Here is a 246,976-nt window from a genome sequence, read left to right on the forward strand (position 1 = left end):
TAAATACATATATTGATTTTCTTTTAAAAATTATCCATATAATTACGAATGACGATATAATATTGAATTTTTAAGGACGTGACGATGAATTCGATATTAATCGTGATATTATTACTGTGACAGTAATAGTATGCGTTTATGCTAAGACTATTTTTACCAATTTTAAATCTGGTACAAGTATTTAAAGTTTTAAGTTTTAGGATAATCTTTTAATGTAATAATTTTTTATGATCAATTTATTTATATTTTTAAGAACTGTTTTAATAAATTCAAAACTTAAAAATTCAAAAATAAAGCCACGAGGCCAAACTACGCTGGTTCGCTCTAGGTGTAAAAACGCCTGCCAATCCAAAACAGATCCCCACAAAAAAACAATGTAATATTTATCATTTCTGCCTCAAATGGGCAAATACATACGAAAAACTTGTAGAATATTTGTCTAAATATAAAATTTGATCATTTTCACAAAATATAATAAAACTTTACCAGCCCCACCTATTTTTTTTTATGTACGAAAAAATTGGGTGGGGCCTGGCCCCAATTGCATTTATATTATCACCACAGCTGATATTTTTGAGCACCATTTCGAAATTTGTTAATATGTGGGGGCACCTATTCATGCCATATTTTTAAAAATATTATGGTTCAAATAATTGATTTACAGCCTTAAATTATACTAAAAAGCCATTTTATTAGGCTCAAATGCTTACGGCACCTTTAAATGTCTAATGAGTACTGGCGATTTTCTTGATGACACCTATAGAAGTCATCCGCGGTGAAAGGGTTAAAAGTCTTGTAAAACATATTTTTTTCAGTGAGTTTTAGGATTGTATTACACTTATATAAATTTATCCATATTTAACACTCTAAAGGTGGATGACTCAAATATGCGTCATTGAAAAACTATTGGTAAAAGTCGTTTATGCACAACATAATCAACACTTAAAATTTAAAACACAGTTTGTAAATTAGTGATATCTATTATATATTGTTAACTATAATTACAGCTTACAATCAATAGATGTCGCTTAGCAGTTAGGGCTTAATTTTAATAATAGCGCATTCTTAATATTAAAATGTTTAGTTTGCTGCGGGACCTGAACCGATAGTCTCTAGGATATCAGTTCAACGCCTTAAGGACTACGACATTCCGGTTATACAAGACAATCTAAATATAAAGTTGTAAAATCGCCATGACGCGTTTTGAATGTCTCTCTGTAAAACATATGACTGAAGAATATAGACAAGGTTATTTTGCTCGTGTAACACCATAGACCAGGGGTCGGCAAACCTTTTTTGTGACGGACCAGATTGTAAATATTTTAAGCTCAGCGGGCCAGGAAGCAAAATTAAAAGGAGCTTTATCATTTCTCTCAAATATTCAAATGTATTGCAAAAGGCGTTACGTGGGCACTGAAGATGCTGTCAAATTTAAAGTGCATAACGTCACGGTGAAATACAAAGCAATAGGAGCACCTCATAAGGTGATACCTAGCTAGCTCCTTAACTCGACGGTTGGCCGCTCTATTATAGCACATACTTTGATTTTTTTATATGTCAAATCTAACAATTACTTGCAGCCCGGATTAAAATAAGCAGAGGGCTGGATTTGGCCGTAATTTTCTTACCTCTGCCATAGACAGTGAATATATTAAAAAATATCTAATTTAATTTGGCCTTCTTTTTCGTATTTTAAATATTCCTATCCTAAGTGCATGTAAACGCAGGACAAATACCCCCTGGATAGATATATCTCCCATCAAAACTCCCCTGGACATTAACCCCCTGTACAAATAATCCCCTGTGCAAATAACCCCCTGACAAATAGCCCCCTGAAAATTAACCCCCCGTGTAAATAGCCCCCCTGACGATTAACCCCCGGCACGTATATAGATTAGTATTTTATATAAGTTGTTATTATTTATAATAAATGGTCATTATTTTAATAAAATAATGTTTAATACGAATAATCAGTATCAATACTAATTTATTTCATTCAGCAAAATATAGAATTTTTAAAATATCAATAAAACTAACACATTTACGAAGAAAATATACGTATTGTATATTTTGTACCGGTGACCGGTGCGAGCAAAATTGTTATAAAGAGTATTAAAAAAAATAAAAAATATTATTAGGCTAGATACATATGTATGTATAATACAGCTAAACTTTGGTAATGGCGTCAGTATATGTTTTATTAAGTATAATAGAGCGTCACGAGAAGTGTTAAGTAATATCTGTATTATCTTTATACGTGGCGGGGGCTAATTGTCAGGGGGATTATTTGCATTGTGGGTTAATTGTCAGGGGGTTATTTGCACGGGGGGTCAATGTCTAGGGGGGTTATTGTCCAAGGGGTATATTTCCAGGCGGTTAGTGTCCTAGAACCATATTTCCTAATCTAGATTCTCCTTTATATATGGACCTTCGCTTTACTTTATTTGGAATCTCATTATCGGCAACTTAGCGTCAAAAGTGTTAAATTTTGCTTTTAAAAATCATTGGTTATATCGTCAAAATGTATCCTTTTGCTTAAAACATATGTGCTGATGTGCATATTGTTTGTGTTTTATTTATTGTAAGGTGCATAACAATTTTTCGTATTAAATGTGTTTTTAAACGTTATTATATGTTGATATATGTTTTATTTAACTAACAGTATATTTTTTTATTTTTTATAATACGTTTATTGTAATCTGATTTTCTAAAAATTCTAAAACTTGTTAATGGGAATATATTAACTATTTACCAAGAAAAAACAACAATTAAAAAAACTAAAAACTAAGGTTTTACTAAGAAAAAAAAACAACAAGTAAAAAACTTGTGCTCTTTGTAATTTTAATCTTGATTAAATTTTATTGTAACGATTATTTTTTTGTATGAACGCAAATTGTTGATCGATGTTATGAGCGCTAAACGCTATAGAACGAGCGCGATGCGCAAGATAATAAGCGCATTGCGCAAGATAATAAACGATAGGTGCAAAAAAAATACAAACAGTCCAATATTTTAATTATTCAGAATTCATATGACATCTAGCTATTTACAAATTTCTTAATGGTTATAAACCCCTGCCGCTACATTACTCAGCTGTTTTTTTTAAATAATTAATTTATTTGTTTTACCGCGCATTTGATTGCGATGGACGAAAAATCATCTAAAAACATCATTACATTTACCTTCCTATACTATGTATACCTAATACTATGTCATTTATTTTTTGTGAATAGTAAGTACAATTCTTTGTGAACACATTTTAATAATATATTCTTTTCTAAGTTTCATGGTTAACGTTTTACAAATTATTTAAAAAAGTACAATAAAAAAAGTTATTTTCCGATTAAAGTATTTAAATTATAATATATTTTAAATATTTATTTAATTTTTTTTAACTAAAATACTGACAAACTATCAATCTTTCGCTGTATTAATTTTAATTTGTAAAAAAATTAATCAAAACATGTTTTATTTCATTTTTACTTCCAAAAATTGAACATAAAAAAAGTCTCGAAATTAAATACGAGCTGGCGCTACCCCAACCAAAAAAAAAATACGAGTGCAAAGGGTTAATATCCTTTATTACGGTAATTACTGCGCGAATTTCAAGAATAAGAACCCCCACAAAACTATCATATTCAGAATTTTTGCAGTGTGGAATTTTCGTGTGCGCAATAATCTGGTGTAATGTGTTCTTAAAAATGTTATATCCTACAGAAATGACATAAAAAACTTTATTTTATTATTTAATCTTTAACCTTATACTTTTTTCCTTGCGATTTTTTTATTTTTTCTTAACCTTCATTTTGAAACAATACTTTATTTTGAGTAAATTTCACGTCATTATGATTAAAATTACGGCAGTGGTTGTGTTTTTAAAGTTGGTTATATCTTAAGTTATTTTTTGATAAATCAGTTCTACAGAAAAAAAAAAACATTTATATTTATATTCTTCGATGGTTAAACCATTGATTTCAATGGTGATTTAAAAAAAAACTGACGCAAAATATAATTAATCCAGTTTCACTAGTATTTATTTTTCACATGGAATAGACATCGTTTGTATTATTAAAATCCATAATAAAAATTTTCTTTCTATAAGATAATTTAATTCTTGAATTAAAACATGTGCATATATTTTTGGTGTTATCCGATTACATTTTTTATTATACTAGTAAAAAGTTTTAGTGCGCAATGCTCCTAAATAAACAGGAAATTAAATATAAAGTAAAAAGTATTGCGCTTGTCGCAGAAATCTTAATTTGCGTACCTGTAAAAATAAGAGTTGTCAGAAATTAATAAAAATCTTCTCTTCGTGACAGGCACGTCAATTATAAAAAAAAATGAACATATAAGCAAAGGGTAATTATATCCTATTCTCCTTAAACTGTTACAAAGTGCTAGTAGATAGGTACAGATGCTTGGACATGGGAGATTATTTAAGACAGTTTGTCTATATGACATTCCATTGCAATTTTTGGATCACAATACCATAAGCAATGAACTTGCACTTATCCGTTGATAATCTGAATACCTCGAAGCATATACAGACACGCTATTAATATAATATGAATAAATAAATTTTCGCAATCGATAAGGATTCTTTGGGTCGCCACGGTTGTTCGTCTGCGCGATGATGTATCGCCATCGTCACACGTTACGGCACGAAGTGTTGAGCGTTTAATAGTTTCCCATGAAATCGTTCCAATTATTGTTTGAACACGATGGAACTATAAATTTCGTTCGGAATATAGGAAATCAAGGATGGACGCCGATAATGTGCACCGCGTTGACCTTCCAAATACATATTTTACGATATATGTATCACGAGTCCGGCCGATTGATAAATTGCTCCTGACCCGAGTCTGAGAAAAATTTCAACTCTCGCTTCTAATGCCAAATTAAAAAAATAATATTTTCTACAGACACACACACACACTGATTGTAATTTACTATTGCACTAAATACAACTCTTTAAGGTTACGCTCGTAAAGTGTCGATTCGAACGTCGCTGTTCGAATGTCAAGTACGAGCCGTCGTTGCATCTATGTTTATTACATTTGTAATGTTGTCTTTTACAATTATTCTATTGTAGGTTAGATGTTAATTGTGTATTTTACATTTAAATTGTTCGTCGAAGGTTTCGTAATATACTTATTGTATAGAGTAACAGAATACCATACGTTAAACCTAGAATCGTAACTATATTTCGTAGCACTGTACAGAGATACACATGGGCCTTATTTTTTTTAGTTATAACTTTTGTAGAATTCCATCCACTAAAAACAACCCTTTGTAATCCCCTAACGACTGTAATCAAAATTTCTGTTGCTGAAAACCTTCGCTACAGCTATTGCTGACAAGGGACCTAATTTTTTTATTTATTTATTTAATTCCGCATGAGTAAGAAATAACTCATTATGTGATTACAATTAAATACATTAAAATTATAAATTTAATACGTATACATTTAGAAAAATATAATAAATACACTTCAAGTATTTATTATTTAATTTTAAAATAACAAATAAGCAAAATAAGAAGCATGTTAAAGGAAAAAAATAACAATTATATAGTGATATGATATATGTATGTTTTATTAATTCAATTTTATTTGATTAAAGTTGCATGAATTCATTAATTGATATTTTCCAATTATTTTAACAAAAAATGTAAGACCCCTTTGATAATCAACAACAATATAAAAAAATCCTTTTTGGATTATCGAAAAATAAAAATATCCCTAAATGGCTTTGCATTCTGCCTATTCTCATGCATAATTTATTCCTATCGAAGCGGGTTCTTAGATCACCAAAGCAAAGATAAAGCCGCCGGCCGGTTAAAGTAATCAAAAATTACAAAAAATTAATAATCATTCAAATAATTTCTATCTTCCGAGAAAGTATGCATATTTTCAAACATATGGCACGAACACCTTCCGAAAGGTTTCTTATTTAAGTGTCGACTATTAAAAATTTGTAAGCAATTTTTTGTCATTCCCAGATCCCTATTAAAACCTTTCAATAAGTACGCGCATTAGGCATGAACCCGCTTTTACTAATGCATCGTTATAAAAAAGGCAGTGGTTGTAAACTTTATAAAAATATTCTTACAAATTTAATTTTACATAATCAAAAATGCTTTATAAAATTTCTCGAGAAATGAGAAAATAATTTTGCAAAATTATATATTTTTTTCTGTTAGAATATTTTAAAAAATAAATTTAAAAAAAATATATTTTAATACATGTAAATAAAAACATATTTTATATCTCATCTAGGATTGCCATGTTATATTTTAGCTTTTTTTATTATTTTCAATATTGCAACTCCGGTGTAAGTTAGGTGAACATTTTTGAATACTTTGACAAACGCCTAACAGTGGGAGCATACATTGTTCCCGAAATTATTTTGTTTGTACTGTGACTGCAGTGATTTGACAGTGCATACATTGCCTAGTAAATGTATGCATTTTCGAAATTCACACTTTTTGTATATATTAAGTCATTTTTATCCTTTACGCTTAAATATATCGAAGGAACACATTGATCATAAACTATTACTCATATGTTATCTATATTAAGTCATATTATTAGAAATCATTTTAATGCTTCATAGTTTGTAAGCTTTTTGCTGTTTCACCGTGACTTCAAAATATAATAGATATCTTTACCGATCAATCATACTAAGACAGTGATGGCACGATTTTATATTTTTATTTTAAATGCTGTCCGAAGTATAATCAACCCGATTTTAGTCAATAGGAGAGCGAAAAACAATTATCACTTCTCAGAAGTCAAAAATTCACGTCAAAAGCAATAAAATCGTTACTGAGCGTTGACACGATTTTATTGCTTTTGACGTGAATTTTTGACTTCTGAAAAGTGATAATTATTTTTTGGGCTCTCTTATTGGGCAAAATTTGGTTTATATGTTCTTCATTTAATTTGTAATATTATTATAAGAGTCGTAATATGAACGCTAGATAACCGAGCGTTCCCATTGCGACAGCAACGGCACGATTTTATTGCTTTTAGCGTGGATTTTTGACTTCTGAGAAATGATAATTGTTTTTTGTGCTCTTTTATTAGTCAAAATTCGGTTTTGATGTACTTCTTAGAAATCGCAATATGCTATCTTCGCCGTCGTAGTGTGAATGATGTAGCGTTCCCACTACGACGGAGGCGGTATGATTTTATTACTTTTGATGTTTGGTTTGGAGTACTTATATATTTGGAGTTAAACGAGAGATAAGTTCTAAGAACAATTTGTTAGAATATCTGTTTATTTTATTTTATTTTCTTAAACGAAAAAATAGATCTTTTAACAAGTCGTTGTTCAAATACTTTTTTTTTAAGTTTTTTTAATTTCAAATATCAATTCAATAATTAAGAAATCAGCCAATTTTTTTCTACTAATAATTGATTTTTGTCTGGAAGTTTATATACTGACTAGCTAATTAATGCATTGCCTAGTTAAAGTATACATGAAATGTAATAATCTAATCTTGATTTGAACTGTATATATGATATATAGAGAAAAATTATCCTGAATTATTTTTTATGTTTTGGTTAATTAATTTATTAAAAATATTATATGTTTTTAATAAAAAGCAAAAACAGAAGCCTTCATATAGGGGCTACGACTTCATACCATATAGTCTTTATTTAACGATCGAGTTAATGGTCCAGTTGGCAACAGTCCATCTGGAGGTGTTACAATAGCATTAAGCAAGTAATTGATAACGTTTAATCACGTTAGCAGCAGTCCGAAGTGAGCTTGGAGCGAATCAGCATCTCGCCGCGGAGACCCTCATAATGATTCCCTTATATGAACGTTCGCATCGCTGTGATATACGGAGAATGCGAATATAATAAACATGGCCGAGGCTACATAGGCGTGTAAAGATATGTTATAGCTATAATTTTCAACGATCGCTATTCGTTTCTCTAGTCTGGCGAGTCGTCTCGAAAACATTTTTCACATTCAAACTACCTACTCCCGTTAAAACTGATTATGGTCGGAAAATACTCGTTTAAAACAGCATATTGCCTCGCGTTCTACTACAATATTATAGTTAAACTGACGTGGTCCGTTTACTGCAATAATTCCAAAACAATTTTATTTTAGGAATTATACGGCGTCTATTATTTGTATATATCTGTCACTTTATTATTTTTCTAATCATTTTTATTTTATTTATTTTTCTTGAAAATTAAATTGTATGACACTGAAAGACAATCAGAATCGAAAGCCCACCTTCATAAAAAAATTGAGAACCTCCTGTAGGACGTGGGAATTCGAAATCAAATGCACTCCCTTCGTCCGCATATAATAAAAAAATGAGCAAATCATTGTCGTTTCTATGTCATTAATGAATAATAATAAAAAGCAATGGACCTAAGTCGGATCTTTGCGGTACTCCAATAGAACTATTTTATCATGCTGAAAATGAGTTTAAGTGGACGTTATATACACAGATTTTGAAAAGGCATTTGATAAAGTTAATCGTGCTTTACTTGTAAAAAAAAGTCTCATAATTCTATTCTCAAATTACCTGACCAATAGATTTCATTTCGTCAAGTATAAAAACTCTTTTTCAGAACAATATAAGACCTCTACTGGAGTACCCCATGGATCAAACTTGGGTCCATTTCTGTTTCTATGGTTCATTATTTTTTTTATTATATGCAGATGACTTTAAAATTTTGAAGAAAAAGCAGTCGATTTCGGATTCCCTCGACCTGCAAGAGGATCTCAATTCTTTGTGGAAGTGGGCTTGCTATAACCAATTGCCTTTCAGTGTAAAGAAATGTCACACAATTTTATTTTCAAGGTCGTCAATGCCGGCAAAATATTCCTACCATCTCACCGGATATATTCTAGACAGGTCTTCTTTTACTAAGGATTTATGTGTGGCTTTCGAAAAACGTTACAAATTTAACCAACACAGCAGATGAATAAAAATGCTGGGTTTTATCTTAAGAAATGTGCGCTACTTCAGGAATATTTTAGTAATGCGCACTCTTTATGATGCTGTATCCGCAGCATACTAGAAACTAGCTCTATTATTTGGATTCCATGCGTAATGAGTCAGTCTAATGAATTGAAGCTGGAAAAAGTACAGCGTAAATTCCTTCGATATTTATACTTAAAGGAATACGGGTATTATCCGATCTTGTTTTCCAGTGCTTTTATTTTGGGAGCACTGAATTTCTTTGTCAACTCGCATAAGTGTTTATATAATTAAACACTTCTGGAAATTGTTCAAAGGCATCATACACAACCCTTCGGTGTTCGAACAGCTCAAAATGTGGGCTACGGAAGGTGGCTACAGTTCTCGGTCGCGTCCACTGTTCTTGCCTGTAAAGTTTAGAACTGGAACACTTGCCAACTCTTCTCTAAAAAAGCTGTGCATCAAGATATTGACATTTTCTCGTGCACATATAGGGTTTTGGTTCAATTCGTGTGGGACAATGCACACCTGTTGAGGTGATTTGTGTCTGTTCTTTTATCTTGTTTTCGTATTTACGCTACGTGGGATTTTTCTATTACTAACTACAATATTTAACAACTCCTGACGTTATTTTATCTTTCAAATATTTTAAAATATATTTTGTATATTTTATTTCTTTATTTTTATAAGCTTTATATTTTTGTATTAGTTGAAACACGTATTAATCAGGGGCGTATATTCAGGGTGTGCTAGGTGTGCGGCGCACACCCACAAAACCATCTAAAATATAAATTTAGAAATTTAGAAAATTTAGGGCATAAAGCGACATCATTTTGCATACAGTAGTATGCAAAATTATAAAATTTTAATATGCAGTGTATAGTATGCATTGGTATTTGTCAGTCGCTCTAAAAGTTTCCGCGCGACCGACACGCTATGTATTACTCATGTGGCGCGCCGACTTTGAGTGCGGCGGCCGACTAAAGTAAATTGTTCCGAGATTTAACGGCTGAAGTCGATCTGTCGGCTGGCAGCGCTCAGTAGTAAAATTGGTCTCGAATTTGGTGCACGTACTTCAAAAACTCTTGCGTCCGTCGCTGCTTTTTTATTACATTATATCACAATAACAGGTCACTCATTTTTTATATTTTGGCGTAAAATAGTTTATTATCTTATTTACATACTTAATTTTTTGATCAATACTTAATTTTTTATTCTAGATTATATTTTTTTATTTACCCCAATAATGATGAAGAATACTGTTGAAGATATTTTGAATAATCCATTTTCAAAAAGAAGTTATGAAAATAAATTGAAGATCATCAAAATTGGCAAACCACGTCCACCTCTTCCCAATTTGTTTATGAAGCATAAAGACAATAAATGTGAATATACAAGACATTTTTCATTTTCGTCATATGAACGAACTGAGTGGTTAACAGGCTGCGAACTTCGATCTAGATTGTTCTGTTGGCCATGTTTATTGTTTTCCAAAAAAAAAGCGTGTGGAATAAAAGTGGATTTGCTGACCTTATTCATCTGATAACGGCACTGAAAAAACACAAAAGAGCGCAGTCACACGTTCAATCATTTTTTTCTCTCAAAATGTTTGGAAAACAACGAATTGAAGTAATGATTGACGCTCAACGTAAAGCTAATATAAGTCAACATAATGAACAAGTTAATAAAAATAGAGAAATATTAAAACGAATGATTGACGCAGTAGTATATCTAGGAAAACGATGAGTCCTGTAATTCACTAAACAAAGGAAATTACCTTGAATTTTTAAATGCACTTCGAGAATACGATTCTGTTTTGGATACTCATTTAAATACTGCAACGGTGTTTCGTGGTACTTCCCCATCCATACAGAATGACATAATTGAAGCAATTGGTGATGTTATTAAAGATCATATTAAGGAAGAAGTAAATTCAGCAAATTTTGTCGCTATTATTCTTGACGAAACTTCAGATATAATGACGAACTCTCAACAGTTTTGCGTTTTGTTTATGAAGGTAAAGTTTACGAGCGGTTTATTGGCTTTACAGACGTTAGCTCTGATAAAACAGCCGATGGCTTATTTTGCCACGTTGTAAGTATAATTGAAGAATTTCAAATTCAAGCAAAATTGGTTGGACAGACTTATGATGGGGCGAGTGTAATGAGTGGGCATATTAATGGTTTGCAAGCCAAAGTACTCGAAGTTTATCCATTGGCCATTTTTACACACTGCTATGCTCATTTGTTGAATTTAACATTACAACAAGGTCTTTCCAATATAAAAGTGTGCAAATCATTCTTTCAAACTTTAAATGGATTGTCTGCATTCTTTTCGAAATCTTCCAAACGAATAAATGCTTTACAAGAGTTTGTAGGTAGAAGACTTCCTTCTGTTACACCTACAAAATGGAATTACACATCACGGTTAAGTAACACAGTGCAAAAATACAGAAATGAATTTACGGACTTTTTCGAGACGTCGTGAAAAATTGTGAACTATGGGACCCCGACACTGTAATAAAAGCACGAGGTTTTCTTAGCTTTTCGGAAGATTTTGAAACAAGAAAACTTCTCCACATATTTTCAAACAATATTATATAAATATATGTGAGCAAATTGAATACCGTTTTTCTTCAATGTCCAAATTGGAATATTTTCACCTTCTGGAGAAAGAAAAATATGAGCAATATAAAGGAAAATTTCCAAATGAATTACTTACCAAACTGCAACAATTCTATGGAACATTATTTGATTATATAAGTTTAAAAAATGAGCTTGTTGTTCTTTATCATTTGCCTGAATTTGCAGAGAAATCTGTTCATGAGCTTGTACAATTTATGAACACAAATAATCTTGAGTCAGGTTTACAGGAAATAGATAAATTAGGCAAACTAATATTAACTCTTCCAAGCAGTACTGCTTCAGCAGAACGTTCATTTTCTGCTCTGAAACGAATTAATAATTGTTATCGAAGTACCCAAGGCCAAGAAAGGCTATGTGGCCTTAGCTTGATTTCTATAGAAAAAGAGATCCTTATGGACATTAAAAAGAAGAGCACTTTTTATGACAGCGTGATAGAAAAATTTATGATTAAAGAAAGAAGATTAGATTTTATATATAAATAATTATAATTTTATGTTTATTGGAAATTTAATATTTTTATATAATAATATTTTAGATTAGGTTTGATGTTTATTTATTTATTTATATATGGGAAAAAGCTGTAAGGCAGTTTAGGCATGCCAAAACCTCGGCTAATAAAAATGAAAAAATGTATGTTTTTTTTTATTTTTTATAGCACACCCAATATTAACACCCACCGTACGCCACTGGTATTAATACATATAACCCAAAACTCGAGACATTCTGATTTCATAGTTAGCAGGTACCTAAATTACAAGTGCGCGTTTCCAAATTTCTAGCTGTTTTAAAATAGCCGTTACGCAAAATAATTATGATTAGAAGAATAACAGACAGCAACATAGTCTGATTTTTCAATAAATCTTCGCATATGCCAATTGCGTATAGGAAAGAGACGAGCACCTCTTCTATCTCAAAAAAAAGTATATAAGCGCGTACATAATGTACTGCATTGCGAAATATACTTTCATTAGAATCTTCCATCTAGAACTTTCACGAGTCAAAACTTGACTTTTCTATTACTTCCGACTTGGGACACACGAGAATTTATCCGAACTCGCAGTAAAAGGAGCTGCGCCGAGTATCGACCGCGACTAAGAAAGAAGACCGAGGATGCAACCGCTTTCTATTTCACGTCAACCCTGGTCCAGCTACAAAGAATTCTATGAATTTGTATTCGAGGGCTTATCATCATTTTATTTTGCTGAATTGCAAACTTTATAGAGCCATTAATACGTTATATTTATAAATTTAATTTGTTTTTTCAAAAAAATTCTTAAAAACCATAATGAGGTCTTTATTTTCCTGTTGAGTATTTCGCTCTTAAACATTTTTTTATATTGTAGGGGCTTATTTATATATTTATTTATTCATTCATGATGGCGACACTGACTTGACGGCGGCTGATGGCAGCACATTCTTTTGGTGGACCTCGACGGGAAGACAACGGCCAGTGGTGCCTCATCCACAAACTTTTAATAAAATACTACTGCAATGGTTCAATCTGTGTGTAATTTTCTCCCGCCAACATCCGTCCGCCAAAATATTTTCAACTTATATTTTATTTAATTGGAATTATGCTGTTATTCATTCATTTTTGAAAGTCAAAATCTCAGTTTCCGACAGTCACAAGATGTTTTCTAAGAGCTCATTTGTTTGCTAGAAAATAAATCATATACATATGTATGTATATTATAATTTTTATTTTACATTGCTATTGATAATATCGCTAAGTAACAATAATGAAATATTCCATGACTCACTTACATCGTTGAAAAATTGTGTAATATATCTTTCTAAAAATATTATTAAATTGGGGCGATCCCATGGCAGACGTTCGTTTATGTATATATAGGTTTTGCACACTATAACAATATATTATTGGAACATTGGTTGTTCCCAGTTGTGAACAAACAGCCATTACGCATCCCCAATTTGGAGACGCAAGTCCACAAATGTCGGGAAAATTCGTCGCGTTCATCGATCAGGCTGAGAGTGCCGTTCGTCCCAGTCACATTTCTGAAAAATTATTGCCACTTATAACGAAAAGATGCTTTAGAACACGGTCACGGAGTATATATTACACTGTCGTAAAGCGCTTTTTCAAACCAACTGGTACTAGCAAATGGAGTATTGCTCTAAACAAATCCAACATGTTATTGTGATTCAGCTTCGCTTCGGGCAAGAAAACATATGTATCATTGAGGTTATACATTTGGCTTGTTAACAATCACCCATGACAAGAACACTGTCGACAATGTCGATTTGTTCCTAAACAATGTACATCAACTTTCTTATAATATAATATTGTATATTGGAGCTGATATTTCATTTTTCTTACGCGAGTGAATCTTTCATATGCGTTATAATCTTTGGGTTAACAATCCAAAAACATATTCACAAATAAAAACAGATGATCTAGATTCTAGATCGTCGTATGATAGACGTTGCTTTCTTTGATACAATTCGTAGCAGGACGGACGTCTCAAGTGCCGTGGTGTATATGAATCAAACCTTCGCCTGACCTTTGTGTGATTGTTTGACTCTCGGAACAAAGATTGACTGATTATCGAAATGCCATAGTGGTGGAAGATGGGCTTTTATTTTAAAATATCCGCAGGAAGAGAACGCTTCTGCTATTCATCCTTGCTTCAGCCAACTGGGTCTAAATGACAGAAACTGCATTTGGGGGGACAGGTGGGAGTATTTACCCCCCCCCCATTCTTCCTTTGGTTTTTTTCAGAAACATGTCAAAACGCAAAAACAATTATCTCTTCTCAGAAGTCAAAAATTCACGTCAAAAGCAATAAAAACGAGCGTTCACGATTTTATTGCTTTTGACTTCTGAGAAGGGATAATTGTTTTTTGCGCTCTCCTATTGGCCAAATTCAGTTTAGATGTACCTCATTTAATTTGTAATAATATTATAAAAATTCGTAGTATCAGTGATAGAACATCAAGCACTATTTTACTGATTTTAACGTTTTTTTGGGGTCCGGAAAATTTATCGCCAGCAATTAGAAAAATTCAGAATGAGACACCTTTCCTTCTCTGGGTATGTTAATAAGCAAAATTGCCGCATATGGGGCGAGGAAAATCCTCGTGTGATTCACGAGACTATTACATGCTCAAAAAATGACTGGTGCGCATTGTGGTCAGACGGCGTCATTGGGCCTTACTTTTTTGAAAACGATAGGCGCATGATAACTGATTATTTTTAGCATGAAATCAAAAATATTAATGTAGAAGACACGGTTCGAACAAGACGGCGCAAGTTGCCACACATTGGGTGCAATGTTGGATGTTTTGCAAGAAGTTCCTAGGCTGCATTATTTCACACTGGCCGCCAGGATCATGCGATTTAACGCCGTTGGATTTTTTGTGGGGTTAGGCTATCGTGTCTACGTCGACAAAACCGAAACATAAAAACCAACACCTGTCAAGTTATAGCTGGGATACCGCCCGAAAGTCATCGAAAGGATAGGTTGCTGCAAAGGATCCAGAGACGGCCATTTAATTGATATTATTTTTCATAATTAATGAAGTACGTCAAATGTCCGATTAATAAAAAATCCAAAGGTTTACTTGAAGTGGTTTTTTTTTAATGTCGGAAACTGAAGCTGGATTGAAGAAAATTGTTATCAAATGCCTAGGTAAAAGATGACAAATTGTAATTTAGATAAGAACGCGTTCAATGTAGAATTATGGTTTTCAGCTACATCAGTACGATATTTCAATCAGTATAAATTACAGAAGGTTATGTGTTAAAATAGATTAATAAAACAAAATATATTTGTAAATCGTTTTTATTATATATTTCAATACAAAACGTACATATGTATTTATATATAATTTATATAATAGAGCAAAATATTCATCAAATATACAATATTATGCTATTTTAAACATGAATATATGTAGATAATATATAGAATATTGAACGAATAACATTCATTTTAAATGACGCATTTTGTATACATTATAAAATATTTATAAAAAATTTTAATCGTTGTATTTATATTATATAATATATTCAGTATCACCCAATAATAATGGCACTTATTAAGTTTTAGGAACAATGATTTATAAATCATCAAAAATGTAATGTTGGCAACTACATATATATATATAAATTTGTTTACAAATATAATATGTTCACTACGATTAAATTGGTCTCTCTGTTTTAACTTTTCAATTATAGATTGAAATTTCTTATCCTGTTTCATAAGAAAATTGCTTCAATAACATTTATTAATATATCCTCACAGTCAACGTTTAAATCACATATTCTAGTCTATTAGTTTCGTTTTATATATAAATTTAAAAAATGGCAAATTTTATTCGAAGGAATGTCTGGAATAGCTTTATAATAATGCCATAAATATCTTTCCTTCGCAATATATTGTAAAAAATTATCAAATGCATATAAAAAGGCACACATGGAAATAGTTAATTAATGACAGTGCGCACGCAAGCGGCGCTGCAAAATGGCATATCTTGCTTGACGACGAATTTGCTGTGCAACATGCTCTTGCGGCACATCTGGTTCGAACAAAAGAAGCAAGTGCTGTGCCAATGGAAAGAAGACCACGAGACTCCTTGCTGTTGAGGGCCGATGCTCATTTTGCACAGACGACAGACCTGAGCGTGGTAGTGATCGTAGCACGACAAGCAGATGGGCAATCCGGTCTTGTCGTCCGGAACGTAATGCTGATTTCCCAAAGGCGAATCGCAATGGTAACAACAGAAATGCGTCTCGTGGAACACGCGATCCTCCGCCATCGTATAAACCTTCGAAAATATCAGTTCGTCGCAGGCGGCGCACCTCATGATCTTCAACGCCTCGGCCAAGTCCCTGGCGCAATATATTTCGCCTTTGTGATAAAAGTACACCAAGTCGGCGAGCAGCTGATTGCACTTGACGCAAGCGAAGCATTGAGGATGCCAGGAAGCGTTTTCGCCGGCTCGTTCGGCCTTCACGGCCACGTCTCCCTGTTCGATCGGACGGTGACAACGTTGACAAGGCACGTCTCTGTTCGAGTCGCAAGTTTCGCTGCCCATCAAAGTCATGTTGCCGACGTTTTCGGTCATTGCGCCTATTTGACTTTCGACGCGGCTCGTCTCGGCGAATTCGGGATTCGCGTTGTAAGATCTGCCCATGTTTTTAACGGCGTTCTGAGGATGGGTGTTGTAATTTGGCAGCGGCGGCGGAGCGGTATCGTCGTCTAAACAACTATCGGACGAATTATTTTTAGCGCCCGCGTAACTCGGTCCGACGCTATCGGTGGAACTCCAGCCCCAAATCTCACCGTTAGGAGCGAATATAGTGCCTTTTTGAGGATAGGAATGTTGGGACGGAAAGCTATCGACGGGAAAACCGCCGTTGTTGTTCAAAACGTTGGAAGAAGTCGTCATCGCTTTGGCGCCTTGCGATTCCGCAAAGGCCGTAGTCTCGTCTTTAAACTTAGGATTGGTGTTGTATTCGAATCGGAACCGCCGAATTGGACACAGGTATACATCTCTGTCGACCAAAAAGTTCAAGTTTTTCAAATCTTTGAACAGTTTATCGTAAACGGGGCCGTGTTCTACGGCACTTTTAATTCTATCCGATTCGATGTTCATAGCGTTTAATTTTTCTTTAACGACTGGACTGAGAACGGAACTCTGTTTGTAATCGAGTAAATGTCCAGACTTGTTGATGACGTTTCCCATATTGTCCAACACTAAGAGCTTATCGGAGGTACTTTTGGGAATGTTGGAATACTTCACGCCGTCACTGATGCTAGAGACTTTCAAAGGGAGACTGTAAGACTTGGCACCCGGCACAGGCTGACTGTTTTCGACGTTGATCGATAGCACGTCGCCCTTTTTAATCGTGCCAATTCTGACAATATTGCCCATACCGACGACGTGACTTTTAATCCTCGAAACGTACTCCTGAAAAAGCAAACAAGTTAGCGTGTCACTTGACATATATTTTATATTACAATTGGCATACCTGATGTCTGTTCTGTTCTTGCGGAGTGAGAGTGTGGCAACACAGATCGCTACGAATATCGTGAAGTGGAATTTGACGACGGAGTTGTTGACGTCTTTTAGCTGCGCCTTCGGAACCGACTACCGGAGCCAGCTCGCCGCCGAGGCAAGACATATAATCCGATACCTGCAATATTGTTTAACGTTATTTACATAATAGACTAAGGTTATTAACGCTGCAATTTTATTTTTGGACCTTTCGAAAAAAGAGTTTGTGAATGAACTGTTGAAAATTTTGCCTTTGAAAAGAACAGGAGATAAATCTACAGAATGTACAAAATTACTGAAATGTATATAAGCATTTTGTGGGACATGAATAAATTGGTTATGCATTCCTACTACTCGGGATTTGGGAAAACCTGAGTTTTTTGGACCCGGTGAGCCCAGGTTTAAATTTCCTTTTAGCAACTACCATGTCATAGTACTTTTTTAAAATGATTCAAAAACATATTGTATGGACCCTTCTTTTCCTATGCAGTGGTACAAAAATATGCAGTCGTTAAAATATAAGTCCAAATTTAATTTTTAACAAGAAAAGACTAATTTTCTCAAGAAAATTGCTGATTTTTGAGATGAAAATTCACAAAATACAAATTTCCGATTTAACTCAGGCATGACCGAAGGGTTAACGTATGCAAACTTATCTTCTGAATTCGGCATGATATTGTCTGCTTTTTTAATATTTAATTGAGTTTTTCTTCCACTGTCAATAAATGTTCGGTCTGGGTATCATCTTCTATATCAGTTAAATAATTTTTAAATGAATGTTGTTCTGAATGAATTATTTATAATTGAGAAAGAGATGGCAAGTTTTGGATTTACACCCCTACTATTAGCTCTAAAGCACACAATACAGATATACGTTCGAAATATTTATTATTACTCCTGTTTCCATTTTGAACAATTTTATAGAAATTAAAATCATAACTATATTTTTTTATATTTATCAATCAATCGGAGTAATGATAAATATATCGAATGTATAGAACGCTAATAGTAGAAGCGTAAACCCAAATTTGCCATCTTTCTCATTAATGAATAATGAAGAAATGGATAGCTCTCGAAGTGACTGTGTTAACGCAAATAGAGTATAGTTTTATCATTTTTTTCATTAAATAATCTTTTAGCGTTTAGCTTTAATTGTTTTAGAGTAGAGAATCTTGTCCTCGGTGCCTTTGCCGGGTCGGAATCCAAATTGCCTGGCAGATAATGCATAATCACTGTTTTAAGTGCTCCTCGAGTCGGCCCACAAGGACATTCTCAAAGAGTTTACCTATGGTTGGGAGAAGCATAATCGACCTTCGGATCTCTTGTCTTAATTCCCAGGTTTAGTGAGAATCACCATCTTGCTGAGCTTCCAGCAGCTCGGATAGACTCCTTCGGAGCGGCAGCTCTCAAAGACCATTTCGAAAATATTCTGCGACTTCCTATATTTTTTTTAATACGCGATATTTATGCAGTCAATGCCTGGTGTGACCTCCTCAATCATGTCGTCGCTGTCTGTGAATCTCATGGTGATCAGTCTATGGTCGGAGAGGCACAGGTCGGTGTGCACTCTACAGTCCACCACCCATAGCTGCAACGCAAGAGTATACCCGTTGCGACCGAAAATCTGCTGGCGATAACAAAATCCTTCATTTGTCTATTGTTCACAGAATTCCTGTTCTATCTACGGTGAAATTTCGCCCCATATTTCAGAATGGACATTGAAATTTCTGCTTATTATTATATTTTTTCCGTCAAAGGATAGGCCGTCTATGTGATTCCTTATCGGGTCGCCGAATTTGAAGTTCGCTGATATGATGTTGATTTCGACACATGAAGCTTATAAGTGGACTACTGCGCGCCACTGGTTCCTGAATCAATGCCACATCTATTTCGTTTTCCAACAATTTGAATTGGAAATATGCCATTGCAGCTTTTCAATAATGAAAATTTTGCTGGGCGACCCTTTTGTTTCTAAGAATAGGCAAGGAGCTAGCCATTGGTGTTGGCTATTTTCCTCGCTAGGGCAGCTTTTTAGGCTGGACAAGCCTTGTCTCCAACCCTATGAGCCGGGGATTCATGTTGTTGCCTTAGACGGTTTTTCGGTGGTCACAAATGTGGCGGGCCGTGAAGCCCACGTAAATGGTGCCCTTGAACAGCATTAAGGCGTGCACCTGTCCTTGACTCAGGTATTGAGCCGGTAAATGACATTTTTCTCGTATAGAGCTTCGATGATTTCTTTGTTTTTTACACTCGAGAGGATGTCGTGGACGATAGCTCTCGGGTTCTTGAGGCCATTGAGGGATGCCTTAATGGCGGCCTTTCCCAAATTTTGATATCGAAATATTCGGGATAGTCACTCGCTTCAATTGACCGGACGAAAACGTCCCTGCGGGGCCTAAATGAAGAGGGATAGTCTTTTGCTTGCCCAAAAAGCCTTATGGGAACGATTAGAGAATCAGTTAACATTAGAAAATTGTATGACATGAAAAATAGACTCTAGTACTGTTGGAACAATGACCTATCTAATAATAAAATTTTAAAAGTAAATAGTGAGGTTGAAATTGGTATAGAATATTTACCATATCCGAAGATATATTGGGCGGCACCCAATCGAGTTTAACGGGTTCGTCAGCGATACCGCGTATCTTCATCAGCACGGCTAAATAACGAGTATAGAATAGAAAGTGTAGAATATGTAAATAAGTATACGTGTAGAGTTTATACCCGGGGCGGCCCTTTTGGGTTTGGGGTTGCCCAAAAGTTCGAACTGAGCCCATCCGGGCAGGTCGTCGTCTTGAACGTCGTGCGCGTCTTTCGAACAGTGGCACGAGCGACATATCTTCCTCCAGAAGTGCAAATCTAGGCCGGGACAGCCGGTTCCTGCGCAAACATATTTCTAAGTGTATGCTTAAATATTATACTGCGTACGATCCAAACGTTACCGCAGGCGTTGCAGGCCGCTCCGGCTCCGCTGTCGTGTCCCAGTCTGGCTTTGCTCGACTTTTCTCTTTGGCTCTCCAGCTTGGAGAGCCATGCCGGAGCCTCGGGTGTCTCGATGCCGGACATTTCTACGACTTTTATCAGTTGATTCGGTTTATGCGGATGAGTCACATTTCAACCGGGCGGAGCCTTGACAGCGACATTGTGTATGCTCTCTATTATGACCGTTAAGACCGAATACAAACTTTCTTAATAAAAACTCAATAATCTTTTTCTCTTTCAACTAGTTGAAAATATTGAAATTTTCGAGGCTAACTTCTTATAAACAAACATATTTTATTCTTTATATAAAGGTAGGCTTACCACACCCCCTGGTTTTATCGGGAATGCCCCGATTTCATATCATTGATCCCAGTTATCCTTAAGTTTAGTTTCATAAATATGGTAAGCCTGTGTTCTGTTTATGCACAAAAAAATATAAAAAATGGAAATGGTAATATGAACGCTGTAGGATATATTGGACTAACAGATATAGCAATTCGGTCAGATTAATACTCCTCTTTATATGATTTTCAAGCGCTTATAAAATGTAATAACAAAACCAAGTCCTAATAAAAATCCCAGGTGTCAAAAAATAATTGACATTGCTATTGAGCATTTTGTAAAATTAAATTCAGGTGCATTCTTTGTTGCTACTAACGCTCCCGGCAGTAGCGCTTTCAACAGGGTCGAACGTAAAATGTCACCTTTGAGTAAGAAACTTGCGAAACTAATTTTTCCCTACGAGTACTATACTCATATTGATTCAAGAAGTCGAACAATTAACAAAGAACTGGAAAAACGGGATTTTGCACATTGTGGTTAGGCACATCAAACCAAAAAAATGAGAATTGTATTCGGACGACTTGTCAACAAAAAATGTAGTTTGGATTTCACAAGTCAATATTTGACACAAATTGTGAAGTGTTGTTAACATTTTGCTTAAAACGTCTTTGTTTTATCCCCACTCTCTGCCCTCTTTTTTTATCATAACTATTTAGAGATTTTCTAGATAAAATATTTTTTAATTAGAACTGACGACAATAATGAAAAAAGTTTACTGGCCGAACAGGCTTCGACTCGATAGCCTGCGACGTTAAGGCCAAAAGACCGGCAACCTTATTTTCGCACGCCGAACGTCTGACAGTTGGTAAAGGAGTTGAAAAATTGTAAAAGCGATGGCGACACCGAAAGTGGCGGAAGAGCTCCAGAAAAAGTTCCAGAAGGAGCTGGAGATGTTCAAAGGAATAGAGAAGGAAATCCACAAAATCGTGTCGCAGAGGAAACTGCTAGACAGCCAACTGAACGAGAACAAGACCGTGCTGTCGGAGCTGGACCTGCAGAAGGACGGCGCGGACGTGTATAAGCTGATAGGACCGGTGCTCGTCAAGCAGAACATCGTCGAGGCCAAACAGAACGTGAACAAGAGAATCGAATACATAAGCAAAGAGATCAAGAGGATAGAAGGCAACATCTCGACCCTCCAGCAGAAACAAGACGGCAGTTCCACGGCGCTGGGTAAACTCGAGAAAGAGTTTCAACAAGCTCAAGTCAAAGCCGCCCTGAAGCGATGATTCGACCATTTTTCACCGATTTTATATGTAACACGCTACTCTACTCGCATCTCCATAAATTAACATTAAATCTAACACGTATTTAATTTATTTGCTTAATTTTTAAAAAGGTTCAATAAAAACGAGTATTAATCCTTCGTTTTGTTTTATTTAATTCATAATTATTACAAAATGCAAACCCGATATCCTTTTATTTTTGTATTTTTTTTCAATATTTTTTACCATAAATAATATTGCACAATAATTTTAGTTGGGCTATTGTAGATTTTTTTTCGTACCAATCTAACTAATATATTTCTCCTTCAGAGAGTGCTTTATTTACTAAATAATATAATTTACTTCTTAGTATTTCCCATATTTCTTTAATTCATCATTACTGGTTCCTTTTTTTAATTTCCAAATTATATATTAAATGTTACACTATTATATTGAATTTAGAATCTTTTCTATACTCTCAATGCATTGTAGTATGTATTCATTTTTCATCTCTATATTTATTGTCATTTTTCTCAGTGGGATTAATTATTTGTTTTATTCCTTTCCACATCTTATAATGCCCAATGCTCTCTTTGGAATAACACGTGTATTATTAATATAAAACTGCAGTGCATGTTTTTATTTTTATGTGAAAACTTTATATAGATCATTTCTAAATAATTGCAATATGGCCCTACAATTTGTGCAATAATAGAAATTATCATATATATTTATTTAAAAAAAATTACTATTATTTCAATACACAAAAAAATAATAATACATACACTCAGAAAGAAACAATAAATATACTGTATCTGTTCTCACCGCAGTGCTGCGTCACAAGTGGTTCAATTCTTAGTTATTCACTAGATTAGGCAATCAAAGTGAAATTCTGCTTTTCCGAACTGCTAATTTGTCGTCTAGGTCAATTCAGCATAAGCTCTGCTTGGATACGGTTCGAAAACCAAACAGAAGAGTCCAACATCCCTTCTTAACCCAAACCCTTTGTCCAACTCATAAACACTGTCATTTATGGATTTCATTAGAAATTGTGTAAGTTTGGCAACAGAGGTCACGCTCGTTACCTTCAAGTACACGTTCTTTCTTTATTTGCATAGGCATTATTAATTCTGACGATCGATACGTAGCTGTGTTCTATTGTTATGCGTTGTAAACCAAAATCCATTAGTTTTATGATCCTTTTAACAGGTATAGTAAAGCATATCAATTTCAGCGCGAAGATTACAATATGACAAACCGAGCCGCTGTTGTGTAACATTCTGTATGCCAAATTAGTAACTAAGGCGGCCGATAACAGACTATGGGGACCCCGAGACGACTGCCCGTGACGCAGCATAAGCGAAAGTTAAGTCCCGCTGAGCCGTGCATCCGAACTAAGCGGCGTCGTACCATAACACTGCATCCCCGCCACCGCAAGCTACGTGCGGAGTAGGAATGGGGATCCCGAGACGACCGTCCGTGCGCAGCATAAGTGAAAGTGAAGTCCCGTCTTGATCCTCGATCATGACGTTTTTGGTGTTCCTTGGTTGTTATTCCTTTTACACCTTTGTCTGTCTGAAACTTAAATATATATATATACTGTCTGTGATTTGTCTGTTGATTATGATATTGGTTGGGCTGGGTTTGCGGTAATGGGAGGGGAGGTGATTGGTAGTTAGGATACTTTGTGGGCGCTTGTGCTTGTGGGGGATGGTGTTTGGATCTAGGTCCGCTAGGTGCTTGATGGAGTTGTTGTCTATCTTAAGGATGTGCCTGTAGAACTGTTGAGCTAGTTTGTGTATGTGGTCAAAGAGGTATGGCGTGTTTGTGTCGTTTTGTATTTGTTCGTTCCGTACGAACCATGGCGCTTTTACACTTGTGCGTAAGATCTTGCTTTGGCATACTTGAATCTGAGCCGTGCACCCAAACTAAGTGGCGTTGTACAACTACACCGCAAGCAACGCGCGGAGTAGGGATACTGTTGCACACCCGACCGGGATTATAAAGCGGTGCCAAAAAGCTCACATTCAACATTCGGCTCTGGACTTCCGACTCAGCAACTCACTGGACTACACTCGCCGCTCGACTTGACTACACGGATTCTACACCTCGCCTTCTGTCTGAGCAACCATCTCCAGGACACGCGCTCGAGGATTAATATCGACGACTGTCGAAGGATCCCAGTCAACACGCGTCAAGAACATACCGGAAGATTTCATAAGGGCCACTTTGTACAGTTCGCTGTACAAACGTCCTACCACAGATCGTCAACCGGACCCGCCGATAACTACAAATATAGAAGCGTAACCGTGACCGCTTCAAGACTACAATTTACTATTCAATTTAATGTAATTCTCCAAAACAAAAGAGTTTGGAGGCTTACCACTCTTGCTGATAAATTTATTGCTGCCGGGGGCTACAATGCTAAGCACACACAGAGGGAGTCCAGACTGATTACACCATGCGGTAGGGAGCTCCTCAAAACGATGCATAAAAATAACTTCTAGGTGCTCTCAACAGAAGAACCTACATATTGGCCCACAGACGCAAGAAAAAACCCAGATCTCATTGACTTTTGTGTAATGAAAGGTATATCTGGCAACTTCCTAAAAGCTGTATCCTCCCCAGACCTGTCATCGAATCACTCACCAGTAATAGTGACCCAGGGGAAGCAAGTTTTGTCAACATCTAAACCACTGACTTACAAACAAATTCAGATGTCAAGGAGAGGAGAGGATCAGACTTAATATAGCATTAAAAACGGAAAAAGAAATTGATCAAGCCGTCTCTTATGTCACAGACACCATACAAAACGCAGCTCACGATGCCACCCCCACCGTAATGAGCAAAATGCCAAAGGCAATATTCCATTATTTGTAAAAGAAAAAAGGAAGCTGAATTATCTTAAAAACTTAACCACAAACTACTCTTTGGAAAGAAACAAAATCAATAAAACAGCCGCAAATGTACATACTCCCAATAAAACTAGAAAATGAGCAAGAAATAATAAAGAAAAAGTTTTTTTGCTGAACTTTTAGTAAATGATTTAAACCATTTCCTGCATCTTGCTTAGAGAACGAAGAGAGGGTGGTTCTGTCTTTTATAGAGGCTCCGTATCCATGACAGGTCAAATCTGTTATTAAAAACAATTTCAACCCAAAAAAAGCAAATGGAGATGATCTAATTACAGGAAAAATACTAAAGAAACTTCCAGATTATGCCATTAAAATGATCACGTTTGCCTTAAGCTCCTCTTTGAGACTCCAATACTATCCAATTTAATGGAAGGTTATAATGATACCAAAACTGGTAAAGAATTCACAAGACTTAAAATCATATAGACCAGTATCTCCTGCGTAGTGTCTCCTGCCCATATTAACAAAAGTTTTTGAAAAACTGCTGCTCAGAAGAATTAGATCTATTTTACAGAGAAAAAGTTAGTTCCTTATCATTAATTTGTTTTTTTCAGGAGCACAGTACAATCGAACAAGTACACCGAGTGGCGGGTTAGGTGAACCGAAGCCTCCATGAACAGAAGTACTGTTTAGCTACGTTTTTAGATATCAGCCAGTCATTCGACAAAGTGTGTAAACTCAAAAACGCACTACCCTATAATATGTATGTGATGATAGTCATGCCTAAGTGACGGACATTTTCAATTAAAATATCAGGATGAAGTGTCAGCTCTTCATAAAAAAGATCGGGAGTGTATCAAGGCGATGTGCTTGGGCCGATAATGTTCCTTCTATACACACCAGACCTACTGTTATAATGGTATTCGAAGGATTGTTGCAATCACTGCCACCTGGCACGGGACGCGCTGCCGCTATAAAAGGAGGGGCATGTTCGGCAAAACACACTCACTCCCCGGCGTCCAGCTGAACGGACACTCTCTCCTCGACGACCAACTGACGGACAAACACTCTCACTCCCCGGCGTCCGGCTGAACAGACACTCTCTCTCCTCGGCGACCATGACGAGAGGAACATTCCGGCACACCAACCAAGGAGCCTGAACGAGCACAATCCGGGAGGAGTCCGGAGCAAGCACGCCATTCGCCCTTGCTTCGTTAACATCAAGAAAAAACAACGGAGAACAGTATAATAAATTGGAATAAACGACTTATAAGGCTAATCTCGCCTATTATTATAATCTCCTTTATAACACTACTGTTATAATCGTACTTCGACGCGCCACGTTTCGATTCATATCCATGCGCGAAACGGACCTATCGGAGACGAGCTACCCACACCCAATCACAGAAGGGCTTTCCCCCACCAACCAGTTGCATCCGGCACGTGCCTCGACTACTATATAAGGAGGGTCACGGCCGGATCAAATCACTCTTTCTTGGGAATCCAAGTCGGGAGGAACTCTCCCTCTACACTTCACTTCTCGTTGGGAATCCAACTAGGGAGGAATCTCCTGCGTCACATCAAGAACTTCAGATAGGGAGGATTCTCCTTCGTCCCATCAAGAACTTCTGAATGGGAAGACCTCTCCCTCTTCAAGAACCTGTCCACGTCCAGGAGGAGTCCGGAGCCTAGACCGTCCGCGCGTCTACGCTTCGTTAACCAGTCCACGAGCGACTTTTGTATCATTTTTACCGTCGAAATAAACACATTTACAACCTACCTCTCGCCTATTTTAATAGTATCATTTATAACATGCTATTTTTGGCGCAGTCGGTAGCATTCTGTCGGGATACGTCAAGCGGCCCGCCGCAAGCACGTTGATCGAGAATCTACACGGCGAGAGTTGGATAGTAATTGAATGTTTTGACTTTTCGAAGACTACTAATTCAGGAGATCCAGGAAGGAAGGAGGTCAACGACCTTAAAACAGAGCTTTCGACGTCCAGCTACACGAACACCCACGTACGAGCTGCCTAGTCTTGAGTCTGGAGCCTCACCAGTATAACTGCGTGAGCTGAGAGATCGACACTTTTCGAACAATTTGATCTTCCGAACGAACTGTGAGTCCTTTTATGTCTATCAAGGTTGCACATACACGCTCAAACCCCTCACCTTTATTTTTCGATATTTCAATTCCTGCCCCTTTTATTTCTAACAACCCCAACCCTTCACCTTTAATTTCGGAGGAAGCTGTACCTTCAATCGCATCCTTTACAATGTCGATTGAGGAGTATATTCGGTTCATTCCATGCACGTTCAACCCCAAAACTGAAGATCTGAACGACTTCACCTTTTACTGTGACGAGGCAATTTCAAGTTGCCCGCCAGATTTATTACCTCGACTCATACGTCACATTAAGTTATCCATCACGGGGGATGCAAAACTTCAAATCTCCAGATTTACGACGTATGAGGAGATTAAAACATTTCTAATTTCGACGTACAAGCGGAAGGTTAATCCCGTTGAACTCCGTAACAAACTTCACGGCGTAAGCCAACATTCTAGAGAAAATGCTCGCGACTTCGCGATCCGCGTTCAAAATCTTTTAAATAGAGCGCAGGATGCTATCCCGGATGATACTCTTGCACCCGGTCGATTGGCACAGCTCGAAGAGACAGCCGTAGATTCTATCCTTACTGGACTTGAACCCCAGATAGGGAGGAGAATATTTCAGGGTAAACCAATGTCGTTAGAAGACATTTTCAATCTTTTGGACGAGGAAGAGAGGTGGCCGGAGAGATATCCGACACCTGAGAGAAAACCACATTATAACAATGTAAACCCTAATTCGAATTTTAATAAACCCTTTTTAAATAATTATTCACCGCGTGATGCAAATCAACGCCCTACTTCTAAACCTTTCAATTATAATTATAATAATGAAAATCAACGCCCTTCTAACACTTTTAATAAGAATTTTGATTCCAATCAACATTCTTATAATAATTCTTTTAATAAAAATGCTAATTCTAATTCGTTTACTAGAAATTCTAACCAACGGTTTAATCCTAATCCTAATAATTCTAATTTCGTTAGGAACCCTTATAGTAAAAATACCTTTTGTAATTACTGCAAAGACGAAGGTCATTTACTTGAAAATTGCAAACTCCGTAGTGAAAACCAGCAAAAACGCAATGCTAGAGTAAACCATTTAAACTTCAGTGTTCCCAAACCAACTGCCAGGCGAAGGAACAAAACTTTACCCCTAGCGGCAGAATCCATTCAATCGACCCCACGGGAACTTTTATAATCATTCAATGTTTAAATAACTCTAAACGATATTTACGATTCTTAATTGACACGGGCGCGGGCGTCTCCTTGGTAAGCCCCGAATCGATCCAAGATTTTCAGTTGGATCCAGAGGATACGGTGACCATAATGGGTATCACTAAATCTTCTACCCCCCCTAAAACCTTAGGTTCTACTTTTCTTACACTTTTACTCCCCGGAAAGCCGGAGATAAAACATCATTTTTATGTAATTTCTAAATCCGTTTCTAATTTACCATTAGATGGAATCCTTGGTAATGACTTTTTAACAAAACACGGTATAGTGTTAGATTATAAAGCTAACGTACTTATTTTATACGGAATTAAGTATCCCCTTTTAGACCGTGGTCATGAACCTTTTGTAATATTAGAACCTCGTACTGAAACGTTAGTTTCACTTAACGTTTTAAATCCCGAAATGCAAGTCGGAATTATTCCCGATCAAACCATACTTCCAGGCGTATTCTTGTCTCGCGCTTTAACAAAAGTGACAAATTTCGAAGCACTAGCGACTATTTTAAATACAACGGAAACCCACATAAGAGTTTTTCCCCTTTCCGTAACCCTTGAACCCTTTAATGAAGTCGACAGTGAAGAAATTTTATCGCGACCCCAACTATACGATTCGAAACGAAACGTAAGTCTCGATAGTCAGTTGGATTTAGCACATCTTAATGAAGAAGAGCAACAGTCTATTCTTAACCTTTGCCACTCTTATAATCATTTATTCTATTTAGAAGGTGACGAGTTAACGCATACAAACTCAGTTTGCCATAACATTCCCGTTACGTCGCAAGTACCCATTTTTACTAAATCTTATCGATTTCCGGAGGTGCATAAACAGGAGATCGAAACCCAAATTCAAACAATGTTAGGTCAAGATATAATTCGGGAAAGCACTTCTCCTTGGTCCTCACCTGTTTGGATAGTTCCCAAACGTAGCGACAGTTCAGGCGCTAAAAAGTGGCGCGTAGTCATAGACTACAGGAAGTTGAACAACGTCACCGTTGGCGATGCTTATCCTTTGCCCAACATCGCCGACATTCTCGACCAGTTAGGTCATAGTAAATATTTCACCACCTTAGACCTCGCGTCTGGATACCATCAAATTCCCATTTCTTCGGCCGACGCGGCCAAAACAGCGTTTTCCACCCCAAACGGTCATTTTGAATTCACTCGTATGAGTTTCGGCCTCAAGAATGCCCCTGCATGCTTCCAACGGTTAATGAATAACGTGTTAGCCGGCATTCAAGGTATTAAGTGTTTTGTATATTTGGATGATATAGTTGTTTACGCTGACACCTTACAAACTCACGATAGGAAACTTCGTGAAATTTTCCAGCGATTGTCGAAACACAACTTAAAGCTTCAGCCAAACAAATGTGCCTTTTTACGAAGAGAGGTGGGCTATTTAGGCCATATTATTACTGAGGACGGCATCAAACCCGATCCTGATAAAATTGTTTCTATCAAAAATTTTCCGATGTTAAAGAACATCCAACAAATTCGATCCTTTCTAGGATTAGTCGGGTACTATAGAAAATTCATTCCGGATTTTGCGAAAATTGCTCGCCCTTTAACGTCCTTATTAAAGAAAGACGTACCATTCACATGGAGGGACAAGGAAGAGAATGCTTTCTCCCAATTGAAAATTAGTATAACTACTCCTCCAATTCTTAGTTACCCCGATTTCGAAAAACCTTTTATTGTCACCACGGACGCTTCAAACCACGCGATAGGAGCGGTCCTTTCTCAAGGAAAGATCCCTAACGATCTTCCTATTTATTTCGCTTCGCGAACTTTAAACCCTGCAGAGACTAACTATTCAGTCACTGAAAAGGAGTTATTAGCCATTGTATGGGCTTGTAAACATTTCCGACCATATTTGTACGGGAGGAAATTTCAGATAGTTACGGATCATAAGCCATTAACTTGGTTGTTTAATAACAAGGATCCCAGTTCCAGGCTAATTCGTTGGCGTTTGAAACTGGAAGAATTCGAATACGAGATTGCGTATAAACCCGGCAAATTAAATGCTAATGCCGACGCTCTCTCTCGTTATCCTCCTGAAGTATCTGTAAATACTTTTTCAATTTTTCTTACGTCTGCGGACTTTAAACATTCTGATGAATCCTATCAGGATTTCATCCAGTTTCATTATATGAACCGGAAACGGTTAAAATATAATTTTCGCGAGTTAAACTCCAACCTTTTAGATCGACAAGATCACATTGCACATTGCGTGTCGGGAGATTTAGAAATGTCAGCCGGACTAGCCGTAGCCATTAAAGAGAGTATTCCTAATTATAACGATTTAATTAGCAAACCTCATTCTTTACACGAAACTTTACATTCGTCGTTAAATTCTTTTTATATTTTTCATGTTGTAACCAAATTAAATTTCTGGGATAAACCCACTTATCCAGATTTATTTTATGCTTTGAAAAACTTACGTAGTGAGTTAGACAAACTTAATATAAAATCTATTTCATTACCGCGCCTTGGTTGCGGTTTAGACCAACTTAAATGGGAAAAGGTCAAACTCATTCTCCATTATATTTTTCGCAATTCTGATATTCAGATAACAGTTTGTCACAATCGGATAATCAAGCCGCTTCGAGGAATCATTCCTACTATTTTATCTGAGTACCATAACTCCGTAGTCGGGGGTCATGCAGGTCAGAATCGCATGTTTAATAAAGTTTGTTTGAAGTATCGTTGGAAAGGTATGCGAAGAGATATATCAAATTATGTTAATCGATGTACATCATGCCAAACCAATAAAGTTCACCGACAACGAATGAAACAACCCATTGTGATCACCACCACAAGCGAAAAACCCTTTGAACGGATAGCGTTGGATATCGTAGGTCCACTTCCAATTTCAGAATCCGGTAATCGGTTCATTTTAACCCTTCAGGACGACTTAACGAAATTCACACAAGCATATCCTATCCCAGATCATGAAGCAGTAACCATTGCCCAAACTTTAACAACTAAGTTTATTTGTAATTTCGGCATTCCCGAGTCAATTTTAACAGATCAAGGAAGGGAATTCACTTCCAACCTTTTCAGGGAAGTAGCCAAACTTTTCAAGATAAAGCGGGTGCAAACCACCGCTTATCATCCCGAAACTAATGGAGCCCTAGAGAGGACCCATAGTACGATAAAGGATTACTTAAAACATTTTCTGGCACCTGATCAGACTGATTGGGACGAGTGGCTACCTTTTTCGATGTTCAGTTATAATTCTACTCCTCACACGGCTACTAAATTCACCCCTTTTGAGTTAGTGTATGGTCATCCCCCATCACTGCCTACTTCAATAACTTCCCCTTCTTTTTCTTCTACGTATGATAGTTATGTAGAAAATCTTAAACTAAAATTAGTTAAATCTTTAGAGGTGGCTAGGCAAAACACCATCCATAACAAAGAGAAGGTTTGTACTAAGTACAACAAAACCAAAAAGTTACGTACCTTTAAACCAGGAGATTTGGTTTATTTGATTAATAGTGCCGGGAAGATAGGCACAGCAAGGAAGTTTAACCCAACTTTCACGGGTCCTTATGAGGTAACCTCAATAAACAGTTTGGTAAATATTTCCATAAAAGTGGGAAACAACATAAGACGAGTCCACATAAATAGGGTTAGATTAAAAAGATAACTTTTCTCGTACCTGTCCTATTTATGATGAACCCTAGTTATTCTCACGATCAAATGTTTTTGTATCTCTATTTCATTACTTTATAAGCATCGTCTTTATAATGTTCTTTGCTCCAACTTGAGTAAAATTTATTCTTAATCTCATTTTCTTATTTTAGAGATTAATCCTTTTTATTATGAAGTTCACGGCAGGAGGCCTGAACCATTTCATTTCATTTTTATGTCATCATCGATGATCATCCATACGATGGATAAACCTTCGTATTCAATTCGTTCAATTGAGCTTTTAATTTGTTTTGTGACATCGGTCATAGCTGGATCAAGTCTTGTAACCTGAAAGGAGGTTAAATGTAACCCTGACCTGCGAGTCGGAGGTGATTCGGTGTAATGTTTGAAAAGATATTTTCCCCTATCTTGTTCATCCGGAGAATTTTGGGTCTAGAGTCCCTGGTGTAGTATTGTTTGAAAAGATATTTTCCCCCTATCTTGTTCATTCGGAGAATTTTTGGGTCTTAATTTCTGTCTTTCGATGTAAAGAAGGAATTTTAATTGTAGCCAAGGAAGAAGTCCTGTGGTGATTCGTAAGTTGATCCAGGTGATTCGTATGTTTACGATAATTATTTAATTGTGAAATTTATATTTGTCTGATGACAATTGAATTATTTCTTTATTTTCATGTTCTGATAAAATGAAAATCCTTTTCTTTTCCTTTTCCTAATCCTGAGCGATTATTCGTAATTTTGGTGGATGTCTGAGGACATTCGTATTATTAATCTTAATGATTAAATTTTTCGTATTTTATTATGTTTAATAAATACATTTTCATGTTTACAATCTTAGCGATAATATTTCGTTGTAATCGTATTGTAATTTCTTATTATAATTGTATTCTATTCGTAAGATTCATTATAGATCCTACCGATCAATTGTAAAATTGTAATCGCAATTGTAATTTTTATTATATTTGTTTATATTTCTAAGATTCCTACCGACACGATGTCGCGTAACTGTAATCGTCATAATAATTGTTTTATGTTTTATAAATCTTTCTATGTTGTATACTTGTGAATTTTCATTGTAATTGAAATCGCATTTATAATTTTTGTTATACCTGTACTATTGTAATTTAATTATAATCCTACGGTTTAAAATTTCGTATACCTGTAATCGAAATTATTTTTACACTTTTATATTTCTATAAATTTCTATGTTCGTAATTGTGATCGTAATTGTAAAACGACCGTGTAATTTTCGTATTTTTGTACTTTGAATTGTACTTTCAAATTTTTGTATTTTCTGTGAACGGAGAAACTAAGCTCCAGAAGTTAGTTTCGTCTTGGGCTCGGAGGTGTTATAATCGTACTTCGACGCGCCACGTTTCGATTCATATCCATGCGCGAAACGGACCTATCGGAGACGAGCTACCCACACCCAATCACAGAAGGGCTTTCCCCCACCAACCAGTTGCATCCGGCACGTGCCTCGACTACTATATAAGGAGGGTCACGGCCGGATCAAATCACTCTTTCTTGGGAATCCAAGTCGGGAGGAACTCTCCCTCTACACTTCACTTCTCGTTGGGAATCCAACTAGGGAGGAATCTCCTGCGTCACATCAAGAACTTCAGATAGGGAGGATTCTCCTTCGTCCCATCAAGAACTTCTGAATGGGAAGACCTCTCCCTCTTCAAGAACCTGTCCACGTCCAGGAGGAGTCCGGAGCCTAGACCGTCCGCGCGTCTACGCTTCGTTAACCAGTCCACGAGCGACTTTTGTATCATTTTTACCGTCGAAATAAACACATTTACAACCTACCTCTCGCCTATTTTAATAGTATCATTTATAACACTACCAACAACTAGCGAAGCTTTAGCTACTACCTTTGCAGAAGATAGGGGTCAATATAGCCTCACATGAAGATCAAAATAAGGCATCTTGACTTATACAGGAACATCTGAATAAAATTCAAAAATGGCTACAATTCTGGAGAATCAAGGCAAACGAGCAAAAATCTGTCAATGTGACATTTACCATGAAAATGGAAACATGCCCACCAGTCCAGTTAAATAATATTATAATACCACAAGCAAATAGTGCCAAATATCTGGGAATACACATGGACAGAAGACACATATAAGGACCAAACGCAAGCAATTAGAATTTGCCCTAAAAAAATACTGTTGGCTACTAGGAAGAAACTCTCAGTTGTCAGTTGACAGTTGAACTGCTATTATACAAAGCCATCATAAAACAACTATGAAACTCAGCAAGCAACTCTAATATAGATATAATTCAAAGATATCAAAATGAAAGTGAGTATATGAACCAATCTTTACTGACACTTTCTCCATTTGTCAATTTTCTCACAAAAGTTGTCTATCCGTTTCGCCAAGTTAAGATAAAATCAGATTCCGAATTTATGCATAATAAGCTATGAAATCATTCGATTTAGATTCATTGTTAGGGCCTACGAATGCAATATTATGCAAAAGTGCGTAGGACATACGACGATCCTAAAATGGCCCTGAAAGTTTGCAAATATGATACCATCACTGGATCCTTTAGATATCACGGATGAAATATATAACTAAAGAGGTCTTTAAGGTAGGAAGAAATAGAATCACAGCGTGTACAACAAAGAATATGAAAATCTTACAAATTATTATAGAGGGACGATGAAAACTCAGAAGGAGTTTTTCTTGAGTAAAAAGATTTAGAAACTGAACTAAGGTTGTGCAGTTGTGCAGCTCTTCCACTTTTTAAGCTTTTCAGACATCTTGAGAGACATTTATTTGAATCAGAATAAGTTAAACTATTAGATTTTTCTTTCATATAATAAATCGGTAACTAAAATCTAATGAGCAATACTATTCACCTACCAATAGTGTATTTTCCCAAAACTGTCACGTTCATCTCATACAGTAGCACATGTATAGGTAGCGGTATTTAAAACATGTTCTCACCATAGTACTAAGCGATAAATATATTTTTTTCTTACACTCCAAAATTCACAAATGCCTATATCAATTTTAAATACATACCTATGTATTATTATTGTTTTGTGATATAGTCAATCATTGCTTTTTGCTTTAAGGTTTGAAGCCATATTCATACACATTGTTTTGAATCACATTATTCTTGTCTTTAGAACTACTTCATTGCAATATATAAACATGGAAAAGCTCAGAATGTATAGGATCAACATTCTTAATTATCTATTATTCTTGTTCCTCTTAGGATGAATCAGATATGTCCTCAATTATTAAAAATTTGGACACAGTATGTACTTATCTTGTTTTATAAAGTGTTACTGTGTGACAGCTGCTCGCAATATGTATCTTTTTGCATCAATTTATATAACTTTTTATCATTACTTGTGTGGTCATTTAATAAAATCATAGTTAACAAAATATTACAAAAACTAACAACATATTTGAGTTCAGTGCATAACTTTACATATAATTCATTTTAATAATTTTAATAATTTTACTTTTTATTTATTTTATTTATATATTTAGTTTATATAGCTAATTTTTTATACACTAAACAAATTTAATCAAAAAAAGTATAAAACATAAACAGAATATAAAAATGCCATTATAATTTATTTCTTAATGCACGGAGGTGTTTCTTTATTCCATTGAGGAAACCTGCTACATTTTTATTTCTGCGGATTGTCCTAGGAATATTATTATACAAATTCTCACCTCCATACATTATTCCTTGTAACATATGATTTTCTAACTTATAACATTAATCTAAAATATTTCTTGATTCAGTACTGGACCTTTTTTAATTTACAAATTATGTTGTGAATTTCTTATAAAGATACTGATTTAAATTTTCCAAATTTTAAATTAAATGCTTCATTATTATATTATACAAATTTATTAAACTGAGGTATTGAATTCACAATCTCTTCTATACTCTCAATGTAGTATGTATCATTTTTCTGCTATCGTATGAAAATTTCTTATAATATATTTAATAATAGAACATAAAAATTAATAATTTAACATCTCTAACATAATATTGTTAAATAAATAACTTTTTAGTATCTATATAAATATATAAAACACTCTTTGCACACTGAAACAATTATATAGTTTGAGATTTTTATCCCGAGTATATGCTAAATATTAGTAGAAAACGTCTAACGCAGATGCTAGGCGATTGTTGACTTGATTATATAACTTAGTAAGACGTTCTTGTTATTTTTTATATTTTAAAATTTTACAGGATACGTTATTGGCACATAATTAAAACACATAATTATTAAGAAGTTTTTATTTTAAACAATGGAAAATAACTTAAACTTAATTTAGATATTATACTATGGCACATTGATCAGATTGAACGTTATCTATAAATTACAATATTATTTTGAGTTTAATTTTTAATATTCATGTAATTATACAATTCGTGAAATATGAATGTCTGATTAAATGCATTTTTAAATACAATTTATATGTCAGTGTACAATTCGTTTGTTGTAGATTTATTATCCCAGAGGTCGTCCCTCCATCATAGCCTTTGATGCAAACAAAGGAGTCTGTATTCCTTTGAGTAGTAAGTCTGCGATTGGCTGCGAATGCAATAAATTCATAATTAATTTGCTACAAATACAAACAGTCGATTCAAAGAGCAAAATAATACCTGTAAGAATTCCAAGCAGACAGTAAAAGGAATAATTATTATATAAAAAAATGCACATATTCCAGCTAGCCAAAACGTCACGAATATGAGAATCAGCAGCCAAATCAACGAATATAAAACATTACCCATCTTGATGTTTCAATTCTGGAACGATAAAACGTAAATATATTGTCAGTGCAGTTACACAACCTACCATTACAACGTAGGTTACGATAATAAACTATTCACTTCTCACGACGAACAAAAGAAAAATGGTAATTATTAAATCCAAGGTGATTATTACACAATTAAATCATTACCAAAGTATTCATATTGCATTTACTCAAAGAAATTGCTATTATTATGCACATTTTTTAAGTTAGGCATACATATTTTAAATCTGATAATCTTAAATGAAATAGCGCTTTACCAAAATTTCACAACGTTAAACACTATACTTTATATGATACTAAAAAATGTGCACACACGCGTTAATTAAAACCGTATCCCCACCCATATTTCTGATAAGATCTTTGAAAATGTGATAATAGCGATAACTTCACTCTTGAAAATGAGTAAGCAATACTTTTGCATTATTTAAACAGCTAAAAGTATATTCTTATCAGTTTAGGGTATTTTTATTTTATCAAACATTTGTAAGTAAAACCCAGTTAAAAACTTTTTTATACAAATTTAAAAAAGCGTTAGCTTGACGCCATTTATATTGAAATATATTTCATTAAATGAAATATATTTCTCTGACCTAATTCAAGGGGATCCTGTTTAGAATCCACAAATTGGGTTTCATAGACATTTTAGAGCAGCATATAATTTTACTCTCAGTTAAATTACATTTTCGCTAGAAGAATTATATATCTACTATTGAAAACATATTTGGGCTTCAGTAGGAAAAATAAACCTTCACTGTAATATTGCATGTAAATAAATAATAATATGTATGCAAATGTTACTACATATGGATAAATTTAAATCATTTAATTTTACTAGCACCTGTTATATAAATATATATTTTCACTGGTATCAGTTAAATTATATTTTCAATAGTAGAAATATGTATCTACTGGTGAAAATGTACTTGGAACTTCACTAGTAAAAATATAACTTCACTGCAAAACACACATTCACTGTAACATTTATACATAGAATGTAAATGAATAAAGATAAGTATGTAAATGTATGTAAATAATAAATCACATAATTTCACTGTTAAAAATCTACTGGTGAAAATGTATTCCGAAGTGATTTCACTGAAATGACATATTTAAAAAAAATATTTTCAGGATTGATTCGAGAATGTTTTTTTAGATTTTTTAATGGATAACCCGAGAATTTCTGGTTTAGAATCTAGGACGTCATTTTAGATTTTTTTAGCTCTATCAGGAATTTGCTTTTTAGGGACGGTGATGGTGGCGGGTGGCAATTATACACAAATTGAGCCGCTGGAGTAGTATTTTTATTGAAGATATGAGCTGTTTACATTGTAAAAGAGCGGACGCGAGACGATGCGTCCCAACGCCCGGAAGATTGGCCGTGTAGAGAGAAAATGGTCACACCAGTACTACTCAAGTGCCGACCAGTTTTGGCCATAACAAATTTAAATCGATCCCCATAGCTTATTAAATCATAATCATTAAAAAAAATCCAGGATAGTTTTTGAACAAATATTTGTATGACGACCTTTTTATTTTTAGAACTCTCAGAATCTTGCGACGCTAAACGACTAAAATTTAAATTAAATATCGGTAAATCCTTTGACACGGTATTAAATCAAATTGTATTATCTTTATGGCATAAATCTTGGTGTAAGTTTAAATATCATATCCTTTGGCTTCAAAAAAAGACTATAGATATTCATTAATATCATTAAGTTTGACGCAATGCTTGCATTCAATAACGTTAATAGTTGTTGCATGTATCATTAGATAATGTTGAATCATTAAAAGATGATTCATTCGCACTTGAACATTGTTGCAATTAAATCACCAATTGTTTTACACTGCTATTGTATTTATATTATTTTTTAATAATTTTATACGATAAAGAATATTGTAAAGTATGAATTTAATTCAGATACCACGCCTTTGCTAAATGTTTAAATTCGTTACTTTTCTAGAAGTGATTGTAATCTATATATTTTTTATGGATTTCGTGTTAAAGTATATGCAATGTTGTATCTATTTTTACATCGAAACCCCTGGATTAGTAATCCAAATGCAACTCGGCGATTACACCGTTATTTCGCATTTATTATGGCAGTCGCTCGATTTGGATTGTGAAGTCATGACTTGACATGTTCTTATTTCAGTCGGTGCAATCAGGTTGTAGGAAGTCGTGGGTTTCGTTTCGTTAGATGTTGAACAATAAAAAAGTTTACATTTTAACTAGTAATTACATCGCATCGTTGAAAGCCTAAACGGAGTTAGGAAGTAGGAACCATTTTGGGTTATAAATATTTATACGCGCGGTGCGCTCTAATTTAGGAATAATTATTGGGTGTAGCTATTTTTATAGAGAGGGAAGCATTGGAATGTTCGTGAGGGATTCGTTAGATTTTTTCATAATATAAATGAGAAAATTATGAAGAATCGTTATCAACTATTATCGCCAGACTATTTAGTTAGTCACCATGAAGTATGTTTGTTAATCAGTACTCAAAATAGAAAAAATACGAACCGGAACACTAAATCATATACATAGTACAAAGTTGTTTATCAAACTGTAATTATCTTAGAAACATTCTTTCGGTAAAGAAGTACCTTTTTATCAAAAATTCCATTCTATGATAACAGTTGTCAATATTTAATTGTTTAGATTGAATCAGTGAATATGTTAATTAAAAATATATATATATATATATACACTAATTTATGTTTAAATTAAAATATATTTTCAGAGATTATTAGAATTTATATGCAATGCAGAAATTAAGGAAATTCGACGTACTTTATCCTCACACAACTAATCGAAACATGGCTTTCAATTCATATACTATTAAAAAAGTACCAAAGAAGTTATATCAGCAATATGATATATGTACACATAATTTTTCCAATGGGGAGTAAAAGTTGTCAGTCATTTCCACTTCATTAAGATGCATAGTATTTTTCTGGCCTTCTAAGAAGTAAAAAATCCACGTCAAAAGCAATAAAATCGTGCCGTCGCCATCGCAATAGAAACGCACGTTTATCTGGCGTTCATATTAAGACTTATAATATTACGACTTACAATACGTGAGAAACGAATAAAGCATATCTAAGCCTATAGAAAAGCGCAAAAAACAATTATCCCTTCTCAAAAGTCAAAAATCTACGTCAAAAGCAATAAAATCGTGCCGTCGCCATCTCCGGCGCCGTTCCACTGCGACGGCGCCGACATGATTTTATTGCTTTTTACATGAATTTTTTACTTCTGAGAAGTTATAATTGTTTTTACGCCCTCCTATTGACCAAAATTCGGTTTGAATACACTTTCATATCAGAAGTCCGTAGTAATATAGGTAAGAATAGCTATCATATTTTAAAACATAGTGTAATATTGAAGTGCAATATTTGCACTTCTTCTTTCGCTTTAATTCCCATGAGAGATGAGTTGGCTTGGTTTTTATTTTGGACTTGAGCTAATGAAAGTTCTAAATATATCTATCAAGTTCAAGTTTTAGAACTTTCTAGGCTTGGGTTAGAACAGCAATTAGACGTTTCGCAATCAGTTAAATTATATTTTCGCCAGTAGAAATACATATTTACTATTGAAAATGTATTTGTTATGTTATAAAATACATTTGCTTTATCTCAGGAAAATCTACCGGTACCTAACAGTTCCCAGTAATTCTGTTATATAACAGAGAAATGACGTCTTTTTTTATGATAGGGATGGCTAGTGAAGTGAAAACAAAAGTTAAATTTAACATGTGCGATATTTTGTATTTTTTTAAATGCGCAACGTGTCAACATAAAAGGAATATCTTATAGTATATGTAACAGAGAACTTGACCACGCCATTTTTTATGATAGGGATGGCTAGCGAAGTCAAAATAAAAGCAGGTATTACATACACGAGATTTTTTCTAGTATTTGTACATTTTTTTCTCCATTAGGAGATATTTTTACCCAAATTGTCCACGGAATATGCTTCACTAAATGGTGTTAAATGTTAGCAAAAAGTAAGTCTTAATATTTATATTTAAAAATAAAAACCTTTTCGTTGGAAAATGATGCAATGTTATTCGTTAAATTATATTTTCGTTAGTAGAAATACATACCTACTGGTGAAAATGTATTCTGACTTTACTAGTGACAATATAACTTTAGCGGAAAATACATATTCACTGTGACATTTATACATTGCATGTAAATAAATAATGATATGTATGTAAATATTATTACTATTGAAATCATATTATTTTAATAGCACCTGCCAGATAAATTATATTTTCACTGAAAAAAAATATGTATTTTCGGTCAAAATGTATTTCGATATGATTTCAACGAAATGACATATTTAAAAAAATATTTCCAAAATACTTTTTTTAGATTTTTTCCAAGGGATAACTCGATAATTCTGGCTTAGAATCAGGGACGTGCTTTCGATTTTTTTTAATATTTCTATTTCATTAAACTTTCTAGTATTTAATTAAATGACATACTGCCTAGTACATACATATATTTCTTCGCTATCAAACCTCGACTTTCAGACATAATTAAAATATTATCAGAAACAATACTAAACATATAATAATAAATAAGCCTTGATAAAAACATCAGCTGAACTTCGGCCAATGAAATTCTCAGTGCTTTTTTTACTAAATCATCATTAAAAATTCGTCTTGCACAGCAAACTTTACGTATAACGTGTAATGTACACGAGTCGGAAAAGTTATGTATGGATACATATCCATAATAAATAATGATTATATTTATATAGCTATGAATATAAATAAAAAATCTTTATCAATGTACAATGTAAATATCTAGAGCATATTTACACTAAAGTATTTTTAAACATTCTTAATCTACCTACGAATAATGTCATTCGAGCGAACACGAGTTCGAATACACGCGTTTGACAAACTAACAACTATATTTTACAGATTTTAATTGATATATTTTAACAATTGCAGATTTTTATTCATTCGAAATAAAGCAGTTAAAATTGTATTTACATGTTAACTGGCAAATATTTTTACATATTGCTTTTTTATTAATCAAGTAATCATCGTCTAAGTTTAACATACACATTACAATTTAAAGAGTAAAATATTTATAAAATGTATATAAATGAAAAATGATTTTTTTCTGAAAATTTAATACTAAAACAATATTTTTAGGCAATTTACGGTGTTAGTTTGGGTTAAGTGTGTGAACTCACCAGAACGTAGGTGCCGAGAATGCGTAAGAACTCGAGGAGTGTCCAAAGAGTGAATGAACTTCTAGAGCCGGTATGTTCACTATACTATGCGTATGACTTGTTTACAATAATAGCGCAACAGTATGTACTATATCCAGTGGTGGTCAACTGTTCGAAAGAAGTAATATTTTATAAAATAATTAATGTTGTGTATTTTGATAGTCTTTCAAATTGTTATGAAAGTAAAAATAATGACAAAGTATAGAATGTGAAATCAGTGTCGTAGTAGAAGTATGAGTAAGAGGAAAATTTAAACGAGCAGTTAAACGGATTGTTTATGCATTACTTCATTTATTTTCTACGTGTTTTTTTATTTAATACCTTCCGTCCTAAAAATTTACCCAGTTGCTCTTTACGACGACGACGAGCAACGGTACGCCCAGGGGAATTTCTTATTAAAATTAATAAATTCATTTAATAACAATACTTTAAAAATCTAACTTGAGACTAAAAAAAGTTTTACGGTGATACAACTAAAGCATTTTTCTAATTTTTATTTTATTTCAATTTTTATTATTAAATATTTTTAACCTTTTTACTTTTTTCTGGGATGTTTTTACATTAATATTTTTTTATTTTAATAGTTGTCATTACAAATTAGGCTGGCTAACGAACTTAGTCGAGCTATTTACAAGGTATATTTTTAGAACAAGTTTCATGACGATATGATTAATAGTACGATTAATAATCCCATATTTATAATATTCCTCTGTCCCTATGCAATACATAGATGATTGTAAAAATAAATTTTATATATCCAAAATACTTAATAAATCATGTTTACTTTTGATTATTAAAAAAAGGTAGGTATGGGATAATTAGGAAATAACAGGATTTTCCCTAATATTTATTTTAATACTAAAATTATAATATATAAAGCATATATATCAAATTAAAATTAGTGAATTAGTTTAACCTTTATCATGACAAAACCACGAAGCACACAAAAAATACATATTTAATGCGTAGTTACATAAAATCGTTATTCTGTTTGACATAATACATAATTAATTTATTTTACTATCTACAACTACTTATATATCAAACAACTAACTATAATTGACACGAAATCGAAGATATTGCTGTGGAAGACATATACTTCAAACAAGACGGTACAACTTGGCATACATCGGGTGCAACATTTAATGTTTAGCGATTATTTCACACTGGCCGCCAAGATCATGCGCTAATATCGTGTCTACGCCGACAAACTCGAAGCTGTGGAGCACCTAAAAACCAACATTCGCTAAGTTATAGCCGAAATACCGCCCGAAATGTACGAAAAAGTCATCGAAAATTACATCAAACTTATATCGTCTTGCCAGCTTAGCTCCAAAGTAACCGTTTACCAAAGCTTACGAGCATTATAACGTCAACAACGATCATCGTCAGCGTTTATTTGTTGTTTATCCATAAACAAATATCGTTATTTAGCAGCCAAAGGGTTAAATAAGTTTTATTATAAAAGCACAGGATACAAATCCACTAGTTTTATGACCATTTTAACTGGTATTGTGCAAATATTCGCAACGCGATGATTATGGGTGGTCTCGACAACACTGTAATCGCTTATCGTTTCTAACTATAAACATAACTACTAATCAGTATTTACTATAAAATTAATGAAATAATGGTAATTATGTACGATCATACCAGATAAATTTTATATTATAAGAAAAAAACAATTCAAGTGAAAAGAAATAAAAGCATATTGGCTTTAAATACAGAAGTGATAATCATTTCATGACTTCGTTTTCGTGAAAGCCATAATATTGTATAGTGTAAATTGTTGTTAGTTTTCAATTTTACTCCTCGTCCACTTGAGAATAACGACGTTGTTCTACGTCAAAACAAGACGTCGTCTTGTTCCCGTTTTATAAAAGGTTGGTATATATGGTAATTTTGTTTGTTTTGTTCTCATCCTTGAAAAACTACAATAGAACTCGTAAGTATGTGCGTATTTTCTTACGTCACATATTGAACCTGTTTACCCCTTCATGCTTCAAGGGTATATTTATACATTTTTAAACAAATAATCAAAGCTATCGACGGACTTACGTGGTGTAAGCAAGTCTATTTTTAGACTACATTAATTATCTGTGCTACTAGCAAATGAAATTTTAAAGACGGAGTACAAATTTTGACACACATATACACAAATATTGATAACTTTTCAGAATCATGGACTGCAAATATAGTAAAATTTTGATTAAAGAAAAAACTATATATACCGAGTAAAAAAAATTGTCAAGTGGTATTAAGTAACTTAAAATGCCTTTTCCGTAAAGAAATTATTTACAAAGTATAATATGCTTTATTTATAAAGTGCTATGTTCCTAGGATTTAATTGGCCGTGCAAACAATCGCAAAACAATCTTAAATTGTCTGCTAAAACTGTCATTTTTCAAAATGTCGAAGGTTAATCGGTCGTTTATATTTATATTATTTTTTTATAAGCATCGAATTTTGTATACAATGCAAACATCGTCTGTAGATTGTCTTATGTTTTATCTTATTTTTAACTAAAAATTATTTACTTATTTAAATTAAAATAAGACCATCGAGACTTAAAAGTCCAATGCGTCACGATGTTCGAAAACAATACATAGTATTATTTCAATACATAAAAAATATATAATTACAATAATACATAGAAAAAAACATTCATCATTCGGAACCCAAAACTGAAATTCCTAGAAATTGTCAACAGCGCTTTTCGATAGTTTGAAGAAATGCTTAGCGACATTCAACACTCTGCGAAAACTCAGCGAATCGTATCCCAATGCTTCTAAAAGAAAAGCGCGGGAGAAAACCATGCAACGAGTGGAATACTAAGACGGAGCGGTAGCAAAGTACTTGTGTCTCATTGCCAATCCGTCAGCACTTGTCAAAAAAGTAATATTTTTATAATTTTCACTGCACTACTAGATATAACCATGTTTTTTTACATTTTACTTTAAATAAAGGGGGGGTATATTACTTGGATAGGGCGCTGAAGCACTTGGATTTATTTCTTATCTAATGTTTGCATACATTAGAGTTAATTGTAGGCAATCGATACAGTCTGAAAATATTATTTATAATACAACTATTTCACGCTTTCAAATAATCATTTTTCACGCAAATATATTTTGATACTTGTTAGTTAGCACAGCTCAACGCTTAAAAACCACCAGTTGCTACTCCCCACTACGTTTCCCGTGCTGTTCAAAACCAAACCTAACCTAATGTTTGGATTTGAACCAGGGCTGAGAAGTCGTTGGAAATTTGACTTCGAATTTAAAAATATACATATTGAAAATGTTGCCGAGTTCTGATTTTTTATGACAGGATGTGAGTCAAGTGATGTGTTAGTGAATTAGGTGTGAAAGTAATTAGAAAATACATACTATTTCTAATATGTCATATGTAAATATGACCAGAGTAGAAACATGACCCTGGATGCCATTCGCTTGAATTAGTGCAGCGCCATTGTATGTGACTACGCCGGCCGGTAGCCGATCGACTGTCGTTGGATATTTGATTAAGTGCATAATAACTTTTGTTTACTTCATATTACCGTTTTAAATCGCATTGCGCACGGCAAACAATTAAAAAATTATTGGTCGGGGTGGAAGGCGTTGGAGTCGGTCGATTTTTTACGACTCCGAAATGTTCCGACTTCACAGCTTTGCTTTGAACAACAAATAGACGTTTTGCAACAGGCAAATCTGATAATTATAAAATACTTTCATATTCATTTCCATTTCATAAAATTAATTCATTAACATGTGAACGTTGATTAACAGGCGCATGCGCGCAGCAGTGAGACCATGCTAATAGCAACTGTTTTTGAACGTGACACCGTGCTAACAAACAAGCCTATTTTTTATACATTTTTAATTATAAAAATAAATTTCAAATGCTATAATATTGCAATTGTATTGAGGGCTACTTAAATAAACGACCTTTTTTAGAGAGCTGGCGAGGAACCGGGGTGTTAGACCGTTGTCATGGTGAGTGAAAAGAAAAGAATGTATATTTAGCCAATTGTTTAAAAACCACCCGCTTCACAAGTTGAGCGGTGTTGTGGCAACACTGAGAACTGTCAGAACGCCGCCAAAGTATATTATCTCTTATAGTCGCATTTTAAGCGGTTAAGGCCAAAATTAAAACTTAACTTGACGTTTCGCTGTTGGCGCAAATATGGACGTATTAAAAGCAGAGATAGAAAGGAAGCGGAAACAACTTCAAGAGAGTCTAGGAAATGTCAGTATTAATAAATAAATCGTTATAAACATATAATTTGCTCTCGTCATCTGACACAATAGACTAATGTGTATTTTTCTAGAAAAATAAGAAATATTTTAAATTAAGCGATCTGAATGCAGGAAACAAATCAGCCAGCGTTTCTAAAACTCTAAACGAGAATGTAACTGACGTGTTGCCGATCGATGCAAAAGGTAATTATTTTCTAAAATGTTAATTATTATTTATTAAATAATTTGTTTTTATGCATATATAGGTGATGTAAATGAAATTAAAGCAGAAGAAGATATTAGCATAACATTACCGAGAGCAGAAGTTATAAAAAGATTACGCGACAGAGGGCATCCGATTCTATTATATGGCGAAAATGAACAACAGTCGTTCAAAAGGCTCAGAAGAATAGAAATACAAGAACCGGAAGCCAACAAAGTAGCTATTCGATAAAAATTGGTTTAGATTAGCGATCCTCGATTTATTAAATTTGTGTTATAGGGATTTAGAAATGACTTTCAAGAAGCTATGGAAAAAGTGGATCAGGCGTACTTGGACGAAATTCTCGGCACCGGCACTGAAGTGATTATATTTGAATCGTACTTATATTTTATTTAAATTGTCAACATTCTTGTCGTTATTGTAGAATAAAAAAGATAAAACGCCTCAAGATGAAATCGCAGACGACAACGTAACTTATGACACCATTCAGGAAATGGCTGAAAAAATGGGACGTGGGAACACCGAGCACGACATGCACGTAATTGAAATGCTTTTACAGGTAAAAATTCATTTTATCAAATACACATTTGATATGTGTGATATTATAGCGTTTTTTATAGTTCCTTTTAAAACTGTGGGCAACCGAATTGAATTCGGCGAGTGGTGTCGAAAAGCAAACGACCAAACATAAAATGACACGTGCCACTTTCACCCAAACTCAAGTATATTTGAAGCCGCTGCTGAGAAAGCTGAAAAATAAATCACTTCCCGAAGACATCAGCGACAGTTTGAGCGAAATCACGAAGCATCTGTTGGACAGGAATTATATAATGGTTGCGCATCGTTCTCTTGTGTATTTGTGTTATAATAAATTGCATACTATGTTAACGTTTGTGTATTTTTAGGCTAGCGAAGCGTATCTACAAATGGCCATCGGCAACGCCCCTTGGCCGATCGGCGTAACTATGGTAGGCATTCACGCCAGAACTGGCAGAGAAAAAATCTTTTCGAAGAACGTGGCTCACGTAATGAACGACGAGACCCAGAGAAAGTATATTCAGGCGCTCAAAAGGTTAATGAAAAAATGCCAAGAATATTTCCCAACCGATCCGTCGAGATGCGTCGAATATACACCACTAGCACAATAACACAACTTCACACTATGAAATCGCACGTTTATATAATTCAACCAGTAACAAGATCAATAATAAAAAAACTTGTACTTAAAACTACCCCAAATATTTTCACCCATCAGTTATAGGTAAAATTAAGTTTCTGTTATTATGAAAAATAAAAACATTGCAAATGTCAAAGCAAAAACATTGAAAAAATATTTGTGGTACAAATCTTGTTTTTGTCAATACTATATATAATATTTTTTATTTATATTACAATCTTGGTACTCATTATTGTCAATATTAGGTTTTACTAATTATCAGGATACATGTGAACATTTTATATGTACATCAAAAAATGTACAAGATATGTTTTTTTACTGATTTTTTTTTATAATACCTTAAAGAAAAATAAAAACAAATATTTTTATTTTTTTATTCTTGCCTTTTAAGTTACCTAAATTTGGACAGCGTTGATATAAATACAAAAAAAACATATAGCTATAAAATAAATAATTGTTACAATATAAACTATAACATATTACAATATTGTTTAAATATAAAATACTGTTTCTGATATTTTGCTATTGAATACTGATTCTATTTTTTAATTAAATATTCATATATCATTTAACCACTTTCCGAGCACAAATAATTTTTTCTAAAGTCTTTTGTACTTCAATTGTTCCCATTTGTCCAATAAGTTTCTATCTGTCAGCCAGTCTACGAGTAGTCTCTCGAGTTCAAGGACTCGCTTTTCGGATGATCATATAATGTTCATTAAATAGTCTTTATACAACTTTATTTTTCTATTCTGTCTGTTGTTCCGGTTTGCTCTCCTGTAAGGTGGCTCTCAATCAATAAAAACTTTCAAGACGATAGATTACTAGTCCCAGGAGAACAAATATATTTTTAAATACTTACTTTGCACACAGACAAATTTCCAGTGCTGAAAAGTATTTTTTTTTAAATAAATATCAGATAAAGAATTCATTGTGACCATTCTTTTTAATTTCTTGAGTACAGCAATAATGTTGTTTTGCACTCTTGGCTGTCGCTCAGATCTTCGAAGCTGAATTTTGTTCATTTTGAACTAAGGCTTCTAAACTGATTAACAGCTTTTTTATAACCGTATAATTACGATTATTTTTAAATTAAATAAAGAATATTATTTTTTCTATCAAAAATTATAAATAACGCACAAAATTGATGAATAAATTCCTAAACAAAGCTACAGCGATAAGGCTCATTGCCTCAACTCAAAAAAAAAGATTCCTTAATTATGGAAATGCATAAAAGTATATCATACATTATGACTTCCGGAAGTGAAAGGCGTTTCTGAGAAATTATTTCAACTAAAGAAAGATTGATATTTTTGTATATAATTTTGAATATAATTCCTCCGAATTTTGGCTGTGTATAAATAATAATATATTTGTATCTTTCTTGTTTTAAAATTGTATTTGTCGATTATAATGTATTTTATTTTAAAAAATTCCTATACGAACAATAATAAATAAAGTAATGCCAAAACAACTGTATGTTAACCACAGAATAAAGAATATAATAGTAGCTAACCAGAGTATGCATAGAAGAGCGAAGAGGTACGGAGAGTAAAATATTTGGTTACTATGAGACTATCACTGTAAGAGAAACTAAAAAAATTTGCTATGCTACCATAAAATTTCAGTGTACTCCCTTTTTTAGGGAATGTTAAATTATAATAAATATAAATTTTAAAAAATTAGAGCAACAACTGACGAAAACTAATTCAAAACCCAACCCAGAGTTGATTATGCTGACGCGGTTAAAAACAAAATTAATGAAAACACAACAAAATAACAGCCAACGATTAATAAACTTGTAGACATGATGAAAAAACTAATGGAAAGGATGGACTCAATGCTAATCTTCTATCACTTGTCATATCTAAGTTTAAATAAATGTCTGCTCATTTTTTTAGAATAGCATTTTGGAATTCCAATAGCCTTGTACAACATAGCCAGGAAGTAAAAACTTTTATAAAAAATAATAAAATAGATATTACGCTTATAAGCGAAACTCATTTTACAAACAAAAGTTTCTTTAAAATGCCTGACTATGCTATATATGACACAAAACAACCAGATGACACTGCTCACGGAGGAACCGCAGTAATAATAAAAAATCAATCAAGCACCACAAATTGGATGAATATCGACGCAAACACATACAAGCCACGACCGTAGAAATTACTGAAATGTATAGAACCACTAAAATAAGTACTGTATACTGTCCTCCAAAGCACAAAACAAAAAATTTAGGCTTTTACCACACTCTTGATGACAGATTCGTTGCTGCAGGAGATGGCAGCACAATGCTAAGCGCACACAGTGGGACTCCAGACTGATTACTCCACGCGGTAGAGAGCTTCTCATAGCGATGCATAAAAATAACCTCTAGGTGCTTTCAACAGGAGAACCTACATATTGCCCCACAGACACAAGGAGAACCCAGATTTCATTGACTTTTGTGTAACGAAAGGTATATCTAGCAACTACCTAAAAGCTGAATCCTCTCTAGACCTGTCGGATCACTCACCAGTAATACTGACCCTGAGAACACAGGTTTTGTCAACCTCTAAAACAGTGACCTTTGCAAGCGCAAAAACGAATTGGAGCAAATTCGGATGTCTAGTAGAAGAGAGGATCAGACTTAATATAGTTTAGTGACGGGGGATGGTGACGGGTGGCAATTAGACTCAGAATGAGCCGCTGCAGTAATGTTTTATTGAATTTTAATGGTTGTTTACATTGTTAAATAAGCGGACGTGTCCTAACGCCCGGAAGATTGCCAGTCGAGAGAATAATCATCACACTAGTGCTACTCAAGTAATCAAGCAATATAGGATTATCTTAAAAACTTAACTGCGGAAGGCAAGAAAATCAATAAAACAGCCGCAAATGTACATACCCCCAATAAAACTAGAAAATAGGTAAGAAACAATAAAGAAAAACTTACAGCTTTTGCTGAACATTTAATAAAGGTTTTTAAACCATTTCCTGCGTCTTGATCAGAGAACGAAGAGAGGATTATACTGTCTTTTCTGGAGGCTTCGTATGAACTCCATGTGCCTGTCAAGAAGATAACAATGAGAGAGGTCAAATATATTATTAAAAACAATCTCAACCCAAAAAAAGCTCATGTGGATGATCTAATTACATTTATTTTCAACGCCTCTTTGAAACCCCAATACTGTCCAGCTCAATGAAAGAATGCGAAGGTTATAATGATACCAAAACCGGCAAAGGATTCACAAGATCTAAAATCATATAGACCATGGTTTCCCAAACTATGTTCCGCGGAACACTGGTGTTCCGCGGATCCAAAATAGGTGTTCCGCGGAGCCTAAATAAATATTTCACAAAAATTTGGAGTAAATTAAAAAAATTGTTAGTCTTGCTAATACATTAAAATTGTTCATAAATCTGATAAAAAAGCTTGAAAATATGTGTTAAATATTCAACATTGATGTGTATAAATTCTGGAGGGAAAAGTTTCAAACATCAACCCAAAATCATCAGAGTCATTAGGAGTTTTATTTATTTGAATTTTTATGTTTATTAATTTATATTTATTTAATAACATTTTTTTATTTTTATTTATACTATTATGAATTACCTAACCTAAAAAATAAGGTAAGTGTTCCGCCAAAATTTTCGGATTTGCCAAGTGTTCCGTCGCTGAAAAAGTTTGGGAAACCCTGATATAGACCAATATGTCTTCTGCCCATATTATCAAAAGTTTTCAAAAAACTGTTGCTCAGAAGATCTGTTTAACAGAGAAAAAAATTAGTTTCTAATCATTAGCTTGACCCAAATATATGTAATAATTATTTACTTTTAATATTTTATTGAAAGTTAAATTTTTATACCATTTTTAAAAACTTTTTGATCTAATGACGTTATATAGAAATTAAAAATAAAAAGTAAGTTTTGTATTTCCCCTGCCACTACTTGACACGTGCTATTAAATCAAAGTTGCTCAATATCTTTGTAATGCGGACTATTCAATTTTTAAACAAAAAACTGATACCGAGAAAACGTGTCGTGCATGGGAAGCGGTTAAAATCATATGTACAATAATAACTCTAAAAGCGAATACGTTGACAGTTAATTTTAATCTTCCTTCCCCATTTCATTCGAACGACGTACGGCAGCTTCTACAGCTTCCATATAAGCTCCTCTAAAATTAAAAATAAATTAAAATCAAACATAATTAATTTTTAAGTTAGTCAAAATAGCTAAATTTAAAGCGTACCTTACGCAGCCCTTTTCCAGTGCGGCTATACCACAAATCGTCGAACCTCCTGCTGAACAAACATCGTCCTTTAACTCTCCGGGATGTTTGCCAGTTTCCAAAACCATTTTAGCGGCTCCTAAAACCGTCTGAGCGGCAAATTTCGTAGCCATCGGTCTCGAGAGGCCTTGTTTCACACCACCGTCGGATAGAGCTTCTATCATTAAGTACACCTATTGTAAAGTATTAATATTAATCATCCGAAAGTACGTTTTCAATTTTAAGCTATACTTATAAACGAATGACTTACAAACGCTGGACCGCTTCCGGCCAATCCTCCGACGGCACCGATTAGATTTTCAGGTACTTCTTCATATATACCGCAACATCCCAACATAGCTTTGACGAATTCGAGATCTTCTTTAGTAGCACATTCATCAGGAGTATACACAGATACGCCTACGCCGAGGAGCATCGGAGTGTTCGGCATCACTCGAATTATACGGCAGTTCGGAAAAAGTTCGGCTAACATCTGTGAAGTAGGTCTATTAGATTTAACAATAGAATATAATGAGCTAGGTCAGTAATATCCGTTGAGCGGCGCGCCACCACCAAAATCATAATATTATACTAAAAAAATCGCATGCGTCTCGTCTAGCTATTTCATGCTGTCCGCCACCATCCAATCGTAACATTGTTTTTTTAACTTGAACTTTCAAGTTGGATTTTCGAATCTAGCTAGTAAAGTTAATTTAAAAAAATCTTTGGATGAAATGATCTTTTATAGCTCGCAAGTTGTCACGTGCAATTAAATTGCATGCAAAAAATCTGAAAATATGCTTTATGGCTCCTGGCATTAAAGTGTTCCAAGCCTTCCAATTGTTTTGTGTAAAATTATATGCAATTTTAATTGTAATACATATACTTTTGAATAGTATATTTTGGATAATCAAAATATTAATTTTAATGTAGGATGCGAAATATATAGTATATTATAAGTTTATTCAAACAAAATGATAGATGCCAATACGTACTGCATAAATAAAGCTTTTAAATATCAATCAAGAAATGACAAACAAGGTAAAGCACAAGTTAAGCAAAAATGGTAATCGCTAATTATGCACATGCCTCTTTAAGTTTCGATATTGTAGTTCCGGCTAATATCGATACAAACAGTTTAGAGTCTGAATTTTTAGCGTATGTTGAATTTTTGCAATCGCAAATCGCTTTTTTTAAATATTGCGGCTTCGTCGATAGGAAAACGACGTCGCATCTTGATACGAGTTCGCCGTTGTCGCAAGTGACGTTCATTCCGTGATCTTTGAATCGTTTCAAATTTTCTATATGAGGTCCAGCCACCCAAATGTTTTCAGCTTTGTGTAAACCTAAAAATTAAGTTAATAAAAAAATTAACTTTGCGTATTGCTACATGTAAAATGTTTATAGATTTATTCTTACCTTTATTAATAATTCCATGACATATAGCCGAAGCCATATTTCCGCCGCCTATAAATCCAATGCGCTTTGTGCTAGTCATATTCGTAGATCTGAAAAAATATTAATTAAAAGCTTAAGCGTATAAATTATTTTTCATTGTGCACGTGATTATTAAAAAAATAGAAATAAAACTATGGCAAGTAAAATGGCATCATACCCATTGAAAAATTATTTAGATATTAATATTTATCATATAAGTAAAACGATTTTGATGGAATTATTTCATTTTATCAGGGATGTTATTGGGGGGTGGGGAGGGTCAGGTGAAAGCATTTGCCATGATAATTTTTATGCTTGTTTTTATTATTAATTATTTTAAATAATATTCAAATTAAAAAATAACATCAATATTATTAAACGATATTTTAATATAATTTTGTTTTCAGATGTCAAAACGATAACAAAATGAATCTAATTGTCCGTCAAATTCCTCAAGAAGTAAAAAAGTTGTAATAAATCCAAACTTGAATGGCTTTCTAAATCAATTGCAACTGAAATACGATCGTCACTACAAAATATAAAATATGGGATGAATGGGAATTATAATAGATTATTCAAAACGCCATCAATGTCAAAAAGCTCATATCGAATCAGTAGGATCTATTCGAAACAAAAATAACGGGGTCAAAAGGCGGCCCTCGACTTTCGCACATAATTGGTTCCTAAAAAATGTGTGTGAATGTTGAATGTTCGAAGGTAGAGAGATGTAAAAAAATATCAAAAATTGTATTTTAAAATATTTATTTATAAATAATATATTAAAAATATTTATTTATAAATATACATAATTAATTTAATGAAGCGTGTATTTTTCAGGCGTTTTATTTATAAATTTGTCAAGAGTTAGTTAAATACCACCATTTTTTTACTTTTCTTGATAAAGAGCTCTACAATATAATGTGTCTTTCTCAATCGCTCTACGTACTTGAGATATACGTTTTCCATTGGGATCATATTTTTCCATGATAATAATTCTCAAGATGCACGAAGGCTTCATTCATATTTTTGATTATCAAAGCCTTTTCAATTTTATAAGCTTCTTCTTCCTCACTTTCATTGTTGACTCTTTTATTTCAGCCCGCGAGTCTCCAATATTGTTTATTGCGTTCCATATATTATAGTTTTTCAAAAAATCTCTTTATGTAAGCCCACCTTCCTTGTCAGTTGGCTTGATGGCTTGATTCACTATTTTCCTAATATAATATTATATATCGACAAAAAATTTTAAAAATTGAGTTTTTAAAAATGTGTGAAATAGTGAATTGTGTGAAAGTCGTGGGTCGCCTGTATTAGATTTGAAAATATAGAGCAAATAAAAAAATATGATCAAAATTTTATTAGATAACGTAATTCTAGCTATATTAATTAGTTCATCAATGTTTTTTGTACAAAATATACATGATCATATGGCAAAATACATCAATATTTCTAATTCTAGACGTAGTAAAATTTATGCCTTGGAGTTAGTAAATTTACACTTTAAGCCATCGATATATTGGTATTATCAGTTTGATTAAATGTGATAGCCTTTCCATAGTAAATGAAATAAAAAAATAACATTAATTTGCAAAAAATGATTATGTTCACTTCTGACGGTGCTTTTGTAACACTAGGAAAAATAAATGTTGTAGCTGCATGTCTACAAGCATAAATAATATAAACACGGAAACAAGTGTTTATATTAAAAAAAAATAAAAACACTTACACGGACAATATATAATACAATACAATGTTTAGCAAGTCACCTGTAAGAACTGTACAACTGAAAGAATTGGCTGAAATCGTAAATATTGACGTTATATCATTTAGGCCTCTGAAAAGTTGTTATCTATATACTTCGCACTAAATGCTATAATAAATTATCTTGTTTTAATAAAATAGCGTAAAGAACTGATCCAATAAATAAATATTGTTTGAAATATATCGAGTGGTGTGTACAATATATTACACGGTGTATTTGGAGAATTAACAATTGTATTTTTTATGCGATTTGACGCCTATGGTACCGTATCAATTAGTAAAGACCAAAATCACTCAAATATAAGCACAGTATTTAGATGGAGTGGTTTCAGAGGTATATTTAATATTAAAATAATAATACAAACACTTCTGGAATTCTTGGTTTCCAGAAGAAGACATAGCATATTGGAATGTTTCAGCTCTTCATGGCATAAAAGCAATTTAAATACAGAGCACGGAATAGACAGTACAAGAAAGTAAAGGTTAAATATGAGTATCTAATTAGAAATAACAAAATATTACAAAAATATATGGATGTCAAGTTTTTAGTTTATTAAAAATATTAAACTGATTGAATGCAAACAATTAATGACATAATTATGTACATATGTATGTACTTAAAAATGAAGAGTATAAGAAACTTTCAGTTTTATATATTTGTGGAATATTTCAAGCACCAAGTGCTGAATGTGAATGTAAATTTAGGTTGATAAATGTCTGAATCTAAAGCACGTAATAAATTAAAGATTTAATAATTTAGACAATTTAATGAAAATTAAGTCGTATATTTTATTAGAAAAACTAATTTATTTAGAGGATTCACGTATTTATTCTTCTTCTTTAAATCGCTTCCCTATTGCTGAGAATCGTGACCGTTATCATGAATACAGTAATTAAAATGCGCTGTTATAAAATGTTTTATATAAATATAGTTTAGTTTAGCATAAAAAGAAAATAATCTAGATTCTTCTTATTAAAAAATCTAATAAGTAATCGTATAATTTTTATGGGGTAAAGTCTATAGCCAACCTTAATATCTTCGTCGTCGTATTTTGCTGGTATATATATAAAAAAATGTTTGAAATTAAACACGTTAATTTTAACACAACTTACAGGTTAATATATGAAAATGAACTGAATAATGAAATTCAATTAAAAATGTCAATCGAGTTGAATTAAATGTCGTTTATAATAGCAAATAGTATCGAGTTTATGTAATACCTTTTACGATTTTTCGCCTCTAGATTTAAACGTCAAAAGTGAACCGTACGTCAAAATCGCGAACTGTGTTGTCACGAGTCAAAAATAAATATTTCCATATGACGTTATCGCGATTTTTTATTCATTCAATAGTTGACATAGGGTTTATCGGGTAAATATTTGCAGCAAACAACATTGAAGGACTGCATTTTTTGTGCAATTAAACACTTCTGAATTCTTGCATCGAATTCGAGATATCATTTCATTTTATAAAAATAATAATATTATCAAAAAGCAAATAAAAATTATGTTAAATCAAATCATCTGTGCAGTAGTTCAACAAAAAATCTAAAATATGTTTACGCAATATAGTTTGTGAGTAGGTATAAACTCTCGCAATCAGGTATATGAAAACATATTTCAGTTTGTGTATGCTCTGAGATTATTTCGTGCCACATCTCTATCCTAATATTAAACAAAATAGATAGTTTAATTTTGCTTTTAGCTGCCATTTTTCATAGATTAATTGTCGATATGCATTCATTTACGCTGCGTGAAAATATTAAAAATTTTTCTCATACAGTTATTGCTCTGAAATTAAATTTCATGTAGTTGAATTCACCCGGTAACTTTGCATAAATAAAATGCAAAAGCCGTGAAAAGCAGGGCCACTGAGAGAAAATTCAGGCTCATGTGCTTATTATTTCTGCGGCTCCTTCCAAGCAATTAAGTGATAACTAAAATATAATATTTAAAGATTCACTAACATGTATGCGATTTTTTATATAAACTAGGCCATAACTCTCCGACACGCGGTCCGCAGACTTTTGGTAGATTTTGTACAATAAAATCATAAGTTGAACTTTACAATAAAGAAAATAAATATGCAAAAAATAATAAAATTCTAAATATTGTTTTATATAGCTAGATCAACCCTAGAAAAATATCCTCGTAAATAACCGTCAAGACGTAAGGACGTTGTTGTCTTACTGTATGTCTTTATTTCCCGGGATCGGAGCGCTTACAAGACATCTTTTGTAGCTACCAAATTCAGAGCCGGTCTGCTCAGCTCTCCGGGCTCTAGAAAACCCAAGGTCATTTGGGGTATTTTCCTGACGGAGCTAAAAAACAAGGTTATCAAGAAAATATTTGTTTAAATACTATCTCGAATTTTTTTAACGGTGTGGAAATATTCCCGAGAGAGCTAAAAATAATAAAATGAAATTTTATATTTAAAATCCATCTCGTATTTTTTTTTTAAATTGTTAAGAAAAATCACAAAATAAAAATAGCGAAACAATTTGCCGATCTCAAATTAGCTAGAAAGTTCGAAACATGAAACACGAAGCAGATGAACTATATATCACGGGCAAGAACAATGGACGCGACCGAGAACTATAACTACCTTCCGGAGCCCACATTTGGAGCTGCTCGAGCACCGAAGGGTTGTCTACTATGCTTTTAAGCAATTTCCAAAAGTATTTAATTATATAAACACTTCTGCGAGTTGATAACGAAACGTATCCCAGCGCTCCAAAAATAAAAGCACTGGGAAACAGGAACGGATAATACCCGTATTCTTTCAAGTATAAATACCAAAGGAACTTACGCTATACTTTTTTTAGTCTCAATTTATAACAATCCATATAATATAGCCAGATTTTAGTATGCTGCAGACTAAAGCACCATAAAGAGTGCGCAACACTATATATAAGTATTTTCGAAGTAGCGCGTTTCTTAAGATAAATAAGTGAGTCTCTGTAGTGTGCAGGCTGAATTTCCAGTGTTTTTTGTAAGTCACGTCTAGATCCGTAGCACAGGATGACCTATCTAAATTATATCTTTGTTAAAATTATGACTTTGAAAATGAAATTGTGTGACATTGATTTACATTGAAAGACAATCGGTTATAGCAAGCCCATTTCCATAAAGAAGGAATCAAGGAAATTCGAAATTGACAGCACTCTCTTGAAAATTTTCAAGTTGATGAAATTGAACGATTTATCGAAATAGCAATGGACCTAAGTTTTATATATACTTGACAAACTGATATCTATTGGAGATGGTAGTAATTTGAGAATAGCTTTATGTGACCTTAAGAAATTGAGCTTTATCAAACGCCTTTTCAAAATCTGTGTATATATCGTCAAGGTTTAGGTTAACGAGAGTGGATTGAGATTGTGCCGAAATTGAATTTGTAAATAACGTCGAGCGCATGGTCGTAATTAGCAGCGTTTGTTTCCATCGCGTCTCCTGTGTTGCCATGCGCGTGCGCGCGGGGGGCGCGGCGCTCGCAGTCGCAGTCGCAGTCTTCGGTCGCTGTCGGGCGGCGCGGCGTTGTGTTCGGTTGTCGCGATTCGGTGCGCGCCGTGTGCGATGATCGTCGGCCATGTTTCGCTGCATCCCGCTGTTCAAGGGCTGCAACAGGCAGGTGGAGAGCGTAGACAAGCGCCACTGCTCGTTGCCCACCGTCCCCGAGGACGTGCTGCGCTACTCTCGCAGTCTCGAGGAGCTGCTGCTCGACGCTAACCACATCAGGGACCTGCCCAAGGTATTTTATCGACATTTATAAAAAAAACAAATGAAAATCAATTTTATTTTCTCAAAAAATATATTGTATTAAAATTATCAAAAAACTGAATGTATTTGTAAAATTCCCCTAAACAACTAAATTCAATGTACGACTAAAATGAATACTATTGACTGATTGTTTTGTTTCAACACCACTTTTATCAGCATCAATATAAACAGCGAAACAGATCATTGTTTTGCACCTGACTAAAAGTTGATCAATTAGATTATTAAGTATGAATACAATCTAATTTCTATTTTATTTCTCCCAACCATTTTACCTGGAATTGTCACGACTATTGTCAAAGCCCATACCTATGGTTCTCAATCTAAACTGCGTTATTATGAAAATAATATTTTTGCAATTATATTATATGAAAATGAAAATGATTTATCATTTACATATGTATGGCGATAACAATAAATTTCAACAAGTCCGTGCACTGCGAGTGTCGATATAACAAAATAAAAGTAAGTTAAATGAAACCAAGTATAGTGACATTTTGCCCTTTATAACAATATTATGACTTATAATAAGCGTGAATCGAATGAGGCATACAGGCAAAAGACAATTATCGTCAAATCAGACAGCTGTCAATAATCACGCGTGTTCTAAGTGCCAAGTGGGGCAACAGTTTCTTAGTCACTGGTCGTTTCTTTAATATTTTAACTTCATTTATATTTATACTATTTATTTAAATGACATACATTTTTTAGCCAAATTCAAGAGCTTTCCGACGAATCATAACTATACATTCAACCAATTGTTGTATGTCCACGCCTCTAGAGAGTGAAATTTGCTCGATGGACATTTCGAAGGTCACCCATTATGCACAAAACTAGTATATTTTCTCTGTATTTGATTACTTATTCCATTATGTCCGAAGAATCGGTTTTATCGTCACTTTCATTCTTGTAATTATCGTGGTTATGGTGAATTACTGCGCGAGTATACAAGGAAGAACCCCCCATATATTATTATAAATAGGTATGTAGAATTGATTTGGTTGACCAAGAAATCTTTGTTTATACAGCTGAAATGCTTCATTTCCAAGTGTCTCTTTAACTTACTGGGCACTGAACACAATACACATTGGTTTCTCTTCCTCACTAGATTTGCTTACAGTAAACCCCAAATTTAAATATGAAACGTCATGTATCATTATCTTTTTGAGGCACGGGAAACGGACGTTTTTCAAATGAACAACCAATCTAAAAACATCCGTTTTTCGTAGGTCAACCTTTAGATCTGAAAAAAAAATGATTAAATGTTAATTAAAAATCAATAATTTATGGTAAAAAAACAGGATGTGGTAACAATCGAGAATAGCTTAAAATATAAACAACTTATATTCAATTGCTCAGTATAAAGTTTTTATGTTTATACTATAAACATAGAAAGTTCAGTATGTTAAGTTAGGTTATTCAGAGAATAACGACAGAGCGGCAGCAGCGAAGAGCACGCTTTTCTTGCTGTGTTGACATCTGACAATATTGGCCTAAAATGCTAATAATGACCATGTATCATTATACTGTCCATCTGTCAACATAATACTGACCGTTTATAAATACAAGCCAAATTCAACTAAGTGATCCATTCACGGTCACCCTAAAACCGCGGACCCCAGTTTGAGTAACACTGCTATAGATGAACGAACATTAATATTTGCATGGGAGGATAAAAAAATGTTGCGGTGTGCACTAAGCGTGGCTCATTGAATAGGTACTATCACTTTATAAATATTTTTAAATACCTATATTATGTTAAAAAAACATTATGTAAAGAAAAACAATGAAGAGATGTTTTTAAAACGTGATCGAAAATCATATTTTCATATGGAAATATCCAAACATCAAGTATGTAAATATGTAATATAAATACATGCATATATTTAGTGTTTCATATATTATAGTAGGTAATTATAAAAACAGTAAATACCGTGTGCTTAAAAATATGTTGAGGATCATTGACGTAGTGTGAATTGCAATAGTGAACAATTAACTAAATACTATTTAAAAGGATAATGCGAAACATTCTTTATTTTATCATTGCATTCTTAGGTGTTTTTTTTTCTCAGGTAATGGTCCCAACAAGTATAGGATATACCTTAAATAAATGATAAAGCTTAATTGTTGTGATTAAATCAATTACACCGCAGTGGATTTAATAAGGAAAAATATTGGACTGCAAAGGGTTAAAGATATTTCACAGTTGACCAAGTTATTACCGAAGTTAAAATACTAGAGTTATTTGAGAGAATGCAGATCAGTTCAAAGTAGCGATGACGAATGAGGGACATAAACTATAACAAGTTCAATTTTAGAAGGCCTCTAACTAGTCAATAATACAGATGAAACTATACAATTCCAATGCAATTCGATCGTTCATATGACACATTAGGAACTAACCGTAACAGTAATTGGCATTCAAAACTATTCAAAGAAGTAATATCTACATTACACGACTATTTTTGTTCTGTGTAAATATTTTCTATGATAATATTTTGGTCGCATTAAACGTTTAAATATTGGTATAACGGTTACATAAAAACTTCTCAGTCACAGTTCGTCCTGCACCTACCCGATTCGATACCAAAAATTGAACTATGTCACGTTATATTCTAAAGTTGCTGAAATATATTTTTGTCTGGAAAAAAAGGAACAGTCGAAAAAATTATTTCTATGAATACAAGACATTGGGAAATTTGTTTTACATTGTTTATTTTATGAACACAACTAGTTCAGATTTCTAGATTGTTTGTATTCAAAATCTAAAATTATTTTGTTGTCACCAAAAATTAGCTAGAAAACGTTTTGCAACGTGTTACAATTTCAAAATCAAATTTTCTCCGATTTTTTTGCTACAGGTATAAAAATGTTATCTCTGAATTTATCCTAAAGTGCATAGATAGATAAAGAGATAAACAATATTCAATGCCAATTATTTTACACTGGATATAGAGATAGTAGAATTGTTTTTTAGGTATGTATTGTATTTTTAATTTCGAATGGTTTTAATTTATTCCATCTACCTGACATCCATCTTATTATCATTTGATAGTTCAATAAACCCAACTTTAATATATCGAATTTTATAAATGATTAGTTTAATCGATGGCAATGTTGTGAGATTATCCATCATGGAAAAAAATTGGATCGATACATAATGTGTTTTTGATAAATAATTATAACCATACACCATTTTTTAGTGAGCTTTTTAATATCGCTTCAGTACAAAATATGGTTTGGAATGAGTAATGTATGAAGTTCCATTTTCAACTTTAGTTTTTATTTTGTAATGATTTCAGTTGATTTTGACAAATCACGAAGTACATTATTTGATCGATTAATACCTATCTTTAATGCGATATCCCTTATATTTTGACGTAGGTTAACCGCAGTTGTTTTCAGTAGTTAAAGGTCGCACCGATCTCTCTTCGTCGAGTGTTGATAATTTTCTAGGTCGAAATTTGAAAACCATAGTTAACTATTTCGAACATCGAACATGCCTTTATGGCGTTATGGTTTTTAATAAACTCTTAGTCGGTTTCCAGAATAAGAAGAGTATTCGTTAACTCAAATTTATACACATTATTTTCGTGGTACTACGATTTGATCAGAAATATCGACATTATATGAAAATCTATAAACAATTGTATTTTCATACATTGCGAATCCAATTATTACACAAGAATTAACCGTATGTAATTATCAAGAAAACGGGAAAAACCTGATATAGAGATAATCGCCCGCAGACATGATCTATGACTGCGTGAAAATGAGTTTAGTCATTGCATTTACATACTGTTACATTAGCCCCATCGACGAAATTGTAACGTCCGTTTCTTTTAATTCTAAAGATAGTTTAATATTTGTACATAGTATTTCGAAATATTATTTTGTACGACGATTCTAGCTGTATCGCTCAATTTTTTTTATTTATAAGTTATTGCTTCTCAGACTATTTCTGAAAAAATCTGTATTTTATTAGCAATTTGTATACATAAATGTATTGCACGCAGTGTAATATAATGTTTTTTAATTATGCAGATTACGTAGAATTTGTATTTTTTCGATCAAGTTAACAAACACTTATTCTGTTACTTAAACTATTATTCGATAAACATATAATTTGTTTATTACAATAATTACAATTTAACTAAATCACAACGCTTAACTTGAAATAATTCGCGACCATATAATATCGAATTACCTTTTTTTTATGAGTGTTGCTTCACGCGAAAGACTAAAAAAACGATCGGAGACCTTGCACTTGTCTCTTCTTCGTTTACCTGCACCTCTAGCCGCTCACCTCGAATTCCAACTCCGTATCGGCGATGAATCATAATAATTACGAAGCATTCCTTGCATATCGACACACTCGAACGTTCGGCGACGCTCCCAAGAAAAATCAGATGTCATCGATTCCGATTTTCCGCTCAAATTTCCCAGAACTCGACGAAACCGTCTTCGGAATTTGCTTGCTTAAACAATCAGAGGCGAAGACACACAAACTGTTTAAAATGATCTAATTTACATAATCAAACAGTGTCGAAAATCAGAATCCATAATCGTTACATTGTCATGTGACGTTGAATACTTTAATGTCAATAATAAATGGCATTTTAATTCAGACCCATTATTTTAATGGAACAGATGTCACCAAACTACTGTTGTGGGAGATATTCATCCGGCCTGCGACTCTTTAAAGATGCAAACCAAAGTCCATGTAACATCCTTCCCGTCCCGCGTTGCCAGAATACCGCCTAGCTCCAGGGTAACCAATCATACCTCACATTAGCACTAAAATCAACTTTGAATTCATGACGATAATTACTATTTTAATTTAATTATTTAATAAAAAAAGTTAAATACTGATTAAGTTATTACATTAGACACGTTATAAATAACAACGTGTTTCCGCAAATGTTGAAGCAATAAAGATTGCGCTGAAGTTTCGCGAGACCGACATTTGAAGCGAGGAGTTTGTAAACCTAATTTTAACGAGTGGGTGATTATCGTGAATATTACTACCGTATAAATTTCAAACACTAACTAGTAATCGGGTTAAAGGGAGCGAAGTTAGAATGCTTCATCCTCCCGCGGACGGATTAAGCATTTTATCTATGTTGCCATTCGTTCGTAAATATCTCCTACGGATTAGGAGATATTTGCTTTGTATTAACCGTTTTCGTGCCATTGTATATTTCGTAATACATGACCCCATTGACAGAATTATTAAAATATATATATGTCAAGTGTTAACGACTTTTCAAGGACTCTTATAACCCAAAAGGAGCCTCCGGATGCCGTTTCCGGTGCATTTGGACAACATTTGCAGCTGTTAAAAATCAATGTTCTAAGGTTGTCACGACAAAAAAATATTGAATTAATTTTTGCTTATTAGCAAAATAACATTTTTATTCAAAAAGTAAATAAAAAATATTTTTTGCATATAGAAGTATCATATTATAAAGGCACACCCCTAAATGACTACGTTTTAACCCTTGAGAAACTAAAATAGTTTTATTCCAGTTCTACACCAATTATTATTTGTTATTAAAAATTCGCTTCGTATATTATAAACTACGTTGAAAAGAATCACATATGCGTAGCGATTGAGCTCCGTATGTGACGCCTGGCATTAGAACGGTTAATAAACTTTATATAAGTATTCTCACTGCGCGGTTTAATTGTAATCTATGAATAAAATGGACAAAAATTACGCTTTTTTGAGAATAAAAGTATTAAATAATCGCAACTTGCACTTTCTTAAAAGTAAAAGCGGTTTATTTTAAAAAATAATTATATTGCAAATTAAGCATCGAATTTTTGTTCACTAAAAATATTAAAATTACAAATTTTCTCGCTGCGTTTGTGATTTGTCTTGTTATCCTTTTTACGTAAACTCATATATAATACATTACAAATGTTTTTTTTTCTTTTTGCGAATATTTTTGTAGTATTTATTTTATCTACAATATATTTTATAAAACAATATTTGAAGTAGCTTCGAGCTTTGTCATCCATGTTGTATACAAATTGAAAACGTCCTATCTAAATTTAGAACGATTCGAGAAAGCCCGTACTCAATTGGCATGAAATCCTATATATCCATAGAAAGCGTAGATTCGAAAGAGTCGCTTGAAAATTTCTTCTATCTATCCATCAGATTACATCCTGAGCGGGCTACGTAATGACGACGTAAAGACAAAGATCCTGTTTGGGAGTAATGTCCTTGTTATAGTCTCGTCTTAAAAATAACGAGCGTCCATCATACAAAAATAATACCTATGAATAATAAATCGAGAGAGTGCTACGTCATATATATATACGTATTAAATCGTACTAAACAAATCTGAAACGGAGCATGTTCACTATTACTTTTTTTATCATATGGAACCATGTGGCTTTGGATCCGCAACAATAGCATATGGCGTTTCCATTATATATTTATTTTAAATGAAGTAACAATTGCATAATATCGGCAGTTCGTTTGATGTTATCGTCACTTGTTGCGTGCGTTATTGCTTCAAGAGTTGATTCGCTTCACGCGTGTAAAAGTGAGTTAGTAGAATAATTATAATATTGCTGCTGTGTATTGTTTGTAATGGTAATCAATTTATTTTTCCAACACAAAGTGTTTGAATATAGTAACTTCGAACTCTTGAATAGTAAACACGTATTTGTTGATCTTTGTTTAATGAAAAAAAATAACATTTTGAATAATGGGAGAAATTTGTCCTTCAGAAATGTTTTTACAGAGCTGTACATTGTATGAAGTTCATATGAAAAGAAATGCAATAGCTGCTACAAAAAATATTTGTGCTATTTATGGCTACAAATTGGATGTCAGATCAAAAAATATTTTTGCAATTATGGCGACAAATTCGATCACACAACGTATCCAACAGTAATCATCAAAGAATTATCAGTCAACTACCCAAATTATTGGCAAGAGATAAAATTTTTTTTGACTACCTATTAATTGTCTGATCACTACTCTGTATTCTTTTGCGGAAAAATAACAATTACAGCCAGTTCTCTAAAATCAGATCCACTGGTAACAAAAAATGACTCCATTTTTCTAACGTGTCTAAGAAAAACAGTGGTTATATCACACAAGAAAGACAATTCCAACCCCTAAATCCAGATTACATCCACTTTTGTTTGTATGGTGGTATTCCAAGGGAATTATTTATTTTAAAGTGTTAAAACAGTGATGACAGAAGAGTATAGTAGACTTTTAACTCGATCGAATGTTGCATTGAGTGAAAAAAGAACCATCTCTAGTGTATAGGCAAAAATATATTCTCCAACGTAACATCACACTACTAAATTTCAGCCCTCATATTCACTGTACTTGACCCCTTCTGATTATCACTAGTTTATTTTAATGAAGCATTTCTTCAGGGACGACATTTCAGCTTTTTCTAGGCTAGCAAAAGTTCACTAATCATAGTATTTCATTCATTTTTAAAGAAATAAAATCGTAAAATCGAATGAAGCACATCTAAACCGAATTTTGCCCAATAGGAGAGCGCAAAAAAATATCCCTTTTCAAAAGTTAAAAATCCACGTCAAAAGCAATAAAATCGTGCCGTCGCAGTGGAAATGCACGTTACTGCACGTTAAGTGATAATTGTTTTTGCGCACTCCTATTGACCAAAACTTGGTTTGCATAAACTTTACTGCCAAATTTAAAGTTTAATAAACATATTAGAGCAGTTAAATTATATTTTCGCTAGTAGAAATATATATCTACTGATGAAAATGTATTAGGACTTCACTAGTGAAAATAGAAATTTACTGAAAAATACACATTCTCTGTAACATTTATACAGCGCATGTAAATAAATAATGATATGTATGTAAATTTATATATTACTACATATGAAAAAGTTGAAATTATATAATTTTACTATCACCTGCCGGATAAATTATATTTTGCCTGGTGAAATTAAATATTGACTGGTGAAAATATATTCAGATTTCACTGAAATGTCATTTTATAAAAAATGTTTTCTGAATAAATTCGAAACTGTTTTTTAGATTTCCTTTAAGGGATAACCTGAGAAATTCTGCTTTAGAATCAGGGACGTCATTTCAGCTTTTTCCAGGGGAGAGGCAAAAGTAAGCTAGTCAGTTGTCGGCTTTTTTTTAATATTTTCATTTCTTTAAGATTTGTAATATATTATTAAATTACATTTTTCAGCCAAATTTTATGGGGGGCAAAAACGCCCCCTTCCCTTTAATGACGCACTGCATTTTTAAGAGAAAAATATTAAATTAACTAGAACAGGGGTCGGCAACATAATTTGGATGCGGGCTATTTGAAATCATTGGATTCGTAGACTAGGGTTTTTTAATATAAATAATACATTAATATATTTCATATTTTATTTTTTAAATTTAATAAGCAGTACAATTAATTATATACAATTTTTTATTACTTAGTTATATATGTATTAAGAATTTGGTATTTTTGCTACAAATTTATTTAAATCTATTTATTATTTCCATCTGTAAATGCTAACTTGAAGCGTTGAAAATAAATGTTCATCTGTAATTCTCGTTCTACATTTATTTTTAATGTAACTCGTTTTAAAAAATGTCTGTTTTTAAATATATAATATGTGCTAGCAAACATAGTAATTTTTTTAAAGCAGAGAATACGGAAATGAATAGTCCATTAAAAAAATCCATTAATGTCACTGATTTAAGTCTTAACTTGTCACTTCTTTATTATTTATTATTTTTATCTATAAATAATCCGGAACATCTTCAAAACAGGGAGCGAAGGGATTTTGAAAATGACGAATTTATATTAAACGCTTATGAAAATATTTAAATTGTCTTGAAAATTCGTATCGTAACGATTTAAAACACTGAAAATTTACTTATTAGTTAAACTGTCCCCTTTTATTTTTTAAATATTAATTTACAATATCTACAATTATATAGATTTTTTCATGATGTTGTTTTTAATAATTTAGTTTCATTTCGGACGCTTTAAATTCTCAAAATTGTTCATGAATTAATTATTTTCTTTCGCCCTGAACTTTAAAATTTAAATCGTTTTCGTGATATCTACCAAAACCGCTAGTTGACGAAGCCATTCCGAGTTTGCCAGTTCTGGTAGTTCTTTACCTTTTTCCATGATCAACATATATTTCATAATTTAGTAAAAAGAAACGTTTTTTCATATTTCCTGTACTGAGTCACCTGATATCTGTGTAATAGATAATATCTTCATATTGTGGTACAATCTTGATTAGATATTCTTGAAACTTGCGGTGATTTAAACTGCGAATTTTGATAAAATTAATTATTTGTACAATAAAATCCATAAGTTGTTAAATTTTTAACATCCTAAAACATGAAACATATTGGTAAATAATACAGTGAATAGTCACTAGTGTAACGTAACCCAACTCTATTTTTTTTGTGAAATCCGAACAGATATATTATGATTTTTACTACTCATGTTTATAACCCTACATCTCTCACTTTAACCCCAACGAATTTATTGTATCTTCTACTCTCAAAAATATATCTTCTCACGTAGCTCTTCCTTTTAAACTATTTCTTTCAAAATATTAAAATTTTCGTCAATATCACGAATCAATTATGATAATCGCGCAGTATCTTTCAAATCGCAGCTTTCATCCATCACAGTACAATCATATTGAAAGTCATTTGCATTCAAAATATCTTAAATATAATTTATTCAATTCATCTTGTAATCATGCAAGCCGGTAAACTGGCGTCCTTAATTAATTGTTGCTTTTCCGAACATTCTTCAATCATCACGTATTTTAAAAATTCTCCATCTGTATATGCTTTTTCAGATTTAGCATACTTAGTTAGTACGTACAGTAGATTCGTTTTGAATACAAATATTCTTATAACAGTTTTGTTGATTGCTAAGGAATCCTCTTAAATCTTTTACTTTGATTACTTTTACATGGTCTTTAAGGCAGCCAAATTTTTCGTTGTCGTTTTGCATTATGCTCCTTCATAACAGCTATCGATTCATGACATACGAGACAGCATAGTTTTCCATTGTGTTGTATAAAAAAATTATCGTTCGTCTAGCGTTCATTAAATATATTTATTTTTATCCCTAACACCCACGGTACGCTTATTGACACCAAAAGTTGGTATTTAGGTAAAGAAAGTATCATCTTTTTAGATTAGCTCAACATAGTAGATAAAAACATTATATCACACAATTGAGCACATTTGAATAGATCGAAACTTGGAAAGATTTCACAGATATCCCGAATATATTTTGTAAATGTCACAAGTAGATTACTTTAGAATTCTTTTAGGAATACTATCTTACTCAAATAAACCTTTCATTGTTTCCAGAGAACCATGCTTACTATAGTTACATAAATATACCAGAAGAAGGTTCTTCAGGAGGAGTAGATAAATATAACTAATCAACGTTATATCGAACAATTAATTTTCAACGCTCAATTTACGTACGCTCAAGCGTTGATTTAGGCAGAAAGGGCTATAATTTTTGTGGCATTCGATAGAATTTGTTTATATCTGGGGTAACCAATAAGGGAGGGTGTCATATTTTAAGCAGTGTCTTAAAGTGTAACTATGAAAAATATAGATGATGTAGTATAGAAGGCAACTGGAAACCACTAAACTATGGCCGCCACTAAAAAATAATAAGTTTCAAATAAGGAAATTTCAAATATTGATTATTAATAGGTTGCTCCTTAAAATCGTTCCTTCACACCGAGTCACTATTTACAAGCTATGTTTTTCAAAAAGTTTATTGGGCTACCAGTCTCCAATTTTGGGTCGAGACTGCCATTGTTTTAATCAAGTTTCCGGCGTACACAGCAAGGTGTAACTAACTGAACACTAAACGTATTCGCTCTTTTATGACGAATATTGCTACACAATTTTCACAATCAAAATGTTGTTAAAGACCACTTCTAACCAAAATACACTTCGAGCTAACGCCGAATACATTTTGGAATGGAAATTAAATTCACACTTACTCCCAATTGTGACGTTGCACATCCATACCGGTCGTGTCGTTCGTATGTAATACACCAATGCCTATTAATTTATTATAGTCGCTACAGGTATGTTTTATACGACTATTATCAAATCGAATTGTTGTACACATCTAAACTTGTTGACAATTGATACGGTGTATTGATAAGACGTGTTTTATGTGCTGTATAAATATATTGTCGCTCAGTTTGTGATACACTTCATACTGTTTGATTGCCCTGATTTTACAATAGAGCTGTTGATATTTTATAAAATAGTAAATATGCTCGTTTATGCAATTGTTCTGCGAGACAAATATCATCCGATTAATCTACATATATGATTTTGATTAACATTGCCTTTTGTATCGATCTTTATATGGGATTGTAATAGACGGAATAAAAACGACAAACAGCTTTGTTTATCGTTAAATACATGAAAAATAGCATCGGTTCGAAAAAATATAATATATTTCTTTTTCGCGCCGGTTAACCCAAATGCGACTGTCACTCGCGACAGCCTAGGTAGGAGATCGGGCCAAGCTGCAGTTGCTAATAAACGTATAATTATAGTTCTGATCTGTCATAATATATTGTGACATTTTCACATATGAAAATATCGAGTTGAAGGATATTATGAATATAATTTTTTTAGAAAAAAAATATGCGAATTAAACCCTCATTTAACGTTTGGTTAAAATCAAATGAGAGTATCTGCATTAATTGATGCATTTTATTATGTATAATAAATATCCCAAATTATATATTATCTCTTCGCGTTCATTTTTATCATGTTTCTACTGTTTAATTTAAATTTAAAAAAAATATTTATGAAATAAATGTGTTAAAAACCAAAATGTTGCAAATGCTATCTTATGACTGCATTACGTGCTTCAGAAATAGCCAGAAAATATATAGCAATATATATGTTGCGATAAATGTTAAGCAATAGAAATGACTTCTAAGTGAAATTTTATATTATGTTTTAAAAAGTGATATACCTAATTGAGTCTTTGTCTTGTCTTATTAGGCCAAAAAATTACTTATATATGAAGTCCTATAGGACTTTTAGTAACACCACCAAGGTGTTTGCTTTTAGTCAATTTTCAAAAAAAAACTTTAAAGCCATTTAAGGTTATATTTATTATCAGGCAAATAATAACCTAATAACGCCAAAGTTTTTATATAAAAAAACTTTTCGTTTCTTGTTATATTATATTTATTAAAATTTTAAAATTGTTATGTATTAATTAATTATTCTTTTTATTTATTTATGTTATAAGGTTATAATCTATATACGTCGCTTAATAATGTATTATATACAAACGTTGCTTATTCATGTGTAGTTAATGTATTATACACATCATAGAAATAATCCCACACAAAAGTTGCAGGATTGAATATTAGCTGAAATAAATGATAAAATATAAAACATTTTTAAGAAATATAGTGAAGTGAAATTTAGTAACTATGCAGCATATACAATGCTTAATACATAACAACAAAATTTTAGTATTAAAAATAATTTGAGAGGGTGTATTTTTCTTTCAAGTATTTTAATTTATGGACGCGTTGCTTCTAAAAGTAATTATTTTAAATAAAATCTTTATTATTATTAAAATAAGTGTTTACATTTTATGTTTATATTAACCGTGGTCAAATCTAAATTAATAAACTTAACTTAATTAAATTAAAACCAAATCAACATTACCGAAAGAAAAACATTAAAATAGGATGGATATACGTGTTTTATTTGATTAATCATAAACAGTTTATCAACGTAATGATGGTTTAAACCGTATATTTATCAACACATCGTGTTCAACTAGAACTGTCATATACAATGTCTACCTTGACAGTTGATAGACGCGTGATTTTTTTTTAGTCCTGAGTCGTTACATTTAAACGTTTTTATGTATTAAATTGCTCAATCGCATTTTCATTTTATTGAAAAAATAAGAAAAAATCTTTTAGGTTAAAAAATATTAATAAGATAAATATTATTTTTTCAAGCAATCGATACACTATTGTAATATAATCTCATATAATTAAAACGGTATATTTACAATTAATAAACATTCCATTCATTACTTGGAACACATAATATGGTTTAAATCAAAAGGTCGTAAAGCTTTTGACCAAAATTACAGGACTGAGAATCTAAATATTAGGCTGTTAAAAACCCCGGTGACAGAGCCAGTTTCGGCTCTAAGAAAACCGAGGATTTTTTTTAAATGAACAGCATCGTGAGAACGTTTTTCCACAGATTAATATTATTATTTTTTTAAATATCCGCCAGGAAGGATAACACGTGCATTTGGGATTTCCATCGAAACGATTATTCGTAGTCGACCCAACGGCCACTCTTTTGTAATTGGCCGTCCCACCGAAATACACGGAAAAAAGGGCCATGAGTATAAATGTGGAAACGCGGGCAACCAACGATCACTTTCTCCGACACTTATACTGACATTCACATTTCGGAGTTCAAAGCATCAGAACTTCAGGAGTTTTTAAACTTGGAACTCATTAAATTCGTACGAACTTCGACCCAAATTCAGACCATCGAAGATCGTAAAAGCCGCCGCTTCTCTCTTCGCATCCTCTGATCCAGCTGGACGTCCGAAATCCAAAATTGAACCCTCTTAGAAGACGTCTGAACCAATGGAAAACTTACATTCAAAACAAATATAAACACCCCTAACGTGGTCTAGGACAACAATATAATTATTAGTTTTCTGGCAATTTCTTAACGGAAAATAGTGTTTTAGTGCGAAACTTTTAGTTTGCGAGTAAAATATTTCAAATATTGCGTGGGTGAATTTATCTTATTGAAAATTTTCAAGTAATTGTACAAAAAATTAACCCCGTTCGGTCAAGTGATTCTTGTTTTTTTATTCTTTGATTATATGCTAACTATATTAATAACCTCATTGGACTGAATAGTTACTGGCTTCCATGTATGTTTCGTAGTAATGTTTCTATTCATTTCTAGTATAGTGTGTATCAGAGGTGTCCGACACGGTCTGCAAAATGATTTATTGGATGAATCGAATGAACTAAGCAGACATCCACAAATATTTTTCATTTAGGCAGTATACGTTTTCATTGGAATCCAATTAAAGCGAGAAGTGATAAGAAAAGCTATTTGGTGCAGATGGACGTCATTTAGGTTGGGAGGGTGGGGGGCATTTGCCTCCCCTTGAATTTAGCAAGAAAAGGTTATGTTATTTAATTAAATACTATGAATATACATGAAATAGAAATATTAAAAAAGCTGAAATGACGTCCCTGATTCTGAACCAGATATTATCGGGTTATCTCTCAAAGAAAATTTAAAACAGTCAGTTTTAGAATTTTCATTAGATCAAGTGAAAAATACAAACTGTACCAACTCATATCCCAAGGGAAAAAAATAGCAAAAGCTGTACAGACACGTCGCATCTCGCATATTTCTCCATTGTTTGTCTGCACTTGGATAGTACACTATGTTTTAAATATATGATAGCTAATCCTTACCGATATTACTATGCACTTCAGATATAAGAGGGCTGATAGTATATTCAAACCGAATTTTGGTCAATAGGGGGGCGGCAAAAACAATTATCACTTCTCAGAAGTCAAAAATTCACGTCAAAAGCAATAAAATCGTGTCGGCGACGTCGCAGTGGAAACGCTCAGTAACGAGCGTTCCCACTGCTATGTTAGTTATGATTTATTTTATTCTCACTTATTGTAAATCGTAATATTGCTATAGAAAATATTAATAAAAACGCTAGAAAACCGAACGTTTCCACTGCGACGGCACGATTTTATTGCTTTTGACGTGGATTCTAAACGCGGACGCCTCTTTGAATTTGGCCAGAAAAATGCATGTCATTTAATAAAATACAATGAAATGAAAATATTAAAAAATGACCACTGAATGGATAACTTTTGCCTTCCCCTCCACTCACCCTAGAAAAAGCTGAATTGCCGTCCCTGTACCTCGTATGTATTTTTTTAGTCGAAGGTTTGACAGTGAGAGAATCGATAGCTCTCAAGAAAACGCGCTAACCATGATACATATCGAATCTGCTTCGCATACCATGTCGATTAACTTTTCCGATTTCCCGAATGCGGCTGAAGCCCGTTCTCGCGCCGTCACTCGTCATGCGTACTGCGTAGCGTCCTTGAACCGAATATCCGGAGTTCTGGAAAAACACCCCCGCGCCCGAAGACCTGTTGCTCCTATTTCCTCGTCGGGTCGCGTTGCTACGCGTGTACGGTTCGGGAATTTTTGTGCCAAAATAAACACGACGCCACATTGCCCGCGTTTGTTTGATCGGTCGTCCGATATAAAGGAAATATTTACGAGTAAATGGAATGTAGTCGTACAAAACGTACCTATGCGCCATATATCCCACAGACAGTTTCCGGAAACGTTCCTTTTTCCGAGCGACGTCAGAGCCTCTGTCCACAATGCGTTAGTTTTATATACACATGCCGAAATTGGGTCGATTTGCTTTATTTCAGTCCGCGCTGATTGTATGATCAGATTTTGGAATCGCACGTAAATTTGTCAAAGAAAACTGTCGCAAACGCGCGCTGGAATGTCTCGGTAGATCAATTGATATGCAAGTGGTAAACCGTGATTTCCTTATTAAAAACTCGTTTCCGGTCGATTACAATTATTGCATAAATATTAACCGCGTGCATACATATACGAAGACATATATATCAAACTTGCATTAGATAACGAAAAACAATATTCGTAATAAAAAAAAGTGATTAACTACTAAAACAATATTAATAATATTCTAATTATGTAAGATTAATTTGCATTACTTAATATAATAATCACACAGTTTAGTATTAAATTTAATCGATCGTTATTTTAACATGAAATTATTCTTAAAAAAATCTCGATTTCGGAAGTCGAGCTGGACTAGGGATTGCGAAGAGAGAAGCGGCGGCTTCCGCGATCTTCGATGATCGAATTTAAGTCGAAGCTCGTACAAACTTAGCGAATTGAAGAGCTCTTGGAGTTCTGATGCCTTAAACTCTTAAGTGGGAGTTCAAATGTTAAGTGTAGAAGTGTAAGAGAAAGTCTGTTGGTTATCCATGTTCACTTTTTATTTTCCGCCTAATTACAGAAGGTGGCGAGTTTTGGAACAGATTGCCATTGGCCGCTAGAGCAGAGTGTGAACATCTGTTTGGATGGCAATCCCGAATGCACGCATTATTCTTTCTTAATGCTTTATTATGAATCTTAATGAAATCGAACATTAAAAAAACTGATTTTAAATAAAAAATTCTAGGGTTATATAAATTCTCACGCCTGTAAATTTGGCTAAAATCGTTATGACCGTTTTTATTTAAATTTTATTAAAAATTTTCTCTCAAAAGTTCATAAAACGCCTTGTTTCAGCTTACACTTCAAAGGTAAATTTAAGATTTTTATTCTTGTCTATAAAACCAATCCCAAAACCAATTGGGATTGGGATTATCAGTTATAAAACACATAAACATATGTACAAATGCTTACCGCACAAACTTAGTGAACAGAAGTTTCGATATGGCATGATCGATCTACTGTACTGTCTTATTTTGTAACATTCGAGCACAATAGATATAAAAAAACTTTCAGGCTAATTTATACTATTTGTATGTACCTTCTTTTATTTTTCATAAGAGGCTGTGTTGTCATTGTCGATTTGTGTATATGTTTACTTAACTAATCAAATCTGACCCCTGTTATTTTCAATTATTATTAATCATAATACTGCTTTCAAAGATGGTTTTATTTTTAGCTCACAAATACGTATAAACGCCTAAAATTATATTAATTATGTTATTGTAGCAATAAGTAAATAGAAACCATAGAATTGAAGGTCCACATTTTATGTATAGAATTTCTGAGAAATTTCTGAAATAGACTGTTCATTAATACAATTATATATAAGACTAATAATAGAACAGTTTTTATAAGACGAAAATAATTATACAAAATAGCAGCGTTCAATAGTGCGTACATCAGCATGAATAGCATTTCCAATTGATTATGTTAAAAAAATATGGAGGAAACATTTAGAACGGATGGCTAAAATTCAGACTTTGTGGAAGGGGTGAGATGTTGAAAAGATTATAATTTTTCACAATTGATATTTATATCGTGATAGTAGGCTAAGGTTCTAAATGGATTTTATAGCTCTGCATATGTTAGATTTACACTTTAAAAATAGATGGGTTTTAATTAAATTTGATACATATTAGTCGATAAGAACGCTTATAGCGTTTAATCGATGACCAAATTAACGTATGAACTAGTAAATATTAAAGAATATTGATGTAATTAATTGGGTATTATTGTTTTTTGTTGTGTCAGAATTGGGCAATGTAGCATTCGGTCGATGTTGTTGATATTTTTCGCAAACTATACGTTCGTTTGTATTTTTTTTTTCAATAAACAGATGCTCTATATTCATCGGTTAATTTTATCGGTCCGTTTTGATACGAATACATGCGTGCGGTATAGTTATTTATAATAGTTATTTCATTACATTCTATAACTGGATTGGAATCTCGGGGTAGCCGAAGCCCAATATGAACTCCACATGTCGATTTGATAATAACCATTCGTTACTATTATATTTTTATATTTATTAAGAAGATATCAGTGCAATTGAATGCGTAATTTTATCGTCAATAATATTGTAATTAATTTGCATTTTGAGCTGAAGAGATTTCCTTGCATGCTCTCGGCGCTATTTCGCTTCTCGGAAGCAAACCTGTCATACGTACAAATGTGTAAGTTCAAGGACCTTCTCGTACCTCGCGGGCGCGCGTAAAACGCTCCTTTTGGGTATTTTTGGAACGCTTTTGTAGACGGTTTACTCATTGTCGAATGCGCCATCGCGTCTCGCCCGAAGAAGGTGACATCACCGACGACGCCGCCTAGAATCTACCTAGACCGGAGAAAGCCCGAGCAGCGTTTTGCATACCGAAAGGACTCGAACTCGGGGTCTCGGTCGACCCCGTTCGACCGGATCCGCCGGCCGGGGCTATTGAACGTCAAAATTTATCTATGCAGCGATGGGCAAATCGCCGCCGAAGGCACCGTTATCCAGAACGTAACAAATCCGAGACGAGCGGATTAATTTTCGACCGTGATCTCATCTGGGCCAGGTGACGTGGGAGTGCGCTTATCCTACCCGGCTGTGCATTTTTTGCCGTGACTGGGCGTTTTTTATTGTTTTATTTTAAATTAACAGTAAAAATAAAATGCGTTTTAGCATTTATTTTCAGATAAATCTTGCGTATCATAAAAGCAAGAAAAATAAATTTAATGCATTTTTAGATGCATCATAGGGAACACGGTTTCGAAGCATATTTTTATCCAAGGGTACAGACTTGACAGGTTAACCTAATGCGTCATGATGGTCAAAAACATAAAATATATTATTTTTTAAATATACACATATAACTAAAAACATGAACACATGATAAAAGGACGGACGCAAATCACCTCAATAGGTTGCATTGTTTCATACAAACTGAACCAAATCCCCATATGTGCACGAGAAAATGTCAATATCTCGATGCACAGTATTGAGCAGACCTTTGCTACAGAAGAGTTGGCAAGTGATCCAGCCCTAGACTTCACAGGCAAGAACAGTGGACGCGACCGAGAACTATAATCACCTTCCGAAGTCCACATTTGGAGCTGCTCGAGGACCGAAGGGTTGTCTACAATGCCTTTGAGCAATTTCCAGAACTGTTTAATTATATAAACACTTCTGCGAGTTGACAACGAAACGTATCCCAGAGCTCCTAAAATTAAAGCATTGGGAAACAGGAACGGATAGTACCAGTGGGAATGCTCGTTACCGAGTGTTCCCACTGCGACGGCGCCGACATGACTATTGCTTTTGACGTGAATTTTTACCTTCTGAGAAGGGATAATTGTTTTTTGCGCTCTCCTATTAGATATGCTTCATTCGATTCTCACTTATTGTAACTCGTAATATTGTTTTAAATGTTTTAATACATTTCACCTCGAAAAACAGCTAGAATTTCGGATTAGGATTGGAAGAAAAATTTCGAAAAAAATTATGCTCCCATAGAAAAGAAAAAGGAACTTCCACAGCAAGCGGTTCACATATTTATGGTATTGTGAATTATTCTTTTTAATTTTGTTATTATGAAATATAGTAGAAATATACATATCTACCGGTGAAAATATATTCGAATATGATTTCACTAATTCACAGTTAGTGAAATTATATGTGTACCACCGAGATACTACTAGTAAAAATATAACTTAAAAAATATAAACAAACAATAACACGAACTCAACCAATATCTATTTGTGGAGATAAAGTGTTTAAACATACGGTGTATGAAACATGGCGCATTTTGTTTACTATTTTATTGCCTTTGAAATTTTGGTAAATTTTTCCATTTTCATCTGGCATAGTAAATCGCAGCGCAAGTGCAATACTAGTTATTATTTGATTTTTAATCTAGATGTATATATATTCTGGAATTAACTTTTCCTTTCACTATTCTTCGAGATTTGAGGAATCTCATTAGCTTTTTCAACGGCATCTTTTCAAGTTCGCCATTAATATTTTGGACTCCTCATATGTAACATTTTGCGTAATGAAAATAATAAAAAAATAATTTAGTATCATACGCATTAATTTGTTAACCGACATAAAAGTAGTTTTGAGATATGAAAATGTATGTAAATTAGCATGTATTTTGAAAAAAAACATAACAAAAAAAATCTGTTGGGTATGCTTTTGTACACAATTTAAGCATAAAAAACTTGGGGTACAACCAAGAGGACCAGACAAACCGCCGCTTCTCTCTTCGTATCTGGTCCAGCTCGACGTCCGGAATCCAGAGCACTCACTTCGGAGACTCATACGATCGCATCCAAGGAAAACGTGTTTCAATTGTTTCACAGCAAACAAAATTTGTCATAAAAAATAGACTCCGCGGATATGACACTATTTTATAAACGGACCGACCTGCGCGATATAATCGCAATTTTCAAATAATATTTTCCGGTATAATAAGATTTAATTAAAATAATATTTGAGTAGTATTTCTTAAGAAATACCTAAAACGTGTGACCCGCAGAGATAAGTTTCAAAACATGTTAATTATGTAGTTTAACACATCTTGTCGTAAATGATATATTTGGCTCCCATGGAAAAATGCACTCCTACGTTTTTGATCAACGTATTTAAGGTATTTATGTATTAAAACAATATTATTATTTACAAAACCATGAAAAATTATCTTACAAGCAACCTGTTAATATTGTCATACGATAATTTATAATTTAATCTTATCTGATGAAAGAAATTGTTCTGCATCCACACTATACACAATGTGTCCAGTGGACACATTCATTTCCCATCAACTGATGCAATTTTGTGAAAATACTATGTTCCATTCAATTTATTATATACCCAACTTTATCACATAAAAATGGGCATAAAGGTAATGTGAACCTTTAATTAATGTATCTAATAAAATAATGAAATTTAGAAATAAAGATTCAAATACCACCGTAAAAGTTGTCTGTCATCGTCCCGAGTCGGAATTGTTGAAAACTTTTTTCGGATCGAATGGCCATTCTCAGTAAAGTTTCCGTTCCATCACTAAACCGATATCTGCTAAGTGTTATGAGACAGTAAGTTTGTCGAGAACTGAACAAATCGACTCTCACGCTTAGGCGGCGATTTTATTTTGTTAGAAGTCGTAACGAATGCACTGACGTATATATATATATACAGCTCCTAATTTTATTTGCTCTTATATATATTTATAAATATATTTTACTTTCGTATCCCGAGATATATTGAAAAAAATCAGTCTAGATATGAGATTTTATCTTTAAAATATTTATGGGGAAAAAAGGGACGAAAGCTAATATTGATATTCTTTGAAATATGTTTTATATATATTCTCTCAAAAATTAAAGAAGTAGAAATATTTTTCTTATTGAATCCAATGTGATCCAATTAATTTAATCACACAAATTAAGCTTCTTACATATTATTTATGGTATACCCTGTACCCGTTATAAATGTTGGGACCACTACCTGAAAAAAAAAATAGTACGAATGTTTCGCTTTTTCCTTATAAATAGTATTTAGTTCATTGTTCACTGTTGTAATTAACACAAGATCAATGGTTCTCTTTATATTTTTAATCGCAAGGAATTTATTGTTGTTGTTTTTATTATTTTGATATATGAAACACTAAATATATTCATGTATGTACATTTTAATTACTTACAGATTTATAAATTTGATGTTTGGTTATATGTGTCCATCGTATGATATTTCTCTAAGCAATCTTTCACATGAAGATATAACTTTGAATTACGTTTTTAATCATTTCCTTTGTTTTTCTTTCACTTGTTTTTTTTATATACATAATATAGGAATTTACTATACGGGAATAGTATATCTTTGGTAAGGCACGCATAGTCCTCATTGTGACGATTTTTTTGTCCGTTCATGCAAATACTATAAAATTGTTCGTTCATTAATATGTTACAACTTCTCCCTTGCGTATTATTTATTGCTTGTGTTAGACCTAACTAACTAGTTAAATATAATTATTGGAAACGTACGAAAATTACATCGAATGGATCGGCTGCTGCAAAAGGTCCAGAGGCCGCCATTTAAATATTAGTTTTTAATAAATAATATGATTAATAAAAAAAAAGTCCGAAGATATCATGTCCGACAAATTTTAGTAATTTTTCCAGGTAAAGTGGTTAGGTATTACTAAATATTTTTACCGTAATATATTGAGAAGTAATTAATTAAATAAAATACTGAAAATTTTATCATTGTCATTTAAATAGGCTTTTATGTCATACCCAATATATTTTCTATTTTCTGAAGGCCATTCAGAAAATATATTGGGCATGACAGATGCCTCTGGACTGCAATGTTGAAACCATTTTGGGCATTACATACATGCCTATGGACTTCTAAAGGTCAAATGCTCCGAATAGAAGAACTGATGTTAAGACTTTTCCCATTTACTCACAAGGTGATTCGTGAATTACTGATGAACTTATAACATCGGCACATTAAATAATTATAAAAAATACTTAATTGCAAAATCGATGCAGTAGAAAAAATGCCATAATTTATAATACATAATTTTTATAACAATGTTTTTTTAAACCAAAGGATACTATGTATTTTATAATGGTTTGAGAATTATGAATCGTCTCATATTCCGATTGAGGTGTACGCTGGGCCCTTTATGACGCTGTTCAGGTTTCTTATGTGAATAGAATAATAAGTCGGAGAAAGTTTTCACCCTATCGATTGGCTCTAATATAAATGGGAATCTCTTGTTTCAACTGCGACGAATCAAATCGAATAACGCGGGAATCGACTCTTGGTACCACCTATTAACGTTGAAAGGTTTTCTATTGCTATTTTACGCTACTGATAATTAATCAATCCTAAACATTAAACGCCCAATATATATGGTATATATTTTTAAATCGAGTTACAGCTTAATAATAATGTTTAACGTTCTAAATTGTGATTCGACTTAATGTCAAGGCGTGTCGATCATTCGTCATCGATAAATGTTTTTAAAATCTATGACTAACGTCTATCTCGAACGTCAATCGAATTAATATTTTTTTGTTGCAGAATTTCTTCAGGCTACACAGACTCAGAAAATTGGGTCTAAGCGACAATGAAATACATCGTTTGCCTTCAGACATACAAAACTTCGAAAATCTGGTCGAACTCGACGTATCCCGAAATGGTGAGTGTTTTTTTCTTATTTTTTTATACACAGTTTAAACCGCTTTGTTTTTTATCTTATCTAATGCTCGCGATAAAGTAACAGATAAAATAATTGTTTTCCAATTTCCAAACCTAAGCGATAAGCAAATGCCTAGATTGCTCCGCGGAGCCCTCTCCGAAACAGTTTACGACGGTAATGCTCAGTTTTATAACGATGATTAACGTTTTTTGGTTATGTGCTTGTAAATATAACAGTCGAGTAAAACGACGCTCGTATTTAGGAATTGCACAATAAAGCTGGAATTTAGCATGTAGGATTAATTTAGGTCGTTTCCCCGTCCATTGCGAGAGTTCAGTTCCGTTCCGTGACGCCACTATTTAGCAATGTTGCTTGCTCTTCGACCCATGACCAAAATTGTAAAACATTCTGTTTCCTTCCATTATTTATCCGGTCCTTTTTGTACGAGGGTTAATTTTTTTAGCAGGACCATTGCTGATTTTAATCTAGCGATTTATAGCTCTGTACACCAATTTTAACTTTTTTGCTACGAAGATAAAATAACTTGATTTATATGTAAAATTACAAGTTGATTGTGACAACAATACGCGAAAATCATTGTGAAAATAATTTATTTTTATATTATAAATCTAATTAAGAAGTTACATTTTATCAATTATATTTTTCAATATTTTAACTATGTATTATATATACATACATACATACTTTTAAAAGTATAATCATTTCTTAAACATTTATGCAAAATATACTACAGAACATAGTTAGAAAATTGCTAAAAAGTTTTATACATACATAGTCCGTCCAAGATATGAACGCTCATCGTCACAGTATTGGTGAGAAAATATAATAGGGTGACCATATGAAATTACAAGTGCAATTAATTTTTACTTTTTTAATTTAATTTCTTGAGGAGGCCTTCAGCTTAGTCCTTTATCCGCGTCCGCAAAAGTTGCTATACCCTCGTCGCCTGCATCCGGCTGCTGATAGAGCCATCGTTATGGAAGGTGCAGCTTGGTTCTGGTTGGGCCCGACATGCCTAGTTGTCCTTAGCCATGGTGGCGCTGGTGCGCCCTGGTATGTGACCAGCCCTTGAGTGTCCTCTTCGACAATAACGTCTCTGTAACAATAAAGAGAGAAGGAATCACGTACTCCCTGCATTTATGTAAAGCACTTAATCGCACTCTCTCATTTTCTGAGATAAGAAATTTGTCAACCTGGCCTCGTTCTATTCTCACTGGGGAAAATAATTCCCACACTAACAAAATAAAAGTCATCCGCATTTTTACTCAAACAACGAAATATTTGTTGCTTAAATATTGACACGTACAGTGTAGATTAGAGACTCCAATCGTATTATTAGAATATTCTAATACATATACTACATTCTCCCTTTTATTAACTTTTCTGGTTTTGAGGCCGAAGGGGTGTGACTTTGCAGCCAAAATAGACGCCGAAGAGCTGATAACAGTTTAATTAAACAATTAACCAAAGTGAGTTGTAAATATGTTGTAGACTGAGCATTGGTGGATAAGTGATGTTTTCTGGATGATCCGCTGAAGTTGTCTAGTTTTCTGGTCTCGAATCGCAAGATCGTCTGCTATGTGACAAAAGTGTCAGTTCTTGATTTGAGACGTCACCGGTGAATCACAAAAATCGTCTGGCTAATTGCATTGCTCGTATATTTGACCAACGAAATATGTTCACTCCTTGTGTAAAAAAATTTGCAAAGGTCTATTTTCAGCTGAATGGCAATGGTGGTTTTTAAGCTGAATTGACGCATTGTCTGATGCATCCTATGCGCAAAAGGGTAGTTTTTCTTATCATTACGAGCGTTTAACGGACGTTCTAATGGGAGTATGTTCAGTTACGCAATTTTGCTATTTAATTTTGTCCAAACGAGTTGTTATTTTATTTCCGTACATTCGAAAGTGTCGTAACCAGCACGATAGACGAGTGGTCTAAGTATCAGACTATTGACCTGAAAGACTTGGCTTCGAATGCCATACGGACCTTAGTGTTTTTCAATTTCTATCGTGTCTAGGAGATCGGAATTAGTAATTATTACATAATTTTAATTCGGATCAATCATCACAGATTAGATTTACCTAGATTTTCCTAATCTCACGGATGAATATCGTGATGATTAATTAAAATCGAGCTAGGTTGTACATATCTAGTATTGAAAATTCTCTAATAATGAGCTATTTCAAGTTGTATTGAAATAATAAAAAAATTGTATTAAAATAAAAAATACTGCTCAACTACCCACAAATAATTTTGATTTCGTCTGAGAAAAATACAGTTTCACCTGATAGGCTTACCATAAATATGAAACTCGAAACTAGGATTGCTAAAAAAGGTCATGTATGCATTTTGAGATGTTTTTGTTTTGCAAAATGTATCTTAATATTTTTATACTATTTATGTCCACAGTCATTACCAACAAAATATTGCAGAAAAAACACCAATTCTCGTATTTTCAGAAGTTACTTATATTTCCTAGTTAATATTGGGATGCTGTGGATTTCCTCAGTGACTTGCGTTCAATACGATAACGTTTAATATTTATTTATTATGATAATATTTTTTGTTCATACCAAGTTGTAATATTTTCAGGTATAATTAAAATTAAACTATATTAAATAGATTTTTTTTATTGTCAACATATAAATATGTATGCATATATGAAACTGTATTCATTATTTCAACTGTATTTTTCGATTCTTCATAACCTTTTATATTTTATCGTTAATTATTCGATATTCGAATGTTTGAAAATAACGACTATTTTAATAATTATTATTTTTTGTGTAATATGTGTCTCGAAGGAAATTTTTTTATAGTTAAACAATTTGTATACTTAAGCAACACATGTCGTCTTTTTATTGAGACGCTTCTTAAAAAAATGCTTATATGCCTTCGAACATTTGTTAATATAATGTTTATCGACGTGTTTACTATGATCGAAATTCGCAGAATTCGTTCGTTGTACGAAACAGAATATTGAAATGACCCACCCTTTATTATCGTTTAAGGCTTATCTCAAAAACAGTGTTTGTGTTACGTTTTAGTATTTGTACAAAGATTTAAATTGATTTATAGTTGTTTTTATATGCAAATCTTCACGAAAGAAACATATTAATTTCGTTATTTTATATACAATAAATTTGATAAAATTATGTATTTAAAATGTTCCATAAGTTTTGCTGAATTAATTCAAACGCAGCTGATCTTAATTCTAGTGTATACATATATAATATTACGCACAGCATTATGTTATGCATATTTTATACATTTCAAAAAGTTTAACGATTATGATAGTAATCAATGATTAATTAAAATAATTATTTTTTAAATAAATAATATTTTACTAGCAATTAATTGTTTTTTGCACTAATTGTTATACTTGAGAGAAAAATACGAATATATTAGAAAATTCGAATACTTGATCCATTTTTGTTTTAATATTCGAATAGTTGAAAACTACGTATAATTAAAAACTCTAATGTGTATGTTTAGTTACAACTAAAATTCAGTGTACACCGGAAAACTAGTGTAGATTTTCGCATTTAAATAAATCGAGAGTGTTAAAAGAAAAGTGTTTAAATTATATGTATTTACGTCCATGCTAACAATAGCATCGTATGAGAAATATAATAAAAATAGACTTCTGATAATAACACGTAAGATGAAATTGTTAAAAAAAAAGGCCGCAATTACTTTGCTCGATACGAGAACCGTTATTTAGTCATCTCGTTTGCTATTCTAATTTTATTTATTACTTTTAATACATAATTTGGTGGTGATTATAATACTGCTCAAACCTAAAATAATTTAATGACAAAATTCGCGATGGAACATTATTAAATGAAATTACGCTTTCGTCTGTAATGAGTATGAAAATAAATATTTTTTCAAAGATTTTCAATTTCAGTAAACGTGTTAATTAATTATTATATTTTTTGTTAATAAAGTTCTGCGATAAGAAATATACATATCAACATAATTAATAATTTTATATTCTAAATTAATTATATTTTCCATAGGTAATAAACACAGAAATTTCAGCTAATTTATACTTTTCGTTGATTTTTTAAGGGGTGCAATACTAGTTTTATATATTTTTTATATTGTTGTACCTTTAATGTGCAGTGTGTTTGTCGAGTTACAGTAATAAAACCAAACCGATTTTTATCAAAATTGTACGATATTGTTTAGTTTCATTAATTTGCTTTAATTCTTACTTTGGTGTTTAATTTTTATCTTACATTTATGATTTTTAGATTATTTCTTAAAACGAAAAGCTCAGTAGATCCAGTCGGGCTCGTTCACACTACTGACATACAACTTTCCGTTCGTGATTCACAATACACATGTATTATATTATATCGCACATCGAACGCCTCGCGCCGATTTCGTCTATCGATCATAAACAACTTTAGCCGTTGAACTATTTCGGAACGCGTTAATAAAAGTGAGAAATGGCGCTATATGCAATAGCTCGCTTACCTGCGCGTATTCTATTCGAAACGGTCGCGTTTCGACATAGCGGTTTTCGGCTGCGGCTTTATAAGTATGAAACAATGGCTTCGAATAACAATCGTCTTGATTCATCAACGCTCCTCTTTACAACGGCATTCTTCGGTCACGACGTCGACGCCTCCCGTCTACCTATCTATGTACAATACAACAATATAAATATCGCGCGAGGACGTCTCCGAGGGACCTCTCACCTTGAGACGCGACGTAATTTCGAATTTATGTACACTGTTTTTTAAGGTCCGCCCTTAAAAGACGCTGGTAACTGAGGCCGTAACCTCGAGCTTGCGCTCACCGGTTAATTCACGTGTCGCTGACTGAAATAATCACACTCGGCGCTGACGAACTTCGCGTATGTCTCCGCGGTGCTTAATCGACGAGCGTGGTAGTTATTCTCATGCTTGACACTATTTTTTTAGCTCTCAGCTAAATGCAAAACCGAGAATATGCTTCGTGAGAATCGTCGTTCATGTTACGGTATGCAGCATTCTCTATATTTCGTATGCGAAATATAATCAGTTAACATGCTATCCCTGTGTTTTCTATTCGTTCGGGAATAAACTACTACCTTCCCATTCCTAAGCGGGGTACGTTTCAAACTCAAAATTCTAGTTACTAAATTATAAATTAAATAATAATAATACCTATCTGATATTTATTGTAAAAATAAAAAATATTATAAAATGTATTAATTCATTAACCTTTACCGGACAATTTTTTTTCTTATTGAATCCACTACGGTCCAATTTATTTAATCACAAAAATTAAGCTTCTTACATATCATTTATTTAGGGTAAATTCCTGTACCCGTTCCAGATGTTCGGACCAGTAACTGAAAAATATACACCCAAGAATGCAATGACAAAAGAAATAATGTTTCGCTTTATCCATGTAAATAGTATTTAGTTAATTATTCACTATTGTAATTCATACAACACCATTGGTTCTCAAAATATTTTTAATCGCACAGAATTTATTGTTGTTGTTTTTATTTATTTGATGAATGCAACACTACTGCCTGCACTAAACTCTCTGGAAGTTGGCCAAGGTTGGCCAAGGACGGAGAATATAGTGAGTTACTTCGGTCGAGTTCGGTTGTGCCCGCTCTAAAATCTCTCGGAAGTTGTCCGAGGGGGGGTTATTCAGTCGACTTGGCCAGCTTAGAGCGCTTCCGAACATTTTCGGCAAAAGGACCGAAGTCGGAGCTGCTCTGAATCGAAGTGACGAGAGTGACAGAGATAATGATATGGTGCTTCGCAAACTGAGATAGAACGAGTAACTCGGTTCAATTTCAGTATGCGCGTAGCCTTCCTATGATTAACACGCATGTCGAGCGCTGCATCGTGGTCACGTGGTCAAGTTATAATACCACATGCTTATCGAGGACTTAACAGACTCTTACTGACATCTTTGAATATTTTAGGGCACCAAAAGGGATTAATTATATTTTTGATAGTATATTCTTCTAACAGATATCGTTATTATTATTTTTTTCATATAAAATTAAATAATTAAAAAATAATTAGTGGTACTTGATTTTGTTAAAAAAAACGTTTCGAATATCCTTATGTATTTTCCTATATCGGTTTATATAAATGTCACACCATAGCGAATTCTTATTTAGAATCGATGGCGACAAATTCTAGGATAGTCACAGATGTGGTGTTCGTATTCTGAAGTATCATTTTTATGCCTTATGGCATTTTGCAAAAGCCGACAAAGATTTTCCGTAAATTGAATATTTACGACCGAAAAATTTTCACTGATATTGTATTGGTGAGTGCCCACACAAACTTTTATCAGTAGCGTAATTTTAATAAAATGACAATTAAAAAATTGCGATTATTTGGCACATTTTTCGATCGCGCGCAAATATGCCAGCTGTACGTGACAGAAGCCGCCGTCCGGACGGCATATGAAATTTGCAGCAGTGTGGTCGCTTACTCGTAGTCATAGGTCTCGGCCGACTTCAGTTGTAACTTCGGTTCGGACAACTTCCAGATAGTGTAGTGCATGCATACATATATGTATGTATGTATGTACATTACAATGAATTGCATATTTATATACTTGATGTTTGGTTATATTTATCCATCGCATGATATTTCTCAAAGCAATCTTTCATATGATTTTAAATTACGTTTTTAAACATCTCCTTTGTTTTTCTTTCACCAGTTTATTTTACATAATATAGGAATTTACTATGTGGGAATAGTAGTACCTATTTGATAAGCCACGCAATCACTATTATAAAGGGTCTAACAGTTCCGATCACTTTCGAAACATTTGATTGAAAACTTTCGCAGTTAATGTTTGCGAATCTTCTCTGCTGACAAATTCGACAGATATTCTAATATGTTACGATATCACCTATAATATTTCATAAATTTAAAAAAGAGATTAATATCTAAAGGAATCACAAATACGATTAAAAACATTATTTTAGCATTTTAAAAATTACAATAGTGACGGTTTAATGTAACTTTTGATGATGGATATCAGTAAGAAACCGTTTTATTTAAATATATGTACAAGTGCATAGAGAAACATTTTTGTAACATTGGACTAGATTGCACAGTTCCATGGCTGTAGAAAAATGCGTGAAAATCGTAGAAGAAAAATACAGGAGAACGGACTACCGTTGAAAAATCACATTATTTGTATCTCGACTGAAGCTGCATCCGTAATTGTAATAGTTGGAATATTAATAAATGCTATTGGTTCATGGAATTCAATTGGTGGTTATTATCTATAGCGGCGGTATAATGGAGAAATATTAATTATACCAGATGAGATCGATAATAATAATTACGAATCTGATTCCAATGATAATGACGGGAATGATGAAGAAGATTGTGAAAATAATTATGATAAAAATGATAGCGATAAAGAAACTCATGGAAACATTCCAATAGTTATTAATTATAATAGCTTAAAAAAATAAATATCTATATACAAATAACGAACGAATTAATTCGTAAAACTAGAAAGATAATGAAATTATTTAGCCATTCGCGATGAAAAACGATCAGATTTTGCTGAAATACGTTAGGGAAACATTCGTAATGAAATTATCCTTAATTTTGGATTCTAAAACTGGGTAGAATAGTCTCTTTGTAATGATTGAACGGTTTCATAAGCTGAAAAATTGTATTTAAATGTCACGTATACTTTTTCAGAAGATGAATTTAACACCATTTCATGTATTATTTTTATTTGATTGCCAATTAAAATAAAGTGTAGAAGCTCTATGTCACCAAAAAGCAACTCTTTTGATTGCAGACGCTACACTATTTAATCTTCGGGAACGTTTTTGTTGGAAGGAAGTAAATTAAGCTTTTCATATAATCTTAATTGATGATGAAGATGAATCCGAATAGCCCTTTTTCATTCGAAGATATATTACAAATAACAATATTCAAATGACTTCAGACAATAAAAGAGTGAAAAAAAAAACAGTAATAAAAAAAACCAACACCTATTTTAACAAAATTGTTCGCGATGAGATAGATTATTTTGAATCTGAAAAATTTGTGGCAAATACTTACAATTATTTTTTGACTGTTCGTTCAAAAGTGTTGAATCTGAGTGTTGAGCTTTTTCTGCATTCGGACTTATTTGCATGAAGATCCGATCAAAATTGAGCGATTCCACCGTTGATGAACTGGCATTTTTAATGTCAAACTTTAATTCAAAGAATCAATACTTTAATGAAATGAGATTAAGTTCATAAATAATACTTTTAATTTAATATGCTTCATATTTTGATGAATAGTTTACGTATTGATTTATAATATATTTAAATGTATCAAATTGTAACCGCAGAGTGAGTGCTTTTTTACTGATGCGGATTTACGTAAATAAATTTAAAAAAACCGCAATTCCATTGGCGTTTTTTGTTGTTGTAAAAATGGTATTGATATTTACAATACCGGTATCGATATATTGTTCCAGTATTGCAATCCCAGGTCGTGATTATATTGTAACTATTTAATTACTTTCTTTTTAAATCAATTGTAACTTAAATTATTAAAAATATTTAATTACAAATTATATAGTATATTTTTCTGAAAAATTCGTGTTATACGAATAAGCAACGACAATATTTCATCATTTTTCTTTGAGAAGCAAAAATGATATTTCTAGAAAAACACATCACGTTTAATTCAGCCGCGTAGCAATATTCTGTTTATTTTTAACTATTTCTTTCTCCGAATAAAACGATATCTGGCTAGACGTACTTTTTTAGTTGCTATTCATCGCCACAGAATGATAGTGTTTTAAAATAACTTACTTATTTAAGCTATGTATTTTCGTGTATCGAATTCAATAGCAACAAATCTGATGTTTTTCAAATTTTGCAAAAGAAAATCTCAAATTACAGATAAACATTTAATAATCGTTAATTTTTTTAAATAAAATTGTGGGGTCCACATGACCACAATATGTGTACATTGACAAATCCAAATAAGAGCAGTTTTGAAAGTTTTTATTGAAATTTACACACTAAACGTAAGAACAAAACCTATTTATCAGGTTACATGTTTAAAATTCAACGAAACGGTCATAATAATAGTCTAGTAAGTTGACAAGCTAATTTAATCACACTCTTAGCTCGTCGTGATTGATAAAAAGTTTTTCATAATATACCCGTACATAAGGAAATATAAATAGTATCCATTTTTATTTCCCACAAAATTCCTACAATGATTCCCTCGAGTCGCTGAAAGTACTTCTTCGAATTGCTGGTAGAGTATATTCACAATCCAAATATTGAATAACTCCCCAATATGCACATCTATCCGGCGTTTTAACCATTTATTGGATAGCATTGATTTGTTCTCATCCAGGTACTCGCAGTTAGTGGACGCGTTGTGGTTTAATCAATATTATATACAGTGGAACCTCACCTAATGAGCACCTCCCATAACGAACAAAACAAATTGTAAAAAAATGACTTGCTTAACAAGCGTCGTTTCGCATAACGAGTGACGAGAAGAATACCGGGAAGTTCCGGATTGTGTCCAAACCGTAATGTAATTAGGCGTAAGATATTAAGCTGTCAACGGTTAACTAGCTGCAAGGACGTCATTTGGGGGGGGGGTTAGGGGGCAGATTGGGGTATTTGCCACCCTTGAATTTGGCCAGAGAAATGCATGTTTTTAATGAAATACCATTAATCTTAATAAAGTCGAAATATTAAAAAAACGACCCAACTGTTGATCTCCCCTGGAAAAATCTGAAATAATGTCCCTGATTTTAAACCAGAAATTCTAGTGTTATCCTTCAAAGAAACCAGTCGAATCATCTCGAAAATATTTTTTAATATACATATGTAATTTCAGTCAAATCATATCGGAAAACATTTTCACCTGTAGATACATATTTTATCAGTGAAAATATAATTTATCTGTCAGGTGCTAGTAAAATTATATTATTTCAACTTTTCCATACATGTATGATTCATATCATTATTTATTTACATGTTACAGTGAATTTATATTTTTCAAATTCATTTTCACTAGTAGACGTATTTCTATTACAAAGATATAATTTAACTAATAGGAGCTTATGAAATTATATGCTGGTATAAAATGTCCATGAAACGCAATTTGACACTTGTGAAACGTCTATTTACCGTTCAAACACAAACCTAACCTAATGAAAGTTCTAAAACCAATTATAATTATAGAACTTTCATTAGGCCAAGTCTAAAATTACATTGATTCATATGGGAAAAATTGTTTCGCTCAACTAGTGTTTCGCATTACGAGTGAGATTCTGGAACGAACTATGCTCGTTAAGCGAGGTTTCACTGTATAATCTTATATATAATTATCCGTTGGATTTTGTACTCTTTAAATCGTATCGCTTTGTATGAACGGTGTATATAATAATACACAATGTAAACAAAGGAATTATATTTAATTATAATAATAAAAATTGAGTTAGCTCGATTGATTTCGTAGCCACTGGTAATGCATTTTGTTGTTTCGACCAATGAAAAATAAACATTCAAATATAAAACAAGATGGCCGACAGTAACGTGACAACAGTTGAAAATAATTATTATTTATAACAAAATTTTCATTAATTCGTCATATTCGTTGTTCGATTTGACTGAATATGTATTATTTATTTAGCTTTATAGCTAATTTTTACATTTACAAATTTTAACTAAACAGATATATAATATATATTATAACATAAACAGAATATATATAAAAAAAACTATATATAAATATTATAATATAAATATTCGGATTGCAAATTAATTAGGTGTGTTATAACTATGAAAATTAAATATATACATAATGTGTGTGAGGATTAGAAGAATACATTGTTAAACTATATAAACAATCTTTGTGTTGAAATCTTCAAATTTTTAGTTCCGAGGCCGAAAAGTGAGTTTTTCATTTTACAATACATAAACATTATTATTGCTTCCGATTTTAATGCACATATACGTTAGATTTGACTGAATATAATTACTCGTTTAATTTAATTATTTCTTTAAATATTTTTGTAGTTTATTTTGTAAATATTTTGGCGTACAGCTGTTATGCCCTTCACGTGTATTTAAATACATGTGTACGCTTTTTAGCCACCGTATCCAGGACAAATGACTAGCCGTTGCTATTGTATGTAATTCAGGTGCACTGCTATAAAAGTTGCGGTGTACTCGACGATCACACTTCTATTCGAAAAATAACCCGTTAAATATATTCAGGGACTATCCGAACAGAATATTTGCAATCAGCTTCGTCTGAATCTTGTATAATAAGCACCGTTCGTGTCTGGCCGTTTGTGTCTCGGGTCGTTCCGTTCGAGGGGTTTTGCCCTTGGTTGTTACATTATAAGCGAAGATAGTCACCATTCAATGGAATTAGCAATTTACTGACGAATATGTTTGCTTGCATCGTTGTGCCCTTTATAATTTTGGCAGAAACAAAATAGCTCCGCGTTCGAGTCGCACTTTCCAATTTTAACGGAAATGTGCTTAATCGGTTTCGCGGAAGCCGAATGGGATAAAGCCGAAGAAGGCTGCTAATGTAAAGCGCGATCCAATGTTCGTCGGTCTGATAGCATGTTTCCATTCTTTGTGGCGCAAATGTTAAACAAAAAGCACGTCGCGTCAAAGAGAACAATGACCGATATTCCGCGCGCGCTACAATCGGTGAATAAACATCTTTTATTGTCCACAACATTAAAATACCGCTCATCTGCCTTCTATGGATCTCTTCAAATGAGAGAAGTTTCACTCTTAATCTTATTTGCGCGTAGATGTGCGCGGTGTTACCGCATCTCTTATCCGTTAAACACTCGTTTTGGTGTAACGCCTTTACGAATGACAAACGCTTACGTGTCTCAGTCTCTTGTTTTTAGCTAATATATTGTATACAATAACATGTATGTCCGCTTACGTGACATTGGCACACTTTCAATCATCGGTATGTACAAACACACACACACATGACGATTATATTTACGCAACATACCTTCGTCGGTTTATCACTTACGGATTCTTGCCTTAATGCAAAACATGATAAGCGCTCGTTGGATGCTATGGTTTGCGGTTAGACTCCTTTCCTAGCAATAAATGGCACATTGAAAAGAAGCCCTTGCTTATAGCGGTATATAATGTCAATCAAACCTTCGATTGTACGTGTGTGTATGTATATATATACAATATATATATATATACATATATGGGTGCCGAGAAGCCATTTCTGTTTTTCCTTTTTCAGTGAAAGCATGAAAGTAGATGGTTATCTAATTAGGGCAGGTTTGGTTAGGGCGCGGTTTCGTAATTTTATAAACTTTATCGATTTGGTTTCCCTTTTTAATTGTATTTACGTCTTCGTATTTTATCTATTTACGTTGCGTTTGCATCGTAATTTGTTCAAAAGTATTATGTTTGTTATATATATAGTATATACATATATGTGGTTGAATGCGTTTTCGCGGAGAAATATTTGGTTAATATTTCTAGGAGTCGGATTACTCCGCGTACTTTTTTGATTCCGTGTGGAATCATGGTCCCTACGTTTCGGCCAGATTCGCCCGGCCATCCTCAGGGGAAAATTGAGAATATGAACATCCGGTGTGGGCAAAGCCCAGCATGTGGTTGTTCAGATCTGTTTTTGGTAACCACTGGAGAAGTACTTTTTACTATTACTTTTATACTTTACTATTGAATAATGGATTATATTAATTTAATCAAACGCAATCATTAATCTATATTTTTATGCGAATGCCAATGTGCCATATTGATAACATATTTTCATATATTGTGCGACGTAAAGTCCAATATTTACGACCTTATATTAGAAATTATTTTTTTTCAACGATAGCAATATATTAATATTATTTTAAATACATTCATCGAACAAATGACATTTCTAGTTGAAAAGTGACAAAGATATAAAAAAGGGCAAAGATAAAAAGGTAAAAAATAAAATAATAAATAAACTCTACTTCACAATATTTGCTTCCCGAAAACAATTCACGATACATGTCTACCAAAAGCTTATCTTTCTTATCAGTATGCAGAATTTAAATTAGCATCACTAATCCGTAAGGAGTTTGCGCAGCTGATAGACTACTTTATTATGCTAAACGTGTCGACAGACGATATTTTACTTTTAGCAGATTTACTAATTGAAATCAAAATTGCTAATGAATTTTGCATCCTCCGTTCGTTGTATATTATATAAAGGTACTCCAGGTTAGCAAATATTGCACTTGATAAGCAATGAGGAAAAATTTATTTTGTTATTATGTTTATATAAATAAAAAAAAAATATACAAAATTTGTTCAAAATGAAAACCATTATATTGGTACTCTCTTCTCATTGAGTTAAAGTAATTAAAATATCAATCTCAGATGAATCAAGATATAATTAATTTAATATGTATACATATTGCTGAACATTTTAAACTCCCTATCGTACACGCATGTATTACGTACGCAAGTTAACGCAATTTTGCATATGCTTTTGACCCTTAGTTTACCTTGTCAAAAAATCGCGCAAAATGTTCTCGGCGGTAAACCATACGAATACCACAGTTAAGTACCGCACACGCATTTTAGTGCGTTTCCGACGTCAGACTTCTGTTTTCCGTTCGTTTACATGAAAGTTGTAAATATGTTTTCGTCCGTAAATACACTATAGTGTACGTTGTAAATCGATAGAATTAAATTGCGGCTTTTCTCCGCCGCTGCTGCACTCTGTTTACAAAATGTGATTATTTCCGCGCAATCTAACAGTTTCCGCCCATCCTATTCCACTTTATTTTCCTATAGCACAGTGCTTTAACCTGGGTTCGGCCAAAGTTTTGAAAGGGTTTCGCTTTACAGGACAGACAAATTCAACAATTTTATTATTAAAACAAATATCCATAAATGCCGATGACTAAAAGTTTTCTTCATGCTTGTGTTAAAATTGTAAATTTTATTAAATCAATGCCATTGATTGCAAGAATTTTCACCTTATCATGTAAAAATATAATCTTAAATTTAGGGTTCCTTAACCCTTTGTAGTCCTAGTTTTTTTTAACTAGTATTACCCTAGGTCCAACCTAATTTGTATGAATATATTTAATTAAATTATTTAATGATCATTAAATATATATAAAAAAACTATTTCTTCTATATTATATGAAATAAATTATATTTTGGCAGAATTAACTTTAGAAGTTGAATTATATGTTTGTAATTTAAAAAATATATTTTTCCCTATTATATTAATTTATTTATTTATTACTAGAATTTTAATTTTTTTAATTGGAATATATTTTTATTGAAATTAAATTTTATAATTTAATGGAATTTAATTGATATTAATTCAAGAAATGTACTAATATTAATATTTTTAAATTATGAAAGTTTTTATTTATAAGATTTTTTTATTATATTATTTATATAATAAATGAAATATTTAAAGTACGTTCTATTTATTTTATTTATAAATTAATTTTATTAAATAACTTGAGAAAAAATGTCCAGACGTAATGGACATAGGAGCTGCTAGTAAAAAGCAAAGGTCCAATACACGTGGACAGAGGACTCAAAAGGGTTAAAGAAGCTGTACAGTGTACACCAGTGGCGTGCGGTCCATACATGCGGTAGATGCAGCGCATGCCTTGGGATTGTAAAACAATTCTAAAAATTAAATATTTGTATCATTTATTATTTTTTTAATTTACGTAATTATGAAACGTAGTCTCTCAGAAAATCAGCTACATACAACCATACCGAGGGAGCGGCTAAAGCCGACTGCAGCGAGGGCGAGCTGGTTGGCCAGCTAGCTGTCTTGTGCAATCGATACGCGTGCGCCATGAATTGCTTATCGGGAATTTAATTGGTTATATGATTAAAGTTGCATGAATTCATTAAAATAATATTTTTTTAGTTTCTTTGCAATTATTTTTAGATGATTAGTAAAACATTAAAGGTTTTAAATGCAATATATTTAAAAGAATTTGTGCCAAACTTCACAGAAGCAGGTCTATTTTCATAATTATGTAACTGATTTCTGAATTTTTAATCATTTCTGTTAAGTTACCATTATTAGTTATTATTTTGATAGAATAGTTATAGACAAAACTTTACTTTTCATATAAATACATATACGTCTTTCGTGTGAGCATCATATATTTTATTATTTTTATGTTTAGTTCAAATTTGACAGTCGTAAACCCAGTGCGCTACTAATTATAAATTATGCGTAACATAAATTATAACCAATATATGTTACTGCAGCTGGGGCTGGTATTTTTAATAATAGCGCATTTTTTCATAAACAAAAATTCGAACCCGCAACCTCAGTGTTACTAGTCTGAGACTTTATAGAATGGGTTATTCCGTCTTTTTATTAATTATAAACTATTACAGCTCAGAATCGATAGATTTCACTATGCACGACCCATATTCACCCATGAGCTTAGGAATAGTTAAAAAATGTAATCTGAGATGATCTCTGTGGTGCGCTGCTACCTCCTTCCTTTGCAGGCCGCGGATCGTAATTCCGTTATCACTGACATCTGGCGGAGGGAAGGGGGTTCTCGGAACTAAAACTTCGTAGATTTGTATGCCTCTTCTAAATTGAATTTTTCAAGTTTTTATCTCGTTTGGTGTTACACGTAGTCGCTATCGTTTTGCTTGACGTGTGTAAGTCGATTTTTACCAAAATTCTTGGCATTTTCTTTTTAGGCTGCAATTCGAGACAAGTCGGTTCGCGACAAACATACAAAATAAATAATATGTTTTTATTTCATGTGCATACAAAATAAAAATTCATCGCTTATCAGCGCGAACAATAAAAATTCCAATTTTCCGCGAATGGCATTCTTTTGCGATGTAGAATTGTTTTATGCTAAATAAGTAGTAAATGTATTGTGAAGTGGCAATACTTTTTATTATATAAAAAATCGAAGAAACTCGAGGACAAAGCGAGTATAACTCGAATGTTCTAATCGTATCATAATTAGATTATTACTGACAATCGTGTCATGATTGTTGATGACTAACTAGACCGCACAATTAAAAAAGCAAACAATACTCAATACGGAAAAACGTCAAGGGTCGCACTTTTCCATCACACTTTCAGCCGTTCGTTAGGTTTCAATTTCATTTCATGAATAGAAACCGCCACCCGGTGTTTGTCCGCGTTGCCAGGTCACTGATTTTCAATTTATCGCGCTATTTTTTGCCAACACTGAACATACATATGTACATACACGGTGGCTAAATATCAACTTCGTCTTAAATTGAAACGTGTGTATATGAGGAAAATGTAAAAAAAAGACTATCTATTCAGATAATAGATTTTTTATAAAATATGTATCATGGGAAACAACAATCGACGGTTCATTGTTGCACACATCCGTTGTAGCACACGTTAGCTTTGTTCCCCTTGAACCTCTGCAGTACGTGTGTGTGTTCATGAAGAGCAAAATGCCCGTGTAATTAGAGTGCACCTCATCACGCAATAATGAATACCGCGTGCGACTATGATATAAGAACGATCTTCCACGGTATGTGAACTTTACCTTGTCGTGGCGAATGGTGTTTTATTTTTGCTTTAATGTAAAGCTGCTTCCAGACTATTGCCGTATAGAGACGAGCACAAAGCTCCAACTTGACACTCCAGAGAGCGAGCGAGCTAGACCTCTAAGTCAAGTCAGACTCGCCGCTTACTTGAAAATGCCTGAAATTTCCTTTGTGAATTAATATTTACCTGTATAACAAGGGAGCTCAAAATTGTGTTTTTAAAGGCTTCATGTTAGAAATTATACATGTATAATATGTTATAGTGCCGCTATATTTTCACTAGCATAAATATACAGCTGTAGCCAATTAAAAGTTTCATAGGCAATATTTCACGAATTCTATTAATAAAATGTATTATTTCCTTAAAACTTGTTCTATTGTACTTTTTTATGATCAAGTGCATCTGTAGTAATAATTTAGAAAATATTTTAATTTGTAAAGCCTCCTCAGTTGCACGTTAGCTTCGGAAAAAGACAAACCCAAAATCATAGAGAGATCTAAACAAACGTCCATCACGAATAACATCTAAAATAATAGCATATCTCTAAGATAATATTTCACTTCTAGAGTTTTTTGGTTCTGCTATTCGAAAATTCATTAAAAAATATCGCGAAACAGGAATTCTAGCAAGGGGGTGCCTGGAAGCGTATGACGTCAGCTCGAGAAGATCGCAGAATAAAGGATATAATAAAATATATCGATTCAAAACTGCTGCTGAAATACAAACAGAATTGCAACTTACTTCAAACTCGAATATTTTGAGACGGACAGTGAATAGACGGTTGGTTGAAGCTGGATTTAAAACGCGAAACACAGCAAAAAAACACTACTGAGAAAATGAAAAATAATCGCAAAAGCTCATCGCCATTGGACCGTCGAAGATTGGAGAAAAGTGGCTTTCTCCGACGAATCCAAATTTAATCTGTTTGCAGCAGATGGTAAGCGATTATTAAAGAAGCGAAAGATTTCATCCCTTATGCATTAATCGATTCACCGAGCACTCACCCTATGTGATGATCTGGAGTGCATGACAGCTTATGGATTGGACTCTGTAAATTTCATCCAGGTCACTATGAATGCAAAAATATGTAAATCGGTTATATAAAACGACTTTAATCCAACCCTTGAAGAAATTTCCCAAAGTACTGCTGAACCATTTTGCTGCCCCGTGCCATCGAGCTCGTTCTCTGAGTCCAATTATAGTTTTTACATTCAAACTTTCACTTAATTAATCCTCTTATCTGTAGATTACACAATTACATCATTAATATGGCCAGGAAACAGCCCCAACCTAAACCCAATTGTATATAAATAAATAATGATAAGTATAAACAAATACTTTTACTAGCACCTGCCAGATAAATTATGTTTTCACTGGAAAAATATATATTTACTGGTAAAAAGTGAACCGATATGATTTCACTAAAATGCATATTTAAAAAAATTTTTTTTCAGATTTTCTTTGAAGTGTATCCCGAGAATTTCTGGTTTAAAATCAAGGACATAATTTTAACTTTTCTTAACACACATTGCAATAAGATTCATAGTATTTAAATAAATGACATACATTTTTCTAGTCCAATTCAAGCAGAGGAAAATGCCCCTACCCCCAATTGACGTCCCTGGTCACTTCAGAAATATTTAAATAAATATTTTTTATTGTTTAAAGGTTAACGGTACTAAAGAATTTCGCGAATGGTTAATTTTTTCAGAAACTATAATAGTAAATGTGTTTATTGTTGTGTGTACATTTTTTTGAGAACTAATACTGAATATATTCCGTGGTATTACGAATGGAAAATTTAAACGGCGAGATAAAGGAAAATGAGAATGCAAAAGATACTTTTTCTATATTTTATTTTGGACGCTCGTTACAGGGCGTTCGTACTGCGACGGCGCCGACACGATTTCATTGCGTTTGACGTGAATTTTTGACTTATGAGAAGTTACAATTGCTTTTACGCCTACCTATTGACCAAAATTCGATTTGAATACACTTTGATCGATTTATTAGAAGTCCGTAGTAATATTGGTAAGGATAGCTATCATATTTTTAAAACTTAGTGTAATATCGAAGTGCAGACAAACTATGGAGCAATATCAACACCATTCTGTATTATAAGGCCGTCGCGTAGGATTTTCCCATAGCCGTGACGTCACGGTCCAACGGTATAGACAACACCATTCTGTATTATAAGGCCGTCGCGTAGGATTTTCCCATAGCCGTGACGTCACGGTCCAACGGTATAGAGCGCGACGGTCGGCGGCGGCCAGAACTAAACCGTCCGTTGGCGCGCGACGCGTCAGATTCACGTGCGCGTGTTTATTTACCAAAAATCGGTTAAATATCGCAGTTAACCATTTATCCGTGTCGTCGTGTGTTATTCAGTGTTATTTGGTGTATTTGCAACCATGGTTTATACGTGTTGTGTCCCAAATTGCAACGGAAACTACAAGAACGGCCCCAAAGTCAGCGTCTACAAATTTCCTCGAGATGAAGCGACTAAAAACAAATGGATCCGGGCGATTCATCGAGCACATTTTGCTCCTACTCGACATTCTAGGGTACGTATTGTTTTTACACATATAAGTGCTTGTTTATATTTTGCATGTTGATCGATACACACACCTAACCTACAATATAATGGATCATAACATAACATAGGTATGCGAGCGCCACTTTACCGAAACGGATTTCAGACGAAATAGTGAATATTATGACGAAAGAACCGGACGTCATCTGAGCGTTCCCTTGGACAAAAAAGCATTGAAAGAATCAGCAGTTCCGACGAAGCTACCCAATTGTCCAGATTATCTATCTGCTTCGGCTTCTACTTCGACCAGAGAGAGTGCAGAAGAGAGACGCACGCGTATCGACAATTCCAATATAGAAGCTGCAATTGCCAACAGCTATCGTTCCAAAGCTAAATATGATAGTAATAGAGTATTTTCCAATTTTAATCAATTTATTGTTTGTCTAGATAGCCATAATGTCGACGAGGAGTGGACCATAGTCAAGAAAAACGGCCTGGTAAAATTTATTTTAATAGAAGACGTTCCAGCCCCCGTCATTACGCTCTCTGCCGTATTTAGCCAAAACTTAAAATTAACATTATATAAAAACAAAACCCAACTAACTCGCTTAAATAATAAACAAATCCCATTAGCGTTTCAAAATATTAATGATGTAATTGAAACATTAAATACTTTTAAATCTTCTCACCAAAATGTAAACGAGAGTTCCGTCGATGACAATATTCAATTGATCCTCGATACGTTAGCATCGACTCGTACATTAATAGATGAAGATAAGAGGAAATATATCGATTTTTTAAGTGAGCAAGTAAAACTTTTCAATTGTAAAAAAAATCGTTATAGATATTCACCTGATTTTGTAATATTTTGTAGCATTTTGTTCTCAATATCTCCCCACGCATATAGATACATCAGAAGCTTTGATTATATGATTTTACCTCATCCGACTACAGTTCATAAAATTTGTTTAAAATATAATACCGATCCTCAGATTGAACAAAATGAGGCAAATTTTTTAACTTATATTAAACAAAAGTTTCATTTTTTAAAAGATAGTGATAAAGTTGTTAGTTTAATGATTGACGAAATTTATATTAAGCCATATTTTGATTATAAAGGGGGAAATATTGTAGGTATGGCTTATAACACTGAAGAAGCAGCTAAATCTGCTCATGTATTTATGTTACAAAGTTTGCTTTCTTCGTTTAAAGAAGTTGTGCATATTTTACCTGTAAAAACGATGAAAGCAATGGAATTATTTAACTTCATTAAGAGAATTGTAGTCGGTCTACAGAATATAGGATTTAATGTAGTCTGTGTCGTAAGTGACAATAATTCTATAAATCGTAAAGCGATGTCTTATTTTGCTTCACCTCCTCAAGTCAGTATAGTTTACAAACATCCTTGCAAAGATAATGCACCTTTGTTTTATATTTTAGATTCTGTTCACGTATTGAAATGTATACGAAATAATTGGATTAATCAGAAAGATACCGATCAGTCGATTAAGTTTCCATCTTTTGAAAATGTAAACGATGATACTTTATCTGTAGCTTCCTTTTTAAATGTGGAAAAATTGTATCAAATGGAAAATAATCAACTTGTCAAATATGCTCACACATTAAATTTAAAATCTCTCTCACCTAGTTGCTTTGAAAAACAAAATGTAAAATTAGTATTAAATATATTTAACGACAATGTTATACAGGGACTGTTAGAAATAGGTCAGCAGCATAATTTATCTAACCACCGATCTACTGCTGAATTTATTAGATTAATAAAAACTTGGTGGGAAATAGTAAATGTAAAAACACTGCACAAAGGTGACAGATTTAGAAATCCTCTTCAAAATCCTCTCGTACCTGCCGAAGAAAATTCAAAATTTTTAGAAAAATTTCTAATATGGTTAGATTTTTGGAAAGGATTAAATGTAAAATGTAATAAACTAACCAGAGAAACGCACGATGCAATTTCCCACACGACACACGGGCTTTTACAATTAAGTGAATATTGCAAGGCAGAATTAAATTTCAAGTATTTGCTTCCAGGCAAAATTCAGACAGACAATCTTGAAGCCCGTTTTGGTAAATATAGGACGATGGCAGGTTCTCAATATTTAATTACAATAAGACAAGTGTTTGAAGTTGAATCCAAAATTAGAATCCAAAATTTATTGCCATTAACGTTAACGTCTGAAAAATTTGGAAATATTAATTTAGAAAATAGTATAGAAATTGATAATGAACCTAACGTAGAATCAACTAATTTTATGTCAGAAACAACAGACTTCGATTTAATTTATACTGAAGAGGATTTTAATATGATTCAACCACAGTTACCTATATTTACATATTTAGCAGGCTATTGTGCAAGAGTAGTACTAAAAAGAGTTAAGTGTGATATTTGTAAAAAGTTTTTAGTTTTAGACAAACATTTAAATTTTGCTAATTTAGAAGAAAATTTCAATTTTATTAAAAATGTTGATAGAGGCGGTTTATTGTATCCGCACTCTGATTTAGTAAATGTAATTATGCTAAATTACATTACAATAAACAAATTAATTAGCACTAATCATGAAAATAAGTTTTTAAAATGTAAAGCTCAGAGGGAATTAGTAATATGTTTAACGTTAAATACAGTCGAAGAACATGATTTCTTTCTATCGGAATTTTATTGTCCATCATTGAAGCATACCGATTTTAATATTTTAAGGCTATTAATAAAAACATCTACAAATATATTTTTAAACAATTATATGAAAAAGAAAAATAACATAATATCGATTAATTCTGATGGAAAGAAAAGGAGAAAATTAGAAACACTCACCTCGGGTAGTTAGTTTTAAGATTTTTTTATTTTGTAAATATGTTGGGTTTTGTTTTGTATCATACCAATTAATTTTAATTAGACATATGTCAACTTACTTTAAAAGAGATCAGCTGAGCTGCAAAAAAGATATGTATTCAAATATTAATTTGTATGTATAAATATGGCAATGATTGACTTAATGTATTCACTTTTCCAGATCAAAACAACAATAGATTGAAGTAGCGATTCGAGAGAAAGCTGTTATATGTCAAATAAAATTCAAGTTTTATAAGTGAAATGGAGAAAAGTTATATTTATAAACAAATTATCTTGAACTATAAGAATGAAATTTATGTTAAGACCATGTACTAAAATTTGTTATATGTTTTATGTAATTGAATATGTAAACTCTTATCAAATAAACAGTGAAAAAGTTTTTTCATTAACATACAAATAAACTAGAATTTTCGGACATTCCTTAAATGTACTTTGTTTTAATTATATTTTTTTTATTGACCTATTTTTAAAAAATGTTCTGATAATTTTCAAAACTAGTAATAAAAATCATAAATGAAACCTTGATTTTATTAAATTTAAGAATTATTTTTATTCTAAAAAGGCTATTAAAAATACCGAAATCGTAAAAGCGCGTAGATTCTCTAGTACGTTTGCCGCGCCGAGTATCCCTACACCCAATGACGTCACGCGCGCTGCTGTCCGGCCTTCTATCTAGGTGGTGTTGGCAATATGCGAGATGAAACATCTGATATTATGAGTTGGCTTATTTTATATTTTGGACTAGACCTAATGAAAGTTTTAAGACTATAATTAGTTTTAGGTTTTCATTATGCATGTTGGGTTTGGTTAATTTGTGTAGGTTAAGTTTTGGTTTGAACAGCATATGGACGTTTTGCAACTGTAATTGAGTTTCATAGACATTTTAGAGCAGCTTATATTGCCCCCTCAAATGACGTCCTGCTTGACAAAATTATTTTCAAAGCGCTATCATTATTAAACCTTTTTTTAATTGCAATTAAATACAATGACCAATATATTACTGAACTATCAAAAAAAAAATTCTAACCAATCAAAATTTTTCGTAAATTTTTTTTTTGAATATAGAATGAATAGAAATACCAGTTTTTGAGTAAACTATATTATTCGTTCAAGCTACGCGGATGGTGTTTTATCAAATTTTCTTAACGAAAAATAATATTTAAAATTAAAATATCTATTATATTTTTTTCTTAATATTTTTTTCTTAATAAGCATCAGAACAGGTTTTAATACTGTTTTTGCCGTATGACGGTAATCGTCGAGATAGTTTTCCCCATAAAACGCTTATCATACTGCCATCTATTGAATCAATGTTTGTACTATAATATGTGAAAAAAATATTACGACTTTATTTTTCCATTGAATAGAAATTTTATTGTGACGAAGCCCTAAATTATAGTATGAATTCAATTTGACCCATGTTAGCTGTTCTAACCCGCCATCAACTGAAGTTTAAGATGCTATTCAATTTCTTTGTAAATATGAGAATAAAAAATGGGTAATGTTTGTCAATACAGTTATCTACTAAAAGTCGGTGAGAGACCATGATATAGGAACTGCGTTAAATATCGTATTAAGCTTTATTATTATTTTTACGTAAGAATTTGATAACTTAATTTAAATGAAAAATTATGCGCTGCTTACAAAACGAATTGGGGATTTTCTAGCATTTTGAATCTATTTTATGTGAATCATACATCGAAATAAATATAAATAATGCATGTAGTCACACGTCATGAGTAGCCATAAAAATAATAAAATCCATTATAAAAAGACGTACAAATGATAATCAATGCAAGAAAAAACTTTAAGCAAAATAAAATAGTTTGCTAAAATAGACATCTATAAACGAAACTAATGTAAAGTTTATCTTATCTTTGTGGAAAAAACACAAAACTGTTGCGGTGCTGTCGATAAAGCCAAATAACTTGATAAACAAAATTTCTCTTATTATTATAAATTATCATATTTGTAATTATTTCTATTTTTCGTTTTTTTAAGTTACAAAATCTTAATGTTCGGTTCTCATTCAGACAATTGAAACACATGTTAATCTCTAAAATTTAGGATTCACAAAGTTTTTCACATTATATTACAATGGCATACTTGTTTAATATATATAAAATATTATCATAAATTTGAATATCAGCTATTTACATAATTTCGTATTCTATCTATACCTTGTTTTTATTTACATTGTTATGCATTTGTCCCCATTTTACATTGTATGTATCATTATTGATCTTTAATTATCAGCTTAATGCCCTACTTTTGTTCATACACGTTTCCGTTTAACCTTTAATTTGTATTAAATTAGCTATTTTTATTTTACAGATATCCCAGACATCCCGGAGGATATCAAACACTTGCGAGCATTGCAGGTTGCAGATTTCAGCAGTAATCCAATACCGAGATTACCGCCGGGATTCAGTCAGCTGAGGGCTCTCACCATATTGGGGCTGAACGACATGTCCCTCACCAGCTTACCTACGGACTTTGGATGGTTAATATTTTTATTTTGCAGTATGCAAACTGTTAACGCTGAAGTTTAAGGTTTTAATTAAATATACATTTCATCTGGGTTCACAGCTTAGTCTCACTCCGGTATCTCGAGCTGCGAGAAAATCTAATTAAAACTTTGCCCGAATCTTTACAAAATTTAACGAAATTGGAGAGGCTCGACTTGGGCGATAATGAGATCGAAGAACTCGTAAGTGGGATTTTTTAAATCGATTATTAGGCACAACGAGATAATTGTTTTTATTGTCTTTTTTCAGCCGATCCATATCGGATCTTTGCCGGCACTGCAAGAACTTTGGCTGGACCACAATCAACTGCAAACGCTTCCGTCGCAAATCGGTAACCTGTCATCGCTAATATGTTTGGACGTATCGGAAAATCGGTATAGTTTTTATTGCTTTTTCGTCATGTAAATATTTTAACCGACGATTGATCCTATTCGTTTGACTCGTTGCAGACTTGAAAAATTACCCGAAGAAATTGGTGGCCTTAAATCTCTTACAGATTTACTTTTATCTCAAAACCTTCTAGAAACTCTTCCTGACGGTTTATGTAATCTAACTAATCTTACAATATTAAAATTGGACCAAAATAGACTTCATACTTTAAACGATAATATCGGAATGTGAGTATCCGTAACAAATCTTATTTCTTATTATAAACTGCAATATTAACTTATGTTTTTATTTTTTTAATTCAGGTGTGAAAACATGCAGGAGCTTATCCTTACTGAAAATTTTCTCACCGAATTACCCAATAGTATTGGAAACTTGTGTAAATTAACTAATTTAAACGTGGACCGAAATTCGTTGAGTGAATTACCATCGGAGATAGGGAATTTATTAGTATTAGGAGTTCTTAGTTTAAGGGATAACAAATTGGTTGCATTACCCAAAGATTTAGGAAACTGCTCGTCTCTACACGTCCTCGACGTGAGCGGGAACAGGTATGCTTTTTTTCTTCACCGTTACGTATATATTTATTTTATTTATTATTGACCTTTTTAATATTGTAGACTGGAATATCTACCCTATTCGCTCGTACATTTAAACCTCAAAGCTGTATGGTTGTCCGAGAATCAGGCGCAACCGTTGCTCACATTCCAAACAGATCACGATACCGAAACTGGTGAAAATGTTCTTACATGTTTTTTGCTACCGCAATTGGAGTATTCCAAACAGCCAGGTATTATTTTTATTTTATATTTAAATATATACAAGTGTTATGTCTGATTTTTAAAAATCATTACTAAACCATGCACTGGTATTTGGTGTTGCACATATTTGTTACTTAATTTAAATTGTACATAAGATTCTAATTTTATATGTTAAAAAGACAAAAAAATGCATGGTATGTCTTTTTTATAAACCATACTTAAATTAAATGGTTTTATACATGCACATTTTAACACATGCATGTTCATTAATGTACATACACTACTGGGCAAAAGTCTTATGTACCCCGAATGTTTTTTTCCCTATATTTTCAGATATATAAATTTATAAAATGAACACATTTAAACTGATATTTATATTTTTAAGTAGTTCACTTCTTATTTTATCTACTACAAAATCGGCTCTATGCTATTTTTTAATATTATAAATTGCTACCATTTTTAATATCTTTATTGAGTAAAATGAGATATTTATCTACAATTCTAGGCTTTTTTAAATTCAGTAATTAAACACGTTAATTCCTAGTGATCATTTCTTGCTGCTTTTGTGTTAACACTTAACCGACGGATTGGATAGTAACTGCCCATCATGTTCGTTGATGGCAATCCACGGGATGGGTAGATCTATTTTTTTAACCGCGGGTTCTGTAGTCTCTACCTGCAAAAAATAAAGCTTATTGTGCTGCCATCTATGGAATGAATGTTTGTAGTATATTAAAAAGTGTCTTTTTGTACACATAGTGACACTATATTTTTTTCGATGTGAAAAAGCCATAAATTATATAATAAATTTAACTTGGCACACATTAACTCTGTTCTAACCTGACAATGGCTAAAATTTAAGATGCCATTAAATTTATTTGTATCAATTTTGCTTTATGCAAACTACAGATCATAAACCATTTAAAAAATAATTTTAACAGATATACAATACTAGTAAAAATTTTGGGCAATTTCATATTATTATTCCTTTTAACTCAAAAAGTTATACTCAAAGATGCCCATGAATATTTTTACTCAATTGAATTGTTGCAGCAGGGGTATCAAAGACTTTCGCAAAGTACCGTATTTTACATAAATATCTTACACGATCCACTTTTGAATGTTGGTATATTGAATTGTGATTAATATTAAATTTTATTTTAAAATATCTATTTGTCTTAAAATTAAAAACAATTATTTTGCATGTTATCTAATGTATAACTGATATTTTTGTAATATTAAAGAATATGTGTATCTTTATACCAACATTGAAATTAATGTAAATATATTTTTACATTCACACGACAGCAGGTCCGGCGATGTGTACATTTTTATGCTCTTCGTCAGATTTTGCAGTTTTTAAACAATACAGGATTTTGTTTCGCTTTTGTCTGAGGCGTAAGTGTGTTTTGTGATTCGTGCAGGTCGGTGGAGAATCATATTTAAGGACTCGCAGATAATCGACGACTTCGATGCAAACGATATTTTTTCCATAATTTTAATAGCTTTTATGTGCACATTTCATTCTGCTTTTATTGTTGATCTAACTACGTTGTCACGGTGTTAGTTTTACGGTGATTTATAATCACTATCAGTTTATGACCAAAATGTAATTAGATCAATAAGCCATTAGCATATTCGAATAAACACAATGCAATCGTCACCACATTAGAGTTGAAGAACGCTTCGCACGGAGGCAGCGGACGCTTGTATAGGGCAGACCAGAAATTTGATTCTCAGGATCTTGATAAGATAGGAGGTGAGGCCATACGCTTTATTAGGTTGTGTAAATTGTTTTGCTTTTCCTTTACACTTACAAAAACACATACAATTACTATTAATCTGTTTGCTAGTTAATAATAGTTCACTGTACTAAAATAATTAATATAACTAGCAAATTCGATTAATTAATAAATAATGCACTCATAATTTTATTAATGTATATATTAAATTATTTTCTATGATATATGTTATTATCCTGTAAAATAATTTTCGAATCAGTATTAGATTTCATATAGGTGTATTCGAAATGAATGTCGTTTTTTTACGTTCGACTAGGCATTTTCTTCCAATATAATACAGTCTCGTCAACGTTAAACACTTGATCGGGGCTGTATCTACCGTCTTCAATAATTTTAGCTAACTTCCCTTGAAACAGTCTTGCTTCTGATCTTCAAATTGTGAAAAGAACTCGTTTTAATAAGCCCAGTCAGTCATCCTTTATTAGCAACAAATTTTATATCAGACAGGGGACGTGAATTAGATTACTCTAATTGCCTTATCTGTTCATAAAACTCAAGAGCCTTCTCCTTAATTATATACCTACTAATAGGATATTTTTTAATATAATGATAATTTGGAACTTTGTTCTGTATAAAATATGCTTCTTGAAATATCAACCGCATAAAAATAGACCCGAGTGTAAGTACTATAAATCTTAATACAATTGAATATTAAAAAAAGCTGAAATTGTGTCCCTGTTTCTAAACCAGAAATTCTTGGATTATCCCTTAAAGAAAATCTAAAAAAAAACAGTTTCAAATCTATTCCGAAAATATTTTTTCTAAATGTCGTTATCAGTGAAATCATATCGGAATACATTTTCACTGGTAGATATATATTTTTACCAGTGAAAATATATTTATCTGGCAGGTGCTATTAAAATTTATAATTTAGACTTTTCTATATGTAATAACATATATATTTACATACATATCAGTATTTATTTTCATGCGATGTATAAATGTTACAGTTAATGTGTATTTTTCAGTGAACCTATATTTTTACTAGTGAAGTCCAAATACCTTTTCACCAGTATGTATATTATATAATATATCTACTAGCAAAAATATAATTTAATTGATGAGCATTAGTGAAATTATATGCTGCTCTATAATGTCTATGTAACTAAATTTGACAGTTGCGAAACATTCATTCCCTGTTCAAACCCAAACTTAACCCAATGGAATTTATAAAACTAATTATACTTTTAGAAGTTTCTTTAGTTCAAAATATTTATCTCGATGGGAAAATAAGCAGAAGAAGAAGTACAGACAGACTTCGCATCTCGCACATTGTTCCATAGTTTGTCTGCACTTGGATATTACATTATGTTTTAAAAATATGATAGCTATCCTTACCGATATTAATACGGACTTTTGATATGAGAGTTTAGGGGTTATGGCCCTAAGGGTGGTTGAGCTCGCAGCCAATGAGACTCAAATGTGAATCTAGTAAGACTTATTGATATATTTACATGAGTGTGATGAACGATTATCAGTGAGACGTTTCCTCCAAGCGGTAGTGAAGCTGTCGCAGGGATGATCCTCAGGGTTTTTGTGGCTGCTTGCAGCGAACGTCAAGAGGTAGTTCTTCTTGCGTCGAAGGTCATTCAGGAGTTCCAGGTCGTCTCTCTGCGTCTGTCAGTGAGGGCGCATCTGCTGGTCTCTTCTGGTGGCTGCTGGTGTCTGACTCTCCGACTGTCTGTCTCTCTGACCGTCTGCCTCTCCTCATCGGAGTCCGGGCTTATATACTTTAAGGGTTAAAAGCTTGCTGGCCAATCGCATATGTGCAGCGATATTCTAGCCAATCGCTGCAGTTGCTTTGTAGAATGGCGAAATGCGTCTACGCCTTTAGAAAGCGACGTTCGCTCGTACAAGGTCGTATTGCATTTTTCGGAAACGGTCACAGGTGCAGTGATTTATGATATCCATGACTGTTTCGTCACAAAGGGATTCTCTTAACGACGGAGAATATTTACTGTCAGACTTCTGAGAAGGGATAATTGTTTTTTGCGCTCTCATATTGGCCAAAATTCGTTATAATTATTCATTCTAATGCTTGGTTCTCACTTATTTTAAGTTGTAATATTGTTATAAAATGTCTAATACGAACTCTAGATAACCGAGCGCTTCTGCTGCTGACTTTGCCATGAATTCTAAACAGAGGCGTCTGTTTAAATTTGGCCAGAAAAATGCATATCATTTATTGAAATACTACGAATTTTAATGAAATAGAAATATTAAAAAATCGCTCACTGACTACGCAATAGTAACTTGCTGTTATTTTATGGCCAGATTTAAATATTTTATAATGTATAATTCATTTGCAGTCCCGCTAAAATGTTTTTCTATGGAGAAGATTTGGTTACCTGGCCTTTAAATAAGTTGTCGTACAACACCCGTCTTTAGTCTGGTTACTATACGATCGAGAAAAGGCGACTCTGCGACTATGTAGACACTCGCTGATTCCATACACCTTATCTCCAAGTCTTCCCATCTTCTTAATATGTCTGCACCTTTGTATAGCTTAATCTTTTGGTAAGATTTGCTCCTATTTCAGCAACCAGTACATCGTTAGTTAACTTTTATAAATACGACATTCATTTTGGATTCACTTATACATATAAAAAAATTTAATTAATTACTTTTCCTCGACCTTTTTTTATTAATTAGATAAGTTTTATATAATATTGTATTCTTTTTACGGTGTAATAAATTATTTTTGCATCTCTAAATGTCATAGAAACCAAAAGGTCCAGCGACAAAGACTCCGATTCCGACGACTGGGAAGAAAGAGAAGCGTCGCGGCAGCATTCGGTCAAATTCACCGATGACATGCCGGAAGGAAAAGAGGTGAGATGGTTGCGTCAACCTTTTAAGTTCTCGGTGATGGGCTCTATGTTTATAAATAACATATGTAACGTATCGAAAATGCATATGAACTCTTTACGTTAACTGCAAATTTATGTAAAATTCACAGTAATATCATATTATACGACTGATTTTTGATTACATATATACAATCATACTCGAGTTATGTAAGAAATAGTTTCAGAATGATCTTTTTATGAGAAATAATTGTATTTTTATGCATGTAATCAGCACGCTTTATTTGTATATACATATGTATGTATATGTACTTACATAACGTCTAATTTATGTTTATTGAAAAAATACATATTGTATTTTTTACAATAATTTATTATACAGTTTGACCTATATGTATTTAAACTTGTCTTAGTTAAATTCAGTTTTAATAAAGACATTTAAGTTGACTTTGTTTATACATCGAAGGTGTATTGAAAAATATCTGAAAATAGTGGATATTTATCATTTTTATTTATGTTATTTATTTACAATTGAAATATGTTATTGCACGTCTAAATCTTTTTTTATGTTTATATATTGTTTGTTTTATTGTATATAATTGCTTTACTATCTTACTTTGTATTAGGACTATGTCATAGTGATATTTTAAGTTACCATATTTACTCAATTGGCCACTCTCGAATTGGACTGTTAGGCTTCACAGTAATAATATTTTAAGGTGACTTCGGGCAGGGGGAGTGTCATAACACCGGAAGACGGAGAGACACGCAAATTATTAACTTCCCTTGAACAAAGTCGACCGTTCACTGTTGTGCGGAAACTATTTATGACTACTCAGCAAAAGCCTTCCATACAAAGTCATTCTTCTGTTACTAATCTTTCCGAGGTATATGGGATCTAACAATTTACTTATCGATGTGTAGAGCTTTTTACTTATTTTTTTATTTCATCTTCACTACTATCCCATGTACCATATGTACGCTCGAATATGAGATTAAATGTTTATATCGAATGTGCCGATCTTATATTCATTTTTTTTAGCATGTTGCTCTTTTTTTGTATTTATTTTTATTATCGATGTTGTACACGGTGCATTTGTAATAATATTTACCAAATAAGTTTTGGTAGTTCGACTGAAGCTCATTGTGCCAAAGATGTTATATTTTGTAACTATTTTTTATTACAAATGCTACTAATCATCGCATAACATTTTTTTATGCCTTTTCACTTTGTAGTTTGTATTCAATGCACTATAATATTATTATAGATAATATAATAGAATATTAAAATATTAGCCAGATTTTTAGATTTAAATCCTATCCTTGTTCCTACATTATCACAATGAAGTTTTTAAGCATTCAAAAAAAGTGTTTGAGTGATACATACAAAATTACCATATTGAATTATAAAATAGAATCATTCCGTAATAGATACAATTTACAATTAGATACAATTTAGTTTATTCAAAACATTTTATGTTAATATTTGTCGAAAAATGTTCATGTAACACGATTATTTTTAATTTACTTCGAGAAGAAATACACACTACTGAAAATTCTATACCAACGAAGAAATACAGCAATTGTAACGGTAAAGTATTGAAAAAATACATATTTATACAATGAGATGTATTACATTACAATCAATTTAAAAAAAGAAACATAGTGCAGTCAAATGTTATTGTCATTGATTGTAGTACAAGGAGTGTGACTTTTGTACCGTATGAATCATTCAATTGAATTATCATTCTTAATTGTGTTAAAAGATGGGAAAGAGATGGAGAGGGTTGTACAAAGCTTATTTATAAAATAATTTATATAAAATTAATTAACACTTGTAGGCAAATATATTCATGTTCAATTAAATAAAATTTAAGAATAAATAGAAATGCAAAATATAATTATTTCATAAAAACATATTTTGCAAAATAATCTTTCGTTGAAATTATTTTAAAATTAACTATTTAACTAATAATAAATTAAAAAAAAATATTATTAAAATTTATATAAAAAATTGCTCATCCTGTTGATCAATTAAAGTCGACACATATAAGATGACTAAGGTGATTTAATTCGACAGTTTGCTTTTAACCTCCGAGTGTAATAGACGTATATAAGATTGCTTAATCCTTGTGTTTCACATAAATGTAAATGTTAAATGAGCTTTCGCTAACTATTTTTGCTGCACTCTCGACGTTTACTTCAAAATATTAATAATGTTATAATCATTTTAGACTCCGTTTGTACGACAAAACACCCCACATCCGAAGGAATTGAAAGCCAAGGCTCACAAGCTATTTTACGCGAACGCTGCACATAATCAGGCGTTGGAAGAAGCGAAGGCCGAGCCGCAAGAGCAAAATCACAAAGTGGAAGATGAAATGCCACCACCGGAAAGTGTAGACACCGTGAGTCATTATTATTTATTCATACTTTGAAATAATAACTATCTGCTTAATTTTTTTTTAATCATTAGAACCCCGTTGACAAACAAGCTAACGGTAATGAGGCGTCTGTTCCGGAAAATGACAATGACACAACAGATACGGAAACGAACCAGGCTAATGATTCCGACAGCGAAGAGGTTAGCGGTCGTGTTTATTTTAATTTTAAACAAACTCAAGCATGCTATGTAATTTTACTAATGAATTGATTAACATTCTATTGCATACGTAAATTAATAACTTTTCGCTTGTAAAAATATGTGAATCTGATTATCGAGATGTTTCATGAACGTGTCAGGAGTACACTGGATCTAAACGAGTCGGATTTATAACGGGTCCGCGCCCGGGCGAAGACGTAGACGAAGAAGACGACGATGACGACGACGACGACGATGACGAGTCGTCGAATAGACAAAACGCTCAAGATGACGAATCAGACTCTTCGAATCAAAAGAGTAGACTTCATCGTCGCGATACTCCGCATCACCTTAAAAATAAACGAGTTCATAACTCCTTGATGGATAAAGAAAAGGTGGAATCGTTACTGGCTCAGGTCAGAGGCTAAGAATTATTTATTATATATATTTTTCGCTTATCCGCCAAAACGAAAACCAGTGGAATTTATTATTTTTTTGTATAAAAAACGAGCATGAATTAATGTTTGTTGTATCAATATGTGGGGAATATTATATCGTGTCATCTAATAATTTTAAATAATCTAAATTCTACTAATACGATTGGTGTTTAGTAACAAATTTTATACATTCCAAGATTAAAAATTTCATGGACTAAACATCCCGAATATTATTAATACGTATAAAGAAACGCAACTACTTGATATCCCAGACATACTTATTAAGCCATAATTATAGTAAAAATCTGTAGAAAAATATTGTTACATTTTATATAATTAGAAGGGAAAAAACATCAACTATGTAAGAAGAAAAATGATTTATAAGTAGCTTTTTTACCCAGTTTTGTCCATTCTTTAACATGTATATCAAATTATTTTGAATGCTTTTCTAGCATTTATCCCTCATCTCTTCTCATAATGACTGTCCATTGATTTTGGAATTGAAGCCACTCGAAGCAAGTCGCTTTGAATCAATGGTATTCAGGGGATAAACAAAGTTTCGGGTCTGTGTAGTTGAGTTCGATTGAAAACTTAAGAAGTATACCTTATATCCGGTAGTTTCTTTTGAGAAAAATTATTATTTAAATTATATTTGCAAAATATTTATCAAAGAAAAATATAATAAAAATCGTACGTTCGGAGAGTCCGCTACTGAATCTATACTCATTATTTGTATTATTAAAAAACTAGTCCATGAATTTTTATGTCACACTATAATAAAATTAATGACCAATGGGTGATTTAATTTTAACTTTGAATAGCACATGTTTCGCAAATACTCGTATGTGTTATATTTTATCAATATATATTTTCTCACTAGGCTTTAAAACGAAAAGAAGAAGACAATACTGGAAGACTGCAAACATTCCCTGTGAATTCTGAAATCGTAAGAGATCATCAGCTCAGCGAAGGTATGTAGTATTTCAATTTATTTTTTATTTATAAGTATTTGTGAAGCGACATTGGAAATCATATAATAGAGAGAAATACGTGGTTTATTTCGTTATATGTTACTGAGAGTATTGTCAGGAATCATTTCAGCTTTTTCCGGGGGGGGGGGGGGCAAAAATTGGCCAGTCGGTGGTCGTTTTTTTAATTTTTTTCGATTTCATTAAGATTTATAGTCTTTCATCAATAACAAATTCAAGGGGGTCTCTGTTTAGAATCCACACCATTACAGTGAAAATCATTTTAAGACTATAGCAATATTACGCCTTACAATAAGTGAAAATCGAGCATTAGAATGAAGCATTAAACCGAATTTTTCCCAATAGGAGAGCGCAAAAAACAATTATCTCTTCTCAGAAATCAAAAATCCACGTCAAAAGCACAATAAAATCGTGCCATTGCAGTGGGAACGCTTGTTACTGAGCGTTACCACTGCAATGGCGCCGCCACGATTTTATTGCTTTTGACTTCTGAGAAGTGATAATTGTTTCTGCGCCCTTCTATTGACCAAAACTATAGAGCAATATGTGAGACGCGACGTCTGTCTATACTTCTTCTACTTATTTTCCCATGAAAGATGAGTAAGCCTAGTTTGTTTTTTGGACTTGACCTAATGAAAATTCTGAAACTCCAAACTATCATTAGGTCAAGTTGGGTTTGGTTAAGGTGTAACTTCGCAGCCAGAAACTGGTAATAATTTATTCTGTATTATATATATTGAAACAAACTATTGTGGTAGAGAATTGCTTTTCTCCGAGCGCTGGTGGAGAAGCTGGCGGAGAAATGATGTCCTCGGGATGGTCCTCTAAGGTCTCTGGTAGCAGAACGTAGTCGTTATCGATCGTCTAGGACTAGGTGTCTCTCATGTGTCCGCCGCTCTACAGTCTATTGGTGTCTGTTGATCTCTTTCCCATCGTCCCTTTGAGACCGGTCTTATGTATCGTAGGTTGGGAAGCTCTCCATGACTCATAACATTACGGGGATAATTCATCCAATTGTTTCACTCGTTTTTTAGACCAACGAAATATGTCTCTAGAGAGTAAAATTTGCTTGATGCCCATTTCAAAGGTCAAATCATGCAATGGGTTGAGTGTTAACAGTGCTTTTTTCTGTCGCCGTTCATTCTTGTAATTATCGTGGTTATGGGATTTACTGCGCGATTATACAAAGAAGAACCCCCACAGTTTATTTTTTTTTCATTAAAATTCATATAACCCCACTTGCCCTTCCCTCTTCAAATGACGTCTCTGAGTATTGTCCTCATAAATGTAGTAATAGATTGACAGTTTTTAACTGTTACGACAATATGTAAGAAATCGTATTTTATTGTCTATGTTGTAAACGATTTTTAAAAAAGACGCCTAAAATTTTCGCAATGTATAACCAATCGATAAGGCAACGTTAAAATATTAAGCCATATGATTTATAGATTAACTTTTAATCAATCATCACAGCTGTAAAAAATATCTATAAGCGATAAGATTCTTTTACTGAATTGCTACATTTCCTTTTAAGCTATAAACTTTATTGTAAGAATTTCTTACACTATGAATATTAACAAAAACTAGCTGATAAAGTGCGTATATTGTACGTGTCTAGTTACACAATGTTTACATTTGATAGTGCGATAAACGCAATAATTACTAGGGTCATTACTAGATTACGCGAACGTTGCTTTAAGGTGTAACGCATTCTTGAAAAAAAATTACGAAAAATCCAAAATTATCCTTCATCACTTGTTGATATTTTGATGTATCGATTGTAGTAGTGGTATACTAGTAAGTTTACTCACAAAGAAGTGGACGTAAACAAACCAGTATTTTTCGAGTGGCGCTATTGCCAAACATCTGACTCTCGTCCGAAGAACCTTGAAACACATCGAGGAGTGTGAACGTCTTCGAAGTAGCGATAAATATAGTAGTAGTTATATAGTGACCGGTGCTGCATTGCGCATACAAAATGACCCTTGAAGGTAAAACTAAACGTTCACGTGTTGCTCTACTTTTGCTGCCGTTAACCCTTAAAAGTTCCAAGCGACCTATAAATACCCTATTTCATCCTAAAGTAAATTTATCAGTATCATAATATAGATCAACGCGTAATTCACTTATAATTATTTTTTCAACCAAACATGCGTCGCGGTGATGAAATATGTAATTACGTCATTGTTATTGAAGGTGTGGTGTGCCTTAAAATGCGATTCTCGCTTTTGACATAGAATGAAGTGTTAAGTACTTGTTTTGACCAAAGAGCATACGTTACAAAAGTTATGTTTTTAAAACTCTTGATTAACCTTTTATTTTGTTTACTCTCTCGAACCGTGACCTATATTTAGAATTTCCGGCAGATTTTTTATTATTTGCTGCGAGTCCAGAATTCTTATAACCCGTTTGTTTTCCGATGCGAGTATTTCTTTTCAGATTAAAATTCAAGACTTTCCCGCAGATATTTTTATGCTACTGAAATGTATGTTGTAATCTGTAAGTGGAGAGATTGTAATCACCGGAAATCTCGTCGACTATGATGATAAAACGATCATATCTAAGATTTTTAATGGCAAATGACGATAGGTCCGCAAGTCGCTAGCAATTAGCTACTTTCCAAAGAAGCATCTCGAATCGTTTTATAATTTAGCAATTCGACAATGAAGATGCTAGAAAACCAGGCAGCAAAATCGAGCATAAAGCTCTCGATCTCTGTAAAAATATCATAGATAAAATAAACCCATTTAATTTTTATTTTAAAATGCACAACAGTGTGCTTCATCTGAAGCACATAAGTGGTAACCGATTTAGATGTACTATTTCAAGGTACTGCAGATTCCATCAGCATAAAGAAACATATGCAATAACACTTCAAAAATACTGGGATCCATTGAAGAGCTCGAGGACATTGTGTACCTTGTATAATCACCTAGTGCGCAGTACCCTCGATAATGCTTCTCCGTTCTGCTCACTTTTAATAAAAAAGGTCAAAAAACCGTTTCTCTGATACTAATGGTAAAAAAATATTACCCATTTTTATTTCCCCTCAAAGGTATGTTGTAATATGGTTCCACTGCGACGCCGACGGCACGATTTTATTGCTTTTGACGTGAAATAAATAACGGATAATTTTTTTTGCGCCCTCATATTGGTCAAAATTCGGTTTAGATGTACTTCATTCGATTCTCACTTATCGTAAGTCATAATATTCTTAAAATAAGATAACCGAGATGATAGCTAGATAACCGAGTGTTTCCACTGCGACGGCATAATTTTATTGCTTTTGACGTGAATTCTTTGAATTTGGCCAGAGAAATGCATTTTATGAAAAACTATGAATCTCAATGAAATCACTGGCTGGCCAACTTCTGCCCCCCTCCTCCTGGAAAATGCTGAAATGTCCCTGCTTTGCGCTTGTATTTAAATAATAATAAAATTCTTTATTTGCACTACGCGGCCAATAAAAAATATTTTTTTCAACTTTATTTTTAAATTTACAAAAATAAATATTTTTTTAATCAGAATAGCAATTTAGAATAAAACGCCCCACAGTAAAAAAAGGGTTATTAAAGTTTTTATAAAATTTCAAACTGCGCAGCCAAATACATACATCGATAAATTTAGAGCTCCAACAAATTTGTGTTATAATTTAAATAAACCTCATTGTTTTCATATATTTTTCTCGTGACATAGCAATGCAAGTGCGCGAATAAAGAAAAAAACAGAATAGTAACATGACGTCATATATGTTCAATACAAAAATGTTGATGGCGTTGTTTTTCCGCTTGAGTTATTTCGATAATTGAAGAGTTAAAAACGTGTGTCGAGAAAATGTAATAATGTAATTGTTTATTTCTTCTACGTTATCAAATTCCCTAAAAGTCAATTGAAATACAGTGCTTAAAATTTTCACAGCTTTTCTTTGAATCACCTGATTGAATTTTTGACGCTTTTTTTTGGTTAATTTAATTATCTATTATGGTGAAAAGATAGCTCAAGATAAAAGATGTAAAGTGCCCAAAGACTTTTTGGAAATTTACTAATTATCAAACCCTGACTATATTTTAATAGTTATACTGATATGTGAACTACGAGTGACTATTTTAAATTGCCTTGCATACTAGCTGGTCTTACCTATACGACTCATAACATTTTATGTTAGCGTATGACCTCCGTAGGTCGTGATAAGACAGTGGTCGTATATCTTCGGCGATACAGATCGCTTTCGTTCCAATCGCGGCGTCTAGGAACCCCGAACGGTTCGGTTCGCACGCCTTCTCCGCATTCCCATGCTTCGTGCGGATTTCACATCACGCCGCCCGTTAATTGGTGCACCACCGCCACAATGACTCGCTTCTTCCGGCCGCCTGTCACGTTTCATTACAGCAAAATGACACAGATTCGGCTATTCGACTCGATAAGCAGATAATCTAAATATCATTGTTAGCGCCGGGGAACGCATATATGCGTCATCCGTCAACTATTCAAAATATGACTGATACTGCTTTATATAATATATTTTCTCGAGGTGCATCTTTGTAATTTAGTTTATTTAAATACGTTTATTCTTCAATACTAATTTATAATTTTTAAATATTTTTTACCTTTTAATCAATTAGCACAAAGCAGAAAGTCATATTGATGACAAATTGCAATGTAATCGTGTGAATGTCAAGTTTTTTCTTAGCGCTTGTGCACACATTTCCACAATTAAATGGATGCCACTAATTATCATCATATGTACTTACATAGTGCACGACAGTTAATCTAATTAGTGCTGTCGAGCGTTGCATTATCAACATGACATTCGTAAACGACTCGTTTACGTGCGTTACTGTATTTTACCTCTCACCATAAGTGCATAAAGAAAAATGTCGCTATTTATAACATTCTTGCACTCAGTGCCGAAACTATTTACACCGACGCTTTCACTATTAGTAATTGACCCTCGTCTAAATTACGAGTTCGTGTTGCAACTATTTTGGCAACTATTTTGAATTTTAACAATTATCACAACAGAGAAAGGTAACCCATACATAAACTCCACTCACTCAACCACTCAAAAGTGTACATGTTGTTCTTTAATATTCGGCTGCAGAAGAACCACTCCTGCTTCATTGTTGATATTTCATTATTCAATCGTATTTCGTTAGTAAATATTTTCGAGTGTCATACCGTTACAGTGATGTAATCGCACAAACCGGTAATCCTACCGTAAGAAATTGCGCAATCAACGAAAATAATTTTTATAAAAATAAACTATTATATTTTGCATAGATGCGTAATTTACTTTTTATTTTTCTTATTCAGAATTTTTCATGAGTGAAAAAATAGAACGAACTGGATAAACAAACACATCGATAAGACTTATCTATATATTTTAAATCGTGACATGATTGAGGCCCTGCGATTTTTGAATAGAATCACAAGGAAGTTTATTTTATATGTTATCAATGAAAAGCGAAAGTGTAGCCGCTTTACATCTACTTGTTGACATTGCCATTTTTGTAGAACTTATCTTGTACTTACCTTCAACGGAAGGAAATGTTTCAAGTTTCGTTTTCACTCGTCCCATGTTTTATCGCTAACTAATGGTTATACCTGGAAAATATTTACATACATATGTATGTATTTCCGCGTGTAACGTGGGATTTTTCTACTTTATAACGGCGAATGTTTTTTTATTTTTATCTTTGCAATATAAATAATTTAATTTTAACCAGTGGATTAAAAATAATTATGCTGAGATTTTACTGGATCGACTAGTAGAGACATCGTTCTGAACTGTTCTTAAAATATTCGTTAATATTTATTTTATCTTTATATTATTTATAACAACCGTGACCATAAGAACTAAAAGTCAGCAGACAAGCATACAAAATATTTTTATAAAACAGGTGTAACTGCCGAAATTTAAAAAAATACTCATTTCTTATTAGTCTTGAGTTTTTTAATAGGTGTTGCCCCGAAATCAAGCCATTTTGAATGAATATATTTAATTAAATAAAAAAACTATTTATTCTATATTATATGAAATAAATTCTATTTTGGCAGAATTAATTTTAAAAGTATAAAATATTTTTTTCATGTTATATTAATTTATTTATTTATTACTTGAATTTTATATTTTTTAGTTGGAATATATATTTTTTATTGAATTTAATTGCTATTTAATTTAAGATATAAATATATTTTATTATAAAGTTTTATTTCTTTTTTCTTTTATTTTATTATATATAGATATTAAATATTTAAATACGTTTTATTTATTTATTTTATTTATAAAATTAAATATTAATTTTAAATAATTTGAGAAAAATATCGTGTTAATATAAATTGCTATCATATAATATTACTTATTTTATATGCAATGCAACTACATGTTTTTTTAACTTTGTTTCTATGAAATCTCTTTTAATTTCACTTGTAGTTTGACCCTTTACACGAAATGTTAACTGTGCGATAATTACGCTGAGTCACTTCCTTATTACCTCATTTTTTATTATAGACTAAAAAAATTAAAGAAAACTATTTTTTAAATTAAGAATAGTAAATGAAAGCTGTTTAAAATAGTTCTAGTATTTTGATTTTATTAACTTATAAATGCTGTTTTAAATATCATTTAGTAAACTATTAAGAATAATGAATTTAAATTACTTGTAGAAGTCAATATCGGTTCAATGTTCATACGATTTTGAATGACGTTGCTGAGGTTCAACAGAATCTTATCTGTCGGTAATCAAGTAAAGAACTAACTGCGTACCGAATGATCTTTGAATAGCGAAGTGGTGAGAGTGAACGGTTATATTTTGATCAGCGATTCACTGCAATTATGTTAAATTTATTTATGAATTAAATAATGAAATAAACAGGAATCATTTTCTGGGACGAGTCAGGATAGAAACTATAATGCGAAATTATCAAACGTGGCGGAAACACACCACCTGATTCATCACTTATGAAAATTCGTAGGCTAAAATGCTAAGCTAATGGCATTCGCGTTTTACAATAGGAAAACATATTTTCTATTAAATATAACTTATGCATAAAACAATTAAATGGAAGATAAGCTCACGTTAGGGTTTTTCCAATCGTAGGATAAAGAGTACGGGGAAATATTCTTAATGTTTTTGAAAAAATATTTAAATCCTAGGGGCCAGTTAACTTTTGCCATTTTCCTTAAAAAAATAGCAAAAATAATCTTAATTATAGATCTTCTTCTCGACATTTTCTTTACGGATACAAAGTAAAAGAATTTGAAAATTTACTGATTTCTATGTGTAGTAATGATTATATTTATTTATATATTTCAAGTTATTTAATTATCCGTATAATTATTTTTTCACAATTTTATAGATGGGGAGGCTAAATTAAACTACATGTTTATATTTTCGGAAAAGTATATCCACCGCGGAAATTAAAATATAACTTATATTTTTACAATCGGCCTAGTGTAGTAATCTCTCAAGGTCGTATGTCGTACAATATTTTATTATTAATGCTCAATTCTAAAGACCCATTCAGTGTATGTATTTTTAGTTTAAAGCCATTTATTTATTAGAAAATACGTGCGCACGGCCTAACCGCGTAACGTCAAAGCCTCAAAGAGCTACGAAATACATTAAATATCTCTAATATAAAATAAAATTATACATTTATAAATCGATGTCCGATTAGAAATACGTACAACTCTGAAATATGTAAGATCTTGCCAGGTACTTCATTCATTAATTGAATTGCTCTAGCTATATAAAAGTTTATTTGAAATCGCAAATACGAATCGAAACAGTGTGAAAGATCGCAACGCACAAGCGTGTTCCTAGACAAAAAACTTCAGTTCGGATTGTTTAATCCGCATATAAATGTTTAATTGAAATTCAGTCATAAAATAAAAAACATTGGCTTCATGGTCCTTTAGAGCCGACTTGTTTGGTAGGGCTCGCAATAATAGTCAGATGTCAACATATCAAGCCAAACGTGCTCTCCACCGCCGCTCTGTTGTTATTCACGTTTCGTTCGTCACTCTGAATACCTTCGCGTCCTACATAGAGTACGCTCGCGATAGTGATTACTTTTTGTGAATGTATTGTACACAAATATATGAGAATGAGAAGTAATTTGAGCGCGTATGCCTATTGACTAAGAATTTTCGTTGTCTCGCTTTCTCTTTTAATAAGGACATTCGTCGTTTCATCATCGCTGTTATTCATTATTGAAGTGCAGTGTGACACAGAACGTTCTTGATCTTCTTTTCTAGGATTTATTTTAAAAAGAAAGGTAACAATAATTATGAAAATAAATTTATTGTATTATTTTGCTATGGTTCATTTAATATTTTTAGAGTAATGTCTAAACTTGGAAAAAGAAAACCACTTTCCGGACAATTTAAGGAAATAAATTATAATCTCTACTAATTTATAAAGGACTCTTTGTAATATCATAAATGTATGTTAAATAAACATATATTTTCTTATACAAAAAGAAATTGTATTGAGCCGTAATGTACACGCATACAACTATTTCGAGCGTACTTTACAATCAAATAGATTCATTGAGAGTTATTCATAGAGTGTTCACTGTCTAACCAACGCTCGCTCGCTCGCTCGCACCTAACCTGTCTAACAGATTAACCCTTTGAGTAGTGAGTTAATTTATACACATTTCTAAATTTGTTAGTATACACTTGGGAGTGAGTTAATCTACGTATTTTTCATAATTTATTGTTATTTTATATTGCATTTATAGTAACTTTTTTAACGTTTTATTGCTTTGATTTATTTTACTACTTGTTGTATTAACACTTTTTTGTTATTCAATTTTCTAATCTTTATTTTACACATTTTTTTTATAATATTTGTTTTTTTTATATTAATTCAGAGGCTCGCAATATTTTTTAGAAGAATATTATAAAATATGTTTTGTTATATCAATTAATTTCGTACCCTTTAATTTATTGGTATTATTCTCAATAAAATTCATTTACATTTAATTAAATTTAAAAAAATATATTATATAAATATGTTTTTTATTTATTATTTCTTCAGTTATATAGATATGTAAATTTGTAAAAATATACCTGGGGTCCTCAAAACAGTTAAAGATCGACCACCGTACATGTACGGCGATACCGCTCAAAGCAGAGACGTCATTTCAGCATGGTGGGGGACAAAAAAATATTTCATTAAGGTTCATAGTATTTTATTAATTGACATAATTTTTTCTGACCAAATTCAAGAACGGAGGCAAATACCACCCTCCCCCAAATGACGCCCCTGGCTCAAAGGGCTAAGCGTGAGCGAGATATTTTGTAAAATATTTCTAAAATAAATAATTTAGTGCCCATTTATAAATGTTATAATATTTTTTTAATTCACATTAGCGTCCTATTCCATTCTGACCATATGTTATTTTTATTCTAATCATTTAATATTTATTCTGACCCTGAATAATTGTTAATAAAATTCTGATCGAAATTTTTTTTTTTCTGACTTAAAGTTGATTTAAATTCCGACTATTTAACTTGTTGCCTATTATAAACAATGATTTTCTGATACCTGTACCTGAGGGAATATAAATATTATCCATTTTTATTCCCCATAAAATTCTACTATGTATGCTGAGATATGATTCCCTAGAGTCGCGTCGACGAGTATACTTGAAAAGCATTTCCTTAAGTTGCCGGTAGGGAATATTTACAATCCGGATATTCTGAAAAAAAATCGTTTTTATTTACTAGCGCTTGCGTTCTTGGTGATAAGCACGGCCATCCGATAGTATTGATTCGTTTTCATCCATTGTACTAGGAGTCCATATTACCGAACCGTATTCTAATATTCTAACCCCACATTCGCATCATAAACCAAATCAGTTTTGTTAAATATTGACTATATGGATAGTTAAAATTAAATTAAAAGACAAATTCGTTTATTTTGAGAAGAAGATTGTTTAATATTTTATCCTTGCACACCAAAACAAGTGAAGTACATACTGTTATTTTTAATAAAAACTTTAAATTGAAATATTCCTTCCTCGGTAACAATTTGAATAAACATATTTTATTTACAATCTTATTCATATAAAAATATACTGAAGCATATTATTGTTAGCAATGAGCGTTTATTGTTTATTTTTAAATCACTAAACGGAAAAGGAATTTAACGGTTTATTGATTATTTTCCGTTTGCATCATTCTTTTCGATAGCGATCAATGACGATATCGCCATTTGTAGTATATCAGAGCGGCTCATTGTGCCGAGATAATTTTCCCACTGGAAAACTCAGTTTGCGATGGAGCGTCGCTCGCGCCAGTCGACACCGTAAAGTAAACGCTACATTTACGGTTTCGTGTATGCAGTGTGTGTATAATAAACAATCGTCTACTGCGCCTTATCGCAGATGTGAAATAGTGTAATATTGTTTCGTGCGAATAACTATGGCCCAAGTCAAGTTTAAGATCTCCACCGGCTACGACACCTCGTCGTTGAGGAGCAACAAGTCGACCAAATCCAACACTTCCGTCAAAAGCAACAAAGATTCAAAGCCGAAACTGATCAAGATCATAGACCCCAGGACGAAAAAGAAGCGCATCTTATTGCTAAACGAAGCGCCGAAACGCGGTACGCCGTTATCTATGGTTTTGAGTGGTTCGATGATGTTTTGCGGTTAACTAACTACGTATGCGTATGAGTTATCAAAATATTAGTCATCAGATAAGTAAGGGCGCGTGTTCGTAATTTGTATCATCTTTGAATCCGAAACGCAGTCTTGCGGAAACCGCTCGATAGATGGAAATCTTGCACCGTTCTCTCTCTTGGCAGATCGGTTTTGTAGGGCGTTTAACAGATGTCACATGCATTCCACGCGACCGTCACGCCATAACACTCCAAGGTAATCGGTGAAAAATTACCTCGTTATGACCCATAATCGAGCGGCGTCGACGTTAGAATGCAGAGGCGTGCAAATACTGTTTTTATATTATTTTTCACCTATCTAAAGTACACTCAAAACCGAACTACAACCCCGTACGCGAAAGCGACCTACTGTTTTGACCTCGACGGTCGCTCAATCGTGACGAAGTTCCGCTATGATCCGAAGATCCTTTTAATGATGACATTTTTTTACTCTACTGTAACGAGGCAAAATAAGTAAATTTACAAATGACTATCACCCGTTAGATCTGGGTTTGAATTCCATACGGACCCTTGTGTTTTGAAATTTCTATCGTATCTGGAAGATCGGAATTAATGATTATATTATAAAACTGTAATTCCGATTTTCCTTATCTCAGGAATGAATATCGCGATGATTAATTAAAATCGAGCTAGATCGTACATCTCTAATAATGAGCTACTTCAGTTCATAGAGAATACAAAAATAGTTTATTTTTAAAATATATACATGTATAATATATGTATATGTAAAAAACAGATTTAGATTGCGCAAAAGTTCGTGCTTACTTCTTCATTACTCTTACTTCCAATACTCCATTAAATGACGCTTTGATTAGTTTTTCCTTGTTTCATATTGTTACATCTGAGACTTTCCAAATTTAATGTTGATGCGCGCTAAATCATAAACACACCTAAATTTTTTATTAAAAATAAATAGTTTTATATTATTTTATTTCAGTTAAAATACATGTGCAGTGCATAAAAAAATTATATTTACAAAACAATTTGATTAAATTATATACAATAATGGCTAGACCACAATGGTCTAGCCATTATTGTATATAATTTAATTGTGTATATTCCTCCACTTGAAGAAATACTTGCCCAAGTACAGTAATCGACGCGACTCGAAGGAATCATATCCCAGCATACCTCGTAGGATTTTTTTGGGAAATACAAATTAATAATATTTATATAACCTTATGTACAGATATCTGAGAAACCATTATTTAACCTTTCTAATGACATTTCAACTGGGTATGACGAATAAATACGTCATAGAAAATTCTCAATTAATAATAAGCATGACGAGTTAACCCAATATGGACTTTTTAAAAACTAATCTATAGCGGGCGGGACAAAGTATCACGCTTCATACTACATCTATACACTCGTTCTAATCGCACGTTTTTAAGTCAACGTTAGATCATCAAAGATCACTTCATTGTGCCATATACTTATTTTTGTAGTAAATAATCTGTCAAATTTAATTTGTATTACTGCAAGATAATAATTTAAATATTTTATTATTATTTAATCTTAAATGTCAAAACATCAACTAATCGAAGATAGCATTGAAAAAACTCTTACTTACGATAGTGATGATGAAATCTGTCTACCTCAGTTAAAGATTAATTTTATCATATAAACAGCAATTAAAAATATTTTTTTTCACTCTTGGAATATAATTTTTATAGTTTGTTATATTTATTTTCGTAATTCTCAAACTTTTTGTTTGATTATTATTATTTATTTACTGCATTTTTTAATTACATTTAATTGGGTGGTTTATTATTACAATTATCGTGATTACAGAATAAGTGGTCAAACCCATTGAAAATGCAGTAAATTTGTAATTTATAGTCATACCCAAATGGAAAAAAGGAAAAACATAAAACCGTTAAAAATTAAACTGAAATTGATTATAATAAACTACTAGAAAAAAAAAAACAGGAAAAATTATAAGATGAGGGGTCAGCGAAATTGTGACTATGAAACAAACAGAAGTTTGGCTCAATGAAATCTTGTGACAGTTGTAAGGGGGGGGGGGGGTAAAATTTACAAAAACCTGTAACATATTTTATGAAAGCCGCCTTATAATTTTTTTATTGATATTTCTATTGACTTCTTATAACAAAATTCAGTTTATTTTTAACGTTTAAAAATTTACTTCATTTTAAATGGTTTTGACGACTTATTCCGTGTTCATGATAATTGTAATAGGCGTGACGAGAAATCCCGTCAATGGGGAAAAAATAATTCACACTAGTAAATTCTCAGGTAAAATAAAGTGAATCAACTATTTCACAACCTGACCATAGAAGCGTGCTCGAGAGTAGTACGCATTAGATTTTACTATACAAGGCACACAGTGCCTTCGAGCTCTTCAGTTGAATCCCAGCATCTTTGAGGCTTTATTGCATTTGTTTTCTTTATGCTGATAGAATTTGTAGTCCCTTGAAATAGTTGCTACTTTTAAGAAAACGTTTTTATAAGAATTTGGAATTACGAATAACTTTATTAATGGTATTAAAAAAATATTAATGGTCCTCGATTATAACATTTAATGTAATGAAGTCATTAGACAATCATAGAACAATCTGCCCACATATATCTGGACTTTATAAAACTTCTTATGTCGGCTGATTTATACAAATATTTTATATGAATTACCTTTTTTAGTTCCCAAGTTATCTGTGAGTGCTGCAGTTACCGTCGAAACGTCCCACCTGCCCTTAATCTATTATTATCGCACGCTTGTTTCGCGTTTCTAAATTAAATTGCTCAAAGGGTTTTTCGGTCTAGTCTAGTCTACCCTTATCGAGCGATAAGGCGTCGATCTGCGCGGCGGCTCTCAACATGTGGGTCGCGTTATTTTCGACGCATTAGCGCCGCCATTGTTTTAGCCAGAAAGAGATTGCCCTCAGAGAGAGTTTTCTGAGAAATTTTCTCACGTTGCACGGCGGGTCTAAATTTTGCCGGAGTTCGTTTCACAGTTCGCGAAGCGCATGATGGCGTTTCTCACACTTCATTAATTTCACGCTTACCAATTTATTTTTAATTTTCCATTAGCAGAATCGAGCGCCCGAGTTCGAGTTCGGCTAATAGCCCTGATTTTAATTGAAAATCGAGCTATGGAATAATATACCTTTATTTGAAATTGCTAATTGAAAAACATGTTTCTCAAAATGTGTATTTGAATAAATTTATTTAAAATAACTACATACAAGTAGCAGTAGAAATAAGCTAGATATGTTTTTTTTCTATTCAAGATGCAAGTTGTATAATTGTATTTAAGTCAAATGTATGTTTGTATATAAATTAATGGCGCTCCGTTTATATAAGCTGAAAGCGCTGCTTCCCTTATTTATTATTTAATTTAATGAAGTTTACATTTTAAATGTCGAAATTTACCCGGCCTTCTGGCTAATAAATTTATATGTAATCAATTATTATAATCAATTTAATCTATGGGTCAGTAGAATAATGCCAAAAAACGGCATTTATTCAGTATTGCTTTTCTCCGAGCGCTGGTAGAGAAGCTGGCAGAAATATAATGTCCTCAGGCTGGTCCTCTGAGGTCTCTTGTTGCTCGTCTTGTAGTGTCAGCTAAAGGTCTTGGTCTGTGGTCGTGATCGTCTAGGTGTCTCTCGATGTCTCTCATCGTCCCTTGGAGACCGATCTTTTGTATAGTAGGTTGGGAAGGTCTCCAGCGAATCAACCATACAGATATCATGCAACCAATTGTTGCGCTCGTTAATTCGACTAACGAAATATGTCCACGCCTCTAGAGAGTGAATCGCTAGATGGGCATTTCGAAGGTTTGAATATTACCGGTGCTTTTTCGGTCGCCCGATGGCGTATTGTTTGCGCAAATGTATTGCACAAAATAAATATATCTTCTCTGTATTTCGACGCATTGTTTACGTATTCCTTTATGTCCAATGAATCGTTTTTTCATCTGGACATTACGACGATTGTTGTGGTATCCATTCAGTGTCAGTCTTTGTTTATATTATACCATTGTCACGTTCATTCTTGTAATTATCAAGGATATGATGATTTACTGCGCGAATATACAACAAAGAACCACCCACAGTTTAATATTTTGATTTCATTGAAATTATTGTGCCCCCCACCGCCCCCCTTCCAAATGACGTCCCTGAGTATTGCCCTCATAAATGTAGTATTAGATTAACAGATTTCAACTCTTAGGACAATATGTAATAAATAGTATTTAATTGTCTCTGTCTCCTATAATGTTTGCACTGTAAAACAATCAATAAGGCAACGTTAAAATATTAAGCAATATGATTGATAGATAATATTTCGATTTCATTAAAATTCATAGTATTTCATTAAATTTAGAATCCACGTCAAAATCAATCAAATCGTGCATCACCATTGCAATGGAAACGCTTTATATTAAGCGAATATATTGTAGCGTTTAAATTAAGACATTTTATAACAATATTATGACTTACAATAAGTGAGATTCGAATGAAGCAAATCTAAACCGAATTTTGACCAATAGGAGAGCGCAAAAAACAATTATCTTTTCTCAGAAGTCAAAAATCCACGTCAAAAGCAATAAAATCGTGTAGTGGACCAAAATTCGGTTTGAATACATTTTAACCAATAATCTCATATCAGAACTGTGACTTCTGAGAAGTGATAAGTGTTTTTGAGCTGTCCTATTGACCAAAATTCGATTTGGATATACTTTGATCAATACCCTCATATCAGAAGTCCGTAGTAGTATCGGTAAGAATAGCTATCATATTTTTACAACATGTCTGTACTTCTTCTTCTGATTGTATTTTAGACTTCTATTCTAAAAATATAATTAGTTTTAGAACTTTCATTGGGTCTAGTTGGGTTTGGTTAATTCGTGTAGGTTAGGTTTGGGTTTGAACAGCAAATGAACGTTTCGAATCTACTAGAAAATTTAAACATAATTTAACTGCCCTTTGCCAATGTGCTCAATAAAAGCATTTTAAAATATGTTGATTCTATTTCAAATTCGCTCAAAGATTAAAACGATTATGAAATTACGAAATTAATTTCTTTTTGCGCAACGAAAATGATTACTTTTTTGCGTACTTTTTGATAAAAATTAAAATAACTTGAAATTTTCGCCTTATTCTTTATTTTTTTTATTATTGAAAAAATACCTGTAATTAAATATTGTCTGATAATAAATAAAACTTAATTTTAATATTTTTTGTACCAGTAATAATATTTTTTTCAATCGGTTCAAGCACATGAAAACAATTTTTTACATGTGTACTCATAAATATTTATTTTATTTCCAGTGTCGCTTGACATACGAAGTCACATAAGTATTTCAAACATTGACTTTGTTTATCATATCAAAAGAACATTTTTTCAAAGCAATTGTCGCAAATTACACTAACAATGGCCGTTATTATGATGTATGATGTGTTTTCCAGCTCTCAATGCATCCGACAATTGCGATTCTCTTGAACAACATGCACAAGGACAACCGATGCAGCAACAACGGCACGAAATCCGAATTGCCAGATCGGCCGGAGGTCTAGGTCTCTCGATAGCCGGCGGGCGAGGATCCACACCGTTTCAAGGAGACGACGATGGAATATTCATCTCTCGAGTTACTCCCGGTGGCCCTGCACATAACGCCGGTCTTCGGGTAAACAATCCTAAACGAAAATAATTATATAATTCATTGTGTAATCACCGACGAATTGAATCATCGCAGGTTGGAGATAAAGTAATTAGCGTGAACGGTACAACTGTAATTGACGTCGATCATTACTTCGCAGTCGAAGTTTTAAAAGCGAGCGGTCCGACACTCTGCCTTATTATTACTAGAGATACTCCAATATCCACTAGGTATATATTATATGAAATATAGTTTCCTCTCCTTTTACTATATATTAATATCCTTTTAATAAATTTAGATCTCATAGTAGAGCCGCTAGTGGCGCTAGTCATCTATCTGTAGGAATTGGGGATTCTGGAATGATCGTAGATTCACAGCCGCAAGTGAGTATTATCATTAAATACTGATTGTTTATAATAATATGTTTTTGATCGAATATACGTATTTTAGAACGTCAACAAAAAGACGCCAAGTCCTTTATTATTAGGAAATATAGTCCCTCAAAACGATAAAATCTCGACGAGTCCTCAACCACAAGGTATTTCACTAATCATGATTTTTTACACTACTAACGATGCTAATACTTAAACGTTATTTTCAGTATTCACTCAGAAGGTCTCGATTCACACGACACTCATAAGAGACGGACAAGGTCTCGGATTTAGCATAGCGGGTGGAAAAGGATCGCCTCCGTTTAAAGTATGTCATTTTATTTGTAATCTATTATATCGGAACTGTTATATAAATATTTCGTTTCTAGGACGGAAGCGACGCTATATATGTATCTCGAATATCTACCGCCGGTGCAGCCGCGCGAGATGGTAAACTTCAAGTCGGAGATAGAGTCATTTCAGTGAGTTGTATTTAAGTAAACGTATTTATGATGTCTTAAAATATACTCACGGGTCGATGTTTGTTTAGATAAACGGCACCGAAATGGCGAGCGCTCGACACGAACACGCAGTGACGCTTCTGACTGGACACGAACGATTTGTGAGACTTGTCGTCGAACGAGAAATACCAGTAATACCGACTAATTCACGTGAGTACATATTTATTATGAAGATCTCTAGAAATACTGATTTTAATATAAATCTTATTATGTAGATAAATTTCGATAGAAATACTGTAGTATACATAATAGATTTCGATAGAAATTATACCTACTACAAAAAGTGTTCTGGAGAATTTCCCGAAAAACCCCTACATTACAACTAAATTACTTACTGTATTAGAAATTGACCGCTCACAAGCCACGAGTCGCACATGTTACCGTGTGTGACTAGTAATATATTCTTAGAACAACTAGAGCATTGGCATTTGGGATTAATAAATTTATTTCAGTTAAGAAAAAATTGAGTAATTGTAGATTCCTCACAATGCAAGAATCAGGACAAATGCTTCTATCAACAAAATATTAAAATCAATTTTTTAATTGATTTTGATAACTTACTTTTGAAAATAAAAATTAAAATGTTCCTTAGCAAACATGATTCTTCATCTTGTTCAAATGGTAGCTGTTAAAAAAATTAAAAGTATCACGAATTCCACACAGACAAAATGTATCCGATTCTTGTGGTCAATACTGCGAGGATGTTTTATAGTTCTTATGTTCAACTTTTAAAATTCATTTTTAACTATTTTTTTTAACTATAGAATATTCAACGTACAGAAGATCTTTAACAGAAGATGCCGTTTTGATCAACGCTGTAATAAATGCAAACAGCTATCAACAGGCGATTAATAATACCGCTCCGGAAGTAAAGCCTGCTAAAATATCAGAAGAAATAAAAAATCCACCTACCAACTACCATGCAACTAATGGAGAAAACGGAGTTGTTTCAAATCACGGTCCGCCACAACCGGCACCGAGAAGATTCTCGAGTCTATCGCCCGAGGTAAATGTCTTATTAATTATTTTGATTCATATGTTTCTTAAAATTTATATTAAAACCTCTTTCTAAAATACAGAATACGATCGGCATACCCATCTTAGAAAACATGGCGGAGCAAAAATTACCACCGTCGAAACCGCTGGGTTACTCGGAAACGTCAAAATCTACCAGCGACGTCTTCAATGACGATACACAAGTGAGCTTTTATTTATTTTTAACACAAGCTTTTAATAAATGTTGTCTATTTGGAAAGCTATTATTTATCACTTGACGCTTATTTTTATTTTTATATCTAAGTATATTTTTGTTTTTTCTTTCTTTTAAAATTGCTTTTATTTCATTTAACTGCATTGTAATTATGACCAAGTAGTTTTTTTTTTGTTAACTTTTTTTAATGACATATAAATCGGTACATTTAGCCCATGCCACGGCCTATTACAAACGAGGAGTTCCAAGCAATGATACCGGCTCATTTCCTCGGGGGACCTCCGCCGGAGTCTCGCGTGCCGAACCCTGTTGTACCTCCCGGCGGGGTCACGATTACGGTTCAGCGAGGAGCTCCTGTTTTAGACGTGCCGCTTCCTCCTTCCCCAACCGGTCTCGGTCTTGTGACTGAGACAATCACCAAATCGACTTTTACCGAAACTACCGTCACCAGAGTCACAGATAACCACTTGGAAGCCCCACTTTTGACAGAGGTACTTAGCGTTAATCACATACTGTACCTTAGGATCATCACATTATTAATATGAATATCGCACATAATATATTTAATATATACACAACATCACTATGAATTCAAAATTATAAAAAGAAAATATACTTATTTATATCGTAGTTCCGTGTCTGTATGTTTATGTCGTCTTCTATAATTTTCATTTTGCTCTTACGTTTCTTTGATAATTTTTTTTTATTATTGTTTTATTCACAAGATAAATATATGCATTCCAAACGTCGCTTCTAACATGTTTTTGTGATGTTACTAATTTTATATCGTTACGTATAACATATTACACTATTATATTGAATGTTTTATTTTATATACCTACAAATATTTATTTATTGTGATTATTAAAATGTTTTTTTACAGGACGTGATCCTAATCAAAGACGGGGGATCTCTAGGATTTAGTATAATCGGAGGAACTGATCATTCTTGCATACCGTTCGGCGGCAAAGAGCCCGGCATATTTATTTCACACGTAAGCTAATAAAATTATTATAATAGTTTGGATCGAATTTAAAACAACGTGAATATTGAAACAGGTGGTTCCTGGCGGTATAGCGTCCAAATCCGGTAAACTCAGAATCGGCGATAGAATCGTAAAAGTCAACGGAAAATCGCTGAACGGCGTGACTCACGGCGAGGCCGTGCAGTTCCTGCTGCTACCTGCGCCTCAATTGACTCTGACGATCCGTCACGATCCGTTGCCCAGAGGATACCAGGTATTATACATTTTAATAAGACTGCAATAAAATATATTTAAAATAATAATTACAGCAAATTCATAATGCACGCTTATGTGAAAGATGCACATATATATTTTCAACTACATATTAAAAATCTCGATTACTTCGATTACAAAATGTCTATTTGACGCGAACGATCAGTACTATTTCGCTAAATTCATAGCGTATTATTATACATATTATATAAAATTAGATAACAATTTCTTAACACTTTGATAATTGTTGATTTCTTTTCGTTTGCGCTTGCCATCGTCGACTCCACACTTTTCTAAATTACATCTCACAGGATAATATTGAAATAGAATTTATACAAATCACAGTAAGTCGATCCTTCGAAGACACAATACAGCTGTTCATATATTGTTTTATTTATGCTTGAACTGTCGTTCTTAGATTTCACTCCATAGACCTATTTAATAATAAGCTGTGTTATTTTTTAAATAATTATTATTTATTTTCTTATCACTATTAAGTCACCTTCATATATCAAATTTTTTACTTGTTTATAAAAAATCCTGAATGTAAAATATCACTTTTAGATGTATCCCCATTAGTTTTCTAGTTTTACTATCATTAATGTGTTACAGAAAACGTGTATTATCAGTGAAGTTATATTTTCACTGGCATTTCAGTGAAATCATATCCAAATATTTTTTCACCAGTAGATATATATTTCTACTAGCGAAAATATACTTTAATTGATAGACGCATAGACAGAACTACACAAAAAGCGATTATTTAGAGTTTTATTCATCTTAAAATAATCAATTATTATTTTTACATATGTTACAGTGAATGTGTATATTCATACAATATATTTAATACGGAAAACGAATCATCTGTTTGTAAACAAATACAGTTTTACTGATATTGAGCAGTGAAATTATATATTTATACTAGTAAAAATATAACATCACTGGTAATACAAATTCACTGTAATGTATGTGTTTTCAGTGATTCTTAATATTTAAAATATTAGTTTTATTTAAAAAAAAATGTTTAATTCATGATACTACAATATTAGAGAAGCGCTGTTATTAATCTACATTATGTCATATTTTGATTAATTATTTAAATAGATTATAAAACTATGGTTTATATTATAGTTGCGCAACATAAAAATTCAACCCTTTCATTTCTGAAATTTGTTATAATCAGATTATAGTTGCATGAATTCCTTTTTCTGTTTAAAATACAATTCATGTAAAATACTTTCAAACGGCATGCATAAACCTATATTACACCTCTACCCACAAACATTCTAAGTATAAAGTGTTGTTTTAAAAATATATTGACATTGTTAATTTTACATAAAGATTAAATAACTCGATTTATATATACGTACATTACTGATTTTCAATTGTCATAGTGTTCACATAGATTTTTTACTATTACTTATATATTCGCTGCTTATTAAAAAATATTAAAACTATTGATCAACTGTAAAAATATTTTAAAATATAAATTAGACTTGATCGGTGAAGACTAACGATATAATTAAAATCACCATGTAATTTACAATATAAATCTAGTTATCTTTTCTTTGTGTCAAAAATGTTGTACAGTGTTATTAATATCATCGTTTAATTTTTTATCAGGAACTAATAATAACAAAACAAGAAGGTGAAAAACTAGGAATGCACATTAAAGGCGGACTCAGGGGTCAGAGAGGAAATCCTCTAGATCCTACCGATGAAGGAGTATTTGTGTCGAAAATTAACGGCGCTGGAGCTGCACGACGAGACGGTAGACTAAAGGTAAAGTTTTTTTATAAATAATTCTCAGTATTGCTTTCATTAATTTTATATGAATTCATAGGTTGGAATGCGCTTATTAGAAGTGAACGGTGTCTCTTTACTCGGGGCGAGTCACACAGAAGCCGTTAATGTGCTCCGTCGAGGTGGAAACGGTCCGCTCCACCTCGTCGTCTGCAACGGATACGACAGAAACAACGTTGAAAGAATTCCCGCACAGGTTATAAATCTCTTTAAAAAATAATTTACCAACCCATAAAATTACAATGATATTTGTACATACGTAAACTTGGCACAAGTAGCTCGCAGTAATTCCACGGCTTGTTCTTTGTTTTTATTATAATTGTATCCCCACGCTTACAATTTCCCTCGCACACAGCCCGGCAGTGAAAGCGGTGTGAGTGGTTCCATCAGCGGATCACTGTCGCATTCCGTTTCCAGCTTAGATAGAGAAGATCAGGAAACACCGGAGCCCATTAACATGCAGGTAGGCGAAATCGCTTTAGAGTTTAAACAAATAACGCTTAATTAGATAAACTCAAATCAAAGTTTACACACACGCATGTCACACACACGCACCGGTTTTAACAACACGTATCAGTTTACACTAGTTTGTCAAATGGATTTTTTATAAATCAAAAAAATATATTTACAATTATTAAATATAATTTTAAAAACTCTCCCTACATATTAAGAAATTATAACTTATTATTTTTCATAAAAAAATATTTATCAGTGAATGTGTATCACGGTGAATATATTTTCACTGGTGTTTCAGTGAAATCATATCTGAATACATTTTCACCGGTAGATGTATATTTCTACTAGCAAAAATATAATTTTACCTAACCTAAACGATTTAAACAAACCCAGATTGATCTAATGAAAGTTCTAATACTAAGTATAGAAGTTCAAGGTTTGGATTTGAACAGCAAATGGACGTTTTGTAACTGTCAACGACAGTCACATCAGCTGTTAGGGCAAAATGTTCCGAACGTAACAATACATTCACATTGAATATACCCCATTTTTCATTTAAACTTGAATTAAATCATTATTCTTAGTTAGCTAAAGTTCTCCGAGTTTTTCATATTTTTAGCGCAAGCATTTTTCTCCCACCAAACGTAACGCATTATTTTATTTTCCCAATGGTAATTTATCATGGTTATTTTTATTAAAAATGAGTTGAATGGCTGACGTCACATTAGCAAACAAGAATGTAAATCGTTTATCTGACACTAATTTAAATAATCATAATTCGTAAAGATAAATTTCGGTCGCACATATTGGGCGAGTGTATATGAACAACTTACAAGAATTTTGGAAGGCTTGGAACACTCTGCTTCAGATGATCTCAAGAATGCTAAAATTAGTGTTTCTAATTTCTCGAGAAATTTGAACATATAAAAAATGTATTTAGTATTAAAATATATATTTATATAAATGGAATATCTTTTTACTGATTTCATGTACCACAATTTGGGTCAATATTTATGCATGTAAATTATATTATATTTAATAATCAAAATATAAACGAACGTGAAGAATGGTGAAACATACTAGTACACGACTATTACATTAATAATTTATTTAAAATTCTTATATGAGTTATTATTAATCACTTCTCAGTCACAATACTTTTTTAAAAATGACTCAAAGACTGACTTACCCTTTCCTATGCAGCCGTTGTAAAACATTTAAAAATATTTGTACAAATTTAATTTTAATTAAAAAATGCTATAATAATTTTCTCGAAAATTTTGCTGATTTAAACCGCTATTTATTTTTAAAATATTCGTTTAAATTTAATATTTAATTAATAAAATTTCTCGAGAAGAAACACAAGCCCTACATAAATATGTATGTATATGATTTTTAAATTTTAATGTAATGTTTTAATTTTAGGAAAATTCTGTGCCCGCACACGATTTAGTCGAGATCGACACTGAAAACCAAATTGCAATTTTGAATAAAGAAAAATCTACACCGGAAAAGGTTAGTTTTATTTCTTTCGAACTCAAACATGATATCGTGGATCGACGATGACTTGCAATATCTGTTTAGGTCTTAGACATAGTGAGAGCCGCCGAGAGCATTGTTTTAGATGTTCCTCCAAAATCACCCGAACCTCAACAAAAGACAACAACAGTCGTCATGAGTAAACATACTCTTTTGCCTAATTCAACAGCACAAGTAAGTTGTTTTTGCTATACGCTAATTAACCGATTTATTTTTTAATATAAAAATATGGAAGGAATTACATACGATTATCGGGAAATATAACATTATTGACAAAATATCATTAAGCGCATATCGAAACCATTTTATCATCATATCCTTCTATATACTTTACTCACTCATGGCATGCTAATGCTTATTGTTTCACTTGATTTTTCATATCTTTGCGAGTTTTCGTTTCAACATCTTGATGGCATTATTCTTAAGTTCTTTTATACGAGCGGAAGAATAATGTAATTTCTGCATAAATATGTACGCTTCTGTCCATCTGAATTGAATAATATGATGTACCGTACAAAATAGTTCATCAGAAGCATACATTTTTCAATCACCTTCAAAGTGCATGAAGTGTGTTTTTTTTTATTTTGTGCATGTGTAATATTGGGATACACGTTATTATTATTTTTTTGTGTTTTTTTATGTGAATTGTATATATTGTACATAATTTTATTTATATTGTTTTTAATTGCATATTTGTGTGTTTTAAAATATTTTATTATAGATTACATCAGTAATTTTTTATTCGGTCGATAAAACTAGTCTGAAACACCGTTTCCGATCTCATCCTCCTTTCCTGATTATAGTTATAAATAGTGCTTAATTTATTATCAGAAATAATGTTAAGGTATTGTAAAACGATTATGTATTTATATTAGAATCAATCGACAGATTATTAATAGATATTTTTACAATGAAAAAGCGTTGAACATAAAATTAGAGAATCATTTTATAGTGAAATATATAGATATGGTATAAATGTTTATATTTATTTTTCATATTATTAACTAATCATTTATATAATTTGTAATCTACATATCTTCTTTTATAAATATTTAACGTTGATAAAACATAATTATATTTTCTATATGCATGTTATTTTAATCTTTTCAGTGCCAACTGTGTTTTAGTAGCAATTTTTATTACGTAATAAATAATAAATAACAGTTGACACTGGAGCGATTAAAAACCTTCAAATATGGTAGCAGCTCTGTTTCAAAAACTGTCGTGGTTAAAACGCTATTTATACGTTTTATTGCATGAATGTTGTCAGTGATATAAAAATATATGTAAACTGCTGTTAATTTAATGTTGCGACATGAATGTGTCTTAAAATGAAATTATACATATTTTTTTAATTTTATTTTTCTTAGAATACATGTGGTTTGTTTCTTTTAAATTTATCCAACATTGATCAATGAATAACTCGATATACTTGAATGTTAATTGTGCTTTTTTACTACGTCGATTCATTGATCATAGTTTGTATGTTTTATTATAAAATCAGTTATAGTTAAACATTTATTTTGAATTGTTAGTTAGGGTTTTATATATATTTTTACAGTAATTGGAATGCCTCCTCATTATGTCATTTAAGAACCTCATAAAATTATTTTTTCAAGATGCAATCACAGAACGGACCGAAATAAACGGTCGTTTTATTGCTGTATCTTTCTTTCGGTTAAAAGTCTCTTAACTTTGTCATTAATTTAAACGGTATCGGTCGAAATAACTACCGCATTGATGTGTTCTTTTTTTATTTGGCATATTTCCAGAATACGATCGGATTAGAAGAAGAACCTTAACATTTACAAGTGAACGAGCTTCTACTATAGATAATAATGTAAAAATATAATATTTTGTAAAACGAATACCAAAATGATAATGTACACACTTACAAACCTTCAATAAATATATTTTAATAAAAATATAAAAATTAAGTTTAAGACCAACAATAAGCCAAAAAAGAAGAAATCCGGAAGACTAATGCGAGCCAATTTTTTAACGTCGACAAGACCACAATATGTATATAATGAAATGTTACCATCGACGAAATCTTGCTGTTCCTATTGAAATGCAAAAAAATTATGTTGTAACGCATACGCGAATTGTTTATATATCTATATACATACATTGTTTCGTGTTTAATCAATTGATCACATATCTTTAATATTAAAATTATATAAGTTATATACAATAGTTTCGGAAGATTATATATATATATACATGGACGTTGATTTTTTGCATTTAATAATTTGTTAATAGATTTTTGCGTTTGTGTAAATGTATATATAACGTCCACTGTAGAGTGAATTTGAATATTTGTTATGTTATACGGCTAATATAATTATAAATAGCGACGTTTGCGCATACGTTCAAATTATAAATGTTATAATGAAAGATTATATATTGTATTAACGTTGTCGTGAAAGATTTTCTTCGTAAAGTATAAACTGTGATTGCTTTCGGGAGTGAAGAGATTTTTTACAATCGCTTATATAAATTAATTTTTATCTGTAGAGATTGTATAATTTTATTATTGTTGTTTTCTATGAGAAATATGCTTATTTAGTGTTTTCCAATTAATACAGATCTATTCATATTGATAATTAAAAATATACATTAATTTAATCATATTACTCTTGTATGTAAAAGTTCGGGACCTTTTTACTTAAATCTATTTCTCAAAATTATATATTTCTTAAAGTAAAATTTATATTATAATACGGTACACTTTTTACGCTATCTTTCGATCGATCGAACTGTAGGGTTTTGTTTCATACGTACGTACTTACTTATTCTACCTATACTATTAATTTATATAAAATATAAGACTGAGTGTTAGAAATATGGAGTCTAAATATTTTACTTCATTTACATTTCATACTCGTTTTTATATCAAAACCTATATCGTAAAATATATTAATAATATGTACTTAATTTTCTATCGACGGATCACTTAATATATTGATAGTATATTTGATGGAATCCCACAACAACCGTTGCATTGATTAGATTATATGCGATGTTATATATTTTAAATGAATTATATATATATATATATATATATATATATATATATATATATATATATATATATGTATATTAAAAAATAGAGTAAAGAATCATTTCGATCTTTTATATTTATAACGACAGCAACAGTGGAATTTTTAGTCGAGTGTTTGTTGCGGGACCAATATTTTTATAAACGCTTCCTTTAGTATGACTTTATTTTGCCGGATCACTTTTTACTTTATTTATTTGATCGGTTTCGTTTATTATTAATTTCTATTTATTTCATACGAAGGAGGTATCAGTGAATGAAATATTAACGTCGTTGAATCCGTAAATGTTAAACATAAAATAGCACTTATAATAAGAACATCGTCATAATCTCAATGTGCCCCTTCTGTATATATTATATATATAGAATTCGTCCTTTGTAATATTGTGTACAATTTTGTTTCGTATATGTTTGTCATTAAATTAACGTATTTATATACAGATTTTCGCTGTTATTTAAAATTTGATGTATAAGTTGATCAATATTAAAATTATATTAAACGTATAATGGTTTCCTTCGAATTGCCTCTTTATTTTGCTTTTTATACTTTTTTGTTCTCTGTGAAAAGATTGATTTTTTAACGTCTTAAGCATGGCAAAGTTAACGTATAGAAATACACCGCTGATTATTATGTTCTTTGCCAAATTGTTCGATTTCATAAAAGTGTCTCGTCATATTTGCTACATTATTCATATAATGCACTCTTTTAATATCATTCATATCTATTCGAAGCTTTGGAAATCACTCGTATCATCTCATACGATATCGTTTAATAAAAACGCGTTTAAATAAAAGTTACACATGCACAAAATGAGTTAATTCAAAATCATATTCATACGTATTATTATATTGTATATCTAAGTAAAAAAGTAAGGGTATATTATGTTACTATATTAATATTAATTTTTACTATCTCTTATTTTGGTGTATTTTCTCGTCTTATTAAACAGTTATCTGCTGTGGGTTCAGTATCGCAGTCTCCGCTTACAACTTCTGCCGCAGTATCCACCCTACCCAAAGCCAAACCGGCCGTACACTCTAAACCCGCAAAACCTACCGATCCCGTAACAACGCCTAATTACGGAACGTGTGTCGACGGAGAAGACACTTCCGTTAACGAAGCGAAAATTTGTAAAATCCCCCCTCCGGTTCCCAAAAAGCCAAACGTTAAAAGGGTTAGTTTTGAAGAAACGCCAATTAACACTATGCATATTATACAACCGACTGTACAGCCCAACTCTATATTAAAATCGATCATCACTCCGTCGACTAACCCCACTAACACCGCATGCTCTAATACTAACGATTCCTATGTAGATTTGAAGAACGACGTGTTTACTATCGAAGATTACATTATACCGCCGCCGCCTACCTTCAAATCTGAACCTATCGACATTCAGACCGTTCCGTTGCCGCCTATTCCTCCGATAGATTACGAAGAAGAAATACCTTCCGTAAATTTCGACACGTTCCCGAAAAATCTGGCACGCGTTGCACCGAGCGATTTCGACGAGCTCGTTGAATCGGATTACGTTCCTAAATTTTCCAAAGACAGTTGTAATAATTTAATCCAACGAGCGGCCGAAAGCCCGGAGCTCATTCAAGTCCATTTTTCCAGTCTACCGACCGTCAGTCACGTTCCGAACGTGCCGTGTAGCTTACATCCCGATTTGCCGATTCGAAGTGACGATTCGCCTCATATGTCTCAATCGGCGTCGTTTCCTTCTTCCGCCGTTTCCGGCGAATACAATCCGTTCGTCGCGAGTAAAACCTTACCGCCGTCCAAGTCCATGGACTGTTACGACTATGACAACGTCAAAAATATCAGACCGCTCAGTATGGACGGCTCGGTTTACAAGTACGCCGTTCCGAAACCGTACAGATACACCGTATATACTCAAGAATTAGATCCCAATCCAGAAGCATCCTTGTACAAATCCACTCCTTTTGGTAAAATTGAAAAGTTTGACAGCATGCTCTATCCTGCTGCCGATAAGGGGAGTAATTTCACTATCGGCAAGGTATGTCTTGATTTATTATAGCCTATGTTAAACTGTAAACGGACTCGTATTCCTAACGATGTAAATTTAATACGAGTCCGTTTTAATCCTATACGGTGGTGGTAAATTAGCGTAGTCGAATCGATTCGTTCTAAAATTGCTAGCATGTATGTTTGTTACTTTTCTAACGCGTAGTTAAAATTAATAACCAAATAAAAATATTATGAACGAATGCATCTCTTGAATTTAGCTTAACGTTATTCGTATCACTCGAGCTTTGAAACGTTCATTGATAACCGTGTTTTATAGGTGTCTCCACCGATTAAACCGAATTTTGTCAAGGCCTCGGTAAGCGACAAAAAGAAGTTTTTCGAACACGCAATGGAGGAGTCTCATAAGCCGTCGCCGAAATCTGGTAAACTATCGAGATTTTGTAGATACGGTGAAAAAATCAACATTAAACGAATTGTTATTTGCAGAGAAAGTCTTCAGTTTTCTTTCACCTGATGAAATAGAACACATGAAGCAAGACGAAGAGCGTAAGATGGCGGCAATATCTCGCGAAGAGTTGATGTTTCACGAGGAACATAAAAATGAAGACTACGATTCCGGAACTGAAATTGAAATATTAAAGTGAGTTCCTTCGTTCTAATTTTACTATTATATATGTCATTTACGACTCAAATATGTATTATTGTATGATTTATAGAAACTTGCATTCCTACAAGTTACAAACATGGAATTATTTTGAGAAATATGTGCATTTAAATAAATATTTTGATCCATAAAAATAATTGTTTGTCCATTAATATAAGGGAAATCTTCGGATATTTTTTTCGGAAAAGGATTTGTTGCAGAGTCATTCATAAGGCGTTCGCTGTTCTGACCAATACTCGCTCGCTCGCACCTAATCTGTCCAACAGTAATGCACAAACAATTTGTTTTATGGAACAATTATTTTATATATTGCTCATTTAAATTGTCCTCGTTAATAATTTATACAAATAATAATGTTTTGAAACATAAAGCCATCGGTTAATCAAAATTCTACTTTGCATTTAAAAGAATCGTATTCGACGCTCCAGGTTCTAAAAAAATAAAGGTCATTTGTGAATTTTTTCCTGAGAGAGATAAAAAAAGGTCCCCACGGAAATATATGTTCAAAAATTATCTCAGAGCAAAAAAAATTAGCCATGGAAAATTTTGTTTAAAAACCATCTTTGGAATTTTTTTCAAGGAATCGAGGTGATATCGATACCGTGTTAAATAAAATTTAATTTTAATTTATCTAACATTGTTTCAGTCATCTGACTGGTGTTCAAGTGGACGTCATATGTGCAGATTTTGAAAAGGTGTTGGATAAAGTCAATCGCGATTTATTTGTGAAAAAATTAGTGATTAAATTTCGGATTTTCTGAAGGTTTCATATAGTTATTTTCCGTTGACCAATAGATATCAGTCCGTCAAGTATGAATACACTCGGGTCTCTTTTTATGCGTACTATTTTTATACGGTTTTGGAGTTATGCGGTTTATAATTCAAGTAGCATTTTTTAAACAAAAGTAAGTTTCAAATTATCATCATACTTGAGAGATGATTTAGTATTTTCACTGGTAAAAATATATACCTACCGGTGAAAATTTATTTCGATACGATTTCACTGAAATGACATGTTTAAAAAAATATATTTTCGAGATAGAACTAAGGTTCAAATTATCATCATACTCGAGATATGATTTATTAAAAAAAACGGAAGCGAAGATTTGAAGATGCTTCAAGTTTTAACGTGAGCTTCAGAATTGTATATCTATTATAGATATCACGAATTTTATAAAACATAGCAAAGCCATCGCAAAGTTTAATCATTAATTAAGGAATACGGATACTAGCCATTATTGTTTCCCAGTGCTTTTATTATGGGAGCGCTGGGGTAAAACTAGTCTTGGTTTTAGCGATATTAATTTATTTAAACAATTAGAGAAAATTAATTGCCTGTAAAATATTATTGAATTAAAAAACTGATAATTTTAATTAATCATTAATTACTTTTATAATCATTAAACTTTTTTAATTTTATTAAATATGCATAACACAATGCTGTGCGAATCACTGATCAGTGAGAATGACAAAAGGAAAATGCTTAATTTATTATTATGCATACTTTTTGATCAGGGATGTCAGATTTGAATATAAATTAAATAACTATAAATAAATTAACCATAATCGAATTATCGCACTGATTAAAATAAAATTATTGCGTCTTGAAACAACAAATATAAAAATGCAACACGAATTTCACAAAAATTTACGACGATTTTTGAGATAAGCGTTAAACGATAATATAAGTGGGTCTATCCAACGTTTTGTTTCGTTCAACGAACGAATTCTGTGAATTTCGGTCATAGTAGATATTGCTGATAATCATTCTATTCACAAATGTTTTTTGAAGGCGTAAAAGCATTTTTTTTATTAAGAAGCGTCTCATTGTCTTGTATTTCAAAACAAAATAGACCATGGATTTAGGAACGGCACTAGTCACTTCAGTATATTCAGAGAAAAAACGACCGTGTTGTTCAAGTATACAGTTTCATACTAAGATTTTTTTCAAATTTAATTTCGATAGATAGTATGAACGAATATTCGATTGAGAACCCTATTGACAACTCTTCCAAGTTTCAAATGTAAAAGGGCGGTGTCCTCTGTTCTTGTCTGTCGAGTTAATTCAGTTTATTATATTATATGTTTTCTGCTTTTGACCGTTGTGACGCATTAGGTTAACCTGTCAGGTTACAATGTTTTATCGACACGCATAATAAAGTTTAATTATATAATTATTTACACAAATATTTATATATAATAGAAATTTGCTATTTCGTTTTAAAAATAAAATAATTTTTGTTTAATTTAATTACAGAATGAACAACGGTACAAAAATTTTGTCCCCGTCTGCCAAATCTGAACGCAAACGTCAAGAACAAAATAATATGTCGGATGCGGAAAGCGTGAAAGAAAGAGCTCAGCGTAGGGCCGCTTGGAGACAGGCCAGATTGCGCAGTCTAGAACAGGTATGTTATTCGATTATATCGCACATAAAAATAATAACTTCATCGATCGATTTCCCAATCAAAGGAGGCGATACGGTCTCAGATGGCTTTTCAACAAAATATGGAGGACGTGATCGGTAAACAGCCGGTGTTGGCCGAAGCTTGTCCCCTTCAAACGGAGGTAAAGTACAGAAACAATATTTGAAATAGCTTCGAGATAATTACAATTTTTAATCGAGTTCATTATTTTTCATCGAACCTACATAAGTAATTTAACAAAACAAAAATGTGCTCGTTCATTGGTTATGGTATTTGGAATGTTATGGAAATCATCTAAAACAAACGCATCGTCGACTCATAACCTTGCTAATATTGTATGCGCTTACGTTATTAAATGTTCTAACCCGACCTTGTTTTGCCGTTAACCTGATTGTGTAAATTTATTTAATTATTCCCGAAAAGCTTTCGAAAAATATAGATAGGGCTATTTTGAATTTGTTCTCTGTGTTTCTGGCGGTGACGAAGCGGTTATATATTTATAGTTATGGAAACTACCCCGTATCGCTATACGCACCAAGCCCGGGCCCATTTTGGCCATCAAGGAGAAAGAGAAACTGTTGGACGAGAAGATAACGTCGAAAACGGAGGAATACTTATGTCCCGTTACGGGCGAGACCAAAGTTCGAACGGTCGAGTATATAGAAAAAATTATTGAGAAAGAGGTACGGATTTAGCAATGAACTGATAATACTATATACAAAATCTACCGTTTTTTTATGGCTTTGGGTATATTTTTGTAATTATTTTTGAGCATAGTTATTTTTTTAATTCCAAATAAATGTCAAAATTTATTTATATGTTATGGATCAATTATTATTTTAAAGTTCACTATGGATATTTAGTTTTTTTTAACGCGAATTTTGCATGGACTGTTTGAAGAATGGCAAATGTGTAATGATTTTTTAACTGATCGTTTGAGTCATATAAAAAATCATTACGCAACACATACACATTTTTTAATATAATAATAGGTCGAGTACTAAGTCATCTCTAAGGGAGATATCTATCTGATTTTTCTCTCGTGTCCGTTAAACCGAGATAGCATTAGATATTTAATATTATAAAAGTGAGGAAAGCGCAGTTTTTATGATTTGAGTTTGAATATTTAGTAAGAGCCCTTTAGTTGGCGTTATCCTAAATAATTGCTTACACAACTATATTTGAGCCAAAAATATGAATAACCATATAAAAACAAAAAATAAATTTATATGATCACAATAATAAATAAGTAGTACTGAATTCCATCTCTAAACGAATAATTCGTTTTTGAATTGAGACTGAATTCAAGATTGTAATTGTTTAAGAATATAATATATCTGTATATTTAAAAAATCATTATTAATTGAAATTGTATAAATCTAACTAATTAACTGTAATTTCCTCAATGAAAATGCTAGGCACTTATTAATCGGCAGCACTGATGACTTATTATTCGAGCCGTTATTTTCATGTTATCACTAATCGTCACTACATTTAAAAATTAATATGTACCAATGTTTTAATAGTTCATGTCGCACGAAGAGCGTGTCATTAACAGTTATGAATATTTAAAAAGTGTGTTTGCACGAATGCATGTAATGATCGTTTTTAATACACGGGTTGGTTTGGTTTTAGAACGTCGTCCGGTATTCCGGCGCGTTATTTATTTACCGTTATTTTTATCGCTTATTCGCAAACAGGTCGAAACGACGCAAGAAAAAATTATATCGTTGGAACTCACGACGAGTCCGATGAGCGAGGAACCGCCCAACAGCATCGACGGTCTTCAAGCCGACAGCCTTCAGCACGACGGCGTCAACCCTGACATCGTCCAAGTGGTGAATCCGCTCTTGGATGGACTGTCGGGTCGGGTCACGTCCATATCGGTCGGTCCAGCGTTGAACATCAAAGCCAGTGCGACGAAAACTTTATTGGATTCCGTTAAAAATAATTCAAACTCAAGTTCGAGTGAAAACAGCGACGACAACGAAGACGACGATGAATCGTCCGACGACACTTCGACTTCGACTTCGTCGGAAGAGGAAGAAGAAGATAACGAGGACGATTTAGATCGGTCGAAAGAAAATAAAAATGTCAAAACTGATCAAAAATAACATATCTATATTTAGAAAGATAACCGGGGAGACAGAGGTGCAAAGTAAACTGTCGATATCGCAATTGAAATTTAACATAATTAACTTTGTATAAGATATTTGATACTTATTTACAGTATTTCATTTTTCTATCGCTCTATATTTGTAACTATACGTACGGAAGCGGCGTTATTCGAGACTCCGTTCTCGAATATTTAAATTGTGATCAATTTCATATAAGAATTTTCTATAATTTACTGTTTCTATTTCCACTATTAACGTTACGACAATAATGTTCCTAAAATTCTGTTTAAAATTATGCGTAGTACAAATAATTTTCAGCGTCTTGGTGATGTAATATTTTTTTGGGAATCTTACCGTTTCAGGGACACGTTTTATTAATTTTAAGTAATATTCGGTGATCTTAAGTTATTATTTTAATAATTATAGTTCAAACTTATTATTTATATATACATACATATATTAATTAATATATAGGATAAAAATAATAGGATAATATCTTACGTTGAAGATAAAATGATTTAGTATTTATTGCGTATTTGTAATTATTTTTGTGACGCGGTTATTTCGGGGCATATCTAAAATTAACCGATCGAAGACTGACGATGTCATACTTATTTTTTAAAAGTACTAATAAGACTTCAAAATTGTTTCTTACGTTGTTAAATTTCCACAATTCATTCCATACTTCATCGTCGCGTATTCCATTCCAATTTTTGCATTAGTTTCGAAGGCGAACTGTATTTTGCGATGCTCAATAAACATTTAATCATACTTAATGTTTAACGATCGGCACAAGTCAGTTTTTTTAACTAAACTAATATAAAAAGTACTTTACGCAGCACACATATTTGTAATAAAAATAAACGTATCGTATTTATTATCGAAGTGAATTATTATAAATTATTTTTGCGTGTAAGTTTATTTATGTCGCGTGTTTGTCTATTTGATATTGACTTTTTTGCATCGGAATTGTAATTTTTAGATGCAAAATATTTCCCGTCCTCGATGATTTTATTCGACTGAATTTACATTCAGGAGTAGTGAAAATTTGATACAGTATTTTTTACTGTAACAATATATATCGTTCGATCGACCGATTCTGCTATATATTAAAATTGTTATTTATTTTGCTTAATCCTCTTATGTATTGTTTTATTTTACATATATTTTTAAATGCATTTATTCACGTTAAGGTATCGTCTGTCGCTTCTATCTATACGACGATATGAGTATTTTACGATACATTCCTTACAAAGTAATTATAATCGTCCATCGATCGATCAGTATTTCACTTTTAACAGATTATTTTATTTTTGTATTAATTTGTGCATTATTATTATAATATAAAATGTATAATTTACTCTATATCGACGTCTTAAATTATTCGTTATTGTGTTTCATGTGTCGCATTATTATTTATATAAAATGTTAATCGTAACGCCCTTCGTTTATTTTATTCTTAATAATCGGTAAATATATTAAGTTGATTAATTAATAACAAAAATTTAGTCACAGAACTATAAAGAACATATTTTTAATAGTTATATTTATATTAGCATTATGACATATATGATAATATATATTTTAAATATATTTTTTTATTTCATTTCATTTCCGAGCCTCTAGATTAAATGTATAACGATTAATAAAAAATTTACTGAAATATAAAATATTTTATTATAATACGAGTTAAAAAAATACTGAATACACACACACATTTTGGGAGCTATACGTTATCTTAAAATATGGCATGCGATGTGAGCATGCGGAAAGTCGGCAAGATTTCTGAAGTATTTGCGTCGCCCCATATTGTAATCGTTCCGTCTGTAGCTGCGGCGTACAAATACTGAGAATTCTGACTATAAACGATACTACAAACGAAAATGCGTCAATACATACTCTGATAAATTTAATAAAGCTTATTTATTACCTAATGATCGGCTGGGTGAAAGACGGCGGATTCAAAACCAGCAACAACTTGAGGTCCCATGATGAAAATAATTTTATAGTGCCGTTTTGAGTTCCGACTACTAATGCGTTGACGCTGACGCCTTCCGGAGCGTTCGAATAGCAGGCCGAAGTTACTTTTTCTTGAATCTTCACTTCACCGACGAAGCCGCCGTTTATAGTGTGCACTCGAATGGCCGATTTGTACACTGGAGTCGATTCGGATACTTTAGGTTCCTCCGTATAACTGCCGTGAGGCACTGGCGTAGTCTCCGATGATAGTTTTTTAGTCCTGGCGATATTGGGTAATATGTGAATGGTAGCAATATCGCCTAGAGTTTCACTAATACAAATATTCGATATAGTAGAGTAAATATTTGGAATGTTTCGAACGTAAGTTAAACTGAAAAAATAAATATAATCAGTAGTGATAATAAATAATAAATTAATACGGTTCGATAAGTTTGCAGAATTAACCATATTTTTATAATACTATACTATGGTAATACTAACAGATAGATCAAAAATACTGTACGAGTTTTAATAAAAACAATGGCTGTGACCGAATGGGAGTATTACACTTTTTTAAGCCGTATCACATTCAATGTACATCTATAAATGCAATGCTTTTAATACAATTTTCACTTCTAGAAGCAGTTCCAATGGACTTTTTCAGAACTTCTCTTTATGAAGGTAACGGGTTGTTAAATACAGCTGTGGCCAAATGAAAGTTGACATGGCGGTTCTTAAACGTCTTGCAAAATGGGTTCAGCAGTATGTTGGGAAAATTCTTCAAGAGTTGGAATAAAGTCGTTTTATACAACCAATTTATATATTTTTGTATTCATGGCGACCTGGACAAAATTTACAGAGCCCAATCCATAAGCTGTCATGCACCCCCAGATCGTCACATAGGGCGAGTGCTTGATGAATCGATTAATGCATAAGGGATGAAAGTTTTCGCTTTTGCTGCGGCGCACAGTCGTTTACCATCTGCTTCAAACAGATTAAATTTAGATTCGTCGGAGAAATCCATTTTTCTCCAATCTTCGACGGTCCAATGGCGATGAGCTTTTGCCCATTCAAGGCGATTATTTTTTATTTTCTCAGTAGTGTTTTATTTTTTGCTGGGTTTCGCACTTTAAATCCAGCTTCAACCAAACGTCTATTCACTGTCACCAGCCCCCCCCCCCCTAATGACGTCCTTGTTTACGAGCAGCATATAATTTTACTAGTGCTATTAATTAAATTATATTTTTACTAGTAGAAATATATAGGGCTGTTTTTAAAAACTCACTTTTTGTTAAACTTTTTACTAAAGAAAATTATATTCAAATATTATTTTCAAGCAGCTTTTCTTATGGCACAAGATACATAAAAAATTCAATAAAATCTACCATATTTTTTTGTATTTTAGACATATCAAGTTTAAAGTTAAGCGAACAAATATACAACTGAAGTCTAAATTAATAAATAAAGAGTAATATGATTTCATGAAACAGTGTAACAAATACAAAAATAATTATTGGTTATTCTATGATTTTATTTCACTGATAAATAATCACTTTTTGTAAGGTCCTGTCTATGCACTATTTGACACATGAAAGTCAAAGTTGCTTAGTGCCGATGCATAATAAAAACTAAATTAAACAGTGCACAAAAAGCGATTTAACCATTATTGAAGGTGTATCAATTTTCAATCAAGAGATCCATACCTTTTAACCTTTAAACGCCCAGCGGTCCCTGTAGGGATTGCGAATTTTCGTCATTCGCTGCCCAACGCTGGTTCTGAAGGACCAGCGAATATGATAAATTTCGTGATCAGATTACATTGATTTACAATAACAATATACAAAATAGTGATATTAGATTACATAAGTAATGACTTCAACAAAACGAATCATAATTTTATTTTGGATTTCAATAAATATTTTTAAATGATTATGTTTACGTTGTGTTTCTAGGTTGACTACTCACTTTGTGGTGTTGTGCTTCATTGCCAGACTCTAATAAATCAGTTATTTTTTCTCACCGTACCGCTAAGATGACTTCTTCTTTTGTCAATGTAGCTGTGATTGAAATGATTTTTGCTTTTACAGTTAAAAAAAATGCGTAGGAGAATAATAAGAGTTTTACATAAATTATATATGAATAATTTATTTTCTTTGAAGAAAAATTAAACATTTCTTGCTGTGGAACGGCAAGAATAAATCGAAAATATCTACCTAGACATGTTGACAAACGAACCTTAAAATTAAAAAGGGGAGACTTACGACCACAGACAAAACGTGATATTACGGTTATATATTGGAAGGACAACAGAGATACACTAACAAATATTCATTCTCCACCAACAGAAGGAAATTTGTGTGATGAACATGGTAATGGTATTCGTCCAGAGATTATACAAAGAATATAGGAAATGTCGATAAACCAGACAGAATGGCCAATAGTTATACGATTGCTAGGCGATCGTGGAAATGGAAGAAGAAACTGTTCTTCCACTTTTTTAATGTGGCTATTCTAAATAGTAACATAATATCAAAATCCCTAGACAATAAAGAAGATCACAGGCTTTTCGTTTGTTGTTAGTTCGTGAACTGGTGGAACTAGGTGGGACTAAAAAACAAATACCGTACTAAAGTCTGTAGAGATTAGAGGTAAAACATTCCGAACAATGGCCAGAAAATATCAAAAGCAAACTTTGGCGTCGCGTATATTAAAAAAATAATCAAATTATACGTTTCAAGAATTGGCACACCCGAAAAAATATGTAAACATAAATTTTAATTTTGTAATTTTTATATAAAATAAAAGATGTAAATATGAAGTAATTGTTATAAATTTGAAGCAATCTTTTTTTAATAATGCTTATTATTTTATCCAAATATGTTGAGAAATAGTAATTTTTAGGAGTGACCAATTTCCAACATCGATAATCCAAAAAAATGCTTGATCAAAGTTAAAGTATTTTAACAAGTAATATCATGTTTATTTTTATTCTTAATTTAAAAATTTAAATATATTAAATTCTGCAAACTTATCAATATCTTATATTCATACACACCTTTGAGTGTCCCAAATTATTACACTACCGCTCTGACTTGCACTTGCTGCGACTCCGAAAGAATTACAAACGCATATGGAGACGATCGACGACGTGTGCCCGTAGAGATATACGGATTCCTTGGACAATTTTGGCACCGATGAAGCGTATTTGGCGAACCCGACCGACACCACGATGATGTTGCCGGATTGAAGACCGATCCACAATATTCCAGTCGTGTCGCCGACACCGTGCGATATCACAGTTAACTACAACGTAAACAAACGTGTTACATAAAGCAAACGCATAAATTAAATTACTAAATATTACTAACCGGATCGATACGATCGATCATGAACAACGGTTCGAATGGTAGTTCTTTTTTATGTTTTATTCTAATTATACCGTCAGGGTGCCCCCACGTTACGAGACCGATGCATCCGACTAGATCGTTTCCTAATAACGAAGAACCTAAAACCGATAAATGTCAATATAAATTTTAAGCTTTCGTATAGAAGATAAAAATCTATACCTCTATTTTTAGAATATGTTATAGTTAGCGTCGTCTGATTGGGAACGCCGATAACTTCGTTGTTGGGTAGAGGTATGAGCTTTTGAGGCGCGATCGCCTGATGTCTTTGCCATATGATTGTCGGGATCTGTTCTTCCGGCGATCCGCAATATTTACCCCAACGTAGGCCACGAACGCTCGGTAACACTTCCATCTAAAACGTTAAATACAAACGTAAAACATCTCACGATACGATAATATTAAAATTTAAACTAACAATATTTTCAGGAAGATGTCCCAAATCTGTGATGCAATGGGGATGAGAGTTCTTAAACAACTGTCGCGGAGTCTGGCCGTAAGTTCTCACCATGGTCTCCCAAGCTTTCCTTTCGATTTCGTCGGTGATCATGCCAGGATTGAATCCGTAGTATGTCTATAACAAATTGACTCTTAGAAGCGATCTATACGAACAAATCAAATATTATACTAACAGCGGGATGAAAGACGTTGACGGCATCCACGGCGGCTTGTCCCGTTTGCTTGTGACCGAAAACGAGATCGATCCAATGTGGAAGGTTTTCTCTTACGTGAGAACTCTCCAACGATTGTCTGTGGATCAATACGAATATCCTGGAATTCGGCGCCCACGGTGGTAATATGACATCGTTGACTGCTATTCCAGATTGACGAACGCCGAAATTCAATCCTTACAAAAAAAAATCCGAGAATATTATACGCAAAATGACCTAAAATCGTTAAAGCTTAACAGCTTAATGATTAAAAGCATAAAGATGCTACATATTAAATTTCAATAAAATATCTTTATGGTTTACAAGTTATAGGGAATTTTCTAAAAAAGATAATTGTTTGCATTTCCAGCCACCAAAGTTTGGTAAATAAACCCCAGGCGTTAAGCTATTAATATATATTATGATACTGAAGAAAAACAGCAATTGTACAGCTTCTTTGTATTGATTTTTAATTACTTTTTTGATGAGTATTTGAAAAAATATTATAGTGCTATGAACATACCTTAAAAATAGTTTGACTATGATACTAAAAAAGGAAAAAAAACATTATATATGACTTTTTATTGATTTATCACACATTAGATTAGATAAATTTTAAATTAATGTTTTAGAAAATCATGAAAAATATATTTCGAGACTAACAATAATATTTATATCGGTTAGACATAAGATTTTTGCCACCTGCTAGATAAATTATATTTTCGCTGGTAAAAATATATATCTACTGGTGAAAATGTATTCCGATACGATTTCATTGAAATGACATATTTTTAAAAATATTTTCGGAATAGATTTGAATCCATATTAAAATCATACCGTTGCAGTTATATTGTTAAGACTTTTTAAATAGAGTTGCATAGAGATAATATATTTCCTATAGAGATAAATATTTTGGACTAAAGAAAGTTCTAAAAGTATAATTAGTTTTATAAATTTCATTGGGTTAAGTTTGGGTTTGAACGGGGAATGAATGTTTCGCAACTGTCAAATTTAATTACATAGACATTTTAGAGCAGCATATAACTTCACTAGCGCCTATCAGTTAAATTACATTTTCGCTAGTAGAAATATATATCTACTGGTAAAAATTAGGGATTGCAGTACCGGTAGTACCGAAACCAGTATTGTAGGAAAAATTAACCTTCAGTACTACCAGTATAAATATGTTTATGGAAAATCTACGGCTGTTATAATATTAAAATGTTAATGTACTAACCTTCTATATTACATAAAAATTCCGGTAAGTAGAAAAACTCTGGAATTAATTCTTTTACATCGGTAGTAGATTCGCAACTCGTCAAACGCCAAGTCGTCTGAAGCGAATGAAATGTCCTATCTGGCATGTCGAAATTATTATCTAAAAATAAGCAATAATCATGAAATAACATAAAATTTCATCAAAACATTGCCCTTCTTGTAATACCTTGATAATTGAGAAAGAGACTAGTGTACGGTGGAACTCGAACCAGAAAATGGAGAACGGTTCCAGAATTGGAATAGTGAGAACCGTAATGATACGGCTCAGTATTTGTGTTAAAGGATGTTCCGTCGTTTCTCGCTTGTTTCAGATACTGCAACGTGAGAAATTCTTTAAAATTTAATTATTAGAGTAGCAAACGTGACGAATGGCGAACAAATTACATTATAATTGCTAATGAAATGCGTCTCTTTCTGCTTATTCTGAACGGCCATAGGTTTCTTCAAGTCCCTAAATGAAGTCGACTGATTTAGATTCAACTTATCCGACACGTAGTCGGACAGAATGAACGGCATGACAGGATACTGCATCAAATCGTTGTATGTTCTGCCAGCCCAGCCGTTCAACTGCATCAGATATTTCCAATTGGTGATGCCTCCGGTTCTCCAATGATTCATGCTTTCGGATAGCGTGTCTTCTTCCAGTCTGATATTTCAAATAAAAATCAAATCTTGGTTATCTCGATAATCCAATAGTATCCAAAGTACACTTTTGCATTTTTTTGCCACAAAGATAATTTATATATAACACTTAAAAGTTTAAAATTTTACAAAAGACTATAGAGATAAGCTTTTTATACCTGTCTCTTATATAAATTTCGTAAATCACTTTAAAGACAGTTCGAGATGTATTTAATAATACTCGTACAAAAGATTTGTAAACATAAAAGTCATCATTGGCAACGTGCGGTCATTTTATGTAACCATTTGGGAAAAAATAGTAGGAATTTGAAATCAATCTGTAATTATGCATGAACATAGAGTCAACTAATCTCTGTGACAATTTAATTAAATTAATCTAATCGACCTATTCGGAAGCGTAACACCGTTCAACGCCACCATAAAAGCCTCCATATCGGATGTCGATTCGAAGGCTATGAATTGAGGATGACCAGATAGCAAAAATAACTCGATAGCTCTCTCTCGAAGCTGCCATCTTCGCATCACGATACCGACGATACTATCCAATGCCCAAGAAGCACTTATTATACAATTTCTACCGTTTTCTATAAACGATGAAAAATGTAAAGATCTAGAAAATAAAATATATAACATTGAATAAATATTGATACAGGTGTAACTTTTAATAAATATTACCTATCTCCTAATAGCAATTCGCCACTTTCTTCGCATTTTAATGTTACATATGTGGCGCGAGCCATATAAACGATGCTTTCGTTGATATTGGACCTTCCCAACAAACCGCTTTGTATGTTAGTTTGAAACGAATCAAATAGATAGGACAGCGGTTTAGAAATTGGTGTACGATCTTAAACATAAATCAAAGTTAGTGTCACACGGTAATAAAAATAATAACACAAATATTATTTACTCGATAGATGCTTTCGTTCCTCGTGGAAAAACCTCTCATCGATGTCTAGAGCGCATCTTCTGAGCCTAATTCTGACGCGATCGGGACCTTCTATGGGATTCACTTCCCACGATTGAGGATACGATGACTCGAAATACCATATTCCTCGCTCGTGAGAGAATCTATCGATCATATCCCTCCACTTCTGCGCGTTGTTCACTAGTGTTATTTGCTGATGCCTCAGATGATCCAAGAAAGCCTTTCTCTCGATATTTTGCGTTTCTACCACAGTTCTCGTTAAACTCATCGCCGTTTCGGTTATTTTATTGGCAAGAGGCTCTTTACTAAATGCACATCTAAAATTTAAAGTCGTCGATCAATACACACACAAAATATTAAACAAAAAATTAGCATACCTGTTCAATAGCAACTGACTTCTAGCTTGAGTGACGTTTTCAAAATCTTGTTGCATTAAATGATGAGCTTCTTCGGTCAACGCTTCCGCAGTCATATACTGTTCTTGATGTAAATTTCCGACCCATTCTCCTATGTAATCCCTAATGTTTTTGTCAGATATGTTCCTTGCCAACAATGTTAGATACACTGCAATCTGATTGAATAATTAATACAATATATTGTAATATATTTTAGATAAGCCTACTTTTCTTTGAGAACTCGGATCATTCGGTGTAAGCAGTTGTCTCAAATTTATTTCTACGGTATATATAGTATCGAGTACGAACAATTGAAGCGACGAAAGAGATAACGACGGCGATATTAACCATACAAACAGATCGTTGAAGTATTTTAAACAATTGGCATCATTTATTCCGTGCCATTTTTGTCTAGTGCGTTTACTTATGTCCGAAGAAACTGTAATAAAAAAAAAAAAACTAATATATACAATATATATATTATTTTTTAAATTAACCTGTGTATTTTTGTTTTTGTTTAAATTTTTAAAGGATTTATTCAACATATTACTTAGCTTTTTAATATGTAAGGGCTTGCGTATCGCGCCTTTTTTTCTCGCATCTAGTTTGTTGTAACCTGGAACTTATTTTTAGATGAAATAAGATCCAGATTATGCCTAAGATGGTCCCAACATTGGCAAATGGTGATCCCAACATTGGCAAATAAGATGCGAGAAAAAAAAGGCACGATACGCAAGTCCTCACATCTCAAAAAACAAAGTAACTTGTTGAATAAATCCGTTAAAAATTTAAACAAATATATATATATATATATATATATATATATATATATATATATATATATATATATATATATATATATATATATATATATATATATATATGTATATGTAGAAATATATAAATTAGATTATTAATTATAAAATGTGTGTTTTATAATTAAAATTTGATTAACTTACAGTTAACGAGAGTTGTAAATATTTTCTTGATAAAGCTTTGCTCATGAGAAGACATTTTTAACGTTAAATCTAAAAAGTATCATAGTTTAATAATATGTAAATAAAACTTTTATTCGATTAAAGCTAACCTCTGTTAAGCAAAAACGACAACGCTTTTGATAATATAAATCCATAACGCGATTGTAAACCAGACCTAGAAAGCTTGTACTGTTTTTGTCTCGAATTTTTCTCTGCAGACGTTTTATAAGACGAACTTATAATTTCAATATTCTTCAAAATGCTACTATAAGGTTCTATAAAACATGTTTTACGTTATTCGTTTATTTTATATTATAAAATATATTGCAACTTAATATATACCAAATTTTAATTTTTCTTCCATAAAATCCAGCTCAGAGTTCATAACAAAACATTGTGCGTTTCGCAATATTTCTATGATTATTTGAGATTGATGACTATTGTTTAATTTGCGTCTGCATGTTAATTCTAGAAATGTTATCCGATTGTAAATGTCAGCAACGATCTGAAAATTATTTTATAGAAGTATAAGTATTTTATAGAATAAAGAATTAATTTACTTTGTTTTTTATTATGAATTAGTAGTAAACTAGACGATATTTCTTTTAGAATAGCCTTTTCTTGAATTTTTGTCATGAATTTTTTTATCAATATTTTGTACTTTAAATTTTTATGTTTGTATCGTAGCAGCAAACTAATAGCAATATATCTAAATTTTACATCAATATTCATGACTGTGAGATTAGAGAAAACTAGGAAAACCTAATCTAAGGTTTTTTTATCAGAATTGTAATTATAATAATTACTAATTTTCTATCTGACTCTTAAAGTATTTTATCTTTGATTATTTTTACTACAAGTCATTAATAAAATGTTATCTAAAAGACTAAATCTTCATCTGCTGAAAGGGCCTATTTTAGTTCGTATTAATATAATACATACCTGAGAATTGCTCGAACACACAATATGCTTTAAATTTACCAACGATAATAAAGTATATAGTTCTTCGTAGATGTACTGATACTGTCTAAACATTGCATCATTGGCAAAGTCAATTTTTTGTAAGATTTTCAATATGACTTCGCATAAACTGATGTCCTCCAAAGTTTTCGTATTTCCCTAGAATATTTATATTTAAAGAAAACTGTATTTTTAAATATGTTAAAAAATTGAAATACCTTATCGATTATTTTTCGTAACAAAACGATCATATTCCGCATCAAAGGATAATCGTGAAAAGTACAAGATAACAGCGACACCAGAGGACAGGCTCTAGGAATTGAATACTCCGAGACGTCGTTCCATATTTCGTCCTTGAAAATATCATACGATTAAATCAGCGCCGATTTTAAATCTGCACCAAGTTTTCATAACGAACCTCTAATTGATCCTGCAGAGAAGCTCGGCATTCGGTCACGAGCGAAGCGCAAGCGGCTACTAGATCGGAAGATGCGGGATATTGCGATATTTGATTCGCTAGATGATAAAAGAAGTGAGACTGCTCCAACAGCTTCAGCTCGTCGAGCGAACTTCTCTGTATTATCGCCGCTATCAATTTTACGACGGCGGCTCTGATCGACGGCTCTTCGTGATTGGCCAATATCAAAAGCGTTTCATTGTGCAAAACTACCCCTAGAACCTGGTAAAATAAAATACGATCGGATACAAAGCTTACATAGTAAATTAACGTTATAAATTACCTGACTCAAGAGAGTATCCGGTAAAATGCAAACAGTGTCTCTTATTAAAAGCAGTAAGCCTTCGCACACGATTTGACTGTGCACTGAACCTCCATTTAAGTTGTGGAACATAGACTGACTTGGGCCCTAATAATTTTAATTAAATTAAAAAAATATATTAACATTACAAGTAATTAAAATGTGAAATATTACCATAGGTATAGTTTCGCCGGGAATGGAAGGATTACCAGAGTTATCGGTCTCGACGATTAAATAGCCTTCAATTGGACTACTATGACCGGACGTCTGTGCTCTCTCTATAATTTAAATTAGTAATTTTATAGGGTATATGAATACAAGGTAGGCCGAAAAAGACTATAGGTTATAAAAGAAGTATAAGTTTTGCAAATTAGAAGTACATTTACTATAAAATACAACTGACGTAGAGCTATGGATTCGAACTTGGCAAAAAGTCAAATAAAAAAAGATGCATAGAAGGAGATAAGATGATGAAACTAGAGACAGTAAGAAAAAGTTGCACAAAGATAAGTGAACTCATTGAGTTATTTAATAAGTTTTTCGTGGCAAAACTGCATTACTGCAAATGCATATTTATACTTATATACAATAATTGTGATCATGGCATGAACTTCACTGCCGAAATATATACTTAAAATAAGTCACAATAACATAGAAATCTGTATATCAGGCGCGGGCGGTGAAATACTTTCCCTCTCGATCGCTCGCGTGTTAAGTGACGAGAGTGAGTGAGAGATAAGAGCATGCTGTCCGCATGTCCTTATCTCTCATTCACTCTCATCACTCAACACGCGAGCGATCGAGAGGGAAATTATCTCACCGCCTGCCCCTGGTATATATGTATATATGTGTTCGATATTTCGGCAGTTGCTGAAATTTCGTGACCATGGCAGGAGTATCACTGCCGAAATATCAAACAGTAAGCCCTCATTGTAATGAATCTCGAGATTTAAATAATATATATATATATTTATTTATATATATAAAAATGGTATACTTTCATTTCAATAGTAAAGTTGTACTACTTTCATATCCTTTTGTAGTCTTTATGGCCCCCTGTATAATTAACAATGTAGACAAGATACAAATAAAAAATTACCTTCTGCAGTATCCGTATTAGACAATAGACTCTTATTTGATTTTATGCGCCTATTTCTGAATAAATATTTATTTCATATTATCATCAATTATACCGTACAACAATTTTGCCACAAAGATAATTGCAAACTGATTTTATTATTTATTGTATTTTTTATTTTTTTAATACTTACAATATCTTTATGGACTACAATATCAAACCCCTACATTGTAGCAGTAAAAAATCACATGTACAAAAACTACTGAGTTTTACGTAGCGATTTTTTTAATAATAAATGTATTTTTTTCTACTTTAAGAATACATTGAATAAATTTAAACTAGAGCCAAAATTCAGCTTTAAATTAATTGAATAAAAATATATTTTATAAGCAGTTAAAATCAATAATTTTTTTTTTATTAAGATTAAATTTAGTTTTAGAAAAAACTAACCACAATTTGAATCAATGTGCAATTTTACATATAAATGAATTATCTTATCTTTGTGGCAAAAAATAATTTCTTTATAACATCGTTATATAACTACTAACCTCTTATCTTTCTTTAACTTTCTAGCTTTAGCCGAATTCATAGCTATTCTGGTACTATGTGGAGGATCAGAAGACGTCCCTGGTAAATTTACATCGACTGAAAAAGATTCATTATTCACATCCTTGCTGATCATTTCGAAGCTGTCTTCGCCTTCCGTCTTCGTCTCTCTATTGTCACTGTCCGCATAAGATGTGGTTTCGTTCTCGGAAACGTTGAAACTTCTGTCCGAACTGTTGACACTTCCGAAATGTTTCTTCTTCCTCTGCTGCCTCACGCCCCTCTTTTTACTCACGAATGGCAATTTCATTCCCAATATGCTAGCGTTCGATTCGGACCTTGGAGGCTTCATCGGCGACAGTAGAAAATAAAAGTTCGGTCGAGAGTGCGTCACGTACGTCTCGCTTGCCTTTTAACGTAAACGTTGCATGAAATACGTATATTTTCATATATAACCATTGATGTTATGCAACAAACCTTATGAATTAAAACCAAGAAATCCATAATTAAAGCAATGTGGTGCGTGAGAGGCGGATTGCCGATCAGCGACCTGATCAACTCGACTAAACTGTAACTAGCGACAATGCTCAATCTCTTCATATTGTGATTTAAAAACCTTTCCTGAAATTCACATATTAGATCAATGTTTAAAATTAATTCAGTATCATTATGTGTATTATAACTTACTTTACAGAATAAAAGAAGTTGTTCCAGCATATACACCCGATTCAACTGATAGACATTGAACGTGCTATAAATGTGGCTATCTCTCATAACGACTTCCATGGAGTAAAATAGTGCTTCTAATAGGTCGTTATTGGCTAACGTTTTATCCATCTGATCCAGTGAAATTTTTTGATCTGATTCATTAATAATGCTTTGTGGATCTTTAGGGATGTTCTCGTCGGTGATAACCTTAAGATAACATTGTGATTAAAGACACGATAAAAATTAAGTATGAGGGAAATAAATAAGAATGAAAAATGCACAATAATTTACTAAAAATATGTCAATCATAACTTACAATAAAGCTCTATACGTCATATTGAAATACATTAATATAATGTATAATATCATTGCTTAGAATTATTAGAATTGTTTTCTAAAATGTAGGAAACATTATGATTGAAATTGATTTATTATCGGATAAATATTGCTGATCTCTTAAAAAGCCAAATAAAATAACAATATTTTTTTTTCTTCTACAATCTGTCCTATCTGATTCTGGCCCTTTATTTTCCCCCTAATCAACCATCATCACCAGCAGCTATTAGTCTATTTGCCTTCTTGTGAATTTTGTTTGTTTAGCAAGGCTTGCAGAAAGCTGATTAGGGTGATCTTTTAGTCACTCTTTATATTGTTTGTTATGACCGTCTATTTCCCCCTTTATGGAACTGATACTGAGTTCTTGACCAGGGCCAAAATAAGTAAAATCAAACTGTCAGTGCTCAAAGATGATGCATTACAAGCCAACTTTATTGATTTCAAAAATGACACTGCATTTTTTATGACTAAGTGATCATTTGCTATAAGTATTACTTCTGTATTTAAACTTGATTGATTATTTATTGCAAAAATATTAATAAAAACAAAAATATTATAGTACTATATATTATCATAAATAATATGAATTGAATAATGTTATCTATTGTACAGTAATATTTAACCAAAATTCTAAATAAATCTAATTTTTTCACCCACTTTTCCCAAATAGGATCAAAAGCAATAATTATTTAAACCAATTAAATACATGTACTCACAACTCTCGTGTCTTCCAGCTTTTTCCATATTTGCAATAAAACGATTATGATGTGAGGATGAAACACAATGGCGTTTGATTTGACGTTCAAGTAGAACTGTTTGTTAATTTTTTCAATTATCGGCTTACTACAAGCGACGTCTAGCATAACCTAAAACATTTTAATATAAATTATTACTTACATATCGCAATATATACGATATATAATCTCATAGCAAACCTTCAAAGTATGAATCGTTAAATTGCACTTAGGCATTGAGAATACAAAGTTCAGCATCGAGAACAAATTGTCGTTTTGGAACATTGTATACAGTCTAGAATCTGAAAAAGATAGCTTCAACAAAATAGAAAGAGCCGAACTTTGTTCCTCCGGTGTGCCCCCAATTTCAACAATCTAAAAATATTAATAATTCTGTATTTTATCCTGTAAACGTAACGAATTATGACAGGGAAAGATCTTACCCTAGCATATAAATATAAAAAGACTTGAGGGCCACCGATCAAATACGCCGCCGACGTAATTCCTCTATGTAAACTCGATAACGGTAAACCGCTCCAGGTGCACATTTGCGATTCGGGAAAACCACTGCTCTTCTTAACTTTGGCACCGAATACTATTGAGAGCTTTGATTAAACTTTCATAATTATTAATTTATATTACACAAAAAATCGTACCGATCGAATTGGACACCATTTGATGATATAACTCTATGTATAACGGATTGTGGGCAGAATATGACAATAATATATTATCTTCTAGCTCTTTCATATTAGACGACGATGTATTCAACACCTATAATTAATATGCCCTTGGAAATATAATTCATAACTTAAAACATAACAAATATTAAATCGAGTAACAAATCATAGCATCTTAGAATTCTATTTATAGTTTCGTTTATATCTTACAATTCAACCTCTAATTTTTAAAGCTTTCTAAAAGTAGTATACATATATTTTTAAAGATGAATGCTTCTCTCAAGATAAATTTGTCGCAACGTAAAGAGCGGAGTGTCTAAAACTATATATTTTTATTGGTAATCTGTTGTAATATTTCAGGCGCTGACCCACTGCGTTACAGTGAGGTAACAACCAACAGAGATTGAGACAATACCAGATATAGGATATAATTTAAAGAAGAGAACACAGCGAACCATAAACCAAAGACTCTAATAAAAAGGCATAGGGATACAGGAAAGAATAGCTAAAATATATCTGTATCTCAGAATTCTTTTTAGGGATATTCTCAATTATGAGAAAATATTTAGCCTTGTAGGGGTTCCAGATTAAGGATCTGTTTCAAGATTGTTATGGATTAAAATGTTATAAAGTATGTGAAACACAGATGTATTATCAGAGCTGAGCATCATAGAAAACTTGGCTCAAATATTATTGAAACGTAGAGAATATTCCTAGGTCTTCAGTGGAATCTCTAGCCAGTTCATTTTCGCAGATAAGAAAACTCCAATGGCAATGAAGATCTAGAAAATGACATAACGTGGCTCTTTCCGATACTGAAAGGTAAATGGTTGTCAGCTGCCTTGAATATGTTGCTTGTGAATAATAAAAACAACAGTGGTCCTAGGTTAGAACGCTGCGGAACTTCTGAAGAAGTTAAATATTCCTTAGACAGATAGTCATTACAACTCAAGAACTAACAGTGATCTCTTAAATAACTTACAAATAACCAAACGAGGTTTTTCAACATATTTCGCAGCAAAATGTCATAAAAAACCTTGTAAAAGATTTTTTAAATCTATAAACATGGTATCTTTGAGATATATCTCCTTGGGATACATTTTTTATTTCATGCTTTTCATTTGGAACCATATATACAAAAACTATACAAAGGACACACTGCTGGCATACATCCAAGGAGTAACAGAAAGGATTTGAAGGGAATCAAAAAACAAAATTTGTTTAATGCTTCTCAACGAAAAAGAGCAAATAAAAAATTAATTCCAAGAAGTGTATCAAATCTTGTGTGCGGATTGCGATCAACCGAGAAGCAGAACATAAAAATGAAAAATATATATATATGTAGGATTAAGTTAGTATATAAGCTGTAGGATTAAGTTAGTATATAAGCTGTAGGACTAAGTTAGTATATTGTATACTGGGTTATGGCTAACATAAACATTGTCAAGGCCGAAAGCGTGCCTATAAAGCAGCCTGTTTACTGCAAAACGCTCTTCTTTCTCCGGCAGCCGGCAGTCGTACGGTAAGGACTGGCGCTAACCCGTCCTGCGACGCCGCTGCGAATAAACAACGCCACACTATATCGTTCTTTCATTCCACTTTCGAGCCTCTACCGGATCCCTTGAGGATCCACTACAAATATATATATATATGTGTGTATATTTATGGCTTGATCTTGACTATGATTTATTACTCGACAATTTACTAACCAAATCCCAATCCAAATTTGCTATAAGAATCGATTCGTTAAACAAATTGGCATAATTAGGAATGCTGCTTCTGATCTGACTCCTATACAAAGTTGAATTATTCGGTCCATTGGCAAATATGTACGTTATGTTATTCTTATTGAACAGCGACGTTCTGAATAAATCCACTCCGGAGAAATACCAAAACCCCTTATTATCGTCACGTGCATCGCCGGAATAGGAATGACCCAGCAACAAAAAGTTGGGTTTAGTTTTGCGATTGATCAATCCTTTTATGGGCATAAGAACAACTTTTTTCTCATAGCCGTTCAGAAACAGCGTTATCTGTAAATATATAGTGTGATTCTGCAATATTTCTTTGATATTCATTGCCAGATGATTCCATTCGTGTTTCATTAAGAAATTTTCAATTTCATTCTCAAACACGAGTTTATTGCTCTCGAATTCGGGACGGCAAATTCTGATCCGCAAGTTACCTGAAAGATTAAATCTATAATTAAACGTAAGCAATAAAAATTAAATTCAGATAAAAGTCTAAAGCGTTACCGTTACAAGCGTCCAACCAAAATTCGACAATCAAATTTTCGTGACCGATCGACATCATGTGCAAATAAGAAGACAACTCTGCCAACTGGTTGTTGTTATCTCGCCCCGTTTTAGACTTTATTTGTTCAGAAGCTTTGTTTAACTTAAATACTATAAAATTGGATATGAATTATTACATATGTTAAAGGTATCGGACGTATTCATCGTACTTCTAAATTTATTTTGTCGTTTTGTCGAAACCGAGCTTTCGGTGATGTCCTCGCTGTTGTTAAATTGACGCAAACCAGCCGACTTATTTACGGAAGACTTTGGATCTTGAATCCTGAGCCACAGAGCAACAGAGCAACCCTGCATCCAAAGACTCCAATTCACGCCGTCGATATCGCACCAAACAGCCGCTCTAGACCAACACGACTCAATGCCTTAAAAAATAAGCATTTTCCATAAAAAATATGTAACAAAAAACAATATAAAACTAATCCAACACACCCATATTAAGATGCTGCTTATGTAGTACAGTTTCAGACTTTGCTCTATTATAACTATTACCCTTTATCTTAGAATTGTTCGTATACTCGGATATTTTAATTTCATCTAAAAAAAAACAATGAATTTTATCATCATATATTAGGGTTAAATTATATATTTTAATACCATTTTTCTCAATTGGAAAACATAAAATATAATCAGGTATATTCTGCGAAATATCGCTAGCCAATTTCTCCAGAGGCTTCAGCAGTACTTCCGATGGAGCGTTTGTCGAAGTGAAAAAATTAACAAAGCGCTTCAATTCGGGAGCTGAAATATTTTGACTAGCCAGTGTATAAATCAGTTCAGATATGTTAAACTGTAATTCTGAAAAAAAAATTCAAAATGACACGTTACAATTTAGACAGATTTAGCCAACTTATATTAATTTTTTTATATAAAAGAATTTAAAGTTTTCTGTTATTAGTTTTCCTTTAGCACGCGTATTTTTCGTTAACAATGATTTTATTAAATAATAAAATCTAAAGCAAAAAAATATGCTGATTATTCAGAATATAATTTAGCAATGGTTACATTGCGAATTTTTAGTTCTCTTCTATAAATATCAATCGTAAGTTTGAGTCCAAAACTCTTTTTTGCTTTAAATTAATATTAAAAGAGTTTTGAAGAAAATCAAAAATAAAACTGACAATATCGGTAAAAACGAGGTTTTTTAAATTTTATTGGATTACTAATTAAAAATCTCTCACGTCTAAAAATTTACTCACTTCTTAGTCGATCTGACTTCATTTTCAATATTTTTGAAGCAGGATTCGAGAAAAACTGCTTGATGATTCCGAATCCGGAAGAAGAATTGGAATTAGACGAAAGGATTGATGTCAAAGTTGCGATACACGTACAACTAACGTCATACAATGACGACACGGATTTATCAAAATCAATATCTGTACATTCTTCGTTCGCCTTTATTATTCTATAAATTTGATATTATATTATATAATATACTATATTTACAATCCACGTATTTAAAAAACATACCTTTCGATCAATTTCATCAATATACTTATACCGACTGAACAAACTTCTGGATACATTACAAAATTATGTTTTAAATTGGCTACAGATTTTTCAAAGTTTCCTGTAAAATTATCATAAAATATGCAATAATGTACTTGTATAAAGAAATATTATATCTATTTACCTTTTTCATAATTTTCGAAGTTATCTGATAAATTTATATTTATATTGTTATCGCTGGAAGATAATCCCTTTTTCATGCTTAATTTTCTGCAAACGTCAACGTCCGCCTATGATTGTTTTTAAGAGGAGAAAATGTTATACAATACTAATTTTTTTTAAAACTAATCAAGTGTTGAAATTATACTTCATATCCTTCATCTGCCGTATGGTAAGGATCGCTATCTTCACTTATATAAGGATAATACTGGTCGTCGTCGTCACCACTCGACGGAAAATCATCATAATTTTTAGTCGTTTGAGCAATTGGTAACTAAAAATTCAAAGGCAAAGCTTATTAATATATACTATTATTGCAAATCTACATGGGCATATCAGAGACCATAGAGACTCGTGCGTTTCGAAAGACCTTCATTAAGAACTCGGCCACTTCTAACATTGACTACTACTCTGCCACTGCAAAGACTACTTTTTATAAACTGACTCTTCCTCGTTCTACACCACCGCCAGATACAAATACCTTAATTATATTTTATTTTTTAGATTAAATTAAGACCATCGTGGCCTAACAGGTTACCCCAATGCGCCACGATGGTCGAAAACAAATTTTAAATTTATAAAACAAAAAAAAAAACGTATATATACATAAATAGAACAATACTTAAAAATAATAAACATAACAAAAAATTATAAAATATCAAAATTAAATGATACAAACTGGATCAGCTCCTCGTAGCTAACATTAAACAGGTCAATATTTAATGCCAGCGTATTAAGGAGCCGGATGGCCACAGCTATAAGCGAGTCGGCAAGTGCGGACGTCCTAGCCCTAATGGCCATCAAAAGAGGACGCGATCGTGATTCTCGAAAATGTTCCGGAACACAAAACTGGAATTCCTCGAGAATAGCTGGATTGTCGACAGCATCTTTTAGTAATTTGAAAAAATGCTTAGCGACATACAACTTTCTGCGAGAGCTCAGCGAATCGTATCCCAATGCTCCTAAAAGAAAGGTGCTGGGATATATGTACGGATAATAACCAAATGTCCTTTTGTAAAGGTATCTTAAATACCTTTTTTGAATTTTTTCCACTAAAAGGGATTTGGCTATTCGTGGATTCCAAATTATAGATCCCGATTCAAGAATGCTACGAACTAAGGTGTCATAGAGGATGCGAATAGCTGACGGATCGTCAAAGTGAAAGGCATTCCTCATAACAAAGCCGAGCATCTTGGAAGATTTATCACAGACGTCGTGTATGTGTAGAGAACCTCCATTTGCTCTAGAAAGTGATTCCGAGATCTTTAGTGGAAGTTTCTCTAGTCAAAATATTAGCACCGAGATGGTAGAAATAAGCTGATGGCGAATGGGATAGAGAAAATGACACAGTATGGCACTTTCCGACACTAAAGGGCAGACGGTTAACGAAAGCCCATCTCCATAGAGAGTCTAAATCTCTTTGTAGAGAGAAGGAGTCCACAACAGATCGAATGCATTTATATAATTTTAAATCATCTGCGTACAGAAGAATTTGTAATTGCTGTATTTATGTCAGTAATAAATAACACAAAAAGCAGAGGGCCCAGGTTGGATCCTTGAGGAACCCCCGAAGGGGTAAAATATTATTTCGAATATCGGCCACCATAGGTTACAAACTGTCTACGATTGCTTAAATAACTCGAGAATAACCGAGTTAAGTCTACTTGAATTCCCGCATTTTTAGTCTACTTGAATTCCCGCATCGAGAGAAGTTGTCACCGTTTTGGTGAACGACAGAAGGTTAGTAACAGTAGAACAGGCAGAACGAAACCCGTGCTGTTGCTCTAACAAAACTTGCTGAAAGTGATTATAGAGATATTTATGAATAATTATTTCAAATAATTTAGCAGGACCTGACAACACTGCGACTGGTCTATAATTCTTTATATATAATTTGTCACCCTTTTTATGAATAGGGGTGACTTTTGTGCATTTCCATAGATCAGGAAATGATGATGTCTTGAGAATCAGATCATAAATACATTTTAGAGGAGCAGCGAGACTGACTTCGCAACCCTTCTAAATAAAATCGGGAATTAAATCAGGTCCAGAAGAACTTAAGATCTGAGTGCTCAGTTTCTTTGATGATCAGTACTGAAGGCCAAGAACATGAAGAAGGAAGCGACTGAGCAGAAGGCGAAAAAGATTCCTCGAAGACAGAACGAAAATATTGCGCAAAACCGTCAGCAATATTTTGTGAGCCGTCCAATGTTTTATCGTCGAGGTTCGTCACTTTCGACGTCGACTGACTAACGCGGGGTTAGTGTTAATGAATTTCCAGAACGCTTTGGAATCATTAATTATTTATTTTTGGCAACTTTTGTAATGATTGCGATGACAGGAAATTATCAAACACTTAACGCGTGCTCTTAATGAACGAAATTCCTAGAGAGCAGATGGATGTCCCGATCTCTTCCATAACTTATAAAAGGCGTGCATTTTTTTTAGCAATGAGATGATCTCATGAGAAAACCATCTAGGATATGACACGTCAAGCACTCGAGGGCGCTTTCGAATAAAGAGTATGTATAATAAAACTATATATCAAACAGTTCTTATAGCGTCTAACTGCCTAAATAAGTCACACCAATCGGCATCAAAACCCGAAAAAACAGTAATTACTAAGGACATCTAGTTGTAAATTATTTATAATTAAATTTTTAAGTATTCATACTTTTAGCGTATTTTTAAAACTATTTCAAACATGTATAATTAATAAAACTCTCACCTTAGTTTCTTTAATCGAGCACAAAATATGCTCATCGCCAACATTGACGGTCGATAATTTGAAGAGTACTTCGACCAACAGTCTCAAGTTACTACTTTCGATGGTATTTAATGAGTCTAACGATATATCTTCCGAGAGTAACTTTATTGTCAATTTTTTCGAATCGCCCATCGTACAATCTAAAACAATAAAATACACATTTTTTTATTTAAATTAAGACCATCGTGACCTAACAGATTACCCCAATGTATCACGATGGTTAGTTATAATTGTTGAATATAATATATTGTATATATAAAATTTCTATAAAAAAAAATGTTTGTTAAAATTATTCATACTTGAATAGTTATTTTTAACACCATGTTCAGTTTTTCATTATAATTGATTTTATCATGTATATTATACATTTTGTATTTTTTCGTATTTGTTCATACAGATATTAGCTTATTGCAGAAGATTTTAATTAACTTTCTCAGACCCAGTGCACATTGCAATGTACAATAATTTATTGCTTGATTTTGAAGCCATTTTCGATTTATTTTCACCAGGACCTTTTGCACATTACAGTGTACACCATATTATTTAAAAATACAAAAAAATATTTTTCATGCCCGTAATGCACTAAATAATAAAGAATTGCAAAAAAAATTGATTCCTTAAAAAATGAGATTTTCAAAATCCATAATTAAAATCTAAAGGTAAAAGCTCAGTTTTATAAATAAACATACGTATACCTTGTCCTTGAATCATCATAGTTTATAGTTATTTATATATAAATATAATTGCAAACTATTTTTAACTATTTTGTCAAAAAAAATCGTAAAAAAATAATAATTTTACCAATATCTAAAAAAATAGCATATAATTCTACGTATAAATCGAGCTATTTAATATATCTGGCAAGAAATATTAAAATAGCCAAACACACAACGGTTTAATCTCATCAATTGATTGATTGTTTTAATATTTATTAGTTTAATACACTAACATACTAATCTAACACAAAAATAAAAAAAAGGGTGATGCATGGATGAAATTCAACCATGTATCCACCAATGCTATGTTAAGCAGGCAAGAGACAGAAAAGTCTAGGAACTGCTAAATATTAATAGATACTATAAGATTCGTGAGCAAAGGTTGAACTTAGTAATAAATTATTTCACAACGTTAACCTATCACAGTCATCTGATTCGGTCGAATGGAAAACCTACTTTTTTAATTATAAAGAGCTCTGATTAATATCTTGTTTAACGGTCGTTTTTAATCAATCTAAATGGAATTATTCTTATTAAATTTAAGAATACTAATATCGGTCTATAAAAAATGTATGCAACGTTAACATTGTTAGAGGTTATCAAATTACGTACATATAATACAAATTTAAAACTCGTACTAATGACACATCCGCACTTTTACGCTTGTAAGGATTCACTGAATACAATATAGAATTTCACCCAAAACCTGTTTGTCGACTATTCTTTACTGAATTAACATACTATATGGATATGCTACAAATAATGGAATAAATTAAATTAAAATAAAACAACGCACCTGACAAAACCAGTCCGATCGTAACGACGGACTCCAATATTTTAATCATGCAGTTTTTCTCGACCTCGGTCGTCGTCGCATAACAAATATTATGCAGCACCAGCTTCAAAAATTTGTACGAATCTTCGAACGCTGTGCAAGTGCAAAAATATTTTCTAAACAATGGACAATAGAGGCAGAGAGACGCAATCGTCTTCCAATATATGGCCATCTTTGTAATCTCTTCGAGGCGATTGTCGACTGAGTCGTTCTCGGACGACATCGTAGAGAACATTCTCACGCTATCGTCGCGGGATAAGCTCGGTCTGTTGATATTTATAGGATATGTTTTTTTAACGTAAGAACTGAAATTCTTTTTGAAAAAACCCTTATTTTTAAGAGGCACGCCTGCTAATATATTAGACATGTCAGTGATGGATAGGAACGCGTCGGGGTCCATCTTCGATGCGAAATATTTAAGAGCATCGTCTATCGCTCCGTCTAACGTCTTGAATAATATTTGAAACGAAGTGAGAGATTGCAATCGAGCGACTTCTATAGCTAGAGATTCATCATCATGGCAGTATTCTTGCTCAAATTGAAAGATTTCAATATTTACAGCTATCTCCAGCAACGTACAACAAGGCTTGAAGAAATCTTCGACCGTTATTAAGTCCAGCACCGTCAACAAACCGCCTTTCTGTATAAATTCTTCCATAAATACGACCGTCGACAGTAAGCTCGAGAACAAATTTAAGCAAGAGAGCGTGACAAAGTAAGACGAATCGTTGTTCTTCGACACGTATTGATCCTTCGCCGAGATAAACACGGGGTATAATACGCAAAATAATAGATCATGTCTTACGACATCGTTACTGTTCGAAGACATTTTAAGCAAGTGGTTCATCGTGGCGGTGACTAATAAACGGTCTTCGTAATAAAGCAGCGTATTATATTTAGTCAAAAACGGCCATACTATTTTATACTTCATGTACCGCGTCAGGCTCGATTCTTGCGTCGAGCTATCTGACGATATTTTATTAACTGCATTAAAATATCGCTTGCAAACCGTACAGTTGGAATCGTCGAATTCGTACTCTATGGCTCCCAATTCTCCGTACAGCGTGTGCTCGAGTACGGCGAAACACAAGTTGCTCACGCTCGGATGCGCGACGATCGCGTTGATCACTTTTCCGATTAGAAATTGAGGAGAAAAACAGCAACAAGATCCGCTGTTTATCATGCATTTTAATAGTTTCGTGAGCAGCATGGCGTTTGAGGTGTAGCGACCGTCGGCGAGGAGAGAAGTCAAAACGCCGTAAAGAGTGGCCACACAGCATCCCGAAGAGAGAATCGTGTTTTGATTTGACGGACAATTCGCACCGAGGACATCGCGGTGATGATGCAGAGTGACTATTAACTTTGAATAACACCACTTGTGCTTCATTCTCGGACAATTGGCCAAATGAGTGACGGCGCATCGCACCTGCTTCATGGCTATGATGAATCTTCCCAGTAGAACGATTATTTTCTTCACTAACAGAGGAACGTATCCCTTGTCGATTCCGGGAAGTCGCAACATAATATTGATACTTTCGTTAATCAAAAGGCCTTTTTTACAATCGCCGAACAGTTTAAACTGTTCGGTGAAATCTTTAAGATCATTTATCGAACGACGCTGCATCATTAAACTGTATAAAAAAATCAAAATCGAATAAGTAACGCCGAACAGATATTTGAGCAGATGATTCACTTCAGGATTTTTCAACGTTCGATTAGCGAAATGCGTCTTATCCTTAAATTGCGAGACTGAACTCTCGTCTTCGGCGTTCAACTGAACGTTGGACTTGTATGTTATATCTTCCAAAAGTCTGAGCAACATCGGCAGCATTCCGTTGCTGATGACCTTTCCGAACAGATCGGGATGCATCAAGACTTTGTTCAGCGATATCATCAGCAGCTCCGTCAAGGAAGCTTTCAAACTGGCGACTCGGTCGGAGTCTGTCGAGGAACCCGTCGCCGGCGAAGACTCGAACTGCAGCGTGCACAGATGCTTTATCGTAAACGTGATGCACTGAACGTTGATAGGCAGAGCTTCGGAGCCGGACGCGTCCGCTTCTGCGGCGCACAACTGATACAGCAGATCGATCACAAGCATGTCGAACTCGTACACGCTTATTTCTGAGTTTAAAATCTGCGTATGCTTATCCGTCATGAATCTTTTGATAGATTTCTTGTCACCGGATGCGTTCGCGTACGGACAATTCCTCTTAGAGTCAACTATTTCACCGTCGGTGTACGCCGCCGAAGTGAAACAATCGATGTCGGTTTGGTTACGTTTGAGCTTCAATGCGAACGATCGATTCATTCGCTCCAAATCGTCAAAATCTTGCGAATCGCTCGAATGTGAAAGATTCTTCTGCAATTTTTTCGACGTGCCCTCTTTCGTTTTAGAACGAGACGCCCTTTGATATTTTTTACGAGCCGACAGCGCACCGTTGGTAGTTTTTTTGTTCCTTTTTAATGTCGCATTATCTTTAGAGTACAAAGCGTTAAACATAAAATTCTTTCTCTGGCTCCATATTCTAAAAGGAAAAATATGAATTATTTTATTATATTACAAAAGCAAAGTACGAATATTGCTACCAATTATTTTATATTTTTATTCCCGGGAATACAAGTTCCGGTTCCAAAATCTATATTAAAGTTTACGTTTGTAGAAATATTCGCGCTAAATAATAATCGATTATATTACTTATTTGAGAACAATTCGTGTATCGACCGTTTACTTTCGAAAGGCGATAAGAAAGGATTCGGCTCGCAGGAAGCTGATGTCACTCCGCACAGTTCGCCGTATAACCAAATGAGAGTTCTGCTCAATTGACGGCGGCAAGATAAACCCTGTAAAAGAAATTTGCATCGTATTATACATCTATGCAACAGAGACGTTATTTGAGGGGGGCAGATAGCGGTATTAGCCCCCCCTTGAATTCGACCAAAAAAAGGTCATTTAATGAAATCGAAATATTAAAAAAAAACGGCTGTTGACTGGCTAACATTTGTCCGCCCCCCCCCCCCCCTCTCTGAAAAATCTGAAATTACGTCCCTGATTCTAAACGATAAATTTTCTGGTTATCTCTAAAAAAATAGTCCTGAATCTATCCCGAAAATACATTTTAAAATGTGGCATTTCATTTAAATCATATTTAAATCGGAATACATTTTCACCAGTAGTTATATAGTTTAACCAGTGAAAATATAATTTATCTGGCAGGTGCTAGTAAAATTATATGATTTCAACTTTTCCATATGTAGTAATATACACATTTATATACTTATCATTATTTATTTACATGCAATGTATAAATGTTACAGTGAATGTGTATTTTTCAGTAAATTAAATTATATTGTCCAAATACATTTTCACCAGTAGCTATATATTTCTACTAAGGAAAATATAATTTAGCTAATAGGCACTAGTGAAATTATATGCTGATCTAAAATGCTTATGAAACTCAATTTTCCAGTTGTGAAACATCAATTTACTGTTCAAACCCAAGCCTAACCTAATGAAAGTTTTGTAAGAAAATGTTGGAACCAACAAATTAACTACATATAATTTATCTATGCGAATTTATTTTATTAAAAATAAATTCGCATAAATAAATTATTATGTCATAAATTAATCAAATTGTATGTAATTAATGATTTAAGGCCTATCCAAACAGAGAGCGAAGCGAAGGCGTGGCGAGGTGTTTTTATTTTGTAATACATCGAGTCCTTCGAGTCTCGTCACACAGAAAGCGAATGCGAAGCGTTCCGAGGCGTTTTCGCGGCGAAGCGAGGGCGTGGCGAGGCGTTTTTATTTTGTAATACACCGAGTCCTTCGAGTCTCGTCACACAGAAAGCGAACGCGAAGCGTTCCGAGGCGTTTACGCGGCGTTTTCGCGGCTTTGCTATGACATGCGAAGCTTCGCTATGCATGTCATAGCGAAGCGAAGGCGTGACGATATTTTATTTTTGACTGTTTTATTATTAAAAAATAAGAAAAAAGGCAAAGAATTTGGGTACACGACATAAATAAAACCCGGGAAGACTATGGAGAGTATCATAGGCTCCATAATTGAATCTTATGAAGACTGATTTTACACTTATTTTCGTATGTCTAACGAATAGTTTGTAAACAATCACAACCGGCACGCTTCGCCTTAGCTTCGCCGCGAAAACGCCTCGGAACGCTTCGCATTCGCTTTCTGTGTGACGAGACTCGAAGGACTCGGTGTATTACAAAATAAAAACGCCTCGCCACGCTTTCGCTTCACTCTCTGTTTGGATAGGCCTTTACACATGTTGCGTATTAATATGTCATTATCGTTATTCACACGTGTATCGAATTAAATATTTACTATAAATATATAGTAATTAAGCAAATAAATAAAGTCGCAAGTCGCTAGAATCACTGTTGTATTATTGCTGAAGCACACGTCCCACTTATTCCTGGCTCCCACTATCATAGCAACCTCTTGGAGGGTGGGCGCGAAAGAATTTTCATTATATCAAGTCCAAAATACAAACTAAGCCAATTCATCTCTCAAAGGAAAATAAGCAGAAGAAGTACATGCAGTGCTGTTATTAGATAATGCTCATTCTCATCCAAATGAAAGCATATTGAAAACCGACAACGGCCTTATGGTTGTAAATTTTTTACCATCTAATGTTACATCTTTAATTCTACCTATGGAGCAAGGAGTATTCTCAGTAATGAAACGATATTATTGGAGACGATACTTTGAGTAACTCGATCTTGGTTCAAAATAAAACCAAAAACACTCGTTCAATCGTGGAGGAAAATTCCACCAAATGTAGAAAGTGATTTTTTGGATTCTATTGAGCCTGAAACAAATGACATCTCTTGTGCCCCCCCATAAATGAAATAATTGAATACCTTAACGCCGAGTATCTGCAATAGAGCGAGACATCTCCAAGCGGCTCCCTTCAAGACGTATTTGTGTAACGATTGATCCACGTGACTCAACGCTGGAAAGTTGGAAGCTCGCTGTAGATTTTCACAGAACGTTATCTCTTCTTTCGGTATTTCGACATCACGGTCGTACGCAAGCGACGGGGGAAAGTGTGTACTTTCACAGTTAGCTATGCAATCCGATTTTTTCGCGCAATGTCCGTAGACGGAAGTCACACAGTGTATACCGCACAAGAGTTCGCATCCTATCAACGTCGTGACGCCGCCTAGAGGACTACCGAGAGAGAAATAATATATAGCATTAATTACGTGCGAAAAAAAGTTTACCTTTATCTTACCAAAATGATAGAATTTGCGATATATCTGTCCCTTCTTTTAACTGTATAAGAAACTCTGCCAGTAATAAGTCGAGCCATAGTGATTTCTAAAAAAGTTAACTCATTAATAATTAGCTCATTACGTATTAGATTAAATATAACGAGTACTTGGTAAGTTCCAGTCTCGGCGTGGAAAAATATGTCCCAAATATTTTGAAGTCTCGTCGACAGAGACGAATCGTCAGCCATCGTTAATCTAAAATTGTTATTACAAATATAATCAGTGGTGATAAAAAATATATGAAATTAGCAAATAAATCAAATATGAATGTCTACATTTATTTTAAATAACAATTGAAGATAATATTTTTAATAAAAGACAAATTTGAAATTGAAACAAGAATTAATTTGCATTAACAATATTGCGCAATACTATAACAGACGTTAAATAATAATTATTCATAAAACATGTCTAAAATAGAGGTAAGTGTCAAAGTTTAAAAACAAAACAAAGACACGTGAGAGTATTGTCACAAAGAGAAACAGCTGACGACGTACAAACTCCTCGACGGTCTTCCGGCGAAGAAATCATGAAGACGCAGCCGAATCGGCTGACCTCAGATAACCCGCGAGAAAACGAACTGACGTACGATTGCGACGTAATAACGAGTATCGTACTCTGCTAGCTCTACCGTTATTGTTTACTCTCGTTATCTCGACTGACGTTTCGTCAACTCTACACGCGAAAGCAACGCAATTTTAAGTTGCCCGATTATATATAAATGCAATTTTCATGATACTACCGCATTAACGACAACAACCAGCTGCGTAAATAATGTCATAGTTTTTTATTTTACTCTCAATCATAAGGAAAATGTTTCGATATATACGCTTACTAATCAGGAAAAGAGCCCAGCGTTCTTGAATATAAAATATTAGTATTGCCTATTAAGAAATCTATCTTGATACATGCGAACAGATGTTATATATTTCTAGGTATAATTAAGTAAAATAGACTGTGCAATTATAGGAGCAATACATTTGGCAAATCTGAAGCTGCACCGGCAACATCGAGTTGGAGCGGTAGTGGGGGTGTCCAATATAAAAATCAACAGCGCATTAAAAATATTTTTGAATGTATTATCAGTGTTGAAAAAAATGTTGAAAATTTACGATTTAAAAATTATTATATTTTGTGAAAAATGTATCTTAATAATTAGGTTATCCAATTTTAGACAAAAAGTGCAAAATTGAAGTTCATAATTTTGTCTAATATTTAACCCGTGGAAGCCTATTTATATATGTATTTTTCTGGTAACACTGACGTGACAGCGGCTGAAAGCAGCATATACCCTTTAATTTTCTCTGAGGTACTATAATAATTATATTATTAAACAAGACTTACTACTACGATTCTGAAATGCTGTCATTTTTTCAAAACATCATATATTTTGTTTTGTAATATTCCGTGAGTAAGAAAATGTCACGGAGCCATGATATAAATCAATGACAATATTTTTGATAGCTCTAGCGGGAAATATTATGTTTTTCATGGGATAAAAATATAATCTATTTATATTCAGCCAAATGAGTTGTCATAGGTTTTTTGTAAATTTTTACCCCCTCCCCTATGTCACAAGTTGTCATTGAGCCAAACTCCTATTTGTTTCACACTGTCACCGTTCTACTGACACCCCTCCCGTAAAACCTATAACATTTTGGCAACGTAGCAATTAGACACAGATTCAGCCGCTGCATTAGTATTTTATTGGGAATTAAAGTTACATGCTAGAATACTATACAATTGAAGGGGGCACGGGCCCACAAGCGTCGAAGCTTGCCAGTAGAGAAAATCTGTACTGCCAGTGTTATCAGAGTGCCACCAAGTTTTGCCCACAATGAAATATAAATTTAAATATAAGTAGACCCCAACAACATAATTTATGAAAGCCACTTTCGCGACGGGAGATGACGGGTGGTAATTAAATACAGATTGAGCCGTTTTAGTAGTGTTTTATTTAAAATTTCAAGTTACATGTTGTTTATTATTTATATACATATAGAAGACCGTTACGCCAGTGCTACCAGAGTGCCGCCAAATTTTGGCAATAATGAAATCTAAATATAAGTATTTATAAATGCGGCCCCCTTTAGTTAAAATAATAATATTGTTTATTTGGCTAATTTTTCATCTTTTGGTAAAAAAAAATGTTAAAAATTCATTCAGCACATCTGAATAATTCACGGTGATATACAAACATATCTAATATGTGAAATAAAAACGTTACATTTTATTTTTCGCTACAGGGGGGATTTTTAAAACGGTCGGCACATACAAGCATGTCATTTCAAATTTTTCCAAGCGGGGGGGGGGGGGGGGCAAAAGTTGGCCAATGTTTTGATTTTGTTAAGATGTTTGGCGACGGGATGGTAACGGGTGCCAATTAGATACAGATTGAGCCGCTGTAGTAGTATTTTTATTGATGATTAAAGTTGTTTACATGGTTTACAAAGTACGGGGCGAGCGCGCGACGAGGCGTGCGCCAAATTTAAGGAGGGGGGATGCTCCTCCTCACAGTGACTTCACTGCTTAGAATCCAAGTCATAAGTAACAATATTACGACTTACAATAAGTGAGAATCGAATGAAAAAAATCTAAGCCAAATTTTGATCAATATGAGAGCGTAAAAAAAGATTATCACTTCTCAGAAGTCAAAAATCCACGTCAAAAGCAATAAAATCGTGCTGTCGCCGTCCCATTGCGACGAGTTCCCGCTGTAACGACGTCGACACGATTTTATTGCTTTTGACGCGAATTTTTGATTTATGAGAAGTGATAATTGTTTTTCATCCCTCCTATTGAACAAAATTTGATTTGAATACACTCTTACCAATATTTTCATATCAAAAGTCCATATCAATATCGGTAAAAATACCTATCATATTTTAAAAATATGGTGTAATATATTATATATATATATATATAATATGGTGAAAGATGAATTGGCTTAATTTTTTCTTGAACTTGTTCTAATGAAATTTCTAGAATTATTATTAGTTTTAGAACCTTCATTAGATTAGGTTTGGATTTAAACAGCAAATAGACGATTCCAAACTGTGAAATTAGTTTCATAGACATTTTAGAACAGCGTATAATTTCACTAGCGCCTATTAATTAAATTATATTTCAACTAATATAAATATATATACATATGTATATATACTAGTGAAAATATATTTGGACTTCACTAGTGTAAATATAATCTTACCGAAAAATAGAAATTCACTGTTTTTAAAATCGCATGAGATTATAAAGTATATAAATATATATATTTCTACGTTTCAAATCAGTCGAAATCATATAATTTTATTAGCACCTACCAGATAAATCATATTTTCACTCTTAAAAATATATATTTACTTGTGAAAATGTATATAATTTCACTGAAATGACATATTTTCAAGATAGATTCGAGACCGGTTTTTTATATTTTCTTCCAGGGATAACCCGATAATTTCTGGTTTAGAATTAAATTTTCCATGGGGGGGGGGGGGGATAAAAATAGTTTGGCGACGAGATGGTGACGGGTGGCAATTAGACACAGATTGAGCCGCTGCAGTAATATTTTTTGATGATTAACGGTTGTTTACATTGTTAAAATTACGATAGTTTTTGCCCGGGGCGCCAACTAATCTCGGTTGACTCTACAAGTACTGTACAAGTTTAGCAAATACATTTGCTGCAATTTTTTTTAAGAATAGATTTAATTTACTTTTAAATTTTTGAGACCATGAGACAAAGCAGCGTATGATTTGCGACTCAATCAACGCAAGTCGTCATCGAAATAACTTTACCAGTGTAAGTTTCATATATAGCACTGTTTTTCCTTGTAAAATCAAATATTCAGTATTTGATAATATAGTATTAGCCGAGGCCGTTTCTTTTTTGTTGCTCTTACAAAATCTTAATAAAACTTTACTATGGGTGTGCCGTAGAACTGCCGTATTGTATAGCAAATAAAGTTATTCGGCTTCCGTTTCTGATAGCGGTGAAGACTAATAAAGAATAATGCAAAGGACTATCTAAGGTTTTGAATCCTTTTTTTATTTTCACAAACCTGGTATTTTTTTCTTACTAAACCTTAACCCATTTTGTACTTATTTTTAGCACACTTTTTCAATTTGGTTGAAAATATTTTCGTCTGTATTTAACTGCGAGGACTATTCAAGAAAGTTAATTTTTTAGCAACTGAGTAGTATCGGTAAGGCGTTTAAAAATTATTACTTATAATTACTATTTTTAGCTAACCCTTTTTATACAAAATATTCGCTATTTTGCATTGTACTTGTTATAATTTTATTAATTAATTAGGAAAAAGGCAGAATAAATGAAATTTTCAAAATAATTTGCCTTGCCATTTAGTAGACAATTTATGTTACTTTATATTGTAAAATATATCTCAGTATAAAATAAAAATAAAAAGCAAATTTAAACAAGTCCAATTTTTATTTTTATATTTAACAAAAATTTTTAAAATTATTGGTAAAAAATTCATTAAAAATAAATAAATAATGAGATATTGCATGTACATTGTCAATAAAATGTATAAAAATAAAATTAATTCTTTTTGAAACTTTTCAATATGGGATAAATTATATTTAACGATTCGATGATATCTTCTCTCGACTTTCCACCTGAAAATTAAATTTATACTTAAAGCATATCAGACACATATAATATTTATAAATAATACAATTACACTTTACCTGTGAATACGATCTTGCCGTTGACAAATATCAAAAGGACTATCCTCGGCCTGATCATTCTGTAAACTAAACCCGGAAACAGTTCGGGCTCGTATGACGTAAACTGACCGTGAGCTTGCTGAAGCGCTTCGAGTTTTATAGGGAATCTTAAATCGGCGGTGGCGACCAAATTCTGTATTTTAAAATCTGTAAACTTAACCTGAAGAGAGAGAGAGACGAATATTGTTAAAAATACCGATTAAAAAAATAATAAAAATAATAATACGGGCAGTTCTCACTGGATATCCTAATTTTTGGATTATGCGTGCAAATTTCCGCGTCGCTAGTAACGAATCGTGTTCGTTCTTCGCTCCCGTGCACACCAACTTTCCAGTACTGCGGAATGAAACAAGCAATAACGTCCAATAACAAGTTGATCAAATCACTCCAATAACAATTTGACACTCACCGAAACACCAATGCGGTAGCTCTCGGTTCTAATATTTTCATCACCACGCCGTGAAACCTAGACGGATTATATTCGGAAAATCTAGTCCGACAATAAACGTCTAGCAACGTCAACTCGCATTGTAAGTTAACCGTCGATACGCAATTTCTACAAGTCAGAACGCATTAACAGTTTGAAACCAATAAAAATTGAGTCGCCTCGAAAAACACTCACTGTAGTTTAATACTATTTTTCGCTTGATTCGGTCCCGACAGTTGAACGGGAGTCTGCGCGTTGATTAAACTGTGAGGGTTTTGCACGCCGGAACTGCCGTAAGAAGGCGTAAACGTTAAATCGCTGTTCTTGCTCAACTGAGGCGTGTACGTCAATCGACTATTGTCTTTAGACAGTAAGTTGATTAACTCTCGATTCGGTTGATTTCTGCTTTGATGCGAATCGTCGTAAGGCTGCGGTGAGAAAAGAGAACCGGGCGACTCGGGAGGGATCTGATGAAAACTATGGAGCGAGCTCGAAGAACAAGCCTGAAAATACAAAGTTAAGTTAGCACATGCTACGGATGCGATCGAAATATATGCATTTTTTACAGGGGAAGGAGGAGGAACGATACGCGGTGGATCCATGCTGTCAGAGTTGGTTGTCAAACATTACTTTCTTATTTTGGTCATAACGCGTTACTTTTTGGCTATGCTATATTATGATAGAAACAAAACTGCCTATAACTATTTTTTTCATTTAATTTATTTACCACAAAATAAGATTATTATATCACCCCACGCTTAGAAAATAATGGTCATTAACTTGAATTCGGCTTTTGGCCATTACGTTAAAAGTCACAATTACCCGTTTATCAGTGTCGTTGATAACACTGATCAAGGCCGTAGTGTGGGGGAAGTTGGTAATAATCCATATTCAAACAATAGACGCTATAAAATAATCGAATTAAAAGCGATTGCAACAACTGATTTTGAATCCTGGAAATGAAATAGTTCAAACTCCGCGATGATTTATGCCAAAATTATGTTCAAATATCAAAAATTGAGTACACAGATTAAAAAATATGAATTGAAAAAAACTATTAGATTACGTAGAAGGATGTCAGGAGAAGTATTAATTGATGCAGAGCTTTCAGTAAAGTTTGGATTTTTGCTGGGTATCAAAACTCGTCTTTCTAAAATAAATTTAAAAAAACTACATCAAAATTGCAAAAATTTTGAGAATTTTTACGACACGGATGTTGATGGAAAGAAATCGAATATTATAAAATGCTGCTTACTAATATAATAAGCCCATTTATGAATATTTATTTTTAAGTTTTATTATGGACAAAACTTGGTGGTACTCTGGTAGCACTAGCGTGACGCACTTGTTCTATTGGTGACTCTGGCGGGCTGGCACGCCGGTGCGTGCCTCGCGTTTCGTCCACTCACTTGTATATTCATTTAACTTCTTAGTGTATACTTTTAGATATATATTATAGCATATGAATTTTGTTTATATTATTTATAATACCAGTGCGATAGACCAGTAGTATAAGTAGGTGATAAATACCTAAAAGAGCTAGGTTCAATTTTTACATGGACCCTAATATTTTCAATTTCTGTTGTATCTAAGAAAACAAAACAGCAATTATTATACACTCATAGTTCCGATTAATCATCACAGTTTTTCTTAGATGTTATTAATTTCACAGGTGTATATCGTGATGGATAAATAAAATCGAGCAAGGTCGTGCATAATGGGATATATTGATTTTAAGCTGTAATAACGTTTTATAATCAATAAAATAGTTGTCACCGATTTACAGACTTGGATTTCAGTCTGTTGTCTCACTATTGTAAAGCCCTTTTACGCATGTCACGTTGCAACGGAAGACTAAAAAGCATTGACTTTTGCCAATTTTTCCCAATATTTGTAACTAATAATAAAATTATTTATTTTGTGGCAAAAATATTTAAAAAATCAGTGTAATTCTGAAATGGTATAATTAAAAAAAAAATTGGCAACATATCATGAAACATTAAGCTACTAATAGCCGAAAAATAAAAATAATAAAGAAAAAACATACTGTAATTTCAGAAATTACTCATATTTCGGAGTGTATATTGTGCAGCTGTGGACTTTTCTCAATGGCTAGTATTGAATTTTTAAATAAAACTAGCCCTCGTGGACTTAGGACAGACCTTGTATTACTGAAAACACATTTGGACCTTCTTACTTTTTATTGTGTTACATGCATATGCTGTATTTACAATCATTAAAAAATGTATAGCTTATTTTGATATATTAAAAAATTTAACTATATTAGCTAAGCAAATTAGTAAATAAAATAATAAATAATATTTTCGAGTTTCAATGAGACAATATTGTCTTATTAATTTTACTCTTCTTAACCCAGTGGTTATGAATAATATTTGGTAACTAAATTTGATATAATTCAATTCGTTATTTTTTCTATCTATGCTCTGCCTAAATATAAATATTTTATTCACATTAATATTGCAAATACAATATTTATATAAATGTAAATATTTCGTTAACACATTATATTTATTTGTTAAAATTATTTTTTTATAATTTGTGTTATCAGATTACTATTTTAAATGCATTATCATCATTAAAAGTATTTAATATTTTAGCGTCCGCGCTGTGGTTATCGGAAACCAGGAAACGATTAGGCGGATGCTCCAGAAATAATACGACGGTAGTTCTAGCGACTCTCCGAGTACTGTCCTGCGACTATCTTTATTTGTTTAATTACTTCATATTTATAGTAAATATTTAAATCGATACACGTGTGAATAATGACAGATAATTATTAATGCGCAACAAGTGTAAATATTTAATTATATACAATTTGATTCATTTATAACGTGTATCTATAATCATTTATTTGTTGCTATGCGAATTTATATTTAATAAAATAATATGAGGTGATTCCAAAAACATTTATTTACTTGAATAAATAAAGAGTACGGTCAAATATCATCCGCTGACTTTTACGAAATAATTTTAAGCAATGAATCAAAATAATAATAAAATTATATATTAAAGTTTTTGGCTATTTCATTTTCTATTAATAATATGGCTAATAAATACACTCGTTTAAATAAATTGCCCTGAGATAGGTCTGAATAAGTATTAGGAAAAAACTACGTTTACGCAAACCAACTATTACTAGGAGAGTTAATAAAATTCTATAAATTACTACATTAACTAAGATTAAAAAAAATATTGCTTCAAGACATTTAATTTGATTTTCCCAACGTGTTTTACAGAGTGGTTTTAAAATAAAATCTTGTACGTTTTTCACTTGAATGTTGATATTGAAAACATGTTTCAGTAATCTCTTATCATCTGCACGCGGCCGTATGTACACTTGCCATCATTTTTAATAATCGCGTCAAATAATCCGCAAATCTAAGTAACATCATGATGAATGAGGAATGGGGAAGGGGGGGGGGGGTGAAAATTAAATTGTTTGTCAAAATTAGTTAATTTAGTAAAATGACATCGTCGAGGCTCTGCGAAAACAGCATTAAATATGTATGTACATATATATTTTTAAAAATTAACTTAACTTTAATTATTTATCTACATTTCCTATCTGATATGGATGAATAAGTAGACGCTAATTAACCGAATTTCCAATCTGGATTCGACAAAAAATCAAATATTGTTATCTCTTATCTGGAAATGTTACGATTTGCTTGTCAGACTAAATGACATCAAACAATTGTTATTACATAACAACTTAGAATCGGCTGTTTAGCAATAATTTTTTCGTTTCAATTTATTTGATTTTTAAATAACTAATTTAAAATTTTTGCAATTTTAATATAAGTTTAATTTATTCGAGTCGATGTAGTAATTAATATCACAATAAATCAATGAATCAGTTTTTGCTCGAAAGTGAATGTCGATCTTCCTAGTTAAAATAATCCGCAAAACAACTCTCCTCTTCTCGCATTCACTTCGTCTCTCTCACAGCATAACGATAAAAGTTATCCTACCCAGTGCTCTCGTAGCTCTTGTTAATAAGCGTTATCGCTCCACGTCGTATCAATTAATGAAAAATAAACGTTTGACATTATCATCCTGCGTCGAGTGTTTGTCCGGTGACTGGCTGTATCAGTTAAACCGCTCTTACATATATATTTATCTATAAACTCTTTCGTCGGCAGTTGCAGCGTTGGATCGTTACATAATGGAGGCTTTCAAGAAAGAAAAGGTCGGAATAATCGGAAGGTAATGAACGATTAAGCTATATTTAGGTTAAAACATAAATCAAACTATATACATTGACACTTGACGGTAGTTTGACGTTCTTTATATGTAGCTGTGCTGCCAGTTGGCAAAAATATATTTTATATAATTTAATAAAAGCCAAATATAAGTGCTTTCTAAATATAATTAGTGTTATGAAAGTATTATGCTATAAAAGTGTTATAATTTCTATGATGAAAGATGAACTCAAGCGGTAGCATTTGCCACCTCAAATTTGGTCACAAAAATGCATGTCATAACGAAATACTACTAATTTTAATGAAATCGAAAAATTAAAAAAAAAACTTACTGATCAATTTTTACCCCTCCCCGCTATAAAAATTTGAAATAAAGTCCCTAATATTTAACCAAAAATGCTTGAATCTAACCCGACAATATTTATATCACTCGAAAATAATAATTAAGCTTAATCATCAGTCAGTGTATTATCAGAAGAAAAGTCAATATATTATCAGAATAATCGCAATCAGCAGATTTATTAATAAAATCTAAAAAAAATGGGTCGATGAAAATGATATTTTTAAAGAAGCTGGTGGCTGTGATTAGAGGTCAAATCTGAACTGCACCGCAGGGTCGACATTTCGGGGGAGGGGTTTGCCTCCCTCCTTTGAATTTGTCCTGAAAAATGCATATCATTTAATAATATCGAAATATAAAAAAACACAGACCACTGAATAGCGAACTTTTGTCCTCCTCCTGGAAAAGTCTAAAATGACGTCCCTAGTTCTAAGCCAGAAATTCTCAGGTTATCATTCAAATAAAATCTATAAATACAGTCTCAAATCTATCCCAAAAATATTTTTTGAAATATGACATTTCAGTGAAATTGTATTGGAATACATTTTCCCCGGTAGATATATAATTTAACCAGTGAAAATATAATTTATCTAGCAGGTGCTAGTAAAATGATATGATTTCAACTTTTTCATGTGTAGTAATTTATACATTTATACACGTATCATTATTTATTTACATGCAAAGTATAAATGTTATAGTGAATGTGTATTTTTTCTGACTTCTGAGAAGGGATAATTTTTTTTGCTCTCACCTATTGGTCAAAATTCGTTTTAGTGCTTCATTCGAATTTCACTTATTGTAAGTGGTAATATTGTTATAAAAAGTTATACTATGAACACTTCATAACTGAGCGTTTTCATTATGACGGCACGATTTTATTGCTTTTGATTTTTGTGGATTTTTGACTTCTGCGAAGAGATGTTTTGATTTTTGCGCTCTCCTATTGGTCAAAATTCAGCTTAGTGCTTCATTCAATTCGCACTTATTTTATTGATATTAATATAAAAAGTTTTAATAAACGTCAGATAACCGAGCTTTTCTATTGCGACAGTACTATTTTATTGCCTTTGGCGTAAATTCTGAAACCTCCTTGAATTTTACCAAAAAATGTATGCCCTTTATTGAAATACTATGAATCTAAATTAAACGAAAATATTTAAAAACGAACACTGACTGGTCAACTTTTGCCACTTCAATAAAAAGCTGAAATAACGTCCCTGCTTAACCATTAGCGGCGGGAAGCTAATTATTTTGCATTGATTGGAAATTTTGTGGCTTTACTTCTAAATTTAATTGAAAGTAAATTGCATCTACTCTTATTCACTTTTTAAACAACTCTTTATTTTAAATAGTCAAATAGTCCATTTTTAGCTTTGAAATTTAAATTGTATTAGTTTTACGCTAGTTACCAAGCGTTCCCACTGCGACGGTGCTGGCGCGATTTTATTGCTTTTGACATGGATTTTTGACTTCTGGGAAGGGATAATCGATTTTTGCGCCTTCGTATTGGTACAATTCGGTTTAGATATGCCTCATTCGATTCTCACTTGTTGTAAGTGACACGATTTTATTACTTTTGACGTGGATTCTAAGCAGAGACGTCTTTGGAGGGGGGATTCGCCATTGAGTTTGAACAGAAAAATACATGTCATTTAATGAAATACCATGAAACTTAATGAAATCGAAATATTTAAAAAAACGACCACTGACTTGCCATCTTTTGTCCCCCCCCCCCCCCTCTTAGAAAAAGCATAAATGACGTCCCTGTTAATTACATTTAATTTAATACACACTATTAATCCATTTATAAATTAAAAAATGTTTTGATTAATAACATTTCAAAGAAATGTTAACTAATCGTAATTACCGTCATCGTATCTTTTTAAAACATAAATAAACTTCTCGTTATCTGGCATGTTTATCAGTACTAACTCTGTTAAGAGTGTATTATTATTTAACATTGAGTTTATTTAATAAATAAAATAATTTTCCATTCGAGCGCTTCCAAAACTAACGAAAAATAAATATAATATTTAAAATATTTCAGCGGCCTCATCGGTCGATCGTGGTCGATGCTGTTCGCTTCCGTAGGCTATCATGTAGTGATATACGACATCGTTCCTGACCAGGTCAAATCGGCGCTAAAAGACGTCGAACAGCAATTGAAAACGCTCCAAAAGGAGGGCTTACTCCGAGGAAAACTCGACGCTGAACAACAATTTAAATGCATCACAGGTATCTACCGTCGCTTTAAAAACAATTTTGATAAATAATTGCGACAGACTAAATATTGTATTGTTTTTTAGGCTCGACAAATCTCGCTGAAGTCGTCAAAGGAGCGATCTTCCTTCAAGAATGCGTCCCTGAAAACCTGGACCTTAAAAAGAAACTGTATGCAGATTTAGATGCGATCGTCGACGACAACGTGATTATGTCGAGTTCCACCAGCACTTTCATGCCGTCACTTTTCAGCGAGAGCTTGAAACATCGTTCTCAAGTATGATATCTTATAAAACGTTGCCAAATGATATATTTTTATAAAATAATTTATTATTTCAAGGTTATCGTATCGCATCCCGTGAATCCGCCATACTACGTACCTTTGGTGGAGATAGTTCCGGCTCCTTGGACAAAGCCGGATATTGCCATCAAGACCAGATCCATAATGGAGGAGATCGGACAGAAGCCAGTGTCTCTATCGAAGGAGATCGAAGGATTCGCTCTTAATCGAATCCAGTAAGATTATAAAGCATATAATAAATTAATACTTTTCTTTCCAACGGCATGACGTACATTTGAAGTAATTCTGATATACTTAGGCCCACTGTCTACAGAGACGTCGCTGCATAGACGCGTATTCGTCATTGTATGCTTGTTGTACGCCTGCTTGCTGTGTACATATAAACTAACGAAATATCATTTGACTTCCCACCTCACTCCAAGCTTTCTCAGTAATATCTTTTCTTGCATAATTTGCAAGATTACTATTATAAGGACATTGGTACTTTTCGACGATCTGAAAAAATTTAGCAGCTGAAATTGCCAGTTTTCTACACATTCACGCAGTTCGATACGCTCAGGCGTCTGACATGCTTGATGACTGTCGTCACAAAGCCTGCATGCAGCGACGTGAGCGTGACGTTGCAGCTCCGTCGACAGTGTTTCGTTAGTTTATATGTACGCAGCAAGCAAGCGTACAAAAAGCGTGCAATGACGAATACGCGTCTATGCAGCGACGACTCCGTGGACAGTGGGCCTTAGTCTAGACGTCGGCATAAAAATCTTTAGTTTAGCAAAACATTATTGACCGACTATAATATCTACATTATAGATAGTACGTATATATCGTAATGATTGCTATCGAGTAGATACTAGTGATGAGCTATACTTTTATATTTGAAGAACAATAGTGTTGTAGATATATTTCGATTATCTATTTACTACTGTATTAATGTATTTTTTTTAAATATTAGTTCACTTTCATTTTTACGCGTCCTATAAGTGCACATGTCCGTATTTAGATGTTGGAGGCAGGTAGTGTGGGTGTCTAGAGGTAATTGGAAAAGCGAAAAAACCAAGATCATTTAAGGGAACAGAAATAAGAAATCTTCCTGTTGATTATTAAAACTAGAAAGGAGCATGGATGGATCTTTGAAGATTGATTCAAAACCTAAGGAGATTTTTTGTAATGTAAGGGGTTGCCACCGAAAGCGGTGCCGTTATTAGGTAATGCTTATTTTCATCCAAATTAAAGCATATTGAAAACGGACGACGGCCTTATGGTTGCAAAATTTTTACAATCTAATGTTACATATTAAATTCAACCCATGGATCAAGGAGTTGTCATTAATGTTACGACATTACCGTAATAGCCTTATAAGCCTTTGTAATGAAGATGACGATTTGCTTATATTGCGGAAAATATGACAATACTGGAGGTGATCACAGAGTAACTCGATCTTGGTACAAAATAAAGGCAATGACCATCGTTCGATCATGGGGGAAAATTTTACCAAAAATAGAAAGTGATTTATTGGATTCTATCGAGCCTGGAACAAGTGAAATATCTTAACTATGCGAGCTAATGTTTTTTTTGCTTTGAAAATGTTGATAGAGAAAGTATCGAAAAGTGGTTGGAATATGATTTATGTTATCTAGGTTTTCAAATAATGAGTGATGTTTATATTATTTCCAAACTTATTCCAGCAGAAGTGAAAGCGAAGAAGAAATTATCAATTGCATAGTCATAACACAGCACTGACTTCTGTTGACACTTTATTGGAGTACGCAATGCACATCTGTTTCTATGATTATAAAAAAGGCAGCCCTTTAGTGAGACTGACGAATTTTATGAATCTGACTTTTAGCAACCCAGGCTATTTAACGAAACAAATTATATTTCTAAGTTAACTGTATATTTTTTTTGAAAAAGTATTTTGTCGCAGAGTTCAAAATAATTTCAAGCTTTTATTTATGTTTTAGTAACAAATATTCCATTTCATTAAATGATATGCAAGGCAATGACAAATGACGTTGCTGTTGATTTACCAATTTTTATAAAACATTTGCAAGGAATTAATACATCATATAGATGACGAATCATTTACCGCATAAAATATCAATCGATCGAATTGTCCTGTAATACTATATATATATATATCTCTTTGTTAAGAGAACAATTTAGATGTGCAATATATAATATAAAATAATTTTTGAATTTAGATACGCAATCTTAAACGAAGTGTGGAGATTGGTGTCTGATAAAATATTGGATGTCGAAGATATTGACAAAGTGATGTCGGAAGGTTTGGGGATGCGATACGCTTTCCTCGGCGCTTTGGAGACGGCACATCTCAACGCGGAAGGAATGAAGAACTACTGCGAAAGGTACCAACGCTGGACGAACTTTGCCGCTTTGCAAAATTAAACTATTTTCGTTTCAGATATTCAAAGACGATCTACGCAGTGAGCGAGACTATGGGAGCGACCCCCAAAATGGAAGGACCGCAAGCCGAAGAAGTGTCCAAGCAGCTGAACAAGATTTGCCCGTTGGACAAGTTGCAAGAGAGGCGAGCTTGGAGGGACGCTTGTCTGACCAAACTGTCCAAGCTGAAAAAAGAAATGAGCTAATTCTATGCAATTAATGTAAAAAAAAAGTTGTCGAAAATAAAATCCATGGTTAAAATAAGCTGTTTATTAACTTATCCTGGTTTTTTTATACAATTAAATACAGAATTAGTTTAGCGTTTTCCGCCGACTCTGGGGGTAGCCTTCTTGGTCACTTTGGCGGCCTTGGTTTTGGGCGCGGCCTTCTTCTTGGCCGGCGCTTTTTCTTTCACGGGCTTCTTGGCGGCCTTCGCTGTCTTCTTCTGTTCTTTAGCGGCTCTGGAATAACAACACACGATGAGCAAATGCAAATAACGAACACGGCGCATGAATACCCGACACATACTTGATGGCCTGTTCTCTTTGAGCCTTGCGAACTTCAGGTTTCATGTTCCTCTTGGCCATGATGTCGTTCAACGACGCTCCGACGATGGCCCTCTGGAACTTCTGAGTTCTTCTGGTGTGTTTTTTGGTCTGTTCTTCTTCTTGACCTTTCTTATATTTCCGCCTGAAATAGATTTAGGTTAAGTCGCGAACTAAACGTTGAGAGGTTAAGTGCAAACTTGACATCTCACCTGTAAAGTACGGTCCAGGTGACCTTCCTGGGGTTCCTCTTCAGCTTGTAGGCGGCCTCGCATTTCGAGTTGAGGAAAGTGAACGTCTAAAAGGGGAAACGAAAGATAAGTGTAGAGCGGCTTCAAGCGGAGACGGGAGCGCGAAAAAGTTACCTTTCCGTCGACTCGCACGACAGTCTTCCCATGGCCGGGGTAGATTTTGTACCCGCTGTACGCGCACAGTCCGATCCTGCAAAATACATCGATCGTTAGTCTCGAGAACGGAGGACGAAAGCCGATGTCTTTGGATAAAAATCCGGCGCTCACCTCATCTTGACGGCTGCGATACAAAAGAGAGGGGAAGCGGGGGACACGATGCACGGTCCTAACTGTCTAAAATTTGACCATGCCTTATAGAAATAAATAAAGCTACCAATAATTTAGTCATTTATGACTGCGTTTTAATCAATTGCGTAGTTATGCTTCAAATGTTGCAAACGATAATTGGCTTCTTAGCCATTTACTTTTAGATTCGATGATTATAGGTGATTTCAATGCAAATAAAGGAAGAAATAAAGAAATTCTGAAAATAACAGGACTGAAATTAAAGAAGAGAGAGAATAAATTAATTTCGTCAAAGGGGAAATTTAGTAATCTCCAATAGCTTTGTAGAGGTCTTTTTATATATATTTATTTATTCTTTCAATATGGGCAAAACTTGGTGGCACTCTGGTACCACTGGCATGATGGCGGTAAAAGGCATAATATTTTTTGGCGAAATTCGATTTTGGCGGTGCCGTGTCTATCATTTTTACATTGTCTTAAAATGTAGCTATTATATACTTTAATAAACAACATCGCAGCTGCCCAATCTGTGTCTAATTGCCACCCGTCACCATCCGTTTGGCAAACCATATTCGAATTACTACCAAGAAGGCTTTATACACTGTTAAATTGCAAAAATAATATAATACGTAACCACTTTGAATTCATATTAATTAATAATATATTTAAAAACCCATCCCTGTGCATATTCAGCTTTTGAATAAGCACCGGGATGGGAAATTTACTAAAATTCAGTTTAAATACACTTTAACCTTTGTGGTGATCTGTAACGATTTATTGCTCGAAAACTCAATCCCGTATCATATAAATACGGGGCTAAAAATTCCAGACGGCACTTCGCCAGAACGGCTCGAACGCCGCGGACTTGTCGATCACGCTACTTTCTGGACCAGGATCAAGATTCGCCAAAACCACTATATAAAAATCAAGACCCGGACTTCTAGCACCGCTTCCCGGACACCGATATCCAAATAAAAACACCACAGTTTCATATCAGAATCGAATGAAGAATATTTAAACCGAATTTTGACCAATATGAGAGCGCAAAAAACCGTTATCACTTCTCAGAAGTAAAAAATCCACGTTGAAAACAATAAAATCGTGCCACCACCGTCACAGTGGGAACGCTCTGTTATCTAGTGTGTTGCGTGTAGGGATACACGGACTGGTCAGTCCTAAGGTCTGAATCCAAAACACAAAAATTTTGTCCCCCTTTTGCCCTTCTTGAAGAAAAAGTTCTGAAATGGTCTTTTTACAGCTCCCCACAGCAATTTGCACTCCTCGAACAAAAATTTCCGAGATGGCCTTAAAACAAAAATTTAAAATTTCTAAAATGACATTTTGGCGACATGAGGTGACGGGTGACAATTAGTCATAAATTGAGCCGCTGCAGTAGTATTTTATTTAATTATTAGTACAGTCACGTGGTAACACTTAACTATGTGATCGGACCGGCTGTGGTTATTCCCGCAGCAATATGTCCTCATTTATCCTCCTCGAACAAAAATTTCCAATATGGTCTTTTTATTTTTAGTGTCCTCCATTGGTATTTTATAAATTAAGTCACCTTAGTATTTGGATTTTTATACATAGATTTAAAATAAATGCTGGTTTTTGCAGCGAAATAATTTCATGAAAGCTTTTATTATGTTTAAATACGTTGAATTTATGTTTTCTAATCTAATAATAATGAACTATCTATAATTACGTTTTATTATTTTTTCCGTTCAAAATTCTTAATTTTGCTATCACTATTTATTTGCAATACAAATATTGTCGACTGTCAATTTAGTGTTGCCATAATGAGAAAATAATCGAATTTGACGTTTCGAGAAACTAACCTCACATTTGAGTTATTTGAAAATGAAGAAAATCATGATGTGGAACCGCTACGCACGATTAAATCGCTCATGCAGCTTTGTATACCGGAACTATTCAATAAAAGTATATATCTTATCTCACGACATATCAAATTTCTGCGTATTTTATATATTAGTTTGAAATTTAACAATTAAATTGTCATATTTTTTAGTTATACTCTATGAAATGTATTTTCAGACGACGGCAGAAAAAGAAGTCTGGCCCAAGCGAATATTTTCAGGTATTCAGCCCACGGGCTCTATACACATCGGCAATTACTTGGGTGCGATCAAACACTGGGTCGATTTACAAAATCGAAACGAAGATATAATGCTATCCATCGTAGATTTGCATTCGATAACATTATCGCATGTATGTATCTAATTTTTATTATTTAAAAATATTTATTATATATTGATATTTCCGTCGTAGGATCCGTCATTATTACAAAAAAATATATTAGAAATGACCGCTACTTTGATCGCGTGCGGAATCGATCCTGAAAAATCACTATTATTTTTACAATCGAGCGTTCCGCAACATAGTGAATTGTGTTGGATCCTAGGCTGTTATACTACCATGGCGAGGTATTTATTTTATTATATCAATAAATTTTCTCATTTGTATCTTTAAATTAATGATATTCGAGCCAGACTCGCACACTTACCCCAATATAAGGAAAAATCAGAAACACTCAAAGAAGTACCGCTCGGACTGTACATTTATCCGATCCTCCAAGCGGCCGATATACTCTTGTACAAAGCTACTCACGTGCCTGTAGGACAAGACCAAATTCAGCACTTACAAATGGCACAGCAGATTGTCAAAACTGTCAATCATAAATTCGGCAAAATATTCCCTACGCCGAGTGCGATTATAGCAGGTACAGATTTTATTCGCGACCAGAATCAATAATCGTATAATATGATATGATTTTGTGTAATTTTTTAAGATGAAACGTGTTCTAGAATTAAAAGTTTGAGAAACCCCGATAAAAAAATGTCCAAATCGGATCTCGATAGAAAATCGACAATATTTCTGGCAGACAGTACGGACGTGATAAAAAACAAATTCAAGAAGGCTATAACGGACTTCACGCCTGAAGTGCGTATAATATAATTTATTGCAATTAATAAAAAAAATAATTGATTGCAATTAATATTTTCGAAGGTAACGTACGATCCGAAGACGCGTCCGAGCGTCGCCAACATGATCAACATACATTGCATGATTACTAATAAAATTCCCCAACAAATATGCAACGAGAGCCAAGGAATTAATATGGAAATGTAAGTTTTAATCTATTATGCCAATTTTTCGACTGTAAGTGTTGAATTTATTTTTTCGATTTAGGTATAAACGCATCGTCGCCGATGCCGTCTGTGAATATTTAAAACCAATCAAAGAAAAAATGGATTATCTCTTATCGAAACCGGAGTACTTAATAGACGTGTTGCATAAAGGTTCCGACGCTGCAAAAGAGATAGCCGCTGTTACAATGCAACAAATGTCTTCAAAAGTAGGACTAGGTATACCTAAAAAGTAACACGGAATACTTTTTTTTTATTGTGAATTTATTTCTTTGCGTATAAAAAATATTAAATAAACATTCACTTATGCTAATTAATATTTTAAATATAAATAATATATGTACACGTTTAAAACTTCATTAAATGCATAAAAAATACATACAACTCCCGCTCCGTTCGAATCACGTAGATAAAATATTTATGTGTCACTTTATACACAAAAAGTACACTATTACACTATAATACTTTTACATAGATCACTAGGTTATTACATAATATAAGTTATCTCTTAAAAATACTGTTTACGGTTAAATTATTATACATTAAAATTATTGAGATCGTACGAAAATTACAAAATTGAAAACATAAAAATTAAAACAACGGACAATACAAATTTTTACATTTATTATTTTGCTTGCAACAATATTCGAAATAATAGTAGTCTGATTTATGGATATTTCTTTTGCTGTGTCTGTTCCTTCGTTTGACTACCAGAGTGGTGCCGGCCGGTATCCTGTCTTCGGGAATGACGGGAAGCTTAACTCTCATATCGAATCGGTGAGTGGAGACAATCTTCAAGTCTTCTATAATATACGCGTTTCAACGATGAATAAAAATTAACAGACACTAAGACAACGAACGAGAGGCTCACCCTTGTTATCTGTCCCCGTATATTGATGTAAATGTCTCCTCTCTCTGTCTGACTGGGAACAACTCTCGTAAATGAGCGTTCGAATGTGATCCAAGGAACAGTTCGAATAATCCGGGTGCTGCGCCAAGATCGTCGCTGCTAATGCGGAGCACATCATCACGCTCTGCGGAGAAAACATCTTATATTATACGTGCACGATGAAGCGGCATTGTTGTAGCGAATCTTACGAATCGCGAATACGTACGATGGTAAAATTCATTTTAGAGCGAATACCGCACCACCGTTTGTATACTACTAAAGTATTCGCATCGGCTAACCCCCGTTTTATAGCGAATGGAAATTACGGAATGTTCAAAATAGCTTAGATGATAAAATCACGATAAAATCGATTTACCTTACACAGAATTGTTAGCTGATAATTGAAAATTACAAGCTTCATTTCTTTTTAGCTATGATACGTGTTTCGACAACGGCAATTCGAGACGTCCGATTCGCAACCTTTTGGCATACTGCCGGAGAAACTGCTTCCGAAAATGATTTATACGTTTTATTTAAAACGGGGACACTCTCAATTGAACCAATAAAATATTGACCTACATATTCTAAATGTTCAGTTCCATGTACTTGCGGCGCACAGATTTAATATACTCTCATTGCCTTTTTAATAAAAAAAGAATCGAGCGAAAGCATACGATCAATGTCACCAAACCCTTCGATATGCACGCACGGATTCGAGTTCAAAGTCACAGTGCAATTACGGTTCGAATGATTGCTCTCATCCTTCCTTAGAAGGCGTGCATGATTCGATATAATTTTCTTCCAGTCGTTGTCCTTGCCCGCTCGATAATTACGTCGTTGGCTGTGTTTACAATATATTTGTATAATAAAATATCTCATATTAACCATTGTTCTACAACTAATTTTTATTTAAATAAATTATTTAAATTAAATTGTTAAATAGATTTGCTTTCATAATATATAATAAAACCTTATTTGAAAAACAACATAGCATATGCACAAATCGTTTTGTGAGATTCACAGTTCTAAGACATTCTATTGCGCAGTATTATATTGCGCCATAACTCGCGTAAAATTTAAAGCAATTTATTCGACTACGATCAGGAGACCCTAAAACTCGCCTCCATAATAAAGATTATCTGTAATATGTTGGATTATAATATTTAACCAAATTTTGTCAATGCATTAACTACCACAGTTATAAGATTTCGATCATTTTTTTTTCTTAAAAATTGATCTAGAAAATATTTTTGCTAAATTAGTTCGCCAGTCTGATCCGTCTTTGAACTTGCTTCAAAGTAGCTGTAAACTTTGTTTCAATATATCTCTTTATTTACCGTTTGTGATAAATAACTAATTTAGCTATATCATTATTAAGAAATATAGAATTTGGTTTGCAATCTTCCCGGAACAAAGATCCAATTAAAGGAACTACTTAGTATTACTACAGGGGACTTACAGCGTCTTGTTTTTAATGGATATTTAATAAGAAGCTATGCAAATTTTATGACAAGAGCACACCATATGGAGTTTTCGCAGCTTTAGCAGATTTTCTGTTTTAAGATATTTAGCTCTACAAGATAAAATAACATCAATGTGCAAATCATATAAAAAATTTTATGAAACGTTTTTTGCTTTTTTTTCATAACGATAATTGTTTTATTACATTTCTTTACCTAAGTGAGGTTGCTGTGCACGATCACTACTATTAAAATATAGTCTTCAATTTAATTATGTTTTGTCAAGTAAATGAGTTACTAACAAGTCTCGCTTTACTCAATCGTCCATCTGTTATGGGACGAAGCTGATTGTATAATTCATTTATGAATGTCACGTTTTATATGAACGGTGTTTTTATTTAGAATATTATTAAAATAATTGCTATTTAATGTTTGGAAGTATGTGAAAAATTTTAAATATATGTTTTGATGTTTGCTCTTCAGTAAATGTAATAGTGATAGATAGTATTTTTTCTCGAGAATTATATACTCTAGCATTAAAAACGCCAAATCGAAAATTCTCATTTCTCGAGAAATTTTATAAAGCATTTTTCAATATATAAAATTAAATTTATACGAATAACGAACGATAAAAGGCATTGGTAAAATTGTGAATATTTTCAAATATTCTCCCGTACGAAATAACCTTTTACATAAGTAAGCATGTATTTGAACCTCATTTTTGACATGAAGACCAGATGGAACACAAGATCAAGGAACTAGATCGCTTTTTACAAATTAAGCAACAAGTTAAAAATGTACTAAGTGACCTAAATTTCAGTGATCTGTGGAACGAAGAGTATTTAATTATTGCCTGAATTGGCACTGAAGACTAAACAGCCAATAAAGGTGAGGTTACATTATTGACAACCGAAGAAGTTTTAAAATGTTTGGTAAAACAATTTGAAAATATCAATTCTGAGTTAAGCTCGAAATTTCAACCGGCAATTAAAGATAAATTAAATATAGGGGTGTGACTTCGAAGCCGGAAAGCTGGTAACAATTTGTTTAGTATTACATATACCGTAATAAACTATTGTAGAAGTGTATAAGTTTTCTTCGAGCACTGGTGGAAAAGTTGGCGGAGAAATAATGTCTGGTCGTCTGATCATAATAATGGTCATCTGACGTCTCTTGTTGCTCGTCGCCGTTTGTCTCATGTAAGCTGATGGTCTGCAGTGTGTGGTCGTGATTGATCGTCTAGGTAGGTGTCTCTTGTGTGCCGTTCTGCCGTCTGTCTCATAGTTCCGTCATTCGCCACTCTGTCGGCCCTTTTGTACCGTAGGTTGGGTAGGTCTCCTGTGAATCACAACCATACAGAGAGCATTCAACCAATTGTTGCGCTCGTATATTCGGCCAACATATGTCCACGCCTTTAAAGAGTAAAATTTTTTAGAAGAACACATTTCGATGGTCAAATAATGCAAGCGTTGAATATTAACGATATTTTTTCTGTCGCCCGGTGGCGAATACTTTGCGCAATCAATCATTTGCACAAAATAGTATGATAATAACGACGTGCTTTAATGCATTGTTTAGGTCCAACAACTCGTTTTTTTCTCTGTATATTACGAGGGCTTACCGTGGTGGTCCGTTCAGTGTCAGTCGATTGTGTTATCGTTCTTGCTGGTTACCCTTTATTTATATTACACAATTGAATATGAGACGCGAATAACGTGAAAGTTTGAATTGAGATTTTGATTGAATGACGTTATATGAGTGATTCTGCTAAACTAGAATTGGCAAAATATCTAGCGGGAAATAAAAAATTATTTAATATAAAAAAATGTAACGTTTTTGATTTCTAATTCGTTGTTTTCAAAAAAATATCGTTTTTAAAAATTTTTAGTACTTTCTTTTATTAAATCTTTTTAAAATACCGCTATTATATTTAGTTTTAAAATGATGTATTAGTAGATAAGTTTTCGACAAACGTTATAAATGATCCACAGGTAGTTGCTGTCATACAATGGGACAACGTTACAACATCATAACTTACGTTATTCCACAATTGAAAATGTTCATTCTTGCCAAAATCCAATATCGTGTTATATACTACCTAGTTAAGTATGAAAAAACTTTCTGATGAATAAATTGTGAAATATCATACTATAAAAATCCAAAAATGAACGTATATGAATTTGTAAATTTATTTTTCATCTCCTGTAAAGTTGACTATTTACGTATTTAAGATAAGATTTCATTGACTCTCGATTACCAGGCTTTTATACTACCGGACAAACAAGCTATCGCTGAAATGGCAAAAGTGTATTGACAATAAAGGTGCATACTTTGATGAACAAAACTATACCTTGTATTTATAAAAAAATCTACTCGAGAAATGAATATAATAGAGAAATCAGATTATTAACCCTCGGAAACTTGTTTAAAGAAATATTTTAATGTAGAAGTTAATTTAACAGCAAACATCTAAGCTTGTGACATAGTTTCACAGCGTCGGTAGTTCGAACGAAATTACCGTTTAAGTATATAGATTTAAAATGAGCGGTAAATAAAGTAGTATGCTAAATAAAGTAGTATTCTTTGTCGATAGCGAAAAAATAGAATAATAACTCACAAACGAAGGGTTCATTATGAAGTGGAATAATAAAACAGGAATGAGCGGCGACGGGCGCAGGGCCGCAACTGCCGTAGAATGCTCGTTTTCGGGCAGGTGCAGTAAACGGGTTAAAAAATTCATTTCGAAACATAACAAATACACATTCTTCGGTTGATATGAAAGTTCATTAAAACGGTAATAAAAAACTTGTTTTAAATTCTTTCGATATTTATTGTTTTCTCGTGTATATTTTAGTACCAGTTTTGTCTCACGATCGCCGAGTTGGATTCCGACGTTTTTACTAGAAATTAATATCGATTTATTCTTATAAACACTCTTACAAATCTGGTCTCTATCTTAACTCAAATTAACGTTCATTTATATCGCGGAATGCGCCGCTGTGATATATTTTCATTATTGATGCAGTACAGAAAATTCAGAAAGAGAATATTTTTTAGATTTGTTATAATAAATATAAATAGTTGATATCAAATAACTCAATATAAAATTTAAATAACTTAAAGACATAAAATAATTTAATAGTTGATTTTCTGAACTTTTAGGAATATTTGCGCCACGCTCAGAAACCAATGGTTATGAACATTTCCTGCGTTTGGCCCTAACGGTTACGAAAGCAGCCAAAAACGCATTGCAACATAAATACATTTAAAGCTCGGATGCGAGTGCGGGTGTTTCTTCCCCAAACATCGGTCATGTGTTATTTGGTGTATTTGCAATCATATGAATATTGTTTCAATAAATTTCCAGTATTTGCTTTTAGGCAGATAATCTTGAAGCCAGTTTTGGTTAATAAAGGACAATGTCAGCTTCTCAAAATTTAATTATGAAACAGCACAATTTTTACATGAAAATATAAATATTAAAATCTGAAATTATGATAAATAAGTATACTTATTTTTAATTAAAATTTTTGCTTTTTCTTTAATGTTATTTTTAATTTAAAAATAAAATTATTTTTTATTAGTCGATTCTTTCAAGTTTCCAAAAAAGTGTAAATGAAAAAACAAATTAATTTTTAATAAAAATAAGTTTCATCTATCGCAAACAAAATCAGCTAAGGTCATTTCAGATTTTCCTGGGGGGGACGGGGACACAAAAGTTGCCCAGTCAGTGGTCGGTTTTTTTAATATTTCCATTTCACTAATATTCATAGTATTTCATAAAATGACATGTATTATATTTACAGTATAACACTCGTTTAGAAAATGGTAAATTAAAAGTTTATTTACAAAAAAATATTTACAAAATACAAAAAATAATCATACTAATAATTTATTCATTTTCTTCCCTTGGCCTTAAAATTGACTCTCCTCGATTTACCCGGCCTCTTGCCTTTGCCGGCCGGCGCCCCCATTTTCTTAAAAGCGCCTTTTTTATTTGACTTCTTATGCAGTTCGCTAAAGTCAGAAGTGGAATCTCTAGTGTTGGCTTTCCCGCCGCGTTTCTTACCGCCGAAGCCGAATTTCTTATCTTTCATGTTCCGCTTCAGAGCGCTCTTATTTTTGCGGGGCGGATCCGGGCCGTCGTCCTGATTTCGAGCTCCTTTCCGATACTTTTTGATTTCGCCCATCACCGCTTTCTTCTCGCTGGCCCTCTGTTGCTTAGTCTGCACCTGTATTTGTTTACCCATCTTCTTCTGTTGCCTGATCTGCCTCACCTTTTCGGCTCTGGCCTGTCCCGCCTGCTTGGCCATCAAATTTTGTCTAACTTTCTGCATGTGGTGATCGGACTTCGCCATCTCGGCGAAATACGTCTCGGGTCTTCTGGTGACGATCCCGAGCGAATGTAACCGCTGAAGACCCTCGATCGCGGAAGCTTGGGCTTGTCTGTGGAATAAATTTTCGCGCTTGAACTCGTTCAACACCGGATCTTCGTTAATACCTATTTTTGGCAATTTGGCATTATTGGCTCTAATGTTCCTGAAATAAAACGAAATAAGTCAATAACGAAAACGAATAAGTATAAGCTGACAATTTAATTGAATATAGTACTAACAGCTGTCGCTGAGTAGTGTCCTCTAATTGTTTAGCTACTTCCGGAGCGACAACAGCGGGATCGTTTATTAGATCCAGAGTTTCTATCCAAGGCAGATTCAGCTCCATTTGTTTGATTTTCATAGCCATGTCGTCCACGTTGTTGGAGTACTTCTTATTGCTTCTTTCGGACACTACGTTGAGACCGGGCTTCAATAGACCTTTTTCGAAGGCATCTTGCAACTGTTTTCAAATATACGGTAAATTACCTAACATTTATGCTTACGAAAAGCGATCAAAAGTAAATGAAACCTCTCTATCCGAATCGTCGAGGTCGGATTCTTCCGAGCTGGAGTCGGATTCGGGAACGCGCTTTCCCATGTTGACGCGAGAGCCGCTGAACCACGAGTAATAACCTAAAACTGCGAACTGCCAGACGCTCGGCGAACTTAACAGCATAAAATGTGACCATGAGCAGTAAAAGCAATATAACTTTACCGTGACTTGTAATTAAATATGTAGTCAGAATTTAAATCAAATTTTGATCAGAATAAAAATCAATTTTCGGTCAGAATAAAAACAGTAAACGGTCAGAATAAAAATAACAAAGTAATTTGTTTTATTATCTCATTCAAATTGTGGTACTCACATGTGCGTCTTCGATTTTTGAACAGTTAGTCATAGATCGGATGATGCTGGACAATGTCTACGATATTCCGAAATGAGAACAAATCAATACAATATCATTAAAAAAATATAAATTTTTAATTATTAATAAATAAAAAGCATGTTATAAAATGAATTTTGTTTTATTTTAGAATGTTACACTTTGATTATCATTCACCGTAGTGGTGGTCGTAGCGAAGGTCTAATAGTTGGCGTTGACAAGAGCTGTTGATTCAGCGTTGGCGCGTCAGAACTGTCAAGATGTAAACGACAGACGCCGTCGAACAATTTTACTTAATTAATATAAATTATGACAATTTATTTATTCTGACCATTTAATATTTATTTTGACCACTAGTATTCTGACCGATATATTCTGACCCATGCAATATAAATTCTGACTAAAACCATGTTAAAATTCTGCCCGGAAAAATACGAGCCTTTAAAAAACAATCGTGTGTCGTGTCACATTTTTTCGTTGGCAACACAGTGTCAAGCTGTCAAAACATTCGAAGTAATGGCTGCAATTTTAATTAAGTTGAAGCGGATATCTAGACTGAGCAGAAATGTCGTCACCGCGGCTCGAGAGAATCCGACGGAAAACGATAAGATGACATCTTGGCAGATACATTCTTACGGAAATTTGGACGAATTAAAGTTGTCGAGAAACACTAGAATTCCTCACATCGTCCGACCGGATCAAGTTCTTGTCAAAGTTGAAGCGGCTTCTGTAAATCCTTTAGACGTACTTATGATCGGTAAGTATTTAGAGATAATATAAATAATTAATATTACGAAATATCGTATAAAAAACAATACGGTACAAAGGTGAATCTGTTTATTTTACCGACAGTATCTTGTTTAAAAACACTGTTAAAATTATATATACTAATAACATATTATAATTATTAATGATTACTTTCAGGAGGATATGGTTCTACGGCTTTCAATTGTATGAGAAACATGGATAATATTGAATTTCCGCTGACTCTCGGGCGTGACTTTTGTGGAAAAATTGTTTCTAAAGGCTTGAGCGCTTCCAAAGACTTATCGATCGGATCGTCGGTTTGGGGAGTCGTTCCCGTTCACCTGCAAGGATGTCACGCTGAATATGTGCTCGTCGATACCAATATGGTAAATTTAATAAAACAGTTATTAGCCAATTTTTTAATTTCTATAAATTAGTATTTAATACATTTAGCTAGCGTTAATTGGTTATTAATATATTGAGCTGTTAGTTGTTAGATATATGTGCACGATTAACTGTCACTGTCTTGAACTATTCTCACTTGGATGCTATTTAATCATAAAAAAGGATACGTGTTATAAATCAGAAAGCATTAAAATAAAATAAAATATTCACTAGTGACAATATAACTTTACTGAAAAATACACATTCACTGTAATATTGCATGTAAATAAATAACGATAAGTATGTAAATGTATATATTACTATACACGGAAAAGTTAAAATCATATAATTTTACTAGCACCTGCCAGATAAATTATGTTATTACTGGTAAAAAACATATATCTACCGGTGAAAATGTATTCCGATATGATTTCACCGAATTGGCATATTTTCAGAGTAGAGTCGAGACTGTTTTTTTTTAATTTCTGATTTAGAATCTTAGATGTCATTTAATATTTCTATTTCACTAAGAGTCAAGCGGGGGAGAAATACCCCCACTACCCAACCACTAATTTTTGCATCTATGTAAAAATATTTTTTTTAATAATATTTATTGCATTTTTAAAATCATAGGTAAATTATTTTTTATTTCACTCTTGACTAACTTCATGTGCTACACCAATTTAAATGTTATTTATATTGATATTAATGAAGCACTTTGAGTAATTTCAACAATTTTTTTTTTATTCAAATCAAACCTTTTTAAACAAGATAACTTACAGCCTTCTGAGTATTGGTTAAAGGTTATTTAAATCGAATTTTGGTCAATAGAAGGGCGCAAAAACAATTATCGCGAAAAGTCTTAATATGAACGCTAGAAACCGAGCGCTTCTACTGCTGATTTGATTACTTTTGGCGTGGAATCTAAACAGTAGTCATTTTAAATTTGACCAAAAAACGAGTGTTCCCACTGCGAATTGTTTGTGCATTACTGTTGGACAGATTAGGTGCGAGCAAGCATTGGTTAGAACAGTGAACACCCCATGAATAACTCTAAAACGATTTTTTTGTAAGAAAAAATCAGAAGACTTACAGTATATAAATGTACAAACAATTATTTATTTAAATGCACATATCTTTTAAAATAATTCCATGTTAAATCGCATCCGTTTTTTATAATATAATAATAAAATTGAACAATAGAAATAATGATTCATAAAACATAATTCCATTTTTGACGGATTGTTTTGAATACTGAGAAATAAAGAAACTACCCTAGAATAACAAAATATTACTAAAATAATTTATTAATCGCAAATGAAAAAAATACCTAATGGGTTATATGTGACCCCCCGGTGTAGCGTCAAGCGAAATTCCGAACACGTGCGGAGGCCAGTCTAACTAGCGCAGAAAACAGATTGCTAATTTTTTTGCTTTATTTCTAAATTTATTTGAAAGTAATCACATTTAATCCCATTCACATTTTTAACAACTCTTTATTTTAAATAGTTAATATTTTAAAATATAAATTGTATTATTTTTAAAGGTCTGCAAGAAACCGATAAATATAAACACTTGCGAAGCTGCCAGTATTTTATACACCGGTTTGACCGCTTGGTCCGGACTGATGTATAGCGCTGGATTAAAACTGCACAGTATGTCCGGTCTTAAAGCCTTAGTCTTGGGAGCGTCAGGAGGCGTGGGAACGTCGGCCGTTCAGATACTTCGGGCTGGCGGAGCCAAAGTGAATATATTTATTATATTTAATCAACGCTTGTATTATCACAAAATAATGTATTTCATTATATTTAGATCACAGCAACGTGCGCGAGCGACGCTGTACCGTTGATCGAATCCTTGGGTGCCGATAATGTTTTGGATTATACTTCATCAGAGTATGAAAAAAATCTTTCGGATTACGGAAGGTATAGTATTTTATAATTACGTATTATATTATATATTTTACTGTTTAAATATTGTATTTTTAGATTTGATTTAGTATTGGATTGCGCCGGCTTAGGCTCCGATTATTCGGCCAAGCTACCGGTGAAATTTAGAAATTACGTTACGTTCACTACGCCCGTATTGAAGAATTTTGATGAAATGGGTCTCATCCGAGGTGCCGTGACTACCGTATCGAACTTGATATGTCCAAACATGCAGGCGTTGAAAAGCGGAAGCGTAGTACATTGGGCGTATTTTGTACCGAGTTTGGAAGGCATCAAATATCTACACGAATTGGTGCAAAATAATAAGGTATAATATTATTATAAGCTATTTATTAATTTAATTTTAAATATTATATTGCCATGTTTTACGTGTTTTAGATGATCCCTATTGTTGAGAAAATATATAGATTTGACGAGTTACCTGTAGCTTATCAAAGGATGAAGGACGGACACATGAGAGGAAAAATTGTAATAGAAGTTGCTAAAAATTAATTCTGTTAAATACATGTATAAAAGGGTTGTGATTAATTAAACGGCGGTGATTGTTTTATAAAAATATATAAATTTTATTTGAATATATGTTATATATTATATGTAATGTTAAAGGTGATCACTTAATTGGCTAAAATAAAAATGAAAAAGAGGTAATCATGCGTTATTCACATGATAGAATGAATTGTTTTGCCGAGATGTGAATATTATTATTTCTTATCGTGACATTTGCAGTATTACTATAAGTACTTAATTATGTTTTTCATATAGATTTTAATATAAATTACAATTAATTACTTGACCCTAGGTTATCGACTGAGAACAAACCAGAAATCGTATTTTTTTAGTTTCTATGCGCACCTCGGCAAAATTTAATCATACACGTGTATCGATATGATGAGTATAAATAAAAGTTCGAAGTAAAATCATTTCTTGTTTTTATTTAAAAACAGAAAATTAACTATGCTGATAGTTGTTTTCGAGATTATTTAAAGTGAAAATGATCGTTAACGCGAGTCGGTATTAATATTATTTATCTTTGAATTAAATAAATTATATTCTGTAATGATTGTATTTTCTTTATATATTTTATGTAAATTCTATCTAATCCTAGAAAAAAGTTACATTGCAATGAAATGCTAAAGGTTATTAATAAATGATAATAGATTTTATTCATAAATTTCATTATACGTAGGTTCTATTACGAGAGAAGGTCTTACAGTAGTCGAGTGATTTTTCCAGCCGTCAGTCATAAAAAAATCGATACAAATAAATCATCGATGCATGACATTGAAACCATTAAAATACCTGTGCACTGTGTTTCGGGATATATCGTTTTTTACGGTATTGTAGATTTTTGCTTTGAAAATTTAGTAGTATCTTATGTTTTTAAATTTGCTGTATAAATAAATGTATTACATATGTGACGTATAGAAACAATATCAGACACGTCATACTTAACTTTGATTAAAATGCAAAAAACATTATTGGTCATTAGATATTTATCTTATATTTTTTATATATATATGTAGTATATGTAAAATCATGAAATTGTACACTAAAATTATTTAAATTTTAATTCCACTTTTGGAAATATCATTATTTTGTTAACATAAAACACAATTGATTTGTCTTAATTTTAATATAATAAAAATCAATTTAGATAACAACAAAATGTCTAAATTTAGAGTTGTCAACAGAAATTTGCTGTTTTAAAAATATTTATCTCGTGTACATATATATTTATTAAAAATAATAATTAAAAAACGAAAAAGTGTAGATATAAATACATATATAATAAAAAAATTAACTCCTAACTATTGTATGTATTGATACTGAATGTTTCGATACTTCGTTTTATTTAAATTTATGTGCACTTATTGTACTCTCACATATTTTTACTCTTGATTAACAACCAAATCACAATCCATCCTTCTATGACATAAATGTATTTTTAATGTAACCGAACTGCTTCGGGATAGACAGCGTTTTCTATTCACAATGTACTTTTATATATATATCGACTTATACGTCATATCAAAGTATTTCATGTGACTATATATTAGTATAAAATTACGATTGCAATATTGACTGCAAATTAATACTTTAAATGTAGTCATTTTATTATTTAAAGACGAGAACGAGAATAGTCAAGAGCGTGGCGATATTGAGTAAACACGTATTGAATTTTGCAAAAAATAAGCGAGAGTATTTGCATTAGTGATATACCTTTGCACTGGTTCATGTGCTAATACCGTTTACAATTAATGGCACGTGTTTTAAAAACTCATCATAACGTTGGTTTCAAATTTTAGTATACAGCAACTCTTAAAGTTATAATCGTTGAGATTATTATTCGGCTTTCCTTATAAGCCATAAAATGTATACATAAATACATTTTATGGGGTTATTATTATTATGCAATAATGAAAAATAAAAAAGTACATTAAAACAATATACTTAACCTCAGTTTTTTTATATTTACAATCAATCGAAAATATGAATCTAAATATTTCTAAATAACACTCGAATACTGTTGTATTTTATAAAGACAGATACTTTATAAAACAATACTAGAGTAAAAACATTAATTATTTTACTAGCGTCTAACTTCAGAGCTTTCTTGGTTGCTTCTTATATTAAATAATATGTAGCAAAGAAACTATTTGTACAATACTAAATAATTTAAGTATTTAATTTATTTACTTATATGCGAATTTATACTATTTTTCTATTATGCAACCATCGCCAAGAGAATGTGCCTACGTCACGTCAGTGTTACCAAAGTGCCGTCAAGTCTTGACCATAATAAATGGACCCCCACAACATGTTATTAATACGATATACTTTTAAATGGTGCCGTTCCGTCAAAGTTCACCAAGAGAATCAGCCCGTCACGTCAGTGTTATCAGAGTGCCGCCAAGTTTTGGCCATAATAAAACCTATATAAATGGCACACAGTATTAAACTAACTTTGATTGTCCGACTTTATATACATTTCAATAAGAGAGATAATACAGTAATTTACCATTTCGACTTAAATTAGTGTCTTTTCTATTTACCGGCACACAAAACATACAGAAAATATAACAGCCGCGTAAAATCCTTTTAGAATCAAGTTTTTGTAGACTTTGAAGTGTGCTATTTTCTGAAAGTAAATAATAAAACTATTTTACGTTAGTTCAACGAATACATTATTATTAATATTTAAATTTATGCTATCAAATATGTCATGAGTATTTTTCTAATCATACAAGTGTTTTTTGCAGTTTTTTCTTCTTTTTATTCCAATGAAATAATATACAAACATATATATTATATATGTATATCGCTACTTAACAAACATATGTGGTGATTTAAATACAAAAAGTTCATATTTATGATGACATAATAATAAAATGATTTTTAACAAAAAATAGTTGAAAACCAATGAAATTTTCATTTTTTTTCAAAATATCTATATCTGTTACCACTGAATATAAAATATTACATATGTATTACCAGTGAAAATATATTTATTTTACTAGTACTTCAGTGAAATCATATCGGAATACATTTTCAACGGTAAATACAGCCTTGGCCATAATATAATAATTTGCCACCCCTTAAAATGGCGTGTAACTCTTTACAAGTGCATAGTATGGCCAAAATATTTAAGCAGGTAGTTTTAACCGTAATTTTGAAATCTCAACAAAGGAGTTTGTCGTTATTGCAGGTCTTATTGTTTAGTCTCGCCTAGCGACCGTTATGTTTGATTGCGTGATTTCGGCTTTTATTTATCGTTATAATTTTTTTTATTTAATAATTTATTTTTAATATCATGTGAACATTAAAAAAATGCCAAAAAACGCGAGTTAAGTGAAGCTAAAAGAGCGAATATATTTTAAGTGCAATCCCAAGGACTGAATCCATCGTAAATTAGTAAACACGTTAATTGTTCACGATACGGTATCCAAAATGCTTTGAAACGGTTCATCGAATGTAGTTCTTACAAATCAATGCAAAAAACTGGAAGAAAACGAAAGACAACCGTCCAGAAAGATCGAATCGATGAGTCCAACTTTGAGGTAATTTTAAACTGCTATTGTTTAATATAAAAAAATATAATAAAAACTTAATTTATTCTAAAATGTCTAGAGCAATAATTTTTTAAAATAATCATACTTCTTGTAATATTTTCGTTTGTTTTTGGGACCCCTGGTGTAGTGTACGTCCGTTGAAGTCGGAGAAGAACATCTAACTTGAGTAGTGCCCAAAGTAAAATATTGTGGCGGAAGCGGTATGATCTGGAGCTGCACGTCAGCAACAGGGGTAGCAAATACACTTGCGAGGTTAGTGTGAATAGTGACGTTTATTTTATTTATTTGAATCCATTTTAATGGATTCCTTCTGGAAAATATTTCCAAGCACGATTCCAACAAGTCAATGTTTCGTGCCATACTTCGCGAAAATCAGGGTTTGGTTTGCGTCAAATAGTTTGACCCTATAAGAATTTCCTGCACAGTCACCAGACCTAAATCTTATAAAGCATTTATGGGAAAAATTAAAAGGAATGGTTGCCCAACACAATTGAAAATACAAAATATAATTTCACTAGCACGTGCTAGTGAAAATATATGCTGCTCTAAACTGTGATGTGAAATGTATATTTGCGTGATTTTATAAAAAAGTTTATGTCGATAAAAATATTATAAAAGTATCCGAGTTATTGAAGTCAAGTGCTTATTTTCAATAAAAATATTTTTTCTATTTTTCCGAACCAATACATGGCCAATACAATTTTACCGATGTGCTGAAAATGATATTTATTACACTAAGTATAGACTACCATTCTTTATGCTGAACTTTGTATTAAAAAATGTGGGGCGACACACCTCTCAGTGTCAAAATGTTCCGAAACACATGTAAGAATAAAGTTTCACCAGTGAAATTATAAATCAATTATGTGTCTACTAGTGAATTTATAATTTCATTTAAAAATACACATTCATATGAAGTCGATTGCGGAGATAACGCATAACGATTTGAAGACGTGAAGCTAGGTGGTGCAAGCTGTTGTAACTCCATCTCAGAAACAAGGGTAAAAATCTTGTTTTTTGCTAGTGCTTGTAAATATGGTGAAAACTTCTTAATTGTGTCAGAAATGTTTAAAAAAAAACGATCAATCTCGTCGTGTACCCGTTGTGGTTCTGATTTGTTATGGTGGTCCAATAATTTTGGCATTAATACAGGAGATGCAGACTGCGCTGGCTGAAACTTAGCCTTCTTGACTACCTTTTCCTTCGAAGACTTCCCACTTTGATTTTGTTTTGATTTATTATTTTGTGTAACTTCTTCATTAAATTCGGCACTACAATTCTTGCTAGGGATCTTTTCATCGTCTTCTAGGATTTCTGCACCGATAGATTTATTAAAGTCTTCAATATCAGCAACAGCAATTTCGTCGATTCCAGCATCGGAGCTAATGTTTTTAGATGCAATTGGTTGTATTTCACGATATCCATTGTCAGACTCTTCATCGCTTGTAATTTCAACGGAATCCGTAGTTTTTCTTTCCATAAAGAATGAAGTTACAAAAGACATTTCTTCTTCAAACTTCCATTTTTTAAACTTTTGTACTGATTGTCCACTCTTTCTTTTCCTTTTATTTAATGCTCTTCTATAAGCATCCCTAAGAGCTTGCCATTTTTGTTTACAAGCCGCAGCTAAAAAACAAAACAACATTTTTTTATTTGCTTGCAACTACTTAGCGACTGGTGATTAATTAATAAATTTAATGAATCACCAATCACCGGTAGTGGCGGATTACACCATTACTCCCTTTAATTTAATATTCATCGGTTAAAATTATTCTGTAGCAATTGACATTTGACCTTTATCTATTTAAGTTTGTAAATCTGATTTTTTATTGAATTTCTAAACTACTTTGATAAGTTACCATAATATTCTTTGTTCTGTGGTTATCATATAGTTGTCTTCGCTGCATAAGTTTTAAAATGCCTAATAATCTCGAAAAAAAATGTATGGTACAGTCATATTTTTTAACTCATATTTATATGTAATAGTTTGATAATTTATATGGGGGAAGCAAACTTAGTTTTTTGCCTAGCTAGGGTCCTAAATAAGCTGGGGCCTACTCTGAGATGATTTTGTTATGTCTGCTCTTTCTGCACTTTTGCTAATTTCGAGATAATAAATATTGACATCCCCTACATTTCGCCTATTTTTGGCAGATACAGTGACGTGGTTTCAGATTTATCTAGGGAGAAGGGGAGACAAGAGTTGGACAGTCAGTGGTCGTTTTTTTAATATTTCAATTAGATTCATTATATATTTTTAAAATTCACGTCAAAAGCAATAAAATCGTGTGGTCGCGATCGCAGTGGAAACGCTCGGTTTTATAACAATATTACAACTTAATGGAATTATCTAAACCAAATTTTGACCCATAGGAGAGCGCAAAAAACAATTATCCCTTCTCAGAAGTCAAAAATCCACGTAAAAAGCAATAAAATCGTGCCGTCACCGTCCCACTGCGACGGCGCCGACACGATTTTATTGCTTTTGACGTGAATTTTTAACTTCTGAGAAGTGATAATTGTTTTTGCGGCCTCCTATTAAACAAAATTCGGTTTGAATATACTTTGACAAACACTCACGTATCAGAAGTTCGTAGTAATATTTGCAATAATAGTTATCATATTCTTAAAACAGTAAAATATCCATGTGCAGACAAACTATGGAGCAATATGAAGCGACGTCTGTCTATACTTCTTCCGTTTATTTTCCCCTGAGAATTAAGTTGGCTTATTTTTTATTTTGGACTTCACCTAATGAACGTTCTAAAACTATAATTATAGGCTGATAATTATTTTTTCCGGGGGGGGGGGGGTCCAAAATTCACATCCACAGTAACATTTATACATCACATGTAAATAAATACTGATAAGTATGGAAATGTTTATGTTATTATTTAATAGCACATGCCATATAAATGATATTTTCACCTGTAAAAATATAGGTTTACCGATGAAAATGTATTCGATCTGGTATCACGTTTTAATTCATTTCATTTCATTCGTAATATTGTTATAAAGCGACGGCGACGGCACGATTTTATTGCTTTTGACGTGAATACCAAACATGGATGTTTTTGGGGGAGGGGAGCAGGTGGGACCAGGCAGATAATTTTTCGATGAAGTGGAATTTTCCTAATTGTGTAGGCGCTCTTGACGGAGAACATGTCGTTATTTTAGCACCTGCAAATAATGGTTTACTATATTTTAGTTATAAAAAAACCTTTTCTATTGTACTTCTGGCTTTGGTTGATGCGAATTATCAATTTATTTCTGTCAACTTTTGTGCTTTTAGTAAAGATAGTGATGGTAATATTTTGTATAAATCATAGATAGTGTGTATAAATATGGTAGATTTTGGTATATAATATAAAAATACAAAACGCCAAAGAACGCAATTCATAGTAATCATCTTTTCAATAAAAAATCTGTAATTATATTTACCTGGTTGTTTCATTTGATCTGAAATAGTTTTCCACGCAAGCTCCTTTTTTATGGTATCCATGTATTTTGGATGTTTTAAATTATATAAAAATTCGTGTTTACGAACACATTCTATTAGCTTTTCTTCCTCCATTTTAAACGTCCTTTCACTTCGAACTACACTCAAATACTGACATATACAGTGGACACGCAACAACGCGTTTACTACGGTGGCAATATGCGGCTACAACGTGGTTGGGCACCTACGCACACCGTTCCGGCAACGTCGCGATATCTTGCCGTCAATATGTTGCATGTGTCGATACGGTTACGGTCATGATATGATACGGTGTAGTGGGCAGGGACCTTGAGAGTTAACGAGCTCAAAATCAAAATATTAATAAAAAAAATTGTAACCATCCTATGATCTGTACAATAAGTAATTATCGGCGACACGTATGCTACATGTTTTATCTAAAATACATATATTTTTATTTGATTGTAGTATGTTTTTCATTACTCTCACAAATGATTAATGTCACTTAATTTAATTAGATAAATATATAAACGTTTTTCTCCTCTTAAAAAAAATGCAAATAATAAAAATTGGCGACATAAATGGCAATGAGAGAAGGTAACTCGCTAGCAAAACGACTCGTAACGATCGCGTGCATATAGCAATGATGGCGGTCGATCAACAAATATGACTTTGAATTTATATGTACAAATAAAAGTTTCATCACAAAAGAATGACAATCAATCCGTCAGTGCTTCTTAATATTCGCGATTTCATAATAATTATGACTAATGATATATAATATACATATATATAAATTTATGATTGAAAATGTTTATTTTTTCTATTTTATATTGCATTAATAATATTAGGCCCCATTGCCTATAGAAGACGTGTTCAAGCATTTTTTTTAATTCAATGGTATCCATCAAAAACGTATTTTAATATATATACATACATAGAAATTGTTCAATTTTATGATTTGGTTGCAAGAATAATCAATAAATATATGAAAATGCATTACTCACTATTTTTATTGGATTTGCCATTTTTAGTTAATGCTTTATTTTTTTAATGATTTAATGATTTATTTTCTCAGACTACTGTATCTCCATCGGGGAAAAGATCCTTTCCTCATTATCAGCAATTGAAAAATGATCAATATTATAAATATGTCAAAATACTGTTTGGGAAATACAGATTATGTTTTTGAAAACATAAGTTCCCTACTCAGTGGCGTAGCTATGGGGGGGCGGACGGGGCAGGCCGTCCCGGGCGGCACTTGCTTTGGGGCGGCATATTCGCGATGAATGCTCTAAAATATATTATATATAAATCCACGAATAACAAAAGCTTAATAATAACCAATTTATTATTTTAAGAAATGCTGATTTTATGACCCTGCAAAAAATGTATGGGGGGGGGGGCGGAAATTTTAAGGATCGCCCTGGGTGGCACATACCCTAGCTACGCCACTGTCCCTACTTGCTGTAATGTTTCTTTCGATTCAACCAGATGACTTTTTTTAAGTTTTTGGTTGAAAATAAATGTTTCATTAATTGAGATATCTATATTTGAGATACATTGTGAGTGCTGCTCTCGAGGATTTTTCAATCCCTGGAGTTAAGTTAGAAAATTCGTAATATCCCGGGAATTCCCAGCAACCGATAATTTTTATTTAATAATATTTTTATTGAAAAAATCACATTGAATATGTATTTATTTCTAAAAATAAAAAAAAAACAGACTCCGTCCCTTATACTGGCTGAATACTCAAAAATGTTGTTGGATGTTCATGATTTTTAATAATTTTGTAAAAATGTGATACCCCTAGTATTATATATGAGATCCATTTCGTTACATAAGAAATAAACCTTGGTATATCCAAGTAGATTTTTTTTACATCAGACTTTGTAATTATTTTTAAGATTTAAAAAATGTTTTTAATTTATGTAACTTCCACAGAGGCCATGGACAGGCAATAAAACAGAAATAAAATTTAGAACATGACATTGTTTTAAAAAAAACACACTAAGAATATCATCTGATTTTTTTATTACTCGAACATTTGATTTATTTAATTAATTATGAAAAATAATATCAATTAAATATCTGTCTCTGTACTTTTTACAGCAGCCGATCCTTTTGATGTAATTTTCGTATATTTCTGGCGGTATCTCGACTATAACTTGGCGGAAGTTGGTTTTTATGTGCTTTAACGTTTCGAGTTTGCCGGCGTATACACGACTCTTAGCGTAATCCCACAAAGGCTCTTTATTGAATGATCCCGGCGGCCAGTAAACGACACCAAAACGGGAAATATTTTTAGTAGTAAAAATATATATCTATCGGTGAAAATGTATTCCAATGTGATTTTACTGAAATGACGATTTTAAAAATATTTTCGGGATAGATTCGAAACTGTTTTTTTTTTAATATTTTCTATTTCATTATGATTCATAGTATTTAATTAAATGACATGCATTTTTCTGGCTAAATTAAAGGGAGGGGGGTCAAATGTCCCTAAATTACGCCCCAGCACTTTTAATTGCATGTTTTTTTAATTTTTGTAAAATTACAAAGGGAAAAACGTAAGCTTTCAAATTAACCGATCTCTCAGAAATGTGGGTAAATTTTCTTAAGTATAAAACAGTGAAAATGTATATTTCTTTCATAGAAACAAATAATGTAACCAAAATGTAACTTTTAAAAAAGGTACAGTATATATTTAAAGAAAATGTTAATTAAAAATTGAGGTCTGACTTGCAAATGGAAACCATAAAAAACTAGCAAAAGTTTATAGATATTGATGAACATTCGAACGCTAGATTAGGAAAGGAAGAAAATAAAACCGCAGAATATTCTTCAAATATTTTTTTATAAATGTATACAATTTCAGACAATCTGGTAAAATTAGTTTAGCTCAATATAAAATTTGCGATTCGTAAGCATTGTTGTAATGAATGTGATATTTGTTTCGATTTTAGTACGCTAAAATATCTACAATGCCCATCGAGCAATACAGGAAGTCAGTAGAAATTCCAAATAATAGTTAAAAAAACAATGTAAGGAACGGTCGACCGTAACGATGGATTTAAAGTTCTTTGACTTGCCGCAAGATCTTAGCTTAACGTTACTATAAAATGATGTAGCAATTATGTATTTAATGTTTGATCAATTATCTTAAGAATATTCCAAACAATATATAATAATATAATTATAAAACTGTAGTATGTTCATCATTTTGAATGAGAAAATTACACAGTTATTTTTTAAGAAAAAGGATACACGATAATGGAAGTAAATTTGATTCGTTTGCAAACAATTTTTGACCTGCGATAAACTCTCACTCTGATACAGAATATCGCACGAATCTAAATGATTCATCCATTTAATCCTTATTGAATAAACAAGCTCAGATATTAAATCGATTTATTCAAGAATTGTTGTAAAACAATTTTAATATTTGCTCAGTTACAATATTTTTCTAAAAAGTGGCCGTGAAAATTAAAATAGTCGAGTCTTGGCATACAATCTTTTATTATAAACACAAACACCGACTACAGACATTAAATCAGTAATTGAAAAATACCATAATAAATCGATCAACGTATTACTTCATTGAAAAAATAAGCACCTAACTGCTCATAGATATATGTATGTATATGCAAAATTATAATTTATTTTAAACTGTTTTAATTTAACTATTGTATGCACTTTAATATAATATTACGATGCATTAAGAACAAACAATAATTACAAAATAGCAACTTTAAATTTATTAAATTTAAAAAAATGTTTTCGAGGACTATAAATATTAGGATTTTTGCTATATCATTCGATAGTAATATGCAAATGTTTTAGAGTATTCGCACAACTTTGGATTCGCTCACTTTACAAAAAGTCCTGGAGTCGCTGTGGAGGTCATCGATAGACAATCGACTTTCTCTTGTCTGGTGGAATTTTCTTGCAATTTAGGCGAGGGTGTTTTAATCATAAATTCTTTCGTATATTACTTGGTGGTGGCGTTCGAGCATTGGTGGAGATTTTGTATGCACATCGCTAAAGTCTGCGATAAGGCGTTGAAGATGCTCGGCTTTGTTATGCGAAGCGCGTGTCACTTTAATAATGTATTGTGAGATACGCTAATTCGTAGCGTCAATCAAGAGTACGGGTCGTATTCTTTTTTATTACATTATTTTCAATTTATTGTATTCTCGGCGCAGCGTTTACTCAACGAAGCACCCTTTGCAGTTTATAAGGGGCGGTGTATACAATCCGTCAATGTTCAGCGACTTTCCGTTGCTAGATTTAGAGTGTTTTATCAAAATATATGAATGTAGAAAAAATGGGTAAAATAAATATAGTTTTTATTCATTATAATGCGAAGAAAAAAACACTATAAACTGGGCCGCGCAGAGAGAAATTTCATTAGTAATATTTATCATTGTACTCAATTTAACGAGAGTGAATTTTGTGATGAAACACGTGCCATACGTTCGCCGCCACTGCATTGTTGCAATGGCAGGGAAATTATATAAAAGAAATTGATAATCAATATTATTTTAGTACTTAATGCCATGTGATAACCGTTGCCGTAAATTGTATGTAAAGATTACTTTTCTTATACTATATTTTTTTTCTTTGCGATACCGTTGGCAATATAGTGTTTTGTCTTCAATACAGGCATCCACTTTATATAAATATGGTATCTGAAATCATGCGTCATCTTTCTCTATCTTAATAAAATCTTTTTGAGCTAATTTATAGAAAGTAAACACTCGCATTGATCTGCATATTTTTGGCTACAACACCATATTTCCCTTTGTTATATAAAACTAGTAAAACCGTTGTATGTTGACGAAGTTACTAAAAAAAACTGCAATTTCTTTACGTCGTGTGTTATGTAATTTTAATGACGTTTTTAGATGAAAAAACATATTTTTTAATACGAATTTATCTTATAATAAATGCTAATTTTGATGCTGATAATATTTTTAGAAGCATCCTTCCTTTATCTTTTAAAAAAACGGAATGGTCAGATATGTTTTAGACACGGCGCTAATGCAAAAATAGGTGCAGAACGAATCGCTGATATTTTTATTTAAATTATTAGATCACCAGCAGAGTATGTTCGATACATCTGAAATCTTCAGAATATATGTAACTAAAATTACTATACAAAAATTAATTCTGAAATTCTGTTCCTAATAATGGAAGAAGCATTTCTTCTGTATAATCTATCTACATTTATTTTTTTTAGTATTTTTTTTTTATTTTTTTACGTTTCTTGTTTATATACAAAAGTAAAGTCACACGCAATTAGATTCTTATATATATAATATTAAAATAAAAATTATAGATCGCATTATAAGTAATAGAAATATTTTTGTGCAAAAATGCACAATATGAGATCTTAAAAATCCCATCAAGGAAATTGCCATTGAACTTAGATTCTCGACTATTTCATAACATCGGTTATCTCGCGAGTTCCGAACGCCCTTCAACTAAGTGCATGATGTTGAAAAACATTGATATAAATCGCTGAAACGGAAAAAAGGCTATTGCGTCAATTGGAAGCAGCGGTGTTGTTCTATGCTTGATTGACCTCAGGCCGCATGATATTTTGCATAAATTCGTAAATATTATTATGACGCACGTGTCATCGAACATTATATATTATCATACTACAGGTTCAGAAAATTCACTTTAAAATTTTTGCATATGTATTGTAAACGGTACAAAAAACATCAACTTCGCCAAATTACAAAGATCAAGGGGGTCGCACTTTGCCGAAAATGCTAATAATTAATTAATATCCAGTCGTATTTTGACGATCGAGCTGTTAGCTTGTTAACTACGAGTTAGAATATAGGAGGTAGGATTTATTACATATGTATATGTTTTTAAACATGTAGAGCAGGCGTTAGCTACGTACATTTTTTATTTGCTCTAAATATGCTAAAGTAAAAGTTTGCAAAATATGCTGATAAGGAACGACATTAATATTACATTTCAATGTGAATAATAAATTGATATTATATTTCATTCATATAATATATAGATATTATATTGCACCATGCTCAAAAATCACTAGTTGTTACTCCCCACTGCGTTTCTCGTGCTGTTCAAACCCAAACCTAACCTAAAAAATTAATCATTAAACCGTTATTATATTCGTTGAGGTTATGCTCTGCAACGTTTTGCAACTGTCGTGTTAACAAGTACCATTTTCTGATATCTTTAGCTATAATGATCGCAATGCAATTGTTGGTAATGATCCAATTTCGGTTTGATCTTGAACTTCACTAATGCTCGCATACTTATTAATCGATTTGAACTTCGTATCACTGCGAATCGGGAAATAATTTAGGTCCGAAACGCTCAAATTAACATATCGCCTCATACTTCGTTACACAAATTCGAAGTCCAACACTCATTGTTCTGTCATTAATACGCAATTATCTCTGTAATTTAAAAATTAGCATCTAATTTGAATTTCCGTTTTATTTATAATCGTATTATAAAAGCGCACAAATCAAACTACGTATTTAACAGTAGTGTAATCAAATAGCAGATAAAATTGTAGTTATAATATTGAAGTACATACAGCTCGAGCAATTATCCGGTTTAAGAAGGCGATGACTCAGCTTATACGTCGGTGATTGAAAATTATTGAAAAACTGTCATTGCACTTGTAGAAAAGATAACAAAATAGTATATAAATTAATAATGAAATAATATCTATTTATATTATGTTAAAAATAAAAAAGAATCCCAATGATCTCGTTGTCCCAACATTCTTATATATACATCCAGAATCCATGTTTCATCAACGGTTGTGTATCGACAAAGACACTCTTTTTCATATCGAATTTTTCATGCAAAATTGAAACCACATGATATTGGGCCACATGATATGCTTGTAGCGTCAATACCCATGATCATCCATGACCATACCATAGATTTAGTCGATCATTACTGGCGTAGTCACCTCAAGTAGACGTTCCGAACGAACGACGTTCATCACTTGTTGATGTTCCACCACGTTTAAACTCACTTAAACGCAGGTGCAGATGTGCCATAAACTTTATCCAACTCGGCTTTGATTTCATTAAATCTTTTGCATATTTAATGTGAGTTTTTAATCGAAAATAACAAAGGTTATTTGCTTCGACCGATTGTAAAAATGAAAGGATGCGTTGGAAATGGCTAAAAATTTAACAGCTGTTTATTGACAGATGGTACTTTTAATACTAATTTTGTTTTAATTCTACTTGATCGGTTTCTTAGATTTTCTTAGGATTATTGATTTACTCTTGTACGCACACGCATCAATTTAGAACTCTGATGACTTAAAAGTGTTTCAGAGTTTTGGCCGCAAATGTAGATTCGTCGTCTTTATATAAAGTCACCATGGAGCAGGGACGTCATTTCGGATTTATCCAGAGGGACATGCGTAAATGCAATGCATTTTTCTGGACAAATTCTAGAATCGCAGAGGAAACGCTTAATTATCTAGCGTTCATAATAAGACTTTTTATAACAATATTACGACTTAAAAAAATGAGAATCAAATGAAGAACATCTAAACCGAATTTTGACCAATAGGAGAGCGCAAAAAACAATTATCCCTCCTCAGAAGTCAAAAATCCACGTCAAAAGCAATAAAATCGTGCGTTCCCACTGCGACGGCGACGACGCGATTTTATTGCTTTTGACGTGAATTTTTGACTCCTGAGAAGTGATAATTGTTTTTGCGCACTGCTATTGACCAAAATTCAGTTTGAATAAATTTTAACCGATACTCTCATATCATAAGTAATATGGTTACAATAGCATATTTTTAAAACAGTGTAATATACAAGTGCAACTAAACTATGAAATAATATGCAACATGCTACCTCTGTTTGTTCTTTTTCTTCTGCTTATTTTCCCCTTACAGTTGAGTTGAGTTATTTTGTATTTTGGACTTGAACTAAAGACAGTTCTAAAACTATAATTTTTTAGAACTTTATTTAGGTTAGGTTTGGGTTGCAAACAACAGCAAATTGACGTTTCGCAACTGGAAAATTGAGTTTCATAAATATTTTAGATCAGCGTATAATTTCACTAGCACCTATCAGTTAAATTATATTTTCGGTAGCAGAAATATATATCTGCTGATAAAAATGTATTTGGAATTTACTAGTGAAAATATAATTTTACAGACAAAGGAACTTGTGAATATCTTGCAAACGAATCGCACTATAAAAATCTTAAAGAATTTAGTTTTTTTTTGTTCATACCTTTATGTAATTTTTCAATATTGACTAAAATTAAAAATGGAAAATACAAAAAAAAATACTTTTAATGAAAATAGAGCGTTTAAAATTTTAATTAACGAAGTTTTTGCAACATAATATTTTTTTTACTGAAAATGTAATCTATTTATATATTTTCATTTATAAACTATATATTTATGTTCTGTATTTATTGATTTTAGTAATTTAAGTGCGCCACAGTTTTTTCTTATAATATTTTTTTAATAACCAGCAGTTTAGTGGTATTCAAATTACAGCCCTTGAAAAGTGTTTGCGGATTTCTTTAACATACAAAAATTTCTTTTACGCCGAAGTGCCAAAAATAAAAACACTAAATTAAATGGTAATTTAATTCGTATATATTTTTTGTTCATTGTTTTTCTGCGATTTAATTATGTTCCTTAATACCTGAATAGCAATTCATACGTAAAAGATTTTGATTTTTTGTACAGTTTGATTAAAATATGTAATAAAAATGTATTAACTTAAAATCGAAAGATAATAAGTGCTCATTTTTCCAAACACAGGTTTTTAGAATTAAAATAAAAACATTTTGTAAACCAAATTTACTGTAGATCTAAATAACCCCTCTCCTCTTCATAGTGAATTTTTTCTTATAATATCTCACAAAATGTATCTACATATTTACTGTGTACGTGTTAGTTTTAAAAAATTATAAAAAGATTGCTATTAATTGTCGGTCTCTTTTTGGCCACGTATTGAGAATTTTTCTCAAATACTGATAATTTAATATACATAATAATTTATTAGCATTATAATTCCTTTAGTTTAGATTTTTATATACAAGGGCCCTTATTTTTAGGTATACTTTTTATCTACAATTACTCTTAAACTATAACTATTTTAAAGTATTATCTAACATATATTTATAATTTAAATTCATTTTTTCCTAACCATTTTTCTATTATACTTAATTTATTTATTTACTTAATTCGTTATTTAAGTTATCTAAAAAAAGTGCTTCATTGAGTAGATGCTACTCCGAGAATGCAATTAATTGTATCCTAATGGTACTAGCAAAAACTCATACGTCCCGTACTTCCTCTTTTATATATCTAAATATATATGAAATTTTATTTGAATTCTATACAATTCTAAACGGATTACAGACAATGGAGCCATATCATATATACTAGTGTATCGTACAGAACGCGAATCGCATAAAAAAATATTCAGGTGACAAGCGCTCCGCGTAACAAAGCCGAGCATCCTCGACTCGTTTTCGCAAATTTTGTTAATATTAATGCAAAAGTAATCGACGGAAGTATTTTTGCTAAAAACACCTTCGTCTAAATTATAAAAAAAATCCACCAAGCAGGTAGGCGACATATTTTCCCATTCATGAATTTATAATCCAGTGAAAATATAATTTATGCTAGTAAATGATTTTAACTTTTCCACGTGTAGTGATATATTCGTTTACATACTTATCATTATTTAATTGCATGTGATGAATGAATATTAAAGTGAATGCGTATATTTCAGTAAAGCTATATTTTCACTATTGAAGTCCAAAAACATTTTCTTCAGTACATTTATATTTTTACTAGCAAAAATATTATTTAACTATTATGCGCTAGTGAAATTATATGCTTCTCTATAATATCTATGTAACTCAATTTTACAGTTGCGAAACGTCTATTTGCTGTTCAAACCCAAACAAACCTAAAGTTATAAAAATTCTAAATATAATAAATATTATAGCTATCCTTATCGATATTACTACGGATCTCTGATATGAGAGTATTGGTTGAAGCTTATTCAACCTGAATTTTGGTCAATAGGAGAGCGCAAAAACAATTATTATTTCTCAGAAGTCAAAAATTCACGTCAAAAGCAATAAAATCGGCACGATTTTAGTATTAATATAAGCACTAGATAACCGAACGTTTTCACTGTAACGGTACGATTTTATTACTTTTGATATGGATTTTTGACTTCCGAGAAGTGATAATTGTTTTTTGCGATCTCCTATTGGTCAATAATTCAGTTTAAATATGCTTCATTCGTAATATTGTTATATTTTTTTATTTTGAAACGATTTTATTGCTTTTATTAAGATTCATTATCATTTTTTTAAATCGAAAAACACGTTTAGAGGACAATTTAAATGAACAATATATATAAAAATTGTTCCTTAAAACGAATTGTTTGCGTATTACTCTTGGATATATTAGGTGCGAGCAAGCATTGGTCAGAAAGTGAATACCCCATGAATACCTACAGCGAATATTTTCCCAAGAAATAACTCGCGACAGCGCGATTTTATTGTTTTTGACGTGGATTTTAAACAGTGACCACTACAAAAAAATGTATGTTATTTAATGAAAAACTATGAATCTGCATTGAACTAGCAAAATTGACAAACCAACAAACCCCTGGAAAAATCTGAAACAACAATGAAAGACAATAACACAATCATGTCAGAGCAGCCTCTAGATTATTTAGGACTCTATCTAGACAAAACACTAAGTTTGCTCCCTTCTTAAAAATTGTATCAAAACTATGAAATACAAAACATAAGTTAAAAAATACTACTTTACCATAAACTTAAAATTAACTAAATTTATGCGGCAATGACAACTGTACGGTAACCACAGAACACAGAATATAATGGTAACTTACCAATATAAATTACAAATTCAATAGAAAAACAATAGGTATTTTACAATCTTCTGTTAGTTTCTAATGAATAATTTTGACACTTGTCGATTCTGAAAGGTAGTCGATTGTCTATCGACCGCGACCACAGAAACATCAGGTATTTTTGTAACGTGAATCCGAATTTGTGTGAATACTTTAAAACACTTGCAGCTTGTAATATATATTACGAGTTCTTAATTGTATTTCGTTGATGAAAAGCTAAAGGATTATTATTTTAATCTCTAGATTTACAACAGTTGTTACTTTTTAATATTTCTAAAACTTTTGCTTAAAATACTATTTTATAGTAATATTACTATGTTACTATTTTAAGGTCATCGCGTTTAGGAAGGAATCACGCCACGAGGAAAAACGTGCTCTTAATCTTTGAACACAAACATACTATCGCTTTGACAACAAACCGCAATGCGTTTTCATCTCTAGAGATCTATTGAAATTAGCCATCTATAGAATTTTTGACCTCCGCGCTGAGGATCTGCGCATATTTGCGAGCATCGTGGCAAATAACGACGATCGTTCAGGGACATCGGGGCAATCGGTTCAAGTTTGAGATACTGCGCTTCGTGTACTTTATCTAATACGAGCTGAAAAACTTTGCAAATTGACCTTGCAGAGATTATCAGCCTAGCGCTCTATATCGTGACCCCTATCACCGTCTAGGAAATCTAGAAAAATTACTCGCTCGTGTTAATTTTGCATACGTTGCAAATCATTTCTTCAATCTCGTTAACACGAGGAAGCGTTTGAGAACCTTGGTTTTCCATCGTAGCAATACATAAATGGTGCAAAATGTTAAAAAAATAACTCTAATGCTAATCAATTCTCGGTTTATGTGCGAGGTTGTACTAACGTATCTTATTACGATGAACGAGTAAGTATAATGTTTCCCAGTATTTAATTAAAGAATCGAGAACTATATCATATTTTTAGTTAGAAAAGATAATTAAGAAAATAATATTTTTTTCAATACAAACTCGGATCTAAATTTAAAATCCAATTTCCGCAATATTGCAGATGCGAAAATTTTATTTATAATTCGTGAATATTTACAATACGTATGTATATAATTATTATTTTTGTATTAAAATGCTAAACAGTAAAGTAGCATTGAAATTTATGATTATTTAATAACTCACTATCTACATACACGTGAGTAATTTTCTTGAGATGTACAGCATAATATATTATTTTATATATTATACTACCAAAAAATCAATTGATTTTTAAAACATATTTCAAGGAACTTCGATACATTCCATAAATAAATCTATACAGATTTCCATAACAAAATCTATCTATATACCTACATACATACAAATATATATGGAAAAACTTAATTTGAGACATAACCTTGCAAATCCAATACCTTTGATACTGACAGTGGTGTGGAATATATCTCAATCGCTAACAGTTCACTTCAAAGTTATAATCTTCAGACTTACGAGCTGCAAATTAAAATTTAGGTAATGAAAATGAAAGTAAAAAGTTGGCGGAAATATTTGTATATTTTTTAATATATTATATTACCTACGCAGTATAAAAAATACATTTATTTATTATAAATTTACCGTTGTAACATAACCCAATGTTACAATAGCCACAACGGGGTGAGCCCAATCAACAACTACTTGATAAGTAGCGAGCGAACCGAACTGAAATCAGTGAAGCGGGGAAACCGAACTGACATCTATTTATTAATTATAAACTGTTATTACAGCTGACAATCAATAGATGTCATCATGCACGACCTCGCTATTTTCATTATTTATCATGATATTCATCTGCAGTATTAGGGAAATCTAAGAAAACCTATCGATCGGAATTATAATTATATACTAATCACTAATTGTGATCTCCCAGACACGATGGAAATTGAAAAACACTAGGGTTCGTGTGGGAATTGTTATTTATCTATCGTGAAAAAATCCCCAAAGTATTGCTAATAATAATTAGTCAGGCTTAGTTTTTTAATATAATATGGGGTTAATTAAGCACGCAGTAAAAAAATCAAATATTTTGATAATAAACTACTATTTACATAAAATAAATTTAGGTTTAATTGTGATTTATTAATAAATTATTATATTTTTCAAAGGATGTTTTGAGATTATATTTTAATAAATATTTTACTCATTTATTTAAAATATAAAATACTTAGAAGTATTTGTAGATAAAAAATAAATTTCAAAAAAAGTATAAACACAAAAAAAGTATTTTTTATATTCTGTTAATGTTTATATTATGCTTTGATTATATTTGTTTAGTGTATACACATTTATTAGCAATATTATCTAAATAAATTGCTAAAATAAATAATAAATAAATAAACTTCTGGAGCCTCTTGTAAAATTCACATCTCGAAGATTTATTGTAATTTAATTTAGCGATTTTCAATTTAATAATTGTTTTTGCGCCCTCTTATTGATCAAAATTTGGTTTGAATAAACTTTAACTAAAACTCTCCTGAAAAAAATTTTTTAGCTGGTTTTGTTGACGTGATATTTATTTTTGTTACATCTGATAATTACTTATACATATGATGTTATTATCTCAATTTATAATTATATGAGTCTATCGCGTTAATTTTACTGAAAATATTTGCCTAATTAGATGACATGTACACTCAGTGTACATTATAGTGAAAATTGGGTTAAACGTGTACATACATATTTATAGACATTTTGGAATTACTTCTGACTTTTTCATAACGTCTAGCGCAATCATAAGTTATAAAAAAAATATAATAAATTTGCCACCTACGTTATTTTAAAATACATACTTATAAAATAATGTATAAAAATGTTATTTATTACTAATGAATATATTTTAATTCAAGTACATTGTAGCGTTCTGTTTTTCTCGGACTTTCAGACTTATTCGACAGTCTTTCTTCCGCGGACTACCTATAATGACTTCGCGGTCGACGTCTTGGCCTCCCCTGATGTAAAAGGTATAGCTTATTGTTTTTTTTATAAATAATTCTTTTTATTCATTTATAACTTAACGAACCATTTTTTTGCTGTATCGATAATTTATGGGGGAGAGGGAATTTTCCTCTCCCCCCCCCCCCGTAAATTTGGCCAGTAAAATGCATGGCACTTAATTAAATACGATAAATTAATAGAATATAAATATTATAACAAATCTAAATACGATAAATTAATAAAATATAAATATATAAAAAAGTGAAATGAAGCCCCTGAAATTGTCGGGTTTATTCTCAAGTTAAGTTTTCTTAAAAAAGCAGTTTTGAATCTATCTCGAAAATATTTTTTAAAATCTGTCATTTCAATTAAATCATATTGGAATACATTTTCATTAGTAAATTTATATTTTTGCAAGTGAAAATACAATTTATCTGGCAGGTGTTAGTAAAATTATATGATTTTAACTTTTTTAACATACATTTACATATTCATCATTAATTATTTACATGCAATGTAAAAATTTTACAGTGAATGTGTATTTTTCAGTAAAGTTATATTTTCACTAGTGAAGTCCAAATACACTTTCACCAATAGATATAGTATATTTTTACCAGCGAAAATATAGTTTAAATAATATGCGCTAGTGAAATTATATGCTGCTCTAAAATCTCTATGAAACTCAATTTGACAGTGAAAAGTTCATTTTCTGTTCAAACGCAAACCTAACCTTGTGAAAGTTCCAAATTAATTATTGTTTTATTACTTTCACGAATTAAAGTCCAAAATACAAAATAAGCCAACTCAGTTATCAGGAAAAATAAACGGATGAAGTAGTACAGATAGACGTCGCATTTCGCAATTGTTGCATAGTTCGTCTGCACTTGGATATTATACTATGTTTTAAAAATACGATAGCTATCCTTCTGATATAAAAGTGTCGGTCAAAGAATATACAAACCATGGTTTTGGTCAATAGGAAGGCGCAAAAACAATTATCACTGCCATCGCCGTCGCAGTGGGAACGCTCGTTACCGAGCGTTCCCACTTTGCCGGCTCCGACACGATTTTATTGCTTTTGACGTGAATCTTGGACTTCCGAGAAGGGATTATTGTTTTTTGCGCTCTCATATTGGTCAAAATTTGTTTTATATGAGCTTCATTTGGTTCTCACTTATTGTAACGCGTAATATTGTCATAAATAGTCTTAACATGAACCCTAGATAACCGAGTGTTTCTACTACGACGGCACGATTTTATAGCTTTTAATGTCGATTCTTGAATTTGGTCAGAAAAATGCATGCAATTTAATGAAATACTATGAATCTTAATGAAATGAAAAAAATTCCCTCCCCCTGGAAAAATCTGAAGTGTTCCCCCCCCCCCTGCTCTAATCAATTAATTATTAGACGCGCTTTGATATTAAGTCCATATTGAAATTTATAGAATTATACTAGACTTATCGTTGTTTCACCATGCTTGAATAAAAAAATACTACACGAAAATGTATGAGACGTCAAGTGCTTTGACGAATGGTAAATGGGTTTGTGTCGATCAATTAGTACGGCTGATCCAAATCCTTTAATGAACGTCCCTTTTATCCGGTGTATGAATTTTTACATCGTGGCATTCCGTTACCAAGACTATCGTGTGGTGATTAATCTGAAAAAATGTATTTGTCTTAAGCATGACAATACCATAAAATTCTTCTGCGCGTTTTAATAAGAACAATTATTAGAACTCAAACGTGCCAAATGATTATTGAAATACTATCACAATGATTCATGTTTATGGTTTAAGCCGTAAGCTGCTTTACTTTCATGAAAGTTTTTACATTTTCGTGGCGATTTCTACTTCTGGAGGTTCTCATATCGCGTTTTGTTTAAATAGTGCTCGTAAGTTTATCAATCGAGTGCTTTTCTTTACATATTCAAATATCTGTGGTGATATTTTTTGAAGGTTCTCAAATCATGTGTTGCTTAAATTATGATTTTCGTTGATGAAAACTTGATTGTTTAAATGACACTTTCTTACGCGGAATTATGTAAGTTCTTCTACACAAAAGAAGCATTGTATGACTTATATATATATATCACAAAACTGTAGCTGAATCGTTAGGAAGTGAATATTCTAGATATCGTACTTTTGTTCTTAGAAATAATTATAAAATTGGGAAAAGAATGTTTCACGATAGTTGATTAAATGTAATATATATGACGTAATATCCATCAAAAAGTAATTGAGAAGGTAAATATTTAAATACAAATATTGTACAGTGATTTTTTTGTATTTTACGTCAAAGTAGGTAAATGTGACATGCGCTATATTGATTCTATACGTCATACGTGTTTTGGAGTTATGGCTATAATTGGATTTCTTTTTAGATTTTAGGAGAGCCATTTATATTTTGATATATATTTTTTTAAATATAGAAAATGGTATTTATAATGTTATTACATTATTTTAGTTACTCAGATTGTTACTTAGTTACGCTATTTTATTATAGACCTATGAGTTATGGACTATTTCTTACAACGAGATTTTATTATTTCAGATTATTATTAATGTGAAGTACCGTCGTAACTTTGATACCTTTTTTAGTCAGACCGTATAATGAATACATTCTTGGAGAATATTTTTTTTATTTTAACTAGCAAGTATTGTTAAAGACGTCGCATGGATGGCACATTTAATTTTATTTATTCACATTTTATTCAATGGAATATCGATGAATGAACCAATATGATGAATAGACGAAGAATATGATTATTTTTATTGTAGTATTTTTAAAAAGTTATTTTATTGACATAAGGTATTACTTATTCAATTATTTATTATAACAAAAATGTTAATAGTACGAAAATAATAAAACAGTTAATGTTAAAAAAATACAACCCTTTTGTGGTACGTGTTATTGAGTCAGTAATTTTGTTTGATTTTAGCTAAGAATTTGATTAAAAAGTCAGTAGTTGTAAATAAATGGTCATCCGTTTAACAGACTGAAAATGTATAGGGGTCAGTTTTTAAATGAATTAACCATTTGTCATATTTTGACAGATGTTTGATATTTTAACAGGGAATAATAATATTCGTTGCTACGTATAAAATGACTTCATAAAAATTGATTATATGATATTTTTATAAAAAAATATAACTTTTCTAATAAAGTGAAAAATTTAAGTGTTAATATTTATTTTTCGTTTTGCTATTGTCGCTATGATTTCAATGGACTTTCCTTGAAAATGTCATTATGTGGCTTACTGTTCTTATTCTGTTTTTACTGTTGCTTTGATTCGGGCTGATAATTTTATTTCGTTGGTATTGACAAATACACATTTCCGTAAAATATCCGGATCAACTTCATAAAAAAGCAGAAGTCTTTAGACAGTCATAACTAGCTTTTCAACTATTCGGATATAAAATAGCAAACCAAAAGTTATGAAGAATAATATTGGAATAATGAATCAGGTTCATACATATGTTAGCGATAAAAAGTATTAAGATCATAAATTTAATTTTAAAAATAAGAGAGCATGTATCAAATTTTAAGTGAGTACGAAGTTTTATTTTAATTATACCTACTGCGGAAAAGACTCATTCAGTTGCTGCCGGTGTGGTTTTTATTGACAGCAATGTGTCAAAGCATGTCTATATTTTTATAAATGTACCTTTGTATTTATTTCTTAAATATTGATAAAATATAGTTTGAATTTTGTAAAGAATTTAAATTTGTTATTTAAAAAAATATATTTAGGTGTAAATTTTTCATTAAATAAAGTACTAAATATATATTTTTGTTATAATTACAATAAATCGGATTTCTCAAAAAATTCATTTAAATATTTTAAAAATTAGACATTATTAATATTGCTCGCAAAGATTCAATACCTGCCGTTAAGAAAGTCCACAGCTGCATAATAATAACTTAAAAATGTAAATAATTTCTGGAATTTCGGCAGTTAGAAAGTTGCAAAGCAAATACGGATGAATTAATTCGGTATTAGGATCTAGTCCTAATTCGTCGTTTAAAATGTTTTAAGTCCGTTTTTAAGAATAGTCCACAGCTTCTATCATTTTTTGAACCTCGATTCGTTATTAATCAAATCGACGTTTTTTTCAGTGGTAAAGGTCGCAGGCTTTTTACTGCGAGGATCGTTTTCGATGCTTTCCCTCTCGTGTTAAATTCATCTACCCTTTTTTTGACCAGTTTATATAAAATGGTGACCGGATTATTGCGCACACGAATATTCTAAATATAGATGATTGTGTGATTGTCAAATATATATTAAAACTATGTCAAATATATTTTAAACTAAACATTTTAATGTAAATTACTGCAATACAAATTACAATATGTAAAATATTTTTAAAACATGATAATTTAAATTAAAATCGTAGTGACATCTGTGATATGAACATAAATTATTTTTTGGATATATTGACGTATTCTTAAATATACATATATGTGTATATTGATAATCTATGATCGGATTTTTCGTTTGCTCAATAATCACCGAACGGTATAAATAGGGCTTCTAAAAAACCATCAGAAAAAAACGATATTCGTTTTACTTGCAAATCAAAATCAGGTTAATCGTATTTAACGGTTCTTTTGGAAAATTAAAAAAAAACATTTCATATGTTGTAAAATTTTATTTAAAAAAATAAATATTCATTGCTTATAAATATTGTATTCGTAGTAAAATAACTAGAAATATATAATGAAATGCACGAAAATAGTATGTATTGTATTTTATTACACTGCCCTCCAAGATTGTGTAATTTAACACATTTGGATTATTTCTATGCCGATAAACGACTTAAAAGCCAACATTCGCCGCGTTATTCGCGATATATGGCCCCGGCTGCTCGAAAAAGCGGTCTTCCGGATAGCACTTTATTCGAGCCAGCCGCGGTGCCCATATGGCCGAAATTATATTTAAACACTAATGGCATAAAATTATCTTTGTAATAAAGCCAATGTCATGGCCATTGCCACGATTTTTATGTGTTTTATTTCATTTTAAAGTTCAAAAGAACCAAATATGTTTGATTTGGAGTATTTAAAAAAAATTCTCAACCGCGTAAATCGAGTGATAAGTGGATTCTCAATTTGAATAATAAACGTTTATATGAAATACAGACAATTTTTATACACAGTATAGAGATACATATATTTCGGATGAAACCTAAGTGGATCGGGATGGTGAGCGTTTTCTAATCAAATACGTGTTTTGTACATCGCGATCAATACTGTCTCGACAGTGTCTTTTCAAGGTTCGTTATATTACTGTACGCGTACATTTATACTTTTATTTAACGTTACTCGGTGATTTGAGCACCACTGATGTAAGCGCGCATTGATCGCAGAAGAATGAACAGTACATACGTACCGCGCAAAATATGTACAATGCCAAAATTTTATAAAATGCACCTTTCGTTATACGAAGTATAGTAATTAATTAATCGATTATAATAAAACGGCCGTCGGCGTAGTAAAATACGGTCGTCGTCTGCTTTGGAAGAGTTCCGTCTGTCCAATCGTGATCGCTTATTATGCGACAATAAAGCGAATTTAGTAAATGGACAACACAAAAGACGCGCGAGCAAGTAAGCCCGTTTATCCAATGTCCGAGTAGTGTGAAGTTGTCCGTCCAATGGGCACACAATGGCTCCGCTAACCGAATAGGAGAATTTGCACATTTGTCGGGTCGACGACTCGGACGATGCCAAAAATTGGATAACGGCAATACGGTAGTAATCAGCACTCGCGGACAATCGTCGAGTGCTATGCAAATTATTACCAACATACAAATATTTATTGAAAATTTGCGCGAAATTTGTTCAGAATTTATATACTGCGAATTAACCGTGGAACAAGGAAGATTAGCATATTGAGAAAAAAATATTTTTAAATAGAAAAAATTGCGTTTCAAGAAAAACCATCGACTTTAGCCGTGCAGCGGAATTTTTTATAACAATGTTTTTTTCATTTTAAAGAAGAACGCATTTGTTTTTTCATTGCCGCTCATAAAAAAAGACATCGAACTCGAGATCGGTTTCACTGATTTTTACTTTCTGACTTTTAATGCCAATGTTGTACAATTTTGCGTTAATATTCTGAGTGAGACAATTCTGACGTACCATTATAGTTTCAGAATTCAGTTTTAAAATATTCATATAATTTTTTTAAACAATTGAACGTTTAAAAAAATATGAATATTTGCCCGAAGACGATTACCCAAAATATTTTGTTTGTTGCGTTATAATTGTATTGTGTTTAAAATCATGCTGTCGGTGATAATTTAATTAAGCGCAAAGACATTTTAACAGATCTCATAAAGACGTTTCGATGCGTTTCGATGCGTTTCGACCCCACTACACTTCCGATGGTAGCGATATCAAAGTCAACTGTTTATTAGGCGGTCGGAAAAGAAGCCCGATTCCGACCGCGCGCTTGTTTGGCCGTTATTAAAACATACGACTCGGTCTTAACAATTAACTTCGCGGCTAATATTTTATATAGTTATATTTTACGTATTATATATCATAATTATATGAGTATATTGATTTTTTACAAGGCCGTTGGTCCTGCGCTTGTGTTTATAAAATAAATAAATAAATGTGTTGTTTTATTATATCTAACGTATTTATTATTTTATAATTGATTTGGCCATACATTTCCAACCATTTCCAGTGTCGCAAATAATTACTTCTTGGAAATTTTGTGCTGCGCAGTAAATTCATTCACTATTTTTTAATTAAATAAAGGAACAATTTCAGTGAAAATATGTAAAAATATAATATAACCAAACAATATATTAATGAATCTATATATATTTAGTGGATATTCGAGTAAAATTTTGCGCTGCGCTGCTAAATAAGTTTTATAATTTTTTTCGAATAAAAAAATGCTTATAATAGTTTGGCTTTCTTTCTTTATAAAAAAATTACAATAATTATAAAATTAAATTAAATATTTTTCTCTTTGTAGTGTGAATAGCGATATGCAAACACAGAATACATAATTTCAGACTGAACTTTACTAGGAAAAATAAAATTCACTCAGTGGAAACACAGAAACGGAAGAGAAACTTCCTTTACAGATTGAATCGTCAAATATGTTCTTTACATAATAAATTATGCGCCGAGGAAACGATGCCGTCTGCCACATGTGCTAAAAACCGGTTCGAACAAAAGGGAATCCACTATAGACACTACGTTCGCCGATTTGCAAAAAAGCAGTTTCACTAATTCACACAGGAATTCCCACGGATTGATATAATGTCACGAGCACTCGGTAAACTGTCGATAAATTATCATTAGCATACAATGGTGTTAAGTTCATAAAAAATACTGAATTAGTCGGTCTTGAACTCTGAATTGTTTCGATTGTGTAGGGATAATTTGCGGAATTTACTCAGTTTCGGTTTTTTAGAAATTGAATAAATAGGGAAAAATTACCGATTATGAGAAGAGAACGTACAATATTTGCAAATGTACCTATTAAAATTATTTATTTTCCCGATGCGGCTGACGAAGCCAAAGTCTCGAATGTACGAAATGGCACTTCTGAGATTTAAGAGTTGAAACATTTACGAAAATATGTTCTTACCTTTGCCTGTGTTTTAAAATAATATTTAATTTATTCACACTTACCAGTCTGTCGGATCTATTTATAGTTTAATTGTATAAATATTTTGGCATAATTCAATATTTATTCTATTTCGTAAAAAAAAGTTTTTTTCAAGTGCTTAATAAAATATGTTAGTCTTTTTCCTGTTTAGAATCGTGGAAAGCGATTTTTACCTCACTATATTAATTGTTTCTATATATTTATTTATTCGTCAGTAGTTAAATTTACACTTCACTGAGCGTAATAGTATTTTGTACCGTTTAAAACGACTTAATCCTTAACAGGGTTGCAAATTAAAGTCTTTACTGACTGACCGGAAATCTCGTAAATATTGCAAGATAGAAAGCTTTCTAAACTAATCCCTCTTCGATTTAGAAAAAAATTTTAACCTTTTTATTTAAAAAATATTAGTCAACGTTAATATTTTTTATTAATTACGTTTTAATTAATTTTCATTAATTTGATGTAGTGCAAAACATGAAACTTCCTTTTGGGTATCGGAAAACGTTAATGAAACGCGATATAAAAAAAATATGTGTTGTATTAATTTATATTAAAATTTGGGAAACAATAATATCACTACCAAGTCAGTGACGTGCGGTTTTTAAGTTGAAAATAGTATTAGTAAATAAAATGTAGCACAAAAAAATGTGCATTATCTAATCGGCTAATTACAGATTTTTATTACATTATTATTACATCGGTTAAAGTTGCTTTTGACGTGAATTTTTGACTTCTGAGAAATGATAATTGCTTTTGCGCTCTCCTATTGATCAAAATTCGATTTGAATACACTTTTACCAATATTCTCATATCAGAAGTCGTACGTGCAGACCGACTATGGAGCAATATGCGAGACGCGACGTCTGTCAGTACTATTTCGAGAGATGATTGGATCAGATGTACTTTAGACTTGATCTAATAAAAGTTGTAAAAGTATGATTAGTTTTAGAACTTACATTAGGTTGGCTTTGTGCTAGACATCCATTTGTTTCATGGTGTTGGAAATTTGCAACTAGCATCAAACTGTAAAGATATTTCTATATGGCTTAATAAATTCCTTATTTTTATAATTTTACATGTTTGTGCTGAAATAGTTTGAATTTAAATTTACAATACACATTTTTTATTTTTTCCCTTATTATTTTACTTTATATAATAATATATCATGAAATGAATGGATAAATGTCTAGAACAAAAAAACTTCTTTGTTAAAATGTGATACCACCGTGAGAAATCCTTTTTACAGATTAAGTCAAAGTATCCGCAATGAAAATTTAACCTTCAATATTTGTTTTGACGATTAACAAAAACATGAAATGAAGGGTTAAAGCGTGCATTTGTATATCATATGCCGAAACTGTTTTTGTCTCGGGACTCGCGATTCATTAGCATATTATTTAGATTGTAAAGATTATGCCTGTAAATTTTGCTAAAAGCTTTTTGACCGATTTAATCCTTCAATGATTAAATCGACACTTTTGCCATGAGCCTCTGTTTATCACATTTTTCTAGTTTGTATTTTTTTGGTCAAAATTTTAATACGATTGTGGTCAGAATTTATATTAAATGGTCAGAATATAATAAATATTAGATTGTCAGAATTTATATTTAATGATTAATTTAAATTGGACTGGTCAGAATTTATATTAAACGGTAAGATTTATTTTGGCAGATGGTCAGAATCATTTTTATCAGTCAGTATTTATATTATATGCCCTGTATTTTAACCTCAATGTAAATCATAATAATACGATCAGCATAACAATACATGGTCATTATCAAGGTGTCTTAGGGCCAACTTGATCGATTGGGCTCCGCCACCGCTCTATCGTTATTCCCGCTTCGCTCATCGCATTGAATACATTTAACTATATTCGTTGCAGATTCGCTGAGAGTTATTCATAGAGTATTCAATGTAATGACCAACGCTCGCTTTCACCTAACCTTGCAAACAGTTTTAGTGAGAGCGAGATATTATTGTATATAAGAGATGAATATTATAATATTTTTTTAAAATTCGTATGATCGTCCTATATTTTCATTCTCATATTCTAACCATTTGACCCAAAGTTGATTTAAATTCTGATCATTTAATTTGTTGCCATTTTTTCCATTTAGTTTGTGATGCACCGGGCTAGACGTCTGCTTGTCTACAATGCTAATAATTACGTACATATGAGCGTAAGAATACCTCGTTAAAACGTCGCTCCGAGCGTTCGCCTAAATATCGACCGCGACGATACCTCTCTCGCGCACCTTTTGTTTATGCGTTACCCAATTGCGTAACTCCGAGCGGCTTCGGCAGAAGAGTAGATTGACGGTCAAGTTCACGGAGCGCATTGGGATAGGTTATGGCGCATCGAACCGGTTCGATAGGGAAATTGTCGATATGCGAACGGGACATAAAAAACTAATTTAGGGTACAGACAAAAACACTCGGGCGATTTCTAAATAAAAAAACGGCAATTCCAGAGGCGGCGAAACCTACAGAATCGGGTGACCACGCGTCGTCTGCTTATTTCTGGGAAACTCACGCTAGCGCAATAAACTACCCACGTCGCTTTTTATTGCGACGTTCGAATCGACCGGAGACTATTATTATATCATACTAAGTAACGGACAAATTTAACGTATGTACTGATTTGCCAATATAATGGACGCGAAGGTTACTGTGTTATTAATATTACTTTAATGACAAACGCATTTATTGTACACATGACGGACGTTAGCCATATGCGTTATAACGGGGTATACACAAGTAAGTAGTGGGATTCCAGATTGGTAATTAGGGCTAGACACGTATAAAACTAGTATTTTATATTAAAATAAATGTCATTACAATTTCTACAATTGTATAAGTTTGTTTATTCAAATGCAGACATATCCTCATTTAAGTTATAATAAATCCAAGAATGATCAATAAAGACAATCAATATTATAATATCGAATATTTTCACGACACTACTAAAAGTAAGAGTATTAAGAAAATGGCAAGATATTTTAAATACATTTTAATAATTGTTGATAACATTTTGGGGAAGTGGGCAAGTGGGGGCTTTTGCCCCTCTTTGAATTAAGCCAAAAAATGCATGTCTTTTAATGAAATACTATAAATTTAAATGAAATTAAAATACTAAAAAAACAAACACTGACTGTAACGTTAACTAATGACTGCCCCTCCCCTTGGAAAAATCTGAAATGACGCCATTAAGTATTAACCAAATTTTTGTGATATCCCTCAAAGAAAATCTAAAAACCTTGAATTCAACCTAAAAATATGTCATTTCAGTAAAATATGTTGGAATACATTTAAACCGGTAGATTTATATTTTTACCAGTGAAAAAATAATTTATCTGGCAGTTGCCAGTAAAAATATACTATTTCAACTTTTCTATACGTAGTAATATATACATTTACATACTTCCTATTATTTATTTAGATGCCTTTTATGAATGTTACAGTGAATTCTTATTTTTCAGTGCAATTATATTTTCACTAGGGAAGTTCAAATACATTTACACCAGAAGATAAATACTTCTACTAGTGAAAATATTAATATTAAGCACTTACTGTTCTAAAATGTATACGAAACTCGATTTCACGGTTACAAAACGTACTTTTTCTGTTCAAACCCAATCCTAACCTATACTTGAACGTGTCAAGTCCAAAATACAAACCAAACTAACTCAACTCTCAGGGTAAAATAAGTGAAAGAAAAAGTACAGACATCGCATCTCGCATGTTGTTACATAGTGTCTGTATTTCGATATTACACTGTTTTAAAAATATGATAGCTATAATTTCCGATATTATTATGGACTTCTGATATAAGAGGGCTGATCAAAGTATATTAAAATCGAATTTTGGTCAATAGGAGTGCGCAAAAACAATTATCACTTCTCAGAAGTCAAAAATTCACGTCAAAAGCAATAAAATGGTGTCGGTGCCGTCGCAGTGGGAACGCTCGGTAACGAGCGTTCCCACTGCGACGGCGCCGACACCATTTTATTGCTTTTGGCGTGGATTTTTGACTTCTGAGAAGGGATAATTGTTTTTTGCGCTCTCCTATTCACCAAAATTTGGTTTATATGCTTCATTCAATTCTCACTTATTGTAAATCGTAATATTGTTTTAAAAGTATTAAGCACCACTGATGATATTATAGCTTTTGAATATTTTTATTATAAAAAAAAGTTTTATTTTAAAAATCTGTAGAAGATTTAGGAAAGACGTTATTTGGTTTATAATAATACTATTTTTTACTAGATGTTTTTTAAATAACATTCATAAATATATTTGGACCTTATTAGAAATTAAAATTTAAACGGAAAAGATTATAGTACGAACAGTGGTATAGTGCTAAAATAAAAAGTACGGGAACGCATTCCCCCTTTAGGGTTAACGATGAGAGTTCAGTTTATGTAAATCCTGAGACAATTATCGTATTTATTTTGTTTTTTGCGCTGTAGTAAAGTTGTGCAATGTGCTGTTTAAAATTTAGGGACTTTTTATTAAACAAGATACATTAATAAAACACTTTTTTCTCAATGACGTAAATTATGCTGTTCGGTTATTTTCATTATTAATAATTAAAATCGTACTACATACTTCAGAGATAATTGAAATTTCATCAGAAAATTTTGATTACATTAATTTTTAGTTACTCGTATTATCGACTGTCTCAAAACTAGCTTTTAAATGCAACTTGAATAAGGAGACGTAAATGTTGTTTTCTTCGTTTTTTGTTTGTTTTTCTTGTTTGCTAAATTTCCTTTTTTTCTAATAAATAATATAAATAACGTTTGTTTCTTCTCTAAAATATGGTTAGTTATTTTTTCGTATAAAATTGAGATGGAAGTACAATATATAAAATAATATATCAATCTGTTCTCTTTGACATTTCAATAAGCATCTCTGCGATAAAACTTTTATTATAAATTATGGAACTACACATAATCTAACTTATACGTATATAAACACTGACGTATTTAATCTCGCTTACTCTTTCACACTCATAAAATTTAATTATTCTAACCTTAATATCTTCTTAGTGTATGTATTACAAATCGCTCCATTTGCAGCATTAATGAACTATTCACCTTCCTAGGCTTTTTTAACAATAAAGTACACATTTATTTTTTGTGAATATAGTACAAACGTTAATTTGTTTAGTTAATATTCCTAAAACGATATTATCGTAATCGCTAACTGAATCTAAATTACATTTTTTTTATTACGAGTATGTATTTTTATTGATGGCTTTATTAGTAAAAGAAATACGTTTGCGCGATTAAAATCTAGGTAACATTTTTGTTCGTGTAAACCAGCAGAACGACTATTTTAATCAGAAACGTTCGATTAAAATATGCAGATATACTGTTTCACTACAATGTTGATGTTAAAATAATCGAAAAGCCGTCAATTCGATTACTCTTTGATTGTATTTAGACGAGTGTCCTATGTCCATCTTAGTATTCATACCATTTTTTTGGTATACGTAATAGAAACTATGAGGCGTATTACGACATACGTATATGATATATTATACAAATATCATATATAATCGATGTCGAATTATAAGTTTAAAAAGTTTCTACGTCCGAAATAAACTATTATAAATAATCGAGAACGGAGAAAGTTTAAGCGCGTAATTTGCTAATATTTTCAACCGGACAGTGTTAGTCGAATGCGCAGTATAAACTTTCGATATTAAAAATCTGATAAATTTCCTCCTCGCGTAATGTCTTCGCGGCTGTCGAAGAAACGGGCTTTTCGGAAGTCCTGGTATTGTATAGGTATAATCTTAAAAAATGGAGCTAATAGTGTTTTAGCACGAAATCGTTAAAAAATGCTATTGGTTCTCTGAAATAATGCTAGCAATTAGTGTCGTTTTTATTTCTACTAATCGCTAATTATGTATTGGATTAATTAACATCTCTAATGAGCCATAGAAGGCGCTTATTAACGAAAGCTATCAAAAATTGACGTCACGCATATTTCAGCTTTTTCCAGTCAGTAGTCGTTTTTTTAATATTTCAATTTCATTAAGATTAATATTATTCAATTAAATGACATGTATTTTTCTGTTCCTTTCTAAAATCCACGTCAAAAGCAATAAAATCGTGCCGTCGCAGTGAAAACTCTCGGTTATCTAGCGTTCATATTTTGCCTTTTATAACAATATCAAGATTTATATTAAGGAAGAGTAGAATGAAGCACATCTAAACCGAATTTTGAAAAAAAAAAAAAAAAAATATCCACGACAAAAGCAATAAAATCGTGCTATCACCGTCACAGTGGGAACGCTCGTTATCAGAAGTCCGGTAAGAATAGCTATCATATTTTTAAAAGATAGTGTAATATCGAAGTGCAGACCAACTATGGAGCAATATGCAAGATGTGACGACTGTCTGTATTTCTTCTTCCGCTTATTTTCCCCTGAGAGATGATTTGACATAGTTTGTATTTTGGACCTAATTGAATTTGATTAATTTGTATAGGTTAAGTTTGGGTTTGAACAGCAAATCATGTTTCGCAACTGTCATATTGAGTTTTATAACATATAAATAGTTAAATTATATTTTCGCTAGTAGAAATATATATCTACTGGTGAAAATAAATTTTAAATTTACTAGTGAAAATATAATTCCATCGAAAAATACATCGCATATTAAAATATATATCGCATGTAAATAAATAAGTATGTATAATAAATGCATATATTATTATGTATAAAAAAGTTAAAAGCATTTAATTTTACTTGCACATTCCATATTTTCACTAGTGAAATGTATTCTCATATGATTTCATTGAAATAGCATATTTAAAAAAATATGTTCTGGATAGATTCAATATTAAACCTAAACAATAACCCGAGAATTTTTCAAAAGTTGCCCAGTCAGTGGTAATTTTTTTAATATTCCGATTACATTAAATGGCATGCATTTTTTTTGCCTAAATTCAAGGGGAGGGGGGATGCCTCCACCTGCCCCTCTTAAATGATGTCACGTAGCTTTTAAATAATAAATCAATACTGGAAGTTAATTATAATTTATAACGAAGCTTTCGAGGGGCGGCGTCGGCAATCCGGGGACTCTCGTCGACTTTCGGTCGCGGTCTGTAAAGTGTTCTAAATTCCAGAGAGAGTGTATGTGCTTTTTGTTTAAGGGACGATTTTATATAAATAAATGTACCCTACTTTGACCGATTAAAAAACCTATTCTGTTGTAGGACAATTAAACTTATTCTCAGTTTCAGATGCTGAATTGAAAAAAAAAACATTTTAATGAATTATTATATTTTCACGCGACATCCTACTTCGTTATATATGTATGTAAAGACAATTATACATTCTCGTTTGGTTTAATAAATCTGACGGGTGGCTGTGACTTCGTTCGAAAGGAAACTGTCGTGGTTAACTGGGGAAGTCCGTTAGCTTTTAGACGCCAAAGTGTTTTCGGTGATCGCTACGAGGAGCCGGTGCAATTCGTATTAAGAATTGGCGTATTAGTGATCATATGATCGTCGTAAAGCCAGTACTTGCAATAAATAAAATATAATTGGATAGTAAAGGACATTATATATATTTTATAGCACGTTTTGGAGCTCGGAGTGACGAGTCAGGCTAACTCGCCAGCGAGACGGGCGCTAGTCTAATGCGTCACAATTGGGTAACAATAGACGAGTGAGCATTGTGTGACACACCGGACTGAAATTTTTGGAAGTTTGGAAGTCTATGACATATAACAGTGATTGCCGAACTTCATACTATACGAGCCACATACAAGAATTTCAAATACTGGAAAGCCACAATATTTTTTTCAAAGGAAGCAAAAACAATGTTCATAAAATTGTTTATTATAAATTAAATTTTCATAAAAATATGTACATTGTATAGATGCATACTATTTTTAACAACAAATAGGAAAATGTATTATTTATTAATTTAAAATTAAATAGTGAATTAATTAATGAAATTATTGGTTTTGGACCAGACATTTGAAGTTTGACTTGTACGCAGCAATAACGTAATGTGTTAATTCGTGAATAGTGCACGGTGCTTTAATTTGATAAATTTTATAGACGAGTACAGGAATTTATTAACAGAAATAGGTTGTACCAAAAATATGAGGTACTGTGATTCTGGAACAAGTTTCCAAAATTCTATTAGAGATGTAGATGCCTTGTGGTGTATTTTTAAAGCGAGATCTTTTTAAATGTCTACTAATTATATTTCTCCAGCTGCCGTCTCAGGGAGTACTAATTGAGAAATCAAAATCCATAGCTGATAGTATATTCCAAATAGATTAATAAAATCATCATGATTTAATAAAGAATCTGCGAATAATTATTTTAACTTTTAAAAATGTGATAGCTATCTTTATCGATATTATGATAATTTTTAATTTCGATACGAGAGTATTGGTTCTAAAACTATAACTAGTTTTAGAACTTTCATCAGGTTAGGTTTTGGTTTGAACTGTCAAATTTTAGAGCAGCATATATGTAATTTCACTAGCGCCTATCATTTAAATTATATTTTCGCTAGTAGAAACATACTACTGGTGAAAATGTATTTTAACTTTATTACTGTAAAATTTATACAGTACATGTAAATCAATAATGATACGTATGTACATGTATATTTTACTACTGAAATGACGTGTTTAAAAAAATATTTTCTGGATAGATTCGATTTTGTTCGAGGGAAGTAAAAGTTAGCCAGTCAGTGGTTGTTTGCTTTAATAATTAGATTTCATTAAAATTCATAATGATATGTATTTTTGGTGAAATTCAAGGAGAAGCAAATGCTCTTCCTTCCCCCCTAAATAAAGTATCTGAATTTCTTCTTACATAATTACTGCTATACCTTACGAGTTCGCTACGGTGGAACCGCATTAAATATACTAAAGAGAAAATTATTAGTTAAATAGAGAAAAAAGCAA

The 246,976-nt window shown here is 32.5% G+C and overlaps 14 protein-coding genes and 2 long non-coding RNA genes across 69 annotated transcripts; 7 read left to right on the plus strand and 9 right to left on the minus strand.

Moving 5' to 3' along the window:
* Nucleotides 1-15,979: 15,979 nt before the first annotated feature.
* Tes (testin LIM domain protein) lies at nucleotides 15,980-20,771 on the minus strand. Of its 2 annotated transcripts, none has more exons than XM_088203808.1 (5): nucleotides 20,564-20,771; nucleotides 20,346-20,501; nucleotides 20,201-20,280; nucleotides 17,596-17,760; nucleotides 15,980-17,534 (listed from the first exon to the last, which is right to left on the minus strand). In XM_088203808.1, the coding sequence occupies exons 1-5, from the start codon at nucleotides 20,685-20,687 to the stop codon at nucleotides 16,047-16,049; spliced, it is 2,013 nt and encodes a 670-aa protein (XP_088059934.1). In that variant the 5' UTR covers nucleotides 20,688-20,771; the 3' UTR covers nucleotides 15,980-16,046. The 2 variants fall into 2 exon arrangements, with proteins under 2 accessions (XP_088059934.1, XP_088059936.1); XM_088203810.1 differs by having other exon boundaries at nucleotides 17,596-19,189; nucleotides 19,339-20,280.
* Nucleotides 20,772-21,698: 927 nt separating this feature from the next.
* On the plus strand, nucleotides 21,699-22,311 carry Pfdn6 (prefoldin 6). The gene has a single exon (XM_088203811.1). The coding sequence runs from the start codon at nucleotides 21,779-21,781 to the stop codon at nucleotides 22,172-22,174; it is 396 nt and encodes a 131-aa protein (XP_088059937.1). The 5' UTR covers nucleotides 21,699-21,778; the 3' UTR covers nucleotides 22,175-22,311.
* Nucleotides 22,312-36,268: 13,957 nt separating this feature from the next.
* LOC148226792 (uncharacterized) lies at nucleotides 36,269-45,566 on the minus strand. 3 transcript variants are annotated; one of them, XM_088203985.1, is made up of 4 exons: nucleotides 45,445-45,559; nucleotides 42,017-42,163; nucleotides 36,653-36,796; nucleotides 36,269-36,581 (listed from the first exon to the last, which is right to left on the minus strand). In XM_088203985.1, exons 3-4 carry the CDS (start codon nucleotides 36,779-36,781, stop codon nucleotides 36,498-36,500), a joined length of 213 nt encoding a protein of 70 aa, XP_088060111.1. In that variant the 5' UTR covers nucleotides 36,782-36,796; nucleotides 42,017-42,163; nucleotides 45,445-45,559; the 3' UTR covers nucleotides 36,269-36,497. The 3 variants fall into 3 exon arrangements, with proteins under 3 accessions (XP_088060111.1, XP_088060113.1, XP_088060112.1); XM_088203987.1 differs by lacking the exon at nucleotides 42,017-42,163 and having other exon boundaries at nucleotides 45,445-45,566; XM_088203986.1 differs by lacking the exons at nucleotides 42,017-42,163; nucleotides 45,445-45,559 and adding an exon at nucleotides 37,062-37,151.
* A 545-nt stretch (nucleotides 45,567-46,111) lies between these two features.
* Prp18 (pre-mRNA processing factor 18) lies at nucleotides 46,112-47,862 on the plus strand. The gene is made up of 7 exons (XM_088203983.1): nucleotides 46,112-46,303; nucleotides 46,386-46,497; nucleotides 46,560-46,732; nucleotides 46,796-46,876; nucleotides 46,941-47,075; nucleotides 47,137-47,349; nucleotides 47,422-47,862. Exons 1-7 carry the CDS (start codon nucleotides 46,241-46,243, stop codon nucleotides 47,662-47,664), a joined length of 1,020 nt encoding a protein of 339 aa, XP_088060109.1. The 5' UTR covers nucleotides 46,112-46,240; the 3' UTR covers nucleotides 47,665-47,862.
* Nucleotides 47,863-48,055: 193 nt separating this feature from the next.
* On the minus strand, nucleotides 48,056-56,450 carry P5cr (Pyrroline 5-carboyxlate reductase). 2 transcript variants are annotated; one of them, XR_015812273.1, is made up of 7 exons: nucleotides 56,368-56,450; nucleotides 53,368-53,456; nucleotides 53,038-53,294; nucleotides 52,220-52,441; nucleotides 51,931-52,142; nucleotides 50,833-51,855; nucleotides 48,056-50,744 (listed from the first exon to the last, which is right to left on the minus strand). XR_015812273.1 is itself a non-coding variant. In XM_088203984.1 (6 exons), the coding sequence occupies exons 2-6, from the start codon at nucleotides 53,444-53,446 to the stop codon at nucleotides 51,789-51,791; spliced, it is 837 nt and encodes a 278-aa protein (XP_088060110.1). In that variant the 5' UTR covers nucleotides 53,447-53,456; nucleotides 56,368-56,450; the 3' UTR covers nucleotides 48,056-51,788. The 2 variants fall into 2 exon arrangements, 1 of the variants encoding a protein (XP_088060110.1); XM_088203984.1 differs by having other exon boundaries at nucleotides 48,056-51,855.
* A 2,133-nt stretch (nucleotides 56,451-58,583) lies between these two features.
* Nucleotides 58,584-151,333, plus strand: scrib (scribble planar cell polarity protein). Of its 46 annotated transcripts, none has more exons than XM_088203696.1 (38): nucleotides 58,584-58,897; nucleotides 81,626-81,743; nucleotides 106,072-106,240; nucleotides 106,327-106,447; nucleotides 106,515-106,639; nucleotides 106,715-106,882; nucleotides 106,958-107,203; nucleotides 107,273-107,442; nucleotides 109,086-109,172; nucleotides 111,938-112,047; nucleotides 114,257-114,430; nucleotides 114,499-114,606; nucleotides 114,765-115,019; nucleotides 115,921-116,011; nucleotides 132,156-132,373; nucleotides 132,443-132,576; nucleotides 132,645-132,729; nucleotides 132,797-132,884; nucleotides 132,948-133,045; nucleotides 133,107-133,199; nucleotides 133,268-133,388; nucleotides 134,003-134,244; nucleotides 134,318-134,437; nucleotides 134,661-134,939; nucleotides 135,332-135,442; nucleotides 135,507-135,686; nucleotides 137,309-137,467; nucleotides 137,529-137,684; nucleotides 137,844-137,951; nucleotides 139,370-139,459; nucleotides 139,529-139,657; nucleotides 143,495-144,565; nucleotides 144,854-144,959; nucleotides 145,024-145,177; nucleotides 147,459-147,609; nucleotides 147,674-147,769; nucleotides 148,131-148,310; nucleotides 149,328-151,333. In XM_088203696.1, exons 1-38 carry the CDS (start codon nucleotides 58,736-58,738, stop codon nucleotides 149,739-149,741), a joined length of 6,687 nt encoding a protein of 2,228 aa, XP_088059822.1. In that variant the 5' UTR covers nucleotides 58,584-58,735; the 3' UTR covers nucleotides 149,742-151,333. The 46 variants fall into 46 exon arrangements, with proteins under 46 accessions (XP_088059822.1, XP_088059838.1, XP_088059825.1 ...); XM_088203712.1 differs by having other exon boundaries at nucleotides 143,495-143,719; XM_088203699.1 differs by lacking the exon at nucleotides 148,131-148,310.
* Nucleotides 100,610-101,746, plus strand: LOC148226796 (uncharacterized). The gene is made up of 2 exons (XR_015812310.1): nucleotides 100,610-100,902; nucleotides 101,003-101,746. It is a non-coding gene; the product is annotated as an uncharacterized LOC148226796 (long non-coding RNA).
* A 69-nt stretch (nucleotides 151,334-151,402) lies between the features above and the next one.
* Nucleotides 151,403-180,176, minus strand: mv (lysosomal-trafficking regulator mauve). Of its 2 annotated transcripts, XM_088203694.1 has the most exons (47): nucleotides 179,872-180,176; nucleotides 179,482-179,569; nucleotides 179,335-179,420; nucleotides 178,961-179,270; nucleotides 176,771-176,916; nucleotides 174,037-176,600; nucleotides 172,486-172,664; nucleotides 169,906-170,031; nucleotides 169,723-169,828; nucleotides 169,560-169,659; nucleotides 169,289-169,494; nucleotides 168,687-168,887; nucleotides 168,522-168,626; nucleotides 168,242-168,454; nucleotides 168,033-168,182; nucleotides 167,487-167,962; nucleotides 165,754-165,871; nucleotides 165,541-165,692; nucleotides 165,299-165,472; nucleotides 165,080-165,229; nucleotides 164,007-164,234; nucleotides 163,797-163,940; nucleotides 163,322-163,728; nucleotides 162,795-162,850; nucleotides 161,870-161,973; nucleotides 161,678-161,803; nucleotides 161,356-161,616; nucleotides 161,156-161,290; nucleotides 160,920-161,096; nucleotides 160,320-160,482; nucleotides 160,088-160,252; nucleotides 159,960-160,028; nucleotides 159,228-159,439; nucleotides 158,983-159,176; nucleotides 158,588-158,922; nucleotides 158,353-158,524; nucleotides 158,063-158,287; nucleotides 157,420-157,681; nucleotides 157,202-157,349; nucleotides 156,995-157,135; nucleotides 155,740-155,954; nucleotides 155,526-155,681; nucleotides 155,270-155,462; nucleotides 155,072-155,208; nucleotides 154,759-155,006; nucleotides 151,675-152,094; nucleotides 151,403-151,615 (listed from the first exon to the last, which is right to left on the minus strand). In XM_088203694.1, the coding sequence occupies exons 2-47, from the start codon at nucleotides 179,560-179,562 to the stop codon at nucleotides 151,483-151,485; spliced, it is 10,869 nt and encodes a 3,622-aa protein (XP_088059820.1). In that variant the 5' UTR covers nucleotides 179,563-179,569; nucleotides 179,872-180,176; the 3' UTR covers nucleotides 151,403-151,482. The 2 variants fall into 2 exon arrangements, with proteins under 2 accessions (XP_088059820.1, XP_088059821.1); XM_088203695.1 differs by lacking the exons at nucleotides 174,037-176,600; nucleotides 176,771-176,916; nucleotides 178,961-179,270; ... (1 more) ...; nucleotides 179,482-179,569; nucleotides 179,872-180,176 and adding an exon at nucleotides 173,853-173,939.
* Nucleotides 180,177-183,801: 3,625 nt separating this feature from the next.
* Trf (TATA-box binding protein-related factor) lies at nucleotides 183,802-185,214 on the minus strand. The gene is made up of 6 exons (XM_088203302.1): nucleotides 185,113-185,214; nucleotides 184,742-185,049; nucleotides 184,529-184,675; nucleotides 184,359-184,455; nucleotides 184,081-184,279; nucleotides 183,802-184,008 (listed from the first exon to the last, which is right to left on the minus strand). Exons 1-6 carry the CDS (start codon nucleotides 185,146-185,148, stop codon nucleotides 183,932-183,934), a joined length of 864 nt encoding a protein of 287 aa, XP_088059428.1. The 5' UTR covers nucleotides 185,149-185,214; the 3' UTR covers nucleotides 183,802-183,931.
* A 3,193-nt stretch (nucleotides 185,215-188,407) lies between these two features.
* Nucleotides 188,408-194,294, plus strand: Had1 (beta Hydroxy acid dehydrogenase 1). 3 transcript variants are annotated; one of them, XM_088203748.1, is made up of 7 exons: nucleotides 188,408-188,643; nucleotides 188,710-188,773; nucleotides 191,157-191,344; nucleotides 191,416-191,606; nucleotides 191,670-191,845; nucleotides 193,832-193,996; nucleotides 194,053-194,294. In XM_088203748.1, the coding sequence occupies exons 1-7, from the start codon at nucleotides 188,442-188,444 to the stop codon at nucleotides 194,237-194,239; spliced, it is 1,173 nt and encodes a 390-aa protein (XP_088059874.1). In that variant the 5' UTR covers nucleotides 188,408-188,441; the 3' UTR covers nucleotides 194,240-194,294. The 3 variants fall into 3 exon arrangements, 2 of the variants coding, with proteins under 2 accessions (XP_088059874.1, XP_088059873.1); XM_088203747.1 differs by having other exon boundaries at nucleotides 188,600-188,773; XR_015812233.1 differs by lacking the exons at nucleotides 193,832-193,996; nucleotides 194,053-194,294 and adding an exon at nucleotides 193,592-193,747 and having other exon boundaries at nucleotides 188,599-188,773; nucleotides 191,670-193,521.
* Nucleotides 194,289-195,123, minus strand: RpL24 (ribosomal protein L24). The gene is made up of 5 exons (XM_088203749.1): nucleotides 195,097-195,123; nucleotides 194,944-195,019; nucleotides 194,791-194,876; nucleotides 194,562-194,723; nucleotides 194,289-194,494 (listed from the first exon to the last, which is right to left on the minus strand). The coding sequence occupies exons 1-5, from the start codon at nucleotides 195,099-195,101 to the stop codon at nucleotides 194,350-194,352; spliced, it is 474 nt and encodes a 157-aa protein (XP_088059875.1). The 5' UTR covers nucleotides 195,102-195,123; the 3' UTR covers nucleotides 194,289-194,349.
* Nucleotides 195,124-196,877: 1,754 nt separating this feature from the next.
* On the plus strand, nucleotides 196,878-198,597 carry TrpRS-m (Tryptophanyl-tRNA synthetase, mitochondrial). Of its 2 annotated transcripts, none has more exons than XM_088203906.1 (7): nucleotides 196,878-197,058; nucleotides 197,173-197,346; nucleotides 197,407-197,561; nucleotides 197,628-197,857; nucleotides 197,927-198,078; nucleotides 198,145-198,263; nucleotides 198,328-198,597. In XM_088203906.1, the coding sequence occupies exons 1-7, from the start codon at nucleotides 196,978-196,980 to the stop codon at nucleotides 198,518-198,520; spliced, it is 1,104 nt and encodes a 367-aa protein (XP_088060032.1). In that variant the 5' UTR covers nucleotides 196,878-196,977; the 3' UTR covers nucleotides 198,521-198,597. The 2 variants fall into 2 exon arrangements, 1 of the variants encoding a protein (XP_088060032.1); XR_015812264.1 differs by having other exon boundaries at nucleotides 196,911-197,058; nucleotides 197,943-198,078.
* A 355-nt stretch (nucleotides 198,598-198,952) lies between these two features.
* LOC148226802 (uncharacterized) lies at nucleotides 198,953-201,962 on the minus strand. The gene is made up of 3 exons (XR_015812265.1): nucleotides 201,697-201,962; nucleotides 199,156-199,318; nucleotides 198,953-199,087 (listed from the first exon to the last, which is right to left on the minus strand). It is a non-coding gene; the product is annotated as an uncharacterized LOC148226802 (long non-coding RNA).
* A 2,488-nt stretch (nucleotides 201,963-204,450) lies between these two features.
* LOC148226803 (putative rRNA-processing protein EBP2 homolog) lies at nucleotides 204,451-205,694 on the minus strand. The gene is made up of 3 exons (XM_088203907.1): nucleotides 205,539-205,694; nucleotides 205,249-205,469; nucleotides 204,451-205,172 (listed from the first exon to the last, which is right to left on the minus strand). The coding sequence occupies exons 1-3, from the start codon at nucleotides 205,683-205,685 to the stop codon at nucleotides 204,530-204,532; spliced, it is 1,011 nt and encodes a 336-aa protein (XP_088060033.1). The 5' UTR covers nucleotides 205,686-205,694; the 3' UTR covers nucleotides 204,451-204,529.
* Nucleotides 205,695-206,362: 668 nt separating this feature from the next.
* On the plus strand, nucleotides 206,363-209,893 carry LOC148226804 (NAD(P)H oxidoreductase RTN4IP1, mitochondrial). Its single transcript, XM_088203406.1, has 6 exons — nucleotides 206,363-206,650; nucleotides 206,818-207,026; nucleotides 208,571-208,768; nucleotides 208,837-208,949; nucleotides 209,013-209,280; nucleotides 209,352-209,893. Exons 1-6 carry the CDS (start codon nucleotides 206,410-206,412, stop codon nucleotides 209,463-209,465), a joined length of 1,143 nt encoding a protein of 380 aa, XP_088059532.1. The 5' UTR covers nucleotides 206,363-206,409; the 3' UTR covers nucleotides 209,466-209,893.
* A 3,811-nt stretch (nucleotides 209,894-213,704) lies between these two features.
* LOC148226805 (uncharacterized) lies at nucleotides 213,705-216,644 on the minus strand. The gene is made up of 2 exons (XM_088203950.1): nucleotides 216,485-216,644; nucleotides 213,705-214,669 (listed from the first exon to the last, which is right to left on the minus strand). Exons 1-2 carry the CDS (start codon nucleotides 216,615-216,617, stop codon nucleotides 213,906-213,908), a joined length of 897 nt encoding a protein of 298 aa, XP_088060076.1. The 5' UTR covers nucleotides 216,618-216,644; the 3' UTR covers nucleotides 213,705-213,905.
* Nucleotides 216,645-246,976: the final 30,332 nt, after the last annotated feature.

Source organism: Plectrocnemia conspersa, unplaced genomic scaffold, assembly GCF_051122295.1.
Source record: "Plectrocnemia conspersa isolate PC_06_02 unplaced genomic scaffold, ASM5112229v1 ptg000014l, whole genome shotgun sequence".
NCBI classification, from domain to species: Eukaryota; Metazoa; Arthropoda; class Insecta; order Trichoptera; family Polycentropodidae; genus Plectrocnemia; species Plectrocnemia conspersa.

Excerpts from the sequence above, each read along its gene's own strand:
- scrib (XM_088203696.1), top strand. The coding sequence starts at position 58,736 with ATGTTTCGCTGCATCCCGCTGTTCAAGGGCTGCAACAGGCAGGTGGAG. Across the intron at positions 116,012-132,155 it reads AGATCATCAGCTCAGCGAAG|CTCTCAATGCATCCGACAAT; the intron begins GTATGTAGTATT and ends TGTGTTTTCCAG. Across the intron at positions 137,468-137,528 it reads GACGAGACGGTAGACTAAAG|GTTGGAATGCGCTTATTAGA; the intron begins GTAAAGTTTTTT and ends ATGAATTCATAG.
- Had1 (XM_088203748.1), top strand. The coding sequence starts at position 188,442 with ATGTCGATCTTCCTAGTTAAAATAATCCGCAAAACAACTCTCCTCTTC. Across the intron at positions 188,644-188,709 it reads CTGCGTCGAGTGTTTGTCCG|TTGCAGCGTTGGATCGTTAC; the intron begins GTGACTGGCTGT and ends TTTCGTCGGCAG. Across the intron at positions 193,997-194,052 it reads ATGAAGAACTACTGCGAAAG|ATATTCAAAGACGATCTACG; the intron begins GTACCAACGCTG and ends TTTTCGTTTCAG.
- LOC148226803 (XM_088203907.1), bottom strand. The coding sequence starts at position 205,685 with ATGCTGTTAAGTTCGCCGAGCGTCTGGCAGTTCGCAGTTTTAGGTTAT. Across the intron at positions 205,470-205,538 it reads TCGACGATTCGGATAGAGAG|TTGCAAGATGCCTTCGAAAA; the intron begins GTTTCATTTACT and ends ATTTGAAAACAG. Across the intron at positions 205,173-205,248 it reads GACACTACTCAGCGACAGCT|GAACATTAGAGCCAATAATG; the intron begins GTTAGTACTATA and ends GTTTTATTTCAG.
- Trf (XM_088203302.1), bottom strand. The coding sequence starts at position 185,148 with ATGGATCCACCGCGTATCGTTCCTCCTCCTTCCCCT. Across the intron at positions 185,050-185,112 it reads TCGTTCCTCCTCCTTCCCCT|GCTTGTTCTTCGAGCTCGCT; the intron begins GTAAAAAATGCA and ends TTGTATTTTCAG. Across the intron at positions 184,676-184,741 it reads AAAAATAGTATTAAACTACA|AAATTGCGTATCGACGGTTA; the intron begins GTGAGTGTTTTT and ends TCTGACTTGTAG.
- LOC148226804 (XM_088203406.1), top strand. The coding sequence starts at position 206,410 with ATGGCTGCAATTTTAATTAAGTTGAAGCGGATATCTAGACTGAGCAGA. Across the intron at positions 208,769-208,836 it reads TTCGGGCTGGCGGAGCCAAA|ATCACAGCAACGTGCGCGAG; the intron begins GTGAATATATTT and ends CATTATATTTAG. Across the intron at positions 208,950-209,012 it reads AATCTTTCGGATTACGGAAG|ATTTGATTTAGTATTGGATT; the intron begins GTATAGTATTTT and ends TTGTATTTTTAG.
- LOC148226805 (XM_088203950.1), bottom strand. The coding sequence starts at position 216,617 with ATGGAGGAAGAAAAGCTAATAGAATGTGTTCGTAAACACGAATTTTTA. Across the intron at positions 214,670-216,484 it reads AGATCAAATGAAACAACCAG|CTGCGGCTTGTAAACAAAAA; the intron begins GTAAATATAATT and ends TTTGTTTTTTAG.
- Prp18 (XM_088203983.1), top strand. The coding sequence starts at position 46,241 with ATGGACGTATTAAAAGCAGAGATAGAAAGGAAGCGGAAACAACTTCAA. Across the intron at positions 46,877-46,940 it reads TTCTCGGCACCGGCACTGAA|AATAAAAAAGATAAAACGCC; the intron begins GTGATTATATTT and ends TCGTTATTGTAG. Across the intron at positions 47,350-47,421 it reads TGGACAGGAATTATATAATG|GCTAGCGAAGCGTATCTACA; the intron begins GTTGCGCATCGT and ends GTGTATTTTTAG.
- P5cr (XM_088203984.1), bottom strand. The coding sequence starts at position 53,446 with ATGACTAGCACAAAGCGCATTGGATTTATAGGCGGCGGAAATATGGCT. Across the intron at positions 52,442-53,037 it reads CAATATCGAAACTTAAAGAG|ATGTTAGCCGAACTTTTTCC; the intron begins GCATGTGCATAA and ends CCTACTTCACAG. Across the intron at positions 52,143-52,219 it reads CCGGAAGCGGTCCAGCGTTT|GTGTACTTAATGATAGAAGC; the intron begins GTAAGTCATTCG and ends ACTTTACAATAG.
- mv (XM_088203694.1), bottom strand. The coding sequence starts at position 179,562 with ATGGCTGACGATTCGTCTCTGTCGACGAGACTTCAAAATATTTGGGAC. Across the intron at positions 168,627-168,686 it reads TTTTCCAATTGAGAAAAATG|ATGAAATTAAAATATCCGAG; the intron begins GTATTAAAATAT and ends GTTTTTTTTTAG. Across the intron at positions 168,455-168,521 it reads TAAGCAGCATCTTAATATGG|GCATTGAGTCGTGTTGGTCT; the intron begins GTGTGTTGGATT and ends TTATTTTTTAAG.
- RpL24 (XM_088203749.1), bottom strand. Across the intron at positions 194,877-194,943 it reads TCGTGCGAGTCGACGGAAAG|ACGTTCACTTTCCTCAACTC; the intron begins GTAACTTTTTCG and ends TTCCCCTTTTAG. Across the intron at positions 194,724-194,790 it reads ACCTGGACCGTACTTTACAG|GCGGAAATATAAGAAAGGTC; the intron begins GTGAGATGTCAA and ends AATCTATTTCAG.
- TrpRS-m (XM_088203906.1), top strand. The coding sequence starts at position 196,978 with ATGAAGAAAATCATGATGTGGAACCGCTACGCACGATTAAATCGCTCA. Across the intron at positions 197,347-197,406 it reads ATTCGATAACATTATCGCAT|GATCCGTCATTATTACAAAA; the intron begins GTATGTATCTAA and ends TTTCCGTCGTAG. Across the intron at positions 198,079-198,144 it reads TAACGGACTTCACGCCTGAA|GTAACGTACGATCCGAAGAC; the intron begins GTGCGTATAATA and ends ATATTTTCGAAG.
- LOC148226792 (XM_088203987.1), bottom strand. The coding sequence starts at position 36,781 with ATGGGTAATGTTTTATATTCGTTGATTTGGCTGCTGATTCTCATATTC. Across the intron at positions 36,582-36,652 it reads TCTGCTTGGAATTCTTACAG|CCAATCGCAGACTTACTACT; the intron begins GTATTATTTTGC and ends TTGCATTCGCAG.
- Tes (XM_088203808.1), bottom strand. The coding sequence starts at position 20,687 with ATGTCCGGCATCGAGACACCCGAGGCTCCGGCATGGCTCTCCAAGCTG. Across the intron at positions 20,281-20,345 it reads ACCCAAAAGGGCCGCCCCGG|CCGTGCTGATGAAGATACGC; the intron begins GTATAAACTCTA and ends CTCGTTATTTAG. Across the intron at positions 17,535-17,595 it reads AAGAACAGAACAGACATCAG|GAGTACGTTTCGAGGATTAA; the intron begins GTATGCCAATTG and ends TTGCTTTTTCAG.
- Pfdn6 (XM_088203811.1), top strand. The coding sequence starts at position 21,779 with ATGGCGACACCGAAAGTGGCGGAAGAGCTCCAGAAAAAGTTCCAGAAG.